Source organism: Saccopteryx bilineata, chromosome 5 (genome assembly GCF_036850765.1).
Source record: "Saccopteryx bilineata isolate mSacBil1 chromosome 5, mSacBil1_pri_phased_curated, whole genome shotgun sequence".
Classification (NCBI taxonomy): Eukaryota; Metazoa; Chordata; class Mammalia; order Chiroptera; family Emballonuridae; genus Saccopteryx; species Saccopteryx bilineata.
In genome coordinates this window covers 20,133,203-20,356,576 of record NC_089494.1, presented here as the reverse complement: position 1 = coordinate 20,356,576, position 223,374 = coordinate 20,133,203, and the positions used below count along the sequence as shown (strand labels likewise).

General features: G+C 47.9%; 2 protein-coding genes, 2 non-coding genes and 1 pseudogene across 10 annotated transcripts; 2 read left to right on the top strand and 3 right to left on the bottom strand.

The window, feature by feature from the left end:
• Nucleotides 1–23,179: 23,179 nt before the first annotated feature.
• MARCHF4 (membrane associated ring-CH-type finger 4) lies at nt 23,180–126,272 on the bottom strand. The gene is made up of 5 exons (XM_066232899.1): nt 125,741–126,272; nt 123,524–125,463; nt 46,768–46,923; nt 40,577–40,769; nt 23,180–23,570 (listed from the first exon to the last, which is right to left on the bottom strand). Exons 2-5 carry the CDS (start codon nt 124,034–124,036, stop codon nt 23,203–23,205), a joined length of 1,230 nt encoding a protein of 409 aa, XP_066088996.1. The 5' UTR covers nt 124,037–125,463; nt 125,741–126,272; the 3' UTR covers nt 23,180–23,202.
• On the top strand, nt 69,203–69,278 carry TRNAV-AAC (transfer RNA valine (anticodon AAC)). The gene has a single exon. It is a non-coding gene; the product is annotated as a tRNA-Val (tRNA).
• LOC136307078 (U6 spliceosomal RNA) lies at nt 96,274–96,380 on the bottom strand. Its single transcript, XR_010725770.1, has one exon. It is a non-coding gene; the product is annotated as a U6 spliceosomal RNA (small nuclear RNA).
• A 32,172-nt stretch (nt 126,273–158,444) lies between the features above and the next one.
• Nucleotides 158,445–218,427, top strand: SMARCAL1 (SWI/SNF related, matrix associated, actin dependent regulator of chromatin, subfamily a like 1). 7 transcript variants are annotated; one of them, XM_066280945.1, is made up of 18 exons: nt 158,445–158,647; nt 159,785–159,821; nt 160,202–161,082; nt 162,188–162,238; nt 163,405–163,611; nt 165,564–165,614; nt 171,120–171,306; nt 174,767–174,917; nt 176,595–176,753; nt 180,398–180,463; nt 191,210–191,350; nt 196,967–197,212; nt 203,544–203,614; nt 208,641–208,743; nt 213,339–213,521; nt 215,039–215,139; nt 216,005–216,101; nt 218,121–218,427. In XM_066280945.1, the coding sequence occupies exons 3-18, from the start codon at nt 160,260–160,262 to the stop codon at nt 218,358–218,360; spliced, it is 2,877 nt and encodes a 958-aa protein (XP_066137042.1). In that variant the 5' UTR covers nt 158,445–158,647; nt 159,785–159,821; nt 160,202–160,259; the 3' UTR covers nt 218,361–218,427. The 7 variants fall into 7 exon arrangements, with proteins under 7 accessions (XP_066137042.1, XP_066137045.1, XP_066137040.1 ...); XM_066280946.1 differs by lacking the exon at nt 158,445–158,647 and adding an exon at nt 158,770–159,215; XM_066280948.1 differs by lacking the exon at nt 159,785–159,821 and having other exon boundaries at nt 196,994–197,212.
• Nucleotides 192,186–196,597, bottom strand: LOC136337906 (tetratricopeptide repeat protein 23-like; annotated as a pseudogene).
• Nucleotides 218,428–223,374: the final 4,947 nt, after the last annotated feature.

Sequence of the window (223,374 nt, the reverse complement as noted above, 5' to 3'; positions counted from 1 at the left end):
GGACACTGTGTTTGTGTCTGAGCATATCTTTGCCTAAGGAACCAGTCGTCGTGGATTAGGAACCCACCTTACTCCAGTAGGACCTCATCTTAAGTAATAAGATCAACAGTGACCCTATTTCCAAATAAGGTCACATTCTGAAGTACTGGGAGTTAGACCTCAATGTACAATAGCTTGTGGAGGATGTCGTTCAACCCACAACAGCCGCTGAGACTGCTTAGTATGTCTGCAGAGGGTACAGGGGTGGAGTGGGAAGAGGGGTGACAGAGGAGGTGGTTGCGCTGGACAGGCTCCCATGAGCAGACCTTGGAGGAATGTGTTTTTGTCTGTCACACCTAGACGTGGAATATGGAAGGGACTCTGTTCTGTTTCAGTCCCCTTCTTCCTATAAAAATTGTCAGGAGGTGTGTGGGGGGCGGGGGGTGGCTCAATGGAGAGGCACTGGACATGTGTCCGTCCTGTGTGAGTGGGAAGGGTCAGGCTGCCGACCTGGGACGAAGGAATCTGTGTGTCTGCATTTATAGAGAATCTGGATATTAAACTGCAACCTCTTCCATAAATGTTACCTGTTGATACATGTGTGTTTTTTTTGTGTCCTATTTTGAATTCTTAGGAGGAAAGAGAGCACATAGTCAGTGTCTGGTCCCAGGCACGAGCATTACATGGGGCACAGGGATCTTACCCAGTACCGAGGCTGGCCAGAAGGGTCCACAGCGGGTCCATATGCCCACCAGTTCTCTGACCTGTGTCCTGGGTTCCTTGTCTATAAAATTCAAGTTGATAAACTTACACTGAGCACCTGCCATATGTAAAACTCCCGGCACTGCAGATTTGGGTGGAAGAATGTCGTTAGTCCTCAGAAAGTCACAGCCAGAATCCACGAGGAAAGAAGGGTGATGACAGGGACCCAGGGAGAGCAGGGGCACTGAATGAAGAAGAGATTGAATTTCAGTCTTGGTAACCAGGGACGCTTTCTGGAGCTGATGACATTTAAGACGTTACCATCGATGGAACAAGAATCTAATAATGGAGAGGAAAAGATGTTGAAATAGAGGACACAGCAGAGTGCAGGCCAGGTCCTGGAAAGAGTAAGTGGTCTGGTTTGTCTGCAGGGTGAGTTGCAAGATAGAAAACGGTGATCTGTTAGACTGCAAAATAGGTCAGGGCAATTATCATGGGAAAACCCATTTTGAAAAGAAAATTTCAGTCAAGTGGGCAGAAAGGTTATTCTGGCAGCAGTGTATGGAGAGGATGCAGGAGAGCTGCTCGCAGCTGTCGGAATAGCCTCAGAGAGAATGAAGGTCCAAACCAGGCCACCCGCTCCCAGGGACCTGGGGCATAGGGACAGCCGGGAGCCTGGTCCCACCACCAGCCACCCTTTGCTGTCTCTCCCCTATCCCTGGGGTCTTGAAATTCCTGGGAAATCGGAGTCCAACTTCAAGGGCATGTGCTCATCTGCTTGCTTGTCATGCTGGGCTAGCCTGTCACCTCACCCTCTTCTCCCAGCAAGCCACCCGGCCTCGCCCTGGTCCACCTTGACACACCCGTCCTTCATGCTCCTGCCTCAGCCGGGCCTCTGGGACCTTTTCCCCTTTTCAGGAAAGATCTTACAATCTGCCACCTGCTCCCTACAACCTCCAGAAATGGTGAGGGCTCCTCAGAGTTTGAGACTTTCTTTTTCCTCCTGGTTCTGACACAGATGAACATACCCTTATCACAGTTGGGGACCAAAGTGGCCATATTTGTGACCAGGAAAACACCAACACTACACACACACACACACACACACACACACACACACACACACACCTCAAATGCGGGGATTCTGGTACATGAGCCAGAGAGCTTGACACGCAGCTGAAAAGTCAGAGAGTGACGAGCACATCACGTGGAGCAAGAAAGTGGGAGTTCACTGTCTGAGCATGGGGGTCCAAGGAGCGAGGGAAACCCCCTCTCAAACCCCAGAACTCCCCGCTGCTGGGAGGAGTGGGGAACCCCTCTTCTCAGGAGGTGTTTCCCCCACTGCACTTGGGGAGTTGCTGGGCCTGGCTCACCACCTCGCCTCCACTTAATTAGACGGGGCTTCCCAGGTGGAGGCTCTGCAGGGAACCCAACGGAGAGGAAGGCGATGGGGCGACTCAGGAAGACCCCGTTCTCTCTGGTGTCGGTCTCTCGGGGATCCATCAGGAGAGATGGGCTTGGAGATGTTCAATTAATTGCTTTCCCATCCTGAGATGGCACCTCCATCGCCAAAGTTTTAATTAATCACGCCAGCAGATGGGCTGTCATGGGCCCCAGCAGCCAGGGTAATGAACTCATTTATTACTGGGCCCTGTCAGTCAGCGGGAGGCCATCTAGGCTTCTGGGGAAAGAGGCTCCTGACACCAGGGCCCAGGATATGTGCCATCTGGGGAGAATCTCTGGAAATGCTTTGATATCAGGCCATCCACTGGCTTTTAGGAAGAGAGGGGAAGGTGCAGCATGGAAGGGACGGGACTCGGCCGGAGCAGGGGGTCTTCACAGCATGGTGCTTTAGCCGGTGCTAGAGGTTGGCTTGGCCTGGCACCCCCTGCACGCACCTGACTCAGGAAGTCAGGGTGACACGGGTGGCCATGGCATGCATTCTTAAGCGAGGGGCATGACACACCAGTTCTCAGAGGTCCAAGGTCACGCCCGATGGGTGAATTGCTAGATTTTATGCCCTGGGTGGTCTCATTCATTCTCCCCGGTTATGAGTGACAAGAATTTAATAAAGGTTGAATTAATAGAATGGATAAGTAAATAGTGCGTGTGGGTGCTCAGCAAAGAAGCCATCACTATGAAGAGAAGAAAAGACTTTATTGAGCCCAGTTCAGGTCTGAGCTTCCAAGCGGCACCTGTGACAGGAGCCTGGAGAACGCCTTTGCGGGAGCCAGACCCCTGAGGATGCAGCTGGGCACCGCCCTGCCCGCTGCCGGCGTGGGCCTGCCCGTCTGCGGACAGGGTTTGGGCGCCGGCCGCCCTGTGCCGCACGAGCAGTCACCAGAGTCGCAGGGACTGTGTGGGTGGGCCTGTGGCCTAGGAGCACAACATCACAAGCGTCTACTGGTGTGGAGAAGGAATAGCGTGCCCTTGGTCCCTGCTATGAAACCAGAAATTCTCTCCAAGAGGAGGCGCTCCCAGAGCTGGCGCCCTGTGGCGATGGTGCTAAATAAAACAGTAGCGATGTTTCTATGCCTGTTATGCACCCATCAGACTAAGTGGAACAGTGAGTGGGGTGAGCTGCTGAACACTCGGTGTGTACGTTTGTAGGAGCGATAGCAATCAGTGACAGAGCACTGATTCTGCCAAGTCCTGATGTACGGCACAGGGACTCTGAGGATGTTTTCCGAGTTCACACAAGTAGTGAAGGGCAAAAGCCAGATTTAGGTTTTAGATTTAGGTTAGTCTGGCCTGACCTGTGGTGGCACAGTGGATCAAGTGTCGACCTGGAACTCTGAGATCACCGGTTCAAAACCCTGGGCTTGCCTGGTTAAGTAAGGCACATATGGGAGCTGATGCTTCTTGCCTCAAACCCCTTCTCTCTCTCCTCTTAAAAAAAATAAATTTTTTAAAAGCCAGACCAGATGGGGCGCAGTAGATAGAGCGTCAGACTGGGTCACAGTGGACCCAGGTTTGAAACCTGAGGTCGCTAGCTTGAGCGCGGGCTCACCAGATTGAGTGCGGGGTCCCTGGCTTGAGTGTGGGATCGTAAACATAACCCCATGGTCACTGGCTTGGGCCCAAAGGTTGCTGGCTTGAAGCCCAAGGTCACTGGCTTGAGCCCAAGGTCACTGGCTTAAGCAAAGGGTCACTCACTCTGCTGTAGTCCCCCAGTCAAGGCACATATGAGAAAGCAATCAATGAACAACTAAGGAGCTGCAACAAAGAATTGATGCTTCTCATCTCTCTTTCTGTCTGTCCCTATCTGTCCCTCTCTCTGTCTCTCTCACTATCACACACACAAAAAAAAATTTTTTAAAGTTCAAAAAAATGGTTAAGATGGTAACTTAAAAAAAAAAGAGTTAGGTTAGTGTGGCTTCCGAATCTGTGCTCATAGCCACCTTGCTACCTGGTCTCCCCAGGAAGGCTGCCCAGGGCGGCCTAACTCCTAGCAAAGGAGAAGTGGACGCTGGGGTTTGGACGGTTGCCCCTCAGAAGCGCACTCACACCTTGAAACTACCGTTGGAGAACAGAATGAATGCTGAGCGTTGCAAAGGCTCTTCCAAAGTGGAACAAGGCTTAGAGGTTGCAGGTGATTTCTGCAGGGTGAGGACCAGAGCCTTTGGGGAGGAGGATTTCTGTGTGTGTGGCTGAGGGACTGGACCCCAGGAGCTGGACAGGTGTTACACGGTGCCAGTTAAGAAAAGAATAAATGGAGCAGTCACACTGCTGGCCTTAGGGGACACACAGCCTGTTTGTGTGTGTGGTCTGTCTTGGGGAGGAGACATACACAGAGGGATAGGTCTCCACATTGAAAATCAACAGCACACATGTGATGTGATGAGAAGTGAAAATTCTAATCTTTTTATATGCCAGGGACAGTAGGGAGTGGTGAGGACTGTGGCCAACTGTGGCACAGGCCTCTGAAAGGGACGGTTCCTACTCAGTGGTAGCCCTGTGGGAATATGGACTGTGTGTCACCATATTTAAAAAAAAAATTTTTTTTTGAGAGATACTATATTTTATGTGAAATATCTGGATTTTTTTAACATGGGCTCAAACGTTTGAAATTTTGAGTGCACCTGTTAGCCTGGGGCTGTGGCTTGAAGAACCCACTGTGGAGGGGGGTGTCCTGGGTGCTGCCTCAGCTCCACTCAGCATGAACCGACCAACGGCTGCAGCTGGGAGAGGCCAGCGCTCCGCGGGACCCGCATGGCACATGGGGACAGGGTGGTGACTGCAGAACGTGGCAGATCTTTCAGGGCTTTCTAAGTCTCAGGGACAGGAGGACCCCAAAAGGTGACACTGCCAATTAGCTTACAGATACTAGAGGTTCTAGCCAGAGCAATCAGACAAGACAAACAAATAAAAGGCATCCATATCGGAAAAGAAGAAGTAAAGGTATCACTTTTTGCAAATGATATGATCCTATACATCGAAAACCCCAAAGAATCCACAAAAAGACTACCAGAAACAATAAGCCAATACAGTAAGGTCGCAGGATACAAAATTAACATACAGAAGTCAATAGCCTTCTATATGCCAACAATGAAACATTTGAGAACGAACTCAAAAGAATAATCCCCTTCACGATTGCAACAAAAAAAATAAAATGCTTAGGAATAAATATAACAAAGAATGTAAAGGACTTATATAATGAAAACTATAAAGCATTGTTAAGGGAAATTGAAAAAGATATAATGAGATGGAAGAATATTCCTTGTTCTTGGTTAGGAAGAATAAATATAATCAAGATGGCCATATTACCCAAAGCAACATACAAATTTAATGCAATTCCCATAAAAATTCCAATGACATTTTTTAAAGAAATGGAGCAGAAAATCATCAGATTTATATGGAACTATAAAAAAAACCCAAATAGCCAAAGCAATCCTAAAGAAAAAAGAATGAAGCTGGGGGCATTACAATACCTAACTTCAAACTATATTATAGGGCCACGACAATCAAAACAGCATGGTATTGGCAGAAAAATAGACACTCAGACCAATGGAACAATAGAAAACCCAGAAATAAAACCACATATATATGGTCAAATAATTTTTGATAAAGGGGCCAACAACACACAATGGAGAAAAGAAAGCCTCTTCAATAAATGGTGCTGGGAAAACTGGAAAGCCACATGCAAAAGAATGAAACTGGACTACAGTTTGTCCCCCTGTACTAAAATTAACTCAAAATGGATCAAAGATCTAAACATAAGACCTGAAACAATAAAGTACATAGAAGAAGACATAGGTACTAAACTCATGGACCTGGGTTTTAAAGAGCATTTTATGAATTTGACTCCAAAGGCAAGAGAAGTGAAGGCAAAAATTAATGAATAGTTCTATATCAGACTAAGAAGTTTTTGTTCAGCAAGAGAAACTGACAACAAAATAAACAGACAGCCAACTAAATGGGAAATGATATTTTCAAACAATAGCTCAGATAAGGGCCTAATATCCAAAGAACTCATAAAACTCAACAACAAACAAACAAACAATCCAATAAAAAATGAAAAGAGGACATGAAGAGACACTTCTCCCAGGAAGAAATACAAATGGCCAACAGATATATAAAAAGATGCTCATCTTCTTTAGTTATTAGAGAAATGCAAATCAAAACTGCAATGAGATACCACTTCACACCTGTTAGATTAGCTAGTATTAACAAGACAGGTAATAGCAAGTGCTGGAGAGGCTGTGGAGAAAAAGGAACTCTCATACACTGTTGGTGGGACTGTAAAGTAGTACAACTATTGTGGAAGAAAGTATGGTGGTTCCTCAAAAAACTGAAAATAGGCCCTGGCCGGTTGGCTCAGCAGTAGAGCGTCGTCCTGGCATGCGGGGGACCCGGGTTCGATTCCCGGCCAGGGCACACAGGAGAAGCGCCCATTTGCTTCTCCACCCCCCCCTCCTTCCTCTCTGTCTCTCTCTTCCCCTTCCACAGCCATTGAAGCAAGGATGGCCCAAGCGCTGGGGATGGCTCCTTGGTCTCTGCCCCAGGCGCTAGAGTGGCTCTGGTCGCGGCAGAGCGACGCCCGGGAGGGGCAGAGCATCGCCCCCTGGTGGGCAGAGCATCGCCCCTGGTGGGTGTGCCAGGTGGATCCCGGTCGGGCGCATGCAGGATTCTGTCTGACTGTCTCTCCCCGTTTCCAGCTTCAGAAAAATACAAAACAAAACAAAACAAAACAAAAACCTGAAAATAGAACTACCTTATGACCAATTAGTTTACAGATGACTTTAATCTAAACTGAAGGATTGATGTCCTGAGTGAGGTAGATCCGGTAGTTCACATCACTTAAACAGTTTGATTCTACCCCCACACCACCCCGGGAGCTAGGAAACCAGCATGTGTTCACAGAGTCCGGTGGGCTAGCTGGCTGGAAGGGGCAAGAAAACAGGATAGTCGATCTCTGCCCAAGCCCAGGGCATCAGGCAGACCGGCCCTTGGCTCACCACTCAGCAGCCATGTGGTTGGGTGCAGCTCCGAACTCGTCTCTGTAAAATAAGTGTGAAGCAGTAACCTGTTAGCTGTGTCGTAGGATAGAATTATTTAATGTTTGGAAAGTGCTTAGCGCAGTGCCTCTCTGCTAATGAGAACTCAATAAACGTTAGCCGTCACTCCTGTTTCTCAGTCTGAGCAATTCGATGTCACAGCCCACGGAGCCATTATCTGAGATGTGCCAGAAATGTCAAATGCACACCAGATTTCAAAGTCTTCGGACGAAAACGAGAATATAAAATATCTCATTAATACTTTATATATTGATTACATGTTGAAATAATAATAGCTAGGATATATTGGGTTAACGTCATTAAAATTAATTACATTTTTTTTTTTTACCTTTTCTAATGTAGCTACTAGAAAGTTTTAAATTATATATGGGGCTCATGTTAAATTTTTTTTTAATTTTTTTTTTTAGTTTATTCATTTTAGAGGGATGAAAGAGAGAGAGAGAGAGAGAGAGAGAAGAGGGGGAGGAGCAGGAAGCATCAACTCCCATATGTGCCTGGACCAGGCAAGCCCGGGGTTTTGAACTGGTGACCTCAATGTTCCAGGTCGATGGTTTACCTACTGCGCCACCACAGGTCAGGCCTCATGTTAAATTTCTATTAAACAGCATTGGTCTGGAGCCTAGAATAACGCCTGGCACAGAGTAGGCCCTCAAAGGATACATTGAATGAATGAGTACTTTTCATAGATTTTTTTGTGCTTTGTCTTCGCCCGTGAACCATGTGCCCTCCCTCTGACTCCCCTACCCACACGATGAATGACCAGCACAAACTCTCAGCAATCATTCACCATTAGACAACCCTCCTGCTGCTATGCCCCATACCAGAGGGAACAGAGGCCCCAAGAAACAGAGGGCCTTGAGAAGGACATAGGAAGTATCAGAGAAGAGAAAGGGACCAGCCTGACCAGGCGGTGGCGCAGTGGATAGAGCGTCGGACTGGGATGCAGAGGACCCAGGTTCGAGACCCTGAGGTCACCAGCTTGAGCGTGGGCTCATCTGGTTTGAGCAAAAGCCCACCAGCTTGAACCCAAGGTCACTGGCTCCAGCAAGGGGTTACTGGGTCTGCTGAAGGCCCGTGGTCAAGGCACATATGAGAAAGCAATCAATGAACAACTAAGGTGTTGCAACGTGCAATGAAAAACTAATGATTGATGCTTCTCATCTCTCTCCATTCTTGTCTGTCTGTCCCTGTCTATCCCTCTCTCTGACTTACTCTCTGTCTCTGTAAAAAAAAAAAAAAAAGAGAGAGAGAGAGAGAAAGGGACCAGAATGTCTGTGCCCAGGCATAGGCACTTCAGTATGACCTCGTTTTGCCAGTAAAGCCCTTGATTTTTGTAAACATCTTCGCAGAGGCAGTTGGGAATTCCCAGGGTAGGGCAGAGGAAGCCGTCATGTGGCTACTAGCACAAGGCGAGCCCCCAGGAGACTATGCCAGCCTTTCCTCTGAAACCTTGACCTTAAAATGAGCCCCAACCACCCACCGCTCTATGAAGCAGGGAGGTTGCAGCCCCGGAAGGCAGAAATCAGCAGCTCTCTCTCATGGGGGCATTCTGTCGTGGCCAAGTAAAAGGGCCTCAGGGTGTCCTTGTAACAATGAGAATAGTATTGGAAAAGCCAAGTGTTGGCAGTGACTCTTTGGAAGCCTCTGAAATCGTTAATATTATTGATCCAGAGGGGCTGCCAGTTGGCACTTGTTGGGTTGTCTCTTTTAGCTCCACAAATACACACACACACACACACACACACACACACACACACTGTACCACCACCACCAAAGCGCGGAGTCAGGGCCCAGCGAACCATGTGCCAATCAGTAAAAGATTTTGGAACGATTCACTTGGAGTCAGTTAAACCCGTGTGTGTGACAGTTACGTAATGTCATAAACACAGGGAGGAAGGCCAAGAAAGGCAAGTGAAAGGACCAGGGTACACAAGAGTGGCGAAAATACAAGAGAAATGTAAGGCAGGTTCTCCCCTGCCCCCAGTGTTGTTTACTTTCTGGAAACGGCCATGGGTTTGTCCTGTATCTTTGTCGGATCTCAGCGCGCTGTACAGGGTAACACTCTTTGTACCCAAACCCTGATAAGGCAGGTGGGCGAGCAGAAGCCGCTCTTCCCATTGAGTGGACGGGAGGAGTGCTGGCCCGGCATGGCTAGAGCAAACTAGAAGCCAGGCCTTGCAAATCACAGGCACCTAACAGGTCACTCCCCAGATGCTTGGAGGCCCCAAAGGAGGAACAAGGCTTCATTCTCAGTCTTGAGAATCCGAGAGCCCAGTGAAGAAAGAACAGAAACCCTAATGTTCAAGGTGCTCAGCATCTGGCCACAACTGGACAGGGCTGTAGATACGTGTAACAGAGACTGCTGGGAATGTTGGTACTAGCACCAAGTAGAACTGAGTTCTAAAGGTGGAAGAAGATGTCTTTGACCGGAAAGGAAGGATGGAGCCTTTTGATTTGGGGGTAGGCGGGCACTTGAAGGCCGGAGGCACAGTGGGAGCAGGTGGCTAAGCCAGCTGTTCTTGCTGGTGACCAAACAGAGCACATGGATGAGGAATGACCTTGAGTTGGCTTGTTAGACTTAGTCTTTTATGCAAGATGGCAACAGACAGCCTGAGGAGAAGGAAGTCGTTTGGACCGGAAATCATCTTTTTGGTCATGGCTGTTATTGGTGGCCTTGCCATCTTTCTTAATCAGCAGGTTTTCAACAAAACTGAGTTTACTATTTGTTCTCAAGGCTCCCACAGCGGTGTTTTCCCGAGGGGAGGGGGGGCTGCGCTGTGGGAACTAGGCTTGGCCGGCTCCCTGTAAAAACATCCACCTGCTGAGAGCTCCAGTTGTCTCCCTGCCATCGTGATGAACGTGACACAGAACACAAAAGTGGGGCAAGTGGAAGAATGAATGGAAATAAAGGAAATGAAGCAACCTGTGTGAAACCAGCAAACAAGACGGCATCAGCAGTGAAAGTCAATGAGGCAAACACCATCTGGCCCTGAAAATGAACGGAGCAGGAAAGGATGGCCTCCCCTCCTGGGGATTCGTGCTCCAACTGGGCACAGAGTCGTGCGGTGTCACGCGGTGTCTGCCTGAGACTGGCCTGGCCGGGGCGCGGGGGCGGGGGGAGAGTTTGGTTGGGGGGAGTTGGAGGGGACTTTATATATATTGCTCACAAAAATTAGGGAATATTTCAAAATGAATATGAAACATTAAAAAAAGCATTTGATTTTTTTTATTAAAACCATCAGAAAAACAAACGACAAGTCAAAGAAAGTTGTTTGATTATGCAAATGAGATGCAAAACTAATTTATTTCATTGGTGAAAACACACTAAACAAAAGGCTGAAAGTACTGGAGTATCTGCACGTTCTCTGATCCCCTAATTCTTGTGAGCGGTGTATTTCTGCAGGACAGGATGTTGGACAGAGCCTTTTCCCCCTTGGAGCCATATCAGGGCATAGTTTCACCTAATGGGAAGTCTTTGGCAGGAAGGAGTTACAGCAGCTGCTTCATGTCCATCCCCACACAGAGCGGAATTCAAAGATTTGCATACAGTGGAGTTGTCCGTGAGAGGCACAGCTGGTTCACACCTGGCCACCTGCATTCACTCGTTCTGGCCTGCATTCATCCTTCTTTCTATTCACTCATCCCTCCCTTCCTCTCCTTTCTACCACCAATGCTAGTCCATGGCTAGAGCCTCCTGCCCAGCTGGCCAGCCACCCTCTGAGCTCTTCTCCCCTGCGCCTGACCACCAGAACCTCTTTGTAAGCCCAAATCTGCTCGGGACCCTCCTGATTGTCAGTGACTCCCCACTGCTCCCGTGAAGTATCCCCCATGATGGAGCCGCTCTGGCCCCCTCTTGCTGCATCATCCCTCCCCACACCCCAGCCCACACCCATTCATGCCCCATGATCTCAGGCCACTAAGGAGTCACATTGTTTCTTGCTTTGGAGTCTTTGCTTATGCAGGGTCCTCATCCTGGAACATCTTCCCTACTCTCTTCTCCCATATTCCCTCCTCTGTGCTTGCCAATATTGCTTAAATATAAAGACCAAGTGTAGCAGTCAGGAACATGTGCAGCTCCTACTCGTGCTGCGGGGAGCGTAGTTGGCACTGCCGCTGGGTTCCTGCAGAGGCCGTGATTCCAGTGGGCTGCTCCCAGCCAGCAGCTAAGCATGGCAGGTCACGAAGGCAGCTCCATCCAACAAGATACGAGATTCTTCCAACGGGTAACTTGGGTCCGAGAACTCCCCAGTGGTCTGGCCAAACCTTCCTTGGAAGTGCCCTGGAGTCCGAAACCCTTCCTCCTCTCTCCTCCCTTTCCCACAGGTATCAGGCATGCACCGGAGTCCGAGGGCTCCTCCTGCCTTCTGTCTCCTCCACCAATGAGCCCCTTGTACGTCTAACCCTCTCTCTGTATTTGCTCTTCCATGGACTTGAACTAATGTGTCAAGTTAGCATCGCCTCTCCTGTTGAAGACTTTCCTAACCTTCCCTGCAGGATTGAACCCTTTCTCCTTCACGTCCTCGCCTCGTCTGTACTTTTTATGATTGCACCAATAACTCCTTACTGTCATTACCTATTTACGTGGCTGCCTCCACCTCTCAGGCTGTAGAGGCCACGCGGCCAGTGCGTTCACTGTCATCTCTGTCTTGCTAAGCTCACTGCCTACTGTAGTGCCTGTTACTTTCAGGCACATCATAAATGTTTATGAAATGCATGAGTAGTCGATCTGTTTATCCATTTATCAGTTCCAATTGTTCTAAACAGAGGACAGAGAAATTCATGAACAAGACCCCTCCCGCCCCCCCGCCCCCCCCCCCCCCCCCCCCCCGCTCGCGCGCACGCGCCTTTAAGGCACTCTGAGGTTGGTCGGTGGGACTAGCATGCAGATTACTATTTGATAAGTGAGAATGGAATAGCTGCTATCAAAGCGCTTCTAGCAAAATGCAATAAGAGGAAGGTATGACTAATTTTCAGTGGGCGGTGGAGGAAGGAGGAGGCCGCAAGAGAGGCTTGCTGCAGAAAGTAACAGTGGGAGCAGGGCGGGTGGGTCTGTAGGGCTCAGCACAGACGGCGGGAGAGGGGGCAGTTCCAGCCAGAGAGACTGCGCCACAAGGGCACAGAAGGGGGACGTGATGAGGGCTGTTTTCCAGTACAGTACACACCAAAAAAGTATCTCCCTTGTTCTACCTTCCCTTTTGTTGTTGCTGCTGGAGGTTTGTTGATCCAATGTTTGTTTGCTCTTCCTGATTACCTAGTGTCTCCGGCTTCCTCAGAGCCTGGCCATGTTTGCTCTGAGCTGCTGCTCCACATTGTCAGTCTCCTTCACTGACTTTGCGGGTTCACATCTGGCGGCTCTGAGGGCAGGAAGGCGCCTGGGGGGCATCAAGCTTCTGGCTGGACAGGCAGAAGCCTTCAGTTACTATCTCTAGCTGACAAGCCCCTGGGCAGAGGACTGACTGGCTCCCATTATCAGAGCCCAGTGGCTCCTGAGCCTGGTGTGGGCATAGGGAGGGGGCGCTGGCATCATAACCCTGTCCACCGACATCTGCTAGCTGCTGCCTAGGGAGGAAGGAGGAGAGAAATAGGACAGAGAAGGGGAAAGACCCAGCTGCCTGCAGCCTGGATGGCGCTGGCTCTGCGCTGGCCAGCTTTGCCTGCAGCTTCTTTGGGACGCATGCAGCTCTGGCTAGCAGGCGGTGCTCTCCTCCCCACGTGCTTGGCCGCAGACGCACTGAGCGCCCATCAGTCCAGGTGTGGTCTTGCAGCAAAACCCCCAAGATATCTGGGTGCTCCAGGGGCTGCTTTAGAAACCCTTCTGGACTGGAGAACTGGGGAGACCAGTCAAGGTGTGGGAGGCCATGTCTTCAGTACAACTTGAGACCTTCCTCTCTCAGTGAGATAGGAAATAAACTCAGTTTTCAACTTCCTCGCTTTTGAACTTTTCTTATCACAGAACCCCAGGAACACAGAAACCGGGAACCCCCAGGAGTCCTCTCGTCCACCCCCCTGCACGGCTGCCCTCCTCGACGGAGAAGGTCTCAGGAAAGAAGAGCCACGACTTCCTCCAAGTACAAGGCACCCACCTTCTAAGAAGATTTTCATCATTGTTTTCAATGGATGCTCAATATTCCACTCTATGTGTGTATTGTAATTTTTTAAATTACATGAATTCATTATGATTATTAAAACGCCAGCCGCATAAACAGATGTTTCCACTGCGTGTTCCCTAACCTCACCCTCTCCCAGAAACAGATAGCTCTGATCCGTTGGGTGGTATTTCATACCGTTTCGGAATATGGCATTTTAACATTGAAATGTGGGTGGAGTTCTTTTTTCTTCTACACATAGGTGATCGTTGTGCATATTGTCCTGCAGATTATATTTCTCGATGAAGAACATAACCTTGAGATCTATGACATTTTCTCTAATGTGGGTGGCTTCAGGATCTTGAACATCATCACCCTCATGTTGACAGACATTTCAACATTTTCCCAATTTGTCTCAAAAATACAATGATGCCGCTCTGATCCTCGATTCACAAGCTCTTGGACAGGGCCATGTCTGCTACCACCTCTCTGGGAGAGCCCCAAAGCAATAGAGTCCCTGGGTTGAAGGGTACAGGCATTTGAAATTCAATAGAATACTACCAAACAGCCCTCAGAAATGCACAGTCGTTTCTCCGCCTCCCCACGGGGCAGGGCAGATGCTCCTGGCTGGCCCACCCAGCATCCGTTCTCATCTTGTCCCTTGGTGCATTCATTCCACAGCAGGACCCGAAAGAGACAAATAATCACTCTCCCAGCCCTCCTGCAGCTAAATGGGCCAAGGTGACACACTTCTGGCCACACACAAAAAAAGACACACACACACACACACACACACACACACACACGGAAGCATCTAGTTGTAGAAACATGGTTCTCCCAACATACAGGAAAGATGTGGCAAGGGCCAGCCTTCCTCCTTTCTTCCATGCTTTAGTCCCACTGGAGACAAGGAGATTACAGCCACAGGTCACAAATCAACGCGCTAAGGACACCAGAGCAGAAAGACAGAAAGAGCCTGCGTTGCTAGTGGCTTCTCTGAGCAGCGGGACTGACGCCAGCGGCTACCTACTCAGGACATCATATCACAGAAGAAAAATAAACCCTCCGCTGTTTAAGCGCCTGCTAGTTGGGTGTCTGTTACTTGTAGCGGAATGAAAACCTAAATGAGACAGAGGATTGGTTCCAGGTGCACATTTTTGTTCTGATTTAACCTTGTTTTTTTATACACTCTGGTAGTGGCATACATTTTTTTTAAGATTTTTTTTAAAAAAATTTATTTTAGATGGGGGAGGAGAGAGAGAGAGAGAGAGAGAGAGAGAGAAGGGGGAGGAGCAGGAAGCATCAACTCCCATATGTGCCTTGAATGGGCAAGCCCAGGGTTTTGAACCAGCGACCTCAGCACTCCAGGCCGACGCCCCATCCACTGCGCCACCACGGGTCAGGCAGCATAACTTTTCAATTATGCTGTTGAACAGTAAAATGACAACGGCCATAATTTATTCACTGCCTACTTTATATGCATTATCTGATATTACAAAGATCCCAAAAGACAGCTTAATTGTCTTTACTTCAAAGGTGAAGAAGCCACAAGCCATAAAGCTAAGTGACTTGCCCATGTTCACAAAGGGTTCTGACCTAGTTCCAGCTGCTTCCATAGGTCCCATTCTTACAGTCAGGAGCCCAGGGAGGCTTACTGAATCCAATAACAGCAACAGCAGTAGCAGGAAGGGGGCTCATGCGTGGGGGCGTGCTAAGGGTGGTCCTGCCAAGGGCAGTGGGAGCCCCTTTCGCTCTGGCCAGCGGGTCAAGGTCTTGCTCTCAGCTCTGCGTTTTCGCTTCTGCTCGAATCCTGGTACCTTGTCTCTGTCCTGCGGCCTCATACCTAGATCCTGCCCGTTCCTAACCCCTGAGCTCAAAGTTCTGAATAGACATCTGCCTGTCTTTCACCTCAGGTCCTTTCACTGTTTTCCCTGTGGAAATCTAGAAGGATACTGGTGATGGAGGGAGCTTGACTCGGGGCGATGCACACACAATATGATGTACAGATGATGTAGTACAGACTTGTGCGCCTGAAACCTATAAAATTTTATTAACCAGTCACTCCAATAAGAAAATAAAAAGATATAGAAAGATACTGTTTAAAATAACTCTTCTTGCCTGACCAGGCGGTGGTGCAGTGGATAGAGCGTCGGACTGGGATGTGGATGACCCAGGTTCGAGACCCCGAGGTCGCCAGCTTGAGCACGGGCTCATCTGGTTTGAGCAAAGCTCACCAGCTTGGACCCAAGGTCGCTGGCTTGAGCAAGGGATTACTCGGTCTGCTGTAACCTCACGGTCAAGGCACATATGAGAAAGCAATCAATGAACAACTAAGGTGTCGCAACGAAAAACTAATGATTGATGCTTCTCATCTCTCTCCCTTCCTGTCTGTCCCTGTCTATCCCTCTCTCTGACTCTCTCTCTGTCTCTGTAAAAAAAAAAAAAAAAGAAAGAAAGAACTCTTCCTGCCCCTCTCTACCAGCTGCCTGGCTGCGAGTCCTCCTGCCCAGTCAACAGGCCTCGGCAAGGAACGCACTGTCACTCGTGCTCCGTGTTTCTGTGTCTGTGTGTCACATGCACACTCAGCTGTGATCCTCCTGGTCGGGAGGATGCAGCACAGCCCTCCACCTGCTCGGCGTTCCTGAAATCCTACCGCTTACAGGGTGACTTCTCTTGCTTAGGAATTACCGCCTCTTCAAACTGCTCATGTCCCAGGACGAAGAGTATTGGTATTAGATAATAGAACATAGATACTGGCCTCTGCCCCCAGCCTCTGACACAGAGCTCCGGACACTCTTGTAAAGTCCTTAGTGATAAGAGCACTAGCAGTGTCTTTTGTTCTAATGAGGTGACTCTGAGTGGGCTCTTGGATGGGGGCCCCAGAAAGACCGGCCCGGGATTAGAAGCCTGGAGTTTTCAGCCCCACCCCCCCATCCTCCAGAGAGAGCAGAAGGATTGAAAATGGAATCAGGAATTGATCACACCTGTGTGAAGGAGCCTCCGTAAGAGCCCAATAGCATGGGGTTTGCAGAGCCTCCAGGTGGTTGAATCCACCCACACCAGTGGGGTGACACCCCTAACTCCGTTCGGCTGAACTCCGACACTCGGGCCCCTCCCAGGCCTCACCCTGTGTCTCTCTTCCTCTGGCTGTCCATCGGTGTCCTGTGTCAGATCCTTTAGTAAACTGCTGGACTGCTTGTGTCCCTGAGCTCTGTGAGCTGCGCTAGCAAACTGATCAGACCCTGGGAGGGGGTCAGGGAACCAGGAGAACCCGCCCGGTTGGTCAGAAGCACAGGTCACAGCCTAGCTTTCCTCTGGCATCAGAAGTGTGTGCAGAGGCCCTGGCCGGTTGGCTCAGCGGTAGAGCGTCGGCCTGGCATGAGGGGGACCCGGGTTCGATTCCCGGCCACGGCACACAGGAGAAGCGCCCATTTGCTTCTCCACCCCTCCCCCCCCCCTTCCTCTCTGTCTCTTTCTTCCCCTCCCGCAGCCAAGGCTCCAAGGCTCCATTGGAGCAAAGATGGCCCGGGCGCTGGGGATGGCTCCTTGGCCTCTGCCCCAGGCGCTAAAGTGGCTCTGGTCGCCGGCAGAGCGACGCCCCGGAGGGGCAGAGCGTCGCCCCCTGGAGGGCAGAGCTTCGCCCCTGGTGGACGTGCCGGGTGGATCCCGGTCGGGCGCATGCGGGAGTCTGTCTGACTGTCTCTCCCCGTTTCCAGCTTCAGAAACATACAAAAAAAAAAGGAAAAAAAAAAAAAGAAGTGTGTGTAGCAAGGGGCGGGTGCAGTGGGGAAACCATCTTGCAGGACTGAGTCCTTAACCTGTGGGATCTTAACACCATCTCCAGGGAGTGTGAGAACTGAGTTAAATTGTCAGACACCCAACTGGTGTCACAGAGAATTGTTTGTTGTGGGAAAAACATCCGCAGTAGAAGTGTCAGAGTGAAGAGTTTTGTGTGAGCAGTAAAGGAGACTCGTTGGAAAGAAAGACAGTAGGAAGAACTGGGTTTCCATTGTTAACTTGTTTACAGTTTGTGAGGAGGAGTAAGCCTGTCAGGCTCTTTCAAGAAAAAAGCTTTGGATAGGAAATGCTGAGTCTCTTCCTGGAGTCTAGAAACCAGACAGTGAGATATTTGGAGGTAGTTCTCTCTGATTTATATGTGAGATGCCCGCTTGGGAAGAAGCTTCCACAGAGCAATCTCTCACTACATGTTTTTATATGAGTAATCTTCAAGGTACCTCTGGATTTCTAGTAAAACTAGTTGACACACAACTGTAAGTGGTAGTATTTTGAGTGGGAGGGAGAATCAAGAAAGAGGAATCATGTCCAACATTTAGGCTTAACCTTGAGTTGAAATAAGAGAATTATAACAAGACAAGAAGTTTAGGACACTCTGGAAATTGGCGTAGGCAGCAACTGAACAACTTCTAGCGTCTGAATTATTAAAAATTCCACAGGATGGAGATCAGAGCGGGGTGGGCTGACCTTAGCTGACTCGGAGGAGGAGCAGGTGACACAGGCCGGGCTCCAACCAGTTGTTGGGCTCATTCATTCTCCTCTACTCCCTCTCAGGTCCAGATAAAACTTTTAAATGCACGTCCACTTTTCTGAGCAACAGTATAATGTAGTAGTTAGTGCCTAACATGTGACAACAGACTGCTGTGGTATAAATTCTACCCTTGCCCTGTGTAGCCACGTGACCTTGGGCAACATGCTTAACCCCTCTCTGTGCCTCGGTTTCCTCACCTGAAAAATGGGAATAATAGTAGTCCCCAACTTCGTGAGGTTGTTTTGGGAATTAAATAAGTTACTATACATGAAAAAGTGTGATACAAGGCTTGGCATATAGAAAGTACTCTAAATTTAGCTGGTGTGTGTGATGGTGAGGTGTTTAGTACATAGTTAGGTCACCCACTTAAAGAGGAGTGACTCATCCCAGTGACCAGCGGCAAGGGTCCAGGAGGACCCTGGGGGCTTCACTTCTCATTGGGTTGGAGTTCAGGAAGGGGAAAGCCTTTGCCCAGTGGATCCTTGTTCCCATGATGGGCTAGGTGAGGACTAGGTAGGAAATGCCAGAGCAGGAGCGGGGCAGCATGAGGAAGTGTGTTTGGAGGGACAAGTGGATGCTTAGCCTACCGGCAACCTGAGGCAGCCCAGACCCCAGACTCAGATTAGGGGGAAGCCACTCTTGGATCCTCACTTAGAGTCATCTTAAAAGTGTCACCCAACTGTCCCTGGCACCACAAGCACTTCCCAGTTTCCACATGCCGTTCTGCCAGTAAGGGTGGGTGGGGTTGGGTGCGGAGAAGGCTTAGCTGCATCACTGCTGTAGGATCAGACCCTTGCAGGTCAAGTCATCCTGTTTGCTTGTTACTAATGGAGAAACAGGATAATTTGAGAAGAGGTAAAGAGGAATAAGGCATAACATGACCTGTCCCCTCCCCTCCCTCATCTCCGCAATACAACCAGTTCTGCTCACAAAGCACATCATTCCTCTTAAGAACTGCTTCTTGTTGTATCCAGACCACGCCTCTGTCCTCTGTTGTACATGTTCAATCTCACATGTAAAACAAGGAAATCGTAGGAAACTCTCTCATAAAAAATTCTATGATGCCTGACCTGTGGTGGCGCAGTGGATAAAACGTCGACCTGGAAATGCTGAGGTCGCCGGTTCGAAACCCTGGGCTTGCCTGGTCAAGGCACATATGGGAGTTGATGCTTCCAGCTCCTCCCCACCTTCTCTCTCTGTCTTTCTCTCCTCTCTCTCTCTCCCTCTCTGTCTCTCTCTTCTCCCTTTCTCTCTCCTCTCTAAAATGAATAAATAAAATTATAGAAATATTCTATGGCCCGGTGGTACCGTGTTCTAAGCTGGTGACAGATTTGATTCTCCAGATCATAGGGATGAGGCTTCAGAATTGCGAGGTCCTCCTAAATTTTGTGAGCCATGACTAGAACCCCCAACCCTCCGCTCCGTACCACTCACTTGGAACCAGGGCCAAAAGGCTAGTTTCAATAAATAGGGTGATTTTTCACTTTTCTTCTTTCTCAAAAAAGAAGACTCTATGATTTCTATGGAACCTGGCCCTTTGTTTATAAAAAATGTGGTTGAATGAGTCCAGTGTCTTTCCAGAATTCTTCAGTGTCTAAATATAGCCAGCTCTCTATTATACAGGCTTTCATTCAGCCAGGATACAATGTCAAAAATCAATTTTTAGGTAAACTTATTTTTTGGGGGGGGTAGGGGACAGAAATAGTGTATAATTACTTAGCCCCAGTTTCCCCAAAATTTCCACAATTTTTCTGTAGACCTCTACCATGATGACTGCCCTGCACTGGCCTAACGTAGATTCCCTTTAAACTAGTGACTGTTGTCCCCCAGGAGTGGAATAAAGCGGTCACCATCAAAGCTGGGATGGATCCCTGGCTCCTGATGATGGGCCAGTTACTTAACCTTTTCACTAAGTGTCCACATCTGTAAAATGAAGATAATAATGGTACCTACTTCATCATTTGTGGAAATACTGAGCGTGTTGGTACATATAAAGTATTTAATTTGGTGTCCGGCACATGGTAAGAGCCTCAGGTGTCAGCAGACGTTTTGTCCTGTGCATGGGCCGTACTTATGGATAATGTGCAAGTGAGCTCTCTAGGTTACTTCTCATTGTCCAGGATTAGATACCCCCCAGGAACCTGGAACGTTTGTCTGTTGGTGTGAATGATGACTTGCACATCTGGAGGAGGAAAGTGGTCTCTGGTCATCAGGGTGCACTTCTACCTCACACCCCAGAGATGCATATAAAATATAAATAACTAGTTCATTCATTCTTAGACCCATCGTCTCCCTCTTGCAAGGCACAGGGAATCTGCTGGCTAGAGAAGTGGGCTTTCCTCTTCTACTCTGATTGAACTTGAGAGCTGAAATGTACGTTTAAAAGAAAAAGAGGCACATCTCCTGCCTGCTGATGGTAGTCTGGTTCTCTTCTAGGAGTACCTTATCCATGCAAAAATATTTAATGAGCACCTACAATGTGCCATGCACGGTTGTACTTCCTGGCTATATAGCAATAAACAAGACAGACAAGGTTTTTGCAGTCGTGGAGTTTACATCATCAATATCCAACAAACTCTAGCGTTCTGTGAGCATCTGTCCTTAATCGCCTCTTCTTCAGGAGCAGATTCTCAGCGATGACCCTGCATGACCACAAGATTCTGAAGGGCCCTGGGAGTCACCACAGACAACGTGATGGCCACTATAGTTGTGGTGACGTGCACATTTTGTTGTATTCTAATACTGTTTTGGAAAATAGATAGTCCATGTACGACATCTATGATATTGCCCATAATTTTTTATTTTTATTTATTTATTTATTTTTTTTTTTTGTGACAGAAACAAAGAGAGAGTCAGAGAGAAGGACAGATAGGGACAGACAGGAAGGGAGAGAAATAAGAAGCATCAATTCTTTGTTGCAGCTCCTTAGTTGTTCATTGATTGCTTTCTCATATGTGCCTTGACTGGGGCTACAGCAGAGCAAGTGACCCCTTGTTCAAGCCAGTGACCTTGGGCTCAAGCTGGTGAGCTTTGCTCAAAGCGGATGAGTACGCACGCACTCAAGCCGGTGACCTCGGGGTCTCGAACCCGGGTCCTTTGCGTCCCAGTCTGACACTCTATCCACTGCGCCACCGCCTGGTCAGGCCCCCATAAATATTGAATTAAACTGAATGGCCTGTTCTGAGACCACACAGAAAAACAGACACCTTGACTCTACAGGAGGTATTTGTATGGTTTTGTTGGGTGTCGCTTGTTTATGTGATTTCCTAGTTTGCATCCTTTGGTCCCTCTCCAACTATTATGTCCGTCAGGGGAGGAACCTCCCTAAGTCTGCGACATCCCACTGACAACTTTGCTAGACCGGCTGCCAGCCCTGAGGAAAGACAGCCAGGTCAGGTTGAAGAGAAAAAAGATCTTGCCCGCCGCCTAGGATGTCCAAGCCTTCTCTGGCACCCTAACCTGGGAGCGGCTCTCTGACAGTCAAAGGAAAAGCAGCAGGAGAATGAGGTGCTCACACATTCAGCCTCTCCTGTGGTTTTCTCAGCTTCTGGGAAATGACCCGATGGGGTGAAAGGGCTCCAGATTTCCCCCCGACGGCCTGGTCTCTGCTTCTAGGTTTCCTGGGCAGAAACCTGGGGAGAGTTTGGGAGTCATTCTTTTCACTTGAAGGGTCCATCTGCCAGGAAGCCAGGAAGAAGCCAGGAGTCCCGGTGTTTCACAGCAGGCGTGCGTGCGCGCGCACGCACACACACACACACACACACACACGCACACACACACCTGTCCTAGCCCTCTGTATATCCAAGCAGAAATGAAAACACTTTACTTCTTGCTACGGGGGAGAGTTATGGGTGGAGAAGACACAAGGGAGAGGGGGCATGACTGCACCACAGAGGGAGAACAGGACAGAGGGAGGGAAATCCACACATGGAAAAGGACACTAGTGCTAGGGAAAGAAATTTTATTTTCAAGCTTTTAAGAGAATAATACAAACAACAGAGAGTTTTAAAAAACCCTAAAAACTGGTTTAAAAAAGTACTTGACAGTGTCCCTTGAATACCCATGATGACGCAGCCGTTGTGCAATGACAAGAAACTCTACAGGTGACCACCCAGTGGCCTTCCCTGCCAGGGTCCCTGGACCCGCCTCAGTGCTTGGGGGAGACCAGGGAGCACTAGCACTGAGGGCTGAGCCAAACCGCCTTCGGGAAGGGTCCCCAGCAGCAAGGTCTGCACTCCACGCCCTGGGACACGCCCCACCAGCGCCCTCGGGGAGGGTCCCCAGCAGCAAGGAATACTCAGGCTGGTCTGCACTCCACGCCCTGGGACACGCCCCGCCAGCGCCCTCAGTCTGCTGCAGGAGCCCTCCGTGTGCACCAGGGCCGGACGAGGAGGCGTGGCACTGCTCGTGTCCTGGCCGCAGGTGGGGCTGGGCAGTTGGGAAACTTGCTCCTGGATTGACAGCTTTGAAGGCTGAAGCCACAGCAACAGGACTGTGCTTGAGATACCCATAGGAGATCTGTACTTTTCTCTAGGGTGTGTGTGTGTGTGTGTGTGTATGTGTGTGTGTGTGTGTCCTGTAAACATCTTTGAGCCAAATCACCATAAAATAAAGTAACAAGGGCACAAAAACACATCCATCTCCAAACCTAAGCCCTCTTTGAGCCCACCAGAAACTGGGAGTTCCACTTTGGAAGGTCTGGAAGAGAAGAAAACTCCCCGCCCTCTGGCCCCTCCGGCCCCAACCTTTCCCTCCCTACACTGCCCACCCCAGCCTTGCTAAAGCCATCTGAGTTAGAAAGCTGGCCCGCCCAGGGGCTGCAGAAACTATCACCCCGCCAGCCCGCACCGTCCCGCTCCCTCCCACGCAGCCAGCGGGTCAGGCCCAGAGAGAAACCAGAACAAACTGAAGGGGAAAGCAGGGCAGGCTGCCAGTGCGGTTCTGACCCGCACCCATTGCACGATCTCTCCCCCACCCCCAGGCTGGCCTGGGCCCTGCAGCCTCCACCTCTCGCAGGGACGTCGTGCGCGTGCGCGGGCAAATCTGGCCGACGTTGTCGTGGTGTTGTGTTAGGTTCAGTCCACATTGCACTTGGTTGTGGAGTTTGTCCTGGTGTTCCTTGCTCTTGTTGGAGAATGGTACTGACTGATCGGAAACCACGAAACCGCCCCAGCGACCCTCACTCCAGCTCCAGTCCTGCCCCCAGACCCCTCCAGGCCCCCCACCCGCTGCCTGCCCTCTGCTCTGGCCCCCAGGGAGCCCCCTGGCCTCCCCAGGCTGGCTCCCTAGACCAGCACCCCGGGGAGCCCAGCCCCTCCTGCCCCCCCCCCCTCCTGCGCATGGTCACGGCCAACCCTCCAGGGCTTTCTTCTCACACTGTCGTGACCCTCATGACGAGCTCTCGGCTGCCGCCCTGGGGGCTCCGCTGTTCATGAGGTCTCAGGTGACTCAAGATGTGCAGGATGGTGTAAGCACAGTGGTGATCGGACAGAGGGCCCGAGGGGTGGCTGGCTGCCCGGGCAGGACCCTCCTCGGGGGCAGGGGTGTCCACAGCCTCCTCCTCGGAGGGGAGGACGTGGGCCTGGGTGGACGAGGAGGTCCGGGGGTTTGTCCTGCCTCCCGACTTCTGGTCCTCCAGGTCTTTTGTCTTGTCATAGTTCAGCACTTTCCACTGCTGGTTGACAGCCTGCCACCGCTTGAAGATGCGGTACACAGAGGGCCCCTCGTGGATGATGAGACCTGAGGCAGCGGGGAGAGAGGAAGGACAAAAGCCAAGTGAGGGGACACAAGTCACAGTCTCAGTCTCCCTTTATTTATAAACGAAGAGAAGTGTGGAGCGAGCTGGATTGATGTCGTTTGATTTGTTCTTTTCAAACTGACCTGTCAGCTCTGAGCCACGTGTCCCCATCCCTGCGTTCCTAGGCGCAATGAGTCTTCAGTGGGGGCACCATGTCCGGGAGATGACTGTGCGCCTCCACGGGACGCCTCTGCTGCCTCTGCTCTACCCGCCACATCTCGGCTTCGCAAAACCCAAACGTGTTGTCCATCGAGGCATAATATCAATACAGGGTGGGGCAAAAGCAGGTTTACAGTTGTTCATATAGAAAATAAAATAGGCCCTGTGGCCGGGTGGCTCTATAGAGCATCGTCCTGACATGGCCAGGGTGCGGGTTCTATAAGTGGAACAACAGATCGATGTTTCTCTCTCTCTCCCCCTTGCTCTCCTTTCCTCTCTCTAAAAAGTCAATAAATAAAGGTTAAATCTCACAGAGCCATGTCCTTTCCATTAAAAAAGAAAACAATATAATGATGAATAAGTAATAATACAAGAACAAATTCTGTTTCGAGTACTTGCCATTGTAAACCTACTTCTGCCCCACCCTGTGATCTTTCCTCCCGCTCCCACGTATCCATGGCAACTGGGACTTAGCTGAAGTTGAATGAATCATACGCTTTGAAAGGCACCATAAAAGAAACACCCATGTTCATGCCGTGCCTGCTGGATGATGTCTGAAATCCCACCGGTTAACTTTTCATACAAGTAGCCCAGTGCCACTGAAATACACACACCCCTGGGAGAGAGAACTTTGATACCGTTATACTAACCAGTGGGAAGGAAGAGTCAGAAACAAGCCATGTGAGAATGTCAGGCAAATGAGTATCAATTGCGTACCTACTGTGTGCCAAGCACAAGGGATACTGCAGTGAGCAGGACAGAGTCCTGCCCTCAGAGAGCTTGCATTCATTCTAGTTGTGACGCAACAGACACGTGAACAAGCCAGTAGGACTACTTTAGGTGCTGACAAAACGCTATGAGGAAGATAAAATGGGGTGAAGCGGCCCCTGGCTACAGACGTTAAAGGTCCCGTGTTAGCAAGACGGTGGTGGGAAAGGCCTCTGGGGGAGGTGATATGATAGCTGACCTGAGACAAATGATGAGAAGGTGGGATCCACGCAAAGATCCGAAAAAAGAGCATTTTAGTGGGAGGAGCTGCAAGTTCAAAGGCCAAGGCGTAGGAATGCATGCAAAGGGCCAGAGAAGAGTCTGGTGTGACCAGGGCGCAGGGAGTGAGCGGGGACGTCAGGGAGGTAAGTGCAGAGGCCAGTCTGGGACAGGGGCTTTGTCGGCTATGACAAGGAATTTTCATATTTTATCCTGAGTATAATGGGAGCCAGGCAAGGATTTAAGGGGGGGGGGGGTGGATGTGATCTGATTTACCCTCCAGAAAGTTCATTCTGGCTCCTGAGAAGCAATCACCCGAGGAGAATAAGAGTCGGAACAGAAGACCAAGCAGGAAGTGATGCAACGATTCAGGTTGAGAATGAGGGGGGCCGAGACTCAGGTGATAGCAGTGGAGACAGTGAGAGATCATTGGAATCAGTATGTATGTTGGGGGTAGAGCTGACCACCTGCTGGCAGGTGAGGTGGAAGTCAGGAGAAAAATCTGAACAACTTGGAAGCTTTTGGCCTCCACTGTTAGTAGTGGTGCCATTTATTAGAATGTGAAACTCACAGAGTAGGGGCTGTGGAATTGTGTGGTGGTGGCCATGACTGTATTAGTTTCCTATAGTTGCTATAACAAATTACCACACATTTTGTGGCTTAAAATAACACAAATGGCCTGACCAGGCAGTGGCACAGTGGATAGAGCGTCAGACTGGGATGTGGAGGACCCAGGTTCGAGACCCCGAGGTCGCCAGCTTGAACGTGGGCTCATCTGGTTTGAGCAAAAGCTCACCAGCTTGGACCCAAGGTCGCTGGCTTGAGCAAGGGGTTACTTGGTCTGCTGTAGCCCCATGGTCAAGGTACATATGAGAAATCAATCAATGAACAACTAAGGTGTCGCAACAAAAAACTAATAATTGATGCTTCTCATCTCTCTCCGTTCCTGTCTGTCCCTATCTATTCCTCTCTCTGACTCTCTCTCTGTCTCTGTAAAAAAAACAAAAACCGCCTGACCTGTGGTGGCACAGTGGATAAAGCGTCAACCTGGAAATGCTGAGGTCGCCGGTTCGAAACCCTGGGCTTGCCTGGTCAAGGCACATATGGGAGTTGATGCTTCCAGCTCCTCCCCCTTCTCTCTCTCTGTCTCTCCTCTCTCTCCCTTTCTCTGTCTCTCTCTCTCCACTCTAAAATGAATAAATAAATAAAAAAGAAAAAAAAGAAGTCTTAAAAAATTATAAAAAACAAACAAACAACAAAAACAAACAAACAAACAAAAATAAATGTATTTTCTTATAGTTCTGAAGATCAGGAGTCTAAAATCAGTCTCACTAGGCAAATTTGAAGGTGTCAGCAAGGCTGGTTCTTTCTGGTGGCTTTGAGGGGAGAATCCGTTTCCACGCTCTCTTCTACTTTTAGAAGTCACCTTGCTCCTTCTTCCCATCAGTCCACTTCTTTCTTCCAATGTCACCTCTGCTACTGCTCTTCTGTCTTCAGGTGTTCTTCTGCCTCCCTCCCATAAGACCATTGTGATGACACTAGGCCCATCTGGACCATCCAGGATACTCCCCCTATGTCAAGATTCTTTAATCACATCTGTGAAATCTCTTTCACCATATGAGGTAACATTAACAGGTGATAGGGAGTCTGACCTGGAGGTCTTTGGGGGCGGTTACTGAGCCGCAGTGATAGTTATGTTGTACTCATGGTAAATTGAAGGTGTCTGATAGGAATCTCACAGGAAGGACCAGCTAAGTAGTTGAACATATAAGTCTGAAGCTTAGAGAGAGGAGACAGAAGTCATCAGTGCAGAGGTAGAATTTGAAATGAGACAAGGTAAACAAGAGAAGAAGGCCAATGTCAGAGCCCTAGGGCTTCTGATGTACAGAGATTTGGTGGCAGTTTGGTGTTGGTGCCAGCCAACGAGGCTCCGGAGGAGCAGTAAATGGTGTAGAAGCAAGACCAGCAAGTGTGGAGACCCAGAGTACAGAGAAAAACATGTTTTGGGAAAGAGAGTGGGATAACTCTTTGAAGTGTTGTTGAGAGGTCAGGGAAATGAGGAGTGGCCATTGGCCTGGTGGGCACCTCGGAGGAGAGACGATAGAACTGACAGTGGGAAAACCAGGCAGTTCTCATCCAAATGCATTGTTTTCTTCCATGGAGTCATCAGCTAGGAGGGAAGCATTGACAATTACTGGGAAATAATTACCTTGGAAAGTGGGAAAGTGAATGTACAAGTGAGATGATGTGTCAGAGTTATCCGAAGGTGTTGGGTGCCCATAAGTGTGAAGTGAGTCTAGTCATTGGTTCTGTGACTTTACACCTTTAACTGCTTGCTAGGTGCATTTGTGGAGTAAGAAAAGAGTTGGGTTCAATTAGTGTAGACCAGTGGTAGTCAACCTGGTCCCTCCTGCCCACTGGTGGGCGTTCCAGCTTTCATGGTGGGCGGTAGTGGAGCAACTAAAGTATAAATAAAAAGATAGAGTTAACTAGAGTAAGTTGTTTTATAAAGATTTATTCTGCCAAACTTAGTGAAAATCTGACATAAAGTACTTGGTAAGTAATTCTTATTATATGCTTTAACTTGTTGTAACACTGCTTTATAAATTTTATAAAGTAAGGTTACTTCCCTACATTATAAATCACCATTACTGTGGAACCGGTGGGCGGTTAGAAAATTTTACTACTAACAGAGATACAAAAGTGGGTGGTAGGTATAAAAAGGTTGACTACCCCTGGTGTAGACTGTTTCTCCAGGCAAGTAAGACAGGAGACAGGGTGATAATTATGGGTGTTTGTTTGAGAGGGAGTAGTTATTACACTGGCCCATGGAGTCTAGGCTGAGGAGGAGGGAAGTGAGGACAGAAAAGGCAGAAGACATAGTGAAAAATGAAAATAGAAAACAATAGGGGCAATGATAAGAGGCCCCTAGGACGTTGGAGAATTGCCTTTTCAACTTCTAGAAGTCGCCTGCATTCCTTGCCTCTTCCATGCATTGATCAAGAAATCAGTAAACGCCTGACCGGACAGTGGCGCAGTGGATAGAACGTTGGACTGGGATGCGGAGGACCCAGGTTCGAGACCCCGAGGTCACCAGCTTGAGCGCAGGCTCATCTGGTTTGAGCAAAAGCTCACCAGCTTGGACCCAAGGTCGCTGCCTCGAGCAAGGGGTTACTCGGTCTGCTGAAGGCCCGTGGTCAAGGCACATATGAGAAAGCAATCAATGAACAACTAAGGTGTCGCCACGAAAACGGATGATTGATGCTTCTCATCTCTCTCCATTCCCGCCTGTCTATCCCTGTCTATCCCTCTCTCTGACTCTCTCTCTGTCCCTGAAAAAAAAAAAAAAAGAAAGAAATCAGTAAACTACAAACATGGTAGTGGGGGAGGGTGATAATCAGAGAGGGTTTAAATTGATATTTGAGGAGTGGTGTGGTTCTTGGGGATGATGAGGTCTGGAGGGTGCCCACTTGGGTGGAGCTGAGGTTGGAGGAAAAGAGCTCTGGAGTAATGAGGAGCTGGGCCGATTATCTGCACCAGCCATCCTCAGAGCTTTCAGACCAAATGCCCTCTTTTTCAAACAAATCTATTTTACTATCCCTTTTCTTATCCTGAAATGTGATTCATAAGGTAATACAAGTCACTATGGTTCCTTTAAAACAGGGGTCCCAAAAACAAAACAAAACAAACCAAAAAAAAACAGGGGTCCCCAAACTTCGGCCTGCGGGCCCGCATGCGGCCCCCTGAGGCCATTTATCCGGCCCCCACCGCACTTCCAGAAGGGGCACCTCTTTCATTGGTGGTCAGTGAGAGGAGCATAGTTCCCATTGAAATACTGGTCAGTTTATTGATTTAAATTTACTTGTTCTTTATTTTAAATATTGTATTTGTTCCTTTTTTTTTTTTTACTTTAAAATAAGATATGTGCAGTGTGCGTAGGGATTTGTTCATAGTTTTTTTATAGTCTGGCCCTCCAACGGTCTGAGGGACAGTGAACTGGCCCCTGTGTAAAAAGTTTGGGGACCCTTGCTTTAAAAAAATAACATGCCTGACCAGGTGGTGGCGCAGTGGATAGAGCATCAGACTGGGATGCGGAGGACCCAGGTTCGAGACCCTGAGGTTGCCAGCTTAAGCGTGGCTTCATCTGGTTTGAGCAAAGCTCACCAGCTTGGACCCAAGGTTGCTGGCTCAAGCAGGGGGTTACTCGGTCTGCTGAAGGCCCACGGTCAAGGCACATGTGAGAAAGCAATCAATGAACAACTAAGGTATAGCAACAAAAAACTGATGATTGATGCTTCTCATCTCTCTCCGTTTCTGTCTGTCCTTCTCTATCCCTCTCTCTGACTATCTCTGTGTCTCTGTAAAAAGAAAAAAGAAAAAGAAAAAAAATAACATAATGCCCTAACAGATAAAATAAAGAAAAACAAAGGGGAAGTCATTTATAACAAGACTATATACATTTCAATATAAATGCTGGAGCACAACTCTATTTGAAAACAAACGAAAAAAACCTCATACTTTTCCACAATTCCCCCTAGGGGAGGATACCACCTCTGCTGAGAATCACTAATGTATAGAGATGCTGAAGTCAGGACTGATGGGAGGGGGTGTATGAGCCAGGTACATCAAGGAACGTGTGTGGGCACCCAGCAGCCTGAACAGCATCAAGAAGGGGGAAGGGATGGAAGTATATGATGACATGCTCTGCAGAGGGGATGGAGCTTCTGAAGGAAAAGGAAGAGAGGTGGTTTGGAAGTGGTAATGGGGAGCAAGAAGGACATGGTCCCCATCTCCAGACCCCACAGAATAGTGCATGAGAAAAAGCAGCCAACACTTGAGACAGCCATGCGAGAAACAATACCCTCAGGAAGACAGCTAGGTTGCAGTTAAGGAAAGATGAAAGTAACATGCAGAGAACTGTTGCCAGTGATGGACTATGAGGTCCGTAAGGCACAAGAGGAGGGCTGAGAGGATGGGACCAGATAAGGGATGAGCAAAACAGGAAAGGGCTGATTGTCCACATTGCGAGGGTGGCCTTGGAGGCTGGGGCCTGTGATAGTGAGTGACATGGCTGTGGATGGGACACAATGGGATTTACAGCAATTGTAAATCCAGGGGAGGCTGGTCTGGCCCCTAGGGGGAAGAGCAGACTCACAGGAGCACAGAGCAATGAGTCACTTCAGCCTCCTTGATGTGAAGCCAGGGGACCGGATGGGAACACTTCAAAGCCTCTCCAGCCTCCAACACACTGTGGCTCTAGGAGGCAGGACAGCTGCCCACAGCCACTCTTTCCCCAGCATTCCAACAGGTCTTGAAATTGCATTCGTGCAGCGTGTCTTCAAGAGTTCACTGAATGAGAGACTTTCTCCCTGCAGCCCAGTAGATCCCAATGTGTGGGGTATGTACCCCTTTGTTGATCTCATGAAAGCTAAGGACCATCTTTTTGGGAAAAAAAACCCCAGATACATGAAATATCCTTGTAATTTTAAATTTTAGGGAGTTCTTAAATCTTCTGTGGACAACCTGTGGACCCCTTGATTGGCCCTGCCTGATTCCAGACAAGGAGACTTCCTCTTTACCTACTCTCCCACCCTCTCCCAATATGCCAACTCTCATCACGTCTTTCAACCTTCTGAATACGTGCCCATGCGCCCTTGGCACTGTAGCATTCATTTGCACACTGCTACACTCTTTCCCCTCGATCATAGGACCTTCGAGGACAGGGGCCAGGTTTGACTGAGGGTTGGGCACCTAACACAGTTCAGAAGACCAAGGAAGCCTTGGTGATGATGGAGGAGACAGGGGCCGGGGGAGAGAGAACGGGGACCTTTTGAAGCCCTAAACTAACTCTTTCCATTAAGCGCCACTCCACTTGATTCTTAATGAGCTTCTTGATCAGACAATTTCACCCTGATTAAATAGGGTGGCTTACATTTTTGGTCTGAATGCTGCCTTCTAATTACCTAACTGTCTAGTGTTCAGGAGGTAATTAAACCATTTTAATGGATAGGTGGCTGAAGGGGAGGAAGGTACACCTGTTTCTGTAGATAATGCCTGTTTGGCAAAAGTTGGAAGAGCACAAACTACCTCATTCACATCTATTCCCCAGCACACCCTCTGCTCCCTGCACTACAAATTACTTATTGATTCTTTGAGTGGCAGAATTTCTTTTTTTTAAAGGAGTAAGATAGGTGGGGCTCATCTGATTGCAAGAGATGCCTTCAAGCGGGCAGGTTGCAGAGATGGAAGAGAAAGAAGATGGGTGGAAAATGGCAGAAGATAAAAGAGAGCAAGAGAGACTGAAGTTAGAATAGAAGGAAAGAAAGCAATTGGTGAAGGGAGGCAGAGAAGTAGCAGGAGAAAATGGAGAATCAGAAGGCACGGGGACATTCGAAACCCAGCAAGTTTTGACTGAGTCCTTTTCTGGGGTTTCCCATTGAATTGAACAGATGCCTGGAAACCACCTACAGGTGCCCAGCCCCGAGCTGTCATTGTAGGAAACCCATGTCAGAAGCATTGCCGCCTTTGTCTAACATCTCTACCTTTTCAGCCTTGTCTTCCTCACAAAACTGTTGGCTCCATAGATTGTCAGAACCTTTCCTTTGTCATCACATCTCTCCCCCTGACTTGCAGCTGAAATGGCCCTTTGCTCAGCCCCTAAGGATGGAAGGGAGGGTGACCATGGTGAGCGGGTAGTCCTGCCCGCATGGCTCCCAAGCCCCGAGCTCACACAGCTGTGTCAGGGAGTTCCTCTTGGTGGGGCATCCCAGCCCGCCCTTGCTGAATCCTGGTCATCGCTCTTGTTGTGTCCACATCAATGAGACACAACTTAATTCTATTTGGTGTTTCCTGAGTACCTACTATGCGCTCCTGAGCACCTGGTTCCCATCATGTGTGGAGTTAAGAGGCCAAAACTAACTGAGGAACCTGCGAAGAAGCCTCTGGTCCCTCCCTTGTGTTAGAATCCCCCTTCACCGACCCCATCTCCTGCTGGTATCTGGTTAAATGGTATAAAAGCTGCAGATAGCTCTCCAACGGTGCTTCTCAAACGTCAGCACAGACCAGAATCAACCAGGGAGTCTATTAAAATACAGATTCCCAGACCCCACCCCCAGAGAGTCTGGCTGGTAGGTCTGGGGTGAGACCTAAGAACCTGCATTTCTAGGAAGCTCTCAGGCAATGCTAATTGCCTGGGTATGGGCCACACTGTGCAGCGCTGCCTAGGACAAGGGCCTGATCCTGGCCGACTGCCTCACGAGAGGCTCTCAATTTGAACAAACAGAGGAGCTATAAGTAACTTAAATAATACTCTACTTCCGGCCCTGGCCGGTTGGCTCAGTGGTAGAGCGTCAGCCTGGCGTGCAGAAGGCCCGGGTTCAATTCCCGGTCAGGGCACACAGGAGAAGCGCCCATCTGCTTCTCCACCCCTCCCCTTCTCCTTCCTCTCAGTCTCTCTCTTCCCCTCCCGCAGCCGAGGCTCCATTGGAGCAAAGATGGCCCGGGCACTGGGGATGGCTCCTTGGCCTCTGCCCCAGGCGCTAGAGTGGCTCTGGTCGCAACAGAGCTATGCGACGCCCCGGAGGGGCAGAGCATCACCCCCTGGTGGGCAGAGCGTCGCCCCCTGGTGGGCGTGCCGGGTGGATCCAGGTCGGGCGCATGGGGGAGTCTGTCTGACTGTCTCTCCCTGTTTCCAGCTTCAGAAAAATACAAAAAAAAAAAAAAAAAATACTCCACTTCCAGGTGTGATAGATAAGAGAATGTCAGAAAGCTGGAGAAAAGGATTCTTTCTCTCTGAGAGCCCAAGTCCTCTGGCCCACAATTTAGTCAGCTCACCAAGCAACACGTATGGAACATTCAGAGCACTGTCACTTACTAGCTTGTGACATTAAGTTACTTTCTTTGTCTGAGTAAATTGGGACCGGCACCCCTTCCTTATATGGTCATTGTGAGATTAAACAAGGTATTGAGCCTGGCACGGTGCCAGGCACACATTTAACACTCAGTGCTACACAATATTGTCTGTTGTGGGATTGGGGGGGACTACAAGATAGAAAAGGCCCGCTCATGTCTCTTCCTCCTTCTTCATTGCCAACCCAGTCCCCAAACACAGGCGCCTGTTCTTCCGTCTCCTAACTGTCCTTCCCGACCGTCAGCCTGAGTCACTGTTTACGATGAGTAACGTGCTGGAGCTGCCAGGAGCCCTCAGACCAGCCAACTCAGCAGGAGGGGAGAGAAGCCTTCCCCCTGCGCCTCCTCTCCCACCGCCAGGAGCCTTCAGAAGGGACCCGGACAGATGCCGCCAGCCCCCTGCAGAATTACAGACAGCTGTGGGCCAAGATGCCTCCGAAGGCCCCCCACTGCCAAACCCTCACCTTCCAGAGGCTACCTCAGGGGGCCAGCCCTGGCAGAACCCGCAGCAAAGAACTTAGCAGGCGGGCGTGGGAAAGAAATCAACATAAGCAGCTCTGTGGGTGGGTTCAGAAGGTGTGGCCGAGACCGCCCGGATTGGCAATGCCACTTGCCCAACGTTCTCCAGGGGGGCAGCTGTGTGTTCTCACAAGTGCAGCCAGGATGAACCTCTCGAGGAGATTGGCTCCAGGGGCCCCATCCGGGCAGGCTCACCTCGACTCCAACGCTTTGAGTCTTAGTTTGATGAGTGCTTTGAGTCATCTGATCCTTTCAACAGATACTCAGAAGACAGAGGGCGCCTCCGAAAGCACTCCATGAGTGTGAATGCAAAGCCGCCTTCTGTTTCCAGCTTTCAGTGCCTGGGGAGAGGCTGTCCCCGGGAGACGACTTCTGAAAGAGTTCCCTCCTAGCAGAGCCCCAGCTGGGCCAGTTGACCTGGGTCAGCCGTACAGGATGCTTCTCAGTGCCTCAGACTGGCACTCCGCTCAGCCAGGGCATCGCAGGGAACTGTGAGGAGACCTTCGCTGGGAAACCATTGCGTGCTGACTCTTTGTCATGAAGCGAGATGAACTCGGAAGGACGATGCAGGAAAGAGCTCCAGATATCTTTGCTCTGGTGCAGTTGAGAGGTCCGTTCCAGAGGTGTGTGTGAATTATGCCCTACGATACTGTGGGGTGTTTACTGTGGATTTTTTTTTCCTGTGGGACTTCTTTCTGAGGCTTAGAGCTCTCACTATCTGGACAGATATAGACAGGATTGAGTTCCTCAGCTGCTCTGGATGGTGAGGATGAAGGTGATGGCGTTGACGGTGATTGATGGCGATGATAGTCACTATTTGTTGAATGCTTACTATGTTCTGTCACTCAAAAATGCAAATACAGTCAGTCTACTTTTCATAGAAACCTTATGAGGTAGGTGATATTACCTCTACTTCACAGAAGGGGAAACTGAGCTAAGAGAGGCTGAATATCTTGCCCAAAGACACATGGCTCATCCAGGAAGTAGGACGTAAACCCAGTTTTTATCTGAAACAGAACAGTGCCATGTGTCTGGGCTGCTTTCTCCTCTGTGCTCAAGGTCTGGTGCTGCCTTCAGAGAGAGCATACTAGGAAGGAAATAACTTTTTTGGAAATCATATATGTATATGTATACAGGATTTCTATTTGAATTCATGAGATGTGTTTTAATATATGTGTTATCTTGTTATAACAGAGTGGTTAAGGTTGCGGGCATTGGGTCAGATGAAACTGGGTTTTAGTTGTATGATCTTGGGTGACTTACCCCTTAGCCTCAGTTTTCACATCAAGAAAATGGGCACTATGATAGTAACTATATCATAAAATTGTAAGGGGCAAATAAGATGATGTCTATAAAGCGCTTTTCATAGTGCTTGGTACATAATAATAAATATTAGTTAATTTATGATCATTATTATTAAATAAGTGTCACATATCTTCATTTTAAAAGAGTTAATATAAAGTTACAGAAGTAGTTTATTTATGCAAACATGGCCAAGATGTAAGATATGGGTATTGAGGGGGAAAGTGTGTGTGTCCCTTATCCATGTTCTCTATTTTCTGTTAGGTGGAGACTCAAAAGCCCTTGAGACTGTGGAGCCACCAGATGGAAGAGCATGAGTCCCTGAATCACTGTGTGGAGGAGAACCTCCCGTTGATCAGGAACTTCTACTGCATTAAGCCACTGACATTTGGGGGGTTATTTTTTATATATATCTGTTTAGAGTTACCTGAACTAAAACCACTTCAGTGCTAGATTAGAGTCCACAAGAGAAAAGCAGATTTGGGCATGTTTCATTGGTCTCCAAAATGAATTAGCAGCCTTATTTATCATATTGGGCTATTTCTAGTCACAGACCCACTGTCAACAGAGAGGCCACTCTGAGTCTGTTCCAAAGACTGTTCTCAAGAGGTGTTCCTAAACTATTTTGAGCCTGTCAGCACAACTGCATTAAGTGAATTACCTCCCAACAGGTCTCCTTTGAGGGGGACCATGCTCACTTGGTGTGTCTGCTTCTAAATCAGTCATCTTCATCCTCCAAACACCTAGCAGCTCAGCTGTGGAGAGAGGTGCTTGTATACAGAGAGCTGTGAGGGGTGAAGGAGGACACAGGTGAGATGTGAGTTAACAGTTAATTCCAAAAGTTAGATAAGCCACCTGTGGATAACAGAACATGGACTGAGTCTCACTCGCTCATTTACGTGGTCAATGCCTATCGGTTGCCTGGCCTGGCCCACTGTTATTGAGAGTCCCCCCACAGTCACAACTGTCAGCCTCTGAGAAGGATGACATCTTCTCACAGTGGAAGTAACTTCAAAATCCTAGAAAGTCAGACCTAGAAGGACGTTGGAGATGATCAGGTCCAACCCTGTCATTTTACAGATGAGTTACCTGAGTTGTAGAAAGAGGCAGGGACTGGCCCAGGGTTAGAGAGGAAGTGAGGGGCCGAGCTGGTTTTCAGACCGGCTTCTCCTACTTCCCAGAGTCCCCTCTGCATCAGGCTGCCCCTGCACGGTCTCAAAGGTTCCTAGTCAGGGAGTGAAGCGGTTTGACAGGCAGGCCATTTCTAGCCCAAAGGAGGGGAGAAAGGAAGGGATCTCTGTGGCATGCCTGTATTTTTAGTTAATGTGAATTAAAATCAAGTTTGAAAAGTCATCTGTTTCTGGTTCTGCTGCCTCCACCTGCTGCTCGCTTACTATATACATCAGGATTTGAATTCCTTATGTGAGAAGGCAGGCACCAGGCCTCTCTAAATGACAGGAAAGAACCTGAATAAACAGCATACAAAGGAAGCTTTCATAAAAACCATGTATTAAAATAATTCTGTCAGTGACCATATTCCACCATTTTAAAGGTACGGAGCAGCTCAGAAGTGTGGCCCCCGCTCCCCTTGACCCCACAGAACAAACATGGTGAGGGTGCGGTCCTTGTTCTCGCCAAGTTGACTTTTTGGTAGTCAATCTCTTGGGTCTGTGGAGTGAAAAAAAAATGTTTTTGGTGCCAAAGACCTTAATTAATTTGCTCTTGTTAAATTCTAATAACGTGACCCACTGGTGCAGAGAACGTCCCATTTGTTTTCGGGGTAGCTCTGTCGGCTCCTCTGCTGGGGCTGACGGTGTCATTAGAGATGACAGAGGAGGAGGCAGGTGGAACAAGGACACTCAGTGCAATCAGATCTTCTCATTGAGGGGACATGGGTGAGGGAACCCACAATCTTCAAGGAGCACTGCAGCCCTGGCTGGTTGGCTCAGCGGTAGAGTGTTGGCCTGGCGTGCGGGGGACCTGGGTTCGATTCCCGGCCAGGGCACACAGGAGAAGTGCCCATTTGCTTCTCCACCCCCCTCTCCTTCCTCTCTGTCTCTCTCTTCCCCTCCCGCAGCAAGGCTCCATTGGAGCAAAGATGGCCTGGGCGCTGGGGATGGCTCCTTGGCCTCTGCCTCAGGCGCTAGAGTGGCTCTGGTTGCGGCAGAGCAAGGGGCAGAGCATCGCCCCCTGGTGGGCAGAGCGTCACCCCTGGTGGGCATGCCGGGTGCATGCGGGAGTCTGTCTGACTGTCTCTCCCCGTTTCCAGCTTCAGAAAAATCCAAAAAAAAAAAAAAAAAAAGAAGGAGCATTGCTCCAAATAACAGGAGACTCTCAATTATGTGGGGATGCGGGGCCAGGCTCTCCGGGCCTTGACTGGATCGGGCACAGCCTGATTGAGTGCCTCGGAGAGCAGAATCCACCCTGATCAGGGGCCTCCTGCCCTGGTGACTGATACGTAGGAGCGCCTACTCCTTGTCCTGGGCCATCTTCTTCCATCTTCTCAACAACTCTGAAGGGAGTGTTCCTATTCCATGTCACAGATAAGGGAGAGGCCGCAGAGACTTTCGCAGGGACCCTGCACTCATTGTTGTGAATCTCATCCCCTTCTTCCTGAGCTATTATTTGGGGGCCGAGAGACTAGGCCTGGACTAGGATATGGAGTGTCCTGCAAAGACTCTCCTGCGGGGGTAAGCCGGACCTGCCTTGCGGAGGCTGTGGTTTCCACGTGTATCCCCCTACGGGAATCTCGTGCCAAGTGTGCTCACTGGGAGTTCTGTGAGCCTCAATATCTAGTTGAGCCTGAAAATGAAGGCACCACTGGTAGAGGCTGCAGGCCCTGCCTGCTTCTCCCCCTGCAGAGAGCCCCTACAAAGCTGATCCTCTCCAACCACTTGTACAGTGCTGTGCGGTTTTCTGCCACTGGCCAGCGCACTGCGGAGGAGAAGCGACTTCTCCTTGAACCTTACCCTTAAAACCACTGTCCTCACTACTGACCAGCATCACCATCAGGAGAATCACCATCGTTGCAACCATCCTAAAAATCTGCTTGTGCATCTCAGCTACTGCCTGTCACCTCCCTCTCCCTTCTCTGGGCCACATGTCACTGCCTTTTCAGTTTTGTCTCCCAGCATCTTCTCCTGCAGACAGCCTCTCCTAGAAAGCCACTGAATGGAGGACCCTACTCTGCTGCCCGACTCCGCCTCAGACAAATCCTCAGTCTCAGAGTTTTACTGTTAGCAAAATGGCAAGAATAATCCCTGCCCCTAGGGACATGCTCTGACGCTGAATTAGTTCCAGTGATAACCAACAACATGAAAGAACAGTCTAAACTCTTCAAAGATGAGATAGTCTAAATATAAATGCATCTGACCACTTCTGGATGGCACCAAAAGCAATTAGTGTCCCTATGCATTCCTCTTCCGTGCAATGGCTGCCTCCAAGCAGTCACAGGCTTGTCACAGCAGAATGAACAGATCATGGTGTGGCTGAGCATCAGGGAAATGATGTTTTCCTAAAAGCTTAGAAGGAAGGAAAACAATGCAAAAACTCTCAAGCTGTAGCCTGCTTTACTGCTCCCAGAAACTGAGTGACCGCATGTGATGTGGGTATAAGAAGAGAACGAATTAGAGAGATCAAAATGGCTAGAGGGAGACAGCCAAGAGAGGCAGAGGAGGAGACAGTACTGCAGAGCGCTGCTTAAGAGAAGGTTCTACGGGCAGGAGAGGCCAGAAAACCGGGCAGGCCAGAGTGGGGGTGCTGGGGGGCTCAGAGCACGGGGAGCAGAGCAGGCCTGTGGGTGAGGGCTCCTCCTGTAAGTGGGCCCAGGTATACCTAAGTGCAGATATCCCCTAAGAGAGGCCATGGGACTCCTGCTATCTGATGCACCAGGGCTAATAGAAGAAGCACGGGACTGCCAGTCAGGAGACCTTGCTTCTAATCCCAGACGGGCAACCCTGAGCAGATGACCCTTCTCTGGGCCCCGCTCTCTCAGCTGCAAACAGGGAGTTGTACTGGACGACTGAACAATCTGTTCTACGTTCAGTTCTCTCCATCTTCAGATCTATGGAGCCCTGAGTGGTAGATGGTATTTATGCGCCTCCCTCTCACCTGCACTCCCACCAGAAGAGGGGGAATATCCTTCTCTGCCCCACCGCCTCCTTGATAGAAGGCTTGTTGGTGACTTGCATTAGCCAATGTCTGTGAGCCGAAGGAGCGGTGCACCTGGACTGAGCAGAAGCTTTGAGAAGCATTGCAAGTGTAACCAGTCCTCCTGTGCTCCTGCACCTGGCTAGGAAAATACACCCCCCTCGTCCCTGCTCCTTTAGCCTGGGACCCAGCAGGAAGTGACACTCAGAGCAGGCCCAAACCCAATGCACAGTCAGAAGCTAAGCCGACTGAGCCCAGCAGAGCCACAGTGAATTCATAGACCTGTGAATGGAAAATACACGGTTGCCGTTGTAAGGCCCTGCAATTTTAGAGTTGTTTGTTATTGCAGCCAAAGCTGACTAACACACCACATGATAGGAAGGCATGTCTCATAGACGCTCACATCAGGGACAGATCAAAAGCCTGCCTGAAGGAGAATGAAGGGCAGCGGGAGGGGCCCCACAGGAAGGTCCGCCACTGCTTCCCCCTCCATGCCAGAGCCCCGTACCTCCATCTGGTGACACACCTGGTTTTTGGCATCAATAAACCAGGCCTCAGCAGGAGTAGGAAGGGAGTTTTGTGGGAGAGGGAACTACATTAGAATGCCTCAAAGTCAAATTTCTCTCATTAACAGTCCTCTCCCTTCCACAGTCTTCCAAACCTGGCCTGTTTCATTCATGCCTACACGTCATATTTGAGCCTCTTGCACTGGGGGTTGATACAGTAGTCTCACTAGTGTGAAGAGGCAGCAAGATGCTTAGACAAGCTTACAAGTTCTGGCATCACTGTTCTCTGGCTACTGTAATCAGTACGCAAGTCTCCAAGCTCTCTGGTTCTGATATTAAAGGACCTAGAGAAACTGCCATTACTATTATCCTAGTCAAATTCTAGCTAGTAGTTTTTTTATTTTTTACCAAACAAAGCAATGTAGCATTTTGATATAACACACAAGCTGATGCCCAGAGAAGGCAGCTGTGGGACGCGAATGCTCTCAGCACTGTGGCCGGGAGGGTGATCTGAGAGCTCGGGTTAGGGCGGGCAGCCAGTGCTTCGGCATGCTTCGTGTCGCTCAGAGAAAATCAGGACCATTCCCACCTCCTCAGTTACTTGAACAAAGACTTCAGAGTTGACAGTCACAATCATTTGTTGGGAAAAACAAAAAGACCTAGCTCTCCACCCACCACACGAACATGACGGAAGAGAGGGGAACGTCGATTTGGGAATGGGATAAGCAGGGACTCAAGTGGTGGGTTTCCAACTCTTTTCTCAAACACCAAAGCTTTTTCAACAGAATCTTACCTGGAAAGGAAACATATGTAAATAGGTAAAAGGACAAAAGCTCAGGGTGAAGCAGGGGTGAAGATTCAGCGCCCATCTGGGCGGCCCTGCATTTCCCCCTCCTGCAAGCGGCTGTGTGTGGAAGCCCAAGGCTACACCCACTAGACTAGAGAACTCTTGGCCATAGAGACAGGCTTGTGGAAAGCTGAAGAAAGGAGGCAAACATCATCAATCCCGTTTCTGGGCATTGCGCTGTGAAGAGAATGGGATTAAATGTAGAGGCACCCTTGTTTGGTTTGGCAGACGTGGGGTACAGAGCAGAGAAGCTTTCCACATTCTGCTTGAGGCAGATAGACTGACCAACTGACTTTTCACAAATCTTCTTAGTGGTAAGCCTCCTTGTCCTTATCTTCAACCAAGCAAGACAGATTTGCTTGGGAGAGATTTAGATCTTCCTTCTTTTCCCTGCTTCCTCTCCTCCCCACCCGCCTCTCAAATCTATGCCACTGGCCCCTCCTGAGCGCACAGGTTTGAAGGCTGGTGCCTTCTGTGCTTTGACCTTCCAGAGGGTGAGCTCCTGTGGAATTTGTCTAACCACCCATCATGTGGCTTCCCACTTTCCACAGAGACAAGCCCCCAGACTCACCTACGCACACCACATCCATGAATCCGTACATCCCATAGCAGATCTGGAAGAGGAGGTCTTGGCGCTGCCATTTTGCCGAGGGACTGAAGGTTGACCAGATGAGCCAAGAGATACTGGCAATGAGGAAGAGGGAGCCCAAGATGGCGGCTGCAATCTGCACCTTCTCAATGACTGTCAGAGAGATGGCCTGCCACTGCAGAGACGAGAATAGTAGGTTAGCTGCTGCTCAGACACCTTCACCCCATTTCCATCCCTCTTCCTTCTGTCGCCCCAAACTCTCACCTCTGGTTTAGGATTTAAACCAGGTTTTTCCAACCAGTGATGCAACTGATATTTTTGCAAGTTTCTGAATTTTACATTGTGCTTTTGGTGTGGAGGAAAACTATGTCTCACCAAATGACCAAAAATTATTGTAGGGATGGGGTCCTGGGCAGGCATGCTTGGGAAGGAAGGCCTTTATAGTTGATTATGATACAGCTAGAGAAAAGGGAAGGAGGAAATAAAATGCAAAGCTAATGTGGGTGGCATTCCAGGACCCAGAATATTCCTAAGAAATACTGATTTTTTTTTCTCCTATAACAACACCTGGCACGCCATTTAATATACATGCTAGATATTACCAACTCAACAGACAAAGAGAGGACAAAGGATGTGGGTGAGAGATAAGAAAAACAGTATAATCTACTGACTATATATAAACACTGCTATTTCATTTTTTTTTAAACAGAAAAAGTGTTATGCTAATAGCAGTATTGATGGAGAGATTGAAGGCTAAGGTGTAGGCGAGTTTCAACTCTTAAATTTTGCTATTCTATGGCTGGTCTAGGTAGCAGGGCCTAAACAAATCTGGAGTTAGATTTTATTTTGGGCTTTCTTCAAGCTGCCATTCAACAATTATGGACTGAGCATTCTCTATGTGCCAGCCACTCTGCTAGGGGCTGGAGGCCAAGCAGTAAGCAAAAACATACAAGGTTTCTGCTCTCACAGAGGTTACAATTGAGAAAACTCAAGATGACCAAATTAAAATTACTTACAAATGAAATTTACCAGGAGTAAGAAAGGGAGCTCCATGGCACTGTGATGTCTATAAAATGGGGATTTGACTTCCCGGAAGAAGTGATACTTGAGCTGACTAGTTTATTAGGGACGGAGAGGAGGGGAAAAGGCTCCAGGCAGAGGGAAGAATGTGTGCAAAGGCCCTGTGAGTATGAAAACCTGTAAGAAGACTAGAGTGAGTGGAGCAGAGAGAGCAAAGAGATGGTAGGGTGAGATAGCTGGAAATGTAAGAAAGGAAGACCACGTGGAATCTTAAAGAATATGCACAGAAGTCTGACCAGGTGGTGGCGTAGTGGATAGAGCATTGGACTGGGATGCCAAGGACCCAGGTTCGAGACCCCGAGGTTGCCAGCTTGAGCACTGGCTCTTCTGGTTTGAGCAAAAAAGCTCACTAGCTTGGACCCAAGGTCACTGGCTCAAGCAAGGGGTTACTTGGTCTGCTGAAGGCCCGCGGTCAAGGCACATCTGAGAAAGCAATCAATGAACAACTAAGGTGTCGCAATGTGCAACAAAAAACTAATGATTGATGCTTCTCATCTCTCCATTTCTGACTGTCTATTCCTCTCTCTGACTCTCTCTCTCTGTCTCTGTAAAAAAATAATAGTAATAATAAAATAAATTTTTTAAAAAAAGAATATGCACAGATATTTTTACCTTATCCTAAGAGGAAATATGATGCTTTTGAACAGTTTTAAGCAGGGAAGTGGGACAATTTTTTTTAAAGATTTTATTTATTGATTTTTTTAGAGATAGGAGAGAGAGAGAGAGAGAGAGAGGTGGTGGTGGGGAGGAGCAGGAAGCATCAACTCATAGTTGTTTCTCATATGTGCGTATGTGCCTTGACCAGGCAAGCCAAGGGTTTTGAACCAGCGACATTAGCATTCCAGATTGACACTTTATCCATTGCGCCACCACAGGTCAGGCGAAGTTGGACAATTTTAAGCAGGAAATTGATCAGATTTGGGAAGGTATCAGGAAAGACAATCTCCTTATTGTAGGAATTTGCATAACACCTTGCAGAGAACACCCCTGGAGGAGCGGATCAGCCAGAACTGGAGGTAAGGCAGACCACGTCATCCATCTAACAGCGAGCTCTCACTCCGCCTTCACTGGCCTGCATGGGAGCACCGATTCCGGTTCCAGCCGCGGCCCCCACGAAAATGCACCATTGGAAAACATTCCGCTTGCTAGTCTAGATGTAGGACATCAGCCTTTACATTTAATTATACAGAGAGTGTCCCATTACAGGTAATTGGGCCTTTAAAGTTTCCACTGCTTCCCCCAGCCTAGGGTTACACATAACAAGGGAATTTTCCAGAAGATGGCCTGATCCCACAGACTTGACTCATATGCAACAAACTGCTTTTTCCACGGTCTGCTCCACTGTTTGGGAAGAGGGTTCCTGACCGAGCCTTTTGGTTCTACCACCAAGACATCAATAACGCTCACCTTCCCTTGCTCCAGACTTCAAAAATCCCAAATCCAGAGGCACGGAAAGGTTCTCTTAATTCCGAAAATTCTATCTTACCCACCCCCAAGCCACCTATGGGAAGTAAACAGGGCTCCTGACTACAATCGGCAGCACGATGGAGGAGGAGCGGGTGGGGGAGTGTGGAGGGGCGGGCCCCTGCCAAGGCTCCTCCTCCTGTCTGTCCAGGTGAGGCTCCCAGCACGTGGCGGGAGAAGTGCAAGGAGGAAGCAGAGCACAGAGATGCCTCAGGGGAGGCTGGGAAAGGAAGGGCACCAGCGGTTCCAAGGTCGGCCACCATCCGAGATTCTGAAGTCAGTATCAGGAGAGTCTAAATTCAGTATCGCGAGATTCTGAATCTAGTATCTATCCAGAGAGTCTCCGTGCACTGCGTGTTCTGCCGCGCAGCGAACGCACAAAGGAAAAAGAGCCTGAAGCGTGGACTGCTTTCTTCCTTCTAACAAAGGGCACTGAGCACGCGGCCTGTTGACCCAATTCTAGCCGAGCTTTGTCCCCGCTTACGGAGTGTGACCTAGGAGAAGTCCTTCAATCATCAAGACTCTCAAGTTTCCCTTAAATAAAAGTGGAAAGAATTGGTCCCATTTCCTAGAGTATTATAAGGGTTAAATGAAGTAACTCTTGAATCAGTGCTTTAAAGGCTGTGGGCTGCCATCATTTCTATTCTTCGTTATGTTTCAGCAAAAATGTAGTTAACGAATGTCTAGGTGTGGTCTTCCTAAAGGTAAGTATACTCAGCAAACTCAGTGCTGTGCTCTGTAGGGTAGAGGTTAAGGGTCACCAGGGTAACCTTGAGCATGCAGCCGACCCCTCTGTACCGCTATTGTCTGTCTCAGCTGTAAATTAGGAATAATAACAGTAGCTACTGCATTTGGTTGTTTGCCACATTAAATGAGATAATTACCGTATATATGAATACTTAGAACATGGTCTGGCCCCCCAGGAAGCATCAACCAAACATTAATACAGTTGCAGTTCAGGTGTAGCAGAGAGGGTAAGAAACAGCCACGAGTCTTGAGACCACAGAGCCACCCTGAAACTCCTCCCTAGTCAGTGGCTCTTCTGCTAGAACCCGAGCTTACAGAGGGGCACTGAGATAACAGCTGTCATGGGCTCTGTTTCTCACACCTTTGTGTGGGGCCAGGAAGGAAGCTTTCCACACTGAGCAGAGGTAGCCCCGGCCACCCCATCCACTGCTCTGCGCACTCGCAGGGGGCCTGCCCTGTACTGCAGGTGGTCTGGCTGGGCTGTGAGAGCAGAAATTGCCCCAGTGAAGCTCAACAGGTAACTGTCTCACACTTGGCTGGGCCCAAGGAGCTCAGGACACACAGCTGGAGCAGATTGGGCCACGACCAGACAACACTGCTGCTAGTCCAACTACTTCCTTCTTCTGGTGGTGTCTGAAAAGTGCAATGGTATTTGCCGAGTATACACCACGGCTTTCCCAAAGCAACAGAATCATGGGAGTAACTTATCAAATTAATAGATCGATTTTGTCAATACTGCCATTTGCTTACTGTACTTATGAGATTAGAATAATCCTTTTTTTTAACTCCTCAGGGAAGAGTTATCCTTAAATGGTTTTTCATTTTATGAGTCAAGGGCCAGTGCCTTTTTATGAGCCATGAGGACACTTTGGAGTAGACTTGTAGATTTAGACTCTGACCCTTCTCCAAGGCCTGAATTAGCTGAGAAAGAAGAAGAGAGTTAATACACCCAGGGCATAACATCAGCTGTCTCACGGCATTGCTATTTTAAGACACTGAAAGATTTGACATGAATGACTAAAGATGGAACCAGCACAAGGAGAGGTACCTCTTGTTTTGACCCCTTGGTACACCATCAGGATAGCTGAGGTTCCTACGAGTTTTAATGTCTCCTTCCAGAAAATGTACCCCGTCCCCCGGTCCAAATGCATGTATTACACGTGCACACACATACACACACATTTCTGGCAGTGCCCCATGTAAACTACATAGTGTCTGAAATTGGATGTCCTGAGCACTACAGCTCCAGGTTTCCAGCTGCCCCCACCCCTCCATGGAGAGACCCCACCCTACCATCACCACCAGACCACCGGCCCTCCTGGGCTTGCAGGATCTTCTCTCCTCTCCCCCTCAGGGAGGAGGAGTGAAACAGCTGCCGGCAGCTCAGGTTCAGCCCTCACTAGCCTGCTGGCTAATTGATTACGTGGCACTTTAGCTGGCTGACCATGCATACGTACGTGGGGGTATTGTCAGAAGCCAAGCACTCTGTATGTGCATGCCTCGAATGGGGAGCTGTTTGAGTCGGAGGATTTACGAGGTGGTACAGCACCTGCCAGCTCCTCCAGAATGATGGACGTGGCAGTGTGGGGGGAGAGGGGTGATGGGCATGGGGTACGCCTCAATTCTTACAGCTCCAGCCCTGTCTGAATCTGCAGGGCAGACCCCACCCCCAGCCCGGGCCCTCCCTGCCCTTACTCTTCTCAGTAACCTCTCCCCTTTTCTTTCTTCCTTATTGCCCATTTTTCTCTTTTCTTCTGCCTCCCTGTCCTGTCTCTTCTTCATTGTTCTCTGGCCGCTTGTCACAAGAAGTGTGCTCTGTGAGCCAGAGCGCCCCAGTACCCCCAGCAGCTGAGAGCTTATGAGAAATGTGGAATCTCAGGCCCCACCCCCAACTCCTGAATCATGTGGGCATTTTTTTTTTTTTTTTTGTATTTTTCTGAAGCTGGAAACGGAGAGAGATAGACAGACTCCCGCATGCGCCCGACCGGGATCCACCCGGCACGCCCACCAGGGGCCACGCTCTGCCCACCAGGGGGCGATGCTCCGCCCCTCCGGGGGGTCGCTCTGCCTTGACCAGAGCCACTCTAGCGCCTGGGGCAGAGGCCAAGGAGCCATCCCCAGCGCCCGGGCCATCTTTGCTCCAATGGAGCCTCGGCTGCGGGAGGGGAAGAGAGACAGAGAGGAAGGAGGGGGGGTTGGAGAAGCAAATGGGCGCTTCTCCTATGTGCCCTGGCCGGGAATCGAACCCGGGTCCCCCGCACGCCAGGCCGACGCTTTACCGCTGAGCCAACCGGCCAGGGCCATGTGGGCATTTTGACAAGATTCCAGGTGAACTGTGTGCACATTTAAGGGTGGGAAGTGTCACTGGGTCTCCTCTCTCCTTATTTTTTTCCCACCCTTAGCTTACCTCAGTCTTTCTCCTCACCCTGCCCACCCCCTGTCTGTTTTCCATCCTGCTCTCCTCTGCCCTCTGCTCCTGCTTCCTTCCTTTTCCTTCCGTCCTTCTTTCTTCCTTTTTCTTTTCATGTCCTTTCCTTTCTGCTTTCACCCATCCACCCACCCATCCATCCACAAATCCCTCCCTCCCTCTCTCCCTCCCTCCCTCTCTCTTTCTCTTATTCTCTCTCCATCTGACTTTGCACACTTCCTCTGTATCTAGTTCTCTCTCTTTGCCGCATTCCTTTCTCCTCTTCTTGCTGAGGCTTAAGGAAAAAAAACACAGAAGTTCTTTCATTCCCTCCTGCCCGAGTGCCATCCGTGGCCTTGCCCAGCTAGCCCACCTCATTCCTTTTCTCCAGACTTCCCTGACTCTCAGGTGAAGTGTTCCTCCCAGGGCCCAGCACCCCCCGCTCCCCCAGCCGGCGGGCAGCCCCTGGCTGTACCTGCAGAGGATTCTTTGTGCTTATGGCAATGACGTGGTACTTGTAGTAGCACAGCTCGCAGCTCCAGCAGCCCCGCTCGCTGATCCACTTGATGAGGCAAGGCTGGTGGGTACACTTGACGGAACCATCGCAGCGGCACGGGCTCAGCAGCTCCCCCTGCAGGCAGAGAGGAACAGGGTGGTGAGGCCCAGAGTCCAGTGGGCAGGCACGCAGGCCAGACCATACCACTCAAACCAGGCCACAGTCTTTGTTGGAAGGCACGAGACCCCAGAGAGGAGACGGGCTCCAGCCTTCCGACCGTGGGAGCCGGGCAACTTCAGTGAACTTGACTAAGAGTTCTAAGCCCGGGTTCCCACTCCTTGGTGCTACCCCAGTCCCAGAGTTTATGGGAAAATTAGTGAGTCGCTATCTATGGAAGCTTTCTGCCATCCAAAGGGGGCATCAGCTTTGGCTGGTTTCTCTTTAAAGGCACAGCCAGAGGTCTCAAAGTCAAACTCCCTCAGGGCCAGACAGGCACCATAAATGACAGAAGCCAGTTGGTGGGGAATGGGACAAATTGGAGGGCCCAGAATCAAGTTATAGGGACAGCCACCATCAGCTCCAGCCAGCTGTGGGCCTGGTAGACTATGTGGTAATTTTAATGTAAAATCTCCTAATAGTCAAATATTAACAGCTAGTGCAGTTTTAAAAATATATTGTGAGCCTGACCAGGCAGTGGTGCAGTGGATGGAGCATCAGACTGGGATGCGGAGGACCCAGGTTTGAGACCCCGAGGTCGCCAGCTTGAGCGCAGGCTCATCTGGTTTGAACAAAAGCTCACCAGCTTGGACCCAAGGTCGCTGGCTTGAGCAAGGGGTTCTGCTGAAGGCCCACGGTCAAGGCACATATGAGAAAGCAATCAATGAACAACTAAGGTGTCACAATGAGAAACTGATGATTGATGCTTCTCATCTCTCTTCACTCCTGTCTGTCTGTCCCTATCTATCCCTCTCTCTGTCTCTCTCTCTCTATATAAAAATTATATATATATTGCGAGGGGCCCTTTGCCAGAGTTTAGAGCTCTGGCCCTGAGCCTTCGCGTTTGCCTGCAGGTCAGCTCAGAGACCCAGGTCCCCTCTGTGAAGCCTCTCCATCCGGGCTCTGAGTGCTGAAAGCAGGGCAGGCCTGGCTCCATGGGGCCTAGGAGGCGGCCTCGGGTCTTGCTGAGAGTGGCTGGGAAGATTGGTCCAGGGGAACTGGAAGCAGGAAGGCAAAGGACCCCTTCCACTTTTCCAGTAACGACAAGCCATCTTCACTGTGGCTCAAGGCCCTTCCCACACTCCTGTTATAGCATTCTACCCACTGTCCCTGAGCCACTACACTGTTCCATCTCACTGGGACAATATCTTACTCATCTTTGCCTCCTTAGCACCTAGTGTGGTGCCTGAAACCATCGCTGCAGCCAGTGCTGGCGGTGGAATGCATTCACATCTGTGTGATGAACAAGAGGTGTTGTTCCTCTAGGTAGGACATGGCCAGCTCTGGCTCCAGGTGGGCAGCTGTGGCACCTGGCAGAGGAGTAGAGAAGGCAGGAGATGCCCACATCCCTGGGCACTCACCGCTCTCGCGAAGGTCTGAGAGCCCGTGGTCCGGAGTAGCGGCTGCCTGGCTCCGGGAAGGAAATCGGAGGGGGTGGGGAGAGGTGCTAGGGGAGAAGCAAGAGCCCTCATTATTCATGGCAGCGTCTTCCAGGCTCATTTATTCCAACAGGACGAGCTGGGTTTGATTAATCGGGTTGTTAAGCAGCCATGTCAAATTGCTGATCAGGTAAGAGACATTACTCCCGGTACCTGGCGGTGATGCCCAGTGAACAGTGAGGGCTGCACGCCTCGCTTCCCAGATAGCAGCCAGAGGCAGGGCAGGAAGAGCCGTCACCACTGACGGCGAGACCTGGGCTCTATCGTGGCTCTGGCTGTGCGTCCACCAAGGCTTACTGCAGCCCCCACCCCCAACCCAGCCTCAGTGGACTTATCTGAGAAGGGGAGGCATGACCGGGTCCCAGGGCTTGGCAATGGGGCCAAGAGGTCAAAGGTGCGCTGCTTCCCTTGGAGCTCCTGGTCCCCGGCTCTTTCCCTTAGGACTGGGCAACCCAAGAGGTGGAATAGGGACTTTTCAGGCACCACAAACAGTAGAAAGCAAGGACACCAAAACTGTTAGAAAAGGTTAACGTTGTTGAAGGAAGCAATCCAGAATTTTAGAAAATCTGAGAAGAAGCTATTTTAACCTTGGCATTCATGCAAGTTTTGTATTTTAGGGTTTAGTGTATTTGTATGTACATTGGGGGAAGAGCCAAAATCTTTTCTTGTGTGTGTTTAGGGCTGGGAGAGGCCTTAACCTGGACACTTCACCATCTTCCACGGGTCAGGCCTGTGCTTCTCCAAGCCCTAGAGGAACAGAAGTGAGCCAGCAGCCAGCTGGCTTCAGGTTAGACTTACAGATGTTCTTTGCAGGAAACTCTGTTAAAGGCCAAAACAGTGGAACGTGGCAATAGGTGTTAAACATCTCAATAGAAGAGGGACCTCTACCAATGAGAAAGGTGAAATGGCCAAATCAAGGTCACTTAGCCAGCCAGTGACACGGCCAAATGTACAGCCAGGTCATTGTGACGTCAGACTGAGAGTTTCTCACCACACTGCTCTGCTCATTCCGCTGCCCCTGTGCCCACGGGTCTCTTCCCTGTCTCTCCTTTCCAGACCCGCCCCTTCCCTGGCCCAGCTCAGGCCCCGCCCCCAGGATGCGGACATGTTTCCTTTGCCACACCACCACCCACAGTTTGGCACTGAATTATTCTCCAGTGGTTTCCTCTGGGATTTGGGTTGCTCCCGTGTACCCTGTAGACCTGGGCACACTGACTGGAGGGCAGAGGGTGTAGGAGAGGACGGCTAGCCCCCCTGGCCCAGCCCCTGAGGCTCTGGCCTTTGGACTGGGAGGATTACTATGATCTTGTCTGCGGAGCTCGGCAAACTCGGCAGATCAAAGGGGTTTATGAAACGTGAAGGGTACCACACACTTCCTTGATATTCAGCTTGGAGCTTTGGGGCCCAGGGACTGCCCTGGGAATGACTAGGGCCAGAAAAATCAGTTCTGCCATGATCCGCAGCACCCCCCGGGACACAGTGTGGGGAAGGGGGAAGAGCATGGTGTTTGGAGACAGACTCCTCATGTTTAAATGTCTCCTGGCCACATACTGGCTATGCAAACGTGGGCAAGTTTCTTCACCTCTCTGAGGCTGCATTTCCTCATCATTCCACTGTGGGCAACTCTGACCTTCTCAGTGGTTACTGTAACATTTGAGTGAGGTCATGCACAGAAATGCTGAACACGGTGCCTGGCACAGGCGAATCCTCTTGTGAAGATACTACCGTTCTAACTTGCACTTCCTTAAGGACTCCTAATTTTTTTTTTTAATTTATTCATTTTAGAGAGGAGAGAGAGAGAGAGAGAAAGGGGGGAGGAGCAAGAAGCATCAACTCCCATATGTGCCTCGATCAGACAAGTGCAGGTTTCGAACCGGCGACCTCAGCATTTCAGGTCAACGCTTTATCCACTGCGCCACCACAGGTCAGGCAGGACTCGTAATTTTTTTTCTATTACAGTTCTACTTGATTATGCTGTCAGAGAGGGAAGGAAGGGGGCCGTGCTTTAAGCCTGAGGGTCACCTGAGCCTCCGAGAAAGGCTGAAGTTAAAGAGCTGCTGAGAGTCTGCCCTTCTGAATGGGGTGAGGGGTCGGAACCTGGACCCCCAGACGTCTGGCCCAGGACTGTCCTTCACAAGAGCACTTGGGGCCCCCATCCCTGGGGATGCTGAACAGAACAGGGTGAGCCCTGGCATGGGTTAAGTGGGGTCATGCTCAAGGCGGGAGGCAGGACAAGGTGAGCCACCGCCCTTGGCTGTGCCGAGCTGGAGTGTGGGGAGAGAACAGGGTGGATTCTCCCTGCTGCCAGTGACACAGCAAGCGGCAGGCGCCAGGCTCCCGTCTCCCGTCGTTTCTGCATTCACAGATTTCTTTCTGTTTATTTTGGGCTTGCTTCGTTTCTTTCCCCGTCTCTCAATCTGAAAGGACTTGCTTCTAGAGTCCTTAGGTTACCTGGTGGCCACGGCCATGGCAGGTAAGCCAAAGACTTCCCCTTCCACCCACACAGGCACCAGGCATCCCTGCCACCGAGCGGAAGGAAGCAAATCCAGTCGAGCAAAGCAAAGGCAGCCGCAGCCCTGCTGCAGTGTGCAGTTCCGGGAGATCAAAGCAGAGCTGATAGGAACTCCAGCCTTCCGGTGGCGCCTGGAGGCCTCTTCTTTCCTTGAGACTAGTGTGGTGGAGTTGAGTTTGGGCTCTCATCCCAGACAGACTTGGGTGCATCCAGGCCCTTACAATCTGTGGGACCCTGAGCCAGTTGCATAACCGCTCTGGGCTTCATCCAATCGTTGTTTTAGTCATTAAATATTGATCTAGTGTGTTCTAAGTTCTGTTCTTGGTGTCAGGGATACAGCACTGAGTAAAACTAACCAAAGTTCTCTAGTAGGGAGAGACAGACAATAAAAACTAGAACTGTGGCCCTGGCCGGTTGGCTCAGTGGTGGAGGGTCAGCCTGGCGTGCAGGAGTCCCGGGTTCGATTCCCGGCCAGGGCACATAGGAGAAGCACCCATCTGCTTCTCCACCCCTCCCCCTCTCCTTCCTCTCTGTCTCTCTCTTCCCCTCCCGCAGCCAAGGCTCCATTAGAGCAAAGTTTGCCCCGGCGCTGAGGATGGCTCTGTGGCCTCTGCCTCAGGCACTAGAATGGCTCTGATTGTGGCAGAGCGATGCCCCGGATGGCAGAGCATCGACCCCTGGTGGGCATGCCGGGTGGATCTCGGTCAGACGCATGCGGGAGTCTGTCTGACTGCCTCCTCGTTTCCAACTTCGGAAAAATACAAAAACAACAACAACAACAAAAAAAAAACCCTAGAACTGTAAGTGTCTAAGATGCTGGCCTGTGCTACGGAGGCAATGAGTAGGGAAAAGGGCAGGGCACTGGGAGGAGGTGGGTTGGAATTCTAACGCCGATGGCTATGGACACCTTCACCAAATGGGGACCTCTGAGGGAAGACACAAGGGAGGTAGGGAAGCAAGCCACACAGGTGTCTGGAGACTGAGCACTCTGGGCCCAGGGGACGTTCAGGACAAAGGCCCTGGGGCAGAAGCATGCTTGGCATGTCCTAGGGACACCAAAGCGGCTGACACCAAGGCGGCCAGTGTGTCTGTGGTAGAGAGAATGAGGAGAAGAGGAGGAGGAGATAAGGTCAGAAATGTAACTGGGATCAAAAAGGGCACTGATCGGGCGAGGCTTGTGGGTTATTTACTGTGAATGAGACGGGAAATTATGAGAGTGATTTCAGCAGAGGGTGTGACTTGATCTGACCATGTTTGATATGATCACTCTGGCGTCTGTGTGGAAAACAGACCTAAAGGCAGTAAGGGCTGAGAAAGGAGGCAGAGCCTGACACAGCAGTCCAGAGGAGCAGCATGGTGGCAGTGGAAGTTCTGAGAAATGGGCAGTTTCTGAATATATTTCTACGATACAGATACTAGGATTTGCTGATGGATTGGATATGGTGAATGAAAGGAGAAAAGTCCAGAATGCAGCTGTTTCTGACCTGAGCCGTAAGAAGGATAAAGAATGGCCTTCAGTTGAGATGGGAAAGACTGAGAGAAGGGCAGGCTTTGGAGGGTAGATTGAGAGCTGTTGGGCAGATAAAATATATTATGCTCACTTTGTTAAAGATGATGCTGCCCAGATGGTGTTGCCCAGGTGATATTAGTGTGTTTTGAGGGTGGGCTGTGGGCAGGCAGGATTCTTGTAGCCTGGGGCTTGGTTTTAGGACTAAGCTTTTCCCACGCTTTTTGATGTGGGGTGGTACAATCCCATCATGCCCCAGATGAGTGACTTTGTATCAGAGACTTCCCTATTTTGTATATTGGATTAAAGGTTTGGATTTCTACACTATAAAATGGGGGCAGAACAGGAGCTTGCTCTCTCGGTTTCTGAAATTAATTAGCATTAGAGAGCAGAGCAGAGAAAGGCCATGTGGAGGAGGCCAGGAGAAGCAGCCAAGATGGCGGAGTGTTGAGTGAGAAGCCAGTTTGTGCAGAGTTTGTGCAGGGAGAAGGAAGAAGATGGGGAACAGAGGTGAATAAGTCTGGTGAGCTAGAAACCTTTGATTCTAGGAAACTCGGATAAGTCAGTAGCTTTGTGAGCACTGAATGAGTGGGTTTTGGAGCCCAGTGTGTGTTTTTACTTGCCCACCGGGTGCAAGCTAGGATTAAAGATGATGGCCCATCAGTTTTTGGCTCCATTGTTTTTTTGTTTTATTTTCTGAAGTTGGAAACAGCGAGGCAGTCAGACAGACTCCCGCATGTGCCCTACCGGGATCCACCCGGCGTGCCCACCAGGGGGGGATGCTCTGCCCATCTGGGGCATTGCTCTGTTGCAACCAGAGCCATTCTAGCACCTGAGGCAGAGGCCACAGAGCCATCGTCAGCGCCCGGGCCAACTTTGCTCCAATGGAGCCCTGGCTGCGGGACGGGAAGAGAGAGACAGAGAGGAAGGAGAGGGGGAGGGGTGGAGAAGCAGATGAGCGCTTCTCCTGTGTGCCCTGACTGGGAATCGAACCTGGGACTCCTGCACGCCAGTCCAATGCTCTACCACTGAGCCAACCGGCCAGGGCCTGGCTCCATTGTTTCTTTACCGACTGTCCGAATCCAATACAAACCTGCATGGGCCAGGCTGCTGTGGTGGTGGCCGTGGCTACTGGCTTTACAGGAGCTCAGCCATGGACATGTCAACTTTGGGATGCATAGTCAATGTCTAAGTAGAGACATCAAAGAGGGACTGTAGTAATAAATAGTCTGGAGCTTAGGGGAGAGGTCCAGGCTCAGATACAGACTTGAGTCATTGCCCAGCAGATGGTGGGTAAAGCCACAGCTTGGGTGAAGGAGGGAGGGCAGGTAGGAGAGAGAAGAGGTACCAGGGCTGCCCCCTGAAGGACGCCAGGATGTCAGAGCTTGCACGATGGGACAACACCAGTAGGAAGGGTAGATCAGTGAGATGAGAAGAGAACATAAAGTTCCAAAACCCAAAGAAGACAAAGAGTTTTGAAAAAGAGGGACCGACCCGCCCTGCCCAGTGTTGCTGCTGAGGGTAAAGTTGGATGAGAACTGAGAGTTAACCATAGATGTGGCAAGTTCCTTTTGATTTCTTCTGTTTTCCAGGAGAAATGTGAAGCAAAGCCATGAGCTGGAAGTGAAGGTGGGGGAGGAGGTATTAGACACCTGAGAATTGGGATAAAAGACGCATCCGGGAGAGTTTGGTGATTAGAGAAATGAAGAATGACTACTGGAACACGGAGGGTCTTTTCTATTAAAATGAAATGGCTCATCTGTAACACTGGAGAACATATTTAAGTAAAAGAATATATTTAGCACCATGTCTGGCGCACAGCAAGCTCTCAGCAATTCTGGTTAATATGTAAGGGGTAATAGCATGGGTTATAGCAGATCTTCTTGCCTCTAAACCCCCTGTAAAGCCAGTAGCCCATGTGAGTTCGCATTTGATTCAGACAGATGGTAATAAAACAATAGAGCCAAGAACTGGTGGGCCATTACATTTAATCCTAGCTCGCACCCATCAGGCAAGAAACACACAGTGGGAAAACACTTCCCTTTCCATTCAAGGCTCCCAAAGCCACTGACTCATCCAAGTTTCCTAGAATCAAAGGTTTCTACCTCACCAGCCTTATTCACCTCTGTTCCCCATCTCCTCTCTGCACAAACTGGCTTCTCCTTCAGCCCTCCGCCATCTTGGCTGCTTCTCCTCTGCAATGCTAATTTCAGGAACTGAGAGAGAGCAAGCCCCTGGTCTGCCCCATATTATATAATATAGAAAAATCAAAATCTTTAAGCCAGTATACAAATAAGGATGTCTCTGATACAAAGTCACTTATCTGAGGTATAAATGGAATTTCTCATAAGAGTGCACCACCCCACATCATGCAACAGTCATGGGTATGGGGAAAAGCTTAGTTTTGAAAAGATCTTAGTATTAAGAGGGCGGGAAAGGTTTAGTCTTAAAACTAAGCCTTAGGCTATAATGCTTTTGCTGGTTTACAGCCTGTCTCCCACACTCAATGCAAACCATAAGCGAGCAAACATATATATCATATTTACAAACTTATTTGACTGACAGTTAATAAAGAAGGTTACTGTTGCCTTTATATGCTTTACTGTGAAGACTAGAGGACCTTAAAATCAGAATGTCCCTCCAGGGTAGACTCAGAACCTGTGTGTATTGGGGTGGGGAGAGTGGAAAAAGTTTACTGGGGTTGTAGAGAAGAATGAGAGATGCCAAAGAAAGTAGAGGCTCCTGAGTGCCTGTTGGGCAGATAAAATATATTATGCTCACTTTGTTAAAGATGGCGCTGCCCACGTGGAGGCCGTTGCCCAGGTGAAATTAATGTGTCTCTGTAGGCAGGCAGGATCTTTGTAGCCTGGGGCTTGGTTTTGGGATTAAGCCTTTCCCACCCTTTTTGATGTGGGGTGGTACAATCCCATCATGCCCCAGATAGGTGACTTTGTATTAGAGACTTCCCTATTTTGTATATTGGATTAAAGGTTTGGATTTCTACACTATAAAATAGGGGCAGAACGGGAGCTTGCTCTCGCTCTTGGTTCCTGAGATTATCATTAGAAGAGAGAGCAGAAAGGAGAGCAGAAAGAGGCCATGTGGCCAGAAGAAGCAGCCAAGATGGCGGAGTATTGAGTGAGAGGCCAGTTTGTGCAGTTTGACGCTGGAGAAGGAAGGAGATGGGGAACAGAGGTGAATAAGTCTGGTGAGCTAGAAAGCTTTGATTCTAGGAAACTCGGATAAGTCAGTAGCTTTGTGAGCACTGAATGAGTGGGTTTTGGAGCCCAGTGTATGTTTTTTGCTTGCCTGCCGAGTGCAAGCTAGGATTAAAGACTATGGCCCATCAGTTTTTGGCTCCGTTGTTTCTTCACCGACTGTCTGAATCCAATGCGAACCTGTATGGGCCAGGCGGCTGTGATGGTAGCCCTGGCTACTGGCCTTACAGTGCCCATTCTAGGTAGTCTCTGGACTGAGAGGATGGATAATTGACTTGATAGGGAAAGTAGAGAACTTTGTGTATCACCCTGTATGGCCAGTAGCCATGGCCGCCATCACAGCCGCCTGGCCAACGCAGGTTCAGGTTTGATTCGGACAGACGGTAATGAAACAATGGAGCCAAGAAGTGATGGGCCATTACCTTTAATTCTAGCTTGCACCCTGCAGGCGAGAAAATACACACAGTGGGAAAACACTTCCCTTTCTATTCAGGGCTCCCAAAGCCACTGACTCATCCAAGTTTCCTAGAATCAAAGGCCGCATCAGCCTTATTCACCTGTGTTCCCCATCTCCTTCTCTCTGCACAAACTGGCTTCTCCTTCAGCACTCCGCCATCTTGGCTGCCTCTCCTCTGCAATGCTAATTTCAGGAATGTGTGTGTGTGAGAGAGAGAGAGAGAGAGAAAGAGAGAGAGAGAGCGCACCCTGGTCTCCCTTATTTTATAGTATAGAAATTGAAGCCTTTAAACCAGTATACAAATAAGGAAGTCTCTGATACAAAGCCACTTATCTGAGGCATAAATGAGATTCCTCGGTAAGAGTGCACCACCCCTCATCATGCAACAGTCAAGGGTGTGGGGAAAAGCTTAGTGTTAAGAAGATTTTAGGGCCCTGGCCAGTTGGCTCAGCGGTAGAGCGTTGGCCTGGCGTGCAGGGGACCCGGGTTTGATTCCCAGCCAGGGCACATAGGAGAAGCGCCCATTTGCTTCTCCACCCCCCCCCTCCTTCCTCTCTGTCTCTCTCTTCCCCAACCGCAGCCAAGGCTCCATTGGAGCAAAGATGGCCCGGGCGCTGGGGATGGCTCCTTGGCCTCTGCCCCAGGCACTAGAGTGGCTCTGGTCGCGGCAGAGCGATGCCCCGGAGGGGCAGATCATCGCCCCCTGGTGGGCAGAGCGTCGCCCCTGGTGGGCGTGCCGGGTGGATCCCGGTTGGGCGCATGCAGGAGTCTGACTGTCTCTCCCTGTTTCCAGCTTCAGGGGGAAAAAAAAAAAAGATTTTAGTATTAAAAGGGTGGGAAAGGCTTAGTCTTAAAACTAAGCCTTAGGCTATAAGGACCTTGCCTGCTTACAGCCTGTCCCCCACACCCAATGCAAACTATAAGCGAGCAGACATATATATCATATTTACAAACTTACTTGACCTACATACTCCTTGGACTTCACATATGTGGGGTACCAGCTAACAGTAAAAACTATCAATAACCCTTCCTCTTAACTTTATGGACACAACCAAACTGGTCCATAATATTGACCAACTATTTGTGAGGCTGTCATTTGATTTGATGGAGGAGGGTTGGGGAGGGAGGATGTAAAGCCAGTAGCCAGGGCTGCCATCACAGCAGCCCGGCCCATGCAGGTTTGCATTGGATTCGGACAGTCGGTAAAGAAACAATAGAGCCAAAAACTGATGAGCCATCTTCTTTAATCCTAGCTTGCACCCGGCGGGCAAGTAAAAACACACACTGGGCTCCAAAACTCACTCACATTCAGTGCTCACATAGCTATTGACTTATCCGAGTTTCCTAGAATCAAAGCTTTCTAGCTCACCAGACTTATTCACCTCTGTTCCCCATCTCCTTCCTTCTCCCTGCACAAACTCTGCACAAACTGGCTTCTCACTCAACACTCCGCCATCTTGGCTGCTTCTCCTGGCCTCCTCCACGTGGCCTTTCTCTGCTCTGCTCTCTAATGCTAATCTCAGGAACCAAGAGCGAGAGCAAGCTCCCGTTCTGCCCCTATTTTATAGTGTAGAAATCCAAACCTTTAATCCAATATACAAAATAGGGAAATCTCTAATACAAAGTCACCTATCTGGGGCATGATAGGATTGTACCACCCCACATCAAAAAGGGTGGGAAAGGTTTAATCCCAAAACCAAGCCCCAGGCTACGAGGATTCTGCCTGCCCACAGCCTGCCCCCAACACACATTAATATCACCTGGGCGACAGCTTTCACGTGAGCAGCGCCATCTTTAACAAAGTGAGCATAATATATTTTATCTGCCCAACAGAGGAGATAGAAAGGGAGCACAGGTGGAGGTCAGTGGGTTGAAGGAAACCAAGAGGATCCTAAGCATCTTCTTCTGAAGGAGACCAGACAAGGATTTCTTGATTCCACAGACCTGTGAGAAGCCATGTTTACTGGTATTAGGATCAAGAAAAATGACCTATCATGAAGACCTACTTACCAACAGAGGTAGTGATACAAAGATGAATAGGAGAGGGTGTGACTCTTGCCTTGCTGAAAGATGATTAAACAAGTTCCCCCCCTTATCTATGGGAGGCAGGCTGATTCTCAAGATGACCTTCAACGATCCTCATGGCCCTAGGAGACATTATTATACACAGATAAGCTGTTCTCAATTTTCTGCCTGTTATGTCAGGCAGTGTACGGGCAGCTCTTTGTATTCTGCCTGGAGCCCTTGTGGCCCAGCTTTCAGCTCTGCTACCCATCCCCAGCGTTTCCCAGGCTCCCTTCCCAGCCGGCCTCTTCTTTTCCACTCTCAGAGGTGCCCAGAACAAACCTTGGCTTCAGGAGACGAACAGGGTATCGATACTGGCAGAAGGAAATAAGAGTGGTTGCAAGATAATTTGATTTAAAAGGAAAAAACTCTATTACTAAGTAGAAAAACAAAATTTTAAGGCCTTAATGAGCTGTAGTTATCTACACTAAATCCAATTAACTGCATAATTATTTCTAGTCTTACTCTTTTACCAGCAGCTATACACACACACACACATACACACACACACACACACACACACACGTCTCCCTCTTCATGGAAAAACTTCCAGCCTTCCTGTTTATCAGATTTAAAAAAAAAATACAAAGAAAAAAAAAAAGGAAAACACGCTCTGAGACCCAAACCAAACCCTAAAAACCATGTTTTTTCATTTTCATGACAATTATTTTATTCCAACAGTGCTTTTCTCCCTAGAATTTAACTGGTAGAAGACAAATGTACCTATTCTCTCTAACTGCCTCTAAATTTACTCAACTGGTGCTAGAAAGAACTTAACCTCACAATAATTGAATTTAAATAACATTCAATTCCATAAAGTCAAGCATGATCTGCGTAGTAAACAAGCCGGGCTATCCAAGGGCTGGTGGAAAGAAAGGTCATATTTTATGTGTATATTCATAATCATGTCTGTATTACTAATGACCTAAATGTGCAAAATACTGTCTGTTTGTCTTTCTGTATAACTCATCATTACCATAACCATCGTTACCCAGGAGGTCAAATTAAAGGCTGATCTCCTCTCAGACCTCTGCTGGACTCAATCGAAAAACATAATTTTGATAAACCTTAACAGGCTAGAATTGGGCTATTTGCAAAGAGCAGCAGGCTGGGCCTGCTTTCAAGGTTCCGGCTGAAATTTCAGAAACTCCAGGCCACTGTACCCTTTTCTTTCCCACATGTCAGGCCAAGCCAATGACACAAGTCAGTGACCAGTTAAGGGGCAAATACTCCAGTGGTCCCCTGCGGTCTGCCCTCCACAGCCCCTATGAACTGGCTGAGCGGATACCCCGCTTCCATTGTGCAAAAAACTTCACGTTATTTGAAGGAACTGTGATGGATTTCTACAAAAATTAATTTTCAGTCACTGTAATTAATATATCATTCAGTGTGTTTGGGGGATACAGCAGATGTTACAAGTGTAAACAAGCTACGATGACATGTTACACTTTAGAAAGGTTCTGAGTCACAGCCCTAGACACTTAGAACCTTGTGTGTGGCTGACTTACAAAGCAGAAAAGAAGTGTCTTTCCTGGGTGTCAGCTCCAGCTCTGCCACCCCCTGGCTGGTGACCGTGGGTCTACGCTATCGGCCTTGATTCCTTGGGTCTCGGAACCTAAACCTAACAATCTGCTGGGAAGCTCTTAAAGCAGTCAGATCCCAGAGATCCCGATTCCAGGCAGACCGCCCTTCTCTTGAATCAAGGATGGCTAAGACTCACTTTTTAAAGCTCTGGATCAGATACTCCCTAGCAAACCTCCTGTCTCCCACATCACTTGAAGACTCTCGTGTCTACAAAAATAAAAATAAATGCCAATAGCTAGAACTTGTTGAACACGTACTATGTGCCAAGCCCTATATGCAGGCATTGGCCCTTGAGTTCAAATCCTGATTCTTCGGTTACTCGATGAGGAACGCTACGCAAGTTGCTTACCCGCTTGCAGCCCCAGCCCCGTAATCTGCAGCCGTGCTGGTTTGCAAATGCTACCATAGCTGCCTCTCTTACTAGCTCACACTTACTGAGCATGTGCTGGGAGCCAGCTCCTGTGCTCAGCACTTGACATGCATGAGGTGGGACAGCGTGGATACTGGGGCCAAGGGACCCAGACTGCTGCTTGGAATCCTTGCTCAGCCATTGATTACCTGTGTGACCCTGGCAAGTTTCCTCAGAGGTAAACTGGGACCGAAGATACTCCCTGCTACCTCAGGGTCTCGTGAGGATTAACTGAGATAATACACAATAAGGACTTCAAACCCTGCCTGACACCGTGAGAGCTCACTGTAGGTCCTGACTCAATCTCTTCATGTCATAACAAAGAGCCCTGGGCAGAGGCGGCTGCTTGCTCCCACGGTGACCCAGGGGTCTCTGCAGTAAGCTGCTGGGACGCCTGCCTGTTGGATTCCAGGAGCCTCCAGGGGCTGCTCTCTGCCCTGTTATTGCAGGGGAGAAAAGTGCAAGCAGGCACCCAACTACCATCCACCTGGCTGTCCGGGCGTCTTTTAGGAACCGTCCTCCCCAAACCTCCCCCACCCCCACACGTGTTTCTAGCTCCTGGGATGGGGTAAAGGGAAAGGTACTAAGCTTGGAGTGTTTACAGCCCCTCCCCCTTCCAGGTAAGGCCGTGAACCTGTGTGTTCATGGCGCCAAGTGCGTGCTCTGTGATTCCCTTGGAAGTACAGGAATGCAGGGGACATAGAATCAGGCAGGAACACTCCAATGATCTTTGTTGTGAAGATCTTAGCAAGGAAAGGGAAGTACGAGAGGAAAAAAGAGAGAAGTCTTTGTCCTATAGTTTCCTCTGCCCGCTTTATAAAGAGATGGCAGTAAACATTGAAATAGTTTTCAGTTCTTTCTCTGTATGGGACTTGCATTTCTTCCTTATAATGAGCTTCATTTAGATCATTCTCCATTGAGGCTGAAACAGCGGGAGCCCAGAGAGGGCAGTGGTCATCCTGGGGCTAAGCAGTGAGGCAGCACTGAAATGGGGGGAAATTACGGGCCCCTCCCCCTCTGGGTTCAGAGCGTCAAAGAGTCCGCCCCACGTGCCTCCGCGCTCGAAGTGAGACCCGCCCAGAGCCTGCTGAAGACTCGGCCCAGCTCTTTTCGCACCTCTCAAGGAAGTGTACTATTCCTGACGTCTTGGCTCCAGTGCCCGCCAGGAATAAGCGCGCTAAGTGGAATCTGAATTACTATGGCGTGCGAATAGACTCCAGTCTGTTGACTCCAAGCTTCTTCTGCTGAGCGGCTCCGAGCGGTTGTAGCTTCTGTCATCTTGGCAATTTTACCTTTAGTTCGAAATATTTTCTATCTTCCTTACTTATGGGGCTGGGAAGGAGGGTCTTCAAAGGCCTCCTCTCTATCCCGCAGCCTCTGGTCAGACGGGGGCCCCTGCATAGAGGTGATGCCGGGGGCGGGGGTACCCCAGAGTCCCCCACACTTACCAGTGCCATCCCGTTTTCCCTTTATATCTACATGTGAAAACCAGTGCAGGGCGAGGCTAAAGCTCAGAACAGCCCCAGCCTCTGGACACAAGGATTGGGGCGGGGAGGAGAGGGGAGTTATGGACCAGCAGTGTTTCTTCCAAAAGACTGAATGGCAGTCCACTGTCTCCTCCATATAGGAGCCATCAGTGGCCCTGGGTGAGCGGGCAGCCCTGGTGCAGAGAACTGGAGATGGCCCCGGCCCCGGAGACACGCATGCGCAAGGACACGCTTTCTCAAACGTGCCCAGGGTCTCAGCTTCTAGGTCTGCATTGCACTTATTTAGTGTCTGGTCTGTAAAATACGACTTCCTTTTATTTGCCTTTAACCTCTTTGACATGACCAGGTGGTTGAGTAAGCAATCAAGATGCTATTTTCTGTCGTTTTCTGGGATTTGGCAACCCAAGACCATGTTCTCTCTCTGCTTGTACTTTGTGATTGTTTAAAAATTCATTCATCCTCCCCTCGGCAATCATCTATCCACGCTGAAAAGTCCTATTTTTAGACTCCATTCTCATGTCATGCATCATTTCAATCACTGATTTCTAGACCTTCACCAATCTCAGGTTTTTATGGTAAGTTTTCCTGCCATGTCCAAGATAGTCCAGAGTCTGGGGGGAGAAAAGGCCATCTCTTAAAAATATGTAGATTTATTATAAATCAAAAATTTCTTCATAACTATAGCCCCCGCACACACTTAATTTCCCCCAAATCAGAAACATGCAGCCTGTTTTTAACTTGTATTTTTCCATTCACACTCTGTCATGAAAAATTTCTCATGGTGATCCATGATTTCATGGATCAGACCCATGTTTGTATGTCTAAAAGACAGTCCAAAAATGGAATCACGAATTCAAAGGGAATGGACATGTTTAAGGCTGTTGGTAATGTTGCTGAATTGGTCTTCAGAAAGATGGCGCCGGTTTCCATCCGTGTCCTTATAACATATCAGGATCAGCTGCTGTTGCCCCGTATTCAATATCTTCTCTTCACATTCTCATGGGCAACTGGTAGTATCAATAGTACAACAGCTGTGACCCTGAAAAGGAGACCCAGCAAATGCAGGAGGCCTTTCTTCCCAGCATCAGGAAGGAGCAGGAAGTGGCTGCAGGGCTGGGGCAGAGTGAAGTTGGGAATTTGCAGCAATGCAACCCGGACAGTCTTGGGGGAGTTTCAGCTTTGAAACAGAATCGGAGGCACCTAGCCAGCTGGAGGTGACCACATCTTAGTCTGGGTGCTGGGGGTGCTTTTTCTGCTCCAGGGAACTGATGAATGGGAGGGACGATTCGGGATATTCTTGTCAAGAGTCTCAGCACAGCCCAGTCTTGCAATGGCAAACTACATGGCTAAGACACCTAGGGCGAAGGGTCCTACATTAAACACTCTGCACCTGGATGATTGCCCACGGCTGTCCTTTAAGACACATAATTTTGGGAATGCCACACTCCTCCCAGTAATGCCCTTGTGTGACTGGTTAACTTTGTTGTGTAAAACATGCCATAATCTAACCAATGTTCTCCTGCTACAGTTTCAACCTTTTTCTATCTCTTTATGACAAGTGGACAACTCACAGGCTTTAAGACCAAATAACTTCTGCCTCTGCCATTTACTAGTATTAGTTAGTTCTAGCTGCTACCTAACTATGCTCCTGAATATGTACCCCAGAATCAGTGGCTTAAAATAACAACCATTTATTATGTTTCCCAAGTCTACCAGTTGGCTGAATGGTTCTGTTGATCTGGGTTAGTTGGTCTTGGCTGAGTTTGCTCATGCACCTATGAGTTGTCTAGAGGTTGGCTGATCTAGGATGGGAGGGTCTACGTCTGCTCACATCTTTCTTATTTATTTATTTATTTATTTATTTATTTATTTATTTATTTAGAGACAGATTGAGAGAGAGAGAGAGAGCCAGAGAGAGGGATAGACAGGGATAGACAGACAGGAACGGAGAGATGAGAAGCATCAATCATTAGTCTTTTGTTGCACGTTGCAACACCTTAGTTGTTCATTGATTGCTTTCTCATACGTGCCTTGACCGCGGGCCTTCAGCAGACCAAGTAACCCCTTGCTTGAGCCAGTGACCTTGGGCTCAAGTTGGTGAGCTTTTGCTCAAACCAGATGAGCCCGCGCTCAAGCTGATGACCTCGGGGTCTCAAACCTGGGTCTTCCGCATCCCAGTCCGACGCTCTATCCACTGCGCCACCGCCTGGTCAGGCTTGCTCACATCTTTCTTGTCAGCCGATAGGACTGCCCATATTCGTTCACACCACGGTGGGAGAGTTCCCACGAGCAAGAAAGGGCAAACCCTGATCACAAACACTTTTTAAGCCTCTGCTTACATAGTTTGTATATATCCCATTGGTCAAAGCAAGTCGTGTACACAGCCTACTTAGAGTCAGTGTGAGCGGGCATTACCGAAAGGAAATGACAATTGAGAAGCATAAAGATCTAGGGCCATTAGTACAATCGATCTATCATATTAGCTCTGTGACCTTGGACACTTTCCTGAACATTTTTGAGCCTTATTATTTCTATCCTCTGTAAACATACAGAGTTTTTGTGGTATTTCTTGCTACGATATATATAAAATGTCTGCCACAGTAAGCATTCCATATGTGTTCATTTCCTTCTCTTCTCCTTTTCCTCATTTGGGGTTTTCTCTTTTTTCTTAAACCTATTATTCCTGTGCATTATCCTCTACATCGAAAGCTTCAACATAATAACACTAGACATTATGCTTGTGGTTTCTGTTGATTCTCCAGCTCCTAGTTTGTGCCTAACAGAGTAGACACTCAATTCATTCTAATAATTTGGAACTTGAACAGTAAGGGAGTCAAGGGATTTCTCCTCCCTTTCTTTCTGGGACTGTTTATTTGAGGGATGCTCTCTTGGCTCTCTGATCCAGCTCTACCACCAAAGTGAAATAGGGGTTAACACGCGGCATTAACTGATGACTAAGAAGAGGCAACAGGGTGGGAACCTCCATTTCCTCATTTAAAGGTGGCCTTGGGGGTAGAGTAAATATCCTGGCCTCTCCTTCGCTAATCAGGCTCCAGAAGAGACATTAATTGCAGCCAGTTCAGCCTGCTGGTGAGACTCAAGGCTGCCAGCTCCCTTGCTGGGAATGGAATAGAATTTTAATTGGCTGTGAAAGCATCATGGCAGGAGGTCCTCTCCCCTGAAGCAGGTGGGAGAAGCTTCATGGAAAAGGCCCTGAGGAGGCATGACAGTGAAGACCCTCCGCCTTCTGGGGCCATGGCTGCAAACCCACAGTTCCAGGTGCATGGCTGGACTCCAGCCAAGGTCAAGGACCCTCTCGCACAGTGCACTTGGGGTGGTCCGCCCAGGAGTGCTGGGCCTGTGAACCTTCTTATCTCTGCGCTTCCTCTGACTTTCACGGGCAAGGCACTAGGTAGTTACTGTAACCTGAATAGACAAGACGACCAGTGTCCCCTACCTCGGAGAGGTCTCCGACTTGTTTAACCCCCAGTGTGTGTGTGTGTGTGTGTGTGTGCACAAGTGTGCCCACTTGTCCATCTGTGTGGTTGAAGCAATGGCACAGCATTTCTGTTCTCTTGTCTCAGAGCAATGTTAATAGTTTTTCACTCAAATAAATCAATGTGGTCACGTTGGGGGGAAATATGTTCTTGAGGCAATGTGTGTGCTCTTTCTCCCACGGCAATTCCTAGAACACACATGTAACATGCGATGACATGTGCAGGTCACTGGATGTGACTATGAAAAGTAAGACATTGTAAACGTGTTAGCATAGAAACACAGTGAGGCATGTTGTGGTTTTTGAAGACTGTTGGGCTACTTATTTAACCTCCTTGTACCTTAGTTTCCGCATCAGTAAATTGAGGCAATGGTAATAGAACTGTTGGAAAACCTAATGAAATGTAGACATCTTAGAATAATGCAGAGACTCAATAAATGTGTTTTCAGGAGTACTTCCAGTGAAGCGGGAGGTGGAGCTGGTCATTGACCATTGTGTTCTGTAAGCCTCGTGGTATAGTGAACCCGTTGGCAGAAAGCAAAGCAGAAAAACAAAAAACATACAAGCAAACTCAGTGCTCTCAGAAAACTATTTTGTGAGATGATAGCTTGATAAAAATTCAGAGTTTTCAATACTTTAAAACTTTATTATTACTTTATGAGTTGGTTAATATTTTAAAACTTAACAGGATAAACCATCACTTATAACTACCAAGCAGTTTTGTTTTTATTATATATTTTGATGCTTATTATAAAATTTTTATTGAAAGTTTATCACAAATTTAGTTAGGGAACAGGAGATGCATTGAAGGACACTGTTGACAATGGGATTTTATAATTTATAAAGCTATGAAGACAAGCTACGAAGACAGAGACAGAACAACTCAATTCCACTTCCAGTCTCACCACCCCTCCCTCATTTTTAGGTCCGGTCTTCTCACTGGGGAATGAGCCACCTTTCTAGTATAAACTCAGAACCTAGAAATGAAAATAGTTAGAATCAAAGAAGTGGCCAATAACAACATCTGCTCTGAAATGGTGAGAAATTCATCTCTTAAAACAAGTTAGACAGAAGTCTTTGACCTTTGGGGAAAAGAACCCAGTGAAGATGGTATTGGTTTATACCCACAGAACAAGGTTCACAGGCCTCTCGTTATCGGAAACAGCTTTCTCCCCCGCCAAAGCTAATCCCCAGGTCACACGTGCGTGCCCAGGCTCCTGTGCCTAATCTCTCCTACCTGGAACCCCCAGTGTTTGGGAAATGAACAGGAGAGCCATTTAAAGAAGTACAAATCAGCTCATATTTTCAAGGGATGGTTTTTCTTGTTTCCTGCTTCTGTCACAGATTGGTAGGATCAGTGGAGACAAAAATCCCTGTCTTTCTCTGCTATCCAAGGTATTGAACAACATGGCTTTCACTTACCTAGGGGTGAGGCTACTGGTGATAGTGCTAGCATCCCAAAGAGGGCCCAAGACCTCTGTTTTCTCATTGTTTAAATGGGGCATTGGATTAAATCATCTCTACAAGTCACTGAAAGTTTTGGACTTTTTATGAGTCTTATAAATTATACAAAGGGTCTGGAGGTGCAAAACAACTCAATGTGAGATTCCAGGAATTGTTTAAAGGTGAACTAGGCCAAAGGCATAGAAAGAACTTTTTATAACTGAAGTGAGCCCACTCCATGAGCAGATGAGGAGATCTACTGGAAGTGGCACCCTCTGTCCATCCTAGAACTCTGAAGCAAGGGGCCCAGAGAACACGATTTGGGGTTATACTTCTGCAACACCGCAGAGGGAGAGCTATGTAACCACGGGAGTCCTCAGGCACAGGAAAGATTTGCTTCTGAGAGTTCAGGAGGGTAGATTTCTATCACTTGCCCCCTATTACTTTTAAAGATCTTCTGATTCACGTCCACATGCCCCATTTCACTAAGTAAGCTTCTTATCTTTTGTTTAGCTTCTCGGCTCTCTGAGGTCCTAGAATGAAGTTCCTTGACATGGGGACACAGGCAGTCTAGGTATTGAAAAGTGTCTTCCACCTGACCAGGCAGCGGTGCAGTGGATAGAGCGTCATACTGGGAGGCGGAAGACCCGGGTTCGAGACCCCGAGGTCGCCAACTTGAGCGAGGGCTCATCTGGTTTGAGCAAAAGCTCACCAGCTTGAGCCCAAAGTCGCTGGCTCGAGCAAGGGGTTACTCGGTCTGCTGAAGGCCCATGGTCAAGGCACGTATGAGAAGGCAATCAATGAACAGTTAAGGTATTGCAATGTGCAATGAAAAACTAATGATTGATGCTTCTCATCTCTCTGTTCCTGTCTGTCTGTTCCTGTCTATCCCTCTCTCTGATTCTCTCTGTCTCTGTAAAAAAAATAAATAAATAAAAAAGAAAAGTGTCTTCCACTGTAAACATAAATCAGCTTTCTGGTCTCTGTCTTATTTTCTTACAAGATTTTTTTTTACCTGAATTATACCTTTTAAAAATATCTCTCGGAGTAAAAAGTTATTAAATCAAGGTTCCAGATTTACAAACTACCTAGATCCCATAAGGGAGGAAGGGGTTCAATGACCAAAGGCAAATACAGTGGCTCCTTTAGCCCAACTTCGCAAGGGCAGGGCAGCTCCTCTGAAGGGGTGGTCGCCCCTCCTCCTGCTCCCTCCTCCCTGCCCCCTCATCCTCCTGACATGTACGTAGTGTAAGGTCAGTGATGTTTATTTTGTTTTTAGTCTGTTGCCTCTGTCGTTACTCTGTACACCCCACTCAGCCAAGTCTGTCTTAGACTCTAGAACAGTGTGGAAAACATTGATAGACTCCATGGAAACCATTCAAACCAGGCACGCTTCCCGTTTGTGCCATCTTTAATCACTCACCAGCTTCTCAGTGACAGGGGCCTCCCCACCTCACAAGGCTCTCCAATTGCTTTTTTAAATGGCTTTAGTCAGCTAATGCTTGCTGAGGAAGTAATAAATATCAGATTGCAGGCTGCAGGAGGGCAGGGCTGTGCGCAAGCCATGGAGAAGAGGCACTACAGAAGCCCAGAGGATGGCTAAGCCCTGCGGCGATTGCACCTGTCTTAGTAAGAATGTTATGTATGTGGGGTCCAAAAAGGAGGCAGCAGCTGTCAGTTTAAAGCTGTGTATTGCTGCCCTGGCCGGATAGCTCGGTTGGTTAGAGCATCGTCCCGAAGCACAGAGGTTGCGGGTTCAATCCCCGGTCAGGGCACATGCAGGAACAGATATATGCCCCCCACCCCTTTCTCACAAAAGTCAATTAAGAAAAATAATAATTATAAATAAAATAAAGCTGTGCATGACGGGTTTCTCTGAATGCTCATGTGGTCAGGGTACATGGCCCGAGTGTCCTTTCTCGTCACCTCTGAGACTGTTCCCCATCCCCTGCCCCACCTCCCTCTTCTGGAATCAATTCCTATGATAAATTCTATAATAAATTCTTGTTCACCATGAACATTGCCGTAGAAGCCTAGACCCTAACCCTTAGACAAAAATATCAGAAGCAAGAAGAAAGGAGGAGAGGCAGAAAAGAAGAGAAGGGAGCACGGGATAAAAGAATCAACCTGGGCCTGCGGCCATACCACCCTGAACACGCCCGATCTCGTCTGATCTCGGAAGCTAAGCAGGGTCGGGCCTGGTTAGTACCTGGATGGGAGGAAGAATCAACCTGGGGTGCTTACGAGCCGCTGAACGACTCACCAAGGAAAGGAGTGGAATGGAGGGCAGGCCGCACATTGCCCTGCCACACTGGCAAACGTCACACGCACAGACTCGGGACCTTTGCGGAGAGCTCCGCTTCCACACGCCTTTAGCCTGCCAGCCCTCAGCTCCGAGTCATTTATCATAAGCCCATGCGGAAACTGAGCAGCTGGTGCTGGGGGTGTCCTGGGTGGACCAGGCACGTGGCAGGGATCAAGGGCTGGTCATGGCCAACCGTCTCCCTGTACTCATCCCTTTCCCATTAGCCGGAACCTCTCAGGGGCATACCATGCTATAAACACTCAAGAATAGAGAGGCAGTCCTGGCCGGTTGGCTCAGCGGTAGAGCGTCGGCCTAACATGCGGAGGACCCGGGTTTGATTCCCGGCCAGGGCACACAGGAGAAGCACCCATTTGCTTCTCTACCCCTCCGCCGCGCTTTCCTCTCTGTCTCTCTCTTCCCCTCCCGCAGCCAAGGCTCCATTGGAGCAAAGATGGCCCGGGCGCTGGGGATGGCTCTGTGGCCTCTGCCTCAGGCGCTAGAGTGGCTCTGGTCGCAACATGGCGACGCCCAGGATGGGCAGACCATCGCCCCCTGATGGGCAGAGCGTTGCCCCATAGTGGGCGTGCCGGGTGGATCCCGGTCGGGCGCATGCGGGAGTCTGTCTGTCTCTCCCTGTTTCCAGCTTCAGAAAAATGGAAAAAAAAAAAAAAAAAAAAAAAAAGAATAGAGAGGCAGAGGGGCCACATACCTCTTAACCTGGCATCCCGATACATAAACACTCTTCTTTCTTAGCAGGGTATCACAACACTTCTGCCTAGCTGCACCCGCCCTTCTCTCATCTAAACATTCTTCCTGACAGTCATCGTCCTCCTCGTTATGATCCCAGTGGCAGTTGTTGCGACTGCTCCATTTGGGCTCCCAGGGCATTCTGATTCTACGTCTACAATCTCAGAGCTTTAATGGGAATTATATGTGCTTTGATGAACTCTCCTTGAGAATGCATTTTCCGAAGAGAATGCCATTAAGCCAATTTACTTTTTGATCAATCTTTTTTAATATAGAGCAATTAAACTGTTTCCATTTTTTTTCTATTTCTCACTTAATGTTATTGAAACTTTTCAGTAGGCTAAATCATTTCGTAAGTAAAAGATGTGTATAAGTAAAATGTGCATTAAAATTCACTAATTACAGCTTCTGTCACTGAAGATTTTATTTTTGTAGCCTTTATAATTCTTCCAAGTTTAATTTTTTTTTTTTCTGGATCAAAGTGTTCAGATCTGAATTTGTCAAGAAGCTGTGAGTCTTCTGCCAGATTTTAATAAATAATACATTCTACTGGGGGCAGTTTTTAGCCACTATCAGGTTTCTTGTAGTGAATGTTTCTAAACACCGTCAGAGTAAAGGTGTCCTGGCGCATACAAGCCAGGTGGTTTGCTAACTGTCGAGTCCGAGTGGGCTTCAAAGGAGTGTGACCTCATTTAAGCCCACAACACAGACGACGGGTGCTATTACCCCATCTTATAGGTAAGCTCACCGAGGCGGAGAGAGGGGAGGGTCATTTGCCCAGTGCCATACAGTGACCATGTGATGAACCTGGGAACTGAAGACTACTTTTTTTTTTTTTTTTCATTTTTCTGAAGCTGGAAATGGGGAGGCAGTCAGACAGACTCCCGCATGCGCCCGACTGGGATCCACCGGCATGCCCACCAGGGGGTGATGCTCTGCCCCTCTGGGGCATCGCTCTGTTGCATCCAGAGCCATTCTAGCGCCTAAGGCTGAGGTCACAGAGCCATCCTCAGCGCCCGGGCCATCTTTGCTCCAATGGAGCCTTGGCTGCGGGAGGGGAAGAGAGAGACAGAGAGGAAGGAGAGGGGGAGGGGTGGAGAAGCAGATGGGCGCCTCTCCTGTGTGCCCTGGCTGGGAATCGAACCCAGGACTCCTGTACGCCAGGCTGACACTCTACCACTGAGCCAACCGGCCAGGGCCTTGAAGACTACTTTTGAGTGTTAAAAGCGCTAACATTTTTCTACTGTATTGCAGTGTCTTTCTCCTCATTCATAATTACACAGTGTCTCTTGGATGCACACAGCACTCCTAACACCTTTCACCTTGCTCTTACCAATTTCCTGTTCTCTCTCTCTCTCTTTCTCTCTCTCTCTCTCTCTCTCACACACACACACACACACACACACACACTCTTCCAATGCCTCCCTTGCCCCCTGCCCCCAGAAGCAGGACTCACTTTCTCCTCTCTCTCGGGGAGACTCACAGCCATCCCAGGGGACCACCAGGAGGAGCTCCTACAGGCTGCATCTTAAGTGGGGCCCTTAGGTTCACATCCATGTGTGCCTCCAAGTTCCAGTGGAAACCTGAACGAAGCAGCCGAGTGTGTGTGCATGTGCATGCGTGCGTGTGCATGAGAGCAAACTGATCCTACCCAAGGCAGGGGAGCAGGCTGCAGCCCGGGGGGTCCAGGCCTCTCAGCCCAGCCACCCCCAGTGACCCACAGCGCCTCAGCCTCCCGGCAGGGAGACCCATTAGTGGTTGTTTCACGTAGTCAGGATGAGCATGTCTTTTCAGTGGATCACTTCCAGGCAGTTTCCCTTTTTATAGCAAATTACAGGGGGATGGGAAGGAAGGGAAATGGAGGGAGCAGGACAGGGGCTTGTTTTTAAAACCTTGCCAGGCATTCATTCTGTGGAAATTTCTGTGAGAAAGGAAGACAGGGGAAGAGGGGAGGGAACAAGGGTAGCTGACCGAGGGGCAGCTCTGGGAGAGTGGTTTTCAACCATGTATTTTTAAAGCAGCCGGAACCTTTTCTTCAATGTATCCTATGAAGAATGCCACTATTTAAAACAAAAGGGGAGCCATGTTCACGAGCATGAGAGGGGGAGATTCCAGATCCCCACCCCCTCAGCCTTTCCCTGTGCGTGTGTGAGCTCTGCTAAACACAGGCTGAAACCCCGTATCAGACCAGGTGCAGGAAAGGGAGTGAGTTTCCGTGAATTTACTCAGTCATTCAGTCATGAAATGCTCGTGGATGCAGAATAGGTGCCAACTGCCATGCCAGGTGATGGGGGCTATTGTGGCAGATAAAACAGACCCTGGTCTCTCTTACGGTATAGGAGGGTAAACAAATATTCATGAGATAATCACAAAAATGATTTATAAACTAATGACATGATTATAAACAAATGAAAAACTGCAGTTTTGACAAGGGCTGTGGAAAAGAGGACACAGTGACCTGACAGGAGGCAGCCCTGAGGGGAGCGTATATGGGCTCAGGGCTGAAAGACGGGCACCGACTAGATGGAGAGTGGAAGAAGAACGTTCTGGAAAAAGGGGACAGCAGATTCTGGGGTCCTGTGGCAAGAGAGAGCACAGCAGGGGATCTTGCTAGGGATTCCTGCCTCGCAGTTCATCTGAACCCCGTGGCCTAAAGCGGTCACCATTCTGACTGCTCTCGTGATTCTGCGAGTCAGAGATGTGGACCAAAGCCCGGGCACTTCTGCTCTATGTGGCATTGGCTGGGCAGCTTGGTGCTGTTTGATTGGCAGATTGGCTGGTCCGAAGGGTCCAAAGTGGCTTTACTGACACGTCTGAGGCCTTGCTGAGGATGACTGAGAGCTGGACTCGGCCGAGACAGTCAGCTGGCACACCGAAGGTTTGTGTGCTCCTACAATTCACAAGTTGAAATCCTAACCCCCAATGTGATGGTATTTGGACGTGGAGGCCTATGGAAGGTGATGAGGTCATGAGGGTGAAGTCCTCATCAATGGGATTAGTGCCCTTATAAAAGAGACCCCAGACAGCTCCCTTGCTCCTTCCACCATGTGGGGACACAGCAAGTAGACAGTCATCTGTGAACTAAGAAGCAGGTTCTCACAGACACCGAATCTGTCAGCTTCTTGGTCTTGGACTTCCCGGCCTCTCTCTAGAACTAAGAATAAATGTTTGTTGCTCGTTAGCCACTCAGTCTCTGCTATTTTGTTACCGCAGCCCGAACATACTAAGACAGATGCTAGATGTACTGTCAAAGGTCACATTTGCTCCATTTGAAAACTAGGCATGCCTCTGTGCCCACCCGTGTTCGCCCAGGCACTTTGGGCCAAGGGCTTGTCTTGTCTGAGCCTCCCTATCCAGCCCATGGCAAAGGCATGCTACCCTGCCTACTCTGCCGTGTCCCTCTGGTGCCCCGTCTCCCTCGTCTGCCCCAGTTTGTCTACTGGACAGGTCCTTGGGCATACTTGCTCTATTTTGGCAGCTCCTGTTGTGCTAGTCTTTCCCTGACTACAAACAGTGCAAAAGAATCCACTTAGATTTCAGAGACCAAGTCTGGGCCTCTTGTCCACATGACCCTGTGACCTGCAGCAGGTTGTTCTGCGATGAATGCCAGGTGTTCTGGAGCAGCTCACCCAGCTCTCTGACCCGACTCTTTCAGTTCTCTTGTCTGGAATGAATCCCCGTCCAACTTCAGCACTTCATTAAGAGCCTAACCCTGATTGCTCAACTCCCTGGGTCTGTATCCCAGCTCCGCCCCCCTAGCTGTCTTCGTTGATTCAGGCTGCCCGTAGCAGATGCCAGAGGCTGGGTGGCTTATAAACAGCAAACGCTATTTCTCACAAGAGAAATCCCAGTCGGCTGGGAAGTGCAAGATCAAGGCGCCACAGCTACAGTGTCTGGTAAGGGCCCGCTTCTGGCTCACAGACGGCCATCTTTCTCACTGTGTCCTCACATGGCGGGAGGGACAAGGGACCTCTCAGAGGTGTCTTTTAAGAGGGCACTGATCCCATTCACAAGAGTTCCATTCTCATGACCTGATCACTTGCCAAGGGCCAGACCTCCTACTATTATCACATTGGGTTAGAATTTCCACATAAGAAATGGGGGGAGAGAGGCAAGCGTTCAGTGTGCAGCCCCAGTTGGGTGGTGTTCTGCGCATGTCCCTGAAGCTCTCGGTTCCTCTGTGTCCTCACATGCAAAGTAAATAGTGCCGTCCTCCTTGGGTCCTGGAGACGGTGGCATGAGTTCATTGTACAGAAAGCACATGGCACATAGCAGGTCACAAATAAGCATTAGCTCATATTGTTAATACTTCAACTTACACGATATTAGAAAATGAAAGGAGATCGCCATGGCAATGAATCATCAATACCATGTGTCACAGTGTTTCTGGAAGTTCTAAGAGAAAAGTTTGGTGCATGACCCTCAGGAAGGGGGTGCACAGTGTTTGAAGTCTAAGGGTCCTGGTTTGAACCCGACTCCTCCACAGCAGAGTAACCTTGAACAAATTACCTAAGGCAGGATTTTGTTGTCTGCCTAGTGGGATTGGTTATAAAGATGAAAAGAAAAATAGGTGATCTGGCTGGCACACTGTAGGGATTGGGTTCAGGTCAGTTTTCTGTCCTTGTCCATGTGGTCCTGCTCTGATGTAAGCAGTGCCTGAGCCTGTTGTCACAGGAAGTCCTACGTGTTAAGAGTGAGGCTTGGTGGTTTGCAGATGAGGCGGGCTGCAGGCACCTTCGGCCTCCAGCTCAGGGTGTGAAGCCTGCAGGGGCAGGGGACATGCTGGGAGGCTCCCAGCAGGGGCTGCTCTGTCACAGTCATCATGGGTGCCTCCTTATGTGATCTGTCCGTGCTCCTCTCTGAGTACAAAGCATGTATCGTGGTTTCCAGGAAAGGACGTTTATAATAATTAATAATGATTAATGGTGAGCTGAGTAAAGCATCTTTGGGGTCTACAGAGATTCCCACCCCTTGCAGGAATGGGCCAGGAAGGAGAAAGAGGTGATGAATCATGGCATGGCTCTGTGAGCAGATGCCAATGGGGAAACTGAGGCAGCCCTAAGCAGGCCCTGCCATCATGGCATCTGGAGGCTGTCTTCAGTGTTTCGCTCTGGCTCCACAGAGCCCGGGAGCTCTGCAGAGGCGACCTGAGGCCCCTGGGCAACTCCACCTCATCCAGACTTCACTCAGTGTAGCTCGATTTTAATCTACTTTATATATTCGGGTTCCATGAATTTCATTTAAAATTAAGTTCTGGTCATAAAAAAATTGAAAACCATTACATTAGTTAAACAGAGGAATTAGGTTCTGGTTGGATGCTAATTTCATTTTAACCCCCACTTTGGGTTTTTCTGATACACATGAAGGTAATTTAAAAGTATGCAAACACAGAAAATAATAATGATGCTTCTCTATATTTTCTTATCATATTTCGCTCTGCACTGTGCCTCTGGTTACACTTTTCATTTGATTCTCACAACAGCCCAATAAGCTGTTCCGAGCAGGGCTTACTCCTCATTTGCAGATGTAGAGGGTGGGATTCAGAGCTCTGGAAGGTTCCCAGGGAGAAGAAAACCTATTGGGAAGAGGGTCTGTGTATGTATTGGGCTCTGGATGATGCAGTCAATGATGCTGCTGATCATAGAGCAAACAATTTTTAAGTGCTTTTTTGTCAGTTCCTGTGCTAAGAACTTTAGACCAGCAGTTCTATAAATAAAATATGTATTTCTGATGGCTTTAGGCGACCCCTGTGTTTTGGTCGTTCGACCCTGCCGGGGTCGCAACCCACAGGTTGAGAACCGCTGCTTTAGACAGTATATTTCTTGGTTCTCATAATGACCTTATGAGGTACATAATAGTATTAGTAAGTTCAGTTTCTGCATCACTGAGCAACTCGCTAAAGGTTACACAGCTAAGAATTCATGCCTTGAACTTGAGTCTAGTCTTGAGGAAGTGATTATACAAATCCCAGTTGAAGGACAGTCTACAAAACAACTTGGCTGGACTCTCCACTCTTCAAAAATGTTCAAGTATTGAACGGTAGAGCCAGATAGAGAAAAATCAGCTTAAAGGACAGTGTGGGTTCAGTGGGGGATATTTGAATATAGACTGTGTATTAGCTTTTAGTATTATATAAATACTAATTTCTTGGGGGTGATAATTGTATTGTGCTTATATAGGAGAATATGCTGTTCTTAGGAGGGCCATAAAGAAGTATTTAGGGGTAAAGTATCATGAAGTCTGCAACTTACTTTCAAAAGGTTTAGGGGAAATTTTTTGACAGCTAGCTAGCTGGCTAAATAGATGTATATATATTTTTTCATGAGTACATATATACACACATTAGATCTATACACATATATATGTGTACAGATAAATATGTATAGATATTTACCTATAGGTGTATAGATGATAGATAGATTATACAATGTGTCAAGATATTGTCCTATTCTTTTAACTTCTCTTTTTTCTTTTTATTTAGAAATTAAATTTAGTGGGGTGACATTTATCAATAAGAATACATAGGTTTCAGGTAGACATCTCTATAGCATTTGAACTGTTGATTGCATGTGTGCCCATCACCCAAAGTCAAATAATTTTCCGTCACCATATACTTGTCCCTCCTTTACTCCCTTTTCCCCAACGCCTCTACCTCTGGTAACCACCCCACTTTTGACTATGTCCATGAGTCTCAGTTTTATAACTCACCTGTGTGTTAAATTGTATAGTTCTTAGCTTTTTCTGATTTACTTATTTCATAGATGTTTGAATATTTTTAAAATGAAAACTTAGGAAAAATATTTTTTAAAGGAAAAAGATGTCAGGTACGTGTAGCTCCTTCCTGGACTCCAGGCCTTGCTCTCTGCAGCAGCCATGGAAACCAGTTTCCTGAGGGCTGACAAGGGTCCGAGTAACCTAGGTAAGCAAGCAGCTGAACAAGAGGAGAGCCCTGCCTGAGGTGTGCCTGTGAGCTAGGACTACACCTTGCTTCCTGAACCCTGTGTTCAGCCCTCCCCCTAAGCACTGCCTTTCCCACAGTTGGTCCCTGAGAGTCCTCAGGAAGACAGCTCGCAGGTTGACAGAGCAGCCCTGCCGTTGACATGTGTGTACTGCCCTACAGGTAGACATCACTCAGAGCTTGTTAACCCAAGCTAAAAAAGAGAAGCCACTCACTCGACATAGCCAGCTGCTGATCCTCAGGGCACTGATCCTGGTTTGATTCGAATTCTACAACCCACCCTGGGCCCCCGTTCCCATCTTCCACTCCTTTCAGAGAAGAGTGTGGACACTCAAACCTATCCGGGTTGTTCTGCGTGTTTGCTTCTTGTGAATGGCAGAGATAAAGTATTTGGGGAGGGAAGAGAATAGTTACTGTGGCCAAAATGACGCCCAGGACTGTTTGTAGACTTCCATTTCCTTGCCTTTTGATTCTTCCTCACACTCATCCCCCGTAAGCATACAAAATGAAGAGTTGACTCTAATGGCAACGTATCTTTACAAAGCATGTGGTTCTGAGGATCCCATGGCACTCTACAGATGGTTCCTGGAAACTTAATTAATCCTCACAGTGTGTCTGTGAGGGAAGGGGTTTTTATCTACATCTACCCTGAAGATGGAACGGAACAAGATGGGTGGAAATTATAGCAGAAGGAATCAAGCTAGAAGAGAGGCAGCATTACCAGATGGTGTGGATGTGAAATAGATTTCTGCGGCAGCTGCTGCATCTCTTTTTCCAAAATATTTTTTTTAAATAGGGGAGAACTACCTATAGGTGATATAAGACACTTTCCATCGCATATCCTGCTAAATGCAGAAGGTGCATGTAAGGCTAACTTGCCTCCACCACGCCCAGTTTTCAGGTATGTATTGATATATATAACCCAGCCTAACCCGTCAGTAGATAACTACCCTGGGATGCAATGATTGGTTTAAGAATGGGTCACATGACCCAGACCATCTAAAGAGGTCTTCCTATTTTAAATTTTGGAGGAAGACACTGTCTTAGTGTGAGTTCATGAGCTGTTAAGTACAACATACACTCGGGGCTGTCAGAGACCATCTTGCTTCCACATGAAGAGGCTTGTGCCATGCAGCCAGACTCAGCTACATGGATCAAGTAGTCAAACTTAAAATCTGATTCTCCTGCTATTGAAGTGATTTGAATTAACCCATGAATACTGATTGTCACTGGGAACTGGTATTAATTTTTTAAAGATTAATTGACATTGAAATTGCTGGAGATAAGCCCCTTTGGCTCCGGCCACATTGTATCCAGTTCCATTCACTGTGGCTTCCCTGCTTTTTGACTTAATACACTTTTTATTTTATTTGATACAGTTTCAGTTGGCTTTCTGTCACTTATAACCAGGAGTGCAAACTGATAGAGCTCCAGTTCCCTGATCTCCAAGCCCCATCCCATCCCATTCACACACACACACACACACTCACACGCACACACCACTTGTCTCAAATGGCTCTGGTGCCTTTCTGCTCGGATCTGAGGAGCTAGCAAGAGGAGGAGAAAATGGCAAAGTGACAGTTCCAGGACTCTTTTCCCTGTTTTATGACAGGCAATGCATAGAATCATCGGCCCCTATGACACCTTGGAGAGCACCTAACCAAGACAACCATTCAAGTGATGCTGGATCACTCTCAAGTTTGTCACCGGGTCATCACCTAGCTGTGCCCCCAGCAATGGGTGTCCCTCCCCGCTGAGGCCCCGCTTTCACTCTGGGGCAGTTCCAGTCATCAGATAATTCTTTCTCACAGTGAACCCAGGTCCAGTTGTCTCTTATTTCTAGCTGTTGTCCTTGCTTTCAGGGGTGACACAGAATGGTTGGCTCTTTTTCTTTCATAATAACCTCAGGTACTTCCAGGCAGCCAGTCTGGCCTTCCAATCCTGCCTATGTATTCTAGTCATTTTTCCTGTCCCATGGCTTTATGTCCCTTCATCATGTCACCCTTTTATTCACCCACTTCTCCCACTTCTGAAGGTGTATGCTGTTAAGGTCTTCATCCCGCACAGAACAGGGGTCAGTCTGGCGGGAGATTCATGCAGGAAGGCTCTTACTGCCATTTCCTGGATTCTATATTTCAATGAATGTAGCCCAGACCGCATTAACAACCAACAGGTGATGGGAATGGAGAAAAGTCTCTTTTTAAATAAAAACCAATATAATGGAATAAAAAGGTTATGGAAAATATTAAGAAGGAAACAAAATATTACCTAAGATCCTACCAGCTAAAGGTAAGCACTGTCAACACTTTATCCTCTCTTTTCTAATCTTTTTCCTATAAAAACATGAATATGACTTAAAAATAAAATTTGAAATCAAGCCCTGTATTCTTAGATTCAGGATCATATTCCACCCGTGCCATTAATTAATTCATGGAAACATTATTGGTCATGATTTCCTAATAGTCCATACTGTGGCTGGATCCTGATTTTTTTTTCATGTCCTTATTGTCAAACACTTAAATTTTCTTACATTTTTACTTTAATGAACCATTGATGAGCCTTTGGGATAGAGATTTCTAGAGCTAAGATTATGAACCATTATAGGATGGACCTTTGTCAGTTTCTTCTTCCTGGCAAATACCATTCCAGAAATGTATCCATTTATTCTCCCATCTGTAACAAAGGAAGCCCTTGCCTTATCACATTCAGCTCATCACTATATATTATAATTTCTTATATTGCAACGAATTTATTAGGGACAAATGGTATACCTAGTTGTGGTTTTAAACGGTATTATTGGGAAAGTTGAAATTCTTTTAGGTTTAATAAAACACTTTCTAAATGCAGTCACATTAGTTCCCCTTTTGTGACTTCTTCCATGTTTTAGAGGTAAATGGTCTCTAATTGCTCCTTGAAGTGGTATTCCCTGGATTATTAATAAAGTTGAACATTTTAGTTTATTGCGACGGTTTTTAAATAGAGTACAATCAATTCTTTTGTGACTTCCATTATTTTATGCATCGCGTGTTCCTTTCATAAACTGGGAAAAATTACTGGAGTCAGATCTTAAGGCTGAAAGTTCTGGGCCCCATGAACCTGAGGGTAGAGCTTCCTTTCATAGCTACTCTATGGTCAGTGTTGAAGGAGCCAATGGCAGGTGGATACGGCAGCGCTTGGAAACCGTAAAAGCACATGTAAGCAGTTGTCACCGCCTTCCTCTTCCTGTCTGTCTCTCACTAGCTCTCCGTTTTCTCTTGTCTTCGTTCACAACTGTCAGATGTGGTCCCTAAATTTGGAACCACATCTAACAGTCGCTAAAGGTATAGAGAAATCCAGTCTCTGAGGATTATGGAAGGAACATAGATGTTTCAGGGCTTCCAAAGGCTGATGTGAATATTGTATGAAACACATCAAAGATATCTGATTCCCCTGCCATTTAAGCGGTTTGAACCAGCCAGTAAATACCATTAATTAAGGATCCACTCTCAGCGAAGCCCTAAAGCAGGCATTATGGGAAGCACTTAGCGCTAAAGCAACAATGGAGATAGGGAAGTCCTGGTAGAGAGAGGAGCTGATGGGGCCGGAGAGCCATTGATTCTCCCCCCCTCCTGCCTCCCAGGTTTCATTTCTTTGTTCCAAGTGAAATGGGGAGTAGAAGAGAACTAGTCTGCGTTATCGTTGTGCGTTGTAATCACAAGATACTATTTGGAAAACTTAAATTAGATCTCTAGTTCATGCCTTATACCGAAACAAATTCTAAGTGAATTTAGCATTCAACAACTTTTAACAAATACCTTTTGTTTACCTACTATGTGCCAGAGACATCAAATCAGGTGCTGGGAATATGGAGCAGATATGGTTTCTGCCCTCCGTGGAGTTTACAGCCTGGCTGCAAATATTGACTGAGTAGACAAATAAAATGTGCAACTGCCATTCTAGATGAGACTTATGGAGGAAAGTAACAGGGTGCTAAGAGAAAGGAAATGGGGGTTGGGAGCACCTTCTTCAGGTTATTGAACTGGGGAAGGCTTCGTGGGGAGAGGAGAGTTGAGCTGACAGTTAGGAAAGGAGAGGGAGCTGCCAGCTGCAGGAGAAAGAGCATTCCAAGAGAGGGGACAGGGCTAGAAGACCGGAAGGGTGGAGAGAGTTACAGCACACAAAAGGAAAACATGGGAAAATATGGTTTTCAACCATGGAACAGAGAAAACCTTCCTAAAGGTGGTTCCAAAAAAGCTGAAACCACAGAAGGTAGACCGTGTCAGAATTTTTCATTTCTTCATGGCCAAAACCACATAAAGTTAAAGACACATGGTAAACCAGGAAAATTTGTTGTAACTTATATGAAAATAAGTCACTATCTTTATTCTACAGAAAGTACTTCTAGGCCCTGGCTAATTGGCTCAGTGGATGGAGTGTCAGCCTGACATGCAGACATCCTGGGTTCGATCCCCGGTCAAGGCACACATGAGAGGTGACCATCTGCTTCTCTCTCCCTCCCTCTCCCCCTTCTCTCTCTCTTCCCCCCCCCCCCCCACAGCCACTAACTCCACTGTTCTTAGTGTTGGCCCTGGGCACTGAGGATAGCTCGGCTGATTTGAGCATTGATCCTAGACAGGGGTTGCTGGGTGGATCTCGGTGGGGATGCATGTGGGAGTCTATCTCATCTATCTCACTATCTCATCTCCTCTCACTTAAAAAAAAAAGTACTTCTAACTAAATATCAGAAAGGTTAACACTCCTAAAGAAAGGAATTCACAAAACAAGGAACAAATGGCCAATAAAGTAGAAAGAAACTGCTAAACTCCTCTAATCAATAAAGAAATGCACACAAAAATGATTGTAAAAACCATTTTTCACTCTCAAAATTGGCAAAGGTTGAAATAATCCTCATAATTGAGGAGGGTCAAGACAGGCAGGTAGTCTAGACCCTGGCAATGGGAATGTACTCTGTGACAACTTTTCTAGAGGACAGAAAGCAAAAAGTCTTAAAAATAAGCATACTCTTCAACTCAGCAATCCACTTCTAGGAATTTACTATAAGGAAACACTCTCAGTCCTGCAAAGGGATTTAATTGTAAGATTGTTCATTATAATATATCCTATCATGATAAAAAGAGACAACTTCAAGGGGTTCATTTATACAATGGAATATGGTAAAATCATTAAGAAGGATGTTGTTAAACTTGTATTTTATTGACATGTAAATGTGTTCAAGATGTGAAAGGTGCAGGTTACAAAATACTTATGATAGGACTGCATTTTGTTTTAAAATATCATACATATGCAGAGCAATGTCCTTAAAATGCTAATAATGGTTAACTCCGAGCGATGGGATTACACGTAATTTTTACTTTCTTCTTGATAGCGTCATGTGTTGTATGACCTTTGCAGAATGAGACGGCATTATTTTTTATCCTCAGAAAAAGGTAAAGCTGTTTTCATATTGAGGTGGGTAAAAAGTGAGTCAGCAGAGTCCCCTCGGGCCAGAAGGGACTGGAAGATAATCCTGTCTGGTTTGCATCCTCGGAGCAGGCCTGTTTGATCAGCATCACCTGAGCCCTTAGGAACGGGGCCCATTTCCCCCAGGAAGCAGTATCTTCCTCCAATCCCTTTCTATCCCCAGTCTAGACACAGTCACGCCACCCACATAAGCCCCCTGCTCAATGTTTTCTCTTTTCCTGAGAATCAGAGCCCTTTGCCTGCTCTGATTCATCACTCAGTCAGAGACCAAGTCACTGGAGCCTCAGACGCAGGTGTCTGGGGTGCCACCATGCGACACAACGCCCCCAGAATAAGGGCAGCCCTTCCGCCTGCCTTCGGGGCTGTGAAATGTCAGGAGTGATTAGAAAGGTCACTTGTCCCGATGCTTCCCAGGGCGCGGCCTTCCTGCTGGGGACCTGCCTAGTTGTGCTCCCTGTCGAGGGAAGGTGCTGCCGCTCTCCCCCGTATAATACAGAGGCCCTACCCTCTCCCCAGTTCCTCTTGACCGTGAAAAAGAAATGCCGAGGAATGTAAAGTATAGGTGCTATGTTGTTGAGCGGCTCTCTAGAACTTACTGGTCTTGCAAAATGAATGTAAAACCTTGCAAAACAGAGAAGCTCCCTGATTCCAGAAAAAGATGAAGGGTGAATTTCTAGGAAAGGGTGTTGCCGGGTAGAAGAGGGAACTGCTTTAGAGCAATGAACTAAAAGCAGGGCCAGAAACTACAAAGCACAAAGTCTGAACACTGGGGTCCAAGTTCTCAAACAGCCACGTGCTCCTGGCCCCATCCCCAGAAATTCCGATTTCTGCAACTCGGGGGTGCTGCCCAGAAATCTGCACTCTAGAAGCTGCTGGCCATTTGGAACACGCTGCCCGTGCACACGCCTTTGAGAATCCTGGCCTGAAGGGTAAGGATGGACCCGTGTGGGCGACTGGCTGCAGGCACAGCAGAGGAACCCAGGGGACAGCACTTGAAGGATGTGATGGGGTTGGGGAGGAAGACTGCCTGTGACGAAGGGGATGGGATGTCGCGATATGATCCTCTAGCTTCTTGAGCCCAGGCCAACCCAGAAGTGGCTTCCGACCCTATCAAGTAGTTGCAAGATTATTCACCATAGCCAAGATGCTAAACAAACTAATGTGTGTGAATGTGTAAAGAAGCTGTGGTAGATACACACAATGGAATATTACTCAGCCTTAAAAAAGAAGGAACTCCTGCCAGATGTGACAACCTGCGTGAACCTGGAGGACATTATGCTGGGTGAAATAGCCAATCACAGAAGGACAAATACTGCATGGTCTCACTTATTTAAAATTCAAAACCACAGAAATGGAGAGTACAACGGTGGTTGTTGCGGGCTGGGGGGATGGGGCCGTGGGGAGTTTGCTGTTCATTGGGTGTAGTTTCAGTTACATAAGACCAGTAAGTTCTAGAGAGCCGCTCAACAACATAGCACCTGTACTTTACAACACTGTATTGTGCATTTAAAAATTCAGGAGGGTAGATCGCATGTCAAATGTTCTAACTACAGTTAAAAAAAAAAATGAAAAAGGCTACCAGGATGAAGAAGGGTTTTGGCCAAACACGGCCAGGCGTCCCCAGCTGACTTTAGAGGCAAGCTGCGGCCGTGAGGGGTGCTGTTCACCGGAGAATCGTCCCACCGCGGAGTGGGAGGCTTACTGTAGGTCACCCACAGAAAGCAGTGGTCCCCATGTTTGTTTCTCCAGGCTCTGCCGGCTTACATTTGAGGCTGCTCACCTATGCACAGCTCGTCCCTATGGTACTGCTACACCAAGGGAGGCAGGCCACCTCCTCTGAACAGAAATGTAAGGGGAACAGTGACAGCAGAAACATCAGTCCAGGGTCAGAGGAGCGTCTCTCCAGCCAGCCGCTGCTCTTGCTGCTGATGATACAGCAACGAACAGACCAGACAATACCCTGGCTCTCTGCTGACTCAGTCCAACGAGAGGAGGTGGGCCACAAATATGTACTAACCATACGGGCCAGACAGTCGTGGGTCCTGTGAAGATCATTAAATCTGGATAAAGGGATAGAGAGTGATAGAAGCTTCTAGAGCAGGGGTCAGGAACTTTTTGGCTGAGAGAGCCATGAACGCCACATATTTTAAAATGTAATTCCATGAGAGCCATACTACGACCCGTGTACGTTACAAATTATCCAATAAAAATTTGATGTTGTCCCGGAGGACAGCTGTGATTGGCTCCAGCCACCTGCAACCATGAACATGAGCGGAAGGAAATGAAAGGATTGTAATACATGAGAATGTTTTATATTTTTATTTTATTTATTTTTTTTTCTTTTGTATTTTTCTGAAGCTGGAAACGGGGAGACAGACTCCCGCATGCGCCCGACCGGGATCCACCCGGCACACCCACCAGGGGTGAAGCTCTGCCCACCAGGGGGCAATGCTCTGCCCCTCCGGGGCGTCCCTCTGCCGAGACCAGAGCCACTCTAGCACCTGGGGCAGAGGCCAAGGAGCCATCCCCAGCGCCTGGGCCATCTTTGCTCCAATGGAACCTTGGCTGCGGGAGGGGAAGAGAGAGACAGAGAGGAAGGGGGGGGGGTGAAGAAGCAAATGGGCACTTCTCCTATGTGCCCTGGCCAGGAATCAAACCCGGGTCCTCCGCACGCCAGGCCGATGCTCTACCGCTGAGCCAACTGGCCAGGGCCTGAGAATGTTTTATATTTTTAACGTTATTATTATTTTTTTTATTAAAGATTTGTCTGTGAGCCAATTGTAGCCATCAAAAGAGCCACATCTGGCTCACGAGCCATAGGTTCCCAACCCCTATTCTAGAGGGTGATCAAGAAAGGCCATGCCCCTCTCAGAAGATGAAACTTGAGCAGTGATGGGTGAGACCAAAGTGTGGGAGTGAGCCCCATGAGTGTCAGGGGGAACACTGCCCCAGGCAGGGAGTGCACAGTTCACAGGCCTGAGGCCCCGAGCAGCAGGGTGTGGGCAAAGACCCCCAGGGAGGCCACCATGAATGAGGAGAGCAGAGGAGCAGCCTGGGGCTTGTTGACCCTGGTGGGACTTTGGATTAGCTAATGAGAAGCATTTAGTTTAAGAGATTTCGCCCCCTCACTTTAATGATATGACTACAGAAAATCATCAAAACTACTTGTTTAGAGATTGTTGGAAACAGATGTTAGAAAAAAAAGCACAAAAATGAAAGTAAGTTTATGTGAAGGAGATGTAATTATGGAATTTGTTTTTTTATAAATTTGTGTTTGCTGCAATTCTTCTAGAATATGCTTCCTTATAACAAGTTCCCCCCCTCAGGGACAGGGACAGGATGATGTTACCATATCTTTAGTACCCAACGCATGCCGGACATTCATAGATGCTTGTGGCCTCAATGAGCTGAGCCTTTTGACGTGGGCTGTGTGTTCTCCTCGTTGCAGGAGAATAAGAACTCTCCAGGTCCTGCCTGAATTTCATTAATATAATCCTGGTTTCCGTACTTCATCCTTGGATTTTGGTGATATTCAAAGTAGCCATGCCTGTAGAGAGGATGATGTTGAGCAAAGCGTCTCTAGACCTCTTATTGGCCTTTTGGGAACTACAACAAGCTGGTTGCTTAGCTACTTGACCAATCTGGAAGCCCATATGAGCATATGAGCTGACAACGCCTTGGTTAAGTTCCTCATCTCTCCAGTGTTCTGGGTGGTGTCAAAGGGTGGGTGAAAAATCTACTTACAACCTAGACCATGGAAAGGCACAAAGGGGGATTCAGAGAGCACAAAGGACTCAACAGTAAACATATCTTAAATTTTACTAGCTGTGAAGATATTTTTTCTTTTCTGTTTTCTGGGAAATAAGTGGGAAAGGCGAGTGTCACATATTAACTCTTTTTTGGCCCGGTTCCTATGGGTACTTAATTCTCCACTCTCGTATGAGCATCCAGTACTCTTAAGAAAAACACTACTGACTGAGCACCTATAGGTCAAATTCTCTGATAAACTTTCATACAGCTTAATTAATCATATGAAGAAGATATTATTATCCACGGCCTACAGATTGAAGTAACCGAGACTAAGAGACATTAAACAATTTGTTCAAAATCACACAGCCAGCAAGTGGACAACCCAGGTTTGAAACCTAGTTTGCTTTGATTCCAAAGCCCATGTTTTAAAACCACCACCACTAAATAGCCTCCCAGAGCATATAAGGATATATTATGTAGCCTTTTCCTTTATGTAAGATTTTGAAAAACTTCTCTGAAGTTATGTAAGACTGGAGAGGAATGATTATGCTGCAATACCAGCACTGTAATATGTATACATAGTTCAAACACGGAAGGTAGGTGTGAGACAAGAGTCATTTAGCCTAGGAAATAGGCCACCTACTGTTCATAGAAGGGCTTTACCTCCTCATAGAAACTTTAAGGCTTCCCACAGACTACTAACAATCGCTCATCCATCCATCCATCCAACCAACCAACCAACACATATATTTAATGAAACACCTACCATGTTCCAAGCAATAGAAATAGAATGATAAATAACTAATAGAATGCTTCCCACTATCATGAAGCTTAAGATTTTCTGAGGGACACATATGCTCAATAATATACATATTCAATGATATGTATCATTGACTATTTGGCAACAGCCAAAGTAAATATTAAATTGCGAAGGTGGTAAGTCCAATACAAAGGAGCTGTGTGGAACTATGAAAGCGTGTGAGAAGGGATGCTCGAGCCAAGATGTGAGTGATGGCTAGGAAGTACGTAGGCCACGAGGAGAGCAGGCACAATGGGATTACCCAGCCATTCCCAGCCTCTCTCCCTCCCAGTTTGCCATAGTGGAAACCTGAATCCCCGTGAAATGGAGACGGGGCAGTGCGGGAAATGGATCCTTCTGTTCTCATTCTTCCAAGACAACGCAGTCCTGGGAACACTGAAAGTTTTATTCGTTGAGGAGAAAGAAAAGATGGAGTGACAGGTGATACAAAACCAGGACAGGGATATCAGTATTTTATCCTCTCATCTGTCTCCTGGACTCCTGGGTGACCCTGCTAATCGGGCAGGACTGCCACAATGCCATCCACTTCATGGGTTTGAGCTAAAGAAGGAGGCCAAAGCCTGGGGCCAGAGCACCTGGCTTGAGGAGTAAAGCACGGGCTACACCCCAGTGACCAGCTCCCCCACTCAAACCAGGTACCCTTGTCCAGTGACAGCTGCCACAGCCATCCATGGTAGACCCGTGAGCAGACCCTGTTATACAGCCTCTGTCACTGAGCGCTGCGAGAGGGCTAGATGATTCAAAGTGTGCACGCAAGGGTGCCTATTCAGAGGGGGTGTGTGTGTGAGTCCTGGTAAATAAACAGAAATTACCGAAGGTGGCGAGAGAAGTCCCAGGGGAGAAACGGAAATGAGAACAAACAAACTTCCTGGGATGTATTTCGCAGGACCAACTTACCAGGAGGCAAGCAGAAAGCAAGCAATGGGCATGAAGTGATTAGGAGACAAGAAAACAGAAACCAGATGACTGGTGACTGGGGATGAGGTGCTTGGAATCATTGGAATGGTCAGCGGGTTTGGGATCCCTGGAAATCAGGCCCCATCCTGGCTTAGAGCAAAGGTGTTTTTTTGTTTGTTTGTTTGTTTGTTTGTTTTTTTGCATTTTCTTTTCTGAAGCTGGAAACAGGGAGAGACAGTCAGACAGACTCCTGCATGCACCCGACCGGGATCCACCCGGCACGCCCACCAGGGGGCGACGCTCTGCCCACCAGGGGGCGATGCTCTGCCCATCCTGGGCGTCGCCATATTGCGACCAGAGCCACTCTAGCGCCTGGGGCAGAGGCCACAGAGCCATCCCCAGCTCCCGGGCCATCTTTGCTCCAATGGAGCCTCGGCTGCGGGAGGGGAAGAGAGAGACAGAGAGGAAGGCGCGGCGGAGGGGTGGAGAAGCAAATGGGCGCTTCTCCTATGTGCCCTGGCCGGGAATCGAACCCGGGTCCTCCGCACGCTAGGCCGACGCTCTACCGCTGAGCCAACCGGCCAGGGCAAGCAAAGGTTTTTGATCTGGAGTCTATGAATCAGCCTCAGGGGTTCTCTTAACCTCCTGAAACTGTAGTATTTCCACATCTGTGTCCATGCGCACTGGTTCTGTGGAGGGGGTTAACATTTAGATCTGAGCATCGGATGCTCAAATTAAGAACTGCTGGTTTCAAACATCTTGTCACAAGAGGTCCTTTCAGAAAACAAAGCTCTTCATTATTAAGACCAAGGAAGTTGTAATTTTCCATGAGAAGGACCTACTGAGACTTTGAAGGACCCTTTCAAGCTTGTATGGAATTTGACCACCCTGCCTATAAGAATCCGATGGTCACTCTGAGTGGCTTGAATTTTCTGCATGCGTGTACCTAAAACTACATAAATAAGCAAAATGTGTTCATCGATGTATGTGTAAAAGGGTACTCCAGTAAGATACATTTATATCACTTTTGCCTGCTCAAAGTTATAATAATTCCCCTTCCCCTTTTTTGCAACCACCCAGATGAATAGATCATTAGAAGAATGTAGAGTAGAATGGACGAGAGTCTGGACATTGGAGTCCTTCAACCTGGACTTCAACATTTGGTTCTTCCAGGTACCAGCTGGAGACCTTGGTAGATTATGTCATCACTCTGAGCTCCAGTTTCAACACCTGGAAAATGGGAATGATAAGAGTACCAACCTTAAAAGGTATTATTGTGATAAAATCATTCAATTAATGCATGTGAGGTACTTTGTAGAGTGTAGGTGCCTGAAACAGGTCAGACTTGTAATTTACCCCCTGCCTCTGTGTTTAAGTTTTGTTTTTACTTCGTGCTCTTAGAAATGGAGGTAGGTTTTTACAAACACCTGTAAAATACAGTTGACATACTTTTTCTGTCGTCTCGGTTGTGAAATGTCTTTTGTTTCCCAAGTGTTGAATTATATTGCAATATATAACTTATCTATGAAAGATCTCCACCCTTTCTGCCTCCAACATATGGATTCTAAAATAGCTCCTCCCCACCCCCAGCTCAGATTAAAACTTGGAAGGAGGCCCTGGCCGGTTGGCTCAGTGGTAGAGCATCGGCCTGGTGTGCAGAAGTCCCGGGTTTGATTCCCGGCCAGGGCACACAGGAGAAGCACCCATCTGCTTCTCCACCCCTCCCCCTCTCCTTCCTCTCTGTCTCTCTCTCTTCCCCTCCCGCAGCGAGGCTCCATTGGAGCAAAGATGGCCCGGGAGCTGGGGATGGCTCCTTGGCCTCTGCCCCAGGCGCTAGAGTGGCTCTGGTCGCAAAAGAGCAAAAGCCCGGAGGGGCAGAGCATCGCCCCCTGGTGGGCAGAGCGTCGCCCCCTGGTGGGCGTGCCGGGTGAATCCCGGTTGGGCGCATGCAGGAGTCTGTCTGACTGTCTCTCCCCGTTTCCAACTTAAGGAAAAAAAAAAAAAAAAAAAAAAAATGGAAGGAACCTAGTGTAGTCATTTTGCCCTACCCGGCATTCAGGAGAGCTGTGCCTGAGTCTGTTTTATTTTTAGGTTTCCAGGGAAAGGGTTCCTGCAGCCTCCTTCATCACCTGTTTCAGCACTTAGCAACCCTCAGCTCTAGAGATCTCTGTGCCTGTGTGTTTCTGACTTTTAGATGAGTAATAACAACTGATATTGATCAAATGATTGAGCAAGGACCCCAGACGGAGAAGTGGTAAGCAGAGACTAGTAAACTGGGCAGCCTGACGGCCCGTGCGCATGTGCTGGGAACGGGAGGGTGTGACCCGGCGGAGACGGAGTTCCTGCAGAGTGAGCTCTACTCCGCTCCAGCCATCGGTCACGTGTGTGCAGGCTGATCTAGTTGCCAGATCTCTTCTTTTTCCCCAGAGGGAAAGGCAAAAATCTGTATTTTGTGAAATACAATTTTAAAAAAACATTGGCTTGGTTAAAAAAAAAAAAGGAAAAGGAAGCACACTCGAGGCCAAAAAGGAAAAAAATGCCCACTGTCGGCATGCAGCCTGGCAGGGGTCTCAAACTCGCAGCACACTTTGTGGATTAGTCTGCGGGCCAGTCTGCGGGCCGCACAAAATTGTAAACCGAGTTTGAGAGCCCTGGTTTACAGCCTCTGCTTTAGAAGTTACACAGTGGATTCACATGTCCTATCTCACTCAACGCTGAATACACCTGTCAAACAGGCAGGCATGCAACCTGGTTTTTAAGAGGTGGAGAAACGGCGACTCAGATGTATTAAACGAGTTGTTCCTACAACACAGCTGGTAGAACCAGGTCGTCCAGTTCTGTTCAACTGTTTCTCCTGCTCTGTCCCAGCTTTGGTTCCAGGGGCCTTCAGAACCCTTGTTTCCATCTTATTGGATGGGTCTGTCTGTCACCCATAGTTTATGAGTTGTTTATGCAGGAAGAAATGAGGAACAACTCATAGAATAAATATGTGAATAAGTAAGACTAAATACTGACTGCACAAAACAGAAACAGTGATGTTTATGGGGTTTTGAATATTTGCAGAATTGACATTGATAATAAAAATAACTAAAACAGCCAGAAGTGGTTGCAATGGACTGAATGTTGGTGTCCACCCCCATACTCATATGTTGACATCCTAACCCCCAATGTGATGATATTAGGAGATGGGACCTTGGGAGGTAATTAGGTCAGAGGGATGGAGCCCTCCTGAATAGAGCGAGTGCCCCAGGGGGCTCTCCTGTCCTCTTTCTGCCCTGTGAGGATACAAAGAGCAGATGGTCTGCAACCTGAAAGAAGGTTCTCACCAGACTCTCGCCATGCTGGCACCCCATTTCGCCTCTCAGCCTCCAGAACAATGAGACATGGATTCCTGTTGTGTATAAACTGCCAGTCTGTGGTCTCGTGTTATAGTCGCCTAAACTAAGATGGTGGTTAAGAGACGTCAAAGTTCCTAGTCTAACAAATGATTTTGTAACAGTGCCAAAGCAATTGCTGGGTCCCCTATCACACTCTTCTCAATTTAGGGCTACAGTATGCCCATCCAAAGTGATTTGCTTTATTCACAATATCTAATGTTGGCATAGTTGGTAGAATACGGTCCCCCCAAAGATATTCATATCCTAAATCAGAGTCTGTGAATATATTACATGACAAATGTCATTAAGGTTCCTAATCATCTGACCTCAAGTTAGAGAGATTATCCTAGGTCAGGGGTCCTCAAACTACGGCCCGCGGGCCACATGCGGCCCCCTGAGGCCATTTATCTGGCCCCCACCGCACTTCCAGAAGGGGCACCTCTTTCATTGGTGGTCAGTGAGGGGAGCATAGTCCCCATTGAAATACTGGTCAGTTTGTTGATTTAAATTTACTTGTTCTTTATTTTAAATATTGTATTTGTTCCCGTTTTGGTTTTTTACTTTAAAATAAGATATGTGCAGTGTGCATAGGGATTTGTTCATAGTTTTTTTTAATAGTCCGGCCCTCCAACGGTCTAAGGGACAGTGAACTGGCCCCCTGTGTAAAAAGTTTGGGGACCCTTGTCCTAGGTCATCCAGATGGATCAGATCTAATCACATAAGCCCTTAAAAGTGGAAGAAGGCCGAAGAGTGGATCAGGCACTCAGCTTGGGAAAGACTGACTGATGTTGCTGGCTCTGAAGGTGGAAAAGGGGTTCATGAGACAAGGAATGTGGTGGCCTCTGGGCTGAGAACGCCTTCCGTTGATAGCCAGCAAGAAAACAAGGACTTCCATCCTATGATCTCAAGAAATTCTGCCAGCAACCTGAATGAACAGCAATGAATTCTTCCTTAAGGCCTCCAAAAAGGGGCATAATGTGCCAACATACTGATTCCAGTCCGGTGACTCTGCAGTTACAAAACTGTAAGACAGCCTGACCAGGCGGTGGCGCAGTGGATAGAGCGTCGGACTGGGATGCAGAGGACCCGGTTCGAAACCCCGAAGGTCGCCAGCTTGAGCGCGGCTCATCTGGTTTGAGCAAAAAGCCCACCAGCTTGAACCCAAGGTCGCTGGCTCCAGCAAGGGGTTACTCGGTCTGCTGAAGGCCCGTGGTCAAGGCACATATGAGAAAGCAATCAATAAACAACTAAGGTGTTGCAACGCGCAATGAAAACTAATGATTGATGCTTCTCATTTCTCTCCGTTCCTGTCTGTCTATCCCTCTCTCTGACTCACTCTCTGTCTCTGTAAAAAAAAAACCAAAAAAAAAACCTGTAAGACAGTTAACTGGTGCTGTTTATGGCTACTATGTACTTAGTTTGTTGCAACAGAAAACTAAGGTTGGGACAAGGATGCAAGGAGATGGGGCTTCCACAAGGCAGCATGCCGTTTCATCAGGAAAGGTTCTGCTAAAACAGCAGATTTGCTAAATAGCCAGTTAGTTCAGCAAGTCAGCAAATTGACCGGATTCACCCCAAAAGGTACCTGTGGATCTGAAGTACTGTGAGGATTGGTATGGAGATGGAAACTTCAGGACTGCTCCCCACTGTTCAGATAGCTAGGTGCTATTTCTGGTAATGACGTATGATTTATATGTTGGAAAAATAACATCATCTTGGAAGCAATTTACAGAAAATTTATATAATGTATGATTCAGGACAAAACTGTTCAAAGCATTAGAGATAGCAATAATGGAAGAGAATCACAAAATCTACGATCATATTAGCCATAACTATGAAATAACTAATAAAGAAGACAAATGTTAATTGACCCCGAATCTTATAAACTCCAGAAGATGGGTTAAGCAAGAAAAAAGGCAGAAACAATCACATCAATTAATTCCAGACATTCAAATTTAACGATATGCCATTTGAGGAGCTGATGAAAGAATGCCCCACATGAGTCAAGATCGGATAGACAGAAAATGATGTGCGAAAGTATCCAAAACAGTCCTATCACGGAAGAAATGTTGAAATTAAAAAACTTAACTGCTGTACACGCATTAAGGCTGATACAATTTGGGGAATTAGCAAGTGAGTGCTAAAATACACATAATTGAAGAAATGAAAATGATATTCAGCAGCTTACTAAAGAAATAGGAGGAAATAGTCCCATCTCATATGAAATCTTGACACTTTAGTTTCCAAACAGGAGTAATGGGGATATGACGACTTCGTAGAAGTTTGCAGAAGACTTGGCCCGGAAGAGCATTGCTGCAGAAAAAGAACACAGGGTTCTAGAAGAGAGTCACGAGCAGGATGATGACTGCCTCCAATTGGGTGGACACTAGCCATCAACATGACATTACTGAGAAAGGGTAAAAAACTCAACTACCTACTAATCCTGAAAATGCTGGACAGTTTTAAACTAAGAAAGAAATATAGAAGTGATGGTACCCCCTTCACATACTAAATTTTGTTTACTAATTGCAAGAAGTAAAGCAAAGGGACTGTTGAGAAATTAGCTGAAAAACTCATAAAAAATGTTACAAGTGGGGCAGCAGAAAATGTGGGAGAATTCAAAAGAAATTGGTAAAAACTGAAAGATGCCTGTTTAAAATGCCAACATGGTGGTTTCTCATGAAGAAGTATACTTTTTGATTATTAAAGCTACTCACACACCAAACCCCATCTTTTCAACAAACTGAGTTAATTCTTAAACTCCTGCAATAAGGACAAAATAACAACGGGTCTGTCTGCTCACACTTGAGGGTGACCTCCAAAAGCTATGTGAATACCTTCCTCACGCAATAGGAATTTCTTTACAACGTTAAGCAGTAGATTTGATAATTTATTTATGCTGTTAATTGGTCATTTGGAGAATTGGCTTTGGCTTGCCCTATCTGTCTATCTTATCTATCTATCTATCTCTGTCTTCCTTATTAGCCATTTGGTGAATTGGTCATTTGATTAATTGATTTTCGTAAAATAGCAACTCAGTGTTGGTAAGTTTACCTAGAACCATTATATATATATATATATATATATATATATATATATATATATATATATATATCTTTATTATATGCGGCTTAAGTGTCTGTTTGTTGCCGATAGCTTATTGGTTGCTTGCGTAACTGTACTAGCCAATGGGGTGAAGTTGCCACAGCATTCAAATAGTCCCGCCTTATGGCATGCCACCTCACAAATTGAGGTTAAAAATTGGAGCAATTAATATTATGCTGTTAAGAAATCTTAACACCAGAAGGGGTCTTTGCAATGGTACAAGACTAGAGGTTCTCCAATTGAAAAATAATGTCATAATAGCTAAGTCTTTGGCTCCTCTAAAGGTGAAATACATGTCATTCCAAGAATTGATTTGGCTCCATCTCAAACAGGGTTTCTGTTTCAATTGAGACGTAGACAATTTCCTGTAAAACTTGCCTTTGCTATGATCATCAATAAGTCTCAGGGCCAAACGCTTAAGCGTGTTGGCATTTTTTTACCTGAGCCTGCATTTGGACACGGTCAACTTTATGTTGCCTGTTCAAGAGTTCGTGAAAGAACGGATGTAAAATAAAAAATAACTGATGGTCCTCTGCAAGGCGAGCTTAAAAATGATGGAAAGATCTACACAAGAAATGTTGTGTATAAAGAGATCTTTAACATGTGAATTAACATTTTATTATTTAAATCACCTTTATTTATTGAGCTAGCAGTGGCTCTTAAGAAATGTACCGCCAGTGGTTTCCTTCATTGCACTCTACTTTAAGCAATTAAGCAAGTAGAAGGGGGAGACCCCAGGGGCAGTAAGCAAAGGGGCGTCCTCGCCGCCTGCCCTGGGTAATTCAGTTCAGTTTGAATTAGCAGACACCTTTGCACAAATCATTTTAATTACAATTTATAATATCTAGAACAGCGGTCATTTTGTATGACCGCCGGGCTTTCTAATATATATATATATATATATATATATATATATATATATATATATATATGGCAAATAGGGAATGCAAATAATTTTTTAAAGAAAGCCATTTGGCGATTCTGGTTAAAAGTTGTGAACTATACATATTAAATATCTTTTAAAAATACTGTCCTAAAGAAATAATGACAATGTACAAAAATATTAGGCTACACAGATTTCATAATAAAACTTACTAATGTGGTAAAATATTAAGCACAAGCTAAACATTTCAGTACTAGCTAGGTTAGTTAAATAAGTCAGTGAAAGTGTACAATGAACTGTTATAAAGCTTTAGAATTTGTGTTGTAAAATCATATTTAATGATTTAGAAAGTTGTCAAGAATTATGTTTTAAAAAATAGGTATGGCCTGACCAGGCAGTGGCACAGTGGATAAAGTGTCGGACTGGAATGCCAAGGACCCAGGTTTGAGACCCTGAGGTCACCAGCTTGAGCGTGGGCTCATCTGGTTTGAGCAAAAGCTCACTAGCTTGGACCCAAGGTCGCTGGCTCGAGCAAGGAATTACTCGGTCTGCTGAAGGCCCACAGTCAAGGCACATATGAGAAATCAATCAATGAACAACTAAGGTGTTGCAATGTGCAACGAAAAACTAATGATTGATGCTTCTCATCTCTCCGTTCCTGTCTGTCTATCCCTTTCTCTGACTCTGTAAAAAAAAAAAAAAAAAAAGGTATGAAACACACTGACCCCACTGTAGTCATATGTATATGAATGAGTGGATAAATTCCAAAATATTTACTGTGGTTATTTTTGGGGTAGCCATGATGGTTAATTTTTATTTTCTTCTTTTTGCTTATCTGAATTTTCTAAATTTTCCACACTAAACATGTGTTTCTTTAATAAAGAAGGGAAAAAAAGCTTTTATTCACCCACTATCTCAGAAGCTAGGAGATCTGACAATCCTCACTATGAGTGTGACCTTGAATAAGCCCCTATGGTTCTCTCCAAACCTTTATACTTCTCATTCCCCTTGACCTTCACACCTCTTCCTCCTGGTCTTGCCCTTTACCTCCACTAAGTCTGTTAGGGACTCACTGCTAGGAATCTATAGCTCATGAACTCTGGCATTGCTTGGCAACTGTATTGAATAGTTACATTTTTTTTTAGGATTTATTGATTTTTTTTGTTTGTTTTATAGAAAGGATAAAGAAGGGTGGGGGGGATGCAGGAAGCAAAAACTCATAGTACTTGCTTCTCCTATGTGCCTTGACCAGGCGAGCCCAGGGTTTCGAACCAGTGACCTCAGCATTCCAGGTCAATTCTTTTTTTTTTTTTTTTGTATTTTTCTGAAGTTGGAAACGGGGAGGTAGTCAGAAAATATGGAATGCTTCACGAATTTGCATGTCATCCTTGCGCAGGGGTCATGCTAATCTTCTCTGTATCATTCCAATTTTAGTATATGTGCTGCCGAAGTGAGCACCAGGTCAATTCTTTATGCACTGTGCCACCACAGGCTAGGCACAGCTACATGTTGTATGTTGACCTACAGAGCTTTCATCCAGTAATGTTGAGTGACAGGCACTTAGGAGCAGGGGAAGTAGTAGGAGACAAATATTTGATCCCAACGGTAGTGCAATGTGATAAATGCTCCACTAAAAGTATGAGCAAGGTGGAATAAGATCACAGAGGTCAGTGGTGACTTTGCAAGAGGTGAGGCAGGAGTTGGACCCTGACAGGAAGAACAGCATGAGCCCAGTTATGGAATACTTACTATAACCAGGTACCTTATCTCTTATCAACCTCACAACACTCTCACCAAGGCAATCATGAGGCATCTTCTCTCCACTTTTTCTTAAGCAGTTGAGAACACTCAAATTTTAGAGGGTGGTGCCTCAGATCCCTGTGTGGGTCACTCCTTGCCTTGCCCTGTTCTGCTTTATGTCACAGGACACTGACCCCTGGAAATTATGCTTCCCGGGTTCCATTGCCACCTGGTTCAGCCATGTGGGAGGTTGGAGTGTGGGGGTTAGGGCAACGCCAGGGTAGTTTCTCATTCTCTCCCAGCTTCAAGTAGCAACGTCAGCAGTAGCTGTGCTCACCCTGCCCCTAAGCCTTCCACCGTGGTCCCAGATCCCAGGAAGCCTGGATTCCCGGGCAGCAGCCACCTGCCTCCTCCCTCCGGCTCTCCAGCTTACAGATGATACCGCCTTGTTCTATGGCTTTGCTGTTCTGCCTCAACATCTCCTGTTTGGGTTGACAGCTCCACCAATACCTGCATAGCTACTTCCCCCATGAACTGCCAGGCGTGGGCTCTGCTTTCCTGAACAGGTCCTCATCCCTGCTGTCACACAGATAATCATCACTGAGCTAGGACACTTACAGCTCTTGAACTCCAAACTCTGGGAGGATGAGGTAGTCCACATCCATTGAGCATCTACTAAATGAATCTTTAAATGGATCATCAATTTAATCCTCACAACAACCCATAAAGTGGGTGCTATTTTTATCTCCCATTCACAGTTGTATGGCCAGTACCTGCAGCCACCATCACAGCTGCCTGGCTAACGCAGGTTTGCATTTGATTGGGACAGATGATAAGGAATCAACAGAGCCAAAAACTGGTGGTCCATTTTCTTTTATTCTAGACTCACACTCAGCAAGCCAGTAAAAACAAACACACTGGGCTCCAAAACCCACTCATTCAGCGCTCACAAAGCCACTGACTCATCTGAGTTTCCTAGAATCAAAAGCTTCCACCTCACCAGTCTTATTCACCTCTGTTCCCCATCTCCTTCTCCTCCGTGAACTGACTTCTCCTTCCTGCATTCCGCCACTTTGGCTGCCTCCTCCACGTGGCTTCCCTGCCCTGCTACACCATTGGCTCTTCCTCTCTACGAGAACGAGATCACTCTCCTTCAAAATGGTCTCCTAGCTCCACCTCTTAAAACCTTTTGGCCGAAAGCCCTCCCCCAACACACATTGGCATAACCATGCCCCTTCCCCAAGCAAGAAGGCAATCAGCTGCCCCAAGTGGGCAGCGGCCATCTTTAACAGGATGAGCAAAATATTATCTTATCTGTCCAGTAACAGTAAAAGAAGCTGAGGCACATAGAGTAACTTTGCTAAAGACACAGCAAGCAAATGGGGGAAGGAAAAAGTGGGCTCAGATAGTCTGAGACCTATATTCCTAACCAGTTTGCTGTTCCCTGGTTGGAGATCAGAAAAGAGGGAAATCAAGAGCTTCAAGAGAAGAGAGGCTTAAACCCAAAGGTAAAACGCGAGCATGACCTTGGATTACTCTTTAACATTCAGTATTGTGGTTTCTGAGCTATAGTTACAGAAGACAGACCTGGTCACCAAGACTCCTCCCAGGTGCCTCTCAGCGGGAGCCCCATCATGCCGACATCTGTGAGAGAAGAAAGTGCTTGGCTTCTGACAGACAAGAAGACTGCCAGAAATCGAAGGTGCACAGGGTTACTGGACCCGGCCCCCTCAGCACGGGCCTCAGTTCTTCATCTCCACGCGGTCCTTCTCTCTGGTCTTCAGTTCACTGGGAAAAGCCATGACCCCCTTCAGAAAGTCCCGCCACCCTCCCAGCTCCTGCTCCCTTGGCATTTGCACGTGGCAGGGACTTCCGGTTGCTCTGACTCTAACAGGTGCTAAACAGTTTCCACGTTTCTTAGTAAATATGTCAAAACAAAATCCATTCATTCTTTCATACACAACAACCCCCTTCTCCTTCAACACGCACTTTTCTCTCTTAGCTGCTCAGCTGAGAGGTGCCTTTCCTGGGCAGCAGTGGAAGTGGCACAGACAGGAGAGTCTGCTAGTATTACAGTGCTTTCAAATCCTTACCTGCCCTCACGGCCATTCACCCATCTGCTTATTCATTCATGCATTTGCTTACTGCGGGGCAGGCACTGGCTGGGACTGGGTGTTGCGTTTTACTGGGGTCTCTCAAGTACAAAGCAGGCATCACGAAGGATCCAAAGGAGACCCTCCAGGGGACTGCATTATCACCCAGGACTCTGCGGGGATGACAGGAGACCACGGAGCCCCAAGGGAATTGTGCATTTAATTTCCACCGTCTCTCTGGGCTCCTGCTGGGATGATTGGGAAACAACTTAAATCCTGCAGCACCTGGCTCGCCGGCTCCGCCCCCTGCGCCCCCTCCCCCAACCCCGCCCCCGCCCCCGGGCGGCCTGGATGGAGAAACCGAATTTCCAGCCAGAGCTGCCTCCCTGCTCCCCACACCTCACACCCTGCGCCCCAAACAAAGGAAACAGGAAGTGGAGAGGGTGGGGCTGCTGCTCGGGCGCTGGCTCCCCAAGCATCGCGAAGCCAGATGGGTTTTACAGCCTGGGCTTGGGAAATCAGGCTCCGTTTTCACGGCCCAAATGAGGGGCCTCTGGGTGTGCTGGGGTGGGGGGCGAGTTTTCCCATCTGCCTTGTTTGTTTTAATCCAGGGTGACACATGAATATGAAACTCCAAATTGTTTTGAAGGGCTGGCAGTTCAGTTTCAAGCAGGAGCGGACACACGATGCCCTCCCCGCCTTCACCCTGTCTTTGGGGGAGAGAGAGGTGGAGGGGCCCTCCCAGCCTGCAGCGACCGTGAATGTAAGGAACCCCACCGGATCCGGTCACAGCCGTGATTGCAGCTAATTCTCCTCACCTTCCTTTGTGAGCAGCGCACGTGGCTGCTGCCTCAGCCAGCCTTAGCCTTATTCCCCGGTCCCCACGGCTGACCCCTGTCCGTCCCTCATCCCTTCATTTCAGCGCAGACTAAGCACCCGCCTTGCTCCGAGGACCCCACAGCCAAACGGGGAAAGAGTTACTGTTGGCCTTCAGGTAGAGTTCCTGGCTGTGGGAGAGGGATATAGAATCCAAACAATTTCAGCAGAGGAAACGGGGCAGCGGCGTGCATAAAAAAGTCCTGGGTGGGGGCCCACCAAATACACTGCTCACAAAAATGAGGGGATATTTTATCGCTTCATATTCATTTTGAAATATCTCCTCGTTTTTGCGAGCCGCATATTTCTGGCAGAAACGCAGAAGCATTGAGTCCCAGTCTACTTAATGATGCGAAAACTGAGGCCCAGAGAGGAACTCGCATTCAGGCCTCCGGTTTCTCAAATTGGATCTCTGCATGTTTCTGTCCAGGCTTCCCAGGGGTCTGTTCCCTCTCCCTTCCCTTTATTCTCCCCTGAGTCACTCAGCCCCTCAAAGAACTAATGACCTTTCTTCTGCTATCAAATCTCCAAGTTTCGGGCCTCCCCAAGTGTCAAGCCCGCCAAGTGCCCGGAGGCCCAGGGCAGCAGTCCTAGAGCCATGCCAGGCAGGCAGGCAAGCAGGCCGGGAGAAGCGGGAGGATGGTTGTCATTAATTTACACCATTTCGCAGCTCCTCCAGTCTGCCGGCTCCCTGCTGGTCCTCCCTGGCCCTGACTGAGAGTGCTGTTCTGTTTGTTTCTATTGTCTGAGAAATGAAATGGTTTTGATTACACTCACAGTCTCTCGTGCATGACTACATTTTGGCTGCTCACAAGGCAGAAGGCACCATCTGTATTTCTCGGCCACTGGCTTCCGGCTTCTGGAAGGGGCCTGTGCTCTGCTGAGGACCCAGGGACAGGCCAGACCCACCCCACCCTGGTGACTGGGTGTGAAGTGAAGGGTGGAGGGAGAGTTGAGTGTAAGGACAGGATTCAGGGTGAGCCAGCTTCCTCTTAGCCTCAAAAGAAGGGGAGGGTGTGGGGAAGGAGAGGAAACTAACATTTTTGAGAGCATAAGGCTGAGTCAGTCTGTCAATCAACAGACAACACCTTCTCTCTACCAAGCCCTGCTCCTAGTGCTGGGGAATCAGAGGTGAACACGGGCACAACTCCAGCACGTGTGGGCATCAGTGTGGTTCAGAACATTTAAGAACTATACCTGCATGGACACCGACCACGGAGCTGCCCTCTAGCCTGAGAAGGGTCCCAGAGCGCCACTCCCGTTGCTAGGTTTCAGTAAGGTCAGAGAGGTGGTGTCCCAAGGGAGGGCCTGGGGAAGCCAGGGAGTGGAGCCCCAGACAACAGCTGCTCAGCAGTCGACACAGGAATTGCAATATTACAGCAATATTGAATATCAACCGCACACACAGAGGATCCCATTAGAAGGCTGGGGAGGAACTTGAGCAAGCAGCCCATAGTTAGAGGCAACAGCTCATAATTGTCTCTTGGGAGGAAGGGGCCCAAAGATTCTGGATTTCCAATCTTTCAGCAGTGCATTCTGGAGTATGTGTGTGTTCTTTTGATTAAAATTAAATTGTATCCCCAGCTCAGGTCAAAAAAGCATATCTTTGCCCACACAATCCCTGGGAGCCCCCGTTTTGAGCCCTCTAGCCTTGGGACACCAGAAACTTGCTGGGCTTTACAGGTTAAACTACAGTTCATCCTCACAGCCACCCACAATGCTGCTCCCTCCAGTTGACAGATAAGAAAAACTGAAGATGAGTGTTCTGTGGGGTGCAGGAGCCCACAAGGGTACCTGTCTGGTACAAGAGAGGATGGCCAGTGGAACCCCAAACTGCCCATCTCCGAGAGGAGAAAAGACCCCTTTGGATGCAACAGTGTTCTGATGCTCCCACTGGCGCCTGTCCTGTTGCTGGGTGGACTGGCACCAAGGGCAGACCTGCAGATGGACCAGCAGGGGAGCTGGGGTGGCCATGACTGGTCTAGGATGCCTGTGGCGTTGTGAGGAAGGGGACGTGAATCTCTCTAGAAGTGAGAATGGGGTGGGTGTTCTAGAGAGCTCCAGGAGTTTATTCCAGCCTGACAAATGGGTAAATTTGGGTCAGGGTGGGACAGTCCGGACCCTGCAAAGAGAGTGAAGGTACACTGAGGGTTTATTTTCTGTATGCCCGCCGAAAAGGGCCACATGCCACTTTCTTCTCTGCACTGGGTCCCAGGTGCATGCTGGTTACCATATGCGACGGTACACCCGCCCGTGAAGATGTCTGCTGCGTCTGGGCTTGAACACTCTGCTTCCACAGGTCTCTAGTGGGCTCTTGTGACCACCTTCTGCAAGATGGTGTTGTAATGACAGTGATAACAGGAAAGGGCCAGCCAGGAAAGAGCAGAGACAGGAACGAGCTCTTCTGGGGAAGGAATGGCGAGTTGTTCCCAACCCAGGACAGGGACTTGTGTAAGGTGAAAGCCCAAATGGCAGGCTGTGGCCAAGTTGAAGGACCCATAGGGCAGGCACTAGGACCAACGTTGAAGTACTTTATTCATTTAGGCAATAAAGGGACCTTAAAAGGTTTGGTCTGATGAAGGTTAGGAGCTAAATCAGAGTTCCTAATTTATGCCAGCCTCTCTATATATATCCTTTACTTAGCTTTATAGATATATTCTTTGTTTGCTTGAGAGAGGGGAAGAGAGAAAAAGAAGGATAGAGAGGGAGAGAAGAATCAACTCATTGTTCCACTTAGTTGTGCCATTTATTGCTTCTTATAAGTGACCTCAGGGGTCAAGCAGCACCCGAACCAGGGATCTCAGGATCGAGCCCGTGAGCCCAGGATCAAGCCAGCAAACCCAGGATCAGTGACCCCAGCACTGAGCTGGAGACCCTGGGCTTGAACTGGCAACCTTGGCAAACCTTGGCAAACCTTGGCAGATGCTCTATCCACTGCACCAGTGGCCGGGGCTATATATTCTTTATATATCTTTCAACTAATCCTGAAAACAGCTGTGCGAGAAAAGTATTAACTATTTCCACTTTGCAGGTAATGATATTGAAGGTCAGAAATGTCAAACAACATCCCTAAGGTCATATAGCTTGTAAATGACAGTTCGGGAGTGTCACTGACTGGGGATTGGGAGCCTCCTTAGAAGGCTATTATAATAGTCTGAGTATGAATAGTAAAATCAGCAAATGAAGCAAGGGGAAGTGTAAGGACAGATGAATGTTAGAATCCTCAGAGTGGGATCTAGCAACTAATTAGGTATGAATGGAACGAGAGGGAGAAGTCACAAAGGGCCCAGGAGGGGGAGAGGAACGCCAGAGTAATCATTATTAATATAGGGAGTTTGGGAGCAGGACTGGGTTTTCAGAAGACAGTCTTACTGTGATTTTAGGAATGTTGCAGAAGTATGGGAAGTGATTTTTTCACTTCCCAGTTGGGCAGTACAGAAAGGCAAACTACCATAGAACAGAAGCTTCTCAACTTTTTTTTTTTTTTTACCAATCTGTAGCAAAAACATACATTTCACAATACTTACTCTTTGGACATGGGACGTACTCAAATTTTTTTCCTATTCTATTCTGGCCTATTTCACGGTAGGGCAGGAGGTGGAGAAAGAGAGTGCTGGTTGCAGCTCAATCATGCAGTTGATTTCATGACTCCAATGAGGAATGGCCCGAAGTTTAGAAAGGCCTCACCAGAAGCAGATGGAATGGATGTCAAGCAGCCAGTGTCCGTATTCACTGCACATGACATCCGCAGGAACAGAACCGAAGGAGAAAGGATGCACGCGGGGGGGGGGGGGGGGGGGGGGGGGAACTCAAGAGTGTCTCAGTTGCAGAGAAATCAGGAAGGGAGGGTTTCTAATACAATATATGATGATACATTACAGGACTGTACACCTGAACTCCACATAATTTTATTGACCAGTGTCACCCCAACAAATTCAATGAAAAGAAACAATTTTTAAAGGGAGGGCTTCTAAATACCATATTTTTTTTTTTTTTTTCTGAAGTGAGAAGTGGGGAGGCAGAGCAGACTCCCGAATGAGACCGACCGGGATCCACCCGGCACGCCCACCAGGGGACAATGCTCTGCTCATCTGGGGCGTCGCTCTGTAGAAACGGAGCCATTCTAGCGCCTGAGGCAGAGGCCATGGAGCCATCCTCAGCGCCCGGGCCAACTTTGCTCCAATGGAGCCTTGGCTGCGGGAGGGGAAGAGAGAGACAGAGAGGAAGGAGAGGGGGAGGGGTGGAGAAGCAGATGGGCGCTTCTCCTGTGTGCCCTGGCCAGGAATCAAACCTGGGACTTCCATATACCCGGCCGACACTGTACCGCTGAGCTAGCCGGCCAGGGCTAAAATACCACTTGTTTTTAAAGCGGGTCATCAGGGACCTCCCAAGCATTATTTTCAGCCATCGGTGGATGTGTGCTGGGCGTGGGGAGAAGGAGGACAGAGCACTGCACCTTCCAGGGGTGTGGAAGACTTGAGCATGCCTGGATGCAGAGGAGAGAGAGCTGGGGAAGAAGAGACCACGGGAAATGACTGAGAGGGAGGTGTGTGGATGCAGGGGCCGTGGCCGTGGATGAAGTGAAGTCCCTGTGGAGGTGGAAGATGCTAGGGTAAGCCAGGACAAAGAGCAGCTGTGTGATCAGTGTGGGAAGGAGGCAGATAGGAGGGAGAGGGAGGGCCCAGGGAAAGACAGACATTTGCGGAAGTGAAGAGGGAGCAATGGCAGGTGGACGGGGGAGATGATGGAACGTGAGTGGCAGGCCCCAATTTTCTCAGTGAAGTAGGAGGCAGGGCCATTGCTGAGAGGGAGGTTGACGCTTGTTGAGAATGGGAAATGTTTGGGAGAGTTGCTAGGAAGCACCAATGAACAAGGAACTAAAAGACATTCTGAATAACTGGAGACCGGCCTGGGTGGTTCGGTCTGTGAAATGGGTTTGCTGGTTTCGAAGCCCCTGCTCTCTCTCTCCTTTGAGATTCTTCCAGAGCAGGGGCTCCTTTTTCTCTCCAGAGATGCACACTGGGTTCCGTCACCCAGAGGAGTCAAAAGATGTTTTTGATTCCCTACTAAATGGCCAAAGAACACAAATCATTACGTCCTGATTTTTTATTTTAAAAAGAGAACCTTGCCTCTTTTTAAAGGGCTTACCAAAATAAGTTCCTCTTTTAGGTTTCTGATTGCACTTCCAATAAATCTCTTGACAGCCCAGCCTAGCCCATCTGGACCAATCAATCAACCCTTATCATCAAGCGGCGTTTCTCTCCCCTCCCCTCCCTGGGATTCACAACCCTGTCTGCACATTGGACTTGCATGAGGAGAGTTAAAAATACCAACTCCTGGTCCCACCCCTACAGACTGACTTCACTGGTTTGGGTTTGTGGTTGGGCAACTCTTGCATGCCCCTAGATAATTCTAATATGCCAGCTAGAGATGAGAGCCACTGAGTCCCTTGCCACTCGGTGTGATCTAGGGACCGGAAGCAGCAGCATTGACCTGGGTACCTGTACAAATGCAGAACTTTAGGCTCTGTTGCAGACCCTGCAGTTCAACAAGGACTCCAGGCGGCTTGTATGTCCATTAAAGTCTGAGAAGCTCCATGCTAAAAATCTAATGTCTTAAGCCCTCCCTCCTGCCCTGTGTAAGATCTCAGAGATCACACCTCCTTGATTCTAGCAGTCTGGTAAGCTCTGATGGCTGCTGTCTCCTAAAGTGTGAAAACAAGCACCTATCAGCCAATCCACTGTGCTTCCCAACTTACAGTCAGCAGACACTGAGTATCGGGCGGGGGAAGGGGGTTTGTCCTGTGTTTAACAGTCTACACTGTAGCTAGTTGGAGCATTCCTGTGGGGTGAACAACTGTCTAAGATTGTTTGGGACTGTTTCAGTTATAGCACTGGACATCCCACATCTTGGAAAATTTGTCAGCCCTTAGGAAAACTGGAATGGTTGGCCATCCTATGTTAAGTAACATTTAAAACTGATTTTACCCTCCCCCACACACACACACACAAATAGACATACACACCATCAAAGTAAGGTCTTCTGATTCTCTAGCACTCAACATCCCAAGAAATACATATAGTTAGGAGCTACCATAGTTTTTGTACATGTAAGTGCTTAGAGATGTTGCTTCCTTCATTCAGCAAAAATCTGTTGAGTGTCCTCTGTGTGTCGGCTCCTGTGCAAGGTGCTGGGAGCGACCACACTGAGTAGACAAGACGCCTGCCACTTCAGGGGCGGTAGTCTAGAGGGGAGCGCAGGAGTGATGGCAATGCAGTGGGTGAGTGCTGTGGTCGCCGGGAGGAGTGTAGGGACACACACAAACTTACCGGAGCGATGCCCGACCCATACACAGGGTCAGGGACTTCTGAAGGATGGGAGAAGTTAATGGAATGAGACACAAAAGGCATGTGTGAGGGGGGCAGAGAGCTTGCTAACAGAGGGAAGGGGGTCCGCAGGCGAGGGTAAAAGAGAGCATGGTTCTTTTGAACTTGAAAGAAGGTTCTATCTCTAGGGAAGATGCAGCAGAATGTGGGAGTGAGGACAGGCAGTAAACAAGTCTGGAGTCTCGTGAAAGGCCTTGTAAAATAAGGCAAGGAGCTGGGCATGGTCCTGAAAGACGCAGATCCCCGGATGAACTGAAAACGATTTTAAGAAGCCAGTTAGAGTGAAGGGTTACTCTGTAATTCTGTAGGGAGAAGAATCTAGACAGTAAGAGTGAAAGCTGGGAGTCAAAGTAGAGGTTTAGTAATCCAGGAGAGAAATGAGAGCAGCTTGGACTGAGGTGGTTGCCATTTAGATCCAGGGCAGTGGCTGGATTGGAGAGAGGTTTCAGAAGGAAGAAAAAATGGAAGAACGTGTTGATTGGAAAACGCCTACGGTAGAGAAAGGGTGATGGGAAAAGAAGAGAGGAATTGAGGATTATGTTCAGGTTTCTTCTTCTTAACATTTTATTTTCAGCTACTTCTGGACTTACAGAAAAGTTGCAAAAACAGTAGGTTCCATATACTCCTCATTGAGTCTCTCCCTGTGTTAACATTATATGTATTCATTATACACTGTCAGAACCAGGCAATTATGCTACACTACCACAACCAAACAAAAGGTACCATTTAAGCTTTACCAGCTTTCTCATTAACATCCTTTTGTTGTTGGCCCTGGCCGGTTGGCTCAGCGGTAGAGCGTCGGCCTGGTGTGAGGGGGACCCGGGTTTGATTCCCGGCCAGGGCACATAGGAGAAGCGCCCATTTGCTTCTCCACCCCTCCTCTCCTTCCTCTCTGTCTCTCTCTTCCGCTCCCGCAGCCAAGGCTCCATTGGAGCAAGGATGGCCCGAGCGCTGGGGATGGCTCCTTGGCCTCTGCCCCAGGCACTAGAGTGGCTCTGGTCACGGCAGAGCTATGCCCCGGATGGACAGAGCATCACCCCCTGGTGGGCAGAGCATCGACCCTGGTGGGCGTGCCGGGTGAATCCCGGTCGGGCACATGCGGGAGTCTGTCTGACTGTCTCTCCCCGTTTCCAGCTTCAGAAAAATACAAAAACAAAACAAAACAAAACAAAAAAACACATCCTTTTGTTGTTGCTGTAGTTGTTGCTGTTGTTACAGGGGCCCGCCTTGCATTTTGTTATTTCTTCCTGGTCTCCTGCTGTCTGCAATGGTCCTTCAGTCCTTCTTGGTTTGCAGGACCTTGACACTCCCAAAGACTATTGATGACTGTCCCTCAATTCTAGCCTATCTGGTATCTTCAGGCTTCTGCTTCTGACATCGAGAAAGTAAGCTCCTTGAGGGGAGAAACACTGACTGCTTCCCATCAGATTCCCCATACCAGAACCAGTAACAGACTCACTGTAAGTGCTCAGTGTGTTGAAAAAATAATTGGGGGGGAGGGGTGATGTGCCAGCTACTAAGATGGTTAGAAACATAAGTTTCATTGATCCACCCTCCCCACTGTATTAGTCTCCTTGGCTGCCATACGGGGTGGCTTAAACAACAGAAATTTATTTCTTTCAGTTCTGGAAGATAGAAGTCCAAGATCACGGTGCCTGCATAGTTGAGTTCTGGTGAGAACTCTCTTCCTGGTTTGCAGGTGGCCACCCTCTTACTGTGCCCTTACATGGCAGAAAGAGAGAAAGAGAGCTAGTCAGCTCTCTGGTGTCTCTCCTTATAAGGACACAAGTCCCATCACGAGGGCTCCAACCGTGAGACCTCATCGGAACCCAGTTAGTTCCCCAAAGCCCCATCTCCAAATACCATCATGTTGGCGGGTTAAGGTTTCAACACCTGGATTTTTGGAGAAAACAATTCAGTTCATAGCACCCACCTTAGAAGAAAGAGGGAAATGTTGGTTAAAGGAAAAAAAAAAAAAGGCTTTTTGAGTAGATCCATGAAAGTATTCAAATACCTAGTGGGTTTGGATTTCATTAATTACATTGCCTTTTGGAACCCCTACAACTGCCAGGCATGGTGAGTAATACAAAGGTGAACTGAACATGGGGAACAAGATCCCTTGAGCTCATTCGTGTCTACTAGAAAGGAGGAAAGGGGGGTTGATGGCGATGGCAGGGCAGGCAGCCTGTGGTGAATGAAGGTTATGGGAGCCCAGCCACGCGAGATGAGCTGTAGGAAGGGCGAGGTGACATGGGAGGTAGGGCTTGGAGGAGGTTAGGATTCGGGCTGGTAAAGGAAGAGGGAAAGGATATCCGGGTTGGAAATCAAAATGCAAAGTCACGGGATATATTTGGGGACTGGCAGGCAACAGGGATTGGCTAGAGTGTCTGATGGGAAGTAGGGGTGATGAGGCTGGAGGCTGGATGGAGAGGTTAGGTCCAAGTCCCGGCAATCCTTGATTGTGACCATACCACACACACAGAGTATTTAACCTTCTTTCATGACAGTAAGAAATGGGAGAGTGGACTGCTCAGAACTTATTATGTGGAGTCAGGGAGTGACCTCTTTACTGTAGGGAAGACGAGAAACTGGGCATGCTCAGGTGCCTCTGGTCCTTGCCCCCCGTGTCCTGACACTCCTCCTGCGTCCTACTGGATGCTGGTTTCACTAGCCCAGCGATTCCGCTCCTATCTTGAGCATGGCACCTTACCTCTCTGGATCTCAGGTGACACTGGTTTGTCACTTCTAAAAATTAGGAAAATAATGTCTGTTCTTCCATCCCTACCAGAGCAATATGAACGAAGGCCTCTGCACCTGAGGGGAGGGGAGGGAGCTCCTAGACCCAAAGGCTCCTTCCAGACCCCCCTGCAGTTAACAGATGAAAACTCAGTTCAGTAAATAAGAGAGTTTTTGTGGAGTTGTTATCCCCAGGCAGGTGGCCCCCAAGCATGGCCAGACCATGGGGTTCCTACAGAAAAGCCATGAAGACCAAGCTCAGAGAGGCTGGCATTGAGGGAGTAATTGTTAGAGAGGAGGAAACGCCCCCTTCTTGCTCTGTACCCTGCCCACACTTTGATCCACTCAGCTCTCTGAAGACATTTGGACTGGGTCTTTTTTTTTTTTTTTGTATTTTTCTGAAGCTGGAAACAGGGAGGCAGTCAGACAGACTCCCGCATGCGCCCGACCGGGATCCACCCGGCACGCCCACCAGGGGCCACGCTCTGCCCACCAGGGGGCGATGCTCTGCCCCTCCGGGGGCGTCTCTCTGTCACGACCAGAGCCACTCTAGCACCTGAGGCAGAGGTCATGGAGCCATCCCCAGCGCCCAGGCCATCTTTGCTCCAATGGAGCTTTGGCTGCGGGAGGGGAAAAGAGAGACAGAAAGAAAGGAGAGGGGGAGGGGTGGAGAAGCAGATGGGCTCTTCTCCTGTGTGCCCTGGCCGGGAATCGAACCCGAGACTTCCACACGCCAGGCCGACGCTCTACCACTGAGAAAAACGGCCAGGGCCTGGACTGGGTCTTAAAGCATAGCAGGGTGATTGGAAAAGCAACGAGGAGAGAGGATTCGGCCGAGTGGAGAGGAGTATGCTTCTAATGATGGGAGAGAGGGCAGACCTCGTATTGCAATATCTCAGCGCACACTACCACCTGGAGAGTTCTACCTACCATCGCTACTTGGTTACTCAAGAGTAGCTTCTCTGGTGATCCTGCTCCAGCTTTCCCAGGTACTACCAGTCACCCCCACCCCCACCCCACGCCCCATGTGGTCCTTCAGCACAATGGTCCAGGAACCCTGGCCCAAGGAACTGAGCCTACTGCCTTGTGGTTGCTTCTTAGCATGCTGGTCTCTTGCACTAGACTCTGAGCTCCCCATCTGATAGCCACGTTCTCAGAGCCTGGCACACAGTTGTGTTGACTCACTGTCTGCTGAGTGAATGGTCACATTGGTCCTTTTGCTGTCACTAGACCAGGCGAACCAGAAAAGAAATACACAACAGAACATTTTCATCTTTAACTCATGATCTTTGGAGATGAAAGATCCCTTAAGAGGTCATCAAAGTTGGTTTAATCATTGAGTGCGACTGATGAGGAGCCCAGTGGGATGCACTCAGGTCCGGTCTGTCTTGGACTCAGATCCTCGCCATCATTGTGCCCAAAGCTATCTGGTTCACGGCTAGCTCTACTTCCCTTTTCAGAAACCTGTTTAACAATCATCTTTTTGTAACATTTTATTAGCCAAACAATATGGCATACCTTTTTTGTTATGGAAAATTTCGAAGGCATATAAAAGTAGAGCAAATAGTACTATAGAATAAACCATGTAACCATCAGCCAATTTCAGCATGTTTGAACACTGGATTACTTGGAGATAGATTCCAGTGGTCAACTAAACAAACACTTTTCTACTTGAATTGCATTCATAGGAAGGATGAAAATTAATTTAAATCATGAGGAGCTTCACTCTATGTTTTTTTGAAGGGGAAGGGAAGAAAGTTTGAAATCATATCATATACTTCTCCAGAGCCCATGATTTGGTTGGTTGGTTAGTTAGTTGGTTGGTTGAATGGTTTCTAGGAGGTTTGGAGATTTTTTTTTTAATTTGTTTTTGTTTTTGCTGGCAAACACTTACTGGATGTTAGAAACAAGAAAGAAGGCCTCAGGTATTGCAAAAATGTAAGCACTGACTTTGCAAAGACTAGAGTCTCTGGAACAAAGATGTGCAAGAGGCAGCAGCAGGCAAATGGACCCACACCGTCCAGTGCCTTTTTCTTCTGAATGAAATAGTTGTATTCCACGTGCAGACACACACCCACTCCCTCTCTGCCTCAGGCTTCCCGCTCACTCCCACTCACCAATGCGCACACCACAGGAGTGGACACCTCTGCACTCTCAGCACTCCTGCTTTCTAGTTGGGACAGCTGTTTGCTAAACACTCTGGAAAACTCAGAGCCCCAGCGCTCGAAAGCATTTCTTTCTTAAGTAGCACATTGCTCCACAGAGGCTTAAGTCTACGGCTCCTGGAGGGATCACCACGGGATCAATCAAAATATACAACCCACACTCACTCAGTGTGCCCAAGTGCTGCTTTTGGGGTGTGTGAGGTTAAAAAGTGTTAAAAAAAAAACACACACACACACTGTATAATGGCCCAGGCTGTTTATGCTGCTGCTGATTAACTCTGTTTATATGCGTAAGATCCCATATTGGGGAAACTTCCCTGCACACTCAAGCCTTTTCACTGCTCAGGTGCCATTCCCAAAGCACTTAGACCCAGTCCTTAGACCTGGGAAAGCATGGAAGGCATGCTTGTCACCCTCCTTAGATAGAGGGGACAGGAGAGACCGGAGAGAAAGCTAATGTGTGTCAGGAGCTCCTTTCATGCTCTGTGGTACGTGCTGTTTACTTAATGCTCACAACAGCTCTATGAAGTAGTCTGTTCATTCACTCAATGGTACAGGTAGAAGACACTGTGATTCAGAGGATTTATTGATTTGCTCAAAGCCGTGCAACTAGGGAGTAATAGGGCCTGGACTCTAAGCCAAGTTTTTGTAACTACCAAACCCAGGCTCTTTTTCCTATATGGGTAATTCCCAGGTTTTCCAAGTATGAGAACATCCCTCCCCCCATGCACATTTAAATGATTTTTGTTTTTTAATTACTCATTTTTCAATGATTTCACATTCACTTAAAAAAAATCTTGTAAAACACCAGGAATTCCAACAAACCCTTCACTTGGTTTTCCCAGCAGGTAACATCTTCCAGAACTGTAATACAACGATCAAAACTGGGAACTTAACATTGACATGATACTATTAACTAACTTACCCCCCTTATTCGAATGTCACCAACTGCCCCACTGATGTGCTTTATCTGGTCCAGAATCCAATTCAGATTACACATTGTATTTAGTTGTCACACCTCCTTAGATGCCTCCAGTCTGGGACATTTCTCCCATTGTTCTTCATCTGTCATGACCCTGACCCTTTTGGAAAGTACTGGCTGGTTGTTTTGTAGAATTTCCCTCAATTTGGATTCCTTTTCATGTCTAAAGTTTCCCAAAGCTTCTAGTGACTCTAGTTGTACTATGTATAGTATTGATAGAATACTTTATTGACACGATGCTGCACTAAAGTATAGGATGCTTTTGAATGTGTTCATCACAATGGCTTTCATATGCAATTGAAAAAAAAGTATGCAGATTTGTGAGGTACTTTTCACTTAGGCTACCAGCGGGGTGTGGGCATATTTAGTTTCATCTGTTCCCATAATGTCTTGGCAGCTCCACCTGAGGCTAGCCCACAGTTATTCGCACACCAACGCAGAAATTCTCAAAGGAAGTTGGAAGACAATAGAAAGCTGGTGAGGTCAGATAACAACATTAATTGTGAATTTATTGTATGTTTGTATTCCACACTGTGCCAAGACTTGCATTATCTCATTTGAGCCATTTGAGTTTCACGACAACCTGCGAGACAGATGCTACTGCTGCCATTCCCAGTCTACAAGGGAGGACAGGAAGATTCTGAGTCTGTCGGTGACTTCCTCAACGTCCCACACCTACTGCACGACAGCACTGGGATTGGAAAGCAGTTCTGCTTGGCCATGAAAGCCCCATGTTCTTATCCACTGTGTTCATTTTCTTCAGAAGCCTTTCTGATTCTTTGCGTTTGCTGTTTCTATGCCTGGAACAGTCTTCATTTCCTGTTTTCCAAATTCTTTCCCTGATCCAACTTCCAGATCCAGTTCTAAGTTCATTCTTCCAGGGAGACTTAGTCTATCAGCAGAGGCAGGGGTAGGATTCATACCAGCCCCAGGATTGGTTGCCACCTGATGTGGCTTAGAAGAAGACAACAGTACTAAGAAGGACTGGACGTTCCTGAGTACAACCTCCTCCTTTCATAAGTGAGGAAATAGCAAAACACAGAACTGTTCATTGTGTGCTTCCAGTGGTCAGGCCGTGTGTGATCTCATTTGACTCTTACAACAACCTAAGAGGGAGGTACTAACACTGTGGAGGGGGAGACCGGAAGCGCTCGCTCAGACCTGATTTCCTCTCTATCCAGACACCCAAGAGGACGACACTCCCTACCCCTATTGCTATTAGGCAGAGGTATGTTTTTAGGTCCAGCCAATGAGTTGTAGGCAAAAGTAGTGTCGTTCATCCCTGAGCAGAAGCACCTCATTGTTTGTATTCAGTGAGCTGTGAGGGAGCGCGCTGTGTAACATCTGTTGTCCTATCCTGCTGGGGGACTCTGGGGCTTCCCCAGGGAGGCCCCTGGTTTGACTTTGCTCAAGAATTCCCTCCAAACATACCATATTTTCCCATGTTGAGACGCACCCTTTTAAAAAAAATTTTTGAGGTCTAAAATCTTGGTGCATCTTATACAGCGGTTATAGATTTTTTTTTTTTAACGTGCATTCCCACTTTTTTCCGCTTGCTTTTTTTTTATCTCCAAATTTTGGGCCCCAAAATTAAGGTGCATGTTTTCCATGGGAGCGTCTTATACATGAGTGATACGGTGATTCAGGAGTGGGAACTGATGGTTGTCTTAGCCAGGCAAATGAACACTACCAGGGCAGCAGACAAACCTCCAGTGCTCTGACTTAACGCAAGTCTAGTTTGCGTTTCCCTCATGTTACAGTCCCATATGGGTGAGACTCTTCCACCTTGCGGCTCCCCCACCCGAAACGCGTAGCTCTCAGGTCACGGAGGCAGGGACAGCGAGCTGAAAGAGGCCTCCCTTCCCGCCTCTGTGCGGAGGGACGCGCGTCACTTCCTTTCCAGGCACGTGGTCCGTGCCCTCCCTTCTTCTCCGGTGCGCACACCCCTGTTCCTTGTATGTCTGGGAACCTCAGGGCGGGTGGAGGCATTTCTCCTCCCCATTTAGCTGCCTCTTCAAACATGCCCCACACACTGTATTCCTGAAGCAATCACCTACTTCAGAATTGTTGGGTTGAGTTGACCGTGCAGACTCCGGGGCGGCACCCTGGAACTGTGGCCTTGGACTCTGCGTCGCCCCTTCCCGAGGCCCTTCTGGGCACCCCACGAATGTCTCAGAACTACTGCTGGAAAGCGTGCAGCTCAGGTCAATGTGACCCAAACTTCAGTCACTTCTTTTCAATTGATTCGCGTGCCTTCTTTATACTTAACATTTTTCTTAAGTGTCTTACATATTTACTTATAAGTTTACTTATAAAGGAGAGTTTTTTGCCACTACCATATATATATTTAAAAACTGGTATCATTTAAAATATATATATATATTTAAAAACTGGTATCATTTACCAAAGAAAGAATAAATAGACAGACAGGCCGTGGTACATCCGTATCAGAAAATATTATTCAGAGCTAAAAAGAAATGTGCTATCGAGCCATGAAAAGACATGGAGGAACTGTGAATGCATATTACTACGTGAAGGGAGCAATCTGCAAAGGCTACATACTGTCTGATTCCAACTACATGACAGTCTGAAAAAGGCCAGTCTGTACTGCCTAGAGTTCCAGGTTGGAGCATAGGGATGAATAGATGTATTTTTAAGGCAGTGAAATTACTCTGTTTGAGTCTATAATGGTAGATCCAAGCCATTTATGCATTTGTCAGAACCCTTAGGATATACAAGACCAGGAGGGAACCCCAGTGAAACACAGACTTTGCGTGACAATGTGTCATGTTAGTTCATCCATTGTAACAAATGCACACTGTGGTGCAGGATGTAGATGGTCAGGGAGGCAATCTAAGGAGTGGGAAGCAGGAAAGTTTATGAGAACTCTGTACTTTCAGTTCAGTTTTGCTTGAAACCTGAAACTGTTTAAAATATGTATCTATAGCCTGACCAGGCGGTGGTGCAGTGGATAAAACATTGGACTGGGACGCAGAAGACCCAGGTTTGAAACCCTGAGCTCGCCAGCTTGAGCGTGGGCTCATCTGGTTTGAGCAAAACTCACCAGCTTCAGCCCAAGGTTGCTGGCTTGAGCAAGGGGTCACTTGGTCTGCTGTAGCCCCCCTGGTCAAGGCACATATGAGAAAGCAATCAATGAACAACTAAGGTGCCGCAACAAAGAATTGATGCTTCTTATCTCTCTCCCTTCCTGTGTGTTTGTCCTTCACTCTTTCTCTGTCTCTGCCACAAAAAATAAATAAATATAAAGTCTATTAGTTTTTTTTTTTTAAAGAATAGCTACACACAAATACAAACAAAACAAGATTAACAAAGTCTAGCTAGATATTACAGTGCATCCAAAGGCTCTGAGCCTGGTGCCTCCTCTCTTTGTTTACAAAAGAGATTGACAAGTGTTAGAAAGGTGTTAAAGACACATTATCACTCCAATGAGATTTTAAAATCCTGGACATAATCGTAAGCCATGAGAGCAAACTGAAAAGAACAATGTTCTCACTTGAGGATCAACGTTATTTAAACTTCACGTCATGTCTGTCTGGGGCAGCCATCCCATCTGAGGCTCTCAGAGACACTAGTCTAGGGACGAGCCTGAATGCAAACATCTTGCTGTCATAATTTGAGGGGTTTTTCCTGCCACTTCCTCTCCACACTCCTCTGGGTGCAGGGTCTTCTCCTGCCCACTAGGGACTCAGAACCTGGGAAACCTGGGAAAATGTCTTTCTACACAGTTCATGCTAAGAGAGTGCTGCCTACTAAAGCTCTGTCAGGAACATGGTGGTGGTGACGGAGATGGCTGAGGACAGCTACGCTGGGAATGAGGGACCCAGGCAGGGGAAAACAGAAGTTCAGCTGGGTCGTTAGGCCAGAGCCAAATGTCTGCTGAACAGAGACACTGGTTCTAAATGTGCATCCCTGGTGTCAGGCACAAAAACAGCTGGGGATTTACTGTGGTTGCAGATAACAGCATCTGATGTCTTTAAGGCGTTAGTAGTAGGAAGAGCAGCAAGTGTGCTCCAGGGGTCCCACGCCAGGTCTCTGAGTCACACTGAGAGAATGGGGGTATCGCTCCCCTTTAATGGACAGCTGCTGCGTGCCCAGACGTTCATACATGTCTACACCTTACAACAAGTGTTCAAGCTCAGATTGTATTCCTGTTTTGTAAACAAGGAAATATAGGTCTAGGAAAGTTAAGTAAGTTGCCCAAGACCACCCAGCTGGGAAGGGCCCAGATTGGCCGTGTCTTTCTGACTTGGAAGCCTCTCTTCTTCTCATTATCCTGCGATAGAAGGAGAATACTCTGTTTCTGGCCAAGTGGTCTCCAGCCAGCGTAATGATACTATGATTACTAGGACGAGAATCATCACCATGTGTCCTTGTAGAGTCAGAAAATGAGTCTGGACAGGGTAGAAGGACTCGTAAGGGCTCATCCCTATTCCCTCTGCCTGGCTCTTTAACTTGCATTCACACACAAATATACCTTCTACCATGTGTATACGAGGGACCAAACATCAGTCCTGGAGTGAGCATGTGCCAGGAAGGAGGGGAGGGGTCAACAAACACTGAGCCCCTACTGTATGCACAGCCCGAGGCTAGCTGCTATGGTGGCTGCAACAGGCTTCCTTTGGAGAAACTGATGTTGATTTTCTTCGTTCGCATCCAAAGTAACCTCTCCACGAAGAAGGAAACTGATCTGAACTGTGCTCCTCAACACCTCTGAGCACAGCCCCCTGGAGAAATCCTCATTAGAACCGTGAGCTGGGTCCAAGACTGGGGCCCACATGTTCCCCTCATGAGCTTGGGTCCTGGAAAGGGACAGAAGCCTTATTTGCAGAACCCCCTCTATTTTTCTAACAGTTTGTATTACTCAGTTTTCCCTATTGTGTCGCGAGGCAGTCAGTTCCATGTGCACCCCAACCTCACTTTTCACACATGCAGAGGGAGCTATCGCATGTGTATTCAGCATAGCTGCACACGTCGACGCCGTCTTACATATGGCACCTCTCAGAGGGGGGTGGGGTGCAGCTCAGCTGACCAGCATCCACTTGCCAGCTCCTTTACATCCGGGCTCGCTTCCAACTTGGCTTCCATCCCAGCAAACAAGAAGCAGCTCGCTCATTCCCACACTCCTTCTAGTATCCTCTCCCCATCAAACCTACTCTCCCTCCCCCAACTCACAAGCTGCAACTGGGCTTCTCCAACATACCAGCTGGAAAAGAGAGGGGGCAGAGGGAGGGGAAAAGAGAGAGGGAGGGAGAATTTTCAATGTCTCCTCTTTCTTCTCCCAGGCTCCTTTGAAATGCATGTTTCACTCTTGCCCTAACCAGTTGTATTAAAGTGACTCTGTATGGGGAATCTCAGCTAGAAGCCACACCCAGTAAATTAGCCAGCCCACCACAAGGAGACGCAGGCTGGAAAGAAAAGAAGGATTATCCCAAAGTGTCTACTGTTAGAGGATTTACGGACCACTGAGGTGACAATCACTCCCCACTGTCAGGACACCAGGTGTCTCCTCTATTCCAATCCCTAATTTGGTTCGTGGAAGCGAGACAGATGCACTCAGCGTTTGATTTGTTTGCATGTACATGTGTGCACCTGTAAATAATGGAGAGCTAAATCTGGGAGATACTAGGGAACCGATGGTTGGGTATGAACATTCTTCCATCATCTCCCAGTGAAGAATTGGAACACTGGTGGATTTTTATGGACACAGGGTGGAGACCGTCCTTTGCAATCTTTGCTGAAGACACATCTGCACGCGCCATGTACCACATACACTGGCACTGGATACCCTGGGATGAGAATGACCCCTGGAGTTGGAAAGGGCTGCAGGCTCGTCTCTTTCTGCTTGGATTAAAAATCTCTCTGGACATGTCATTGTAATGAAGCCCAGCTCTCAAGCTCAGAAGGGATCTTGAGGATCACGAATCCCAGTCACCCATGTGAGCCCCCTTCCCTAACAGCCCGCACTATCTGGGCACAGCTTTGGTAGGAAGTGCGGTCAAATAGCAAAACACAAGTTGGCGTCTCTGGAGATTCCATCACTGGCCAAGGCCTGCCCTTCGTGGTCCCACAGAACAGGTATCTTCTGCCCCCTCTTCTGCCCAGCACACCTCCCGCCTTTGATATCAGTACCTTTTCCCCTTGTCTTTTCTCCCCAGTGCCTCTACCTGTGGAGCTGCCCACTGAATGAGCTCTAGAGGCACATTCATTCAACAAATGCTTTAGACTGCAGGTGTCCCCAAACTACAGCCTGCTGGCCCGCATGCGGCCCCCTGAGGCCATTTATCCGCCCCCTGCTGCACTTCCGGAAGGGGCGCCTCTTTCATTGGTGGTCAGTGAGAGGAGCACTGTATGTGGTGGCCCTCCAACGGTCTGAGGGACAGTGAACCGGCCCCCTGTGTAAAAAGTTTGGGGACCCCTGTTTTAGAGTATAAAGCAGGTGTCAGGGACTAGATTGGGAACTGATGACCCAAGGATGAGTAAATACACCAAGTTGCTGCTTCCAGGGCTTTCACAGCCCTCTGCAGTGCCCCCCTGAGGCCCAGGCAAGAGGGTTTCTAGCTTTAGAGGACCCCACTCTGCCTCTTCTTCAGCTGCACCCTTCCCAGAGAGCGAGGAGTCTGCAGAGTCAGGGAGCCACACCCCTCTTCTAGGACATGCACCATTCATGGGACTCTGAATTTCTCTTTCTTGGGCCATGAGTTTGCTCCCAAGACCTTCAAGATTCTTCCAGTTAAACAGAAGAGAGACAAGGGAGAGCTGTTTGGGAGTGGCATGCATAGAGATTGGACAAGCCAGATGGAATGTCCACTTGCATGTGTCCAAGGCTCATCATGGATGGAGCCAGCAGTTGGAAAGGGGACCAGAGTGGCCTACAGTCCAATATCCCTACCGGGCTGGCACAGAGCTAAGAGGACTCATAACAGTTCTGAATTCAAACCTGTCTTCCAGGATGTTTTGAAGGTATATTTGTCAGGGTAGGAAAATAAGATGCACTTTATTTAACAGATTGTTTGCTGGATTTATTACTTTTAAGCATCTTGACCTATGACATGTGAGCCTTTATCTATACTCTTGCCCAAGGGTCCATGAATGTTAGGGCTGGGTCTGTTCTTTGTGGAGACAAATATTAATTAATCACACAGCGAAATGTCAAATTGTGGTAAGAAAATAATGCACCATTTGGGTCTCTTCTAAAATGCTCTATTTGAGCTCTACTTCCAGGGTTCTCATTGCATCTTGAGGTCTCCAGGTTTTTTTAAAGCTCTGCAAAGACCCTTGTCTTACTCTCCAAGAACCCAAAACACTAAATATTCCACACTATTCCTACTGCTTTTGAACACGGAGCTCCAGGGACACAGACCCCGGGAAGAATGAGAGGTAGACAATGCTCATTAATCTCTGCCAGTCTCATTTCCTGTTTCCCATCAGGTCCAAAGCAGGTGCCCTTCCACCACCACGGCCGTGGTGGATCTTATCCTGGTACCCACTTCCAGGTGCTCCACAGCTGGCCCGGCCTGGGAGGCGGTTTCACCTCTGTCCAGGTACCCTTGTGTCTCCTCACATCTCTTCTGCTTCTAGCTTTCTAAACTCAGTCTGTTTCATCTCACTTGGTCCTCAAGCAGCAACAGGCAAGAAGCCTTGTCTGACTAATTGGAGAAAAGGTAGCGAATTCTCCCACTTGCCTCTCTGAATAGGCACCCCACACGCTAGCCGCTTTGAAACATGCATCCCTTTCTTGGACCCGATTTGACTGTAATTCACCTGCGACTCACTGCGTGTTCTTGATCTCGATCTGCCTCTGTGATGTCTGGGTTAGACTGTGCAACTCCCAGAGGGCAGGGCCACATTGTCCCTGTGCCTTTAGACCCTGCTCAGCAGAGCAGCAGGAATAGGTTGGCACTTAATAAAGACACTTGATGGTGGAAACAGGAGCAGCACTCTGCCTAGAGCACTGCGAGTGCACAAGAAACAAGCTACGAACACAACCAGACCACGATCACAGCAGCACTCCTGCCAGACCGGGAGCCAGGAAACAACTTTTGCCTCTTCAATGAGGCAGAGGGTATATTCCCTTGCTTCTGAGACAACAACGCACTGTGACAATCCTGCTTTAGCCATGCTGACTGATCGGAGGCGCCGAAGGACCTTATGAACTGGAACCTATTGTCCTTATCCCGGTTCTACAAATGAGGCACAGAGAGGCTCTGCCGTTTGTTCAGTCTCAACCTGGGGCCATCCGGCTTCAGAGACCTCAGCTTACCCACCAAGGTTCACTGTGCCTCGAAGTGAACTAGGGACGGAGAGTGAAGGGATGGCAACTGGGTTCTTGTCTCACACTCTCATGGACCCTTGACCCCTGTCCAACCTGAATGAATGGCTGAGAGAAAGAGTGGGCACTCGATCAGCTTTCCAGTATGAAGCCACGCTGTCTCTCAGAGCATTTGCTCACACCTGTCCCTCCCTGTCCTCTTGTCCTCTCCTCTGTTTCTCAAACATGCTCAGCTTGTTCACACTGAGGCCTTTGCACCTGCTGTTGCCTCCATCTGGAGCGTCCTTCCTCAGACCTATGCGCCAGGGGGTCCTTCTCATCATGCAGGTGTCGGCTCAGAGGGCTTAGGAAGGCTGCTCCTGATCGCGCTATCTCATGTAGCTGCTTCTTTCCCAAGCCCTCCCTTTTATTCCTGTCCCTCTCACTTTTCTGTTTCACTTTCATTGGGGCACTCAACACCATCTAAACTCACCTGATTTATCTGGTAGTTTGTCAATTTCTGCATCTCCACTAGACTGTCAGATTCCGGAGAGCAGTTTCATCTGTTTCGTCCAGTCCTGGATACTCAGTGCCTACAACATCACCTGACACGCTGTAGATGCCTACTCCTTAGGTAGTAAACGTGTGGATGAATGAATAATACAAAACCCTTTAAAAATACGTGGTGCTATTTGGACCCTTTCATCGCCCTTCACCACATACATTATAAGCCCTTGGCAGAAAGAGACCACATGTCATTTCTGGCAGTCCTTTAGCCCTTGGAATAGTGGCAAAGGACTGGCGAGCTGTTCGGTCCCTTTGTTTAGGCGGAGAAAGGACCAAGACATTCCGCCCCAAGATTAAACAGTCTGCACTCCTTCCCAGGACACGTGGGGACAATTGCTGGACAGCTCTCTCCCTGAACAAAAACGAAGACACTGAAATCTCAGCTTCACTCTCCACCCCCACCCTCTCTCTCCCTCTCTCCATTCTCTAGAAAGTTTTCCCCACCTCCTCCCTCTTTGTCTCCCTTCCTCATTGAAATGCTATGGAGGAAAATGAACAAAAAAAGTGAAAAAATGTGTTCTCTATCTAACCTACGTTTCTCTTAATACTTCTATATCACAGTCTTCTTATAATCTCCTGGTTCCTGTACAGATAAAGCAAACACCCCAAATATAATAATTATATGCAGGAAATACTTGATTTGATCCTATCTTAATGCTGACACAATATCTTATTTTTTCCATATAATAATAGAACCCATTCTTTCCCAATGTTAGCTTTTTAAGTCAATGCTTTCTTTATGACACATCATAAAAATAATAAACAAGAAAGAAAAGCTCCTAATCTCTGATCCAACACTGTATAGCACATGAGAGTGTTTCAAAATATTTTTAATGATTTCATTCTTTTCTCAACAAAATACTGCTTTTTCGTGATCAAAATACATGCTATTATATTTTAATCCCTTTCAAGGCATTTTTCATGCTCATTACCTCCTGGATCTTCCCAACACATATAAGAAAATGAGAGGGGACAGAAAAAGGTGTCTTGAAATCACAGAAGTTGGAGAAGGGACCCAGAAGCATAAAGCTATTTGAAGTTCACACAGCAGGTGAAATACCATCCAAAACAGGCTTCAGATCCTGCTGTTCTCTGTGGACAAGGATGCTCTTACTAGAAGCCACCCTGCCAGGAGCCCCTATGACATGCAGACCTGAGCCAGCACAGATGGGAGAAGAAAGAAACCACAAACAATTCCTTCTTTTGGAACAGTTGAGGCTCCTGATAGGGGCAAGGTCCTGACCAGGTGTGCTCTCCCAAAGTGAGCCATCCTCTTGCTTCCAGCTGAGCCATTCCGCCGTGTCTGCTGAGGCCCAACACTGGAGCTGAAGGACTGTACGAACGGTACTGAGTAGGGATGCTGGACCTTCTTCCCTAACAGGAACCCTCCGCTCTGGGCAGTTCTTCACCTAGACTTCAGGCAATCCTCATCACAAGTAGGAGGAATCCAGCCTTCAACCTCTCAGAGATGATTCATTCTCCCTGAGACCTACATCTCCTCCCCTCATAATGCCCAGGCTGTGACCCTAGTCATCATCTATTCCTGAAGTGCCTTCTCCATTCAGAACAGAGATCAAGTGAATGAAAATGTCAACTAAACTTCTCACAGAGCCAGCCCTCAACAAGGACCAGGACCACCTGGGAACACCACATGGCATCCTAATGCACTGACATTTGTTCGGGGGGGGGGCACCCAGAAGTCTTCCCTTCACTTCCGGGGAATCAGAGAAGAAGTGGCTGATGTGATCACTTAACCTTGCCCAAGGTGCAAGTGAATATTGTTTCACCAGCATGACTGACTAGATTGGATTTTCAGATCTGGGATGCTATGGAAAGTGTTGTTACAATACGACTCTAGAAGAATGTGAACGTGCTGTCCATCACTGCAGATACTAGAATGGAAGTGGAGCTCAAAGGAGTGGAGTAAGTATGTCAGTGAAAATCTGAATGAATGGGGTAGTGAGAACTCTCAGACTTGGGAAGACTCTGGTTGATGAGGTACTTGCCATCCCCTATCCTGGACTGGGAGAGTTGAAGGGACAATCTAAGTTGAAGTGCTTCAGGCTTGAAAAGGGGAATGGATATGACAAGATTCCCTACTGGCTTCTCTGTTTCCCTTAAACTCACTCTCACTCCACTTACCTATTTGCTTTCAACCTATGAAAAACTTGAATCTGCCAAGAAGTGTCTTAGCAAACTGTAGCCTTCTTGGCCTGAGAATCTCTGTCCATTTCCTCTGCAGTGACTAAAGCACACTGCTGAAAATGCAATATAATATGGGAGGGGACAGTCTCAAAATGAAAGAACAGGTACAGGCTCGGAGGGTTTCAGTCTGTGAGGGTAGGGAAAGAGGACAAGATCTCTGCACACTTTCATGGAGCGAAGAAGTTTGAACCTGGGGCTGAAGATGGGCTAGGGTAAATGTCACTAACAACAAATCAGATAAAAGGGTGTCTTTACAACAAGCATGAATGGACCACCAACTTCCATCATTTCATTGCTTCTGATTTCTGGATCTTCTATTCTGAGGACACTTATGAAATTTCTGCATGGAAGGAAATATGCAAAAACCAGGATACAGCTGAGCCACCAAACAGGCTCTGTCAGGCACCAGACACCTCTTGGGAAAACTTAACCAGAAGAAACATCATTGAGGAAACCCTTAAAACTTATAGTCCACACATTAGACACAACATAATGGCTCCCCAGAGCAAGCAGGTGAGGAGCGAGCCACCTGCAAGATCTGGAGACACCACAGGAAAGGAGGTAAAGGGGAAACGGGCTCACCTGTTCTGGCCCCTGGAAGCAGATGCGGCACAGCGGAGTCCTCATGCCACTGTCCAGGCTGCTGCCCAGTGAGTAGCGATCCTCAGCCTTCCCCTTACAGAAGTCATCTGAGGAGGCACTGCTGAGCAGTGAGCCAGGTGGCTCTGTGGCTGGGCCACCCCAGTCATCCTCCACAGAAGGTGGCAGCGGTGGCAGAGGAGGGGTCTCCCTGCCCACTCCTTCTCGAGGGCCCCTCCAGCCTGCCCACCCTCCGGCACCCAGAGCTGGAGGAAGGGTGTTGTTGTTGGCCGTCAAACCGGGGGGCTGGGGATCGCCGTGCATGGGCAAGGGCGCTGGAGGGGGGCGCCGCAGGAGGAAAACCTTCAGGTCATTGAAGAGCATGCGGCAGCGGCACTTGAGGAGACCCTGGTGGCGCAACATCTGGGGAGCCGGAGTGCACAGTCCACAGCGGTACCAGGCACAGCAGTAGCAGCAGCAGCACCACCAGAGCAGCCCGCTCAGGGGCATCAGCATGTACCCAGTGGAAGCAGAGAGCCAGGAAAGGGCAGCTGGAGTCTCGACAGAAAACAGGATGGTTCGGGGAGGTCCACCGCGTATCTGTGTTATGCTGGAGTCTGCTTTCTCACTGGCTCCTCTTAGAGCCCCTCCAACTAACAAATAAATTGCCCCCAGGACTGAGGGCTGCAAGTCACTGACTCTGAATTTCACCTGGAAAGCCCAGTAATAAACGGTTTCTAGCCCTCCACCCTTACCAGTCCAAGTTGAGGCTTTGCTCAAGGTGCCTCCTTTCTGCCTTTGACTTGGGGGCACCAGTAGGGGCAGAGGGGTAAAAAAAAAATGTTGAGGATAGGCTGTTAGGGCCTTGAGAAGGTCTGATTGTTAAAAAGTTCCCCAGGAGATGATTATTGGGTTTGCTCTCAAATTCCTAGGCAGTAGGATTTTTTTTTTCTTGTATGAAAAAAAAAAAGTAGGGAAGATTATAAATCAAATTTGGAGTGGACTGAGCTGGGATTAGGGCAAGCTAGCTCAGTGAAGAATTGAGGACTACACGTGTGAGAGAAAAGATTGTTTTCCTCAGGTAGCAAAAGATTGGTTGTGTGTGTGTGTGTGGGGGGGGGTTGAGGTAAGGTTGGGACGAGTTTTAATTCTCCTGGGCAGAAAATTGGGGCAATTAACCCCAGAAGCACCAGCCTTGGTTTTAAGAGAGCAGTTGGAGGGGGGGAGGGGTTGCAGGTGAACTTGGGCCAGGGGCTTGTGCTTTGCCTCCGCAGCCAAAGGGCTGCCCAGAAAGGGGACGCCAATTAGGAGGCTAGAGGTGGGGAAGGAGAAAGAAAGGGGAAAAAAGAAAAGATCTTTTAACCCTTACAGAGCACCTTCTTCTTGAGTATGAAGATCCTAGCTAGAAGGGTGTGAGTGAGGGGCAGGAGGCACCGGAGCAGAGAAAAGGGGTGCAGAAGAGGGGCTTGGAGGACGAGACGGAAGGAAGGAGTAGTTACATGAACTCGGCCCCCGGTCTACCCCAGCGGCCCTCGGTAAAGCCGTGGCCCCTCCCCGGGGCTCCATCAAAGGTCCTCTCCGGCGAGAGACAAGGGCGGGGAGAAGGGCAGGGCCGGGCGGGCGAGTGGTGGCCTTGCGTTCTCCTCCTTTTCCTTCGCTGCTGGGCGGCTGTCGCCTTCCTCGTCTGGCTCCGGGCGTGCCCGCGGCCGCCGAGGCTGCTGTGGAGGCGGTGGCGACTGCCGGTCGGCGTCCGGGTGTCTCCGGGGCGGGGGCTGCTCTGGCTCGTCCTCGGGCTGCTGCTCGCCGACCGGCGCGGCCGCGACTTCAGGCTTCATGATCCGCCTTCTCCTTCTCCTCCTTCCCGGGGGGCCGGCCCTGAGCCCCCGCGCCGGGGCAAGGCTGCCATGCAACCCGAGGCGAGGCAGGCGTAAGGGTGGGGGCGGCTGAGGAGCGAGAAAGGGGGGGGGTAATAAAAATGAAATGATACTAGCAGCAGCAGCAGAAGAATTCGATTCTCAAATAATCGGGAAAGAGTGCTTCTGAAGGGGTGGGGGCGACGGAGGGCGGCCGCCGGGTCTTCACGGCAGCCCTGTCCCCGCTACCCCCCACCCACCCACCCAAGGGCGGCCTCGGCCGGCTCTCCGCGCCCCCCTGCCCCTCCCCCAAGCCGCCACTCCCTCCTCTCCGCTGCCTCTGGCTGGCTGGGCTCGCTGTTGCTACCTCTCCTCGCAGATGCGACGAGGTAAGGCTTGCTTGCGGTGCCAGTTGAAGGTGGGGAGAGGGAAACGAAGCAGCGTGGCCCAGGTGGGATGCAGTCAGCACTTAGCTCCGGCGAGGTCCTCGCGACTCCCCCCAAAACCGTAGATAAATATATCTCTTATAAAAAGGCGAGAGAAAGCAAATCAGATTCCAGGCTGTCTCCAGGTGTTGTCTGGTCTTCCGCCGTTGCTCAGCACCCGCCGCCTCGGCTGCTACCCCTTTGGCTCAGTTCCCAAAGGGGTGGTGCTGGAAGAGAGGCGGCGTGGGCTGTGTGTGAGTTGACCGTCCGAAGACTGGCAACAATGTTCCCAGAGCGAAGAGAGCAGCGAGCGATCCGCCGCCGCCGCCGCCGCTGCTGCATTCAGCACCCCGGGCGAGTGGACAGCTCCCACCCAGACCCCCGCGCGCCGGGCAGGTGGGGGCCTGTCGCAGACGCCGCGGAGGGATGGAGGAGGGAAAGGGGGTGAGAGGCAAAGAGACTGGAGGGCGTGAGAGCGAGAGGAGAGAGGAACCGAGCGAGGGAAAGGGGTGGGGAGGGACCAAGGGAAATGGAAGGAAGGAGGAGAGGGAGGGATTTAGAAAGGCAGGGAGGAGGGAACAAAGCGGAGGGAGAGGGAGAAAGGCAAGTAGGTTGGAGGGTAGCGATTCAGGTATTAACGTGTATTCCCACCCCCCCACCCCCCCCAGCTGGAAAGTATCAGTGGATAGCATGGTTGTAGAATTTATTCCCACTATACACTATCACTACCCTCCTCAAGGCACATACACAGACTTCTACATCTGAACCTGCTCTACTCAACCTGCACATTGCCCTGCTCATATAAACGTTTTAAGCAGACATCACTCTGCAAGCTTTGGAAGAGAGAAAGTTTTGTGATTCTCGCGCTGATGTGGGGACTTAATGGAGAACAAGCCCTTCGTGATTAGGAACTAATGAAAAAGAAATACTTTCAACACGGAGGGAAAGTATTAAGTTCCAGAGATTCTTTTTTTGGGTCAGTGATGGCATATAGTAGGTGCTCAATGCATATTTGTTGAATGGATGATGACCACCACCATCACCACAGTTATCATTAATTACTCCGAGCCATTGACCTCTTTCTATCGTAGAGCGGAAGAGTCTAAAGTAATATTGCAGCCTCATCTTAACTAATATTTCCAGCCTTTCACTGAGACGTTGACAAGAGGTCATTTGAAATAGATTTGAATTTCTCTTCTTATTTCTGCATCTGACTCATGTCACCCTGCCCTGTTCTTCTCAAGAAGTTTCTAGTGAGCAGAAAAGTAGGAAATTAGTAGAAAAATAGCCCCCAAATGTGAAGAGCAAGAAAAATAAGAAGTGGTCTGTACAAATACTCAATGTTCGCACATTGCTTTCTTGCCTTTTCTCATACACATTCTCCCCACCCCATCACCTCACCCTTCCAGAGCCATAGACTTGGACAAGCTATCCCAATGAGTCATCCACACAGCTGTGGTAATGTCCTTAGAGATGCTGGAGCCACAGACAAAATAACATTCAAAATCTCTGCACCAAAATATCATTGGCGTGAAGTTGAGCCCTATGAATAAAAAAATATTTACCCCTTTGCTGCCATCTCCTTGAATGATTTTTTCTCACAAGCTCTAAGGAGCAAGGACCAAAGCCTAGGTCTTGGTTAACCCAGTCTGGCTGTTTGTTTGAATCATGCTTCAACACCCACCCAGGCTGTTGAGAACTGGCCCATAGTGAGTGATTTGAAGATGATGCTGATGCTATTAACAAGTACAAAATAATGTGTATATTATTGATATCAGCATGACCACTGTGCTGCAAAGAAAATTTCTTTGTTTAAAAAATTCAGCCGCTCTCAAAGAAAATTCTTTGTGCTCCACATCGCCCTGTGCCTACCTCTGACATTGTGCAAGTCACACTCTGTAATAATAGTCTCATCATGCATTTATCTCCCTTTACAAGACTCAGAGCTTGAAGGCAGGACCCAGTATTTATACTTGTATCATCAGCACATCATATAGTACCTAAACTCTGGTGCGTGATCAAGAAAATGAACATAGAATGAATGAATGAATGAATGGCTTTTTGTTTAGCAAAGCTATCATATTTCTCTCCTTCAAGCTAGACATATACATATGAGGGCTCTCATACATGACTGAATATCTGCTTTACCTAAAATTGATCATTTGGTTTTTGTGCTGGCAAAATACTAGCTCCAAGTGTGGCATGCAAGTAAATTGGGACAGGAGATAAAAAAGCCATATGAAACCTGTATTCAGAGTCATAGAAAGGACGATATCCCTAAGAAGACTGTCTTTCCCAACCCTTCCACTGAAAGCAAAAAGATGTCTGGAAACAGAAGACTGCTAAAGATGGGAAGCAACAACAGGACTGTCTTCAGAAAGAATGAAAGGCTTGAGAGTTCTGTTTTAAATATAATGTAAATACTGAAAAGCACTTCACTGAGTTAGAGTCTCTCTGTGCTGATGATGAAGCGGTGCTTGTGAGCCTCAAGAGAAAAAGCCACAATAAAGAAAATGTTAAATCAATGAATCTCCATTTAAGCATTCAAAAAATATTTACTGAACACTAATTATAGGCAAGGCATTGTGTTGGAAGATGTTGAGAACACAAAAATAAATTGGAATCGCATCCTCAAGAGTCTAGTATTATAAATGTTTACATAACATAATAGGAGGTATAAAATAATAAATGCTTACAAAGGCATACAAAGTTTTGGGAGTGTTTAGAATAGGATGGTAATTAACATTTACAACTAGGCAGCAATTAGGAAAAGTGGGGGAAGGTTAAGATGCCTGAGCTCCATAAAGTCCTTCTCAAGAAATGACATCTGAACTGAGTTAAAATATGTAGAATTCAGTGGAGGGAAGCATATTTGTTGCTGCGGGAAATGCTAAATACATTAGTTCTCCCATTCCACTAGAATGGAAGGTACTTAAAGGTAAGTAGCTGGAAATAAAGTCAGAAAGGTAGGCTAGAGCCAGATCACAGAAGGCCCTGAACGCCACTCTGGGAGAAGATTTATTCATTGACTAGGTACTTGGTTTAATGGTTTTAAAGATTTGAAGCTGGAGGTGAAGGGCAGAAATAAACTTTATCTCTGAGCAGGTTAATTAACTGGATGGGATTTCATTGCTAACAGGTGAGAAGCAATCAATATTTTTCATTTCACGCCAGAAAGTTTTCAGCTCCTTAATAGATTTATTCTTTTAAACGAGGTTGTTTTCAGATATATTTCATTACATACAGAGATGCTGGGGTCATGTGAATTACAAGAGTAGAGAAATGAGGGCCTCCAAGGAATAGTCTTCAGGAAAAAATATTAAGAGATACTAAGTTTTGAAAAGACATATTATGGAGGCCATTGCACTGGTTTCTCCAACCAGAGAGCGCTAGAAGCATCCCATTTAGCAAGCTATTGTTTCTTCTTTACCCAGACGGAGAGTGTTCAGGTGAGAAGACATTTTACAGCAGCTGAGAAAAAAAAAAGGTCCAGAAAGATTAGGTGGCTCGGTGGCCTAAGATCCTACAGCAAAGTAAATGTTAGACAAGGGCAAGAACTATACACCTTCTCATCCTCAGTACACTTTACTGTCCATTCTAGTACAGTTGACTCCCTTCAAACATAAAGTTTCTCAAAAATAACTCCAGAATTCCTAATCTCATGCAAATTATTAATAGTTACCATGTGCTAAGCCACGCACCTTCTTCACATGTCCTTAGAAGCACCTGGGAACTTATTAGAAATAGAAATTCTTAAGGTGCCACCCCAAGTTTACTGGATAAGAATTTCTTGGGGGGCAACCTGGGAATCTGCATTTTACATGTGCCTTGCCCAAGTGATTTTTCGAGCCTCAAAACTACTTAGATGGTAGGTATTTTCCACATTTTGGGGATAAAAGAAAAGAGAGGATCAGAGAAACCAAGTCTAAGGTTATATATAGTTGATGAACACCAAAGTTGAGACTCTCATCAAAGCCCCTCTCAACCTAAAGCCTATGTTGTTCTTAGGACACAACACTTCCTTGTAAAATAAATTTTCAGGTGTCAGGTTCAGTACCCCATACAGTTATTACCTATCTGCCCTGTCAAAAGACGGTTCAAAATTCAGGTTGCGGTGTGGTAGGCAGCTTCTGAAAGAGCTCTCAGTGATCGCCACCTCCTGGTATTCATACCCTTATGTAAGCCCTTCCTTCTGAGTGTCGGCTGGACCCTAGTGACTCGTTTCTAATAAACAGAAGACAGCAAAAGTGATGGTATGTCTCTTTAGAGATCAGGTTACGCCAGTCACGGTGCCCATGTTTTCTGTGCCTCAACGTACTCTACTCTGACCTCAAACAGAGTTTGATCATTCCTGAGACAATGCAAGCATAAATGTTGAGTGCTCACCAGGCAAAATAAGTATTTTGGTGTGCTTAATTGGTGGGCTGAACTTAAGACCCAGGTGAGCTCCTTCCAAGCCAGTGTGCTTTAAAGATTACCTTTGGTGCTTGTTAACAGTGCCAATTACTGGGTAGGTTCTTACCTCCAGAGAGTCTGATGTATTTCTCCAGCATGGGACTTGGGATATGTATTTTTGTCTAGTTCCTCGGGCGATTCTGAAACAGGTGGCCCTTGAGTTTCACCATGGAGAACACTGGCTTCGAAGATGAATTCCAAAGCCAGAATCCTACCCTCCAGTTATCAGACACCACAGGAGCAGGGCTGGCCACTCCCCTGTTGTGAGTTGATATTCTTCTCCAGACAGGAGTGAGTAAAGAGCAAATCAGTATCAAAAAGAGGCAAGATAGTGACGTGGAAAAGATGCAGAGAAGATAGCTATGTGTTCATCAGCAGAGCCTGGATTATTCCTGGTGAGAGGGATTCATCAGGGAGCAAGACAGATGAAGGCTTTGGTCTCATAAAGTTCAGATCCTAGTGTGGAAAACAGATAAGTAGGCAAACAAGTTAATTTCACATGGTGGTGAGTGCTATAAAGCAACTAAACAGGGTAATGTGGTGGGGAATGAGCAACTGGCATGTGCGCTGACTGGCAGAAATAGGTGGTAAGAAAAGGCAAAATAAACTTGTGTTTTACTGTGTTAAGAAACAGAGAGTGTGGTGTTGTTAAATACTGCAGCATAACTTCATCATGCCAAGAATGGAACCAGACCCCTGGGTGATAGAAATAGCTTGCCACCCGTCAGCTATTTGACTTCAGGGACTGGTTACAATCTGGGCCTCGGTTTCCCAGTCTGTAAAATGTTTGCTTGGGATCAGAAGAGTCACATGATTCATTCTAGCTTCAGCATTTTATGGCATACGCAGCAGTAACCTGAATTCAAGCCAAACCCTCATGTGTGAGTAGAAAATAAGTCTGGTTTCCTTCTCACTTCAGTCCCTGGTCACTTGATACCCGCTCAGCACTTCCTCTTCCTCTCCAAGGCTCCCGGCTGGGGCCTGAAACCACCTGCGTGGCCTCCTCTTTCTGGCTCATCCTCAGCCCAGAGCCATCCGTAGCTTTCAGTTGGGGGACGCTCCTGGAGGGCAGTGATTGGCCGGCCTGCTCTGTGTCCACCACAGCCCTGCTGCCCATCTCCTGTACTGATGACGGTGCAGGCTTCTTTGAGCTCTTTTTCTGGGAAGGCAAGCGGTGTTATTAAATATTCAAAAAGCCCACAACGAGGCAGTGAACATGAAAGACGGAATCGACTTCTCCACTGCGCTGTGAGGGCAGCTGCCTGCTGCTCAGAGTCAGGCTGGGGCAAAGGGAGAGATGGTCTCAGCTCAAGGTTGGCTCCTAGCTTCCTCTGGGTGTGCCTCTGATGTGTCCGTCCCAGTGTGGCCCAGAGCACGAGGGGGGAAATACTCTCCACTGACCTGCCCTCTTTGGTAACATTTTGTCTTGTTTCAGTGACATGTGACTAATCATAAAATTCTAGATGTCTGCAATGCATAGGTAGACATACATACCTAATCCTAAATAGAAATGCAACCTGTCTTTATACCCCAGCTTCTCCAGTTCGCATGTGTGCATTGATACACCCTGCAAACTTCAGCCCTGTGCACATAACCCATTTTAACAGAGAGCCCACTTAATGCAACGTGGTTTTAAAAAGAGCCTGTTTTAAATGGCTACCGATGGTGCTTATGTAGGTCGATAGCCAGACAGATAGAAATATTGATTTTTAGATACATACATAGCAATAATAAGCTTTGAATTTATGTATCCTTATTCTCGCAAGAAATTCACAAGATATGTCCAGTCTTCCCTGTGCGGAGAGCACAAAGGTTTATCTGTGCATGTGATGTGAGGCGGAATGAATATGAATTCAGATTGAGCCCCACCACAGCATCCTGATTTATGCCATCTGTGCCTCGCACACCCCGAGCACCTGAATTCACAACCCTCTAAAACAGGGAAGACTCGGGTTCTAGGAATTATAACAAGAGGGCTGTCGTACCATCCACATGCATGCTGTATCGCTGTGTCCTGAGTAAGAATACTTGAAGATTTTTAAAATTGTACCTACATTTTCTACAGTGTTTTCAGATTTATATAGTTATGGAGAGTAAGAGCTGTTACGTGAGTATATAATTGCTTGAAAATCCATTAAGCTATCCACTTAAGGTTTGTGCACTTTGCTATGTGTAAGTAAATACCAAATGCCTCAGTACAAAAATGTAAGAAAACACAAAGTAGCCTCTTGAAATCTAGGATGCATTCTCATTCATCAGAACCCGAATAATAAAGGGTGCTTAGGATGTGGGCACGTCTCAGAATTCTGTTAGTGTGGACAAGGTAGGACACCGAGTCCTCATTGGATAGTTCATGGTTCTATGAACATAGCCACTTCACTTACTATCTCTGTGCCTGTTTCCTCATCTGCAAGCAGAAGGTAACCATCCTTGTAGAGTGACATAAAGACTTAATAAGAAAATTGTGGACAGTCCTTCCTATGTTGTCTGCCACGTAGTCAACTCTCAGTCACAGTTGGCTATTTCCATTACATTGGTGACAACCTCCAACTCCTCAACGGAGGTAGTTTATGTGCCACAAACTGCCCCCCCCCAACAGCTCTGCAAAATCAAGAAAAGATGAAATACAACCAGAGATCTAATTGATGATTTTCAATGTCCTGTGCATCCAACAATAGCCAAACAAATGAATTCTGCTTCCCCAGATTCCCAGCGAGCACTGAGTTCTTCAACTTCCTCAGCAAACACGACCTCTTCCCACCCCTGGGGCCGCTGCCTAACATGCTGTCAGACCTCTGCTCTCCTTTCCTGATCTCAAGCCTCTACCGCCCCAGTCCTGGTCCTGCCCCAGAAGTTCCTCCAAGGATGTACCCCAGAAGAACTAGCCCAGCCAGAATTTCTTCCAGTGCACTCATGTGGGGGACCGGCCATGCATGGGAGTGGGATGTGTGAGCATGTTTGTGTACAAAGCTGGCTCTCTGTAGTGAGAAGGGCCCGGAGAGAGATCTGAGGTATGTCCCTCAATGCGCGTCACTGGGCCTCTTTGAGCCTTAGTTTTCTTATTTAGTAAATGGAACCCTTAGAGGGCTGTGGTGCGGGTGGACTGAGAAAAGACATAGCAGGTGAATGCCTAGCACAGTGCCCGGCTCTGGCACCGCTGAGGAGAAACAAGGACTAGTGGGGACCAGGGAGCTCGTTCTCCAATTCCTGGCGCAGGAGAGTGTTTGCAGTTCTGCTGGGCAGGATGACTCCATATTAACTGAAATAAAACCCCGTGCCTGTTTGAGAATGACCTTCTCTGAACGTTTTCATTGAGAGTTGGTCCTAGCTAGGGCTGGCAAGATCTGTGCAAATATACATATACTCGAGAAATTCAAAAACATGATTTCTTACTGACAGATTATAATGACTGCGCTAAACAGGAAAACCTCTGTTCTAATAAACAAATAATTACAGTTAACGATAAATGTGTAAACATGATGCTAATTAGCAAGTCCTCTCACGGCTGTGGCAGTTTGGGGCCCCATGTACACACGCCTGGGAGCATGGGTAAGGGCCAGCGCTGTGTTCTCGCCCTCAGGCAGATGAATCTGTGAGCAGTAGGGGGCCACCTACTTTGTCAATCATTTTTTTTTTTTTTTTTATTAGAAAATCTTATCTTCTTCAGTCAAGAAAATGAGGTCATTTTAGCACCTTGGTTTCAAATGTAATCGCTTTAAAACTAAACTCGGGTTTCCTAGTAACCTTGAAGGAGTGTGATTTATTACACCAAGTGCCTTTAGATCTGGGGACACTGGCCTCATTACCTGGGTTCTTTCCGGACTTAGGTACAAAGACATGACCTGTCGATCCTTGGGATTTGGGAGTAAGGGGTAATAGAAAGCTGAAAGGAGAAGGTTGGTTAAGATTAATAAACAGCTTCAAACCAATAAATTGTTTTTATTGAACCATGAAAGAGAGAAAGCCACACTGGGAGGAAGTGACCCGAGCGAAGACTCTATCCTGCTTGCGGCGGGAGGGCCATAGAGAACTTCTCCTCCCGGGAAGAGGGTGTTCCCATCTAAGCTTCCCTAGACATGGCTTGCGAAATTATTTTCAGTGAGGGGCAGCTGCAATGAATTCCCTCGCCACAAGCAAAATCCTGGAGGCCCTAACTGTAAGGTTTTCTAAGGAATCCTTTCTTTTTCGTTTCTTTCTTTCTTTTTTCATAGATACAAAGAGCAAAGAAAAGATAGGTATGCTTCTCTGCCAACCTCTTCCCTAAATCTTTGATTCCTCTGGTGAGAGTCCTCGTGAATATCACTTTTTCTTTCTTAGGTCCCCTTTGTTTCATCTTTTCAAGGCCACAGCTCTATTCAAGAAATCTTCCTGGATAATGACCCAGGGAGAAGCAGTATTGCTCAGTGCCTAAGGACAATGACATTTTGTTTAAAAAAAAAAAAAAAAAGATAGGTTAGATTAAGCTGCTATAACAAACAGCACCACATTTTCTATTTTTTTTTTAAGATTTTATTTTATTGACTTCAGAGAGAGAAGAGAGAGAGAGAGAGAGAAGGGGAGAGTGGGAAACATCAACTTCTAGTTGCTATAGTTGCTTCTCATATGTGCCTCGACCAGGCAAGCCCCGGGTTTCAAACCAGTGACCTCAGTGTTCCAGGTGGATGCTTTATCCATTGCGCCACCACAGGCCAAGCCACATTTTCTATTTCTTAACATAATAAAAGTTAGACTCTGCAGAGCAGCTGACTTGATGTAGTGGTTCAGCAATCCAGACTGCTTAAATCTTACGGCACCTTCTGCCCCCATCTCAACGCATGCTCATGGGACTGCAGTGGCAGAAGAAGCAAGAATTAGCAATCACGTGCCAGCTCTGAAGTGTGTCAGCCCAAGGGTACCTTGTCACTTGGAGTCACAACCCATTGGCAACACTAGTCACAAGACCCTCTCGAACTACAAAGAGAGATGGGATTATAGTTTCCCATGGAGCCAGGAAGACGAAGAGAATAGGAAACATTGGTGGCCACTGATATTAATCCCCATAGCCCCATACCAGTTGTTATATGTGGGGCAAGTTACTTAACTCTGTGAGCCTCAGTTCCCTCTTCAGTAAAATGGGAAAAACAGTAGTATTGAACCCATAACTTTCTTGTGTGGATTAGATGACATAAAGCATATAAAGTGTGTGGCACAGTTTATGCCTATTATAAGCATTCAAGAAATGGTAGTCACCATTGTCAAATATAGCATGGTAGGCACACTTTCTACTTGCTGAAATAGTGGAGAAAAAAGGTTGATGAGAACTGGAAAGAGAGAGGGAGACTAACCCTTGACCCCATCATTTTAACTATTAGGCTTCCCAAGATGTCTAGGCCCTAAGGAACAGTTTGTGAGTGGCTATTCCTTAGGCTCACAGGTGTGATCAGGGCTCCTGATACCCTGGTATGACAAGCTGACATGAGTGGATCTTATACCTGCCACCCGCCTGCTGTGTCAATAAGGGATTTTTGGGAGGGAACCAGACAACACAATCAGAAACTTTGTAATGAAGGTACTGTAAACAGACCTATAAGTAAAATTAAGGGAACCAATGGGAAGTGTTGAGTCACCCAAGAAAGTAACCTCAGGAACTTAATGCCACCTTTGGGCCTGAAGGAGAAAAGGGAGGAGGTAGTGATATGAGCATAGATGAAAAGCAGCAGCATGGAAGGGGAACCACCGGCAGAAGTGCTCGGCATTGTGGGATAGAGACACTGCCAGGTCCAGGACAGAGCAGGGAGGAATCAGGAGCCATGAATATCAGAATCTCTCCTCCTTCCCTGTCACCTCCTGATGGCACCAATCATTAACCAAAGCCAAGCAGAAGCCAGAGGACCAGGCGGCCTGGGTGATGCAGTCCCAAGAGCTCAGCTGCAGGGCACAGAAGTCATCTAGGGTTGGGGACACACAGCACGCCTGTCTGTACCCCAGCTCTCTTTCTTTCTGCACCTTTCTTAGCTGCCACCTCCTCCTCTCCCTCCTTCTTTTCTGTTCCTTCTGATTTCACTCTGCCAGGTTGACTGAGCACCTCTTTATGTGAAAAGTGCTGCCTGGATACAGGTGATTAATGCCACAGGGCTTCTACTCACCATGTGCAATGGGCAGTTCACAGGCACCAGCCCAGAGTGGTCCTAGACAGTCCCATTGATCTCCCACTGCTGCTGCTGCTATTTTGAGTCAGGGTACAAACACGATTTTGCCTCTGTTGTCCTCGATGAGAGGAGTGCATGGCGGGCCTCCCGCATCGGTCCACCTCCCCTCCACTCTCATTCCCAGTTGTCTCTGGGATATCGCCCTTTCCTTCCCAACTCTCAGCTCCTGTCTTCAAGTTGAGTTTACTCAGCGCTGGCTCAGAGGTGGAACATGTGACCTAGGCTTAAACCAACCACTGCTACTTATTCTCCTGTACACAATAATTGGTTCAGGGATGGACATGTGATGCAGTCTGACCAATAAAATATAGTGAGAGTTTGCTAGAACTATTTGTGACTTTCCAGATAGAACATTGTAGAAGACATTACAGCTGACTGTCCACTAGTCATTCCTCCCTTGGTGATTTTAAGCAAGGGGTTTTCAAACTCAGCACTAGTGATATTTTGGAGCAGATAGTTCTCTGTTGTCAGGCTGTCTCATGAACTCTAGGGTGCTGAGCAGCACCCCTGTCCTGTACCCATTAGACACCAATAAAACTCCCCACTACATCTGTCACAACCAAAAATGTCTTTAGATATTGTCAAATGGACGGTGTGGGATAACATGGTTGAAAACCACTGGTCTAAGCTAACCGTGGGAACTTTATTCCACTTGTCAGTGATTGATTGAGGAATGAGCAAATGGGGCCATTCTGTTCCTTCCATAAGACACAAGTAAGCTTCTAGGAGATTCTTGGAAACATTTTCTCTTTCTGAAGGAAGAGCTGGAGGAATAGGTAGGTTTTTTTCCTGCACATTGCAGTGTTTATATAGGACACTGAATTTCAACAGCCATTATGTCACCGTGAGGGAAACCATTTTGAGCAAAGAGTTGATATTGAAATGAAAGAGTAGAGTCTGACCAGGTGGTGGTGCAATGGAGAGAGCATTGGACTGGGACGTAGAGGACTCAGGTTTGAAATCCTGAGGTTGCCGGCTTGAACACAGGCTCATCCAGCTGGAAAATGGGCTCACCAGCTTGAGCGCAGGGTCGCTGGCTTGAGTGTGGGATCATGACATGACCCCATGGTCGCTGGCTTGAGCAAGGGGTCACTCGGCCTGCTATAGCCCCCCAGTCAAGGCATATATGAGAAAGCAATCTGTGAACAGCTAAGGTGCCACAACAAAGAATTGATGCTTCTCATCTCTCTCCCTTCCTGTCCCTTTCTCTGACCCTCTATCTCTGTCAAAAAATAAAAATAAATGAAGGAATAGAAAAACTTGGGTTCTTGAGGACATCGATGAGGCACTTAATTAAGCAATCTGGATCTCACTCTGTCTTTGGATTTTTTCTCATGTGAGGTGTAAAGTTTCCTTATTGATTAAGCTAACTTGAGCCAGATTGTCTGCTGTTTGCAGCTCAAGTTACCGCTCTGACATAGACTTCAACATGAATGTTCATAACCCTGGGAACTTCTAGATGTTCTCGTGTGATCACAAAGGGAAATCCTACCTAACGCGAGGAAATACAGAGGATGCAGAGCTGAGAGGTGAGAGAAGAAATGTATTTCAGTGACAAGGGTTCAGACATATGAGACAATACATTTTCCTGCTTGGCTTTAGTCCATTAGAGTCGGGTTTTCTGTCCCTGGCAGTAAAACGTGATCTAACTGATACAGATGGAATAGGAATAGAGCCTCCAGCATCAGAAAGTCACATCACAGCAGACAAAATAGATAAGTTCTTTGGATGACAGTGCACTCAAATTAATCTGAACCCTTTGGCTGTGACTCTACTGGCAGGTAAAGTAAATGAGTCACCACCTCACCTCTCCCAGCCCACCTTTCCCAAATACAACAAAACACTTCTGCCTAAAAGATCAACAAAATTAAGGAAAGAATGGGCCTCAAATATAAACACATTATTTCACATTTTGCTGACTCATTATAGATTTTGCCTACATGCTTCCTACAGATATTTGGTCATATTAGATGATATTGGGCCTACAAAAGGAAAATGTTAGAAGGAAACTTAGATACATCCTATCCCACTTTCTCACTTTACAGACGAGGAAACTGAGGCCCAGAGAGGGGAAATGATTTCCAAGGCCACACAGTTAGGAAGTAGCAGAACCAGGACCAGAAGCCACGTGTCTTGACTATTCCACCCCTACTGGTTCGCCCTCGCCTCACCTACCCAACCTTGGGTCCCGTTTTCCGACACAGTTCGTGCAGAAACTGGGTGTTTAGCCTGAATTTCCTGACTTTCCCAGCATCCAGACCTCAATGGCATCCATAAGAACACACACTTTCAAATCTTTCTGAAGCAGCTGTGTCCGCGGCCCCGGGAAGCGCTGGGACAGGCGGGAGGGACCCTCACCCTGGGCTGGGACAGATGGCCAGTCTGGCGAGGCTGGTCCGACTGCCCGCTCTCCTTCAGGCTGAGTCGGAGCCAGCTGGATGCTGGCGGGTGGAATAACTGGAGACAGCAGAGTGGGAGGATGGGCCCTCCCAGTGGCAGGAGGCACAGAATCTTTTGTGCCACCAAAAAATTGAATCCAAATTTAAAGCTGACACACAGGTGGAGTGGGAGGGCTTTCTGGGATTTGATGGGTTTTCTGGGGTTCTGGTTGCCTAAAAATATCTGCTCTCCCCACCTGCCTGGGACACCCTCCCTCTTATCAGGCCTGGAATTCCTACTGTTAGAGTCGCGAGGGTTTTGGATGACAAAGGCTAGAGTGTGTTTCCCAGCAGGTCACCGTTCAAGCCGGTTTCCTAGGAATGGAAGGGACGCCCTTGTGTCTGCTCCTTTTAGCACAAAGACCTAATACTGCCAGGAGCTGAGAGAGAAGAGAAGAGTGGCCTATTTTGCAATTGTGCCTCCTACTGAGACATCAGTCACTCAATTCATTCATGCCTCTATGTCCAGGGCCTTGAAGAAATTAGGCAGCAGGCTTTCATGAAAATAAGGCAGAGGTCTACAAGCAATGCATCATAGTCTGCCCTCTCTGCACTCCTAGTTGGGTATTTTCCCTGTGGAGATCTGGGTCCAAGTGAAATAGGGTATGTGGTGAAATGGCTGTAACCAATAAGGGCTACAAGGAATATCAAGGAGCTGAGAAGACCAACCCCCAAGGGATGTATGGCTTAGAAACAGCAGAAGACCAGCTCATCCAATAGGTAACGAAATTCACCATGCAATAACCCCTAGCCTTATTATGCGCTCATTGTAACACAATAGCATATTAAACGATACCACCTAGGTGATCATAGAGCGAAACCCCATATAAGGGCACAACATGGCCAACAGGGTTCTTCAGAGAAGTCTCCATGCCTTTCCCAGAAAAAGCCTGAATATTCTTCCCCCTTACTGAGTACCTTACCCCTCGATTAAGTGAGCCTCAATAAAAGAAGTAAATCCCACAATGGAGGGGCTACGATGTCCCTGGAGTAGACTTCTCCCTGTCTTACTGCTTCACTAATAAACTCTTCTTTCAAAATTGATTTTTAGAGAGAGGAAGGGTGAGAGACAGAGACAGAGACAGAGAAAGAGCCATTGATTTGTTGTTCCACTTATCCATGCCATCACTGATTGATTCTTGAATGTGCCCTGACAGAGGATCAAACCCGCAACCTCGGCATGTAAGGAAGGATAACTACCAACCCACCGAGCTACGGGGCTAAGGCCAATAATAAGCTCTCTTTCACTTTAAACCCCATGTTGGCTTGAATTTGAATTCTTTCCTGCGTGAAGTCAAAAACCCACAGTGGGTCACAGACTTTTGCGTCCCCAGACCCCCAGGACATCCGCATCACAAGTTGGAGAACATTTTCTTCTTTGCTGCACCAGACATCACTACAGGGCTGTCCAGTTATTGTTGTTGTCGTCCCCTAAGTTCTTTCCCATTCCTTCTTGCCAAAATTTCCCCTTGGTCAATGCCAGAAACAAATAAGAAATCCTGGCATGCTCTTGAGAAGTATGGGGATACAATGGTGGGATGCAGGGAGGGGCAGTGGGAGAGATTCCGGACCTTATTGATTGATTCTATCCACCCCGTTCTGACAGGTGTGACCCTTCGTTCTGCTCTGTCGGAGGCTGGGGAGAGGGAGCAAGATGGACAGGAGAGTCACAGGGAACCTTTGCTGACAGGAAGAGTCTGCCAGGCAGCAGAGTGATTAATGGTCCTGGGCTTGGGGAGCACACAACAGCCAAAAGAGAGGGGAGGTAACGTTCACAGGGTAGGGACTTGTGCTAAGAATTTATAGACTCTGGCATGAAAGGGAAGTTCTCTGAATACTTAAGATGCTTGGTGTCAGCCTTATTGGTAGGAATCAAGGTAGGTGCCTCAAATGGGTCAGATAATTTATTCATTCACTAGCAAAGTGCACTTGGATAGGACTAAAGAGCCTGATTGAAGAAATGGATTCATGTACCACCATTCTGGGATTGTCTTATCTGGGTCAGATACACCTTGTGGGGGCAGGGTGAGGGCTTGTCCTTAATGCAACTGGATACTCCCATTGTCAATCATCCTGGCACAAATTTAATTGGGTGCTAGCTATAAGGATATAAAAAGGAGGAGCATATATTGGGAAATGAAAAATATGTGTTCTCCCCAGAGTAGAATCTTTCTCCTGCTGGTACCCTGAAGGCAGGAACAGCCCTAAGATATTTCTAGTGTCCACGCCTGTTGGAGCTGGGGGAGGGCTGCCCTTGGTCAGCCTAGGCAAGCCAGGGGCCAAGCAAGTTAACAGATCCGAAGGATGAGCCTGATAGGGAGCAAGAGTTTTTAATATTTCTGAGTTTTCATAATTTGTTTCATAAATCCCAGACTTAGAGGAAAGCCTCCTTAAGATTTGCAGCCTGTCTCGGTGATGCTGTCACGGCTGAGAGAAGCGGCTAATACTTGTTTAGGACCCAGCGGCAGATCAGTGAACATCATCGCCTTGGCGAGGCCAGAGGAGTGGAATGAAGGGCTATCACAGGGCGGCAGCATCCTATAGGAACAGCATACGGGTCAATGGCCAGAGCAGTGGCTCAGGATAAGGCAGAGGGAGATGACCTCATACACCTGTTCCTGGACAGGGCTAAAGCAGCATGCTTTACCCATGGGAAGCTCTCTGGAATGGTTTGAGGGTCTCAGAGGGCTGGGGTCTCAGCTCAGGTCACTGTGACTTGAAGCACTTTCATTTACAACACCAAACACGGCCCGAGGGGCCCAGCATTGCGTTGGGCTCTAGGGACACAGGGCTGAACTAGACACGATTCCTTCCCTCAGGACCTTCTTGCCTACCCGGCTTCACCCCACCCCTCCCAGTGTCTGGACTAGAGGACTCCAGTTAGGAAAAGGCACCTGAATCCTAGACTCCAGGGAGCATTGTCTTCATTTCCATTGTCCATATTTCCAGGCCCTCGGCTCAGATTTTAGGAACCACAGGCTTACAAGATCTAGAAGAGAGGTTAGAGAACGTCTCAACCCTCTGCTGTTATAGACTTATGGGTAAGCTCTGGTGGGAAAGAGGGCATCCAGACCTGCCCATGGGCTAAAAGGGCACTTTCTGCAAGTAATATCTGAGTGTCTCCCTGAAACGGAGGTGAGTTCTGTGGCCAGGTGTGCTGGCCCAGACTCAGGATTCAAATCCTAGTTCTGGCTCTGTGACCCTGGGCATGTTTTTGAATCTCTCACAGCCTTCATTTCCTCTTCTGTAAATGGGGACAATAATGGCAGCTACCCGCAAGGAGTCTGCTAAGGATTAAATGAGATGAATCTGGGTCAAGGGCTTAGTGCTGTGTGTGGTACATTTAAAATGCTCCATGCAGTTCAATTTTTTTTTTAAAGCTTTTATTTTAATCATGTCACCATGATTTACTGATTATATAATTCTTATTTTTTCAGATAGAAACCATTTCACAACATATATGTTTTGTTTTTTAATGTTTTTTAAATTCATTTTAGAGAGGAGAGAGAAAGGGAGAGAGAGAGAGAGAGAGAGAGAGAGAGAGAGAGAGAGAGAAGAAGGGGAGGAGCTGGAAGCATCAACTCCCATATGTGCCTTGACCAGGCAAGCCCAGGGTTTCGAACTGGCGACCTCAGCATTTCCAGGTCGTCGCTTTATCCACTGCGCCACCACAGGTCAGGCCAGTTCAATTATTTTTAAAAAAGCTTTTTCTCAAGATGTGCTGGAGTGGGATTAATTTGCCTTTTTTGCTTTAAGTTCATGTCAATTGTAAACCTTGCTACTTTTAATATCAGTCATTACAAATTGATGAGAATGTTCTTGTTGAAGCTTTTGACTCTCCCATTTTTCTGCAACTCAGTACTTTTTGTGTGTCTCACAGCTTCAGTTATAATACCCAGGCAAGAGGTATTGTTTTAGTTATCTATTGTTGCATAACAAACTACCTTACACTATAGTGTTTTAAAACAATAACTGTATACGTTATATATCACGAGTTTGTGGACAAAGATCTTGGGCAAGGCTCCATTCGCCTTCCGCTCCATTCAGTGCTGACAGAAGTTACTTAGTGATACTCTGTTTGCAGTGGTGCAAATGGCTAGAATTCTGGGCTCAATTGGAATGGTCAAGTGCTTACATATGACCTCTCCAACATGGTGGCTTAAGGTTGTCAGACTTATATGGAGACTCAGTATGCTACCTAGCTTCAGAATTCCCAGGATATCATTTCTACCGTGTTGAAGCAAGTCTCTAAAGCCAGATTCAAGAAGAGGAAAATTAGACTCTACCTTTCAAAGGTAAGAGAATTTGCAAAGAATTAGCATCCATACTTAATCTACCAGAGGTAATGAGAACATAAATTGCAAGATTTTTAATATAAATATACAAAGCATTGGGAAGGGGATAAAAAGAAATAGGCATGATTGTTTGTTCCCTCGATGGATGGAGGAGCTCTCTAAGCATAAAAGTACTGGGGGGAAAAATGCAAAAGAAAATTTTGATAAGGTTCAAAACTTGTGTATTTCAGAAGCATTGTAAACAACATAAAGCCACAGAAAAACAGCTACAACAATATAATAGGTTAATATCTCTAAGGTAGAAAATTGATCATCTCAATAAGAAAAGGGTAAGTCCAGTCGTAAATTAGGCAATGTAAAATAAATGTATGGCAATTTCCCCAAACAAGAAAGGCATGTGACTAATAACTATGTGGAAAAAATTCAATCTCAGTCCAAAAATAGAAGGCAAAGATATTTTGTAATCTCTTTGACTTTAGCTGACCAAAAATACTCTATTGGGTACTGGCAAAGATGTTGGGAGACAGGCATTCTCAACAACTTCCTGAAAATGAGCTTGATAACATATATCAAAAGCTTTTAAAATGTCAGATTCTTTGAACTGCTAATTCTGCTTCCAGGAATTTATCCTAAAGAAATAATTATTAGTGTGCTCAAAGATTGAGAGACATAGATATTCATTGCAGTACTGTACAGAGTAAGAAAAAAAGGGAAAATCTAACAAAACATTGTTTAAATAAATTATAATATATCTGCATAATATAATACTATGTAGCCATTAAGAACAAGGTAAAATGTGCTATTGGTATGAGAAAAATTTCACGATATATTGTTAAGGAAAAACTGTGCTGTATGATTCCATTTTAGCATGAAAAATTATGTTTATTTACATAAAAAACAACACTGGTACCAGATAAATACATATAATTGCTTCTACTACGCCCAGCCATTTACAAGTGCAAATCTATTGACTATTTCAGTGTGACTGTCATGGGTTGAATTGTGTCACCCCAAAAGATGTTGAAATCCCAAACCTCATACCTTTGATTGTGACATGATTTGAAAATAGTATCTTTTTTTTTTACACTGACAAAGAGAGAATCAGAAAGAAGGATAGATAGGGACAGACAGGAACGGAGAGAGATGAGAAGCATCAATCATTAGTTTTTCGTTTCAACACCTTAGTTCATTGATTGCTTTCTCTTATGTGCCTTGACCATGGGACTGCAGCAGACCGAGTAACCCCTTGCTCGAGCCAGCGACCTTGGGTCCAAGCTGGTGAGCTTTGCTCAAACCAGATGAGCCCGCGCTCAAGCTAGCGACCTAGGGGTCTCTAACCTTGGTCCTCCGAATCCCAGTCCCACGCTCTTTTCACTGCACCATCGCCCGGTCAGGCTGGAAATAGGATCTTTGCAGATAACAAAGTTATGATGAGGTCATGAAGGTGGGCCCTAATCCAATAAAAAGAGGTATTTGGACACATACATAAATACAGAGAGAATGCCATATGAAAATAAAGACAGAGATTGGGTTGATGCAGAAGAAGCCATGGAAAACCGAGGAGTCTTCCAAACCACCAGAAACTAGGGGAGGGCATGGCCCTCAGAAAATACAACCCTACTGACACCTTGATCTGGGACTTTTGGCTTCCAGAACTGTGAGACAATGAATTTCTGTTGGTTAAGCCACCCAGTCTTTGGTGCTTTGTTATGATAGCCCTAGCAAACCAATGTAGATTCGTGACCCTGACTCCCAGTCTTCTTGGGTCTTGAATTGGGACAGTAAAAGACTGAGCCACTGAGACTGAAAAGCCATGGAAACTCCAGAGCAGACAGAAGGATTCTGTGTGAACTAATGGATGAGTGAAGGTCTGTGGTTTTCAGAGACAGAATGTCAGAGCCAGTGAAGAGATGAAGCAGAGACGCGATGGAAGGGAGATCCTGAGGTCCCGCGGAGCCAGAAAGAGCAGGTTTAGTGTCTTTTAGAGTCTAGTTCCCTTGAGTCCCGTGGATGCTCTGTGCTCGGTAGGCTTCCCTGGAGTCCACTGCGGTCTTTGATAATGTCCTTCTGTTTCGGTCAGCCAGAGTACATTTCGATTCCTTACATCTCAAAGGGCATTGATGAGAGCAGTCAAAGATACATAGCAAATATCAGTGTTTCTTACTTTATTCTTAAGGCTTATCATACTTTCTAATTTTTCTACAAGAAACCAATATTATGTGTTTCCCTTTTTTATTTATTTATTTATTTTTAAATGAGAGGAGGGGAGATACAGAGACAGACTCCTGCATGCACCCCAACTGGAATCCAGCCAGCAACCTCCATCTGGAGCCAATGCTCTGCCCATCTGGGGCCATGGTTGCAACAAAGCTATTTTTAGTGCCTGAGGTGGAGGCTTTATGAAGCCATCCTCAGCACTCTGGCTGATGTGCTTGAACCAATTGAGCCACTGGCTTCAGAAGGGGAAGAGTGAGAGAAGGGAGAGGGAGGAGAAGCAGATGGTTGCCTTTCCTGGGTGGCCTAACGTGATGGAACCTGGGACATCCACACACCTGGCTGATGCTCTCCACTGAGCCAACTGGCCAGGGCTGTGTTTGCCTCCTCTAAAGCTAACTAGATTAATTTATTTATTCATTCACTTAACACACAGTTACTGAGAGCATGCTGTGTGTATGTGCTAGGCACTGTTCTAGGTCCTAAGGATGTGATGAACAAATGCACAAAAATCCTTGCCCTCATTCAGGTAAAGATCAAGAAGATGGATAAATAAAATATGTAGTATGTTAAATAGTGATAAGGGTTATGGAGAAAAGGGAGCAGAAGAAGGAGATGAAATTGTCAAGTGAGATGAAGAGTTTTCATTTTAAATACAGTTATCAGGCAAGGCTTCATTGAGAAGGTGCGTTTGCACTAAGATGTGAAGGAGGTGAAGGAGAAAGTGATTTGAGTGTCTGGGAAAAGGGCGATTCAGGCAGAGAAACCCACAAATGCAAAGTCTCAGGGGTGTGCCTGGGACGCTCCAGAACAATGAGGGTGGTCCGTGTATTTGCGGTGGAATGAAAGAGGAGGCAAAGACTAGGATAGGAGGTCAAAGGTGCAACTGGGGAGAGGAGAGCAGACCATCAGGGCTTGTAGGTCACTGTGAGAGTTTGATTTGTTTGGATTATTTAACAGTTGGGGTGTGACAAATGATCTCAAGACACAGTGGCTTGAACAACAGCAAACATTACTACCACACATTTGCAGTGGTTCAGGCTTGAGATTGCAATGGAGAGGTGAGCTAGGGTGGTACCCATCTGGGGGCTTGAGCAGAGCTGCAGGAATCACTCCCACAGTGGCCCAGTCCGTGGCGGGATGGTGGGGCTGGCTGGTGGCAGGAGGCCTCAACTGCTCACCAGAGGGGCCTCTCCGTGGGGCTGCTTGAATGTCCTCATGACATAGGGACTGGCCTCCCTTTACTAGGACTAGCTCCCCAGAAGAAGGTGAAAACCTCAATGTCTTTTATGACCTGATCTTAGAAGTCATATTCCACACACAATATGTTGCAAATTTTCTTGGTTACATAGGTCGGCCCTGTTCAGTATGGGAGGGGATTAAGCACAAACATGAATGTCAAGCAGCAAGCAACATTGGGGGTCTCTTTTGGAAGCTGACTACCACCATTATTCTATTTAAATATGATTTCCAATGTATGCAAAGATAGACAACTGGCCAAGTTCAACTGCGTCTCCCTTGGTAGGTAGGGTTTATCGAAATAGAACTACATTGAGGAACCAAATAATTTTCCAATTCACACTTCCAAGGGACCTAACCTATGGTAGCCGACCTTTGCCTGGATAGTAAGAGGCTCAAAGAGCTGGCAACTCCCCACTCTATTCCCACTCAGCACAGGACTCTGGGTAAGGCTCAGTCAGTCAGAGCTGCTAGCATAATCAGGCGGAGCTTCTGCCCACCCAAAGACCTCTGGCTCTGCCACTCTGTCCGGTAACACGGGTGGGCACCCACTCCCGGGGCGCTTGGAGGAAACTCTCGCTCACTATCTGTGCGCGCAGACCAGGATATCAGGCCGGCAGTCTCACACTCTGAGTGAAACCCCCACCCGCATGGAAAAGTTCCAGCGTTGGAATTGGCTCTTGTTCTGTCCCCGTGTGCGGCTTTCTCAGGGTGCTGGGGCGGCCTGAGATTTCGCTTTTGGCCCACACAAAGGCCCCTGACTCTGCCTTTCTGTGGGATAACATGGGCGCACACTGCCGAGGCACTCGGAGGAATCTCTCGCCCACTATCTAGGAGCGCCGACCAGGAGATTGGGGAAAATGGCTGCCCCACTTGTCTTTCTTTGTCTGGGTTTGGCGCGAGTGTTAGCTTGTATTACCCAGGTTGCCACAGGAACAGTTTTTCCTTGGCTTGGATCTCCGTGCCACAGCCTGGTTCGGCCATTTATGCCATGGCCTGGATCTATTCACCCCCTTTGCCTGCCTTAGTTTCTATATTCTCAGTTCCCTGTGAAAGCCGCCCTGTTTAGGTTAGTGAGGAAGGCAGAGCATTTCTTACTCCCTATTTCCTTTGGGGTTTGGTTATATATTTAGCCAATTTTTTGCTCGACCATACCTTTGGGTGTATTGCGAAACATCTGGAGGCTCCAAGGATAGGTTTTTCTGTTTCTGGTTGAAGATCTTGTTGAGTTTTGGGGGAGATTTATCGGTATCGCTTCCTACCCCGCCATTACTCTCTGGTAGCCAACCTTTAATCTGCAAATCCTCTTTCGACATGTTATTTGTCTCCAGAATGGAAACGTCTTAAGATTCTTTAGTTGTAAATAACAGCCTTCAACTTTAGCTAGCTTGAACATAAAGAAATGGAATTTGGGGATGGATTCTGTGGTGTCTTTTAGAAACCATGAAAAGGCTGAATTGCCGAACCCCGAGAAGGGTGGGCAACAGGGCTCCTGCAGACCTCTGTCCCTGCAGTCTCCGGCTGTCCCTCAGAGTGCCATTGATGAGCCTCAGCTCTCGCCCCCTGGGCTCCCGTGCTAAGTTCAAAATGCCAAGTTCTTGTGCAAGGGCATCTGATGTGCTGAAAGGGTGAGGTGTGCGCCCCAGATCACCAGGGGAGGGGGGTATGTGATACACCCTTCACAACTGAGGGCTCACCTTGAGTGTTGTGTGGAGGGAGTTCCCAGAGACCAGTGAGTTTTCCTGAGCTGAGCAGCCAGCCCAGGAAGTATTTTCTATGAAGCTCATATAGACGTAGTATATTGAGATGGTCGCTATTGAGATTCACTTTTTTGCATTATTGTATGCATGTTTGTATTTTTACCTAAAATCATTTTGTTACCATGCCGAACGTAATGAACAAAAATCTTTTCATATCAACTCACATCCGGTTCAGAAGCCCCTGATCGTCTCGGGGCGTATTTGTTTACATTTAAAATGTCTCGGTCATCATTTAATTTTTTACATTTAACTTAATTTGATTCACATTTTTCATTCAATTTAATTTGATTCACACTTTAGTCTAGCACAGGATCAACCCCCCCCCCCCAGGGGACATTTTTAAAAAGTGGGGAGTGTTTTGGGTTGTCCTGATGATGAGTAGAAGTCCCATTCCTGGCAAATGGGTAGAGGCTAGGGCCCCGGGCACCTTGATCTTTTGCAATGTGTGTGACAATTCTGCATGTGCCCTGTGCTCCACACAACTTTCAAATGTCCCACTAGATATTTATAGGGCTGAAATCTCATTTATAACCCGAGCTTTCCAATGTGATTTGATCTTATATATAAACAGCGGGACTTTTCAAAATGTTTTTTAATGTCCTCCAAGTATTCACTAAGAAGGACACGACTATGTAAGTGGCAGGAAGATTATACTTTATTGGCTTTAATGCTTTACCAGGAGTTGCTCACTGTTGTGGGAAATCGCATCGCTACAGAAATGCGCGTGGTAACTCCGTCTCCAGTATCCCTTTATTAGTTCTCACTCACAGCGGTCACCCCTTTATTAGTTCTCACTCACAGCGGTCACGCTGGTGGCGAGCGTACTTTTAGGAACTAGCATCCATTTCCTTACATCTTCCAGCGCAGTCCTCTCTGCGCTGTGCCCTATTGAAATACCCCCCACTTCTTCCATGTCGTAGCCACTTTCAACTCTAAGTGTCTCAGCCCTGCTTCTGGTCACGCCCAGGGCAGCCTCGGGAATCTCCGGGAGCACTTCCCTTAGGATGGCCCCTGACATCCAGGTTGGGAGTGGGGACGGACAAGCACTGGGCCTGGGTTCCCTGAGCTCCCCACATTTGTGGGGAGAGGATGACGGATGCCCCCGTGGGTCACAACAGAAAGAGAACCAGCGGGTCTTACCGGGTGGAAACTCTTTGTTGTTTCACTCCTGCCGCCCCGCTGCTGCCCATCAATGCCGCCCGCCTTACAACAAGCTGCTCTTGACGGGCTCTGGATGTAACTTACACTTCCCCAGTGCCTCCACCGTGCCAGGCATCGTACCACCCGTCTCTCAGGCATGGAGACAGGCAGCACTGTCCCCGTTTTATAGGCAAGCAAACGGAGGCTCAGTATCTACAGTAAGGACAAGATCCCGAGAACCCTCCCCCTGCTTCCAGGAAGGCGCAGAGGGTCCGCTCCAAGTTCAGGCAAACGGGCGTGTCTTCTCGGTCCGTGTCCGTTCTCTTTGTCCCTTTCTGTGCCTGTGCAGGCCTGGAGGAGAAGGGGGCTGGGAGGAGTTCTGGCCAGATGGCAGCATAATAAATAAATCTGATTTAATAATGTGTTGCTCTCCTCTTAATTAAAAGGCTTTTCCCTAAATGATTTGCTGATCACACAAGCAGCACACACTGGTTGGGCATGGATTGGGGGACCGAGGGAAATCTGAGAGGAGAAGTTAGATGGAGAGGTCCCAGATGGGCAGAAGCAGCTCCTCCGACACATGCCAGGTGGGCCAGCTCCAGGGGCTCTGTTCAGGTCTGAGATGTGTTCAGTCTAATGACAGGGCCTTGGGGTGCTGGCTCTTCTCTGGGCCCTGTGTTTGTCTGAAAGCTGACTTAAGCATAGGGGTTTGGAATTTCTGGGATGGAGATATAAGCTCCATTTTGTCGAATAGGTGGCTGGAATGCTAGCCTTAGGAGTGGTTAGATGGCCTATGGACCATTTTGCACACATAATGTTACTTTACTTATATGCTTGACATATAGGGGCAGTGGCAGGAGAGGGTTGGGCTGCCCACTGTTCCAAGCATTGTCAAGATCTGCAGTTGCAATCAAATGATACTCTTTAATAAGCTCTCTATTTCCTCTGTGCAATTCATTCCCTGTGACTAAAATCTGCTTTACAGCAATTATCATACAGAAACATAGTTTCAAAGCCTCAAATGTAATTAGAACATATTATTGATAAAGCGTTAGCTGAGGATTTAGACTTTGAGTTTGTTCATGAGGGATTGGTTTTGTTAATTTTGATACTCCCTCTCCCGCTTTAATTGCAGTTGAGAGTTAGATCGCAATGCCAAATTCATTCAAAGTCCGCGTAACACCCCCACCTGGGACTCCTGGCCCTCCCTTCCTCATGCAGACTTGTCAAAAGGCCCCCAAAGGTGATGTTATTCAGGAAAATATCCTGTCAATCTGTAACTCTCTCTCTTAAATGTTATTTCATTTAATTAACCAAATTTTCCTCAGCATTGTGATCCTGTCAGATCAAATCATCTTTGTAACCTCCATCTTCCCTATTATTTCTGGATGTCAAATCCCTACTTACCCTTCAGGGGCCAGTTCAGATAAAGCAGACTTCCTGATGTTCTCACCCCCGCCCCCTCCGTGTACCTGGGGTCACACTAGCCAGCAAGGAGCTCACCTGTCTCCACAGCAGTGTTTTCTTTTTGTATTACAGTTTTGCCACATGTCTGCTCTCTTTTCCTGGGCTTGGAGCTCCTCGAGACAGACTTCTTCTTTCAGGTTTGTATTTCACTCATGGACAATAGCATCTTGCACACAAATAATGAAGGCTGGGTTGTAGAGGCTTCTTATTTTGTTTCATTTACCTGCTATTACCTCTGCCCCTCCTGCTTCACTTTTTAAGCGTCATGAACTGCACACCGTCCCTTTCATACCCTGTATTTCATAATTCTGTGTCTTTGCACATGCCATTCCTTCCCTTCTGCTTATTGGGGCCACACTGCTTTCATTATTATAGCTTTGTAGCATATTTTAAATGTTAACATTGGAATAACAACTCACGTCTGTTGATAACTTGCTATGTTCCATGCAATGGGCTCAGTGCTTTACATGATCTCATTTAATTATTTTTTTATTTTAAAGATTTTACAGGAAGATGAGAGGGGGGGAGAGGAAGAAGCAAGAAGTAACAACTTATAGTTGCTTCACTTTAGTTGTTCATTGATTGCTTGTCATATGTGCCTTGACCAGGCAAACCCAGGGTTCGTAACAGGTGAACTCAGTGTTCCAGGTCAACACTCTATCCATCGTGCCACCACAGGCCAGGCTCATTTCATTCTAACAGGAGGTCTCTGGAATCGGTACAATTATTTCCATTTTATAGGTGAGGAAACCAAAATATGAAAAATTAACCTACTTCAAGACAAATGCAAACAGCAAAGTGCAGAGCAGTATGTACAGCGTGTTACCATTTACATAAAAGGGATGGAGGGATCAATATGCTTTACTGAAATGTGCAGGCAATACACCAGAAAGTATGCAAAAAAAGAAAAAAGCGATGGTATTTGTTGCCTGCTGAGAAGGGAATGTAGCGGTTAAGTGACAAGGATCGGGGCAGAGGCAGATTGAAATGTTGAAGGCACCAAAGCTCATGCAGTTTGGGTATGGGTGGACGTTGAAAGAAAAAACATACAAAAACAATACAGAATTCGGCACAGGACCCTTGAAGAGGCCTATGCAAATAAAGGTCTCTGAAGTCAAAGCTTATAGAACTTCCTGTTACATCTGCTTCCCCAGGAAGAGAACAGTTCACTGCTGTGCTCTTGCACGTGTGTAGAGTTAGAATCACGGGAATGCACTGCCTGTTCAAAACATATAGAGATTTGTAAATGGTTATATTTCAATGCCATCTCTCTGACTGACCACATAAAATAGAACTTTAAACCTTTTCAAAAAGCAAGTAACTTTATATCTATATTTCATCAGAGAAGGACTGTCTGTAGCAAGCTGAAGGGAGCGCTGGGAAGAAATTTTGAAGTTGTCTGTTTAATGGAAACCGGGCAGTGGAAGGTGGGACTTACTGCCATCATGTAGACATAGAGAGTCATGCAGGAACATCTGAAAGGCTTCTGCATGTGACACTTACCGGACCACACATCTCTTGCTCTACAGGCAGGGTTAAGAAGCGAGTTCCTCCTCTTAACAGAAGTTTACACGAGAAAAGGAAAAGAAAAACTCTAAGTATATTGAACTGATTGCTAAGAGGGAGCTGATTTCCAGGAAACAAGTGCTGGAGGACCAAAGAGGAGAGTGGACTGGATGCTAATGCTCTTTCCCAAATGGATCTGATGGCCCGTGGTTTTCTATTATTGCATCCAGGAGTAGGAGGCCCCTTACTGTAAACTACCTAGAAAGCATTCGTTCTCTTAACCGCTCAATTAGGATAATTTGCCCTCGTGATGAATGAGACTGTCCTTCTCTGATTAGTCAGAGCGTGCCTCCATCTAATGCAGATGTAAAGAGCTCTGTCTGAAGCAGCTGGTCAACCTCGCGTCCTCAGCCCACTACTAATGCCTGTAACTCCAGCCTGCAGCACGGCTCCGTGGAAAGGAATTGATCACAAGCCCCTCAGGTCAACAGAAACATAAAACACCTCCATATATCTTCTTCCTGTGGACAAATCTGAACTTGCAGAGAATTTGGAGTGGACACTAAAGAGAATCTTCCGACAGCAAGAAATGTGAAATACTGGTGTCAGGGAAGGAAGGAGCAGCCCTTCCCCCAGACCCACAGGAACCCCACACTTCGGATGGTTATTTAGAGGCTGTCTTAGTTACAGGGAGACAGGATGCAGCCCTTAAGGCCTTGTAAATTTATTTCCCCTACTTTTGAAATTCCTTAACAATTGAGCAACCTTGCCTGGTCAAGGCACATATGGGAGTTGGTGCTTCCAGCTCCTCCCCCCTTTTTTCTCTCTGTCTCTCTCTCCTCTCTCTCTGTCTCTCTCTCCTCTCTAAAAATGAATAAATTTTTTTTTAAAGTCCACAGAACAATTGAGCCACCTTTTGTTTGTGTGTGTGATTTTTTTTGGGGGGGTGGTCAGGAGTGGATCTCCTTCCTTTTTCTATTGAAGCAGGAAAGGAGGGAAAGGTTAGGGGAGGGAAATCTAACGTGTTCCACTTGTACTCTTTTGGAACTGAAAAGGAGCAATTTCACACACACGACAAACGACTAAAAATAGCATTAGTTGTGGGCAGGCTGGATACGGGGTTAGAGGAGTAGAGAGAAAAAAAGAATAATAAAAAACTAATACATGTAACATAAAAATAACAAGAAAGGCATTAGAAGACAAAGCATAAATAACAGAACGAAGAGGTTAAGAAGGCCACAGACCAGTGACAGTGACACAGGCTGGCTTTCATGGACTCTTATTTGCCCTCTGGTGGCTTTCACGAATATTGCACCAAGCCAATGACAATTCAAAGTTAAATGATCACATCTGTAGACACGGCTTGGGCAATTTCCCCGTGGGATGGATAAAACTATATCAAGTGTAGAATATCGGTCGAATCTGGTGGTGCCCCCTTGCTGTGGAATCTATGGAGCAGCATGGGAAGGAGAAGTAGGAGGTAGGACACCCGAGATGGAGTTCTATATCCTTGCATTTAGCTCCTCTTTGCCTCCATTTCCCACTAGTAATCATGAAAGAATATAATGGTTCCAATTCATACTCCTGTAAAGAAGCTGCCTAGTGTACAAAGGAAAAAGAATAGTTCACAAGGAAGATCAGTTTACTATCCCAACATTCTCAGCAAACTTCATGTTCATTGTGATGAGACTCCGAGTGTGTGAATGTGTGTAAGTGTGTGCACGTGCGTGCACGGAACTGAGACATTCAGACTCCCTGAGAAAGAGACACGATGCTGGCCTCTCCCCTCCAGGCAGCTTTCCAAAGCAACCATCTAGCCAGGCCACCACCCATCTCTTCTTCAGACTCCTGCATGGTTTCCCAGCAGGCCTTCGTGCTGGCCCACTTGCCTTCATCCAGAGCAGGCTCTGCTCAGCAGCAAGAGCACACCATTCCAGGGTGAATCCATTCAGGGGCTCCCCTTTGCTCTCAGACCTAAATCCCAACTTCTTCCCGTGGCCTGCAGGACAGTGAAATTACCCGTCCTATCTGCCTCTCCGGTCCCCTCTCCTCCTCCCACACTGCCTGCAGCCACACTGGCCTTCTTTCATTCCTCAAACACACTCAGCTCTTTCGTGCCTGGGTGCCATGTGCTCTCTTTCCCCTGGTTCGGAGCCTTCCTCCCTCTGACATTTGCATCACTGCCTCTTCTCCCTATTCCGGTTTCAGTTTTAATGCTCTCCCTTACGGAGGCCATTCCTGATCTCTTTAGTGTCTGTTTGGGCCCTCTGTTTAGGTCTTTTAAGCATTTATCATTCAGTTTACTTACTTACTTATTTACTTACTTATTTATTTATTTATTTATTGGTCTGGCTCACCAAATAGACTGTACAGCTTTATGAAGAAAGATTAGCCTCTCTGGGTTTTTATTTGCTGTCACAACCCCAGTGCCTTTGCACAGTATGTGGCTCATGGTAGCTCCTTGAATTGTTGTTACATGAATATATGCACGAATGGATGAATAAACTGGAACTTGACATATTAAAGGAACCGAAAAAGTGAAAATTTACAGGTCTAAGAAAACAGGAGCAGGGAGTCAAGGGCGATGCTTTTTGCAAAGGATTTACAAGCTGTCTTAGGAGAAAGTGTGCCAGATCTGAGAGAGGTTTGTGAAGTAATCACAGCCACCAAGACCAAACAGTTTGAGAAATTAAGATGCTTAGAGAAAACTTACACCAAATTATGGGATGCGCCATGTAGAAGTAATACTGGAGTTTCTGTCTTTATAATACACTTGGAGTTTGGAGGCGGAGGAGGAGGGTTAGAGGAGGCAGATGAAAGGAGGCAGAAAAACTGAACTGTCAGACTCAAAGCTATTAAGTCCATCAGAATGGAACCGCTCAGGAAGGTGAATTTCGTGGCTTATAAACCTTCTCATTGCTCCTCTGTGCTTTGGATATGCAAATACCTTCGCGGGCTGACAGCACAGAGGAGGGAACAGCCTCCTTATCCACCCAAAGTCTTGCATCTCTCCCAATTCTTATCACAGTGCTCTCGATGTAATTAATCTGAGTGATGGCATGCTCTTGAGGTGGCTGTCAAATCTCCCTCCCCAAAGACCTGTCAAACCTTCTCCAGGGGATCAGAAACGGGAAGAGGGAAGCCTCCCGTCTACATTACTATTATTTCAGCTCCAAGGAGAAGGACTTAAATCTGGCATTGGTATGCAAATATAAACCATCAAGCCAGGGCAAGCCTGCAACAACTATTTGTACATTTAATTGGTGTCTAGAAAGAGCTGACATTGGTATTGGTGTTCCCTATTTCAGCCTGGCCTCTGCTGGTCTGTGACATCAGGCCCCGCTAACTTCTCTGAGCTTTTATAACACGCAAATGTGCTATACGGACTAGCAACTCATCTGGCTTCTATCGGCCCACCTAAAAACCCAGATAGGCTCTCAAGTCTCTTCTAGCTTTAAAATTGGACATATTGTATACCCTCAATCATCCATCTATCAGTGTATATTTGTTTGCTGTTCAACTAAGTTTTGAGTACTGGTAATTGCAGTGAACTGTTTTGATGGTTGTCAGATAAATATAGGACATCCAGTTAAATCTGAATTTCAGAGGCACAACGAAGTACTTTTATAGCATAAGCATGTGCCATGCAATATTTGGGACAAATATTTGGGACATTTGCTAAATCTGACAATTTTAGCTATTTGTTCTCCAACTACTGTAACCTTTTGGAGGGACAAAAACTGGATTTTAGTTGTCTCTGGGATCCCTTGTGTCTGTTCTGAGATTTCACAGTGTGCTAAGCACTTCTCCAGTATTATCTTGTTTTGGTTCTCACCACAAGGAAATTTAGCTAAATAGTATTGTTTTCTATTCTACCTTACAGATTAGAAAATGGAATTACTGTGTTTATGTGGCCAATAAAAGGAGTAAAACTGAAATTTGAACACTTTCTAATACTAAATGTCACTCAACAGGCCATTGTCTTTGTCACTGAAAAAAAAAGATTTACTGATTCAAAATTCACACCAGGTCTATATGATTATTATAAGAAAATTCAAAGAATTCAGAAAATATCAATTAAAAAGTAGAGTGTATTGCATCTTACTCCTGGCCCTGAAGACATTTGTGGGTTTTTGAATTTCCTTTCTCTATGAGTTTATATGCCGTTATAGGTACAAATTTATTTATTTATTTGTTTGTTTATTTATTTATTTATTTTTATTTTTTCTGAGGGAGAAGCAGGGTGCAGCAGACAGACTCCCGCATGCGCCCGACCCGGGATCCACCTGGCGTGCCCACCAGGGAGCGATGTTCTGCCCATCTGGGGCGTTGCTCTCTGCAATTGGAGCCATTCTAGCGCCTGAGGCGGAGTCCATGGAGCCATCCTCAGCGCCCGGGCCAACTTTGCCCCCATGGAGCCTTGGCTGCAGGAGGGGAAGAGAGAGATAGAGAAGACGGTGAGGGGGGAGGGGAGAGAAGCAGATGGGCGCCTCTCCTGTGTGCCCTGGCCAGAAATTGAACCTGGGACTTCCATGTTACATCCTAGGAGGCAGACCACAGCAAACCCAAAGTGAATTTTATAAGTTTTATTGCAGACCTGCGCAGGGACTGCAGGCAACCCATGCAAGGGAGCACTGCAGCCCCGAGCTTCTAAAATGGCTTCTTTTTATAGGGTGGCTATCTAGGCTGAGCAAGCACTATACAGAAGCAGATGTGGCAGTTAGCTATTCGCTAGGGAGGTCGCGCAGCACAGCAACAGGGGGCGGGGTATAGCTCAGTGGAGAATTTCAAACATAAACTTCTGATAAGGGTCTCTGACTCATAGAATGCAGGATGTTGGGTCTACATTTCTAACGGTTATCTTTTTTTTCCCCTCCAGCCATGTACTGGATGTACTCAGTTTTCATGGCTGGTGGCCTGCACTGCTTGTCCTAAGATGTCACATTCCACACGCGGGTCTGACGCTCTATGGCTGAGCCAACCAGCCAGGGCCAGTACAAAATGTTTTAATGGATCACACTATATACTGTACATCACTGTGCTTTTCTTTTCTTTAACAGTATGTCTTTGCCATTTTCCAACATTTTCTCGCTCTCACCTTTTCCCACAGAAAATAAAGCCTAAGAGCTTGGATTTTAATGAGAGAAATAGCATTTTCTTAAGTAGAGATATACCTCTTTAAGATAAGCCATGTTTGAAATCAAAATAGCAACGTTCAAGTGTATACTGACGATAGGAGAATATTACATTTACCACCATTGAGTATAATGGAGATGATTGTGTAAGGGAAAGGATGCTCGTGGACAGAAATGGAGTAAACTGACTCTTAGTGTCAGTTTATCAATTTTCTCTCAAGAGCAGGACTTTAGAATCAGAATCTCAGGTCGCCTAACAAGGTCTTGAAAAAGTTATCGAATAGCTGTCTTGTTTTCCCATGTGTAAAACGGGGATAGGAATAGTATGTGTTCCATAAGGTTATGGTGAGAATTAAATGACATAATTCGCATTACATGCTCAGCAAAATGCCTCACGGTGACGACAATGATGACGATGATGACAATGACGATGATGCTAATTCTCCTTTGACCCGTGGATGGGCACAGTGAGTGGGGCTTAAATTGCGAGGTTATCAATACTAGGAAGAATGGGGACACTTTTTATTAAGAGCTACCAAATAGTTCTCTCTGGAGACAACCCTGTCAGCCCTCTGGAGACCGTTCCATCAGCGAGACTCCAGTTTTCGTAAACCTCAACGTCCCAGGTTTTCATGCTCCGGGGTTTGACTCAACCTTTGGAGGAACCGAGGACTACAACTCCCAGGGTGCACCACTCCAGCTCCGCCTCACCCACGACGTTGCGTCTCTCCTAATTCTCGCCAAACTCCCAGCCCAAACTACAAATCCCAGAAGACCCTGCAGCACCGGTCTTTTTGAAGCGTAGTCCCAGCCTGTGCCCATGTTGCTCGCTGGGAAATGTACCAAGCATCCTTCTCCTTTTAGGCCCGAGCGCTGCAATAAGGCAGGCGAACTGGCAGCGTTCGAATGCCGCCTCCTAACCGCCCGCTTGGAAGCGTAATCTGGCTCGGGAGGACTTCGGAGACGAGCCTGGGCTCGGGTCTGCCATAATTGCGGCTCGTGTTCTTACCCGGTAAGAGGGTTGACTGGGAGGAAGGCGGCGAGGCGGACGAGACCAAGTGCCAGCCTGGGGCAGCCAGGGGGAGGATGAGTCCAAGTGGAGATCGTAGGGGAGGGCGAGGGGCGTGGCTCTTTCTCACTAACGTGCAGGAGTGAGGCGCGCCGGCCAAATAGGAATTTTAGAATGACCCACCCTGGAGAGGAAGAGCGGCCATATGGTGTGATGGCTTTACGGTTTGGGGCTAACTAGCGGGTCTTCACCCACATGGCCTTGCCACCCCTGGCTCGTGGAGACAATTGGCGCCCCAGGCCTTGGACGTGGAGAGGGCGGTGGCGCAGGGGCGCCCCAGTTGGAGAGTTAGGCAGGGGTGTTGGCAAGTTACCCAGGAAGCCTGAGGGCTTCGGGTGCGTCCCCGGAACGAAGCTTTCCTAACCCCTTCCGAACTGTCGGCGGTTGGAGGTAGAACCTCTCTGGGGATAGATGTACTCCGGGGTCTAGGCCAAAGGGAATTCCAGCAGGAAAGAAACCTTTGCACCCCCAGAGGCCTCGACAGTGCTGCTGGAGTGCCCCCTGTGTCACTGTAAGCATTACAGGCCATTGCATTGGGTGGGGACTGTTGCGTTCGAACCAAACGAGAGAAATTGGTGTCCAGCTCCTTGGTTGTAGAAGATTGTAAAAGTAGCATTGAAAAGAGACTTGAGTAAATTAATCTAAAAAAATAACCCAGGTACAAAATGGAATGTATGTAATGATGCTGTTTTGTAATAAATACACATACCTCCCAAATATGTGGCATGTGTCAATGGGTATGGATAGAAAAAAATTAGAACTATACTCTCAACAATGAACAGTGGTTATTGATGGATGGTGAGGTTACAGGTTCATTTTACTTTTTGCGTCTTTATGTAGCACCTGAATTTGTACAGTGAGCATGCATTCCCCTCCCCCCACCCCCTTATTTTTCCTAAAGAGTCACTGGGTTGCTCTGAGGTGATGCATTTTGGCAGGCAGGCACCAAGGCCAACTGCCCTGTGGTTTGCATCTGGCCACCTGCAGATTGATTCTCCAAGAATGATAAGAGGCTTGAACTCGAGCAGTGAATGCAGTGTGCAGTCTCTCTGAGGCTGATGCTTTTTTTCCTTCCTCCAGGTTGGAAAGAGCCTGTGTGAACAAGTGTCACACCCTGGTATGTGGTTGTTTTGGTCTATTTCAGTCTCATCCATTATCCTTTCTAATTTGAAAAGTTCTCTATCTGCTAGATTTAGGTGGTCCTGCATAATTTCCTTGGGATCTGATAACTCAGATTGGCTGGGGAATGAGAGGGAAAATACCTCTTTAGCTTTTGATTGATCTTGCTTTTGGCTTTTTTGTCAGGGTCATTGTTCTAGCTTATGCTACCTAGTATTCCTGTGTGTGTGTGTGGTATTTTAATTATAAAAGAAACTTTAATATATCCTTTGTTGTGCTCCTTGTGCATTTCCTATGACAAAAGCTTGCTAAAATTAAGGTGGGCATGTGATAAATATATTTCATGTTTATTTCAATATATATTTTTTTCTTTCTCAGCTTTTGCCACCTCTCTGATTAAAGATTGACGTTCCTGCATGAGCATTTTCCTGTTAAAATGTCCTTGCCTCTAACAGAGGAGCAAAGGAAAAAGATTGAAGAGAATCGTCAAAAGGCTCTGGCCCGCAGAGCCGAGAAACTATTAGCAGAACAGCAGCAGAGCGCAGGCTGGAGCTCGTCCACCGCTGCCCGTTCTTCCCCGTCTAAGCAGGGTCCATCTCACAGCCTCCCCAGGAACTCTCTTAAGCCAGTGAGCCATGGTGTCATTTTCAAGCAACAGAACGCCGGTAGTTCATCTCATGGTGACCAAAGACCTCATAATCCACACAGTTTTCATCTTGGCCCTCTGGAGCAGGCCGAGGGGACCTGGAAGAAGCCAGAAGAGATGACCACAGCCTGCCCACACCACAGCCCCCCGAGTCAGGTGCCTCTCACTGGGATCTCCCCTCCCTTGGCACAAAGCCCTCCAGAGGTTTCCAACAAGCTCTTGGGTTATGAGTTAGGTCAAGATCATCCTCAGGTTTCACATGGGACCAAATCGACACCCTTGGCTACCACAACTCGTGAGCCTGTGGCCAAAACGCAGAGTTCTCAGGAGACACCAGCTTCTTCCTCGAGACAGCTTCCCAAGGACCCTGCCCTAGAGGCCACGGCAGCCAGACCTTCCACCTCGGGCCAGCGCGTTTCTGACGTCCACTGTGGCTCAGGAAGTGTGATGCCCAGGACAGAAACACTCCAACAAAAACTGGGGTCCTCCCCGCACACAGCAGTGAGCTCCCACGAGGGGATCTGTGTCAGGGACGGAGACCGTTTCCAGGTGAAGGTTGGCTACAACGCAGAGCTCATCGCCGTGTTCAAGCATCTGCCCAGCAGGTGTTTCGGTAATGAGTCTTCCTTTCATCCAGTTCTTCAGATTTTTTTTTTCTACTTCTAGAGTCTCTTTTAATCTAGCAGTTTCTCATAAATATGAAGAGATGCCTTGGCACATCTGTCCATCCAGTTGTTAAAATTTTTCTATTTTAGTCCATGTTTCCTTTTGTCATAGACGTTCCTTCAAACAGCTGCCAAAATTGGGGGCTGCCGCATGGCCGTATGCTGAATGTTTACAGAGAGGCCAGCTCCTCTGCTGGGTGCTATGCATGCCCTGTAGCACTTAAGCCTAGCGACGTTTTATTTATTTATTTATTTTTGGTATTTTTCTGAAGCTGGAAACGGGGAGAGACAGTCAGACAGACTCCCGCATGCGCCCGACCGGGATCCACCCTGCATGCCCACCAGGGGCGACGCTCTGCCCACCAGGGGGCGATGCTCTGCCACGACCAGAGCCACTCTAGCTCCTGGGGCAGAGGCCAAGGAGCCATCCCCAGCGCCCAGGCCATCTTTGCTCCAATGGAGCCTTGGCTGCGGGAGGGGAAGAGAGAGACAGAGAGGAAGGAGGAGGGGGGGTGGAGAAGCAAATGGGCGCTTCTCCTGTGTGCCCTGGCCGGTAATCGAACCCTGGTCCCCCGCACGCCAGGCCGACGCTCTACCGCTGAGCCAACCGGCCAGGGCCTCTAGCGACGTTTTGAGATAACTAGATGCTGCTTTGAAGGCCTTGCTCAGGATGCTCTGTCTGCAGGCAGAGCCGTGCTGTGGCTAGCTCCTCTGTGCCTGAGCGCACACTCCTCATACCTGAGCTTTCCCGGACCACGCAGGGGCCCACTTCTGCCCTCAGCCGTCTGCGGTGAGGCCCATAACATTCCAGAGCCTGGCTTGAATTCCTCAATATGGAATAAAAAGCATTATCCTTATTTATATTTGCCGTTTGTCCTCTACAAGGATTTTGTAAGTCAGTGGAGGCTCGTACAGTCAACTGTTTTGAACTTAGCATTCATTCATTTATTCATTCTTTCATTAAACAGGCTTTTATTGAATGTCCAAGTACAAATTGTAACAGTAGTCATCAACCTCACTGTGGACAGACCGGGTATTTGTGTTTCGTTACAGATCCTGACACTAAGATGTGGAACTTCAGCATGACAGACTACAGTGCCCTGAGTAAGTAGGTGTGTCGTCACCGCTCACGCAGGAGATACTGGGATTGGAAAGTTTCTCAAGTAGCAGGTGGGGTCTGGCTTATGGTTCAGATGGCTTTCTGGGCACCGTCCAGCGCTCTTTTCCTTCTTTCTATGGCTGACCTGGTGAGGTAGCTCCTTGTGTGACAGTCACTGGTAATATTAACAAAAGCTAGTATTAAACGGAGCCTGCTATGTTCCAGGCTGTTCTAAGCCTCTTACATATGCTAACTGTTTGATGCCTTATAACAACCGTTTTAGAGATGGGAAAACTGAAGCTCAGAGAGGGTATGTAACTAACATAGGGTCACACAGCCAATAAACTGTGCAACAGAGATTCAAACCCAGACAATCTGACTTCAGGGTGCTTGTTGCCACTGGGTTCTTGGCTCCAGCCGTGGCAGGCAGCTAGGCCAGCCCCTGCTCCCAGGAAGGGTTACAGCTCAGCAAACAGCTCAAGTGCCCGGACCACTCCTTGTGCAGCTAGTTAAGCTGAGAGTGCCGGGAGGGGCATTGCCAGGCAGACTCCGGCCAAGGCCAGGTCTGGGGAGGCTGGTCAGGTTACTGTGGGGGCCCCTGCGTGCATGCATCGCCTCTGAGATTTTGCTGACTGCCCCTATTCCAAGGTTTTGCTCCTTATAGCCTTTTTTCTTTGCATCAGAATAAACAAAATTTTATGTATGTAATGTAATTTTTATCTTGCATTTTTCACTTAGTGTTCCAGCATAGCACTTTTATTTTCTTGGTGAATGTTAACAGTTATTTGAGTGATGAAAATATGGGTGCCCATTATTGGACCCCTTTGACATCCAAAACAATAATTTTTAAAAGAATTTGGCCCTTGCCAGTTAGGTCAGTTGGTTAGAGCATCATCCCAAAACAATAAGTTTGTGGGGTTGACCCCTGGTCAGGGCCCGCACGGGAAGCAGCCAGTGAATGCATGACTGTTTAATAAACATGGAGATGTCCAAGGCCTCGATTAAAGCACACTTGTGAAGCTTCCCAGTCCGACAGTACCTTTTCTTGCCTGCCAGCCACATGTAATTCCCTGTGACCTTGTCCCCGCCCTCCTCCTCGGCCTGCCGGAGCGTCCAAGGGCCGAATGGAAGTCATCCATCTCGCTACGTTTGTTGTTCTCTTCCTTGGCAGTGAAAGCAGCCCAGCGCCTCCGCTCGGTCACCCTGCAGCCTCTGGAGAAGGCCAGCGGCCCGGCCCAGACCGGCCTGCCTTCGGCCCCGTCTCTTGCGTTTGTGAAAGGGCAGTGCGTGCTCATCTCCCGGGCCCGCTTCGAGGTGGACATCGGCTACTCGCAAGAGCTGGTGGCATTGTTCAAACAGATGGATTCCAGAAATTACGGCAAGTAATGACCTCTGCCTGAATCCCAGGATGCATAGTAAATCCAGATAGTAGATCCCGTGATCTCAGAGTAGGGGGTGATTCCTTCCGTATGAACACTCAAAAACAGCTTCCTGGGTAGAGCCTTCCTGATCTGCTCCTATTGTAGAAAGGCGATGCCGAAATTGTTCCAGAAAGTGAACACATAATGGGCCTGTTTTGTCCTCAAAGGTGCCCCCAAAGAGAAGACCCCAAAATTTTCCCTAGTCATCTGGTCAGTGTTTTTGGAGGGAGCAGATACATTTTGCTTCAGCCATTTAAACCTAGCTGTTTATGTTTTGTTGATAGAAGAGCTTGAAGAAACGATGGTTTCCATGAAAACCCCTGCCTTTCCGTGGACTAAGACAGTAGTTTGTTAGTGTGAGCCTGTGTCAGAAGCACATGAAGGGGTTGGTGGGACAGGAGTGCTGACGCCTGCTTCCCTTCCGGAGACACTGAGGCCGGCGCTCTGCAGGGGACCTGGTGCTGGTGTTTGAAAGAAATCCCCAGGGCCGGCTGATACTTAGCCAGGATTGACAGCCACTGGCCAAAGCCAAGCAATTCTTTATATTTTGTGACGCTCTTCACAAGCTGCCCCGTCAGGATAAGGGGCAGAAGTCATTTTTAGAATTCTACACTCCTTGGTTTTATTCTTAATTTGGGCCTTTTGTACAAAGTGATGTGGCTTTTATGGAGTAATATTTCCATTCTTGAAATGTGTTAGCCTTTCCCTAGGCAAGTAGAAAGCAAGCTCTTAAAACCTCTTACCCTGGAGACGTCACGGCCAGGCAGTGTCACGAGAGAAGTCGCTGCAGGGTCACTTGCTCAGTGAGCTTTCATCAGGACCCGGCGCTCCTTCCGGGTGTGTGTGTGTGTGTGTGTGTGTGTGTGTGTGTGTGTGTGCTGGCTGCTCCAGTTCCAGCCCTTGGATGGGTAGGGTTTTAACTGGCGAGAGCAGAGCAGGCTGGTGAGCAGAGTTCAGATGAGATGAGAGTTCAGCCCGAGTCGTGGGATGAGCTGCTCACACAAGGGCCAGGGTTCTTGGGCTCTTCTGCCTGCTTAAGATACTTGACTTCAGCTTGCAGTGACCTTTACCAGGCAAGTACAGATGGCCTGTGTCTTCTGAAAAGTGTGACCTCTGAAATCGCACTTCTCACCAAATCTGCTGTTTTGGGAATGTGAAGAGCTAAACTGTTGCCACGCAGTCCTGCGCACACTCAGACGTGCAGCCAGCACAGCTGGATTTTTGCCACAGCTCCTGTGCACATACTTCCCTTGCTGCTCAGCGATGGCCAGGACCTAGCTGTCGTCAGGAAGGGTCTCCCGCACTGCCCCACGGTAGGAGTAGTCGCCAGCTCTTGGGCTTGGGCAGAGTACACCTAGACTGCCCGTCTCTTTCCGATTCTGACTCCCTGCGTCCATGATGCTTTCTCCCTGACTTGGTCACACGCTGGGAAGTGGCAGAACTGGGGTTCGACCCCTCTGACCATGTGCAGCTTGTTTCCCATGCATAGGATAGAGCTAAAAATAACGCCCAGCTTAGAGTATAGTGAGGAGCAGAGGAGATGGTGCATGTGAATCTCTCGGCTTTGTGCCTGGCTCAAGATAAGCACCGAATGCATATAAGCTATAGTTATCCCCTGTCTTGGAAATTCAGGGCCTTTCTGACGTGCTGGGCCATCCCCAGTCATGTATCCCCAGGGCAGTTCATCAGCCCCGGTCCAACCCAGTGTCATCACCGTGACTGCTTGTCTTTCCTCCCTGAGCTCTCTGAAAGGCTCGCAGGCGGATACTCTCAATTTCTGGGACCCTGGCACAGGACCCCCCATCATTCTCACCTTGGTGGAGGTTTGTGCCCCCAGGGAACAAGTGTGTGTGAGGACGCAGCGGAAGGGTGCAGTGTCACGTTGGCCGATTTGTTTTTCTCGTTGCAGATGTCAAGACCAGGAAGTGGAACTTTCTCTTGGAAGAGCACAATAAACTAAGTGAGATGCCCACCTTGCTTGTTTTATATCGTGCTGTTGTTAAGCTTTAATTATATGCCTTAGCTTGAATGTATTTTAAGAGGTTCTCCTCCTCCCATTGTGGTGACTTCACTTGCTGTGTACAGGACAAGTGAAGGTGATGTTTCTAGGCAGCCCCGTCCCCATCTGCTGAGATGGTGGTTTTATAGCAGCCCACGCGAGCAGGGGCCTCTTCCTCTGTCAGGCAAAGGCTGCACTTGTCCGATTCCTGAGGCCGTGTAGCCTCCTGCCCATCATAGGAGCGTGGGGACCGGAGGTGAGCTAAGGTTGCTTAGCTTAGATGGGAGCTACTTTAAACTCCTGAGAACAGGCTGTCAGATTACTTCTAGAACCAGATGATCAGTGAAGGCTGGAGAGTCTCAGTGGTACCAGGCTTCAGAATGGGCTGAGTTCTACCAGGGGCAGAAGCCTGGGCCAGGCGCCTAAGCATTTGATGAGCGCTTTGGAAACGGAGGAAGGGGAGGGATATGTGTTCAGATATAACCACGAGAAGGAGAAGCCAGTGTGAACTTCCTGCTTTTCTTCCCTGCCCTGCTCGGGGGGGGGCAGTAAATTCTAATATGCCTAAGAAAGGGGACATGGACTTAGGTCAGCCTGTCCTGAATGTCAGTCTGTCATCCATCTTCCCAGCTGTCACAGTTCTGCCGTGGCTAAGCAGCTGACATGCCTCTTTCTCCTGCTCGACCCCCTCATGACTTGCCGGGCCCCCCTGCCAGCGTGTTTCACCAGTCAGGCCAGGAGAGTCATGGTCCTGCCAGGGGAGCTCTGAGACATGGGTCACCTTGTTCACCAGGCTGAGGCTTTAAGGAAGGGCGAATGCTGTGTTTGGTTTTCCTGTCTCCTCCTTATGTGGACATCAGATAGATAATTCAGTATTCTGGATCCTGTTTATCCTTCTCATAAAAAATAAAACTTGTGTTTTCATAAAGAAATAAAATAATCCAGCTGCACTACTACCAGAAATTAAACATAAGGGAAGCGCTTTTGACTCCTTGAAGCAAGGCTTACTGCAGGCTCGAGGTTAAGTTTGACTCTGACGAGATGCTCAGTGTCAGGAAGTGCTGGCTGAAGCAGAGAGGGTCTGAGACTGCATGGCTGCTGCTATTTGGAACTTGTGATTCCGAGTGAACTCTTTGGCCAAAGCTGAATTTTTGATGGGCAATGGGAACAAGTATTTCCCTTTCGCCTCTTTGTTGTTTAGCCCCAGAAAGACATGTAAATATGTTAGCTATAAATTGTTGACTTTCACGGAAGAACCAAGAGCACGATATGTACAGCACTGGCAGATGAATGTTGAAAACCATGACTGTGGCTCCCGTAGCATTATATAAATATAGTGGGTCCCGAGCTTTAGTGGACTGTGTGCTCTTTGGAATATCTGATGGAAGCAACAATTCTTCATCCAGAAAAAGGCATATAATGGCAACATAAAATTTGCGTTTGTTAATAATCCCATGGATCTGATATTAAGAACTTAGATTCAGAGTTCAGATTGCTTTTTTACATGCTGTCTTGTCATTACAATGTCTGTGGGAGCGAAGACGGAGTCTCCTCATTTCCTCGATTGGAAAAAGCTTAGACCCAGAGAAAGAAAACCATTATTTTCCTTATTGGGAGCATTGCGGGTCGTATATACTCAGACTCAGACTAAAATTGCGATCTTGGGTTTGTAGCATGACCATTTGGACACGTGGAAGCCAGACCGTGAACTAAGGCCACGGAGACAGGGCACTGCAGGGCACTGAGGTCCCGGGTGGGCTCCAGCTCCACCATCGGCAGACAGTGGGCCGGGAAATCTGCACCTCTCCTCATCCCCGGGGCTGGTTCCTCGCCGGTGAAATTAGATTACTGACCCTGAGATAGTGCACATGTGCTTGTGAAACTAATTAAAAATGACAGAGAGACCTTCTGAGTATATGAATGCTTGTCGATAGCGTGGTGATGGTTTTTTCCTCCAGATTAGGCGAATCTAAGAGCTCTCCTCTCTCTTTTCTAAGTGAGATGGGAAATAAGGCCTTTTGTTTTCCCCTGACTGTCACAGTCCAGAAGGATTCTGCATCCCCCTCAATGATCTTGTCTTGTCAGCTGCTATTTGAAAACATTTATATCTCTCTGCTGGGTGGCACAGTAGTGGTCTGCCAAAGCGGTTTCACAGGAACGACTCCGATGAGTCATGAAGCCAGACAGCACATTCCTGTCATCTCCCAGCACTGGCAGAGGACAACAGCCACCGTTGTTGACAGGGAACGGAGGCTTTCTCAGAAACACACCCAGCTGGCTGCACCGGCAGCATCGGGGTTCGGAGACGGGAGATGGTAGGAGGCCGCGTGGAGGCTGGTGTATTCCTCTGGAGCGGCGGGGAGTGCGTTGTGCTTACAGAGCCCTGCATTCCACACCAGCCGGATTATAAGCTGTGCCTTAGTTTTCGTCAGGTATCTGAGTTCTGAAGATCACTAGGATTAAAATGAAAATGACTTCTGAAAGCACACAGGGTGCCCAGTCTCCTGACATGTGCAGAAATCAGCATGCTCAGATTTAATTTGGAGGCATAAAGCGCATTTCTGCATCGATATGGACAGTCTCTTATACTAACGCTGTCAGCCTCACCTAATTTCTTATCCCGGTGATCTGCGCTTGCCAGCTGTTTCCAGAAATAACTGGTACATATACTTAGTGAAGGACAGAAATGGATTTAGATGTATTGAAAATACAGAACAATTTAAGGTAGCAGCAGGTGGCTCAGTTCTCCAAATTCACATCAGTATCTGCGATGGTAGCCAATCGGTGGTTGTGGCAAAAGACTTTTGTAATACCTGTGGAGATAGTAAGAAAAAATATGACCATATGGAATAGAGAACTAACAACTTTAGAATTTCAAAAAATATTGAGTGGAAATGAAATAGACCCAGTTTCTCTTTATGGAATCCTGAGAACAGTTAGCCCCTTGGCAGGTTACTATGACTCTCCCAAGGGGCCCATGAAAAAGCAAAAAATAAAGAGTTAACTGAGGATCCATAAACAATTGTCACTCTTCTTCTTCTTTTTTATTAAATAAGAGTCAGGGAGGCAGAGAGACTCCCTGATTGATCGGGATCCACCCAGCAAGTCCCCTATCTATAGGGCAAAGCTTTGCCCATCTGGGGCCGCTGCTCTATTGCTCAGCAACTGAGCTATTTCAGTGCCCCAGGTGAGGCCATGGAGCCATCCTCAGTGCCTGGGGTCAACTTGCTGGAACCATTGAGCCATGGCTGTGGGAGAGGAGAGGAGGGTAAGGAATAGGAGGGTGAGAAGCAGATGGTCGCTTCTCCTGTGTGCCCTGACTAGGAATCAAATCTGGGGCTTCTACCTGTCGTGCTGCTGCTCTGCCACTGAGCCAGCTGGCCAGGGCAGTTGTCACTCTTCTGATTTGGTTTTTCAAAGGACAGTGCTAAAGGGGAAGAACACATAGAAAGCTACAACCCTGTAGACAGCAGGTTATGATAAGCAGTGTAATGGTCATTGTACCATCAGCGATCTCTAGGTCTGTCATCTTCTCTAACTCTGTAATTTTCTAACTTGTGTTCCCCTGCCCCCCCCCACTGTATTTTTATTTGTATTTCTGTCTTGTTTTGTTTTGTTTGGTGACAGAGACAGTGAGAAAGCTAGAGAGAGGGACAGATAGGGATAGACAGATAGGAAGGGAGAGATGAGAAGCATCAATTCTTCATTGTGGCACCGTAGTTGTTAAGTGACTGCTTTCTTATATGTGCCTTGACCAGGGGCTATAGCCTAGTGACCCCTTGCTCAAGCCAGGGACCCCTAGGCTTAAACCAGTGACCATGGGGTCATGTTTATGATCCATGCTCGAGCCAGCGACCCTGAGCTCAAGCTGGTGAGCCCACACTCTAGCCAGATGAGGCTGCACTCAAGCCAGGGACCTTGGGTTTTCGAACCTGGGTCCTCTGTGTCCCAGTCCGATGCTCTATCCACTGCGCCACTGCCTGGTCAGGCTGTATCTCTGGTTTATTTTTCGGTTTCTATTGAAGAAGGGTTTTTTTTTCCCCCTCTTTATTTTAAAATCATGTGAGGTCCAAATTCTTTCGAAGTGCAGGATCAGTGAAATTAATTGGCTTTCATTTCCAGGCAGATCTCAGATAATTTATTTTTCCTAATTGGCTACTGACGAGAAGAAGAGATTTCCCCATCCATTAAATAGAAGTTGGAACCTCACACTTGGAAGGAAAGTAAAGACCCCTAAAGCTACGCTTTGATGGAAAGAGTCAGAGTCATGGTCACTTTTAGTAATGACTGAGATGTTAAACATTCTTTGTAAAGAACTATATAGTAAATATTTTAGACTTTGTCCCAAAGACTCCACAAGTGTAGCACGAAAGCAGCCATAACAGCCCATAAACAAATCGGCACAACTGTGTTCCAGGAAAACTTGGTAAAAACGGGCCGATTTGGCCCACAGGCCTTCGCTTGCCAGCACCTGCCTTATAGACTGAGTAGGGGCTAGCAGGTGACCTCCAGACTAATGGGTTTTCTAGCTGCCTCACCACTGAGCTCACTGGTGCAAACTCACCTCTGGAGGGGAGAGTGTCCTCTTGGGGGGAGGGTCAGAGTGCGCAGGGCCACATGCATTGCTATCATCGGGTGGCCACTGCGTGGACTCTGCCCTTGCTCTTGCTTGTCATGATCACTGCCATCCTACCAGGCTTGCTCGGAAACACCTCACAGCCTCCCTGTGCATTGCAGAGGCTCTGGGCAGGGCTCCCTCGCCTGTCCACAGCAGTGACTTGATGCTCTCTGAGTCCTCAAACATTGAAACCAAAACAAAACATAAAGAGAATGGAAACAGGACACGATTTTTTCATCCTAAGTCATGGTTTTTCTGGGCCGATTTCATTTTATTTTAAGAATATGAGTTCTTATTTTTTTGAATGGGAATACTAAGATAGTCTTTAAATTACTTTAGTTAAGAAAAGATCAGTTACAAAAATGCTTTATAGTTCTTTCCAATGTTTGTATAAGTATATACCAGTGGTTTTCAACTCCTTTACACTTGGGGGCCAGTGAAAATAGATTATTTCAGGGACCACTAAGGCAGAAATCACCTTGAGCATAAGTGAATTCAACTAAGATCATTGGGTCTATAATCTTCATATCTCATCAGGATGGTTAACTCTTTCACGGACCGGCACGGAATTTATGGGGACCAGTCCACAGACGGTGGTTGCAAATCACTGCTATAGACAATCAGTTGTGCAGTGCCGGCTGCCCTCTTATTTCCAGAAATGAAGGACTAGAGAGGGGAACTTGTTCTCTAGCATGCATCTGTCAGCCCCAACTTTCTCTCCAGTTACTTTTTTGAGAAGATGGCGTGCCGCAGAGTGTCAGCATGGAACATTGTGTCTCAAAGCTCCTTCTCTTTCCCTGGATCTCTTGGACATGACACGCCAATGCCTGTGCCTCTGTTCTGTCCAGTTGAAAGGGTGCGCTGCCTTCCGCAAGTTCAGCTGACTCCTCTGCCCAAGACCCTGACCCTGGCTTTCGCGTCTCAGCTGCAGAAGACGTCTCTTCGGCCCACGGCAGAGGTCCCCGAGGCAGATCTCTCCGGAGTGGACCCCAAGCTCGTGTCTAATCTGCTGCCCTTCCAGAGAGCTGGAGTCAAGTAGGTCCTTGATATTCCTCTGTGCGCGTGTGCTCTCTCTCTCTCTCTCTCTCTCTCTCCCCCCCTCTCCCTCTCCCTCTCTCCCTCCCCCTCCTCATTCTGTCACTCAGCACCATTCATAGAGGGCTCAGATGCTCCTTTATGAATGCTCATCTTTCACAGACGTCTGGAAGCATATAGACATTAAGCAGCCAGGTGTGCTGCTACCACAGCCTGATTATAATCACTGAGGCCAGATTCCAGGAGTTATCAGGGCTCTGCATTGCAGCTGTGCAGAGACCCAACGCGAGCTAGGTGGAGAGATTTCTCAGTGCGTGTGACAGAGAACCAGGGTCGCGAGAGCTCTCGTCAGGACTCTGTTCCTCTCTCAGCCTGCGCTCCTCTCAGTTTGCTTTATTCTCAGCTGGATGCTCCTCAAGTGTGGCATCTGGGGTTGCCAGGGGCTCCTGGCTGGCATCCGTCAGCTCAGCAACCCAGCGGAAGTGCCTGTGTCCTGGGGCTCGGATGCTGAAATGCAAGGAAGCCGGTGCTGACAGGGAGCGTCAGTCACTGTGGCCAGGGAGCTGGGAGTCCCCGAGAGGCTGGAGAGAGCCCCCCTGGCCTGGGAGAGCAGGACCCGCCCCACATGAATTACTTGGACTGAACAGTGGGAGGTGATAGTTTTCCAGAGGAAAGCCCTGGGCACTTATTTTACAAAGAAAAAAGATAAGACCCTGACTTGTCCTTTTCCCCAGAGTTTCTTAGGAGAAGCAAACTGACTGGTTTGAACTTGCCTTGCAGGGGAAATATGGAAGGTTGGGGGGGGGGGGTCTTAGCTAGGCCTGCCCGGGCACTGTGGTTGGGGACCCCGTGCGAAGGAAGGGACTGGATCGTCGCTGACTGGCAAGTGCAGGCAGCCCGCCCCATGCAGCTGCCCAGATGTTCCAGTGAAAGCTGGGCTGCTGTCTCAGACAGGGTTTTGCTGTGGTGTGGTTTCGGCACAGCCACACCTCACTGCATGCCCACCCCCTCGTCTTCCTGTCCTTCAGCTTCTGTCCCTCTGAGGTAGCACACTTTGCCATGTCAGTCCCTCATCTGTCGTGAGGTCCTTTGGGCCTTGTTTTACCCCGACTCAGGGTGGTTTTATCTTTTGTGCTTTTCCTCGTTAATGTTGACCACTCTGCCTGCAGCATGAAGTTCATGGCTCCAGCCCAGGTTCTTGGGCCCCTGTGGTGCGTGGCGACTGCCTCACCTCTGGGGGGCGCTGTGTGCCAGGCTCCCACTGTGCACCAGAGCAGAGCCAGCCGCAGCTCCCACCTTTTCTCTAGGCCCTGAAAGTGCTCGTGGTACTCAGACGCTCTTCAGCACTTTCTTTTTTTTTAATATGAAACTCACTTAAACTCAGCTTTTAACTTTCATCCTCTGAAGAGGAGCGATTTGGTGTTGAGGGAAGAGGGCTATGAAGTTCATGTATTTTTGTTTTGTTTTTGTATGTAAGAATTCTGTTGAAAACTCCCTTAAACTTATGGAGCAAGATCTCTTAGATACGTACCGGCTTTCTCTAATGACACAGTGGTCTCAAGAGACAAGGGAGTCGAGGCTCAGAAAGATAGCACCTGCCTAAAGTCACTCAGCTCACATGGGGAGGCGTAGGTCCCCGGTTCCGATGAGGAGTGCAGCGTTCTCTCTATTGTGCCAGACGGCCCCATCGAGGACGGTCAGCATGTGACTGTTCCTCTGCTCACCCAGCATTTCTTTGCTTGGTTCACAGTTTTGGCCACTTCGACTCCTTAGCTGGGCTACCCCAAGGCAGGGAGAAAGGAAAGACTGTGAGATTCAGGGTCGACTCTGCTTGGAGAACGACCAGGTGGACAAAACCTGGGGACGTTATATATGTTGCGCTGAGGAGGGTTTGCTGAGCTGGTGTTCCCTGTCTGCCCTGGCCACCAGTTCTGTAAACCAGAAAGTGGAGTAAAAAATAAACCTTTTCACGCTTGCCCTCCCTCCGTCTGTGTTGTGGGTTGATCCCAGAAGCGGTCCAGGTGATTTAACTGATGTAGATGTGCCAGGAGGAGGTGGGGCCCGTGCAGAGAGGGGACGTGGCACCCCCCCGGGCTCCCTGCCTCTCCACTGGAGGAATGTGGTGGCCACAGCCTGGGGGTGCCCAAAGGGATCCCCCCTCACCCGGTGGGCTGTTGTGTCTGCTGGGAGGACAAGGAAGGGCCCTGTCGTGATGCCCGTGGTCTCCATGCGCTGCTGAGCCCAGGGGTGCGGGCCTCCTGCCTCCCACAGACCTGCTGCTCCCTCTTCCGCCCTCATCAAACACTGGTTTTGAAGGGTACAAACACTATTTCCAGGCAATTCAGAAAGGCCACCTGAAGCCTAGAATTCTTGTGGGCCATACCAGTTGCTAATTAGAAGAGGTTACATTCTGTCTTTAGGGGTGTGAAAGACCGAAAAAGGAGCTAGTCATTGGGCTTATTATCAGATTTCTGAGCAAATGATGAGTCTTTCAGGAATCGGATGAATGAAGAATGGAGTCAGAGCAGGAGAGCAGACGTCTGGGTCAGGGTCCTTTCAGCTCCTCACCGAGTCATCGGTGACTCGAGCTAGTCATTCAGACTGTTTGTGTCTTCATTATTTTCCTCTTTTTTGTTGAATAATAGCTACTAGGGGACATTCCCCTGGCCGTTATGATGTTATCAAGCACTGTTTTAAGTGCTTTACTTATTAACTTTATTAATCCTTGAAACAGTCTCTGGGGTAGGTCCTGTTATGCCTATGCTTGGCTGAGGCACGAGGAGGTTAGATAACTGGCACTGAGTGGTAGAATGGAGACTCCACCCCAGGCCGGTGCGGCTCCAAGGAACTGGACTACACCCTTATTTACCAAGTATTAGCAGAGTTGTTGCTCTGGGGGTTGGGGGCCCTGGAGGCTGCTGGTCCCTGAGCACCTCCCTGGCTGGCCCCAGCGCTCTGCAGCTGTTCTGTCTCAGCTGGCTCCTTCCCTTTGTTTCTAGCACACAATGTCTCTCTGGTCTTGGTCCCTAAGTCCCTAACTTCTCTCCTCCCTCCCAGGCAGGTCTGTCATGTGAGGTGAGCTGGTGGCCCTCCCCGCCCTGCCCTTCGTTAGAGACTGTCCCTGTTCTTTCACAGCCTGCCAGGGCACGCGTGCAGGGCTGAGGCGCTGTGATTGCTGACTTCCTCCCCGCTCCTGTGATCTGCTTATCTTATGGAACTTCTCCCTTCCTTTTGACCACCATTTCACATTTTCTCGATTTTGACTGTTTTCTAAATTATTATTATTCTGTCCCCTGACTGTCTCCCGCTTTGGGGAGCAGGTCTCCTCTCCTGGGCAGGGCCCGTGCGGGCTGGCGCGGCAGCCCACACCGAGCATGCGTGTCGCTGCCTGGCCGCGTGCTGGCGGGTAAGCCCGTGCCCCTGGGAAATGTGTCTTGTCGCTGTCCTTGTCTGCTTTCAGTTTCGCCATCGCAAAGGGAGGCCGCCTGCTCCTTGCCGATGACATGGGCCTGGGGAAGACGCTCCAGGCCATCTGCGTGGCGGCCTTCTACCGGAAGGAGTGGCCGCTCCTGGTGGTGGTGCCGTCGTCTGTGCGTTTCACCTGGGAGCAGGTCAGTTCTCTTGGGCTGCGATTTGAACAAAGCAGGTCTTGCTCAGGGTTAGAGGAACCAAATCACAGCTTGGGGATGGGGCCTGGGACCTTCTACGATCCCCGTCAGCAGAAGAGGAATGGAGGTGAGACGGCCTGAGCCTGGGTGGGCGGGTATCCAGGTGGAACCCCCTGTGCCCGCAGGGAGGGAGGCCCGGGCGACCCCGAGCCCCGAGGCCTCGTGCTGTGGGCAGACACTGCCTGAGGACCTCCCGCACCGTTAGCAGCTGTTATAGCACCTTTCATCTCACACACTTAATTTTCACAATGTTTTACATACTAGTTCCCATAATCCCACTGTCGCCATCTGCGGCAGACAGAATAGATGTTAACCCGTTTACTCCGAGGGAAGGTGAGCTCCCCTCCCCCTGCTGTGGGACAGGCCAGTCTCGAGGCTGCGTCGCCTGGCCGCCTGGCTCGGGGCCGCATCGCCTGGCCGCCTGGCTCGGGGCCGCATCGCCTGACCTCCTGGCTCGGGGCCGCATTGCGTGGCCGCCTGGCTCGAGGCTGCGTCGCCTGGCCACCTGGCTCGGGGCCGCATCGCCGGGCCGCCTGGCTGGGGTGTCGCACTCGTGGAAGGCGCTGAGGGCAGGTGTTCACTGTCTACCAGTACCTTTACGGCTGACGAGTCTGAGGTGAAGTCGGCTTTATTATCAGCCAGCCTGGAGCTGTGTCTCCCATAAACCCAGGGATCAGATGGTTCTGTGAAGTGGATAAAACCAGGTCAGGAAACTTAATGAAGAAGGAAGCCTGCTTCATCGTCTGGAGCCTTTCTTAGCGTTGTGCTCCAGGTGGCGGCCATCAGCTCCGCCACCATGGCTGCTCCCTGAGCCCCGAGCGGCTGGTGGGGAAGAGCAGCTCTGCCTGCAGCCGCCCCGCCCAGCCGGGCGGGCCCTTCCAACTGGAGAGAAGACAACTTGAGCGTTGTCCATTGAAACAGCACTGCTTTCTTCTCCTGTCCTTGTGACCACAGTCCTGCCAGGACCTCTAGAAACGAATAATTCAACACATGTTTATGTGTGTGTGTTAGATTCCCACAGAACCTTCAGGAATTCTAGGAGAGGGTCAGTGGGTCCGAGGGGACTGGAGAAAGAGCTGGCATTGCCAGTATCAGAGTAGTGCCAGCCCAGGCACACCGGGAGAGCACCAGACGCTGACATGGAGGCCCCTGGTGGCCTTCTGTGACCCTAGGCACTGGCTGTCCTGGAGGGAGCAGATGCTTTATAGAAAACATCTGCATTAGCACCTTCAGCGTACCAAGCCCTGCTAAAAATTCCTGTATAAAAGCCCTCTCAGAAGAGGTGTATTCTTTCTCTGCAGAAACTTGCCATCTCGTTAGAGGTCACAGAAGTGAAATCCACAGAGGAACTGCTAGGACTGCACTTGCTGGTGGAGGAAGTGTTCTGTTAGTGGAAGTGAGGGGAGAGGGTGGGCCAGGAGGAAGGTGGAGACGGCGCTGCTTGTGGGGACACGGTGATGGCAAATGTGGGAGGACGTGGAGGGACAGGCCGAGCTGGTCTTTAGGGAGCGCTGACATTGGCCCGCACTGAGAGCGCAGGTGACGGGCTGGCTGGGGTCACAGGTCGTAGCTGCCGGGTCAGGTTGTCGTTTCGGGCTTGTTCTTTCCTCTCATCTCCAGGCCTTCCTTCGGTGGCTGCCGTCCCTGAACCCAGCGCACATCAGCGTTGTGGAGACCAGCAAGGACTGCCTGACTACCGGCCTGGTCAACATTGTCAGTTTTGACCTTCTGAGCAAGATGGAAAAACAGATAAAAACGCCTTTTAAAGTTGTGATCATTGTAAGTGGCTTGGCAAAGTCTTTAAGTATTTATCTCGGTGCACACTGTCTCCTCAGGAGTCCCCCAGACTCCGTGTCTGTGCTCACGATGCCCCCAGCGCTCTGTAAGAGGACAGAAATCCTGGTCTGCATCATGTGGTGACTGGGATTTCCTTCCCTCAATTAGTGGTTCTCGGCCCTGGCTACATACCGGAATATCCAGAGGAGCTTTTCATCTTTATATAACTTTAGAGAGAGGCAGGGAAAGAGAGACAGAGAGGCAGAAACATCGAGCGTTCCGGTGTGTACCCTGACTCAGGATTACCTCTGCACTTTGTGACGGTGCTCTAACCCAGTGTTAGTCAACCTGGTCCCTACTGCCCACTAGTGGGCGTTCCAGCTTTCATGGTGGGCGGTAGTGGAGCAACCAAAGTATAAATGAAAAGATAGATTTAACTATAATAAGTTGTTTTATAAAGATTTATTCTGCCAAACTTAGCAAAAATCCGACATAAAGTACTTGGTAAGTAATTATTATTATATGCTTTAACTTGCTATAACTCTGCTATATAAATTTTATAAGGTAAAGTTACTTCCCTACTTTATAAATCACCATTACTGTGGAACCGGTGGGTGGTTAGAAAATTTTACTACTAACAGAGATACAAAAGTGGGCGGTAGGCAGAAAAAGGTTGACTACCCCTGCACTAACCAACCCAGCTATCCGGCCAGGTCTCTGGGAGAACTTTGTGAAAAATGTGATTTACTCGGTCTGCGCTGGGGGTTGCTAGCCCGTCTCCCCGATGTGAGGTCGTGTGTGGAGGCCTGCATGTGGGCTCTGACCCCCGGGGCTCCAGGCACTGCAGCGTGTGCCTGCGCCTGGTGTCTTACCAGAATGGCTCAGGCGTGCTGTTCACACAGTTAGTGTTTTCTTCCAGCCAATGGAAGGACACTCTCCTGTCTCAGAAAAAGCCCTTTTTAATCTAATAATTTTTATAAAAGAGGGCTTTACTCAAGTCCTGCTCCCAGATGTGATGGCACATCGCTCAGTCTCTAGAGAGACTTGGTCCCAGCCACCTGTCGGTACCCACTATGTGATGTGGCTCACAGGTAGGAATCAGGAAAGGCGTACCGTTTCTGCTGTGCCTGCCACATTCGTCCCCTTCTCACCCCCAGTTCAGGGGCCACTAACAAGCATTTGGGGGTGAAGCCTGTGGTGCATGATATCCAAGGGAAGTTTACCCGCCTTATCCTTGTGTCAAAGCAGCGAAACCCAGTGCTGCCAGATGGCCTGAAAGGTTCTTCTTTATTCAAATGTGTGAATTGTAAAAGCCAGTGGTGTTTTCCTTCTCTTAGAAATAGAATTCTCTTGCCCTGGCCGGATATCTCAGTTGGTTGGAACGTTGTTCTGAAGTGCAGAAGTTGCTGGTTCGATCCCTGGTCAGGGCACATATAGGAACAGATCTGTGTTCCTATCTCTCTCTCTCTCTTCTTCTCTCACTAAGACCAATAAACAAATTAAAAATAAAATAAATATGATTCTTCAGTGACTGTGGCTTCTTGAACCTTGATGCCCAGAATTGAAGTACATATCTTATCCTAAAGGAGAGAGAGGAAAGACTTGTTCGGAGGCTGAGGGAAGCAGTGCCTCGGAGTGGCCCAGGTCAACAAGATGGCAGTACAGACTGGTGCCCTGGGTTTCCCGGCATGGGGGCATGCGCTCATCCATGTGTTCACCTAACTCAGAGCTGAGTACCAGCTCTGCGCCCCGCACAGCACTGTGCACTACGAGGGGCGGAGGAGTTGGCCGCCATCCTCCATGGAACCACAGTCCAGCAAGACAGACACATGCACAGATGAGGACACTTTTCAGAGCTCTCCTAGGCTTGTGAACCCAGTGTTGTGGCAGCTCAGAGAAGGGGTCTGCTATGAAGATTCGGATGTGAGACTCATACTCTGGTCATAGCTTAAGCAAACTTAAAGGTTTCTGGTGTTTTTTTTTAAACTAAAACGGTAACGAATCTTTGGGGGAGTCCTTTCTAGTTTGGCACCAATTCAAGTGTGACTCTGAAAAAGTGTTAGCCTGCATGTGAAAAGGAAACCGTAAAGGAAGTACCCAGGACAAGGGTGGTGGTTCTGTAACGTGTAGAAGAACGCCGTCATTTCTCGATGTGTCCCTGTGTCAGGTACTTTATATATCATCGCAGATCTTCCGGTGGCCTCTAGGCAGATACCATCCCCATTCCACAGCTGAGGAAAATTGACAGTGAGAGCGTTACTTAATTTGCCTATGGGCACGAAGCTAGCAAAACGAAGAGTCAGGGATGAGAGCTGGATTGCATCTGGCTTTAGAAGTCATGCATTTCTGTTCTTCCTCAACACTTAATCCACCATGTGATTTTTAGCAAAGCACTTACCACCATCACTGGTTTGTTCTCCAGGTAATTAAGATCCCTGCCCTCTTCCCATTTCAGAGAAATGCAGGAAGGAATAAAGGGATGGTTCTGAGATGTCACACTTATTAGCAGTCCCTCTTTTGTATGTGAAGGTACAGCCTATTTCTGGTGGTCAGTTATAATAGTGATATGTTGTTACCCATTAGTTAAAAGGGTCCATTCCCTTTCATAGCATCTGGACTTTGTGCTGTTTTCTCTATAAACCCCTTTTTCTTTGCTATCATGCGGGGTCATTATCAAAAAGGAGTACGAATGTTAGACCCCAGGTTTCTGGGAGTAGACAGTGACTTTTGAGGATCTGTCTCACATTCTCCTACATTATGCTTTTGAGGTACCTTTTTTTGGTTCATTTTAGCTGAAGTAGAACCAAGAGGGGGGAGGGGTGTCTATAGGTCATCTTTAGCAATAAAGCCAGGATCTTCCTGGTGTCCCTGTCCTCAGACAACTGATACCTTTGCGTGCTTATTAAGTGGCAGAACTGTTCTAAGGGTGACAACTCACTACATTAGGTACTGGATTTTATACCTATTTTACAGATGGAGAAACTGACACTGTAGAGAGGTCACGTAGTTGCTCAGAGTCACATAAATGTGTACCAAAATAGATATTTCCCCCCAAATACTAAAAATGTATTACTCATTGAGCATTAGAAAATATGACATTTTCTATTTTTTTTTGCACAGAATGCAGAGCTATAAATAACCAAATTCTGTGATCTGAGCTTGGCAGTCAGTTTCTTGAGGACAGAAATCCTGTCTTCTTCCCTGCTCCTAGTTCCCACACTGCTCGTACTGGTCTGATCATTGTCAGCGTGGCGGACGTCCTTCCTGCGCTGCGAGCCTGAGGTCGAGGGCAGGGCCCGGTGCAGGGCACTCTGCGTGAGTGCCGGGCAGGTGGCAGGTGTTCTCACAAAGCAGAAACCACCTTGCAGCAGTTTGTTCAGCAGCCGGCGAGGTGGGCGGGTCAGGCGGGGGTCGCTCACCCCACTCTACATGGAAGACTGTTCCCGAGAGAGGAAGCGACTTGCCCAGGACCAAGCGGAGACACAGCAGAGCCGGCTCCTTACCCAGGCCCACCGCTGTCTCTGAAGGAGAAAGTGCTGAGGGAGGATCCTCAACATGCCGCCACGCCAGGGTCGAGCTTACCGTGGGCTCTGTTTCTGTCTTCATAGCATGTGACCTCGTTCACCCGTGTGACTGTTTCTTTTCAGGATGAATCTCACTTCCTCAAAAACATTAAGACTGCCCGCTGTCGCGCAGCTATGCCCATCCTCAAGGTGAGTCCCGTGGAGGGGGGACCGGGAGCCGGGCCCGCTCGGCTGTGAGATCCCGCTGTGGCTGCTCCGGCTGGCGAGGGGTCCAGGGACTGTGGGCCACAGCTCTGACTTATGTCAACTTCGGGCATGTCTGCTCAGGACTATGGTGCTTGGTTCCGTTTTCTTCCTCTCCTCCTGCGAAGGAACTCGTGGAGGCAGTCGGCTCTGCCTCTCAAGGCGAAGACCTGGTCACAGGCCAGGTCAGGACCGCATGCAGATCCTCCGCGCCCCTCCTGGACACGGCAGAGGGAGCGCGGCGCCCCCAGCAGCGCGTTCCGAATAGCTCAGCAGAAACGGCCTACCTCGCTGCGAGGCGGAGCTCTCGTGGTGCTTTGGAAGGGAGGGATGAATTAACAGACTTAGAAGCAGGCCAGTGGGCATCAGCAAGAAGCCTGGCAAAGCTGAGACATGCCTTGTAAGCGGATGCCTCTGCTTGGGCCGCCCTAAGCTGTTAATAGGAGGGTTAGCCGGCCGCATCCCTTTCTGGGGTGGTCTGAACTTGCGCCTGAGCGCTGCGGCTGCTTGAGTCCCGGCTGCGGAGCAGTGTAGCGTCAAATCTTTACGTGGACGTACTCGGTTCTGACGGGCAGTGTAAGCGCCGTCTCTGCGCGCACTCCGGTGCCCATGTTTTGTGGAGGGAAGTCCCTCCCCCCACACATTTCCTTCCGTTTGTAGTGAGCTTTTACCTAATATTGGGGACAAATAGAACAATTGGAGAAGCAGCTTCTTCTCTCATAACAAGGCAGAGATCTCAGAGGTGAGGCAGGGGAAGTCTGGTTTGTGTAGACGGAGCAAACGAAAGTGCGTCTCTGCTCTGTTGCCGCAGCCATTGTGTTCCACCAACGTTTCAGAACTGCAGCATCTATTGCTTAAAAGAAACCTTAAGTTATACCTAAACTAGGGAAAACCAATATGGTAAGTGTTGGAGCTTATTAGCATTTGAAAATTGACTTAATTTCTCTGCCTCCCCACAAAACATAACACAAGTGTCTATTCATTTCAGGTTTGGTTTTGTTCTGTGAATAACAAGTGTGATAATAACAAGTAATATGCTACACCTTCCAAAGCAAGAGTATGTCACATGCTCCAGACTTAAAAATAAAGTCCTTTACTTAAAAACCTTGTTCCTCTGCTCACATCACCCATGAAGATGAGAGCCATTTACGGACATACTTAAATGAAATGTTTTTGCCAGAGTGCTGACCCTGTTTTTCAGGAGGTTTTAACATATTCCCTTTTGAAAAATGTTAATAGACCTTGGTACTGTGGTTTCAATATTACAGCCATAGCTGAAATTAAATCTGTACCACTGATTGTTTAGACAAAAGAAACTGCACAATAGGTAGATTGTATCATTAGAGGTGTAATAGAAAAGCTGCTAGCAACCACCTTGTTAACGCAGTCATCGCCTGGTCGGGCATGCACGACCACATACTGGGCTCGGAAATGTGCGCTGCAGAGCCCGACCTTTTAAAACAGAGTTCACATCTTTAATATCTTCGGTGTCTTTCAAAGTGACATATTTAAGACAAATCTTTTAACTATTAACTGGTATATAGTACTCTGCATTTGAGTAAAACTTAGATGAATTAAAATAGGAGCCATGAACACAGTCTGCTGTTGATGATGGTTTTAGAGCCGCTCTCTTCCATAACATTGACTTCACGTGGTGCTGGACTGTTGTCAGGATTAAGTGGATTTCTGGCCCTGGCCGGTTGGTTCAGTGTGGAGCATCGGCCTGGCATATGGAAGTCCCAGGTTCAACTTCTGGTCAGGGCACACAGGAAAAGTGACCATCTGCTTCTCCACCCCTCCCCCTTCTCTCTCTCTCTCCCTACTCCTCCTGCAGCCATGGCTTGAATGGTCAAGTTGACAGTTGGCCCTGGACACTGAGGATGGCTCCATGGCCTCGCCTCAGGTGCTAAAGTAGCTTGTTTGCTGAGCAATGCAGCAATGGCCCTAAATGGACAGAGCATCGCCTGGTAGAGGGCTTGCCAGATGGATCCTGGTCAGGGCCCATGTGGGAGTCTGTCTCTCTGCCTCCCTGCCTCATTCAATAATAAAAAAAGGATTGAGCTGCAGCATTTTATGTTATTCTTTTAACCAAACCTTTCATCTCTCTGGTGGATTTTCATCAGATTGGACTTTCTCAGCCTCAGCACTATGACTTTGGGGGCTGGATAGTTCTGTGTTGTGCAGGGCTGTCCTGTGCATTGTAGGATGTTTAGCAGCCTCCCTGCCCTCTGCCACTAAGTGCCAGTTGTGTCCTCACATTGTGACAACTAGAATTGTCTCCAGATTTTGCCAGACGTCTCCTGGGTGGCCAGTCACTTCTTCCCATCTCTGTTAGGAACCTCTGATCTGGATACTCTAAGAACATGAATCAGAATATTTTTGGAATGAGAAGAGAGTTGGGAAAAGCAAAATATGTCTCTGGAAAGCCATAAAGAAAGGGGTGAAGGGACTCAGTTGTACGGTGAATGATAACAACTTTGGGGATTATCACTTTGTAATGTGTTCCGATGTCAACATAAAGTTGTACACCTAAAACTAATTTTAAAAAAAGAAAAAGCTATATGAGGACCCAGTATAATACCACTTGATTGTTACTCTAACTCATGCATCTCTTAGAACTATCTTCTGGTCATATATTTCAAGATTTTTAATATTTCAAGACTTTTCAAATGTACGTGAGAGGTAATCAGTTTATATCATACAGTCTATGAGGTAGCAGGCCAGAGCATGTCCAGAAAATGTGGTGTCATAAATGACAGCCATGTGCAGAGGACATGTTACTTAGATTGTAATTGGTGTCATAGATTGTAACTGATGTCCTTGTCCCTGTAGGAAGTGTGACAACTCCTTTACTCCATAGGACTATTTCCTGGACTACTATGCAAAAGTTCTGTTCTTATATATAATATATAAATGTGGTAGGCGGCCCTGGCTGGGTAGCTTAGTTGGTTAGAGCAGTGGTCCCCAACCCCCTGGGTTGCGGACTGGTACCGGTCTGTGGGCCATTTGGTACCGGTCCGCAGAGAAAGAATAAATAACTTATATTATTTCCGTTTTATTTATATTTAAGTCTGAACGATGTTTTATTTTAAAAAATGACCAGATTCCCTCTGTTACATCCGTCTAAGACTCACTCTTGACACTTGTCTCTGTCATGTGATACATTTATCCGTCCCACCCTAAAGGCCGGTCCATGAAAATATTTTCTGACATTAAACTGGTCTGTGGCCCAAAAAGGGTTGGGGACTACTGGGTTAGAGCATTGTCCCAATATGCCAAGGTTGTGGGTTCGATCCCAGTTAGGGCACATACAAGAACCAACCAATGAATGCATGAATAAATGGAACAACAAATCAATGTTTCTCTCTCTCTCTCTCTCTCCCCCCCTTCCTGTCTCTCTCAAAATCAATAAAGTTAAAAAAATAAATGTGGTGAGCAAGACAGAAAGCTATAAAGAATGTGGTTTTTTTGTTTGTTTTTTGTATTTTTCTGAAGTTGGGAACGGGGAGGCAGTCTGACAAACTCCTGCATGCGCCTGACCGGGATCTACCCGGCATGCCCACCAAGGGGCGATGCTCTGCCCATCTGGGGCATTGCTCTGTTGCAACCAGAGGCATTCTAGCGCCTGAGGCAGAGGCCACAGAGCCATCCTCAGCGCCCGGGCTAACTTTGCTCCAGTGGAGCCTTGGCTGCGGGAGGGGAAGAGAGAAACAGAGAGGAAGGAGAGGGGGAGGGGTGGAGAAGCAGATGGGCGCTTCTCCTGTGTGCCCTGGCCAGGAATCGAACCCGGGATTCCTGCATGCCAGGCCGACGCTCTACCACTGAGCCATCCGGCCAGGGCTATAAAGAATATTTTTACAATCATCTTTAATCCCTCCAACAGTGGAAAACACTATTAACAGTTTGGTTATTTTTCTAATATGTCAGTGATGTTCCAAAAATATTGTGATTCATTTCCTTAGAGTATCTAGATCATCATTTTTATTGGTTCTTGAGCATTCTGTTACATGGACACATTTTATAATTTAATCCTTAGTGTTGGATATTGTTTTGCTATATATGATAAACATCACCTGTATGTTTGTAGCTTCCTTACTTTTTCCTTTTAAGACAAATGCCTCTGCTCAGAATTCCTGAGTCATAGTCTTACCTTAGGCACAGCCTCCGAAGTCCAGTCTGGTCAGGCATAGCTGTCTCCGCTCCCACTCAGCTCAAATCCCAGGGTCTCTGTCCACTAACTCCAGCCCTGAAGGGTAGCAGAATCTTCTCTTTTGAGCAGAGAGGGTTTGTTTGGGGTTTCTTTAGCTGTGTTTTACTTACAGTGCTTTCTATTGTTACAACAGTGTTAAGTGTTATAACATAATAGTGCTCGATTATTTCTTTTTTTTTTTTTTTTTTTCATTTTTCCGAAGCTGGAAACGGGGAGGCAGTCAGACAGACTCCCACATGTGCCCGACTGGGATCCACGTGGCACGCCCACCAGGAGGTGATGCTCTGCCTCTCTGGGGCGTCGCTCTGTTGCATTCAGAGCCATTCTAGTACCTGAGGCAGAGGCCACAGAGCCATCCTCAGTGCCCGGGCCATCTTTGCTCCAATGGAGCCTTGGCTGCGGGAGGGAAAGAGAGAGACAGAGAGGAAGGAGAGGGGGAAGGGTGGAGAAGCAGATGGGCGCTTCTCCTGTGTGCCCTGGCCAGGAATTGAACCTGGGACTCCCGCACGCCAGGCCGATGTTCTACCACTGAGCCAACCGGCCAGGGCTGATTATTTCTTTAGAGGGAAAAAGGCCCCCCAGAATCGACCATTCTTCTCTTTTTTTGTGGGAGTAGAATCCTTTTTACTATTTTATCTATTGATTGGCTAGATAAGATGAGACTAGTGGTTTAAAATGGATGAGCTTTTTCTTTTTTCATTAAAATAATTTAGATAGATGACATAAACAAATAGTACAAGAGGATATAGAGTGAAAAATAACGCTTTCTGCCACCCTGGGTCCCCAGTTCCTTGCTCTTTCTCCCCAAAAGCAGCTATAGTTACCATATTCTCAGGTTTACCTCTAAAAATGAACTTATATCCATGTGAGTACATGTGTGTTTCCTTTCTTCCTTCTTTTTTCTTTTTTTTTGATAGAGAAGGGAGAGAGATGAGAAGCATCAAGTCTTCATTGCAGCACTTTAGTTCTTTAGTTGTTAATTGATTGCTTCTCATATGTGCCTTGATGGTAGGGTGCTTCCAGCCAAGCTAGAGACCCCTTGCTCAGGCCAGTGACCCAGCGACGTTGGGCATCAAGCCAGAGACTTTTGGGCTCAAGCCAGTGACCCTGGGATGTAAATGATCCCATGCTCAAGCCAGTGACCCTGCACTTAAGCTGATGAACCTGTGCCCAGCCAGATGAGCCTGCACTCAAGCCTGTGACCTTGGGGTTTGGAACCTGGGTCCTCTGCATTCCAGGTCAGTGCTCTTAACTCCTGCGCCACCACCGGTCAGGGCCTTTCTCCCTTCTTGGAGTGTTCTACACCACAGTTTTACATCTGCTTTTTCCCCTTTATTAGTGTGTCTTGAGAATCATTCCACCTCATTCCAGATGACTTGACTTCATTTTTACAAATAGAATTTTCTTGTATAGTTCTGTCATAATTCGTATTATCCATTCCCTTTGATGGATTTGTATCCATGCTTTGGCTATTACATGCAGTACAGCAGTGACCATCTTTTCACATGACATACAAGTAGAGAGGGGAAAACCCAGTTTCTCTAGAACAGTGGCCCCCAACCCCTGGGCCACGGACCGGTACCGATCCGTGGGCCATTTGGTACTGGTCCGCAGAGAAAGAATAAATAACTTACATTATTTCCGTTTTATTTATATTTAAGTCTGAATGATGTTTTATTTTTAAAAAATGACCAGATTCCCTCTGTTACATCCGTTTAAGTCTCACTCTTGACACTTGTCTCATAAGTTCGACAATTATATATATTTAAAAATACCACAGATGCCTGACCAGGCGGTGGCGCAGTGGATAGAGCGTCAGACTGGGATGCGGAGGACCCAGGTTCGAGACCCCGAGGTCGCCAGCTTGAGCGCGGGCTCATCTGGTTTGAGCAAAAAGCTCACCAGCTTGGACCCAAGGTCGCTGGCTCCAGCAAGGGGTTACTCGGTCTGCTGAAGGCCCGCGGTCAAGGCACTTATGAGGAAGCAATCAATGAACAACTAAGGTGTCGCAACAAAAAACTGATGATTGATGGTTCTCATCTCTCTCTGTTCCTGTCTGTCTGTCCCTGTCTATCCCTCTATCTGACTCTCTTTCTGTCCCTGTAAAACAAAAAAACAAAAACAAACAAACAAAAAAACCCCACAGTTTTTACACCAGTCGCATAATTTTATTTTGTGCATTTATCTGTCCCATCCTAAAGGCCAGTCCGTGAAAATATTTTCTGACATTAAACCAGTCCGTGGCCCAAAAAAGGTTGGGGACCACTGATCTAGAAGACATGGCTCTCTGCTTCTGGGTGACCAGGCTACAGGGGAGTCCTTGTGGTCTGACTAGTCTGAGCAATTTTCTGAATTTCATCACAGAATCAGTCTTAAATGAAACTATAGGTGTCTAATACTTAAATTAAAATAGGCTGTTTGCCAAAGAAAAATACCCAACCTTATGTGTGCTTTATTAATAATACTATATACATGAGTGTTTTGCATGTTTTGAAGATCAAAATGACATAACTTTAATTAGCTGTGACCACAGGGTGGGGCAAAAGTAAGTTTACAGTTGTGAATATGCAAAACAGATTTTTCTTGTTTTATTATTTATTAATTACTGTATTATTTTCCAAATGAACAGCTGTAAACCTTCTTTTGTCCTACTCTGTGTATCATTTGATGTATCCTCACAACACTTTAGTGTTTAACATTATAATATTTTTGTACCAGTATACCTGCAGTCACAGTCTTTATTCTGTCTGTCCTTACCCCCAAATTAGTTGCTTTGTATGTAGCATAAGAATTTCACTAACATCAAAGTGGTGATACTCGCCTAGCTTGAAAACCCTATGATTATCACGCAGATCAGGTTAGTAAGGACAGTGGCCTCTAGACTGACTGGAACTTGTTCTGTTTTTGGGAAAAGGCTAGAATCCAGAAGGAACCATTTTTATATGAAATGTGCTGACCTGTCCAGAGACTCAGAAAGGTGTCCAGAGACTCAGAAAGGCCACCTACGAGGTATCACTGTGTTTAGGTGGCCCTCTGCTGATCCTTGGGGCTGCCTCTGGTCAACAGTGGTCATGATTATACCATTTGTCTTGGTTAGTTTCTGTTTCTCGTGGGAGCCAACATCGTCAGGAACAGTGAAGAATAGAACCTTGGTCTTCTCCCCAAACCCCAGTCCCTGGCTTGCTCCTAAATGTTGAGTTTTTCCTCCTGTGTTCAGACTTTAAATTTAACTACAGATGTTAACTCTTTGTTACTTCTTGAAGAGTGGCCATGATCCTGCACTTGTTCTTGATCTGTGTGCTGTAAGCTATGCTTGCCACACCCCTTATTTTCAAAGATTCAATAATGATTTCAGAAATAATTAAAACACAGCTCCAATGTCCCTGCCACATTAGGGCTAATGAGTATTGGAGCACTTGGTTGGTATGGGCTTGACCTCTTTGGTGTCACCTGCTTCCTCATGTCCTATTTCTAAATCATAAGGGACTTTTCCTGTAGCATAAACTTTATTGAAAGTACCATTAGGAGTAACCAGGTATAAGAATGGGACTAAGCTTTGGGGAATGACTTTATTCCTAGTCTGGGGTCTTAATGAAATTATAGCCAATCAGAATAATTCAATAAAGCAAGTTACTGGCTCATTTGGGGATGGGGGGGTAGGTAACAACAGAAAGTTATGAAGAATTCCCAGACCACTTCTTGTATGAACTTAAAGCAACTTGAGCTCTCTTCTTTACAATAGAACATTCTCTTAGCTGGTATTTTAAAATCGTGTGTATGTTACCTACTTTGAATTACTTCATTGGATTATCTCTGGCAAACTACACATTCCAGCCAGTTCTGCTCTCAGCATGTGGGGTACTCTAGTGTCGCGAGGTGGGGGGTCAAGAGGGTCTACCATGCCCGGGTGCCACTCGCAGAGGGGCGCCAAATGGGCTCCAGGACAAACAAGAAAAGTGTAATAGAAGGGGAGGGGGACGCCAATAAAGTGTCGTGCCCCGGGCGCCAGTTATGTTTGCTAGGCCACTGGTGGGGTGGCCCTGTTCCGTGACCCACAAGGACGCTAACCCTAGCCTTGAAGGTCGTCTGCCGCCAGCAGTGTCTGCCCTAGTCAACCACACGGTTTCTCTCAGACCAAACAGAAGTGACTTTTTACATTGTAGGTTTCTTGGGTGCTGCCTTCTTAGATGGAGGGGTTAATTGTCAAGTGTTCACCTTAATGTTGATTTATGTAGTTTTTTTGCTTTTATGTTTTCCTGTAGTGGAAGTTCTTGAAGATGAACTTCTGACACAAAATGCTGTGCTTCTGGGCACGATTATAGGCATTACGGGCGACAGTGATGACAGTATGAACGGGTTGGGGCTGAGCAGGGAGCAGACTAAGTCATTTCACAACAGATGAGACTCCTTTCTAGTTTCTTTTCAAAGCTGGCCTATCCCCCTCCTGCTGCCTCCGCTCCCTGACACCCGCAAACGTCCCGTTATCAAGGGCTCCATCACCCCCTGGTCTGGGCGGTGTGTGGGAGAACCGAGTCAGTATTAAGTCTGTGCTTTAAATATCTGACAAAGGGACCCTGGAGTGAATTTCCATCACCTGATCAGAGAGCAGCTGCCAGGCTCCATCCCCAAGCAGCGACAGCAGCAGCAGCGACCTGGGGAATAGCTTTGGGATGATGGGCTGATTTTCTCTTATTGATAAGACTTTTCATTTTCCCTGTTTCATTGAAATGGCCTTGAGTCGAGGCAAGTGGCGCTGCAGACGTCATTCAAGAAGCTCATTGTTATTTTAATGGGCCTGCGTTAAACCGTGCTGGAAATTAGAGGGCCAGGATAATTGAGCTGTGGAAAAGCATAGCTGGGGAAATCCATAGCTCTCCTGTCCTAATGGAATTCGGTATTGGGGGCTGCTGAGAGGGCGAAAGTACATCCTGAGAATTGCCTATACTCTCTGTTTATAAGGAGTCATTTCTCATTCCTCTGTTGTACCTTTATTTATTTGTTGGGGGTTTTTTTGAAGCAAGTGTATCCATTTGAAAAGGCAATTTCCTCCCCTAGGTGATTTACTGCTCGCCATTGCCTTATATACTGCTTGATGCTACTGTTACTAACTCAAGGTTACAATGGGTAACAAGTTGTTTATAAACAGCCGCGCTCCACGGTAAGGTCCCTTCCCAGAGCGGAAATGAATTTTACCTCCGGTAATCTTTGGTGATTACGTGTTCTGATACAGTGGGAAGTATCTCCTTTTTTTTGTTCTCACCCTCTTTTCCATCTTAATAAGAGGTGAGAGATTTGGGTCTGATCCCCTAGGCTCAGGTTGGTGTCAGGGCTAGTGAGAAACGTGAAGTTTGATGTTGGAACCAGCCGTTCATTTGCACTCTGCCCACTGCTGAGCAGCCACTGCAGACCTGGGCTGAGGAGGGTGGATGGATCCGGGCCCCGCCTTCCTCATCCTCACTAACCGTGGCCTGAACTTGACTTTCTCGTCCTCACTAACCGCGGCCTGAATTTGACTTCCTCGTCCTCACTAACCGCGGCCTGAACTTGACTTTCTCGTCCTCACTAACCGCGGCCTGAACTTGACTTTCTCGTCCTCACTAACCGCGGCCTGAACTTGACTTTCTCGTCCTCACCAACCGCGGCCTGAACTTGACTTTCTCGTCCTCACTAACCGCGGCCTGAACTTGAGTCCAAGCTCTCTAGGCTCACAGCATCATGCAGCCGAGTCGAGGATGGCATTTTTTTCTCTAAAGAAATCAAACTGTGGCTTACACCCTTGTCCCGGGAGTGAGGTGGGCTGGCCCTAGGTGCCATTATCTGCTCCCCAGTTCAGTGTGAATGTCCGAGTCCAGCTGGGTGTTCAGGCCTGTGGCTGTCTCCCCACTTCCACGTCCTCCTCCAGCGCTGGCTTCTCTGAGTTTACTCCATGGCCCCGGACCCTGATTAGCTTCCCTCTGAATATTTTTCACCATACAGGGAGCGTTTATTAATTACTTGCTTCGTGCCAGCCACTGTGTTACAGAGAATGAAGGTGAGCACAGTCTGGTCCTTGGTGTCAGGAAGTGGGCAGACCAGTGAGGGAGGCAGAAAAGACAGGAGGCGGTGTCATAAGCTAAGCGCCAGTGTAGAGATGGGCAGAGGGGGCTGCTGAGGCTGCTGGAGGTGACGTGAGCCACGCCACGAGGTCCTTAGGACACGCATGCTCTCTCTAGGATCACTGCATCTTCACTCAGAGAGCCCGGTTGTGGGCCGCCAGAGCGCTTGAGTGAGGCTAGTCGTTAGTGTCTCTGGAATTCAGTCCACCTTGGTTCTGAGATGACAGAACCTGGGAGCTGCAGCCGTCAGTGCCCAGGAAGAAAAGCTGTGTGTACTAGCTTCCGGGCCCGTCACTGTCCCTGGGGCTCCTGGCTCCCGGGGGCCCTCGGGCTCTTCCCTGTGTGCTGCTCTATGTTTCTCAGCACCTCGGCCCCTTTGTCTCCTAGGTCGCCAAGCGGGTGATCTTGCTGTCGGGCACGCCAGCTATGTCGCGGCCCGCGGAGCTCTACACGCAGATCATCGCCGTCAAGCCCACGTTCTTCCCTCAGTTTCGTACCTTCGGACTTCGCTACTGTGATGCCAAGCAGGTATCTATGCTCTGTCCTCAGCAGCCCACGCACTGCCACCCTGACTCTGACACTCCCTCGCTGTCCGTTCTCTTTGGCAATGGTGTGATCAAAGAGTCCTGACCAGGGAGCTGGACTGATTTTCACTCTGCTCTGCCCCTAATTCCCACCTGGGAGTGTCCTTGGGATGAGAACTGTCCCTCCTACTTTTAATGCTCACGGCGATTCCAGGTCAGTGTTTTCCGATGAAGGGGCCAGTGCTGACGTGGAGTGTGTGGAGCCCGGAGAGCCGGCAGCTGTCGCGGAGAGAAGAGGGCTGAGGAGAGCAGGGGCCGAGCCCTCGGCAGGGCAGAGTGTGGGTGAGGCGGGCCAAGCTCACCTGGCATGGCAGGAATGTGAAAAAATCCTTTGAAAACGTGAAAAAAACGCTCTGTGCAACAAAGGCGAAGGCAGCCTTTGAGCAGGTGGAGTGGAGAGCATGACCTCAGGCCGCCCCGGGGGTCAGGGGACACTCACCATTGAGCTTTGGCTCGCGGCAGTGGCAGCGAGCGGGGCCCTGAGCCCACGCGAGTTCTGCGACTGCGGTGCCGGGCCAGCAGGACCTCGGGAGCCACAGCCTGTGTGGCATCCCTTCTCCAGAAGTGACACAGGAGGCCGTATAGACTCAGAGGCCAATACAATGAAACTCTTGATTTCTAAAATATCAATTAATATTCTAAATTATCAGTTTTTTTAAGTGAAAAAAATGTGTATTTAATGATACAGGGAAATACAAGGGTGGAAAAAAATAGGATGCAAAACTTTCCCTTCCTCCCTCCCTTCTCCCCTTCCTCCCTCCCTTCTCCCCTTCCTCCCTCCCTTCTTCCCTTCCTCCTTCCTCTCTCCTCTCTCTTCCTCTTTCATATGTAACTGAGTGATGATGTACTCCAAAATGATTACAGTCCTTTTAGAAGCAGAGAAAACCAACAGTTTAAAAATGCTTAAATTGTATTATCCATAAGTCCCAAGTCCCTCCAGTTGGGCCATTGAACCCGTTAGTGTTCATTAATCTGATCACATGGCAGAGCAAGGGGTGCTATTCTCCTCACAGGTCCTCTGTGTGTCTCCCAAAGCCACCCACCCACCCACAAAGACGGCCTCGCCAGACAGTGGCGACTGCTGAGAGAGAAATTCAGCACTTTGCTTGCCTCTCGGTCCCCCTGGGTCCCGCTTCTGAGGACAGGTCATCAACGTTCTAGCCACTGCAAACGTGCTGCCTTGTAAGCGGAGGGAGAGGCGAGGAGACTGAGAGCAGGGAGAGGAGCCTGCTTTTCTCTTTTGTCGCTGGGTCTCCTCCCCAGCCAGCAGGCCACATGCGTGGTGTGTGCCCTCCATCTGCACAGGTGGGTTTGGCAGAGGTTCCCTGTGCTGGAACTCTCCAGATGTGGCATAAGCCTTGGCTGGTGCCATGCTCCCCTCTGCAGTCTGGGAGCAGACGGTGAATAGAGAAACAGAGAATGGGCCCGCTGCATGCGCTGGGGTCCTGCTCGTGGTCCCTTTGCAGCTGCAGTTTTCTCGTATGGACTGGTCAGATCTGGCGTCCTGTCACCCTTGGCAGAGATAATGTTGCCATTTGCCTTTTCAGAGTATGCTGGAGCGAGGTTTGACCTGGGGTGGCCGAGGAGCCTCTGCCCCAAGCAGCTGTGAGGTCTTTCTCTGAGACCCGTAACCCACACATGCCTCCCCTACATCGTTCTTTCCGCTCCTCTGGGCTCTGTGTGCCGTCTGCAGGTTGAAGTAGGCCTCCGTGCGGGAGCCACGGTTCTGCAGGAGCCAGGCCGCCCCGGGTGTGCTAGGGCGTGGCCAGAGCCTCTAGGTCGGCCTCTCTGTCCGTGTCTGCCTTCCAGGTCAGCAGGCCGTTCTTGCTGCAGCCAGCATGTCTCCTGGCCTGAGCTGGGGGCTCCTCAGTGTCAGGCAACAGAGCCGGCTTGGCCAGAGCCCGTGACCATTTCTGGTGTTCTTCCCCCACAGAACGGGAAAGGATGGCCCACTGAGTCAGCTCCGTGTGGGTGTGAGTGTTCATTTTTTCCCCTTAATAAGCTGAGCTCGTTGTTTTTCTCTGTGATTGGGCTGCTTTCTCTTTGGAAAGAGACACATGGAGTCGGGTCTTCTCCTTTTTTTTGGCTCTAGTGCCTTCACTATCTCAGACCCACCGGCGGACACGGCTCATCTGTTTGCTGGTGTGCTGGGATCTTGGTTTGCTTTGACAGATGGAAGCGCAAGTCCCAGTCAGTGTCGTTGCTGACAGTGGGGTGTGGGTGGGGCTTCCACCTCCTTCCTGAGCCCAGAGTGGCTCTCCAACCCAGCCTCCGGAACCTCTATCGTCTGAAAACCAGAGTGAACATTCACTCTAATCTGATTCTCTCTAATTTCTACTTTCATAAGTATGGCCAAGACCATGAATTCACCCTTCATCCGTGTACAGTAAGGTCAGACTTTCCAAATGCCTGCACAGTGTCCCCAGAGCTTCCACGTGGCCCTGCATTCCAACACCGAACTTGGACACTCTCTAGTGCAGAGTTGTGGCCCCTTTTTCCTGGTGGTTCTGAAGCCACATCCTGAGCTTCCTTGAGCCTCTTCCTGGTGGGCCGTGCCCCTGCCACAGAGGGCTAGCTGAACTCTGAAACCTCATTGGTGCAGATCTTAAGGATTCCTGCTTTGTGATCGAATCACAAATATGCCAAGCCACCATTGGCATCGAAGTCAGTGGTTCCGGAGAAATGGCCGCAGCCTGCCATTCATGAAGGAAGAGCTTCGCTAGGCAAGTTGATAAGTGCAAATAAGGCCGTCTGCCTCGTTTTAAAATACTCATTGAAGCCCTGGCCGGTTGGCTCAGCAGTAGAGTGTTGGCCGGGCATTGGAAGTCCTGGGTTCGATTCCCGGCCAGGGCACACAGGAGACGTGCCCATCTGCTTCTCCATTCTTCCCCCTCTCCTTTCTTTTTATCTCTCTCTTCTCCTCCTGCAGCCAAGGCTCCAGGGGAGCAAAGTTGGCCCGGGCGCTGAGGATGGCTCCATGGCCTTCGCCTCAGGCACTAGAATGGCTCTGTGTTGCAGCGGATCAATGCCCCCTGGTGGGCATGCCAGGTGGATCCAGGTTCGACGCATCTAGGAGTCTGTCTGTCTGCTGCTTCCTGCTTCTCACTTAGGGGGAAAAATACTCACTGAAGAAAATAAAACTTTTCGCCCTGGCCGGTTGGCTCAGCAGTAGAGTGTCGGCCTAGCGTGCGGAGGACCTGGGTTCGATTCCTGGCCAGGGCACACAGGAGAAGCGCCCATTTGCTTCTCCACCCCTCCGCCACGCTTTCCTCTCTGTCTCTCTCTTCCCCTCCCGCAGCCGGGGCTCCATTGGAGCAAGGATGGCCCGGGCGCTGGGGATGGCTCCATGGCCTCTGCCTCAGGCGCTGGAGTGGCTCTGGTCGCAACATGGCGACGCCCAGGATGGGCAGAGCATCGCCCCCTGGTGGGCAGAGTGCCCCCCCATGGTAGGCGTGCCGGGTGGATCCCGGTCGGGCGCATGTGGGAGTCTGTCTGACTGTCTCTCCCTGTTTCCAGCTTCAGAAAAAAAATGAAAAAAAAAAAAAAAAGTAAAGAAGAAAATAAAACTTTTCAAGTACTTCAAAAATATCCACTTACAAACAGAAGTATTTATGATGTAAATTGTAGTGCTTTGCAAAGTTAATTGCAAACCGTTTTTAGCTCAATATTGAGAGAGGAAATTTCTCAGTTAATAAATATACTTCTTTGCCTGACCAGGTGGTGGCACAGTGGATAGAGAGTCGGACTGGGATGCCGACGACCCAGGTTCAAGACCCCGAGGTTGCCAACTTGAGCATGGGCTTATCTGGTTTAAGCAAAATGTTCACCAGCTTGGACCCAAGGTCTCTGGCTCGAGCAAGGGGTTACTCGGTCTGCTGAAGGCCCGCGGTCAAGGCACATATGAGAAAGCAATCAATGAACAACTAATGTGTCGCAACGAAAAACTGAGGATTGATGCTTCTCATCTCTCTCTGTTCCTGTCTGTCTGTTCCTGTCTATCCCTCTCTCTGACTCTCTGTCTCTGTAAAATAAATAAATAAATAAATAAATAAATAAATAAATAAAATAAATATATACTTCTTTGATATTTTAATAAATTTGTAATGCAGTTTCCCCATGGATCAATCCAGACTGTATATAGTTTTCATGGTCCCTCAAGACCCTTCATGTGTGAGTTGTACCTTTGTCCTATTTGCAAATTATCTGCTTTCTGGAAAGGGCCTCCTGGTCCTTGACTGTCAGGGCCCATCGGGAGTGTTCCGCCAGTGATGGAAGGGCCGCAGATGGAATTCATTGTCCCCCCTGTGTTCCTAGTCTCCCTTCACCGCCTCCCAGGTTCTTGTGTGGTCCTTGAATTCGCCCTCTCCCTCCTTGCGACCTCCCCACACCACCCGATACACATCAGAGACAGCGCCTCCCTCATCTTGGTCCTAGCTGTGTGCCTGCAGTATGTAAAAGCGTGTTGGATTGTGATTCTTCCAAAGTCCATTTTGAAATCTTTGGTATTGGGTTTTAGCCTGCAAGATTAAGAGCTGGTAATGTTAGAATTTAGGAGCGTGATATCCAAATTAATTATGATGTCCTCTGTTCCCGGCATGATTTCTGTCTAATGTAGCCGGTAGGCCACGGCTGCTCTTTTGTGCGTCTGGCCAGCTTCTTGCATTAATAAGAGCCGCTGAAGAGAGTGCCCCGTGCTGAGCTCATTTTCGACCCCATAGCATAAAAGTGTTTGCTGAGAACTTTCGCTCGATTTTAGAGTATTTTTTTAAAGAAGCAGTTTTTGATTATTTTATTTCTCTACTTCCGACTTTCTCTTTGTATTCGCAATTTAGCAAAGGCTTATAGAATACTTGCCATGTCTCCACAGTTGTACTAGGCCCACTGGCCCTGGAAAACGAACAAGGCTGCCTGTTCCCTCGCTGGTTCACAGTCCAGGGGAGGGGTGTAGCTAAGAATACACGGAAGCAGGCGCCCTGGCGCCCTGGCTTTTATAGAAACACTAGGTGGAAATCAGCACTGTTTGTGGGAAGATTGTTAGTGAAAGATAGGGTTTTAATTTTAAATATCGTAGTAACATCTTCTCTAGCTGTGTGGCAGGGTGTGGGCAGTCTTGCTCACTGTCGCCCATGACCTGCTGAATGAAGTAGCCAGGTTTATGAAGGACTGTCTGGGCATCTTGAAACCCACCCATGGTTTCAACCAGCCTGGTGGCAAAGCCCGGTGTGCTGGGCTCCGCCCCTCAATCCCGCCACCACCAACAGTGCGAGTGCGTTCACTGCATTGCTCTGGGGTGTGCTGGTGTGACACACCCTGAGGAACAGCGGGCTTTAGATTCCTGGACATCTCATCGAATAAAGACATTACTGACTTAGTTACTACATTGTAGAATGGACTCTGTAGGATAAACCCTAGGGAATATTCTTTCTGTTTCTCGTGTGGGGTTTTATTCATCCTTTAAAGCCACTTGACGTTCTCTGAACGAAGCGGGGGAAGAGACGGCTGTGCGAGGAGAGCCCTGGCTGGAGCTGACAGCCCTGTACTGGGCCCTGCGGGACCTCAGGGCTGTGTCTCGGTTCTCCCCCCGCAGCACCCCTGGGGATGGGACTACTCAGGCTCCTCCAACCTGGGCGAGCTGAAGCTGCTGCTGGAGGAGGCGGTCATGCTGCGGCGCCTCAAGGCCGACGTCCTGTCCCAGCTCCCGGCCAAACAGCGCAAGATGGTGGTGGTGGCCCCCAGCCGGATCAGCGCCCGGGCCAGAGCGTCCCTGGATGCCGCGGCCAAGGAGATGACCGCCAAGGACAGATCTGTGAGTCCGAGGCTGGAGACGGGGGTTGGGCAGTTCTGTCCCCAGGTGCTTCTTCCCGGGAGAGTCCTCTGAACTTGCCTTCCTGTCATCTCGTCCCACCGCCCTGGGCAGCGACGAGGAGCCGTTCCCTTTCTCAGCCTACCTAGTCTACTTTGAAAATCCAGTACTTCGCAGTTTTATGCTTGCGTAGATCACTGTTGACGGATGGTTGTAAAACTAAACCCCAGGACAACTGCGGGATGATGATCTATGTTCTGACTCCCTCAGAGAAAGCTGGAATTTATGCCTAGTGTATTTTGTGAATGCCTCAGTATAGGAACAGTTGTTAGAAATTAGTTCTGAGTGTATTTTATATACGCATATATCAGCCATCTAATCATTTCAGTGTCATTGCTTTAATCAGAATAAGAAATTAACAGTTATTTAGCAAAGTCAAGGTTTCAGCCCCTCTTAATCCATTGCCTCCTTCTTACAGTCATTTATGGTTGGCAGGAAGTTGGCAGGATTCCTGTTTTACAGACGGAAACCGAGACTCACAGAGGCAGTGATCTGCCTGAGGTCTCGTGGCTACTCCGTGGCCGAATGCAGGCCGGTCCCCCTATGTGGTAGGGCTCTTTCCACTACAGTGGCTTTGTCTTTTCAAAACACTTTCATTTCGTATCTGTCGCTAGTGTCTCACTGCGCTAAGTACCACGAAGTAATCTCCACCAGCTCCATTTCTGTCCTCTTAGGACAGAACCTTGTAATTTTTATAGCTGAAAAAATAGCAGTCATTGACTTTTTTTTGACATTATCTGGGCTTATTATTACCCCATATAAAGAAACTTAGATCTAGATGAGATCTCAGCCTTCTAGAAGATTACAAAATAAATAAGAACGACAAGAGACAGGATGTGTGATTTTTTTAATCTTATTTTACCATGTGGTTGAGCAGACTAACCGGTCACCTTTAAGAACCAGAGGGTAGGGTAGAGGATTCGTGGGTCAGATGTCAAGTTGTATTTAATTTATGCCATACGCATCTAATAACCTGGGGCCTGGAGAAAGCAAGCAGGCGTGGGCTTTTTGCTGTGGAGTTTTCCAAGTTCACAGTGTTGATGTGACTGCACAGACCAGTGGTTCTGAAATTACATTTCAGTAGTACCATGAGTGGGCACAGTATTCTGTTAATAAAATCAGCCTTGCTGGGTTTTTTCTGATTTATAGAGATAAAAATTCAATGAATGGAAAATTTTTGTCAATTTCAAGTTTTTACCTATAACTTTCTTAAACCTTTAAAGTCTACTAACTTTTGTCCACTAGCAAATTCTGCCAGGTGAGAAAGCCAGTGAATAAGTACAGTAAATATAATATTAACAGGGGAAAATGAAGACATGATATTTTTAGGTACAGAGATCTGAGTATTTATGAAATGCTGTGTTTTAGTTCCCTGTGTGTGTGAAGGAAGTAAGTCTACTGGTATTTCGTGGGACTCCCCGGAGAACACCTTCGCCTACACCTGATCGGCCTCCTGGACCAGGCTGAGAACAGCCAACAGTAGGCTGAGCCGTGGAAATCAGAAATGCTGGGTGTTTTGTAACTCTGGTAGCTATGTAAATCCCTTCAATTGTTTGGGATAGTTTGATGCTTTCTTACTTAGAAGGAAAGCCGTGGCCTGCTTCATGGGCTTGGTGCTGGGAAAATGTATCAGGAGAACCGACTGCTCAGAATACCACCTGTGTGGTGATTATCATCTCTGCTGCTGCAGCTTCCCAGAGTCTTAATGGTATTTTGCAGATTATGAAAATGAAGGCTAAATGGCAGTGTAATTTTTCAAGAATCCAGCAGAGAGAGAGCCTAGAGCTCTTCCCAGTCTCATGCTTGAGAGCGGCTCTCTGCTTCCCTGAGATCCCAGGAAAATGAAGAGCTTGTGCCTGAAAGAGAAACTGAGTTGATACAGATTACCTTCAGCGTGACACTGAAGCCAGATGCTGAATTCTTTGTGAGGATAAGATAAATCCGTGAAAGTGTGGTTCTCCTTCGTGTTCTTTAATCGAAGTTCATTTTTAGAATGGAAAATCCAAGTAGGAAACAAGTTTATGAGCTGTGCGGTTTGGACCATTGGAACCTTTCTTAGTGTATAGTCACCAGTTTGGCACACCGGCGAACTGCATCCGGTCAGGAGCACCACCCCAGCTTAACTCCGGAAGGGGACCCAGTGTCAGATGGAAGGGGGACTAGCTGGCTGTTAATGCCCCTTCCAAACCTTGACTGACTATGAATTCCTGAGCCAGAGTAAAAATGGGGATTCAGGGTGTGATGGTTTTAGTTGAACAAAGGAGGCCCTATGTATCTACAGAAAGTCTTCCTCCACCCCCACTTTTATTGTTACATTTTAGGCCCAGGTTTCCCTGCAGTTTTGCACAATGTGGTGGCCTCAGCAAAGCACTGCTGACCTGTCAAGAAGTGATATTTTTCTTTGTTCCCTCACACCTTCCCATCTGGAGGAAGACATTTTTAAAAATGTTTAAGTCACAGAGCCAAAGTGAAATAGCCAATTTATAAAATATAATGTACAACTAAAGCTTTTTCTCATTTCTGAAATAATAGATACCTCTTCACAGGCCAGGAAAAGCTGGCTCTAATCATCTTTTGTCTAAAGCCATTTTTTGATCAGCAAGACCAGGAGCAGAAAAATGGAATAGGTCCATGCAGACTTCCTGGTGACAATATCAGTTCACCTTTCTGCCGTTTGACAGTCCATTCAAACTTCTGACATAGAAAAAGAAATAGGAAACCCCAGTGGGTCTAATTTAATAAAAGACTAGGAGACAGGAACAAAAAATGCAGGTAATTTAACAATTCCTGGCCCATGGCTGGCAAAAGAAATGAGATCATTAATGGACTAGTATTCTGTCTACCCAGTTTGGGGGAGCCTTTTTTTCCCCCTTAATGATAAAACTATTGCTTTCTCCCATATTAAAAATTCAGTAGGTGTCTATTGTATGAAGTCTGAAAAATAAAAGAAAGTATTTATAATAAGGATCATTTATTAAACATTTTTCATTACTGTACTATAAAAAGGATTTATCTTTTTTTCTCTTCTTTTCCAAGTGAGAGGAGGGAGGATAGACTCCCGCATGCGCTCTGACCGGGATCCACCCAGCAGCCCCCATCTGGAGTTGATGCTGTGCCCATCTGGGATCATGCTTGCAACCAAGTTATTTTTAGCACCTGAGGTTGGAGGCTCCATGGAGCCATCTTCAGCGCCCGGGGCCCATATGCTCAAATCAGCTGAGCCATGGCCATGAAGGAGAAGAAAGAGTTCAGAATAGGGAGGGGTTAATGGGGGGGAGGAGAAGCAAATGGTCTCTTCTCCTGTGTGCCCTGACTAGGAATCGAACCTGGGACATCCATATGGCCAGCCAGTGCTCTACCACTGAGCCAACTGGCCAGGGCCAGGATTCATCTTTTATATTACCTAAGTTTAGCATTTATTATTTGGATTTTTAAATAACAATAAATTTATATATACACACGTATATATAAATATTATATAACATGTTTAATAAGTAATATACATATTTTAAAGCAGAATTGGAGTCATATAAATATACATCAAGTGAGGAACAAAACAAGTTACAAAGCTTTATTGTGAACACTTCCATATTATTCAATGTTCTTTTAAAATGGGTCGGCAACCTTTTTGGCTATGAGAGCCATGAATGCCACATATTTTAAAATGTAATTCCGTGAGAACCATACAACGACCTGTGTACGTTATGCATTATATAATAAAAATTTGGTGTTGTCCTGGAGGACAGCTATGATTGGCTCCAGCTACCCGCAATCATGAACATGAGCGGTAGGAAATGAATGGATGTAATACATGAGAATGTTTTATATTTTTAATGTTATTTTTTTTAATTAAAGATTTGCGAGCCAGATGCAGCCATCAAAAGTGCCACATCTGGCTCGCGAGCCATAGGTTCCCAACCCCTGTTTTAAAACATATTTCAATACAACATAGTGTTTTATCACATAACTATTTAAAATTTTGCTAGCCATTTTTTTTTTTTTTTGTATTTTTCTGAAGTTGGAAACGGGGAGGCAGTCAGACAGACTCCATGCGCCTGACCAGGATCCACCCGGCATGCCCACAAGAGGGCAATGCTCTGCCCATCTGGGGTGATGCTCTGTTGCAACCAGAGCCATTCTAGCACCTGAGGCAGAGACCACAGAGCCATCCTCAGCACCCGGGCCAACTTTGCTCCAATGGAGCCTTGGCTACAGGTGGGGAAGAGAGAGACAGAGAGGAAGGAGAGGGGGAGGGGTGGAGAAGCAAATGGGCGCTTCTCCTGTGTGCCCTGGCCAGGAATTGAACCTGAGACTCCTGCATGCCAGGCCGACGCTCTACCACTGAGCCAACCGGCCAGGGCTGCCAGCCATTTTTAGTTGGATATTTAAATTAATTCCACTGTTCACTGTTCTAAGTAGCACCACATTGGAAAAGTAGCTTACATGTGAATGTGTGCATCTGATGATATTGTAAGGATAAATTTCGAGGAGCAGGTTGCTGGGTCATAGAGTTGGGCATGTTCTGAAGGCTTTGGTGCACAGTGACTGACATTCCCAAGCCTGCCAGTGCGCCATCCCTCCACGCATGAACAGTAGGATGTTTTTTCCCCTCACACCCGCCTCAGCTCTCTGTGACGACTCTTAGGGCAAGGTTACTGTCAGTGCCTTTCACCAGTTCTCCCTGTGTTTTGCCCTCTCCCTTTCTCATTGGCAAGTGTAGGGTGAGTACCTGTGGGTGTGAGAGGGATGACTCTGACAGGAGTCAAGCTGTACCCTGAGGATGCCTGGGTGCAGTCTGCAGACACACTGTGGGTAAGGTCATTGTAAAGAAGTCTGGCTCTACCCCCCCCCCCCCACCGCTACGGACCACATTAGGTTAGAGGGCCTAATCTGCTGCAAGGGACCCTTTGAGGGTATATGAGTAGACTTCATGTAGTGTGTGAGCCCACTGACCATTGGCAAAAGGTTGCGTGTGTGTCCAGAGCCTCGTCAGAGTGTCAACTGGGCCTCCAGCTGAGAAAGAGGGTAAGCTACATGGCCATGGGGTCGCAACTTCAACATGAGTTCTCAGGAAGCTTGAGTTGTTAGGTTGGACTACTGCCATAAAATAGGAGGGACAGTGGCCTCAGGACACACAGGGAAGTGAGATGGGTCCACTGCCTGGTCGGAGCCCCCTGAAATCCTGTGGTTCCTGGGTATCTTTCTCCTTTCTTGTCAAGACCTAGAGGAAAGACACTGTTTAAAGCAAGAGGCTCTTCTGACCAGGCAGCATTTTTGCTGTGGAAGGAGACTGGCTGCCCTAATGAGGGTGAATGATCTGGGCATCTCCCATGTTAGGGTTTGGTTTTTTTGTTGTTTTTTTTGTTTTTGTTTTTTACAGAGACAGAGAAAGAGAGAGGGATAGACAGGGACAGACAGACAGGAACAGAGAGAGATGAGAAGCATCAATCAGTTTTTCGTTGCGACACCTTAGTTGTTCATTGATTGCTTTCTCATATATGCCTTGACCGCGGGCCTTCAGCAGACCGAGTAACCCCTTGCTGGAGCCAGCGACCTTGGGTCCAAGCTGGTGAGCTTTGCTCAAACCAGATGAGCCCGTGCTGAAGCTGGCGACCTCGGGGTCTCGAACCTGGGTCTTCCGCATCCCAATTCGACACTCTACCCACTGCGCCACCGCCTGGTCAGGCTCCCATGTTATCATTCTGTATTAGGATTTTATTTAGATGCACACTGTAGAGCGAACATGGTTTCTTCTCTTGGAAAGTCATTTACCTTATTTGAGAGTTAGGCCAAAAACGTGTGAATAACGGTTTTGAGATGATACTAGGATGAACTAACTAGTTGTGGTCAGTAGGCTATGGACACAGTTTGGCAGAAGAAAAGGGAGGCAGTGACGGGTCCTGTGTGAGTGGTGCCCAGGCTGTAGTAACTGGGTATGCCTAGCAAGGCTGCGTTTCAGCCAATCCCGTGAGCTGGGCATGAAAGGCAGAGCTCTACCTGAGATGCCTTTCCGAAGAGCTTCCACATCCCTTGCCTCCTGGGGGTCTCACAGCAGTTCTCAGAGTAGTTATTGTCCCGTGTCTCTGGTGACAAAACCAGAGCTCAGGTAGTTCCTGTGGCCTGGCTAAAGTGAGTGGTGGGTCAGGGTCTCCCGGCTCTGGGAATTGGTGTTGAAGCTTCAGGCTTCATAAAGCTCACAGTGGTGACAGTTCCGTCAGCTTAGCTCGGAGTCTTCCGAGTGGGAGACTTAAACCCTTGCTTTCTCTTTCCGCAGAAAGGACAGCAGAAAGAAGCCCTCATTCTCTTCTTCAACAGAACAGCTGAAGCCAAGATCCCGTGTGTCATGTAAGTAGTCACCGAGTGTCAGCTTCTCTTTCTCATCTTAAAAAAAACCCCTATTATCTTAATCTACCCGAATGGCTGTACTGCTCTGTAAGGAGTGACCGGGATTCCAGGTGCAGCCGCCGGGAATATAGGGGTTGAGGCACCACGGCCTCCACCCCCAAGGCGTGCGCAGGGTGTGCTCGGGTCCTGTGGGGCCGGTCGGAACCAAGTGGGCTGGGGCTGCTGTCACTTAGGAGAAAGGTGGGAGGACCCGAACATTAGAGGGAAGACCTCCTCTTACAAGGAGAACTGTGCGCACTGGCCTGTAGGGAAATAGTAAGTTTCATGAAAGACCGAGAGCTGCCTTACGGTGCGTCTCTGGTCTCCTCCGAAGATGGAACGTTTCCGCCCTTGTTTGCACACATTCAAAGGAGAATTTCAAAGCTTGTTTGAAAGGTATGGGCAAGTGGGCATTGTCACACTGAGTTCTCCTTCCGCCTTACAAACTAAATCTGAAGTAATAATTTCTATTCTTAAAATTATTCACTGACTTTTAAAAAATCTCAATTGTCTGCCTTTCTTAAAGAAAAACCCACTCATGTTCAAATATCACTGTGGTGGAAACTTGGGGCAATTCTAATGGTGTGCAGTTTGCCTCATTTTTATTGTTTAACATTCATGCGAGACTCTAGCAGGATAATGGCCCAAGCGATTCAATTTCAATGAAAATGAAGCTGGTGTGGGTTAAGCAGTCCCAGATTGGCTGTGGGGACCGAGCTCCGTGGGCAAATGGAGACACACAGTCTACCCCTGCCTAAGCTGCCCGGCCTCCCACCCTCTCAGCCACCCACTCCTTGGCCTCCCAGACTCCCCATCCTCCCCGGACTCCCTGGACTCCCCATCCTCCCCAGACTCCCCATCCTCCCCGGACTCCCCAAACTCCCCATCCTCCCTGGACTCCCCATCCTCCCCGGACTCCCCATCCTCCCCATCCTACCCATCCTCCCTGGACTACCCATCCTCCCCATCCTCCCCGGACTCCCCATCCTCCCCTGACTCCCCATCCTCCCCGGACTCCCCACCTTCCCCATCCTCCCTGGACTCCCCATCCTCCCCGGACTCCCCGGACTCCCCATCCTCCCCTGACTCCCCATCCTCCCCGGACTCCCCATCCTCCCCAGACTCCCCATCCTCCTCATCCTCCCCAGACTCCCCATCCTCCCCATCCTCCCCGGACTCTCCATCCTCCCTGGACTACCCATCCTCCCCATCCTCCCCGGACTCCCCATCCTCCTCATCCTCCCCGGACTCCCCATCCTCCCTGGACTACCCTCCTCCCCATCCTCCCCAGACTCCCCATCCTCCCCGGACTCCCCATCCTCCTCGGACTCCCCATCCTCCTCATCCTCCCCGGACTCCCCATCCTCCCCGGACTACCCATCCTCCCCATCCTCCCCGGACTCCCCATCCTCCCTGGACTCCCCATCCTCCTCATCCTCCCCGGACTCCCCATCCTCCCTGGACTACCCATCCTCCCCATCCTCCCCATCCTCCCTGGACTCCCCATCCTCCCCGGACTCCCCATCCTCCCCAGACTCCCCATCCTCCCTGGACTCCCCATCCTCCCCGGACTCCCCATCCTCCCCAGACTCCCCATCCTCCCTGGACTCCCCATCCTCCTCATCCTCCCCGGACTCCCCATCCTCCCCATCCTCCCCGGACTCCCCATCCTCCCCGGACTCCCCATCCTCCCCTGACTCCCCATCCTCCCCGGACTCCCCATCCTTTCCGGACTCCCCATCCTCCCCATCCTCCCCGGACTCCCCATCCTCCCCGGACTCCCCATCCTCCCCTGACTCCCCATCCTCCCCGGACTCCCCATCCTCCCCATCCTCCCCTGACTTCCCATCCTCCCCTGACTCCCCATCCTCCCCGGACTCCCCATCCTCCCCATCCTCCCCTGACTTCCCATCCTCCCCTGACTCCCCATCCTCCCCGGACTCCCCATCCTCCCCATCCTCCCCTGACTCCCCATCCTCCTTGGACTCCCCATCCTCCCCTGACTCCCCATCCTCCCCGGACTCCCCATCCTCCCCTGACTCCCCATCCTCCCTGGACTACCCATCCTCCCCGGACTCCCCATCCTCCCCGGACTCCCCGGACTCCCCATCCTCCCCTGACTCCCCATCCTCCCTGGACTCCCCATCCTCCCTGGACTCCCCATCCTCCCCATCCTCCCCTGACTCCCCATCCTCCCCAGACTCCCCATCCTCCCCATCCTCCCCTGACTCCCCATCCTCCCTGGACTCCCCATCCTCATCCTCCCCGGACTCCCCATCCTCCCCGGACTCCCCATCCTCCCCATCCTCCCCATCCTCCCCTGACTCCCCATCCTCCCTGGACTCCCCATCCTCCCCATCCTCCCCATCCTCCCCGGACTCCCCATCCTCCCCATCCTCCCCGGACTCCCCATCCTCCCCAGACTCCCCATCCTCTCCAGACTCCCTGGACTCTCCATCCTCCCTCCTCACCCTTGGACATAGAGTGAGTTCACTGCATTATTCAAATCTAGGATTCGCAACAAAGGCTACTTAATGTGGGCCAGCTCCCTTCGCTCTCCAGGTACGGCCCTTTTCACTTATGACGTTATGACGAGACTAATGAAGTCCAGGTGTGTTCTTATGGCCTGGAAAGTTCTGTCTGAGAAACAGATCTGAACTGCCCCCACCGACCCATTTCTCACGTGCTGCAGAGTAACCGACGGCGAGAGTCAGTGCTGTTCCTCGCTCACTCTCGTGTCACCTACAAGATCCAGGTTTATTGTGTGCTGGGTCTAGAACCAGCCATTTTCCTTGAAATTGTAAATCTGATCATTTTGCCACCTTGTGAATACACTTGGTAATACTGTAGCTTGTCTTCTATTTAAGCTGCCATAACAAAAATACTATAGAGAGATAGACTCTGATGGTGTAAATGACAAATATTTCTCATAGCACTAGAGGCTGGGAAGTCCAAGTTCACAGCACTGACAGAGGCCGTGTCTGGTGAGGGTGATCGTCCCAGCTGGCAGACAGCTGCCTCCTGACTGTGTCCTCATATGGTGGGAGGGGAAGGCTGCTCTCTAGATCGCTTCTACAGGAGCCCTAACCCCATCACCTCGCCTAGGCCCTACCTTCCGATACCATTACATTTATGAGTTTTCGGAGGGGACACAAACATTCTGTCCATTATATGCCTTGTACATAGTTTTTCAAAGTTTTATTATAAATTATATAATGCTTTATCGTTTTCAGTAATTTTGGTATCTGTTAACTCATTTCACAATTACAACCTCTTTGTGAAACCAGTAGAATAAGTTATATTGGCCCCATTTTTAAAATGCAGAACCGAGTATGTACATTTCATGGAAATCTCTAGGCCTGAGAGTTACATAGCTAGGAATTGGAAATTAGATTATAAATCTTAAAACTCTAAATATCTCAGTTAGTTCCTTCCCTCCCTCCCTCCCTCCCTCCCTCCCTCCCTCCCTCCCTCCCTCCCTCTCTTCTGTTGTATGATTTCATTTTAATGGGCATCTTTCACTACGAAAGCCAAGGTCGTTATGGTAGGCAGATATTTCCAGGCTGGCAACTCAGGGACGTGGGGAAGGGCGGAGCAGAGAAGCCACGTCTGAGACGCAGAGGGCTGAGAGGTATTGGAAATGTCGGGCCTGTGCTGCTTATGAGCTGGCCTACTTGATTTTATGGCCTTGTGACTTTTTTTAAAATTTATTCATTTAAGAGAGAGATAAAGAAACATTGATTTGTTGTTCCACTTTTGTATGCAGTTATTGTTTGCTTGTATGTACCCTTACTGTGGACTGAACCTGCAACCTCGGTGCATTGAAATAATGCTCTAACCAACTGAGCTACCCAGCCAGGGCTGCCTTGTGCCTTTTTAATACTGCAGCAATAAACATTTTTGCTTATATCGTGGCAAATTTTATGTCTCTTAAACTAATTAAAGTAGATTCTCTGTAGCACCAATGATTCACAAATTGAACTCAAATCCATACCATAGCTGGCCATAGTGTTGTTTGAAAATAATTGTTAGATGCTGAGAACAGTGCACTTACCTTTCCACCACCTGCTTACAACAGGAAACCTTTTGAGATCTATCTGTTCTCTGCCCAAACACACCTGTGTGTGGGGATGGCTTCAGGCAGACCAGATGCTCTTCCTGTGGGAAGTCCTTCGCACTGCCCTGCAGGAGCAGTGACCTGTACTGGGATTGGGAGCCCTCTGCAGGGTATGATGACTGGGTGACTGTCCCCTGCAGCTCCTGGGGTAGCTGCCTTCCTTTTTAAGACCACTGCTAAAGATAAGGGCAGGAGGTCAAGGAAAAACACAGTGCTTGGAGGAGAGAAGTAAACTGAAGGGCAGAATAAAGACCAGGCAGATAGGTCCTTCACCCTATATCCCTTTGCCTCAGAAAGAATTCACTGGCCACTGGCTTACCTGCTGGGCCAGCAGTTGGCAGTGTGATGTGGGAGGGAGTTGGAGTGCTTTCCTGGACGGTCCCCTCAGTATTATTGCTTAGGTCTCAATATTACACTTCCAGAAATTTGATTACTGTCAATAATCCCTTAATCCCCGGCCTATGCATTTTTAGATCTATAGACAACACTTGAATTTGTATTGAAAACACATTGTAATGATGGTAGCAGCCAAAATGCAAACTCTTAATTATCTTCATAATCCCAGATAGTAAGAATGATTCAGTAACATATCAGAGATACATGAAACATAAGGATACTTCAGTTTTATTTGTATATATAAGATGACTAGAAACTATGGGAGAATTCTTTCTGCACGTCGCAGAAGATGGCTTGCTTCTCATCAAGTGACCTGGCGTGCGTGAAAGGTGGAGAGGTCAGCTCTTGGACAAGGGAGAGAATGGGCCAGGGAGGGCAAGTGCCCCAAAGGTGTCTGCTATAGGTGGTCACTTTTCAGTAGTTAACTTCAACTGGCTAAGGACGTTTAATTTGTGTTGTCATTGTCAAATGCAGTGAATATATCCTGGACCTACTGGAAAGTGGAAGAGAGAAGTTTCTAGTGTTTGCACACCATAAGGTGGTTCTGGATGCAATTACCAACGAGCTTGAGAGAAAGGTAAGCCCCTTGGAAACCCTCCACAGGATACCTTCATTGTTTGTGTTGGCTTCTAAGTTGTTCTGAGCAGGCTGAGGTCAGATCAGCAAAGAAGTGAGATAATGGTGTCTGGAAACATTGCTCAAGACGTCTGGAGAATTAGTCTTGCTTGTAGAACCACGGGGTTGGTCAAAATGTTTTCCCAGCAGTGTCACTAACTTCCTCCCTGCTCTGTGTGGATATCCCGAGAATCTTGCTTTGGGAACATCTCCCAGTGTGTCTTCCCTCATTCTGTGTAAATAATTAGAAAACTGACAAGAGATGAGGGAGAGAAACATTCTCCTGTGTGGAGACGAGAAGTTGTATGAATATCCCCTTCTCTTCATTTTGTTCCTCCTTGTTACTGACAGAGTGGCCGTGCACAAACCTCTGTACGGAGTTTTACGGCTCTCATTAAATCGTGTGAAAAATATCTAGAAGCATTTCCTAGGATATTCATAAAAACTTAACATATCATATTTTCATCCCCTTTTTCACTTTTGGTTAAATTTAGGATCATAAATAGCTTTTTTGCCTTCCATCATCTTTTACATTTATTTAATATTTTAAACGTATAAAAAGAGTATAGATGCTCTGCCCCTCCGGGGCGTCGTTCTGCCGCAACCAGAGCCACTCTAGCGCCTGGGGCAGAGGCCAAGGAGCCATCCCCAGCGCCCGGGCCATCTTTGCTCCAATAGAGCCTTGGCTGCGGGAGGGGAAGAGAGAGACAGAGAGGAAGGAGGGGGGGTGGAGAAGCAAATGGGCGCTTCTCCTATGTGCCCTGGCCGGGAATCGAACCCGGGTCCCCCGCACGTCAGGCCGACGCTCTACCGCTGAGCCAACCGGGCAGGGCCTCATTGTTTTTTTTAACTGACCGATTGTTGACTTTTTAGAGAGAGAGATCAATTTGTTGTTCCACTTATTTATCTGTTCATTGGATGGCTGTTATATGTGCCCTGACTAGAGATCGAATCTGCAGCCAGGGTGTATCAGGACAACACTCTAACCACCTGAGCTACCTGGCCAGGTGGAATCTCATTCCATTCTTATTTTAATATGCATTTCACTACAAGCAAAAGGTGTATTTTTAATGTTTATTGGTCGTTTCAGTCTCTGTGAATATTCTGTTTGTGTCTTTTGCTTCTTTTTCTGTTGGATTGTCTTTTTCTTATTGACTTGAAAATCTTCTTTATAAATTCTGAATATTAAACCTGTATCAGCCTGACTAAGCAATGGCACAGTGGATAGAGCGTCGGCCTACGACACTGGGAACCCGGGTTTGAAACCCTGAGGTCACCGGCTTGAGCATGGGATCATAGACATGACCCCAAGGTTGCTGGCTTGAGCCCAAGGTCACTAGCTTGGCTGAAGCCCCCTGGTCAAGGCATATATGAGAAGCAATCAGTGAACAACTAAGGTGCGACAACTACGAGTTGATGCTTCTCATTTCTCCCTTCCTGTCTTTCTTTATCTGTTCCCCTCTCTTTCTCTTGGTTTAAAATATATATATATATATATATATATATATATATATATATATATATTAAATATATGAAACTTTTACATATATATTGATATATATATAAATTATATATTAGTCCAGTTGTTATTTATAAGATTGAATAATTAGAAACCTAAATGTTCATTGGTATGTATACTGAAACAGTTGTCCAGCCATAAAAAATGATAATGTAGATGAGTGGTTTTTAACTTTGTGGAGATCACTTATACCCTTTAAGAATCTGAAATATGACAAAATTTGACTTTACTAGTCTTCAAATGAAAATTAAAATAAAATACTTTTTTCACCCTATTAAATCTGCAGAGGTTTTGAGAATATGTGGTTCTATTATATTTGGGAATGTGTGGATAGCAGTGCAGTGAGCTGGACATGCGCACACAGTACTTATTGGAAAGTAATTTGGTGAATATTAGGAGCCTTGAACTGAGTTTTTCCCTTTGCCATAGTACTTTAATTTTTAGTGGTCTAGTCCAGGGATGACCAAATAAGGGCAAAGAACCATGAACAGGTTTATTTTAAACCATCCTTCTAAAATTTTTTATTTTAATAGCTCTATTAAGGCATAATTACCATGCATTCAACTATTTGAAGTGTATAGGTTGGTACGAATCAAGATAGTGAACATGTCCGTTAGCCCCAGAAGTATCCTTGTGCCCTGTGTAATACTTCCTGTTTCCCCCACTCCTCCCATCACTGGGCCACCACTGATCTGCTCTTTGTCACAAAAGATTAGTTTGGATTTTTAGGGCTTTATATATATGGACACACACAGTGTGTACTTTTTTGTAAACTCAACCTATTTTGAGGTTCATACATGTTACTGTTCATACATGTGTATCAACAGTTCATTCCTTTCTATTGTTGAGTAATATTCATAGACCACAATATTTTATCCATTTAACTGTTGGTGGACGTTAGCCAACCCATCCTTTTTAAGTGAAAATTAGAAACCCCCCAAATATGAAGCTATAGATGAGTGGTTAAATTATACTGTGTTTACATATGAAATATTATACAATGATTAAAAGTCTTATTTTGGAAAACTTTTCAATAATTTAGTTCATTTATAATATAATGTTTGTTGAAGAAAAGCAGGATATGAAACTTTTATTTAAAACATATATACAGCCCTGGCCAGTGTTGTCCTGGAGCGCCAAGGTCGCCAGTTTAGACCCAGGGTCACCAGCTCCATCTGAGGGCTCCAGCTTGACCCCAGGGTCCCAGGTTCCATCCCCAGTCAGGTCACGTATGAGAAGCGATCAACGGGAGCACAGCTGAGTGGAACAGCAAGTTGATGCCTCTCTCCCTCCCTCTCTTTCTAAAAAAAAACAAAAAAAAAACAGAAAACAAACAAAAATTAAAACATTGAGAAAGGAGTAACAGGAAAAAAATGGACTAAAAAATGTACTAAAAATTTTATTTTCCTTATAATGCTTATCTTTATTATTAGGAAAACATTTTTTAAATGCCTCTTGAAAGTTAACAAGGTAAACTAAACTAAACATGCAGCTATCCTAAGACCCAGCAGTTCCCCTGGGCATTTAGCTCAGAGGAATGAGAACTCTTGTTCACGCAGAAACTTGTACACAAATGTACATAACATCCGTGGCTGGTTGGCTCAGTGGTAGAGTATCCCCAGTTATGAATGTCCTGGGTTAGATTCTGGGTTTCATTCCTGGTCAGGGCACAGAGGAGAAGCAATCATCTGCTTCTCCACTCCTCCCCCTTCTCTCTCTCTCGCTCTCTCTTTCTCTCTTCCGCTCCTGCAGCCATGGCTCAATTGGAGCAAGTTGGCCTAGGGTGCTGATGATGGCTTCATGGCCTCTGCTTCAGGTGCTAAGAAAATAGCACCGTTGCTGAGCAATGGATCAACGGCCTCAGATAGGTGGAGCATTGCCCCCTAGTGGGCTTGCAAGGTGGATCCCGGTTGGGGCGCATGTGAGAATCTGTCTCTCTTCCTCCCTTCCTCTCACACAAACACACAAAAAAGTACATGACAGCTTTATTTGTAGTGGTCCCTAGACTGAACCAACCCAGACGTCCTTACAAAGGTAAATGGTTAAACTGGTTCATAAAAACTGCAGAATAGTACTCAGCCAGGAAAAGGAATGAACTGTCTTCGCATGCAGTGACTTGGATGACTCTTCAGGGAGTGGTGCCCAGTGAAAACGCCTAACTCAAAAGGTTATACACCGCATGGCTCCATTCATATAACAGTCTGCAATGAAACATTTTAAAAATTGCAGGACTGGGGTTGGTAGCAGGAGCGAGGTGGGCGTGGTTATAAGGGGGCTACAAAAAGATCCTTGTGGTGTTAGAACAAGGAGGAGCCATGAGGCTAATATGAAAAAAATCACATGGCTGACAAAGTTGTGCAGAGTGTACAGTACACGAGTGGAAGTAACACTGGGGAAATCTGAGGAAGATCAGTCGAGTGTATCCAAGTCAGTATCTTGGTCCTGGTAAAATACCATAGTTTTACAATATATTACCATTGGGGGAAACCCTTGGTATTATTGCCTAACCCAGGGGTCGGGAACCTTTTTGGCTGAGAGAACCATGAACGCCACATATTTTAAAATGTAATTCCATGAGAGCCATACAGTGACCCATGTACGTTATGCATTATCCAATAAAAATTTGGTGGTGTCCCAGAGAACAACTGTGATTGGCTCCAGCCACCCGCAACCATGAACATGAACGGTAGGAAATGAATGGATTGTAATACATGAGAATGTTTTATATTTTTAACATTATTTTTTTTATTAAAGATTTGTCTGCAAGCCAGATGCAGCCATCAAAAGAGCCACATCTGGCTCGTGAGCCATAGGTTCCCGACCCCTGGCCAAAACTATTTGTGAGTGTACTATTTTCTCAACACAAATTTTAATTTGAAATAAAAGGAAAGACAAGACAAGCTGCTCCCACAGTGGTAACCAGTGACAAACGTGATGCTAGGGCGGGATCTGAGCCGGGGCCAGGCGAGGCCCTGCCCCGGAGCTGGCCTGGCGGGCGCTGGGCACCGGAGCCCACTGGCTTCCCTCCTGTCCCGCAGCAGGTGCAGCACATCCGCATCGACGGCTCCACCCCCTCGGCCGACCGGGAGAGGCTGTGCCAGCAGTTCCAGCTGTGCGAGAGGCACGCTGTGGCCGTGCTGTCCATCACCGCCGCCAACATGGGCCTCACCTTCTCTGCCGCCGACCTGGTGGTGTTCGCAGAGCTGTTCTGGAACCCAGGGGTAAGGGTCACGGTGACTTGAGGTCCCCGGGCGCGCTTGTGGCTGCGGGGAGGAAGGAGCTTGTGTCAGTCAGGAAGACGAGGTTTCTGTGCGCTGCCCTAGGGCCAGTCCCATCGCCTTCCATCTGTTTCTTAGCCCTCAGAAACATGTTTATTTTCGCCTGACTGGACGGTGGCACAGTGGATAGAGCATCAGACTGGGATGCGGAAGACCCAGGTTCGAGACCCCGAGATCGCCAGCTTGAGTGAGGGCTCATCTGGTTTGAGCAAAAACTCACCAGCTTGAGCCCAAGGTTGCTGGCTTGAGCAAGGGGTTACTCGGTCTGCTGAAGGCCCGCAGTCAAGGCACATATGAGAAAGCAATCAATGAACAATTAAGGTGTTGCAATGTGCAATGAAAAACTAATGATTGATGCTTCTCATCTCCGTTCCTGTCTGTCTGTCCCTGTCTATCCCTCTCTCTGACTCTCTCTCTGTAAAAAAACAACAACATGTTTATTTTCCACTGTCCGTCTCCACATAAAAGAACTGAAAACTCACTCCTCTATTGGCTAGCCGTCAGATCTTCACAACAGCCTCTTAGGTAGTAGTATCAACTGAATCTTATCGATGGAAAACTGAAGTTTTAGAAGGCTAGAAGGAGTCTTAGAAGTCATCTCTCTAAGCGGAAATTGAGGCACAGCTAGGTGCATAGCTGCCACCAAAGAGAAGCCCATGGCGGCAGCAGGCCGCAGTCCACCCTGTGTCCTTTCTAGTAGCCATCACTGGGGACTGCTTTAGCCACCGGGGCCGCAAAAGGGTGAGTGCTGTGGGTGTTCCTGGAAGGTGGTCATGGTAACCACTGACCTTATCTGGTCACCTTAGGGCTGTGGCAGCCGATAGAAGAGGTTTGTTTGGACTCTTAACATTTTCACCTGAGCTCCAGAACGTTGATTTCCCCTCGCGAGTTTTCCACAGCGCCGCTCTCACTGGCCACACACAGGTGACTGCTTTGATGATGGTGGACTTCGAGGTGGAATGCGTTCTCTAAGGGAAACATGCTTTTGCTTTTCATCATTCCTTGTGGGGCTTCCACCATATAGAGCCACCCACCTCCATCCCATGTGGCCTCTCCCTCTGGTGCAGTGACTGAGTTAGCCGGGATGGTCACTGTTGTCATTTCACGGAGAGAAGAGCGAACATGCCAGGTTTCTGTCGTGTGCCCTTCCTGCTAGCCTGTGGGCAGAGCCGCAGCTCACGTCCCTTCACAGTGCCCACCCCGTGCTCAGCACAGAGGGGCCATGCACAGCTGTCCAGCAGCAAATGGAGTTCCCCAACTGGTGTTTTCTTTGGTTCTGTCTTGTCAGATGACAGGTCATTTGTAGGTCAAGGGTCATGGGCCCTCTACCACGAGACATGGCAGTGAAACCCTTTGAGAAGAAGGGTTGTCGTGGGCCTTGGGGGCCAGGGGCTACCTGGTGTGCTGGGTTGAGCCGCTTCAGGCCTTGACCTACATCCACCCATCCCTGGGCCTCACAGGTGCTGATGCAGGCTGAGGACCGGGTGCACCGCATTGGACAGTCAAGCTCCGTGGGCATCCACTACCTGGTGGCGAGAGGCACGGCTGACGACTACCTTTGGTACGGCTAGCCGCTGGCCTGGCAGCTGGGGTTGAACAAGGGTGGACACGGATGGTGTATTTCCTTTGCTCCCTAAGGGCTTCTGCTTTTGCTAAGGGCTGCCTCCCACTTTCATCCTGACTGCATTCAGCTCCTTCCCTGTGTTCACTGGGGCCTGCGGGGTGCAGAGGAAATCACTCAGGGGTGAGGGGTGTGGCTCCTTCCCACCAGCCTGAGATGAGGGAGAACTGATGGTGATGAAATGTAGATCACGTGGGTAAAAGTTTCCAGCCGTGGAGGCACCTGCTGAGACAGGTGACAGCCCCCTCTGCCCCTGTATGATGTGCATTGAGACAAGAGGCGCCATCTTCAGCTGTTGGACCTCCAGGAGTGGCTCACGCTGGGCCAGGTGGTGCTTTAAGCTTTAACACAGCTGGGGCTTTGTGTCTGCTACCTAGGCAGGACTCCCCAGTGCTTCCCCCCCACCCCGCTTCCCCTGCTACGCTCTGCTTCCAGCCTGGGACCGAGGGGTCTTTCCTCCGCAGAGCGCGCAGGCTGTTCCTGCTCCTTCCTTCTCTTGGTTTGGTGGGTTTGTTAATGGGGCAGCTCGTAACAGCAGCACCTTCAGGGGTTTGTTGCAATGAGCAGCATTTATTTCCTACGCGTCTTCCAGTAGAAGAAATTTTGAACCTGATTACATGAGCCCAAAATTGGCTGGTTCCCAGTTAGAGGAGGCAGGTATTTCAGGTGAGTGTTTTGCCTTGAGAGATACAAAGGTGTGAAATGGTAATGGTGTCGCTGCCCCCTGAGAATGAGGAGGGTGGTCTTTAATCAGTCTGCAGTTCTGTACAGGTCGGATTCACTGCAGCTCGTTTCTCCCCAACAGGCCCCTGATCCAAGACAAGATTAAAGTCCTGGGTGAAGCTGGGGTTTCTGAGGCCACTTTTTCAGAAATGACGGAAGCCACTGATTACATCTATAAGGTAACAGCAGCACACGGCTCCTTGCCAGCGGGGCAGAAGGAGGCATTAAGTGGCCCGCCCAGGCCTTGGACCCTGAGCAAGAGGGATGAATCACTCCTGGGACCTCCCCCAGCCGGGAGCTGAAAATAATGGCCTGCGGTCCTCAGTGCAGGCGGCGTGTGCATCCTTATAGGTGATGGCGGGGCCTCTCCCGCTGCGGGCTTTCCCTCAGAGACTCTGATAAAACCATGGCTGCCGAGTGCCACCCCCCACCAGGCCACTAGAAACTGATGGAAAACTAACTCTGTGGCAGCTGAATTATTGCAAAAAGTACATAGCAGCACCACATAGCAGGGCTGCCACCAGCACATGTCCCCAAGCACAGAATGAGGGTGTTCAAAACCAGGTATCGATTTTATATAACTTATTTCCCCTCAGTCATTACTATTTATTGTGTATCCCATTTTATAGAAGGGAGAACTGAGGCACGCAGAACAGTGAGACTTGCCCACGGTCACAGGCCTTATAAAGCCAGCCCAAGGTGGCCGGCTTCCCAGCTCAGCCAGCCGTCCTTCTGTGACAGCCCCTCGTGTCATCTAGAAGGGAAAGAGGCCTGGGAGCACCCTTCCATGGCCAGGTGGGCCTTGTCGAGGTGCTGGGAGGAAGCTTGTTGGGCTCTGGAGAGGACAGCTGGGGCCCAGTACACCTGCCCTGGCCTGGCCCGCCTGCCCAAAGGCCGCTGCGGCTCCTCCTCGGCCGTGTCAGTGAAACTCAGTGGAGAGGAGCAGGAGGCCCAGAGACTTCCAACGGCGTGTGTCTCACCCACTCGGGTGGCTGACATGAAGGGTGAGGACTCGGGAGGTACTGCCTGCAGGAGGGCTGTTCCTGAGAGAATGGTTTCTAACGTGAGAGCTTGGACAGAGGTCTGGGCCTCACACAGGAAGGCGGCCTTGCAGTTGCTCGTCAGGAAACCCAGGTGCCACCTCCTTCCTGTGGAATTAGCCAGCGTCAGAAGCTCAGTTATGGCAGCAAAATCTCATAGGTGACACTGTGAAGACCTGATCTTCCTTTACGTGTCCTTAGCAACTAAACCCTTTATTCCGATGTAACTATTGGGATGAATAATACTCAAAGGTCCTATTTTTAAAAGGAGAATATAAATTATCCTCTTTTAGATGTAAACAGTTAAACCCATTTTAAAACCTCATTTTCAAGCTTTTTAAAGAACTCTCGAATTCAGTTAAATGGTAAATATTGTCACAGAGCCTTGGTTATTATATGCCCTGGGAAAAGAGAGACCTTTATTTTTCAAGGATTCTCAACCGTTGAGAATGAGTTCCTTTATTTAGTTGTAAATAAGCCCATTCACTCATATTGGCCTCACCCTCAGTTACTCTTAGTTAAGAATCTGCCTGAAGTACAGGTGGGACAACATTTATTAGTATTTATTTTGATTAATATGTCAATTTTTTTTTTTAAATGGAGCTGAAAATTTCATCCACTACTAGAGAAAGAAAATGTTGCCCCCTATATAGGAGACAAAAGCAAAAGAGGTCATGCCTCACTCAAATAGCCTGCCTTTTGAGAAGGGGTGTGGGGGACCAGTTGACCCTGGACTGGCCTGCTCTGAGTTGCATGTCGAATGCACATTGTCGGTTACTTCCACCCACAGCAGGCTACCTTGCGTGTGGCCTTGCAGTTGCTCAGATGGAGGGTGATGAGATCCCAGTGGGGACCCATGCACATTGGGGGGCTGACTTTAATGGTCTTCAATATCACTTCCCATATGGAAGGACAACCATTTCTCTCTCTTTTTTTTGTTTTTACCCAACGAGCAGAAGGGAAGAGAAGAGGTCAGACACTAAGGCAGTAAGGCTGCTTTAGTGACAGTTTACCGAGTGGGCCTGCGCGGGCTATGGCGCAGCGCCCGGCAACAGAAGGTGTGCGCCCCGCCCCTGTGTGCTCCCTCAGCAGCCGCCAGGCAGGACTCAGTGTTGGCGCCTCCGTTCTTTTATCTTTCCTTTTCTTTCTCCCATGAAGGACCCAAAGCAGCAGAAGATCTATGACCTGTTCCAGCAGTCCTTTGAGAAGGACGGGAGCGATAAGGAGCTCCTGGAGGCAGCGGAGGCCTTTGACCCAGGAAGTGCTTCAGGACCACCCGGAAGTGGTCCCGGGGACCTAGGAGACCCGCTGGAAGGGAGCACGCAGACGGGCAGCCCAGTGAAGAAAAAGAGATTTGAATTTTTTGATAACTGGGATAGCTTTACCTCTCCCCTATGAGAGGGGCAAAACAAGCATTTAAAAATCATGGAATTCATTAAAATAAAGTAGACATTTTGTTTTTAAAGCCTGTGCTCCTCTTGTCATTACAGATATGCTGGTCTCTCTCTAATCTGAGAGTTTCCAGGCCAAGGGTGTTTTTCTTTTCAACCTCACACTGTGTGGGTTTCTTTGGGTCTTTTTTTTCTTTAAGGATTTTATTTTATTGATTTTACAGAGGACGGGGAACAGAAAGAGGGGGGGGGGCAAGAAATATCAACTCGTAGTGGCTTCACTTCAGTTATTGCTTCCTCGTTGTATGTGCCTTGCCCAGGCAAGCCCAGGGTTTCAAACCAGCGACCTCAGTGTTCCAGGTTGATGCTCTGTCCACTGAGCCGCCTCAGGCCAGGCTGTTTCAGTCATAATTAACCTTGGCTTTCCTGGTTGAGAGAGAGGCAGTAGTTTGTAGTAGTGGTAATTCATGTTCGTTAAATGGTGAGGTGCTTCCTACACAACCCTCAAAATATGAGTTTTAAAAATTGATTGACTCAACAAGTATTCATAGAGCACCTAATTATGCCAGGCACTGTTCTAGGTGCAGACAGTAATTCGCCAAAAAAGGGAGAAAGTGTGCACCTTTGCAGAGGTTCTCATATCATGGAGAGGCGATAGTTCTGCATCCGAGGAAGAAAAGGTAAGGAGGTACGGGTTTAGAGCAAAGGTTGAGAAGCTTTTTCTGCACATAGCCAAATAGTAGATAGTTTTGGCTTTCTGAACCAGAACATCTCTGTTGAAACTACTCAATTCTGTGGCTGTTGTGTAAAAATAACCATAGGTAATCTGGAAACACATGATTATGGCTTTTCCATAAACTTCTGGTATGGACACTGAAACTTGAATTTCGTAGTTCTCATGTATCACAAATTATTACTATTTTATTTTCCATCACTTAAAAGTGTAAAAACCATACATAGCTCGTGGGCCACACAAAGGCAAGCAGTGGACAGGGTTTGGCCTACAGACCCTAGTTCGCTAACTCCTGGTTTAGAGCGGCACTATCCGGTATGGCATAAGTCACATATGTGATTTTAATTTTCTAATAGAGAATTTCAGAAAATAAAGAAGGATCAAATCAATATTTTATTTAACCAGACACATTCAAAATATTGTTATTTCAACATATAATCACTATTAAGAAATTGAGAAAGTTTACATTGTTTTGTTTTTTCATTCTAAGTCTTCATTGTCCAGTGTGTATTTGACACTAATGGCACCCAGCCCCTGTTTAGGGAACCCAGAGATTGCCCCCGGGGATCTCCAAGGCACATTGTATTTATACCATGTAGCCTATATATTGTCAGGTATACCATTTGAAATGCACCTCTAAAATTTATTGAGAGCCATCCAGCCATTTCTGTGTGATTCGGTAAAAGACACTTGGGTTATTTATATAGAGACTAAACACCTTTGGGTTTAAGGCAGGGTTTCCACACTAACTTCTGTCCTTCACAGCCCAGCCAGGACATGCACACCTGACACCGTGCTGTTTTCTGGAAATGTGCATTGAAATGAAAAACACGTGGGCCCATCTCACCCCATTCTGTCCCTGCCATCAGTGGTCCCCTTCAAGGGTTTTACTAAAAGTTTCCCCCAGCTCTCCTGGCACTGTTTCTGCCGCCCTCACCTGAGTCCTTAAGTGGAGTCTTGTTCCCTGAGTGACCCTGGTTCACTTCTGCCCCTGGGCCCAGCGTCGGGGAGATCCCGTCAGCCTCGATGCACTCGTGCTGGAATTAGTCACGCCTCTCCCTTAAGTGGAGTCTTGTTCCCTGAGTGACCCTGGTTCACTTCTGCCCCTGGGCCCAGCGTCGAGGGGCATCAGCCTCCCGTCAGCCTCCCGTCAGCCTCGACGCACTCGTGCTGGAATTAGTCACGCCTCTCCTGTCTCGGCCTTGCACGAGGCTTTCTCTAGGTCCCAGGGAGAGCTGGGACCCGCTGGCAGGCTGTTGCCCACCCCGCTGGCTCTGGGGTTTTGCCATGTCTGTGCGTTCTTGTCTGCTGGAGCCTACGTGCTTTAGGAAGCTCTTTTTAGGTGAAATTTAAACTGAAAAGAGGATAAAAAGTCTAACTTTTTTTTTATGCCATCCCCTCACTTCTTATAAAGTTCAGGATTACAAGGTTAAAAATGGCTTGGGAGCTGAAAGAGGTTGCAGCGGCGCAGTCTGTCATACTTAGGTTTTCCTTCGGTCTCAGTGCATTTTCCTGCAGGGTCTCGGGGAAGGAAATGGATTCCTAGTCACACTGGAAAGCACGGAGAAGCTGTGAGTCAGTCTTTTGAGTATCATGACAGCCAACATTTAGTTGATTTTGCAACACCTGCTCACATCCACCCCCCAACACATTAAACAGATTTTATTAAGTACCACGTACTCTTCCTCTGCTTTTAATCTTCCTTTTTTGGGGGATAAAATATACAAAAAAGCTTACAAAATGAATTTACAGCTTAACAAAATAAACATCTGTGCAATCATGACCCCAAGGTTATAAATATACTACCTTCTAGAAGCTTTATTGTTTGGCTTTTAATATTTAGATTCTACAATCGATTTATTTTTGTACATGGGGTGACATAAGGTCAAGGTTAATTTTTTCCATATGTGTCTGCAGTTATCTGAGCACAACTTACTGAAAAGATTTTCCCTTCCTGTACTGTTCTGCAGTGGCTTATTTACTGTTACAAATTTGATGTGAAAATGAATCTAGAAATGTATAAATAAAAAAACCCTGGTGGCGCAGTGGATAAAGCGTCGACCTGGAAATGCTGAGGTCATCGGTTCGAAACCCTGGGCTTGCCTGGTCAAGGCACATATGGGAGTTGATGCTTCCAGCTCCTCTCCCCCCTTCTCTCTCTCTCTCTCTCTCTCTCTGTCTCTCCCTCTCCTCTCTAAAATGAATTTTTAAAAAAATTTAAAAAAAAAACACAAAAAAACCTCCTGACAAAGTCCTACATTCTCATTCCTGGTACACTTAGCCCTACTTCCTAGAGGTAATAACTAACAAACAATTTGAGATGGAGCCGTTGGTAGTATATTCCCAATGCATCTAATTATATAGAAATATGCAGCTGATCCTTGAATAACATTGCTCCGTTCAGTGTCCTTTCATTATAACATTGATCATATGCCATAGGAACTTAACTTTCGTGCATGTCAATTATTCTGTGGTAAAATTGGTTTTCTTATATGTCATTTCACTTAAAGTTACAGAACCAATCGATGATACTATGAGGACTTATTATAAGAATTTGTTTTTATACAAACTGTTTCAAACTCTTTATATTGCTAATGTCTTATTTCACATAATATATTTGGCCATAGTTTCACATTGATCTATCTTATCTAAGAGTGGCAGTGTAACTCCCAGGTCTAATGGATGTATTGCCTGTATCTATGCTCTGAAACTTCCATTAAAACAACAACAACAACCAGAATGCGTTTAAAGTAAATCTGGGGAGAGAAGGGAGGAAGGAGAGAATCCATGTGCTGAATGCATATCAGACACTGGATTCTTTCTAGGTGTCCGGACTCTGCCTTGGCAAGCCTTGGCCCCTTCTCGCTGAGTCAACCCTTCCCTGTGGAGCTGGAACCACAAGGTTCTCAACAATTCTGTGCAGACCTTCTCTTGTCTGTGGGCAAGCAAGGATTTTTCAGGAAGGAAGTGAAGGAGCAACATGGAGCCTGGGCATCCAGAGTAAACCCTTTCTGTCTCCAGCATGGGATGAATTTGGGGTGATGCTTGTACCTCAGATTTCTCTGAGGGATCAAATGTTCCATATGCCTCCAAAAGAACTGGTTGACTCAACAGTAAAAGACCACTTTTCTGGAAGCAAATTTAACTTATTTATTTTCCTAATGGTGAAAGTGAATTTTGAGTGCTTCTGAGAAGCAGGGGTGACTCACCAGAGAATTTTACTGAGATTTTTATGGGTACACATTACAGTTAATAAGCTGTACACCTGGTGGTCCTCTGATGGGGATGGAGATTTATTAGCCTACAGCTAAGATAGATTGAGATTTTATGAGAGGCACAATTCTCTGAAGCTACTGAGAGCTGATTTCATGAGAGTGCTATTTGTACATCCTCAGGCTTGCTATTTAAAAGAACTGTTCAGTTTTGACAAAATTGCTCTGAAGTCGAACCATTTCCTCCTACTATGGAGCATCTCATTTTCAGCCACTCTGCTGAATTCTTACTGATGCAGGGGATGGGAGTGGGGTGGTGTGAATGTCTCAATTATGCTCTGAGCAGACTCTACAGCCGGCCCAGGAGACTGCTCCTCAGCTCGGGCTGCCCTAGCAGGAGGCTGGCCATGCTTACCCACTCACCCAGGGCAAGCGGGCTCCACTGCTTGGCAGGGAGGCACAGACTGGGACATTAGAGGGCTTTTTAGTTATTTACTTATTTTGCTTTTTAAAATTTTAATTTATTGTATTTACATAGATTCTAGTGTCCCCCTGAATGCATCCCACTCCCCCGTGTTCCCCTCAACATTCCCATTGTCCCCCTCCCTGCAACACTCTCCCCCTTTTCCTCCAGGATTTTTTCTGCTCAAGGGCTTGTTACTTTTTTTTTTTTTTTCAGCAGTCATTTTTTTTTTCTTTTTGAAGTTGGAAAAGGGGAGGCAGTCAGACAGACTCCCACATGCACCCAACCGGGATCCACCCAGCATGCCCATCAGGGGGCGATGCTCTGCCCATCTTGGGGCATTGCTCTGCCGCAATCAGAGCCATTCTAGCGCCTGAGGCAGAGGCCACAGAGCCATCCTCAGCACCCGGGCAAACTTTGCTCTAATGGAGCCTTGGATGCAGGAGGGGAAGAGAGAGACAAAGAGGAAGGAGAGGGGGAGGGGTAGAGAAGCAGATGGGCGCTTCTTCTTTGTGCCCTGGCCGGGAATTGAACCCAGGACTCCTGCACACCAGGCCAACGCTCTACCACTGAACCAACCGGCCAGGGCTCTTTTTTTTTAAATTTTATTTAT

Coding starts and splice junctions, on each gene's coding strand:
- SMARCAL1 (XM_066280943.1), top strand. CDS start 160,260: ATGTCCTTGCCTCTAACAGAGGAGCAAAGGAAAAAGATTGAAGAGAAT. Junction 161,083..162,187: donor TCTGCCCAGCAGGTGTTTCG/GTAATGAGTCTT, acceptor GTTTCGTTACAG/ATCCTGACACTAAGATGTGG. Junction 165,615..171,119: donor GGAAGAGCACAATAAACTAA/GTGAGATGCCCA, acceptor TGTTCTGTCCAG/TTGAAAGGGTGCGCTGCCTT.
- MARCHF4 (XM_066232899.1), bottom strand. CDS start 124,036: ATGCTGATGCCCCTGAGCGGGCTGCTCTGGTGGTGCTGCTGCTGCTAC. Junction 46,924..123,523: donor GCTTCCAGGGGCCAGAACAG/GTGAGCCCGTTT, acceptor CTCTGCCTGCAG/GGGGAGCTGCTGAGCCCGTG. Junction 23,571..40,576: donor CATGGATGTGGTGTGCGTAG/GTGAGTCTGGGG, acceptor CCGCTGCCTCAG/GTCTCATCATCCACGAGGGG.